This window comes from Dipodomys spectabilis, unplaced genomic scaffold (assembly GCF_019054845.1).
Source record: "Dipodomys spectabilis isolate Male_0828 unplaced genomic scaffold, ASM1905484v1 ptg000043l, whole genome shotgun sequence".
Lineage (NCBI taxonomy): Eukaryota > Metazoa > Chordata > Mammalia > Rodentia > Heteromyidae > Dipodomys > Dipodomys spectabilis.
This window is the reverse complement of record NW_024870720.1, coordinates 16951348-17239705: the sequence shown is the minus strand read 5'-3', so window position 1 is coordinate 17239705 and position 288358 is coordinate 16951348. Positions and strand designations below refer to the sequence as shown.

General features: G+C 42.8%; 4 protein-coding genes across 6 annotated transcripts; 2 read left to right on the top strand and 2 right to left on the bottom strand.

Moving 5' to 3' along the window:
- Positions 1-100758: 100758 nt before the first annotated feature.
- Igfbp7 (insulin like growth factor binding protein 7) lies at positions 100759-167536 on the top strand. Its single transcript, XM_042678259.1, has 5 exons — positions 100759-101295; positions 158391-158500; positions 164320-164436; positions 165243-165369; positions 167188-167536. The coding sequence occupies exons 1-5, from the start codon at positions 100821-100823 to the stop codon at positions 167205-167207; spliced, it is 849 nt and encodes a 282-aa protein (XP_042534193.1). The 5' UTR covers positions 100759-100820; the 3' UTR covers positions 167208-167536.
- On the bottom strand, positions 167468-212190 carry Polr2b (RNA polymerase II subunit B). Its single transcript, XM_042678257.1, has 25 exons — positions 212076-212190; positions 208562-208634; positions 204680-204830; positions 199924-200036; positions 199493-199712; positions 199005-199163; positions 194800-194964; positions 191584-191780; positions 191317-191436; positions 190039-190225; positions 188027-188170; positions 187679-187818; positions 187390-187501; positions 185451-185605; positions 181857-182055; positions 180862-181030; positions 176586-176682; positions 175219-175313; positions 173242-173492; positions 173072-173161; positions 172442-172549; positions 171596-171709; positions 170340-170500; positions 168100-168295; positions 167468-167700 (listed from the first exon to the last, which is right to left on the bottom strand). Exons 1-25 carry the CDS (start codon positions 212092-212094, stop codon positions 167611-167613), a joined length of 3525 nt encoding a protein of 1174 aa, XP_042534191.1. The 5' UTR covers positions 212095-212190; the 3' UTR covers positions 167468-167610.
- A 621-nt stretch (positions 212191-212811) lies between these two features.
- On the top strand, positions 212812-231557 carry Noa1 (nitric oxide associated 1). Of its 2 annotated transcripts, none has more exons than XM_042678393.1 (8): positions 212812-213966; positions 215344-215508; positions 216723-216928; positions 221239-221370; positions 222971-223087; positions 224579-224699; positions 226278-226489; positions 230670-231557. In XM_042678393.1, exons 1-7 carry the CDS (start codon positions 212823-212825, stop codon positions 226475-226477), a joined length of 2085 nt encoding a protein of 694 aa, XP_042534327.1. In that variant the 5' UTR covers positions 212812-212822; the 3' UTR covers positions 226478-226489; positions 230670-231557. The 2 variants fall into 2 exon arrangements, with proteins under 2 accessions (XP_042534327.1, XP_042534326.1); XM_042678392.1 differs by having other exon boundaries at positions 230666-231557.
- Positions 231558-236545: 4988 nt separating this feature from the next.
- Rest (RE1 silencing transcription factor) lies at positions 236546-264309 on the bottom strand. 2 transcript variants are annotated; one of them, XM_042678302.1, is made up of 4 exons: positions 264010-264309; positions 259716-260622; positions 247814-247897; positions 236546-239918 (listed from the first exon to the last, which is right to left on the bottom strand). In XM_042678302.1, exons 2-4 carry the CDS (start codon positions 260611-260613, stop codon positions 237601-237603), a joined length of 3300 nt encoding a protein of 1099 aa, XP_042534236.1. In that variant the 5' UTR covers positions 260614-260622; positions 264010-264309; the 3' UTR covers positions 236546-237600. The 2 variants fall into 2 exon arrangements, with proteins under 2 accessions (XP_042534236.1, XP_042534237.1); XM_042678303.1 differs by lacking the exon at positions 264010-264309 and adding an exon at positions 263278-263334.
- Between the last annotated feature and the right edge of the window lie 24049 nt (positions 264310-288358).

The following is a 288358-nucleotide window of genomic DNA, read 5'->3' as shown; positions in this document are numbered from 1 at the left end:
TCCTGTACTTACAGAGATGAGTCTGGGCATCTCTGGGATAGTTTTCTCTTCCCCCAGGCCTTCTCAATGTCAGCTGTACTTCCCGCCCATATGCCTGGAGTGTATTCGGCACTCAATAAATGTTTCAAGTAGTTAATGCATAAATGAATGATGCAGAGAAGATCTAGCTATTACTGTTCCCTTTTTATATTTGGCTATTTCCAGAAAGGATTAGAGGAGATTGAGGAATTACGTGAGGCAGAGCTTATAGGGTCTGACAACCACCATGGAAAGCAAACATGCAAGCGAAGATTCCAAACAACCCAAGACTGGGAGCACTCGTTAATTAATGCTAACTCTTCCTGCCTGAGCAAAGACCCCAGGCTAATAACATTCTGAAATTGCTTAAAAGCAGTTATAGCCACAAAACCCAGTCCACTGGGAGCCTTAACAACATTTACACCTGAGCTCTTTATGTCAGGAGAGAGCTCAAGAGACCATTCACAGTCTGAAGCAAGATGGGGAAAAAGGCTCACTCAGCAAATAGTGTGCCATTAACTTGGTGTGTGCGGATAGTACCCAGAGAGGCAGTGACTGAGTCAATAAAAACTCAGAGTGGATAAACAGGCCAAAATGAGAGGAGGGGCACACAAAAGAGCCAGTGCTGAGCAAAGCCACATTAAGACCACTTGGAAAGCCCAGGTTTCTTTCCACCCGTTTTTAAGGCAATCCACATTATGTATAGGGTAAGAGTAATATTTCAATGATGGAATAGGTAAGTCACTTAACAAAAATACTGGCTAAAGTTCACCACGCATGTACTACGTTCACAGCGCAATCCTTAGCACTTTGCCTGTGTGTAGTCCTTGTCCCACAGCAGCCCTAAAAGTAGACTCTGTGATCCTTCCCAGTACACATTTAAAGGAACAGAGGCACACAGAGGCTAAGGGGGTTCTTCTTACTTCCGCAGTTTATTCAATCCTCACCCCCAATGTTTTGAAGAAATTAGAATTACTTGTCTCCATTTTGTAGATAAAGAAACTGTAGTGCTGAGAGGCAAATGACTTGGCCAAGGTCACACATCTACTAAACGTTAAACCAGGATTTGGAGCCAGCCAAATGATCCCAGCACTTACTGCTGACATACTGGTTTACTACATGGAATAATACTTTGTTAGATTCACCTCAAATACCATCTAGCATGGAACTCAGTTGTGCATTGATAATAACAATAGCAAACTCATACAGAGCTTACTAGGAGATGAAGCATCTTCAGGGTTTTTTTGTTCTGTTTTGTTTCAGTTTGTAAGTCCCAACTCAGGATCTCGAGCATTCTAGGCAAGCTATCTACTACTGAGCTACATCCCCTGTTGTGGAGCCTGAACTCTGGGCCTGGGGACTGTCCCTGAGCTCTTCAGCTCAAGGCTAGTGCTCTACTACTTGAGCCACAGTGCCACTTCGGGCTTTTTCTGCTTATGTGGTGCTGAGGAGTCGAACCCAGGGCCTCATGCATGCAAGGCAAGCACTCTACCACTGAGCCACCTTCCCAGCCCATTGCTAAGCATTTTTAATAATTAACTTATTCATACTACAGCCCTCTGACAGAGACAGTGAACGAGCACTATTTTATAGAAGAAACCTAAAGACAGTTAAGGAATCTGGCCTGAAATCACAGTAGATAGAAAATCCAGAGGATTTGTATAACATCTGGGCTCAGATCCTTGTTTTAATCGCTCCTGCCCAAGAACCGTTATGAATGTGTGTCAGACAAGCAAAGATGTTCAATTACTGTGAGAACAGTCACAGTAGTAAATATCCTTTATGCCTCACCTTAACCCAGACCATAATTCACATTGCTACCTGGGAAATGCCCGACAATGTTTTTTAAAACTGTGGGTCTAGTCTAGGGGGAAAACTTTCTTGTCCCCACAAAAGAAAAAAAAATACATTAATGAAAGGGAGATGCAGTACTTCCAGCCATAACAAGATTCAGAGGTGAGCAAGGATACACTGGATCTGTGGTGGGCAGCCATCTGGCCTGTGATGCCAGCCACCAAGCACTGGGACCACTGATCCGCTCCAGTGTCCCCCTGCTCTGGAGAGCAGGACATCGCTTTGGTTATCTATTCCCTGCCATCTCTTCTCTGTAGCCACTACTGTGAGAAAAGACTCACGAGGCGGACTCTTGGGGACACTGGACCATTGAAGATGCCTTTTGTGGCTCTGTGTAAAAAGTGAATATTTGACACTGCTCAGTGAACTGATGGGAGGCCCCTCTGAGCTATAAGTGCTGCCCGCTGTCCCTGCTGCTGAAATACCACGCGTGCCTGGCAGGAGACTCCGTCAAAAAAACATTCACACACCATGGCTGGAAAAGATCAGTCTGCTTTTTCATTAATGTGCTAAATTCTGCCAATTGGAGGGCAGAAGCCAAACCTTCCAGACCATACTGCTTAGTGACTCTTGCGATTCTCTAACTCTTCTGGTACCGTGTGGGTGCCCTCTCATTTAATTCTGAAACTAACTACCCCCAAGTCAGCGTGGATGCCCATACTGAGAGCTCAGTCCTAGAAGATTGCCCCCTCAGAAGACTTTGGTTGCTAACCATATTTCTGACTGAGTGGCTTTAAATCTTGGGCTGGGAAGGTGGCTCAGTGGTAGAGTGCTTGCCTAGCATGCATGAAGCCCTGGATTCAATTCCTCAGCACCACATAAACAGAAAAAGCCAGAAGTGGCACTGTGGTCCAAGAGCGCTAGCCTTGAGCAGAAGAAGCTCAGGGATAGTGCCCAGGCCCTGAGTTCAGACTGGCAAAAAATATCTGGATTCACACAAGCCTCTGCTCTGGTGTGATAATTTATTAGGAGAGTTTATAGCATTTAGGAACACAGTTAACTTACCAAGGCTGATTTGTTATGAAAAAAATTTAAACTCAGAACTAGTAAATGAAAGGGATCCTAAAGCACAGCATGGGTGAAAAGCATAGAGTTCCTCTGCTGTCTGGCCCCCACCCTGCCTTCTTGGGCTCCCAACCCACTCTCCTTCCCAAAGGAAGGACCCATGAACTCACTGGCCATGTGATTAACTTCATCCTCACTTCCTCTCCCCTCTCCACATCAACTCCAGTCAGAAGGTTGATTCCTCTGGTCCACTTCCTCCAAAACTATCTTCATTAGCATAAACTGAGGCTTGGGGGGGAAGAGCTTACCTCAGTCACTCAGGAAACCTCAAGGGATTGTTAAGTCTTGTCCTAGGGACTCGGGATGAAGACCAAATACCTATTTCTTGTTGTATCACAATATCACAGCCACCATCCTGCCACAGGCCCAGGTCTGAGAACTGACAGTGACACCCTCTCCTTTTTGCATACCAGTGGTGGGGATATTTATCCTTAATCCTTAAACACCTGATGATTCTCTCAGCTCCCCTAGTCCTAGCTGTGGTTCCCATGTCTCAGAAGTTTCTTATTCAGGGCACTCCCTTCATATTCTCTAAATACACCTCTCTTTATCGAACTCCATACAGGTATGGATAGGTCCGAATAGCTACATGCCCTACATATGTTCTTGCATCTTAGCTTCCCATTCACACATGCCTGATGCTCACAGCAATCCTGTCATGCTATTAAGAAAGGCAAGGCTTGTAAAGCACTAGCCATGAGTACATAAGTTCAGGGACAGTGTCTAGACCCTGAATTGAAGAAAGGCAAGGCTCAGAGAACTCCATGGGCCATTATAAACACTCATAGCATCTACCACCAGCCAGGAATGATCTGTGGCCACTGCATAAGCCAGCTGATATCCTAGCTTTCAGGGGATCACTACTGAGGGACAAGGAAAAGAGCAAATGTCACAATGTCTCAGGCCAGCCCACCATCCTTTGGCTACTATGAGGGTTCTTGCCTATTTTAAACAAGCTAATTACTATCTAACAAATTGCCTAAGGGACAGTTTTTCTCTAAACAGTGGAAATGTCATAATATCTCAGGCCCACTCACCATGCTGCGGGTACTTCCCAGGAGTGGGTGTTGCCTGTTTTAAACAAGCCAATCATAATCTGATAAACTGCCTAAAGGGAGGTAAGAAAGAGGAGGGGATAGAACATAAAACAACAGCCTAGAGATACCAAGACCAACAACCAATTCCCAGGTCCCACTGCTCACGCTCCTGAGTGGCTTTACTTCCTCATTGTTAAATAAACTCCTTACTACCTTACTATAACTAAGTTCCTGGTGTTATTTCTACACTGCCGGAGAGTAAGAACCCTTCATACCTGTGCATCACTACATGCCTCCATGAAGAGATGTGGAAACTGAGAACAGGTTTAGCAGCACCTCTGCAGGTACATAATGGCAGAGAGCCAAGCCAGAACAGGGATTTTTGACTCCATACTCCAGCATATCAGATACATCCTCTTCTACTCACCTTTAAAGGATTTCGGATGTAAATTCATTTACGAATGGAACAAAAAAACACAGAAGGTAAAAGCAGTTTGTGTTAGCCAAAAAGAAAGAAAAAGCTTGAAAACACAAAATTCTGAAGCCCTTCATTTGTCTATGATGAGAAACCATTTCTCCTCCTTGGGACCTCAATAAATGCAAGTGTTGACTACTTCCCCCAGCCAGGCAGGCCACATACAGAAGAGGGTACTTGCAGGAATATCCTTGCAACAAGTGTCCTGAACAATGAAAATTGCTTTCTAAAGTGAAACTGGACTCGAGTGGTTTGTTCGGCAACCGTTATAGTCGTCCAGTTAAGAGAAGTGTTTGTGTAATTTTTTTTCAGTTTCATAAACAACCCAAGGAGATAATAAAATACCATCCTCTTTATTGAAGTCTGCGATTCCCTGAAGCTGAAGACTGCAGATTGTGGTGTTTGATTGCCCTAAATGAAAACGTTGGAAGATAAAGAATCCCCTTGGCTCTAACCTTCAAGGAACAAACCATGCCCAGAAGCAAGGAAACACAGCCAGTCTAATATATTCTCCTTCTTCTAAATTCTACATTCTGAAGAAAAGAAAATTCTCTTCTCCCTAACTCCATTAGTGAAGAAAGCAATCAATATGAAAATGCCAGATTCATCCTAAGGGACGCTGATGGCTAAACAAAAACTCTAAGCAGTTCACTTCCCTGAGGTAAGTGCTTGACCCTTTTGTCTCTGCGTGGTGACCTGTCTAAGCTACTCACACATCTTGATGCTCAAAGTAAAAGCTTGTTCTAACAAACCATGGACTGTGTTGTTCATCTAAGGCAAAGCAAGCTCTTTGTAACCACTTCCAATTGGAGGGCCTTTGCTACAAGAGACTTCAGGAGTGCTTAAAGGTTTGTAGCATCCTCCAATGAGACTATATCCCCCTAGGGGCTATGTCAACCACTGGGGATTCAAACATTCAGGGCTCCTAAAACTGTTTTCTCCCTCTCCCTCCTGATCTCAACACATGATCTTTTAACATGGAAGCTTCAAGAATATGTATTTTTTAATCTTTTAAAAAATTTTTGTCTTTAAGTAGTTGTACAAAGGAAGTGCCATTTAACAAAGCAATTTATGAATACAATGCATCTTGAGCAGTATGATTACCTTCAACATTCTCACATACCTTCCCTTACTTTTCTTTTTTTCTTTCTTTTTCCCCAGTCTTAGGGCTTGAACTCAGAGCCTGGGCACTGTCCCTGAGCTTCTTTTACTCAAGGCTAGCACTCTTGAGTCCAGTGTTACTTCTGGCATTTTCTGTGTATGTGGTACTGAGAAATTGAACCTAGGGCTCCATGCGTGCTAGGCAAGCACTCTACCACTAAGCCACATTCCCAGCCCCTTACTTTTCCTAATTTTGTGGTATACACAACACATCCCTGACTGCATTCCCTTCCTCTCCCTTTGGCCCCAACCGTTCCTTGCATGTACCCATTTCCTAGTGCTGCTTTTCTTGGGCTTTGACCTAGTCTTTCTAAAACTTGTATTATTTGAGCTCTCCGTAGAGTCTATTATACTTCTGTTAATTCATTTGTAACCACTTGCATACCACCCAACATGTTTACTATAGGTGCATTTTATCTACCTATAATGGAAGCCATGCAACCTTTGTTTCTCAGGGTTTCACTTACTTTTTTTTCCACTCTGGATCTAAGTCTTTCCATTTTCTCACAAATGGTACAATAACAAACACAGAGATCAGGGTCCCTTAAAGAGAAGGCAAACTCCGTATCATGTTTTTATGACCTAGCCTATGAAGTCATACAGTATCAGTCTATCATCTACTACTTCTTAGAAAAGAAATAAATGGTAGAAGAATTCGCATCTACCTTTTATGAGGGAAACATCAAATAACTTTTAGACATGCTTTAAAACCATTGTGTCAACTTCATGTCAATTATCTCTTCTGGTTGCTAATGGAGTCATTGCCACTAGCTTCATTTTTCTGTGGTTCTGTGTAAGTCTGGAATGTCAAGTCCATTAGATCTATTATATTCAAGGGCAAACAGGATGAGTGTTCAATATGCTTTTTTGAATTAGTAACTTGTTCAACCATTCTCCAAAATCACTTTAGTCACTTTCGTGAAATCCTACCTCCTCTACAAAGTATGCAAGTTTCCCTCATCTTTTTATTATGTTGTTTGCAGTCAATAACTTGTGTTAGGTTTCCATAGCTAAGAAAAATATATGGAAATCAACTTAAAAAGGAGAAAAATTTCTTTGGGATTTACAGATCTTAGTTTGTAGTCACTTGGTTCTCCTGTTTCTTGGAAACATAAGTCAGACTATCATCACAGAGACAGCAAAGCTATAAACCTCATGCTGGTTGAAAAGCAAAGAGAAAGAGGACCAGAGAGGAAAGTGTCCAGAGACAAAACATACCAAAGTATGCCCTGACCACTTACTCCCTCCCTCCAAGTAGGCCCCACTCCCAAAGTTTTAACACTACCGAATAGCTCATTAAGCTATAAATTCATTAACAGTAATCCATTCAAGAAGTTGAGCCCTCAAAATCCAATCACCTCTAAAATCCCTACCTATGAATGCTGCTGAACAGGGGAGCAGGCTCCCAAACTTGAACTTTAGGAAACATTTTAGGTCCAAACTAAAGCAGCAATCAACAAAAACAGAGGATAGATACTGCAGTAATAATCCAGATTGTCAGTGAGTGAAATCTGATAACTATAAGGGCACAGCTAATGAAGACTTGATAACAGACTTCTAGAATATATTTGAACAAATCAAAATCTCTCCTAGATTCAAGGTTTCGAAGGCGGGTATCTTCCAAGTTCCAATTCCTTAGTAAGCTTAGAACTTAGATATTTAGCATCCATGGTGTTTAACTGCTCTGTAGAGATCATTTACTGTGTATCAGGCACTGTATTAAGTCCATATATTATCTCATGTAACAACAGTTGGAGTAAGTATTAATATATTCATTTTTCAAAGGCTGATATGGATTACAGAATTTCTTCATCTGCAAGTGTGATAGACACAGGATCAAACTCAAGGTTTAACAGCACAGCCCCTGTTGTTAAGAGCCATACCGATGACGGCTCTGTCATTCTGTTCTGCAATGCAGAATGACAGCATCAAGCTTGGCTGTGAAACCCATAGAAAAGGTTCATCGGAGTCTAAGTTATAATCCCACCTCACAGGCTGCTTTCGGCACATGTTTACATATCCTATTCTGTCCTCCTTTCATTATTGCTAAATAACTATCCTTTAAATCTCTTTCTGCAAAATTAATGAGAGTATATTTTTCTTGATGATATGTCTTTGCTTCCATGCTATCTAAAGATTATAGAAAAAATAAGGATTTTCCCACTTTTGGGCATTTACCCAAATGAAAACAAACAAGGTCACATTAAAGCTACCAGCACAACTATGTTTATAGCAGCATTATTCACCATAGCTAAGATATGGAACCAACCCAGATGTCCCTCAGTAGATGAGTGGATCAAGAAAATGTGACATATAATATATATACATATATATATATAATGGAATTCTATGCTTCACCCCATTTGCTAGGAGATGGAAAGACTTGGAAAAAATCATATTAAGTGAAGTAAACCAGACCCAAAGAAATTTGGGTCCTATGGTTTCCCTCATTTGCAATAATTAGTATATGTATAGGATAATTTCATCAAATGAGCAGAAAAAGCTCAAAGCCTATGCTCATATGACCATATAAGATGATGCTAAGTGAAATGAACCCCAAGATAGGGACACAAGAGGTGTTTCCTTGTTGTTGTTGTTTTCAATGTACTATGTAATTTTTTTATTCCCTTTGTATGTTCTTCCCCCTATACTATATCCCCTGTTGTCACTGTACTTGATTTTGGTGACCTGCATCTTGTATATACATTTGTCCAATCTGGGGAAGGGAAGGAGAAATAACAAAACACTGAAACAAGGACACAGGATGACACCTTGCAACAATGATACCCACAAGACAGTATATTGGAAATGAACTTTACAACTTCGGTGCGGGGAGGGGGGGGGGAGGGGGAGAAGGTGGGGAGGGAAGGGGTAGTGGGAGAACAAGTAATGTACTCATTTCCTTACTCATGCAACTGTAACCCCTCTGTACATCATCTTTACAACAAAATAATTTTTAAAAAAAAGAAAGATAAATAAGGATTTGGTTCCGTTTTATACCATATTTAAAACTCAAGCTAAAAATTGCAGCTAGAATGAGACTCTGTCCCCAAAGCTGACCTCTAAAGGCTCAAAATAGTTTACAGACATTATCTAATTCACTGTTACAACAGAACTGGCCTTATCTTTCCCGTTTTGCTCATGGAGAAACTGAAATAATAGAACTATATCCTGACTTTGACACAGCAGAGGTACTCTGTTAACTCGCTACAGGAGTTGTCTGGGGGAGGTCAGGTGAGGTAGATTGGCAGTGGCCTAGACCAGTTTTGAAACTGACTTCCTCATATATGGTTTTAATACCTTGAAGATAAAAGAATGGTAAAGCTGCCGACCCTTCTCGACTAGCGGAGGTCATCCCTGTATAGATTTTTTTTTTCCCCTCTGCTTTCTAGTTTTGGGTTTTGTGAGTTCCTTTTGATAGACCAACTCCTAAAAACTAAAAAATCTGGTGAAACTACTGGCCTGGAGATATTTTGGGCTTGCTACATTTAAATAGTCATATTCAATGGTTATTCTGAAATCCAAGAGCATTGATGAATGGCAACCCTCAAACTTCTATGTTCCTGGCACTGAGCTGAGCACATGGCACTCATTAATTGGGGTAGTAGTTTCTATTTTAGGAGGAAACTGAGACTCGAGAGATGAAGCAATTCACCCAAGACAACCAAACTAGTATATGATAGAACTAACATAAACTCAATTGGTCTAATTTCCAAGTCTGTGTTGTTAGTATGTGCCTTAATGAATTCATGACCCTAATTCTATCTTCAAGTGCCAGAGAAAGACACATAGAATTAGCTATGCTTACAAAGACTACAAGACAAAAGCAACTTGTTATATAAAAAAGAATTTACCTATCTTGTGTCTCTAAATTCTAGGAATTCCTAGAGTGATAGAAGTGATTTCATTACCCATGGAAGATCTTGATTGCTTATGCGGAAGAGGTAGCTCATGATTGTCTCCTACATTAGCCAATAACAATGGATCATGCCAGAAACACCAAGCATGTGATTAAGACTGGGGCTTTCAAATTCTGGAGAGTGGGACTGGAAATTAAGATTAATCTTTTTGGGCCAATTCAATCATTCATGACTAAGTAATAAGTCCTCAGTAAAAACTCTGGATACAACTTGAGGGTAAGGACAGGAGGGGGGAAATGGGAAAGAATGGAGGAAAGGGTGACACTGACCAATAAGCATTGTATTCATAACCTGACTTACAGAATTATAACCCCTTTGTACAAACTTTACATCATCCACAACAATAATAATGACAACTGTGGACACAGCAGCTCAGGTAAGCTCCCCAGCTCAGTGACACTACTACACACCTGTGTTCTCATGGAATGACACATCCTGGTTCTATGGAGACAGGGTAGAGGACGTTTTGGTTTTTTAGGTGCTTGCATCTTTTCTTCTGGCTGCTTCTTTGGCTTCTTAGCCTTTTGTCTGAGATCAAGTGTAGTATCTTCTGGCTGGATTTAACTTACACCTAATAAGACTGGAAGTGCAAGGACAGAATGTTCCTGAATTCTATTCATTCAGTGAATTAGTGAATCTGATGGGGAAGTAGAACCCCTAAAACCAACCATAAGTGCGCATGACCTGGGAAGGCCCAGTCTTGTGGCAGGTGTCTGAAGTGAGGACAGTTTCATGGCAGACCACCTCTTAACTTGTGAAGTCTAGTACAATAGTTATTGTACAAAGTGAACACCCCTATATTCATCTCTACTTGACTAAAAGTTTCAGGATTCATAAACATCATACCATATGGCTTCAATAAGCAATATTTCTCTATGGATCTGTCACAGTTTGGGCTGCTATAATAGAATATCATAGACTGATAGCTTATAAACAGGAAGAACTTCTTTGGTCTTTGCTCACAATCCTGGCATCCAGGAGACCGAAGGCCAAAGTACAGATGTTGCATTTGGCAATGGCCTTTTACTCAAAGACAGTGACCCCTAGGCATGGCAGTGTTGTTGAGGGATATACAAAGTCTTCAAGCCTCTTTTACAAATGCTAAGCTCATTCATAATGCCTCTGTCCTTGTGACCTAATCACTTCCAAACATCCCACAGCTCAGTATCAGGAAATAGATGTCAGCCGAGGAATATGGGGGAACAAAACCGTTTGCTCAAGAGTTGGGTCATTGCTTCTGCATCTCTGTTTCATTTTCCCAATTAACCAGAGTGTTTTTCCTTACCTTGCCAGGCCCTGGCCTCACTCAGAATAACGAGCAACGACCACAGCTGCTGTAAGACTCCCCTCAGACAGGAAACTCTGGTCACTGGCTCTGTCAGTTTTCCTCTCTTGAACCTTTAGCCTTTTTTTGAACCTCTGCTACATAACAATCCAAGATTCTGACTCTCATTAAAGTTTTTAAAAAGTAGAACATTGGAGGGAAAAAAACTGGAAGAAAGTGAGGGAAAGAGTGAGATGCACTCATTGCCTGACTTATGTAACGTAACCCCTCTGTACATCACCTTTATAATAACAATTAACATGTGTAATTAAAAAAAGAACATTATGTAGGTACACCTAACATTCTCTTGGACTGTTCTTCAGACTTTCAATGAATCACAAGTCTTGACGTGGGCTTTAAAAATCTTAAGTGCGTTTATAAAAGAAAGCATCTAAAAACCAATGTGTGATTTAGTGTGGAATTTATATTAAAGGAAGCAGGAGGGAATCTCAGAATCAGAGGATTTGTGTGCTCCTAATTGGGGGAAAAAACTAAGTAACATGGAGTTTGGTAGTACATAGCAGTAATCTCAACATGAGGCAGAGAGGCAAGAGAGAAGGATCATGAGTTTGAGGCCAAAAAGGGAAGGAAAGGAAAGAGAGATGATGGGAAAGAGTGATTGAGGAAAGGAGGGAGAGATTGGGAGAGGAAAGAAAGCAGGGAGGAAAGAAAAAGATTGAGCTAGTGTGATCACTACAAAGGGCCTCAGACATTATTTAGTTCAAAATCTTCATTTTGCAGGTAAGAACCCTAACACCCAGGAAAATTAAAGTGAAATCTCATGTCCTAAATTACAAATCAGAGAATCTGACGACAAAATACTATTCTTGGAATATATTTTTAGAAGCCAAACACATTAAATTCTTCTTTTTCCAAAATACAAAATTCAAACCATTAATGCAGTATCTTATTCATAACATAGTTTGAAGATGTCACCACCAATAGTAGAATGACTCAATTGTGACATGAATTATGCAAGAATCAGGTTCTGGGAAGAAAGGGTCCCAGATTTATTGCTATAGAAACTTTGTTTTTTTTCTGGAGGAGTAAGGGAGCAATCCTGAGTTCTGAATCATCTTCTTAGATTGACACAAAATTTCTGTGACAATTTTTCTAAATGACTCTTGATTCTTAAGTATAAAATTAGATAACATAAAACGTAACTCGTAATATAAAGCATGCATTCCTGAACAAGAGTTTCAGACATAATGTTATCCAATAAGGAACTTTACTGTTGAAAGAAACCCTTTTGTGATGCCAAAAAGAAAATCCTTTGCTAACATAAATAACCCTTCCAAAACTTTTTCCTCTGTTGAAAATTCAGATTTCTGTATGTGGACATTACTTTTAAATGAGGTTCTCCTGTGTGATGTATCTTGACTTATTCTAGGATGGCACTAAAAAAAAACAGATAGATGTATATGGAAAAATGCTTACATATCCTAAGGAAAAAAAAGAACTCCCTGATTTAAGTAGAGCAACCAGAAGTCCAAAAGCTATATTTCCTTTATCGTGAAACATGCAAGGCTGTTTTTCAACATCCAGTCAGAATGTACAGCAGCAAATAGCTCACAAATGTTTAATACATGATCAAGTGCGCCTCACACTTCCACCCAAACACCTAATGCATTATTCCAGGAGTCTGAGAGACAAGCATCAATCACCATTCAAGCTGCCTCACCCTTCCTCAAGGTGAAAGAACTTAAACAGCTGCATTATCTGTCTGACAGTCACTCCATTTTATTTGGAGCTGCATTCTACCCTTCGACTATCAGAGAAGCAATGACATAGTTTTACTGCTGCTCTTATTAAATATTATTACTGTGGTACAAGCTTGATGGCTGAGAGAGGAGAAAAAAGGAGGCACTTCATTGCCCAGAGGAGATCCAGTAATCAGATGGTCTGCCGCATGAAGAGGTCATCCACCTTTTGAATCCAATTGTGACCACACACTTTAAACAATGACTTCTACAGTATCTACAGAAGATGTGAACAGTATGGAGACAATTGTAAGGCTCAAAAGTGTGTATTTAAGAAGGGACAAAAAGGAGGTCGATGGAAATTGAAAGCACTATTAAGAATACTAGTGAGGATTTAAAAGGACAGAAACTGCACTGAGAAAATAGCATTAGTCTGGCCGTTGAATTTTTGTAATGATAGTTTGGTATCCAGCCTGCTCTGTCCATGCTTTTGAGAGATCCATCTCTCCTCAGACTTCGACTAGGAAGCTTCCTGCAGGTTCCCAAGAGGAGCCACTGCATCCTGATCCTGCCTGTCCTCAAACTGATGGGCAATGCTGGTGCACGGTCAAGGTCAGCCTGACAGATGTTCTCATTCGCCTAAATTTTGGGCAGGAAATGTAAAGACAATAAGGTTGACTAAATGTATTCATGTGGCCATGTGACCAGCTTTCCTAAAGTCTCCCATGTGTCCCCATTTTCCCTTAAGAATTACAGTTAATCTTAGCTACTTGTGAGCCAAAGCTCATCAACAGTTGAAGATCTTACTTAAAGTAAGTTATTACCATATATTATTTGAATAAGGTGGTGGTTCCATTGTGATATTCCATGTACGTATACAATGCTAGGCATCAATGGCTCATGCCTGTAATCTTAGCTACCCAGGAAGCTGAAATTTGAAGATCAAGGTTCAAAGCCAGCCCACACAGGCAAATCTATAAGACATTCATCTCCAATTTACTACCAAAAAAAATTTTTTAAAGCTAGACTTGGAGCTTTGGTTCAAGTGGTAAAGTGCTAGCTTGAGTGAACTCAGTGCCCACGTCCTGGGTTCAAGCACCAGTACTCCAGCACAAACATATATGCACATAATACATCCTGATCAAACATATCCCCTCCACCACTCTTCCTCACCTGCCCTTCTTAAACCAATTTCAACAGGCTTCACTGTTCTATTTTGATACATGCATATAAAGTACTGAGTTTTCTATTTTATGTCTTATAGAAATATGATAAAAAGCATACTGAAAATGGATACCTTTGCTTTTGTGTGTGTGTGTCACTGCCCTGGAATGCGTGAAGTATTTTTCATAGTTGACGAAGTCCCCCAGCTAGGTGATTCTCCATAGAATGGCTGGGGAAGTGGAATGTGCAGGATCGTGGCAGAGTTCTTTCAGTAACCCTGGTCCTCCAAGAGCACAAGAGATAACCCTTCACACAGAAGGAAGATGCACAGAAATCCAGCAAGAAAAGCAAAGTATTGAACCCGAAAGAAAAGCTTACCATGTATGGATGAAGCTGAGCTGGGGATGAGAGCTTTAGACTGGAAGCTTCAACTGTTGGAGTTCCAGAACCTTAAGGAAAGCATGTGTAGACACCTCCTAGGCCAGTGGATGAAGAAGCTGAGTGTAACCAAAGGCAGTAAGTAGGTATATAAACCAAGAAGGCAAGATGAGCCTCCATTCCCTGAAGGGATCATGGGACCACAGGTAGAACTAACTTGTGTGTTTAGGGAGACAAGCCCAAGGCAGGAGACAATGCTAAGGAAGGTGAGCCTGACCAGATAAAGGAAATGACCACAGAGTTCATGTCCAGAAGACATCCCCACGGCCCCAGCAATGCCTAAAGAAATCATAGATCATCCCCCCACTGCAGACAATCCATCTAGACTCTAAAAATACATCTGCATCTACTTTAAACACCTTCACACATATGCACGTGTTAGAGTGTGTTAAGTGGATTCTTTCCCCTTTGTTTTCTCTTATTACATTTCACTTGACTTTCTGAAATAAGGAGAAGGACTCTCTGGAAAAACTACTGTATTCAACTTGACCAGGGTAAAGGAAAGCTAAGCAATCTTCTTAAATAGGAAACAAGGGAAATTCTGATCATTAGCAGTTACTAGGTATTCAAGCCAAAGGAAACACACACACACACACACACACACACACACACACACCAAGAAGCTGAAAGTCAAATCAACAGTTATTGGAGACAAATTTGGCACATGAAAATTGAACTCACAAGACATTAGTCAGTGCCACCAATCCCAAGGCACCAGACAAAAACTGTCAGTGGCTGTAGCCCTTTACATGCCCATTTCCAAAGTGGCTCATCTTTAAGGACCACAGAGTAGGTTTGGCTCTGCAACAATATAGATTTAACTGCAGTTCCCACCTGGGGAAGGCAGAGAACCCTTAAAACAGATGGCTCTGGATCTAGCCATGCCTGAGTATATTATCTTAGCTGGATGACTGACCCCACACATCATTAAACCTGTGTTGTAGGGCTGCTTTGAGATTAAATGAGATACTGTATGTCAAGCTTTTTACACAGGATTTAGTATATCATAGGTGCTCATGAAAATAAGAAACATGCATAAAACTTGTAGATAAATAATATAGCAATCAACAAAGACATAGGCTGGGTAAGTCTTGATTTTAATGAGTTCCAGAGACTTCATTTCTACTGCTCATCATTCTCCCAGGAAGAAGCTGGGGAGATGAACAAGGAGGAACCCACCTTTTAAAAACTGTATTTTTATTATCTTTAAGTAGTTGTACAAAGGAGTTGCGATTCAACAAAGCAGTTTATGAGTACATGAACAACATCACTCTTTTCAACATTCTCCTCCATCCATCCCAACCCCACTCCATTCCCTCAATTTCCTTAATTTTGTAGCAAATGCATTGAGTTTTATGACTGCATACTCCTCCCCACCCCTACCTCTCTTCGTTCTAGATCCACTTTTTTTTTTTTTGGTCGTGGGGCTTGAACTCTGGGCCTAGGCATTGTCTTTCAGCTCTTCAGCTCAAGGCAAGCACTCTATAATTTGACCCACATCACCACTCCTGTGTTTCTTCTGGTGGCTTCTTGGAGATAAGAGTCTCACAGACTTTCCTGCCCAGGCTGGCTTTGAACCGTGATCCTCAGATCTTGGCCTCCTGTGTAGCTAGGATTGCAGGCCTGAGCCACCAGTGCCTGGTTGGATCCACTTTTTAAATACATGATTAGCTGTTTTCATATTGGAGAGCAGCTACAAGCATCACTCCCATGATGAGCCAGGTGGACAAGTATTAGCAGAGTCTGCAGATGAAGACTGAGAAGCACTGAGAGAGAAGCTCTGACTCTCCAGCCAGCTTCATGAGGGAATTCAGAAGCACAGATTTTCTTAGGCAATTTTCTCATCCATTCTGGTTTCTGCTTGGCTAGAAAGAGTACATAAGCTGTTTGTCTCAGATGAATGCTCCAGTAGATAAAACACCAAAAGGGGTTTAGGGAAACAACAAAAACAGTCATCTGACAATAGTACCAACAGGCATTTTGTAGGAAAGGGTTGCAACTTCTTCCATAATCATGATCTCAAAAGCTTAGAAGCAATCCACTGATGCTATTACATACAACTTGGCTCCTTCGGTCCTCCATGCTCCTCTTTGCAGCCAGTATTGTGTTTAGGGCAGTGAGTCTGTTTATTTAACTCACTGTCATTACCATGTTTTGTTCCTCTTGACTGACACATTGATTGGCCATTCTGCCCAAAGCAAGTCCCCCCAAAATGGCTCTGTCTTGAGATTTCCATCTGTAAAATGGGAAAAATCTAGCAGCTCTTTTAATAGGTAAACAAACCTTGAGTTATCTGCCCTGAGCTCTATAAAGGGATGAATGCGCTTAACACTAAACACTGGACTTCCATTTTCTGTGCTAATTCGTATAAACTGCACAAGAATCAATGATGGTATCATAGAAGAGGGAACAAAAGAGGGATGAGAAATAAGGAAAGCTGTGGGCCAGGCTGAATTGTCAACCATTGAAAATAAGAAGAAAAAAAAATGTGTGTATGTTAGTGTTTGTGTGTGTGTGTGTGTGTGTGTGTGTGTGTGTATGTGTGCCCATCCACAATCATGAGTTATCAGAGCTGGATTTCACCTGGATAGAAATCTTGTACAATCTCAGTGGCTTCAACCACAAGCTCACTTATAAAGAGAAAGACCTCTTTCTTTTCCTCTTGAGCTACAGAAAATCTATAGATAAGCAATGTTCTATTACCAAAGTGGAGAAATCAATAGCAGGCTATGTAGATAGCTAAATCACCCAAATCATATTGGAATCTGACAAGAAGTTTTTATTGTTATGTATCACATTGATTCTAAAGATGAGTTACTTTAGTCATTGTTTCATGCCAGATAAGAATAATAATTACAGTGATGAACAGAAGATATTTGGTATTTTCTAGTAAGGTATATGCTAAGTAGGAAAGAATGAGGAAATCAACCACAGAAGAAAATTTTAAGGCATTTGCTTTCAGAATGCTAAAATGTGTATAGTGTGAAACATTTATATGGAACTAAATCATCCTGTAGCTTCCTTGGTATTAAATTTTAGAATTTATTGAGAAAATTATAATTAAAAGTAAATATCTTCTAAATAATTTATTACAATCTTAGAATGCTCTCATTTGTTAGCTGTGTTAAAGAGGCAAACTTTCACTGCTAGGAGGACATATATTACAGTAAAGGTAGTTGTTCTCTTTGTTATAATGCTAAAAAATGTTTTTAATTAAGTGATATTAATATGAGTACCAATAGAATTCTTTGGGGCTGCTTTCTTATAAAGAGGTTTTAAATATTAAATGAAGGAAAATGCAATGCCTTAGTTTTTCCATCTTAAAGATAGAAGTTGTGTGGCCTTGTATCAAGGGAATGCTAAGTGGATTAATTAGCTAATTAGATCTTTGCTGTAGCCAGGGTTCTGAGAGACTAAGCATGCCTGTAGTCCCAATTCAAAGCAACTATTTTCCTTTTCTCTTGTTTTTAACGATTTTAGTGCATTCTTTTCCTTTATTAAAACCTCAATTTTTTAGTAAAATACAATCGACAAAATCTGTATATAATTGTGGCACGTAACATGATATTCTCACATCCTTATATATGGGGGAACAATTGGATCAAGCTAATTGGCATAATCATCCCCTTATAGATTGATCATCCATGTGTGGTGAGAACACTCAAAAATCTATCTATTAGCAACTAGCAATCTATTCCCAATTTTTAAGTAAGCAATATATTATTATTGACTGCAATATATTTTATAACAGATTTTTAAGAATGCAGTATATTATTATTGACTGCAATATATTAATAATAATATTATTGTTGCCACACTAAACAACAGATCTCCAGAATCTATTTGCTCTAACTGAACTTGTGATCATCAACCATCTCTTCATATACCCAAGCCCCTTGGTCCCTGAAACTGCCATCTACTCTCTGCTTCTACAACTCAGCTTTCTTAGATTCCACAATGTGAGCATTTCTCTTTCTGTGTCTGACTTAATTTCTCTAACATTATACCCTCCAGGGTCACTGATGTTGCAAAGGATAGTATTCCTCTTTTTAAGACTGAATAGAATTCCATTGTGCCTATATAATATATTTCATTTGGATATATACCAAAAAATAGAATTGGCGGATCATATAATAGCTTGATTTGTAATTATTTTAGTAAGTTGCATACATTTTCCATAATAGCCATACCATTTCACACCTCCATTCAATGTGGCAAGATCATATTTTGTGACACTCTTAGTAATATTTGTGTTTTCTCTTGCTACCTCACACTTGTTAGAATGGCTACTATCAAAATGTCAAGACAGCTGGGCATGGTGACTTATACTTGTAATCTCAGCCCTTAGGGGAAAATCACAAACTTTGAGTCTAACTTGGGTAACTTAGCAAGATCCTAAGTCAAAATAAAGAATCAGGGAGGTGTAGGGGGGGAGGGGAGATGGGAAGGGGAAACAAAGGAGGAGGCAACAATGCTTGATAAGAAATGTACTCGTAAAAAAAAAATTGGGTATTAAAAAAAAGAAATGTACTCATTACCTTGCCCATGTAATTGTAGCCCCTCTGTACAGTATTTTCACAATAAAAAAATAAATAAATAATAAAGAATCGAAAAGGGATAAGGTATAGCCACCTAATCACAGGATGGAAGAAAGGCAGACTCTTTAACAAATGGAGATGGCAGAATTGGCTATACATGTACAGAAAACTGAAGTCAGATCCTTATATAACACCCTGCACCATAATTAATTCCAAATGGATCAAAGGCCTCAATGTAGACCAGATACCCTGAAAATATTACAAGAAAGGATAGGGGAACACACAGTTAAAAACTTCCTAAGTAAAGACCTAGAATCACAACAAGTCAAAGAAAGGCAAGGCAAATGGGATTGCATTAACCTGAAGAGTTTCTGACTGGCAAAGAACATAACAAGATAAATAGAAAGCTCACAGAATGGGAAAAGATCTTTACTAGCTACGCATCAGACAAGGGCCTCGTATCTGAAACAGACTTAGAGCCCAAAAAATGAAACCCTCCAAAAACAAGTCCTCAAAGAAATAACAACCCCATTAGTAAGTGGATTAAAGGCTTAGAGACTTCTCTGAAGCAAAAATAAGAATGGTCAATAAACATATGAAGAAATGTTTAGCATTGCTGGCCATAAAAGAAATTAAAATCAGCCGGGCACCGGTGGCTTACACCTGTAATCCTAGCTACTCAGGAGACTGAGATCTGAGGATCATGGTTCAAAGCCATCCTGGACAGGAAAGTCCGTGAGACTCTTATCTCTAATAAACCACTCAGAAAACCGGAAGTGCTGCAGTGGCTCAAGTGGTAGAGCACTAGCCTTGAGCTGAAGAGCTAAGGGACAGTGCTCAGGCCCAGAGTTTAAGCCCCATGACCACCAACAACAACAAGAAATGAAAATCAAAACAACATTGAGATTCTACCTCACCCCAGTTAGAATGTCCATTATCAAGAAAACAAACAATAACAGATGCTGGTGGGGATGTGGCCAAAACGGAACACTACTACACCACTGGTGGGAATGTACACTTGTGCAGCCACTTTGGAAAGCAGTATGGTGGTTCCTCAAAAACTAAACATAGAACTTCCTTATGACTCAGCAATCCCACTCCTGGGCATTTACCAAATGACCACAAACTATCCCACACCAAAGCCTGCAGCATTATTTACCATAGCTACAATATGGAGTCAACCCAGATGCCCCTCATTAGATGAATGGATCAAAAAAATGTGCTATATCTACAGAATGGAATTCTATGCTTCCATCAGAAATAATAACATCACCCCATTACTAAGGAAATGGAAAGACTTGGAAAAAATTATATTAAGTGAAGTGAGCCAGACCCAAAGAAACATAGGCCGCATGGTTTTCCTCATTTGTAATAACTAGAATTATGTCTAGGATATTCTTAAGACTACAATAGCTCAATAGCTATGTGTATATGACCATATAAAATGATGCTTATTGAAATGAACTCCAAGAAATGGAAACAAGAGGTTTTCTTTTTTTTCTTTTTTTTGGGTGGGGAGGGGTCTGGTCATGAGGCCTGAACTCTGGGCCTGGGCGCTGTCCCTCAGCTCTTCAGCTCAAGGCTAGCTCTCTACCACTTGAGCCACAGCACCACTTCAGGATTTTTTCTTTATGCTTATGTGGTGCTGAGGAATCGAACCCAGGGCCTCAGGCATGCAAGGCAAGCACTCTACTACTGAGCCACCTTCCCAGCCCCAAGAGGTTTTCTTTATTGCACTGTTTGCAGTTATTTCTCTTTTCTTTTTCCCCCCTTTGGTTTATTCTCTGTTGTTACTGTTTTTGATTTCTGTACCTTTTGTCTTATTTAGAAGTTTATATGATATGGGGAAGTAGAGGGAAATCACAGAAACTGTGGGACAAGGGATGAATCAATTCAAGGGTGATACTCACTAGACGCTATAATAGAAATGAACTTTACAATTTCAGGGAAGGAAGCGGGAGGGGAAAAAGTGGGAGAAAATAAGGGAAAGTAACACTGTTGAATAAGAAATGAACTCATTACCTAACTTATGTAACTGTAACTCCACTGTATATCACCTTTACAATAAAACAATTTTTTTTAAAGGCAGGCAGGGGAAGGGAGGATATAGCTCATTGGCAGAGCACTCACGAAGCATGTGTAAGGGCCTGGGTTCTGTCCCTAAAAGTGAACAAAGTAAAAGGAGGAGGAAAAGGAAGAAATGGAGAAGGAAGCAGAAGAGGAGAAGAAAGAGATGGAACAACAGAAATAACAGGAGGAGAAAAGAGGAAGAAAAAAAGGAGGAAGAAGAGTAAAAGGAAAAGAAGGAGGAAGAGGAGAAGAACCAGAAGAAAATGGAGGAGAATGAGGAGGAAGAAGATGAGGAGGGAGAAGGAGGAGGAGGAAGAGGAGGAGGAGGAGGAGGAGGAGGAGGAGGAGGAGAAAATGAAGAAAGGGGAGGAAAAGAAGGTGGAGGAAGAGGAGGCACTCATGAACAAACTCTAAATCCGCATGCAGTGTAAGAGCTGCAGCACCCAGGGGCCTTTGCTCTACAAAGAGCAAACCACTCACTGCATAGAAAGAGACACGGAGGATGGAACCATACCATGAGGGCCTGGGTGTTCCTGTCTCCCAGCACTGTGCCCACTTCCTTGCAGACCCAGGAAGTTTAGGAAAATCGCCCAAGTCTGAAAATCTAGAGTCAAGTTCCCTCAGCCTCCAGCAAGCTCTGTGTGTGTCTTCTCATCCATTTCCTCCAACTTTTTGGCCTCCTGTTGCTCTTCTTTGCTCACACTCTGGACATGTTGAGTTACTCTTTCTTCCTCTCATTGTCTATGTACCTGTTCATGGTCTACAAGGAGCGGCTGTCTGGACCACCAGCACTAATGACTTTTGATGAAAGTTCTATGTGTGTGAAGCCAGTATGTTGGTTTCTAGTGGCCAGCAGTATCATTTCTGGAGTTGCACGTCTCTTCTATTTGTTGTGTGGTCTTGAATAAATGGCTTAATGTCTCTGTGTCTCTGTTTTCTCATTTGTAAAGTAACATTACTAAATAACAACCACTTCATATGCTTTTATGAGGTAACACATAAGTCCCTCTGTGTTTAGTGCTTAGAATATCACTTGTGTGATGAGCACTTGATAAAGATTAGTTTGTATTATTGTCCTCAAAATATCTGAATCAGTGTACACTCTGCAACCCCAGAGCTGATCTACCAGTGACATCTGACATGGTGCCTCCTATTTAAAATGTGATATTTCATGGCTTGCAGAGTTGTCTGTCTATTTCAAAGGGCCACTGGGGAATGGATCTGAAGAGCATTTGTCACTGTCAAGGCTTAGTGAAGCAAGCCTAACCACTACCTCAGAGAGTTGGTGGGGGGGGAGGGGGAATGACAGCTACTTTGTCCAAACCAACCCTGAGCATCAGCAAAGCCATCACAGCAGCCCTGAGAAAGAAGTAGATGTGGAACTAACTTTTACCAAGCAAAGAGGGAGAGGGAGGAGGAGGGGAGGTAAAGTAGGTAGGAGGAAGAGAAGGAGGAAGAGGAGAAAAAGAGGTAAAGGGAGGGAGGAAAGGAGGAGATAGAGGAGAAAGGAAGAAGAGGAAAAGGAAGAACAAGAGGAAGAAAAAGGATAAAGAAGAGGGAAAGGGAGGGGTGGGGTGGGGAAAGGGAAGGGAAAGGGAAATGGAGGGGAGAGAAATGAGGAGGAGGAGAAGGAGAAAGGGGAGGAGGAGGAGGAAAAGAAAGTGGAGGAGGAAAAGGAAGTGAAGGAGAAGGAAGAGGGGGAAAGAACGAAAGAAGGAGAGAAGGAGAGGAGAGAAAGAAAGAAAGAAAGAAAGAAAGAAAGAAAGAAAGAAAGAAAGAAAGAAAGAAAGAAAGAAAGAAAGAAAGAAAGAAAGAAAGAAAGAAAGAGCTCATCTATCATCTCATCTCAAATCCTCCTGACCTTACTCCCATGACCTCTTCCTTGCAGAAGCTGAAATCATTCTGCAACATTGCTTTTGTTTCTGGAAGCAAAGACATTTATTATCTGACAGGGGGACCACCACGAATTGAAGGGAAGGAGACATTCATTACTCCTTCCCAGCTCTTGGCCAGAGACAGCCATTTTGACTGAATATGTACCCCTGCCTCCCATCTGACACGTAATTTTTCTTCAACAAATGAAGAAGCCTCTAGAAAATCTACTTGAAGAAATCAAGACTCAGTTGTACTTATGTGCAAACGCTGCCTCCAGAACCAACTTAGTTTCCTCCTCTGTGCAATGAACCTATTACCTCAAAGAGCTGTGAGAAGGAGCAGGAAAAGGGGCACCCCAAACCCTGGCCCAGAGGGTGGCACCTACTAAGCCCCAAATTCTTTTTTGTTTTTTTTTTGGTCGATCATGGAGCTTGAACTCTGGGCCTGGACGCTGTCCCTCAGCTCTTCAGCTCAAGGCTTGAGCCACAGCGCCACTTTCAGTTTTCTGGTGGTTATTTGGAGATAAGTGTCTCACAGAATTTTCTGCTTGGGCTGGCTTTGAATTGTGATCCTCAGATCTCAGCCTCCTGAGTAGCTAGGATTACAGGCATGAGCCACCGGAGCCCAGCCCAAATTCTTATCCGTTACTATGAGTGGCAGTACTGCCTTGATTCTTGTCCTTCAAATCTTACAGCCAGTGTTTCCATGAATACATAATGAAGTAGTTCATGTAAGGAAAAAGATCCTCTACAATTCTATTATCTGAATAACACAGATAATGAAAGTAACATCAGAAAGCCTTATAAACTTCTACTCCTCAACAAACAGCTGCTGTAACAAATTACCACAAATTCAGAGGCTTCAAACATGAAAATAACTATCCTCTGTCCACAATGGGTTGTCAGGAAGATCTAAGTGAGAAGCTGTTTTCCAGTTCCTCCAGGCTGTGCGGGCCCCACATCACTCCAAACTGTGCTCCCACCATTGAATCTCCTCTGCCTCTCCTGCCTCCCTCCTTCTGAGACACTGATCCTTGTGATCCCTTCAAGCCCATCCAGTGCATCTAGGATGACCTCAAAGTCCTGAGTCACACCTGCAAAGTCCCTTTTTGCTGTGTCAGATAGCATAGTCACAGGTTTGGAGAGTAAGATATGGGCATATTTAGGAACCATCCTTCTCCTACCAAGTGATGCTCTGAAGGACCAGCCCTTACAAAGACTAGTTGTCTCTGAAGATTTCCCCTTTCCTTATTCAGCGTTGATATCTCCATTCCTGACCCACCTCCCCTGGTCCTCTATATGCCACCCAACTTCTCCAAGGGCCATTTCCACACATCAAACAGGAATGCCACTCTGCATCTAATGAATTGTTTGGACAAATAACGAATGCTCTTGGGTTATATAATGTTTGGCAAAGTTTAGAATAAAATGCCACATGAGTAATAATTTAACTGTCTTGTAAGTCAATTCATAGACTCAAAACTGCTTTGAGATCTTTGAATAAAAGGCATTCTTCTCAAGCCAAGTATATATTGGTGTTTTGCCTTTGTCTTCGCTTCTAGTCATAGATCAAATGTACATTTTAGCTCATTTTTCCTCTGTCACACAAACTATCTAATTTTCTGCCCCTGTGGTTTTCCTGAATGTCTCTCTCCCCCTAACTCCCTCTTCTCTGGAATTTTCCAGTAGGGGAAGTGTAGCACATTTTCCTCCCAGCTTTCCGTGGGTGGGTGGATCCAGCCTTTTTGACAAGTCTTTTTCTTTCTCTTTGTTCCCAAGCTACCGTGTTTGCTGCCTCTGACTTGGTTTTTTTGCTGTGTGGTGGATTTTGCCATATCTCCTTGGAGCCTCATCAAGGGCTGTGAGGGCCTGATGTGTAGGTTTCTTTCTAGTTTTGCAGTCTTCAGAGAGAAGGAAGTTGATATGGTGGTTCACCTGCTGAGTTAGGAGCTTGCCCTTGTACACACACTGTAATATTTTACTCTCATTACAAGGAGCATGCAGTGATTGTGCTGCCTTGGACTCCCACATGAAAACAGACAAGAAACCACTCTGCCTTCAGAATCTCTTAGATTGCCTGTGCCTCCTGCAGGTGAGCAGAGAGATCTACCCAGCCACACCCAAAGAACTCCACCTTTTAAAGTTGACCTTTCTCTAGAAACAAGATAGCAAGAGGCACAAAACAGTGAGGTGCATCTCATTTTTGTAACATCTAAAAAGAACAAGTGCATTTAGAACACTGCAGTACTGTTGAGTGTGAGGAATAACTTCTCATATTCTATAGTGTATAGGATAATAATGGTTTAAAATCATTAATTGTATATTCAAAAATGGATAGGAGGGATGTGGCTCAGTGGTATAGGGCTTTGCCCAGCATACACAAGGTTGTGGGTTCAATCCCCAGTGCTTCAAAGTATAAAAACAGAAGCTGGGTAATGGTGGCTCACATCTGTAATCCTAGCTAATCAGGAGGCTGAGACTGCGGATTGAAGTTCTAAGCCAGTCCTTACTGGCAGGAAAGTCTATGATACTCTTTTCTCCAAAAAGCCAGATGTCAAGCTATGGCTTAAGTGATAAAGTACCACGTTTGATCAAAAACGCTAAGGGACAAAGCCTAGGCCTTAAGTTTAAGCCCTCGTAATAACACAAAATAAATACAACAGAAAAATAGATACTGAAGAGGACTTCAAATGTCTTGAACACAGACACAAAAATAAATGTTTGAGGTGTTGAATATACCAATAACTCTGATCTTATCATTACTGACTCTATACATTTGTTGACATGTCACTCCATAGCACAAAAATATATACAATTATTAACTGTCAACTTAAAATAAATATCTAGAATCATTGTTCAAGGCCAGTATAGGCAAAGGTTTACAAAACCCATCTCAACTAATAAAATTGGGTGTGGTATACCTGTTATCCCCAGTACTCAAAGCATAAATAGGAAGATTACAGCCCAGGCCAGACAGGTCATAAACATGAGAAGTTACCTGGAAAATAACTAGCAAAATGAGCTTGAGGCATGGCTAAAGTGGCTTGTCTACCAAGATCCTGAGTTCAAAGGCTAAGAAAGAATTTCATAATACTCTCCTAAATAAGAGGATAAATCAAATATTTTATTTAATATGTAGGTGCATCAGTCACTGTTCAGATCTTTTAGGTAGAAGGGATTTAATACAGGAAAATGGTGGCAAAAGTATAAGATTGGCTGAATGAAAGGTGACATGAAGAAAGCTACTATTTCCCTGATAGCAAGTAAAGCAAAGGAACAGAGGTACAGTTGTCGAGTCCACAAGCATACCTTGCTACTTATTCCTGGGAAAACAAAGAGCTGTTCCATGTGTAGCCATCAAATGTTATTGTATAACATGGTACCTCAAAACTCAGTAGCTTTAGCCAGGCGCTGGTAGCTTACATCTGTAATCCTAGCTACTCCAAAGGCTGAGATCTGAGGATCACAGTTCAAAGCCAGCTGGGGCATTCCGGCCCTGTGAGAACCTTATCTCCAATAAACTACTCAGAAAAAGCCAGAACTAGCACTGTGGCTCAAGTGGTAGAGTACTAGCCTTGAGCAAAAAGAAGCTCAGGGACAGTGCCCAGGCCCAGAGTTCAAACCCCAAGAGCAGAAAAACAGAAACTTCAGTACCTTGAAGCCACACACATTTAGCATCTGTTTCTGTGGTCCGGAATCTAGGCATACTTTATTTAGCTGGGTCCTTCCTCTGCTTCAGGGTTTCTCGGGGGGGGGGGGGGGGGGGGGGGGGGGCTATAATGAAGCAAATCTCTACTCATCTGAAGGCTGGGAAAGGTACCCTTTTCCAGCTCATGGAGTTGTTGGCAGGATTTGGCTCCATGTGAACTATCACGCCTCTGTTCCTCTCAGGCTGTTGGACAGAACCTATTCTCAGTTTCTCGCCATTTGCCACTTGAATCTCCTGAACATGACAGCTTGCTTCAGAAAAGCATACAAGTCCAAAGGTAATAGAGTTCTGACAAGAATCAAAATCCTTTATGACCTATAATCCCTCAACATTGCTGTATTCTGGTACTCAGAAAGTTTCTACTGAAGGGAAAGAGATTATATGAGCTCATTCTCACCACGATAAGAATCAGGGAAGGCCATCTTGGAAGCTATCCATCACAAGAGTGTAGCAGGGACCTAGAATTCCAAAGCTCCCCAAATGATGCTGGAACCATTATCAATGCTGTTGTTGGTGGGGGGAAAAGGGGAGGGAGGAGATCCCGGTCACTCATGACACCACCAAATGATGCCAGATGAATGGTCTCCCTACTCTTGTCAATCTCCCACCAGGGTTTTCATGGGCAACCACTCTCTGAAGGAGGGAGGGAGAGAGGGAGTTAGATGCACATGTCCCATGTTTGAGCAGCTTGTAATCCCTAGGACAGGAAGAGGGGGTGGGGTGGGGTGAGGTTGGAGGGTAGGACTGAAAACAGCAGGCAGCATTGGCACATTAGAAAAGAGATTTCCAGTTGTTTCCATATCTCTTTTGGAGCACCTTCCATCCCTTCTCTTCTTAATCAGCTGGTGCCTGGCACTGACTTCTCTATGTGTGAACCCCCTCCAACCCCTTCACTGAAACAGGTTCTCAGTCTTGCTTTGTCAGAGTGCAACTCCATGTTCCATCTTTCCGGCCATTTTGCCTTTTCAGTTTCTTCAAAGTTTAGCATCCTATATTCCTTGCCCTTGTCTTCTTAGGGTTCTTATCTTTGCCCAGTGGCTCTGGATGATAACAGGAAGTCTTTAAATTGATTCAGTTCCACTAAGTCTATTACACAGGTAGAAAAGACACAGTTCCTGCCTTTGAAGAAGATGCAGTTACGTCCAAAACACCAAGTGAGGAGTGCTCCTGAGAAGCACATCCTGACAGTGATTGACAAGCCAGGCACATCTATCCTTACTGGCTGTCTGTACGCTTGGTTCTTGTTTGTTTAGGGGAGGGGGGAATGCAACCCTGAACTCTCAGGCATATGATCCTTATCAATCATATTTATAAGAAATAATTGACAAATGATCCAAAAGACAGCTCATTTATTTCTTTAAACCTTTTCCAAGTGATGCTTCATGTACACAAATACACAATTCCATTCTTTCTGAATCTATCAGAAAACAAAACAACCTGACCTACAGTCTTGCTTTTGTACCTGAATGGACCTTCTTTGACTCAGCTGTGTTTAACATCTTATCATGGGCCTATCTTGAATAATATTCAAATGCTGATGGGAAAAATTAAATACACATTCAATGTTGGAATGCTAAGATGACCTCCCTACCGTGTGCACGCCCATATGCTAGGATCCCATAGACATAGAGAAGTTCCTATGATGAAATGGATAATCCTCTTGCTGAGTGATAAACATTTATTCTACTGTCCTTTTTGTTCCTTTGACCCCAAGTCCTTGTTGAGCCTTTTGGAGGCTCAGGTTTCCTATAGAATAAGAAAGTTTATGTTGATTATAAGTGAATTGCCCAGGTAGTATTTCAGCTTAGAAGAAAGCGTTAAGAAAATCATAGGAATAAGCAATATTTTACCTTGAGAAATGATATTTAGCAGTCTGAGAAGGTCGTTTTATAACATCAGCAAAATCTCCAAGATAAAAAGTTGCACAGGAAGTGGCTCTGTGGCTCAAGTGGTAGAGTGCTCGCCTTGAGCTGAAGAGTTGAGGAACAGCACCCAAGCTCAGAGTTCAAGCCCCATGACCGACTAAAAAAAAAGTTGTACATAGGTTTATGTGACTATAAATAAAGGAAGGGAGATATGGTATGGTTCCATTCCTACTGATCAGTATATTTTCCCTCAAAATTAGAAGAGTACTTCATCTGTTAGGCTGGGGTCATGAGTTAAGTGGTAGAGTACTTGCCTACAAGCATGAAGGCCTGAGATCAAAAAAGAAAAAGAAAGAAATGAAATAAGAGAAATTGCCTATTAAAAATTCATCTTTATAATCTTATCAGATAAGCCAAAAAGCTCAAAAACTATATACAAATGACCATATAAGATGATGCTATGTGAAACGAATCCCAAGATATGGACACAAGTGGTCTGTCTTTATTGTTATTGTTTTAAGTGTATCATGTGATTTTATTTGTTGGTGGTGGTGTTGTTGTTGTTTCCTTTGTGTGTTCTTTCCCCCATGGAATATCCCCTGTTGTCATTGGACTCAATTTTGATACCCTGCATCTTCTATATACATATGTCTAATCTGGGGAGGGGAGAGGAATAGCCAAACACTGAAACAAGGACACAGGATAACCCACTGCAACAAGGATACCCACAGGACAGTATCTTGGAAATGAACTTTACAACTTCAGGCGGTGAGGCAGGGGTGGAGGGGTGGGGGAGGGAAAGGATAGTGGGACAACAACAAGGAAGGGAAGAGATAACAATGATCAACAAGTAATGTACTCATCACCTTACTCATGTAACTGTAACCCCTCTGTACAACATCTTAACAATAAAATAAATTCATTAAATAAAAAATCATCTTTATACTGATGATCATTAGTAATAACAGTTTCCATCAGGAGAAAAAATATCATGTCTTGACCCAGTAAATCCTTCTCTGTTGATTCATATTACAGGGGCTTCTCTGCTTGGGTTAGCCAGCCTAGACACTTGGCCTCCTAATACAAGAAGGTTTTCCACAGACCTCTCCTAGAGTGAAAATTGCCAGAATAAAATCAGAGCGCCCATCCACCAAATCCCAGTTCACTGCCCTCTTCTCCCACAGAGCCCTCTCCAGACAAGACTGTACCTACGATGATGGAGAAGGGATTACAAACATTCAGGGGTGAGGGGTAGGGGATTGGACACTGGTTCTATTGTTTAGTCTGCACATGATTTTAAGCAATTTACCGCCTCCTCTCTGCCCTTCATTCTCCTCTTACAATCTGAAAGTCTAAGAGCTGCTATTTTTAGCTGATCTCATTATTTTATGATCACACTTGCTATTTTGACAATCTGATAGTCACTGATTTTTTTAATAATCTACAAACCATCTATATACCACCACCATAGACTCTCAGTAGTTAAAAGGACTCTCCTTTAAAAGGAGCAATTCACTATGCTTCAGATAGGAAATTAAGGCTTGTAATGTTGAGATATGAATGACTTTTTTTGCTACTTTCATTACTTTCATTTTCTTTTTATTCTGGTAAATAATGCAATTATTCTGGGAGCACAAAATGACATATGAAAATGTCAATAGATACCATAGCAAATCTAGCTTGTGAGTGAGTCCCTTCCAAGGCATCATGCAAACATCAATTTTCTGGAACCAACATGTGAAAAATATCAGGCAATTTGAGGATTTGGGGGTGATTTCCAGTCTGAAAAGTGGCCTATTTGAGAAGAAAGAATCATTGCCAGGAAAGTATTAAAGGAACGATGGCTTTTGTTGTTACTAAATTTCAGGGATTTTAAGAGTTGCTTTATATAAATAGGAAAGGAGACAAATTGGGTTAACCCTGATGCTGGTTTTTCACCATTTTCTTTAATGGAGATCTTTAGGCCAATAAGAGGCCCAAAATAAAAGAAAGTACTGTGTGGAAACCACACCGTGTATTGACAAGAAAATCTACCTCTTTTCCCCCAAGGGACACTAGTATTGGCCTAATCAAGCATCCCTCAGAGTGTGAGCAAGGCACTGGCCTGGAAAGTCAATGGGAGCAGAAGGGAGCCACAGGACACTAAGTGTTTTCTGCACACAAGGCAGATGCAGTGAAGCAAATAGATTGTCCCATAATAAGAACAAAAATAAACCCTGTCGTGACACTTCTAGCCCTCATATGCCTCTATCATTCTTACAAGTATCCTGGGAACCCAGGACTGACTTCCTACCTCCTACACAGTCACCTGTGTCCATAACTTTAAGATAACCATCCAACTAATTATCTCCATGTGCCCCTATTAATATATTATCTCTTCCAACTAATTTTTAGTTCCATGTGCCCCTATTAATATAGTTATCTTCCTTCACAGATCTGCACATGCAGGCTATATCTCTCCGGACTTGCCCCTTGTGCCCATAGTCATTGGCTAGACTTGGTTAGAACAGGTGTGTTAGGCTGAGATTATATGTACTTAGAGTATGACCAACACACAAATTTTTTTGTACGTGTGTGCTGATACTTGAGCTTGAACTTAGGGCCTAAATGCTGTCTCCTAGGCATTATTTTTGCTCAAGACTGGTTCTATGCCACTTGAGCCACAGCTCCACTTCTGGCTTTTTGGTGGTTAATTAGAAATAAGATCCTCACAGGGCTGGGAAGGTAGCTCAGTGGTAGAGCGCTTGCCTTGCATGCCTGAGGCCCTGGGTTCGATTCCTCAGCACCATATAAGCAAAAAGAAAAAAAAAAGCCGGAAGTGGTGCTGTTGCTCAAGTGGTAGAGCGCTAGCATTGAGCTGAAGAGCTGAGGGACAGCGCCCAGGCCCAGAGTTCAGGCCCCACGACTGGACCCCCCCAAAAAAAAAGATCCTCACAAACTTTCCTGCATAGTCTGGCTTCAAACCACAATCCTCAGATCTTAGCTAAAAGTAGCCAAGTAGCTAAAATTACAAGAATGAGCACTGGCACCTGTCAAAGATTGATGTTTTTAAACAAAACTCATGAGCCAAAAATCTAAATTGCTTAATATATAATCAGTCAAAAATAAAAGTGAGAGCAGGGTGCAGGTGGCTCACGTCTCTAATTCTAGCTACTCAGGGGGCTGAGATATGAGGATCGTGGTTCAAAGCCAGCCCAAGCAGGAAAGTCCGTGAGTCGCTTATCTCCAATAAACCAACAGAAAACTGGAAGTGGCACTGGGGCTCAAGTGGTAGAGCACTAGCCTTGAGCTGAAGAGCTGAGGGATGGAGCCCAGAGTTCAAGTCTCATGACCAAAAAAATAAATAAAAAGTGAGGTATCTGAAGGGATATTTCATTGAAAAATAAATAAAATTGTCTTTAAAACATAGGAAACAGTAATAAAAGTCTCCCATATTGAAAGATAAACAACTTAGAACTGTAAAACATTTTTCTGCCATGTAAGAAGGACAGAGTGAAACTAGCAATTTCATAAATTATTGATAGTAGTGTGAATTATTTTAATCTCATTGCAGGGCATTTAATAACTAGTAAAAATTTAAATCCAAATATACTTTGGCCTCCTAATTCCTCCCATTAAGAAAATTATCCTACAAAGACACATACATTGAAAGAAACAAATGAGTTGCTAGAAGCCCATGGAACTTTTTCCAAATTAAATTATATCTGAGGCCATAAAGCAAATCTCAATAAATCCAATAAAATTGAGATAGTTTCCTATATCTTAACAGACCATAGTGGAATAAAATTAGAAATCAATATAGCACAAAAAACTACAAAAACTACTCAAACATGGAGATTGAACAACACATTTTTAAGTGGTCACTCAGTAACTAGAGAGGTTAGGAATAAAATTTTTAAAATTCCTAGATTGAAATGAAGAAGAAAACAGAAGCTATCAAAATCAGCAAAGCCAGTGCTAAGGGAAAGTTTATAGTCACTGATTGTCTACATCAGAAAATCAGTGAAATCCCAAATAAACAACCTAACAATGCACTTCAGCCTCAAAAAAAAAAAAAAATGAATAATTCAGGTACCAGTGACTCATGCCTATAATCCTAGCTGCTCATGAGGCTAAAATCTTAGGATCTCAGTTCAAAGACCAGGCAGGAAAAGTTTATGAGACTCTTGTCTCCAATTAATCATCAAAAGGCCAGAAGTGGAGCTATGGCTCAAGAGATAGAGCACTAGTATTGAACAAAAATGCTTAGAGAAATTGCTTAGTCCCTGAATTCAAGCTCCAGAACGAGATAAAAAGGAAATCCAACACCAATAGAAGAAATTATAAAGGGGCTGGGAAGGTGGCTCAGTGGTAGAGTGCTTGCCTTGCATGCATGAGGCCCTGGGTTCGATTCCTCAGCACCACATAAGCAGAAAAAAAAAGCCAGAAGTGGTGCTGTGGTTCAAGTGGTAGAGTGCTAGCCTTGAGCTAAAGAGCTGAGTGGACAGTGCCCAGGCCCAGAGTTCAGGCCCCACGACCAGACCCCCCCCAAAAAAAAGAAATTATAAAATTATGTCAGAAATTAATGAAATGAGAACTAAAAGAACAATATAACAAATGAATCAAAGAGTTGATTCTTCAAAAAGATAAACAAAATCAACAAACATTTAGTCAAACTAACCAAAATAATAATGAAGAAGACCCAAATTAATATAATTGATGATTAATTTATAATTGATAATTAATTTAACAGTGATAAAGGATCTACCAATAAAGGAAATTCTAGAGTTAGGTGTAGTTACATTCAAATTAACTAAGCCTTTTAAGAACTAACACCTATGCTCCTCAAATTGTTCCAAAAAGTACAAATGGAAGGAATACTATCAAACTTATTCTATAAAGCCAGTATTGCCCTCATGTTAAAAATAGGTAAAAATGCAACAACACACACACACAAATTTTAAAAATTCAAGGTTATAACTCTTTTCGATCAAATACAAAACAAATCCAACAATGCATAAAAGGATCATACACCATTAGTGAACTGGTTTCATTCCAGGGGTGCAAGGATGGATCAATGTATGCAACTCAATTAATGTAATACACGCATAAACAAAATCAGGACATTACCCACATAATTATCTCAATATTGACAGAAAAGGCCATTGACAAAATTCAATAACCTTTCATAATAAAAATTCTGAAGAGAGCTGGGAAATGTGGCTTCATGGTAGAGTGCTTGCCTAGCATGCATGAATCCATGGGTTCGATTCCTCAGTACCACATAAACAGAAAAAGCAGGAAGTGATGCTGTGGCTCAACAGGTAGAGAGCTAGCCCTGAGGACAGAGAGGCTCAAAGACAGAGCTCAGGCACTGAGTTCAAACCCCAGGATCAGCAAAAAAAAAATCAGTCACTTCTCTATATATCAACAATGAGCAGAAAGCAAATAAATTATGAAAATGATCCCATTCACAATAGCCTCAACAAATAAAGTTAAATATTAACTAATTTATTTAACTAAAGAAGTGAAGGACCTCTATAATGAAAATCATAAGTCACTGAAGAAAGAAATTAACCAGAGGATAAAAAGATCATCCATGTTCATGAATCACCAGAATCAATATTGTGAAAATGGCTATCTAACCAAAAGAAATCTCTATATTCGATGCATTCCTCATCAAAATTCTATTGATATTTTTTGCAGAGGTAGGAAAAAAAAACAATTTTAAAGTTAATAAGAAGCACAAAAGACCTCAAATAGCCAAAGCAATCCTAAGAAAAAGTAGTAACCGTGGAGATACACAACACTAAAAGCCATTGTGATTTAAAAAAAAAAAAAAGCATAGAACCTAAAGCACAAAAACAGATACCTACAGATACGTAGATCAATGGGACAGAATAAATGGCCCAAAAAGAATTACAAAAAGTTACAGCCACTTAATGGTGTGTGTGTGTGTGTGTTGTGTGTGTGTGTGTGTGTGTGTGTGTGTGTGTGTGCGCACGTGTGTGCATGCGTGTGCGCGTGCTTGAATTCAGGGCCAGGGCATTCTCCTTTGGCTTTTTCACTCAATGCTGGTGTTCTACCAGTTAATCAACACTTCCATCTTTTTACTGGTTAACTGGAGATATAAGTTTCTTGGATTTATCTTTCCCAGGCTGACTTCGAACTACAACCTCAGATCTCAGCCTCCTGAACTGGAGGAAAGATATGGTGGAAAATATATTAGAGAAAAGATATCCTTTTTAACACAGGGTTCTCAGAAAAACTGAATATCCTAAGTGAAGACTGAAACAAAAAAAAAAAAAAAAAGACTGAAACAAAATTCCTGTCTCTCAATTTTTACTAATATCAACCCAAAATGGGTCAAAGAGCTGAATGTAAGACCTGAAACTTTGAAACTACTTTAGGAGAATTCAAGGTAAAAACTGTAGCATAATAACTTCTGGTATAGAACTCTAATTGTTCAGCAAATGGGGTTGACTGACAAATGGGGTTGCACAAACAAGCTACTGCACAGCAAAGGAAGTAGTCACTAGAAAGGAAAAAATCTTTGCCAATGTACACCTGACAAAGAATTAACAAACAGAATATACAAATTCTAAAGCCTAGGTAGCCAAAATATCAGCAAACTAATTAATGGTTCTTAAAGAAAATTCTTAAAGTAAAAGTAAAAATGGCCAATAAATACACTAAGGAATGCGTAAAAGTCCCTAGCCTTAAATAAGATACAATCAAAACTACATTGAGATTTCACCTCATTTCAGTGAGAATGGCCATCATCAAAAACACAATCAACAAGAAATTCTGGTAAGGATGCAGGGAAAAGAAACTCTTACACACTGGTGATGGAAATGTAGACTAGTGCATCCATTATGGAAACTGGTATGTAGGTTCCTTAAGAAACTAATAGTAAAACTACCATGTGATCCAGTGATATCACTTCTGGCATTTATCCAAAGTAATGTCTGTCATGATACAATAAAGGTATCTACACAATCTATGCTTTTCACACTATTATTCACAATAGCCAAGCTATAGAAGCAAACAAGATGCCCTACAATTGATGAATGGATCCAGAAAATGTGATAGATATATAGATTATATATATAATGTATAATATATATCTGTATATAGATATATACATATTTTACAATAGAGTATTATACAGCCACAGCAACGAATGAAATTATATTATTTTCAGGAAAATGGATAGAACTGGAGATCATCATGTTAAGTGAAGTCAGGTTCAGAGAGACAAAGGCTTCATGTTTTCTCTCACATATGAAATCCAGCCCTTAAAGATATACAGATGCATCCATACACATATAGGGTGAGAGAAGACATTTGGGAATTGTTGGGAGGATATGAGGGAAGATGAAGAAGATAAGAGAATGATGGAGGGTAAATAATATTAAAATACATGTGTCTTGGTATGAAGATGGCATAAGGAATCTCACTGAAGCTGTTGAACAATAGAGGATTTAGACAGATATAGCAAGAGAGCAATAGAAGGGATTCATTTGACTAAAATATACTTATGCATAAAAATGAGTAATAGAAATATATAACAAGGTAATTACCACTGGGAGAGAGAGGGAGGGCAAACAGAGTAAATGGGGTCAAAGTACTCCAACGGTTTGTGTCATGAGTAATGCCTGGTTATTTACTCCCATTATGGGGAAAGCAAAGGCTCCCTTAGGGCTCAAAACTCTCTATGCAAACCAAAAAGCTCACCTTCAGGCATCAGGTCAAGGTAATATAGCTAATGTGGGATGCTTGGTAAGGATTAAAGGAGTAGCAAAAGTCTTCAGGCAAGTATCCACCTCAGAGTCTCAAATTTTCCATCTCAGTATGCTGGGAATATACTACGTGCTGAACTTGCTCAGAAAGAAGAGGCTGTTTATGTTTGACAGGGCCTAGACTGCTGTCTTATTTTTATAGCTAAAAAAAAATTAAGTTCAAGCTCGATTAAAGAAATAAAAAGTGAAAGCCTTCCTTACTAATTGGTGCACATAAACATTCAACAAAATAGGAAATACCAAGAGCTCCGTGACAAATTTAACCTGTGTGCTTGTGCGTATATATAATCTCAAACAACGCAATTTTCTTCTCACAGAACTTCCAACTGTCTTCCGTCATTCCTAAATACAATCTTTTTATGCCTGACTTTCATAAAATGCTTTAAATTCCAATTACTAAAATTAAGGTATCAAATAGCTTATGGGCAGCATCCTGGGAACCAGCTTTAGGCAACAGCTGTCAGAGTGCATTGATTTGCTGCTAGCAAATTGAAGGATGTAATGGAGTGACTCTGTTATGCTGCTACTTGATCAGATCTCAGTGAGGTTCTCTCCAGAAAGGAAAAGAATTGGTTCCTGTGAATCTCAGGCAGCAAGCAGCTCTGCATTCCAAATCCATCTCCTCATGGATCTTCAACAGAAAGATCAGAACAACAGAAGACTGGTGTTCTATTACAACAGTCCATAACAAGTTCTCTTACCTCCAGTGATTCAGGGACCTAAGTTTCTTTGGGTTTCTGCACCTACTACCCTCTAGGGGAACATACAAAGAGAAGAGGGAAAAGCTACCAAAAGTATCAAGAACATGGGCTGCTTTTTTTTTCAAGCCTTGACATAAATGGGGAACGCTTACGTGATCATATCTAGAGAGACTTCTGCTTAAACTCCAACTGTGGTCCCTTTCTGATCAGTGAGATGTTACCTTGGCAACTACTTGGTTCAGCTCTTATCCACCCCTTCTTTGCAGCTTATCATTTGTGTAAAAGCTCTTTTTGTCACTTAATGACTAAGAGGAGATGTTAGCCAGCCTGAGTGCTTCCCTGCTACTTCCAAATAAAGGTTATAAAGCTGGAAGGCAAGGGCCCAAGTTCAACACTCAGGCATGTTTCAAACACAAAGTTTTAGGGGTTGGTTGATTTTTTGTCTTGTTTTGTTTTGTTTTAAATGGAAGCCAACCTTTGCAAACCAGAGGATTTGACAGTGAAAATTCTATGTCTCTGAGGTCAGTGAGCCCATATTCTTGACAATCAGCTATAAGTTCAAAGAAAGTAGCTACCTATCACTCAGCTCTGCCCGCTGATTAGGTTACCTGAAGGCCTTTGGGTACTGCCCTCAGTTCTAAGATATATATATGAACTTTAAAAATGAAAATATTCAGAACCAAACAAAAGTCGTGTGTAAGTTATTTTAAGCTCTTAAAGAAGTGTCTCCTCAATGGAAAGACTTGGAAAAATTATATTGAGTGAAGTAAGCCAGGCCCAAAGAAATATAGGTCCCATGGCTTCCCTTATTTGCAATAACTAGTATATGTCTAAGACAAGCAGAAAAGGTCAGATAAGATGATGTTAAGTGAAATGAACCCCAAGATAAGGACACAACTGGGAAGGGATGTGAAAGGTAAACAAAGGAGGAGTCTGCAATGCTTGATAAGAAATGTACGCATTATCCTGCCCATGTAATTGTAACCCCTCTGTACAGTATGTTCACACAAAAAAAAAAATAAAATTAAATAAAAAAAAAGAAAAGGACACAAGTGATTTTTTTCTTTCTTGCTATTGTTTCTAATGTTAGGCCCCACGACCAACAACAACAACAACAAAAACTTATCTGTATTAGATAAAATTTGTTTCAGAAAAAAAGAACAAATAAATATACAAAGGAAATAAGTAATGAAAGGTGCCTAAAATAATAAATATTCCCAACATTATAATCTAACTATCCTCTTTTGTGGGAAATTAATACTTTCTAAATCATTCCTACCTCCTGAGATCTAATGTGAGCTTTACAGGTGATTTATGGGCTTCTAAAATTAATTTAAACTAACAATGTGAAAATTGTATGAGGAGCAACTCATTTACCATTATGTACATGTAGCAGGAAAATGACCCAAACTAGCTTACGCAAAAAAAAAAAAAAAAAAAAAGGAAATTATTGTCTCATTTCTGAAGAGTCCAGAAGCAAAATGAGCTCCCAACATAGCTGAACTCTGAGATTCTCCAATGGCACCAGAACTGGTTGTCTATACTTCTTGTATTTTACAACATGACAGCAAAGGTTTTCACTCCTAAATCTAACTTTGCCAGTAAAAGCCAAGTGTTCCTTTATGACAGAAAGATCATTGTGACTCTGGATCTGGTCAACTCCCTTGTCCATCCTTAGTCACAGTAGTGCAGCATTGCTAGTGTAGGGTTTGGATGGAAAAGTAGCTCCTAGAGGGGAACTGAGAGATGGTATCATCAGTGGTTTGGATAAGTGTCTAATTAAAACCAATGTATTGAAAAGTTTTCCCCCAGGTGGCACTATTAGAAGGTGGTGGAACCTTTAGAAGGTGATATCTGGAGGGAAATCTTAGATCCTTGGAGGCATGCCCTCAAAGGGAAATATAGAACACTGGTTTCTTCTTTTTCCACTTTCCTTTTTGGCTCTTGAGGCAAATGGTTTGCTCTACCACAACCTCCCAATCTCACCAAAGGCCTACAGACACACAGAGCTCCTGCATTTAGGACTACAGCCTGGACCATGAGCCAGATTCTTCTTTCTTTGTATTTTTATTCTCTCATGTATCGCATTATTGTGATGGAAGGCTGACTAACACAGTTACTATAGTAGGACAATCAATGTCCCTCCCTAGTATCAAACCGGTTGAAAGACCTGGGAGCCAAATAAAGAAGAATAAAAATGCCAACAATTTATTATGGCATTAATTATGACTTTAGGTCTGTTAACCCAATTTGCCAATTCCTAAAGTAGTTGAGCCAGCCCCATCACAGGCATCTTCCCTGGGCACCTGGTCCTGTTAGGTTTGTGGCACAGAGAAACGAAATGCTCTCTGCAAACTGGAAGGTGACAAAGAAAAAACAGTAAGGTGCTTAGTTTAATTTGCTCATTCACTGAATCCGAATTCCCACATAAGTAATCATCCTTCCTCCCTCAGAGAGAAGAGAAAGGAGAGTTATGAGACACAGAAGAACCAAGAGTGTTACTCTGACAAAGTTCTGCACACAAATATCATAGAATGGGGAGTTTCTCCTCCTTACATTCAATAAAGAGTAAATGAATGATCATAGATGATAGTAACAATAGACACCTACCTCCAATAGAGACTTGCTTTGAAATAGGTAATTCAAAACATTCACCTCTAACTGGCTAGATTCCTTACCCATTTTGGTTATAAAAGAGTGCTAAACCCCACCTGCTGTGGAGACACCATAATACCTTTCAGATATGTACTTCATTGTAGCTGTCCTTTTCTGAATTAGTGTTCTACCAATAAAAGACAACAAAATACCTATTTCAGGTCACTAGTACTAAGTGGCCTAGGCTGGGTGGCTTATAAATATTTCTCACAGTTCAGAAGACTGGAAGTCCAAGATCAGGGGCCAATGTGGTCAGATACTGGCATCAGATTGCAAACTTCTTATCTCCGTCTGTGGAAAAAGAGGTCAAGTTGCCTTCTAAGACCTTATTTAGCCTCATGGTGAGAGTTCCACCCTCATGATCTACTCACCTCCCAAAAGTATCTTCTCCAAATACTACCACAATGGGAATTAGGATTTCAACACAAGGACAGGAGAAAAATACACATTCAGTCTACAACAGCAGGTGCAAAAGGAGGCTTTGTTTATGTTATTGTCATGGGATGACTAGTCAGAAGAATTTACTTGAAAGCTTAGGAAAAGGACTCAAACAAAATTAAGAAGAGATTCTTGTTGATGTAGACTGATGCTAGAAAATAATCTCCAGGTTTTTGCCCTCCTTGCTTACCAGTCAGTGACTTTCCCCAGTGGCTAGAATAGGGGCTCTGAACTATAGTAGATATTCAATTTACACTTCTAAGGTGAATTCTGTAACAGGGATAAGAAGAAAAAAATAATCCTTCTTGGAGTGATAATGGTACCATGTCTATACCTAATATCTAGGATTCACCCCTCATAAAACAATATAGCATGATAGTTAAGGAGTACCCAAAATTCTAAAAGAGCTCAAGAATTAGGGAAAAGTCTTCCAAACTGACAGGAGTCTTAGAGGTGATTTAATCTGGTAATTCCCAACCACAACTGCATATTAGAATCACATGGGAAGATTTTAAACCTTCTTCATACCCAGACCCCACTTCCAAACATTCTGACCCAAGCACCCATATTTTTCAACAGCAGTATAGTAGTGCATTACTGTTGAGGCAATTCACTTTATAAATATAATATATAATTATGAATTTTAAATTATAAACACATAACTATATAATCGTATACTTATATATAATTATAAATACATACATATGAGTGGTACATGTTGTTGCTATGTGTGTGTATAGAAGGGGGAAGGGAAAGAAGTTTTATTTAGCTCACAGTTTTTGGAGATTCAAATCTAGAAGGCCTACCTCATGGTACAGGATGACAATGGGTGAACATCCAATTGAAGAAGAAGATACTTCCAGAAGAATAGGGTCCCATACCACCTTGCTAGGGCCAACCTTCCATGACCTAAGTACTTTCCCCTAGGCCCCACCTCTTAAAGGTCCACAACCCCTCCAATTACAACCACCCTGGGAACCAAGCCTTTATATATGGACCTTTATGGGAAGCTCACCTAAGTATTAGCAAGCAGGGAAGAAGGGAACAGCCCTGAAGATTGGAGGCCACTCTATCTCACTGGGATGATTAACACATCTGTATGTTTTGTGACTAGAATCAAAAAAAAAAAAAAAAAAAAAACAGAACAGATTCTCTGATGGCTATCATAGAAGCCACTTCTCAGTCACTTGAGTTAGCCCCTAAGAAGGCAGATATGAAGATGATGAAGAGCAGGCATGGAAGTGAGACCTCCTCGTTGGTGTGCCCAAACATGTTTTTCCATCAGTTGTCAGGAGCACGAGTTGCTACTGATTACAAACAAGACTCTCTCAAAAATGTCTTGTGCACCATCACCCAACTAAGATGCCTCAAGTTTCATTCTCAGAACGTCTCCCATCTGACCCAACCTGGAGCAGCTGTGGCATGTGCTGTGTGGTATTTATAGCAGGCACTGAATCTGCCCTCTGCAGAAATCACTCCTCACGCCACTAGTCACCACATTCATCACCAGTGCTGCTACAGACACTTTTGTTAAGTACTGGCCCACCAGTACTAGGAGTAAGAGTAGAACAATTCACCTCAAACCTATATCCAGGGGAGCCCCCGGGGTTCCCAGAAGGAGCAATGACCTTCTCAGTAGCCCATGCCACAGTAGGGCTGACTACAACCCTTTAAATGCCTTCAGTAATGGGTCTTTGACAGCTTCCCTTAGGAGGTGATGCCACGGGCTAGTTGTCTTGGCTGTCTGGAAGGTTTTGATGCTGCTGCCTGCCTACATTTTCCTTCCCACACTTGTAGCTCCTTGCTCCTAATTACCTCCCCTTGGACTGCCCTGAAGTATGGGATCAGGATTACAACACAGTCTGCCTCAGCACCTCTGCTTCAGATTCACCCTCCCAACAACAGCTTAAAATGAATGCCACCATGCAACCTGACCTTCCTGCAGGGGAAGCCACTCTGAAGTGGGCCCTTGATGGGTCCCTGAGCTGGGGCCTTTAAGGCCTTTGACTGGCCCCCAGGGCAGAGCTCCTGGCTCCGCCCCCTTCCTCTCCGCTGGAATTTGGGGCCTAGTAGCCAAAGCAGAGCTTACCCATATTCCTTCTTCTCCCTTCCAGGAGAGGAGCTGTGAGTGTTAGGCCAGCCAAGCACACAGAATTGGAGTAGAGTCAGCACTGGGTCTGCAGGCTGAAAACCAGGGGGAGTTCTCATTCAATTCCCTCTCTCCTCCTGTGCCTTTTAACTAACTTTGAAATTCCTCTGGCTACTGCTGGGGCCTGCTTGCTGTTTCCGAGGGCTGGAACCCCAGGCACATTTATTTGGTAACCATTACAGGAATTTCACAAAATGAGAAGCAGAGGATGAAGCCAGGCCTGGAGTAATTAAGATGATTTGTTATACAGGATTGAGCTAGGCACAAAGGGGTACCTGGGCACAGAGAATAGAAGATCAAAGGAAAGCAATTCGAAAAGGGGGAGCTCTGCTCCCAAGGAAAGCACAGGCTCCCCCTTTTTTTAATCTCTTCCCCGAGATAACATAGAGGGAGGGGGTTAATTATTATTATTTTAGTTTTCACTTTCATCATTTAGCCTCCAGGATAAAGAGATTCAAATGTCCTGGCCGTATTTACAGGTTCACAAGCCCTCCCCACCTGAGATCATTGAGGGTGGAAAGCAGTGTGTTGTGTAAGCTGCAGGATTCTAGCAGCAAGTGCATATTGTGAGCATGGCACCTGTGCTTTGCCAACTCGTTAGTGACTCTTGGAAATTCTCTGTGGTAGAGCCAGAGCTTACTGGTATCCTACCAGGTCATGGGAGGTAGAAGGTGAGGTCAAGCAGGACAGGGGCATAGTCACGCCTGTACATCTGTGTGTGAGTCGCTGGCCACACCACAGGCTCCTATACCATGCATTTTCTCCTTCTCAGAAGTGCAGATCATCAAGAATCAACCATGTGATTTCCCAACACTAATGAGGGCTCAGATCTTCTATTTTGCCAAAACAAAGACATTTATCTATCTCCCCTCGTAACTTGGTGGCCCCCAACTGACCTGAAGCAGCCATATTCCCTCTCCCAGCTATATGAATGCAATCCTGAGTACCTCAGAGGCTCCTTATGCTTTGAAGGGCTCATGTTAACACAAGGACAGCCTGCAAATTAGAACCCACAGCCCTGACAAAATGGAAATAGAAGATTTTTCATCTGCATGTCCATTCCCTTACCATAAGGAGACTTTGAGATACCTCCCCTAGTGACAAGTATGGTGGTTCACACCTATAACCCCAGCTACTTGAAAGATGTAGGTAGAAGGATCCTGATCCAGGCCAGGCCCTAAGAATAACAAGAAACCTTTTTTTTTTGTCGGTCATGGGGCTTGAACTCTGGGCCTGGGCACTGTCCCTCAGCTCTTCAGCTCAAGGCGAGCACTTTACCACTTCAGCTACAGCGCCACTTCTGGTTTTTCTAGTGGTTTATTGGAGGTAGGAGTCTCACGTTCTTTCTTGCCCCGGCTGGCTTTGAACTGCCATCCTCAGATCTCAGCCTCCTGAGTAGCCAGGATTACAGGCATGAGCCACCGGCGCCCAGCTAAGAAACCGTATTTTTAAACTAACTAAAAGCAAAAACAGAAAAATAGCTAAGGTATAACTCAAGTGGTAGAGTACCTGCCAACAAGCTCAGGGCCCTAAGTTAAAACTCTAGAACCACTTTAAAAAGAAAAGAAAAGGAAAGAAAAGAACCTTCCCCTCCTCCAATATAATTCTTACCACCTATACAGAAGTCTTGAAGTCTGAGTGACACAGACAGAATGTCAAGCTTGGCATTTGTAGCATATCCAGCACCAGGTCAGTGCCAATGTGGTAATGGCATTTAAAATGGAGAAGCTGAGGGTTGGCATGGGGGATGGGGGGATTAAGCACATTGGGTTCTCTGCTGTAAATGCATGCCTGATCTCCTTCCAGGATTAAAATGGTATTTCCCAGTGGCTTCAGAGTTGTTGTGGAGTCTAAACTGACAAAACCAACAAGCAGCCTGTGGCTGTGTTTTCATTGAATGGACTTGGTAGAACTAACTGGTTGAGTGAGTATGTTACATGGGCCAGAGGACAGTGCTTCCCTGGGGCTCCCAACAGTGCTCCTTTCAGGAAGGTCTCTTCTTGGGTGCTGATGCTCCAGACCCTAGAGGCCTGGACACCACGGCTATAGGACGATAGTAGAGGTACTGAAATATGGATACTGGACCTAAGAAACGCCAGCTTGTCCCCACTGCTATCTAAACACCTTAATAGGTAATGTTCCACTCAAGTACGGACATTCCACTCAATTCTGAGAACTACAGATAGGGCATAGGTCATTCCAGGAACTGCAGATATGTTGTGGATTGTTAGACTCCGGGAAATCCCTACCCTTAGTTGTTAAGATTGTTAGATTCCAGGAAATCCCTACCCCTGGTGCTCCCCCTAGATAACTTCTCTAACCTCTAACAACCTCTTAACTGTTCCCCTTAGTTAACCCTTACCTGGCTTGTTTCTGTAAATATACTTTGCTAATCCCCATACCATAGGATGTTCACCTTGATGTGGTTTTTGCCTGTTTAAGCTTCATGCTAGTTATATCTGGGACTGCACATTTTGGGGGGGAACATAAGTGCACTTGCAGTTACCTCAGCCTTCTAATAAAGACTCCTGAGTTGACCTCTCAAAGTATGACTTTTCTGTATCTCACTGATCAGATCAAATCCCCATATAACAGCACCAGCCACAGCATGGAGATCATCACGTCAACTTGTGCAGTAGTCTCCACTTGCTTCCTTCTGATTAGAACACCGCCTCCATTCCTTCTTCCTTCAGTCATTTTCAGAAATCTGAGAGGCTCAACTGCTCTATCAATCTCCAGAAAGAACCCCCACAGTGAACAGGGAAGGGCAGAGCATCAGGACACATCTCCCCCAGCATACATGGAGTTGCTTCTTGTGGCAGGCCAAGGGTGTGGCAAACAGCAGCCTTAGTGCTGTCACCAAGCTTCCTGAGCTGTGTGGTATGCTTACAGAGTACCTGCAGAGCTTGGTAAATGCAGACGGTTTCAGCAGGGCTGAGGCATGAGATTCGGAATTTGTAACCAGCTCCGGGGATACCTATGCTGTGGGTTGTGATGCTGTGAGTAGCCAGGTATTATGACCCCCACAGAATTCTGTTTCACTACTGCATTTTGACAAACAAGCAACCCACTGCTATGAGTAGGGAAGCAATAGCATCAGGCCTTCCAGAGAGGAAGTATCTCACCCTCTGCCAAAGTGCCCTTCCATCCACAAGTGAGGCCTAAGGAGTCATTCACATATCAAGGACATGTCACCTAAAAACACTCCATAAGCACATCCAGAGGGCCCACCACTGGGCCATCAATTGGCAGAGATAAACTGCCTGTGCTCCTACCTTCATGTAGTTCCTTTTTTGGCCACTTGACTCAGCTATGCATCCAAGGTATTAGAAGGGCCCAGTACCCCCTTTGGAACTAGCATGTGGGAGATATGAGGTTTTTGTAGGATCAGTAATGAGACAGCATCCACACACACACCCCAAAACCAGCTTGGTGGGACCTACAGAAATCAGCTAGAAATCTCCAAAGGGAATAGAATCCTAATGAATAAGAGTGAGATCCTCAAGATTCCACTGGCCTACTTACATTAAGTTTTAATCTACAGAGGATCTAAGGAAGAGAGAAGCTTCTAGCACATGGTGTGAGCAAAAAGGGAAAGATCTAAGTTTCAGAAATTCAGTTCTTCAATGCTGCTAAGAAACATAAGGTTATCAATATGTGGTTAATGACTGGACCAACCAACTTAGGGAAAGATGGCAGTGAGCAAACCCACACTGCTTTAGCATTCTCCTGGAATTGGGAGCTATGTTCTGATCCTGCCTCTGATAAGCTCCAGGACTTGACCACTGGGATTCCTCAAAAGACCATTTCTCTAAAGAGGAATTACCTCAAGCTCTGATCGCTCTTAATAGCATAACTATTTAGTGCACATTTAGCCAACTATTAATTAATGCTGCTCTACTGAGAAAGAGGCCATGGTCAGACTAGCCTTTAATGAGTATCGTAAGCCTAGCTGGACTTTGGGGGGGAACGTGCATATTGAGATATAGTTGAGGCTCAAAAACAATAGGTGCCTATGCCCTCTAAGTAGCTCATGTGTTACAGATCTGACAAGTCTCATTGATTTAAATGGCTAGAGCACTGCTTGGATTTTAATCTCCTTCACCCTTCTACCAAGGAGCTCACAGTTTAAATGCTTTTACTTAATAATGTAAACACCTGTCACATGCCAGGGGCAAAGCTATTAAGGAGAAGGATTATTTAAAGCAATGCTCCTGAATACAACATTGCTCGTATTGGCTCAGCCTCAATTGCCAGAGTCTGAGCAGGACTTAATTCCTTAGGATCAGAGGCGGTGACCACATCAGATAGTGGTCTGTCCCCACTGAGGTCCACAGAGTTTCTCAGAGGCAACCAGCCTGGCCATCTGCTCACATCCTGTCATGGATGTCTGACCCACCATGGTTGTGGCAGTCAAGGCATGTGTCTACCAAAGTCATGTGTTATAATGGAGAGCTACTTCCAAAAAGAATAGATTATTAGGTTATTGTCCTGGGAACTACAAGATAAGGAACTAAATCCTTTCCAAGTGTTGTCTGATGAAACAACCCTACAACTCAGTGCTACTGTTAACTCCATAACACGAAGCACAGGACGGTTAAGGTGGTTTCTCAAGGACGTATAGTATTTAGTAGGAAAACGGTGCAAAGTTGGGACTGACTTCAGGGCACATCCTTTCAAGCACTGTGCCATCTTGGCCATATTGACTCTCACAGTGTGTGTCATAAAGATCCATAGGTGAACTATATAACCTTATCACCTGGCAAAGTGAAAAGCCAGAGGAATGGCGCAGAAGTGAGTAGAAAGGGGAAAATAACCAATGCAGAAGGCTGCTAAGCAGGAAGGCCTGAGGGTGAGCTCTCAGTCCTCAGCTAGAGACTTTGGAACAGACTATGGGCATCAGGAGGCCCTGGCGTTGGGCCCAGAGGGCAGATAAGAAGATGCCAAGTCTGAGATGTGAAAGCAATGACTGTAGCCTAGTTGAGAGGAAGGATGTCCTCACACTCCTCTTCTTTCCCTTTGCTCATTCCTGCCCATGCAGGAATGGGCCCTGGAAGTCAAATTCCAACCCTTCCCACACTCCCACCCGCCATTTTCCTTCATTGTAGATGCTGGTGTTGGCAAAACCCAGATGAGCTTGGGCTCTAATGTTGTCTAACCCACTGCTGGTTCATAATGCTGGGCCCAGGCAGGGAGGCAAATTCAAGTGACAGCCCTGACCCCAACAGTTACTGGTTTTTACCCAGGTAACTGGTCAGATATCAGTTTGGTTCCTCAAAACTAGTCCTTTTCCACTAACTCAGTGATGAGTGCTTTCAGTTGTGGGAAACACAAGGACCTCATGATGAGGTCAAGCTTAAAAAGAAAGGGGCCAGAGCAATGTTTCTTAAAACAAGGACCAGACCAGAAGCAGCTGCTCCAATAGACAAGAATTGGTCATAACACAGATTTCCATGCCCCTCCCAGGATAAAAACTTAGGTTTTTAGTCTCCCAAATCTGCACTGGTAATAAAACTATCAGCTGATTATAATCTCCACTGAAAAGACAGAACTCCTGGGATAAAAAGGGAGAGTGAGACTGGGAAGTTGGCTTAGTGGTAAAGTGCTTGCCTAGCATGCATGAAGCCCTAGGTTTGATTCCTCAGTACCACATAAACAGAGAAAGCCAGAAGCAGCACTGTGGCTAAATTAGTAGAGAGATATCCTTCAGGAAAAGAAGCTCAAGACAGTGCTAAGGCTGAGTTCAAGCCCAGGACTGGCCAAAAAAAAAGGAAGGAAGGGAGGAAGGAAAGAAGGAAGGAAGAAGGGAGGGAGGGAAGGAAGGAAGGAAAGTGGGCCTATACAAAAATTCACTTGGCATAGTTCAAAAACCTACATGTGGCCAGGTGCCTGTGGCTCTGTAATCCTAGCTATGCAGGAAACTGAGATCTGAGGCTCACAGCTCAAAGCCAGCCTGGGTGGAAAAGGCCATGAGACTCTTATTTCTAATTGACTACCAAAAAGCTGGGAGTAGAGATGTGGCTTTAGTAGTATAGCACTAACATTGCTGAGTTCAAGCCCCAGGACTAACACAAAATAATAATCATTGTAGGGCACATGGGCAGCAAAGATGGCGCTGAGAGGGAGTTGAGTGGACAGAGCCCGAGTTGTTTATGTTAAAAATCTGACTGGATACCACAACCAGGCGAAGTGATGTCAGTGCGTGAACAGCTCTCGGACAGCAGGGAAAGTATAGAAAGCTTAGGTGCATGATAGGGTGACCTCTACAGTGATTGGTTGGTTCCTTTTCCTCCCTTTCCATGCCACGTGGTTTTTTGCTTTAAAAAGTGCTTGCTGTGTGGTAATAAATGAGTTCCTGCTTGACTTGACTCCCCGCTGCATCTGATTGTCTCCTAGGCTAGGGAGGCTGGGGAATGGGTAGGCAAGCAGCGCACTTACCTTTCCTGGGACCCCGTCCATCTTCCGTGGGATGGACGAAGACCCAACAAACAATAACAATAATAATAATAATATAATATGTACATGTGAGACCAGAAATTACTAAACCAAGCATGAAGGGAGCCTCATGTATGGGTACAGACAAATGATTCTTTTGCATAACACCCTTATAGTACAAGCAAGAAAAGCAAATACTTAAATTATATCAAACTCTAAGGCTTCTGCTCAGCAAAGAAAGCAATCAAAAAAAATGAAGAGAAAAGCAGAAGAATGGAGAAATCATTTGCAAACTATTCATCCGAGAAGGGGCTGATTTCCAGCCTGTCGACAGAACCCAAACAATGGCAAAAGTAATCATAACCTATTTTTAAAATGAGCAACTGATCTGAATAGACTTATCACAAATAAGGATATACAAATGGCCAACAAAGATATGAAAAAATGCTCAGTATCAATAATCATCAGGAAAATGCAAATCAAAACAATGAGACATGCACTCACCCAATTACAATGGCTATAATCAAAAGGATGGTTAGGATGTGTGGAAATAGACGTCCTAGATGCTCTTAGTGAAAAAATGTAAATTAGCACAGCCATTATAGAAAACAATATGTGTATTCTTCAATAAACTGGACATTTACAACTACCATAAGACCCAATATCTCTCCCACTGTTGAAAGGGAAATGAAATCAGTATCTCAAAGCAGTACCTGCATGCCTGTGTTATTGTGGTGCTACCTACATGAGCAGAATCAACCAAAGCATCCACGGATGGATGAATGGATAAACAAAATGTGGCATATGTTCACAGTAAAGTATTATTCAACCATAAAAAGAAGGAAATCCTGTCACCTGCAACAACTTGACTGAAACTGAAGGACATCATATCAAGTGGGAAAAAAAGTCAGGTGTAGAAATACAGATATTACGTGTTCTCACTGACTGACATAAGAGAAGATTTGAAAAATGATTTCATAGACATTGAGAGTAGAATGGAGGCCAGAATAGGCTGGGGAAGGGAGGAAAGAGAAGGCTAGATAACAGGTAGCTAACTACAGGCAGATTGCAGGAGGGAATACTGGTGTTCTACAACCCAGTAGGTAGCTATAGACAAGATCCTTCCCTCTAGCCTTTCCCTTCCTTCCAAGAGACCACATCCCATCCGTGCGACCTCCTCTAGCACAATCTCCTCCCTACTTCCTATAACATCATCTGCAGTCACTTCTCTCCGGAAGGGCAGGTACAGCCAGTCTTTTCCCAGCAGAGCCCCTTCCACCAGACTTGGGAAGTGTACATGGACCTCACCAACCCAGATGCAGTTGATTTAGTTTTGTTTTGTTTACTCAGTTGGGAAGTTGACTTATTGCATTCTGTACTGTTGGAAAACTGAGTGTCATCTTCCTAACCACCTATGAAGAACTGCCTCTCAGCCCACCTGGTGTGAGTTTAGAAACAAAGAAAAGAGAGGCAAGAAGGGCAAATTCCACTGCACACAAGCTATAGGGTTTGATAACGGCTCCGATCTTCCATACTTCCCAGCCATCTGACTCCACCCTCCACCTCTCCTGACCTCTCAAAATGTCTGGCTTTGCACCAAGCTTTGTTTGAGGGTTTGGTGCGGGGAGGGGGGGGGCGGGGGGAGGAGTGGAGGGGGGAGTGGTTCAAGAGCTAAGTTTTTTATTTGTCCATTTCTTGCATTTGAAGTCGTTGTGATGACATCCTTGGCCTGGGACTCTGTTGGAGCTCTCAGCCACTCCACAACTGCAACCAACCAGTTGGCAAGTTACTTGTTAGCACCCACCTTAAGGAGGTTGATTTGGTGTTCATCATGAAGAGTCTCCATCAACTCAATCCACTCAGGATCATCAGAGTGAGCTGTGAATGCACAAAGATAGGCCTGGGGCTGGCTTGAGCACTGGTACGTTAGGGAAAGCTGCATGCTAGACCATTGTGGATGGGCCATCTTCAACATCTTTCCAGAACCAGACCTTCCTCTATCACCATCACTAATTACAGGGTAGCCAAATCTTAAACAATCTTGAACACACAGACGCTTTGCTCTGCCATAACAGAAAAAGAACAAAAGATTTCCCATAGCATCCCACTTATTAAGATACAAATATCAGGGCCTAGATATAGTGACTCACACCAGCTCATTGGAGGTAAATAATAAGAAGATCGTGGTTTGAAGCCAGCTACGGAAGAAAGTTAACAAGATTCTGTCTTGCAAACTGAGAGCATGGTGACTCATGTCTATAATCCCAATCCTGCAGGTGTAGGTAAAAGGAATGCGAGGAGGATTACAATCCTAGCTCCAGGCCAAAGATAAAAGTGAAGGAAGTGAAGGAAGCTAGACATAGGATTATAGGCTCATACCTCTAATCCTCTTAGAAAGGTGAGATCCAGAGGATCAAGGTTCAGAATGGTCCCATGCAAAAAAGTCTATGAGACTCCTCTTTAAAAAGGCACAAAAATGGGCTGGAGCTATGGCTACACGGTAGAGTACCACCTGAGCAAGCAAGCCAAGCAAGATCAAGGCCCTCCTCAAACCCAACACCACCAAAAAGAAAAAGAAAATTGCAAATATTCCCTCACAGACTATCTTAAGAGTCTTTATTTTCTTTTTAGCCAGAACATTATATACAAATCAAGCATTTGAGGGGAGTCAGAAAAGGGGATTCATTCCTGAGGATAGGCAGAAAAAAAAAAAAAAGATTCAGCCTTGCCCAAACCAAGTCTGTAATGTAAAGACTGGGAGAGAACCATTTTCAATTCCAGGCCCAATTCCATTGTTGTTTCCTCTGCCCTTCTCTATAATTCCACTGACTCCGCTGAAAGTACACTTTCCCAACTCCACCACTCACTGGGTGGACAGTCCCCTCCTTCCCTCCCCCCTTCTCCTCCCCCGACAGATGGCAATAAGAAAACACCTGTGAAATGGACTCCCCCACCGCTCCCATGGCAGTTCTGATCCCCAGCAGACTATCACTTTCCAAATGCACAGGACGATGGATGGCCTTGCTTCTGCAGTGCGGGAGAAGGAGCCTGGCAGACAGATTCTCTCCAGATTGAATAAATGCTGGGGGGCCCGGGGGGAGGATGCCATCCCCAGAAAGCAACCATCCCTCTTCAAGCCATGGCTGTGAACACCAACTTTGGCTCTCAACTTCTGTAATATTTCTCCGTTACAAATTGGCAGGCACAGCGTGTGGTCAAGGAGCCATTACAAGCCCTCTCGAATGAGATTTTTTTCCCCCCCAAGGACCTAATTTCTTGAAATGTTGGAGTGATTGTTCTCATGGAAAGTAGGACAGTCACTTTTGGAGCCTGCCAGACAGACACAGAACTAAACAAACCCAAAAGCAAAGTGTGCGAGCAGATAACAGGTGAGCAGGCTTCCTTGCATGCACCTGTAGTCCCCTCCAGGCTGCTCCCCCTTGCTTGTCTAAGGGACCAGATGGTACCCATCAGGAGTAGGGCTGAGTATGATGTGGCTCCCTGGTCCTCCTTCTAAAACCACGTTTTAACTGATCTGTTTTTGCACTGTGAGATTGCAGCTGGTTGTTTAAGGGATGGCCTGGGTTTAATCCACATTCCTTTGGGGGATACCAAGGCACTTTCTAATGGAGTGAGTCCTTGGAAGGCCCTGCTAAAAGGATGGAGGAAAAGGTTGCATGGGTAGTTTGTTACTTAGTCCATGCAGAGAAGATACCGCAGCCCCCAAAACACACACACACATCACGTAGGTTAATGTTGATAGGTCACATTAGTGTTTTTTGTTGTTTTGTTTTTGGGGTTTTTGCCAATGTTAGGGTTTGAACTCTGGGTACTGTTCCTAAGATTTTGTGCTCAAGGCTAACACACTACCACTTGAGCCACAGCTCTACCACCAGCTTTTTTTGGTGGTTAACAGTCTTATGGACTTTTCTGCTTTGAACCAAAATCCTCAGATCTCAGTCTCCTAAGTAGCTAGGATTACAGGTGTGAGGACCTGCACTTGTTTTAGCAAATAAACAGCAAGCAGTTCAAGCAAAAGGAGACTAGACCTATTATGGAATGGTGTCCAGGAAGAAAAGAATAGTTAACCCTCAGGTAGCATTCCTATAGCTTACACACCAAACTTTATCTTAAGGCCACTGTATGTGTTACGTCATTTTGAACCCCCAGCATTCCATGAGGTTACAGAGCAGTGAAATCATTTTCCCAGGATCGCTCAGCTAATGATAGACCCAAGATCCAGAACACATATGGTGTGACCCCCAGTCTACACTATTAATAGCACATCATATAATACCAAATTAAGAACAAAACCTGAAGTCAGAAACAGTCAGTCTACCAGCAAGAATGAGACCTGAGTTAATACACCAATATATAAAGATAAATGCGGTGTTTTGTTAAGTGGGAAAAAATGGCAAATTATAAGGCAACCTACACATTGCTGTTTTTGCCTTTTAAAGATCTAGACAGAAATAAATGCATAAAACAAGAACCCTGAATTTTCAGGCTGCTAAGAATGGTTGTCTCTGAGAAAGAGCGGGTCTGAGAAAACTAGTGCAGATCCTTCTATTGTTTGCATTTTTGAGCATGTAGTCTTTTGATAAATTTTTAAAAGAGAAGAAAGTTAATAAAATAAAAAGGAGATCCTTTGTCTATTGAAAGAAGAATGAAGAGTTTGGAGGGGGCCATCAAGCAACACAATGTATGGGAGAGGCCAGTTCAGAGGATCCATTCTCCAAGGGCAGGGAGGGGGGGAGAGAAAGAGAGAAAGAATGAGAGGAAGGAAGGAAGGAAAAGAGGGAGGGAGGGAAAGAGAAAGAAAGAAAGAAAGAAAGAAAGAAAGAAAGAAAAAAAGAAAGAAAGAAAGAAAGAAAGAAAGAAAGAAAGAAAGAAAGAAAGAAAGAAAGAAAGAAAGAAAGAAAGAAAGGAAGAAAGAAAGAAAGAAAGAACACACCTTGAGTAGAAGGGCTCAAAGTAAAAGTGCTTATATCCAACTTCAGATCCACATTGCCCAGCTGTTACTTGACAAGCAGAGCAGTATGATTGAACAGGCAGATCCCTGGCTTGGGGTCAGAAGCCTGGGTTTGAATGTCAGCTCTTCAAGCTCTCTAAACATGAGCCACCTTGTTCTTTGATACTTAGTCTCATCTTCTGTAAAATATAGAGAATAAATAATACCTGCGTCACATGCTGCCCTGACATTCAATGAGATGCGCCTATGTCAAGCTCCCCAGGTGTGCAATCAATGCTGGTTAAAGATGACTACATTAGCCAGGCACCGCTGGCTCACACCTGTAATCCTAGCTACTCAGGAGGCTGAGATCTGAGGATCATGGTTCAAAGTCAGCCCAGGCAGGAAAGTGTATGAGACTCTCATCTCTAAAAACCACCAAAAAAACCAGAAGTGGCACTGGGGCTCAAGTGGTAGAGCACTCACCTTGAGCTGAAGAGCTCAGGGACAGCACCCAGGCCCTGAGTTCAAGACCCATGACCAACAACAACAACAAATAAAAGACTACATTAACCAAAGAGCAGGATGAAAACCCAGTCTCCTGACCCCTAATCCACTGCTCTTTCCATTAAGATACCTTGTGCTCTTTGCCCAGGTCAGTGCTTGAATTGGAAGAGGTAAAGTGAGACCTGATCAATCAGACCACACCCACAACTCTGCCTGCTTTTTCACAAGGTAGTAAGAGAACTACTTTGTCCTGCTTCCTACATCCATCTTCCTGCAAGTGGGAAGTTGGATGTGGACAAGATGGGTCACATTTGGCTCTACAGGATGATGAGCAAAATACAGGTGCCTGGGTTGTGTCCAACTTCAAGAGCAGGAGCCACATTCAGTCTACTTCTGAACCCCTTACAAACCTCAGACTTCCATTTAAGAATAATCTTCTTTTATTATAATTCTCTACTACTTTTTTTTTTTACAACATGCAATGCAACGTCCTTTGGATGTATGAACTGCTATGCTGTGCATTGATATTATTCTTACTGTTAATTTCACCGGCATGGCAATGGTGACTACAATCTCTGCTTCTGCAGGTCACTTGTATTATATACAACTACACATTCAGACATCTTACGTTCACGTGAGGCAAACTGGGAGAGTTCCTCCAAGCATCCCTCTAGCAAGAGTTCATTCTGGTTCTGAACCAAGGGTCCCTAAGAGCTTGCTTGATTTACAACAGAAACTTCCGACTGAGCATTTGAGAGCCTGGCAAATACCAGGTTACAGCCCAGTGATGGCCAGCCTCCCGTGCAGTATTTCTCCATCCTCAGAGCAAAGTGACCCATTGCTTTACTTTCAAAACAGTCTTCAACCAACCAAGCAAACTAAGCATTGGAATTGGAAAGCTTAATGATAGTGCAGGAGGTCTGCTGGGATTTTTTTTTGTTTTGATTTGTTTTTAATTTGGGTTTTAACGCAAACATAAACACACACACACACACACACACACACACCTATCTGCCATACCTGCTTTGGAGGAGTTCAGGGGGAAAAAAAAGAGGCAGTAAAACCAGGACTTTGTCTTTCTGGCCTCATTACCCACCAGCCCACCTCTCCTTCTGTGACTAGCCATCATAGTATTCATGTAGTCACCAAACAGCCATGATACCCCATAGCTCAGGACTTGTGAACTTAGCCACCCCTTGAATTCATTGCTTAGCTCCTGCACACCCTCGAGATCCCAGTTTGAATCATCTGACCACAACAAGGCTTTCCTCAGGAGCCAAGTATGGACCAAGCAGCCAGTACTTCCTGGCTAGTGCCTTTATCTTTTTGTATTTTACCTGTGCCCGTTGGTCTGTGTCCCCTTCTGGAACATAGGCACCTAGAACTTGAAGGCTGTGTGTTTTGCTTTGTTTTGTTTTTAGAGTCTTGCTACGTAGCCCAGGTTTGCCTGAAACTTGTGATCCTCCTGTCTCAAACCCACAGAGTGCATGCCACCACACATGGCAGGGACCCTGTCTTATCCACATTGGTATCTCTGACATCTCATGGTGTGTCCGGTACACAGAAGACACTGAATAAATGTGCACTGAACGAACAAAGGCATCTGGTTCCAGATGAAGGCCCTGGCAGCCCTTGCTTCACAGAGCTGGTAGGTGAGGCGGCCTACGATGGGACCACCTTGCACCTCCCACAATAGCCACACACACTGTGCTGTAAATACAAGTGAAGGTCTGCCGCCGCCGGTTCCTGGAGCTTCAGAAACAAAGGCCTGCCATGCTGGACAGGGTACTGTGGTCAGAGAGACTCATCCAGCTAGACTGAGTGAGCCAAAATCCATATCTACCACAGTTTATTTTAAAAGAAATGTGTCTCCTGCTGAGTGCCAGTGACTTATGCCCTCAATCCTGGCTAGCTACTCAGAAGGTTGAGATCTAAGAATCACAGTTCAAAGCAAGTCTAGGCAAACAAACGTTAAGAGACTCTTATGTTCAACTAAGCAGAAAAAGCCAGAAGTGGAAGCATGGCTCAAGTGGTAAAGCATCAGCCTTGAGCAGAAGAACTCAAGACCCAGTACCAGCACAAGAAAGAAAAGAAAAGAGTTATGTCGAAAATGAACTTTACAACTTTGGTGCGGGGGCGGGGGGGGGGGGGGATGGAGAAAGGAAGCAAAGAAGCAAGATAGTAAAGAGAGAGAGGGGCTGGGAAGGTGGCTCAGTGGTAGAGCGCTTGCCTTGCATGCCTGAGGCCCTGGGTTCGATTCCTCAGAACCACATAAGCAAAAAGAAAAGAGCTGGAAGTGGCGCTGTGGCTCAAGTGGCGCTGTGGCTCAAGTGGTAGCCCGCTAGCCTTGAGCTGAAGAGCTGAGGGACAGCGCCCAGGCCCAGAGTTCAGGCCCCACGACCGGACCCCCCCCCCCCAAAAAAAAAAAGAAAAGAGAGAGAGAAAGAAGAAGGAAAGAAGGAAGGAAGGAAGGAAGGAAGGAAGGAAGGAAGGAAGGAAGGAAGGAAGGAAGGAAGGAAGGAAATTTGTCTCCTAAAAGCAACGTGTTCTCACTCCGGGGACAACAGTAGCTCCATTAAAGACTGGATCTGACACATTGAAGTACTGTAGCTTTTGCAACCACACTACAATTGGACGCTTGGCCATTCTTAACAAGCAAAGCTCTAGTAGGTGGTGGGTTTGCAAATGTGCTACTTTAATGGCTATTCATATTAGCTCTGTGTTCAAAGGTCTCAGGTTATGTCTCTATCTAGTCTGCTGTTTATTTAGTGCTCAGTGCTAGAATGAGTAATAAGCCCCATCCCTTTGTGGCAGATTGCTCTTTAAACCTAGGACCCAGCAGCACTCTGCCCTTGAGTTCCTGCTAAGCAGAGAAGACTCCCAGGGAGAAACTCCTCAGCCCCACAGGAGCTTGTGAAATGTAAAATGGGAGGTCGGTGGCTGCATAAAAGAATCTGAAAATAGCTCCTGTGAAATCTTGCTCTGCAGAGCAGTATCCATTTCTGCTGGGACTGGCTGAGATCTTTCTTATGTCCCAGCCCCTCCTACTAGGGGGGAGGAGGGGAGGGAGGAAGAGATGCAGAATTAGCACTTGCAGCTGACTTGCAAACACCAAATTTGGATATGAGTAATTCTTTCATTTGTTTTGCTTTTGTTTTTATTCCCAGGCCATGTTTCTCTACACCTCTGAAAGAGACAGAAATAGATCAAATATTCCTACCCTGGTTTTCAGTGATAGAGAAAGCGAAGCAGGGAAAAGTCAGCAGCCTGAATGACGGGGAAAGTACTACCTGCTAAGCCACAACCTGAGCCGTTGGTTTATGAGCCTGACATGGTGCTTGGCACACAGCAGACAAAAGTGGTTGTTGAGTGACTAAAGAAGAAATGAAAGAGACAGAGCCAATGTCATTGAAATTTGTAATACAGGGCTGGCCTCTTTGGGCTGTAACAACCCCTTGACCTCAGAGATTGTCTATAAAACCTCCTTTGAATAATATGGTCATAAGAAAATAATTTTTTTGGTGCTGGTACTGGGGCCTGGGCATTGCTCCTGAGCTCTTTTGCTTAGGTTTCCCATTCTATCACTTAAACCACAGCACCACTTCTGGCTTTTTCATGGTTCATTGGAGGTGAGTCTCTCAGACGTTTCCTGCCCACCCAGACTGACTTATCGTCAAATCTCAGCAGCCTGAGTAGCTAGGATTACAGGCATGGCCATTGGCAACCTAGTAAGAAAGTAACTTTTTATTCTTTGAAAATGCTTCTCAGTAACCAATTATCATGGCAAAGTATAATTCCACATTTATAACAGATACAGATATATTATTACTGAAAACATATTGTTATTAAATATTTTTTTAAGATCTTGGTTGGATGCCTGTAATCCCCTTCCTACTCAGAAGGCCGAGATCTGAAGATTGTGGTTCAAAGCCAGCACAGACAGACAAATCCAAGAGACTCTTACCTCCAATTAATCACTAAAGGCCAGGAGCAGAGTTGTGGTTCAAGTGTTAGAGCACCATCCTTAAGCGAAAGAGTTAAAGGACAGAACCAAGGCCCTGAGTTCAAGCCCTACTACCAGCACACACACACACACACACACACACACACACACACATACACACACACATATTCAGGTAGAGCTAGGGACTGGTGGCTCACACCTGTAATCCTAGCTATTCAGGAAACTGAGATCTGAGGATCGTGGTTCAAAGCCAGGTGGGACAGGAAAGTCTGTGAGACTCTTATCTCTAATTAATCACCAGAAAATCAGAAGTGGCGCTGTGGCTCAAAAGTGGTAGAGCACTAGCCTTGAGCCAAAGACCTCACAGATACCACCCAGGCCCTGAGTTCAAGTCAAACAACCAACAACAACAACAACAAAATCAAATAGAATCCACAGACTTCAATTACTCTTAGCCAATCCCAGTTTCAGAAGAATTAAAAACCAGACTAGATGGTAACCTGCTGACCAAGGGCAGGATCTGAGCCTTGTACTTATTGATCTCCTCAGCCCCTTGACCTGATGACCTGATGGCTGTTCTCCAGCTCTTCGAGGGTGGTGTGACATGATCATATCCAATCTCCACTTCTAAACTCTGCAGTTTGCCTTTAAGACTCTGAAAGCCCCGCTCTGTGTTTCCTTATGTCCACCCACAGCCCCTTGCTTCTATACAGCACATACTATGGTCAATCGCACCCAGGCTTCTGTGAATACTCACAAAATGTATGTTGCTGAGCCAAAACCCGCCCAGAACTCTCCTGTTGCTCAATCTCTTCTCCCACAGCAAAATTTACTTCTGAGAAAGGAAACCGCTAAATTCAGCCACATTAAGCTCTAACACACACCACTTAGTTTGTTGCCCGACATGGAGGCATTTTAGATCTCATGTAAGTAAGGATTTGGGATGTGTTCCCAGATAGAGCTGGGAGACAGTTCAAGGGCGCAGACAACGTTTTCTTGTTTCTAAGCAAATAGTAGATCTTATTAAGCTAGCTGTGAGGCCAATCTCTTATCAAAAAGATAAAGTGAGATTTTGGCATACTCAGGGAAGGACAGTAAACTTGGTCCTGTGATAACAGATAGGAGCTTGGAGGAGCAGCCTTTTAAAAAGAGAAAAGGCAAAAGTGTAATATACAGCCTAAGAACACTTATTAAGATGAGATTTAACCAAAGACTATAAAATCTTAAATGGCAGATAATAAGGTCAAGCTAAGTTACTATTTTCAGCCTAGAACAGATGATGAGACAGGAGGACATAAATGGAAATTAAAAGAAAAGAGATTTGGAATAGATCAGAAGGTTACCAAAAATAATCAATGGTCAAAATGACTTTGTGGGCTCATTCACTTGTGCTGAAAATATTGGGTCATTGAAAAAGTAATGAGATGATATTCTTGGGAAATGGAATAGTTAAAATGAATGAGCCCAGATGGAGCTGAAGACTTTAATCATTCTAAAGGGAAACACTTGCAAGAGAGCTGGCTCCCAGACCAATTTCAGCCCAGAGAGAGAGAACTTGGTGTAAGGCAAAAGACCTCTGCTTTCCACATCCCGTGGCTGTTCATAGCTCCTTCAAGGGTTGATACAGTATTTAATACCTGGAGGGACTGAGGGGTGGGGGGGAGGGTCATGAGTGGCTCCTGCTATGGAATCTGAACAGGGAACTAGGCCAGATAGCCACAAAAGACAAGAGAGCCTCAAGTTCCTTCTCAGCCAGGCTCCCATCCAAAGCCAGTACCTCCCCAAACTCCCCACAAGTCTCAAGTCTTCTGATGCATAATCCAAGGACAGGATAGTTTCCATTGAACAGCTCCAGTGATTCCTGCCAGGGCCGTTCACCGCCATGGCGTCTCCTAAGCCCTTCACAACTACATGGCATGAGACTACAACCACGTCTATATATGACTCACTAAGTGCACCCTGAAAGCAGCACTGAACTGGCCACTTTGCATACACAGTCTCCCATTCTCACCATCTTAAAATGGTTTACTATCCCCACCATACCCATGAAAACAAGCTCCATCTTCCCAGGATGCCACGCTGCATATAGCGCGCTTCATGATGATGACCTCTATGTCCTTTGACTTACCTTTGTGGTCAGTGAAAATCCCCAGACTTCTTCCACCTGCACATGTGGGAAGGACATTGAGCCCACCAAGGGAGGAAGGTAATTACCTTTGCACAGCAACAGCACTCTTCACAAGATAGCCAAGATAGGCCAGCACTGTTCCAGACCCCAAGCCAGACAGATACAGGGCCAAGGCTGCTCATTTCCAGGGATCTCAGAAAGACCTCTTAGGGAGAGTGGGGCTGAGCAGGTTCAGAGGCACAAAACTGCGGCCTACACCAAGCTTCTACTCAGAGTTCTGTCTCCCACAGGGCTCCAAACTACAAACAGCCATGGGGAGGAAGAAAGCAAGGATTTGCCTGCCTAGCACAGGCCTCACACTGTAAAAATGAGTGAAGGACAGGAAACCTCCAAGCGCCCAAGAGATACAAGCAGGAGGAAGCCCCACAAAGCATGTAGGACCTCACTTAAAGGAAAGGGTTAACTCAGCAGCAGGAACTGGGTGTTCAAATCCCGCACGTTCCAGAGAAAGGCCTAACCCCCGCTTGACTAGTTCCTGGGAGACAAGCCCAGAAACTGGCCTGTGGGAGAAGAAGGCCTTTGTAATCCCTGAGTGCATGGACGAAGCAGCTAGTGGTTGGCAACAATTTGGTGAATGGTGAATGGCTGGTTTTGTTCCCCTGGAGTCCTCAATGCTCCGTCAGCTTGACCTCTAGGGAGGGGACACTCTGCAGCCAGCATCAGTCACAAAAGCACTGCTTGGGTCAGGCCAGGATGGAGGCCTGGACTCCACACTTGGCCCGGGCACTGCAGACAGTCACTGTTGGAAAGCTGAGTGCCGCTCCTGTGATGTCACTGAGTGAGGCCCACTGGACAGTCCTGGCTGAGTCCTCTTGGACTCCGCCCTCCGAACAGAACTCTGGGATAGGGACACCGCCACTGGCCCCGCACTGTTTCTAGGGGACAGCCAGTCCTGCCTGCAGAGAATGGGGCTGCCTTTTGGAACCTCAAGGATGGAGGATGGATCCAAGATGGTAGCAGAAATCCACCCAGACTTCCCCATCTGGTATTCATTCCAGTGACTGGAGTTTAGAAGTTTGTTGGCAGAATCCGTGGTTCCAATTGCAAACAAAAAGGAATACATTTTCATTGCCAAAAATCTGGAAAACAGAACAACACATATAAAAAGAAAGAAATAATAACACATATAAAAAGAAAGAAAACAAGTCTATGGGAAACCCCCCTCCCAACTCTCCCCACCCCCGCCAAAGCTATGGCTGACATTGCACAAGCTTTTCCTAGTCAGTTTCCTGTTCATTGATATGTAATGGTGTCCCCGATGACACAGGACCTTATAAGTTTTTGGTTAGCAAAAAAAAAAAAAAAGCGCAAGTTAGAAGTTGTCAGACACTTTTTTGGTGTCTAACAAGTCATCTCAGGACACATTTTTGTTGTTGTTCTAGATCCATATGCAGATTTAGGGCACAGGCAGTATCCAGAGGTGGGGGGAAAAAGGCAGTCATGGTGCAGTGGTGTTTTTAACAAAGGCTGGCCATTTCTGACCCTAGGTAGCAAAGCTAAATGTGGGAAGTGGTAGTCAATTTTAGAGAGGGCCTAGAGTACCTCCTGGGAAACTTGAGATGATGAGCAGAGTTTAGATCGATGGGAGGAAAGAGAATGAGGGAAGGGTGCTATAGAATGGAAGGCGGAAGAGGGAACAAATGCAATCATCAAGTCAACATACATTATGTAAAAGATGAACTACGTAACTTGAGGGTAGGGACGGGAGGAGGGAATAACAGGGGTCAAATGAAGGAAGAGGTAACATTAACCAACCAAGAGGCATTATACTCATTCTCTGACTGGTCGGAATGAAGTCACTGTGTACCGTGACTTACATTTTTTTACGTTAACTAAACTAAAATGATATATCATATTTGTAAATTGACATGTTGGATTGAAACTCCTTTGGACAATGATTTAAGGATAATAACAATCAATAAAATTTGAACCAGGTATTGGTGACTTATGCTTGTAATCCTAGGAGGCTGAGATCTAAGGATCATGGTTCGAAACTAACCCGAGTAAGAAAGTCCATGAGACTTTCACCAGAAAACCAGAAGTGGCGTTGTAGCTCGAAGTGGTAGAGCACTACCCTTGATCCAAAGAAGCTTAGGGACAGGCCCTGAGTTCAAGCACGTGACTAACAATAAATAAATAAATAATTTTAAATACATAATTGCCTCCTAGAGATCAGGACACCAACTGCATTCTGGGTTCACTAGTTTGCACACATCTCTGATGGGTTCAGCTGCTCTTCCTGCCAGAGTCAGAAGCACTGACCGGTGAGTGACAGGGGAGGGGCTTGGGGACAGCCCATCACCAAGACTGGCACCTTCTGCCACATAGCACCACTGAGGCAACAGGGTTTGACTGAAGAACAATGGATAGAAACAGCAGGTGAGGAAGTCAGGCCATTGGGAGCCCTGGACACTGCTGACACAAAACAACGAGACTCTCTTCCCAGGACCCTGAAAATGGTGTCCTGAGGCAGCACAGGAATGGCCAAGGCCAGGTGACCAACTACTTACTCCATACACCAGTATCAGGGAACGTATCCACCAGATATTTCAGTGCTTCCTCCACAAACCACTAATCCTTTATTCTGAATAACTGGGAAAGAGGGGTCCTCACTACACCACAGGAAGGGGCCACTAGGAGAGACAGAAGGACCCATTAGGTAGCAAGTCCATTCATGCTACTATCACACCAGCCAGTGAGCAGGTGACCACCCCGCGAGGGCTGTCAGATGTTGACAGATGGTTCTCATGGGACTGGAATGACATCAATGACTCAGCTCACTGGAAACAGGTGACCACGTTATATACCCCAGGCAGATATAGCGCAAAAACACAAGCTCATAAACACGCGGCCAAATCGGATTCAACCTCATGATTCAGTGTTGCCCACTTGGCACTGTATGGCAGGCGTTTTCCCTGGCATTAAAACATAATAGCAGGGAATGGTGACAACCAACCTTTAGCACTTAGGCGAAGGTGTTTACCTGTGAAGCAGGACCACTGACCCTACAACCTAGGTAAGGGCACTGTGGCACACACACTGTGGCACAAAGAATCCAGGTTGCTTCTCCAACAACAAGGCTAGCAAATAGACAAGCTAGGACTTGGAACCAGATGTGGTGACTCCAGTGTTAATCTTCTCAATTGTGTACGTGTGGGATGTTTACTTGCTTTCCTGTAGCTAGATAGCTCATCTTTCACTTCTATGAACAAGTAGTGACAAACATCCTTACCTGTAACACCCTGAATACCAATTCCATGCTTATCTCAATGAATAACTTCACATTTGTTTGACTCTGTTGCATTCTGTGTATGTGAGTGAGTTTCATCCTGACATTTCTGCATATGAACATGCTGTACTTTGATGGTCTTTAGCGCCCCCCTGCACATTACCCTTTTTTGTCTCCCAACACCATCACTAAATGAAGATCTATGTAGGGTCTGGGGATCCTAATTCTAAGCTCAAATTTCCCTCCAGGCTGTGTCATTCAAATCTCACAGACATGGACTCCTCAAACCATAAATCCATAAATACCTTAAATCCTGACCAGCTAGGACATGACCTGTTACTTGGTCGCTGGTTCTCTCAGCAGCTCATCTCACTCACTTTTTGATATCTGCCCACTGTCTTCCAGTGTTTCAATCATACTGTGTCCACTCAGGGCCTTTGCATATTCTAGTCCCTCTCCTGAAGCCTGCGCCCCTCGCCTGGTAAACTTGAACTTTACATTGCAGCTAATGCCTAACAAAACCAGGGCGAGTTCTTTGTTATACATTTTCAGCAAACTGCACTCTTTCCCCTCTAAGTGGGAAATGTACGGAGTGGGTCATAAAATGGCCATTAATCACACTGTTGCCATGACAACGGGGTCCATGCTTGTTTTCTCACCAAGTTTTCCCAGCACCTGCTAATTATACCTGACCAACAGTGATCTATTCAATGAATATTTGCCAAATGGATGGATGGACAATGGGTAAACGGGTAGATAAAGGAATGGTAGATGGATGTGTGGAAAGACTGGTACAGGAATGCATGGATGGATTGATAGATGCGTGAAGAGATGGATTGGTGGGTGGATAGGTGGGTAGATGGATGGATGGATAGATGAAATAGTGAACAGATAGATTGGTAGATAGATGACAAATACCCCTACCATCCTGACACTTCCAGCTGCTAAATGTTACTTCAAAGCAGACCCCATTACCCTGACAAAATGGGTCTGTAGCCTCAAAGGAGAAACATAGACTGGAGATTGAGATGTGATTGTCCCCGTAACCGGAGATAAATACGTGTCGGTGGTAGTGTAGAGGGTGGCCGGTCTCTCCAAGGACATAATCAGGTTTACCAGGGAAGGTATGGGGAGTGAGAAGGGAGGGAAGGAACAGGGACATTTAAGCACTAGCAAAGGGAGAAAACTAAAAACAGAAAGGAACAGCAAGAAGGGTAAGGGTTTCACAATGAGAACTACTCTAGGTGGGCAGAATCTGGAAGAAGGGAGAAAAATGCCTCGTCTAGAAAGATCAAATAAGAGGACAGGCTTCAAGAGCCCCCCAGGACACCGCGGAGGAGGTGGGAAGTGGTGGAGCGCTAGTGACAGGGTTCCTGATCCGGAAGGAAGGCAGAGGGAAACTTAGGACCACAGAGGGTATTGCTTCCAGAGATGCTTTAAAACGGATGTGAATGAACCGTCTTTTCAGAGATGGAAAACCGGAGACAGAGAAAGGAGGATGGGCAGCATGCGATTTCTGGGGAAATAGGGTTCAGGAGCGCCAGGAAGGATCCCACCACATGGGGAGGAGGAAATATCCCACCATGAGCAGCTTAGGGGTCCAAGGTCGCATGTAGGACAAACAAGGACCCCGCTGGACCAGTCTGCTGCCTTCCCGGGCCGAGCTCCGCGCAGCGCGTGACAATGGTGACCTCTACCGGTGATGGTCGGCATCACACCTGCACGCGGAGCCTCGGGAAAACCCGAGCCAGAGCAGCAGACAAGAAAACTGGGGTCTCTAAAGCTAACGTTCGCCTCCCAGCAGTCTGGGAGCGTTTCTCCCTCCTTGCATTTCTCCTGGTTGAGGGCCACAGTTTCTTTTTTTTTTTTAATTAACTGAACTAGACCAATTTATGCAAAGCAACGGTGATCCCCCAAGCTACAAAATCACCCAAGCCTGGGTCAGTCCCATGCTGCGGATTCCCACCTGTTGGGACCTGCCAAGCACAGGCCATCTGTAGTTGGTGCGACACCGCGGGCACCTGGGAGCCGCTGGAGCCTGGGCTCGCAGCTGACCTCGGGGAAGAAGGAGGAAAAGGAAAAGTTGGGAGCTGGCTGCCTGGACCGGCATTGGCTGCGCAATGCTGCCATCTACCGTCCGGACTGGGGAATGCACTGCCTGTCTGGAGCCCGGGGCCTTGGCTGACTAAGGATGCTCCCGGACCTGCGTTAGCGGTGGGTTTTCGGGCTTATTAGAGCCGACAGATCTGTGGTCTGGAATGGTTTTTTTAGATTGCTACAGTTCATGACAAGAGGGTTACGTTGTTTGGATTCCGTTTCTTCGTCTTTATGTGTGAAGTTGCCCTTTCCCGGCAGCTTTGGAGGGTGCAGGTAGGCTGGGCGTTGGAAAGAACTTAGAAAGTCCAAATGTAGGTAGATCGCTAGCTGTGATCTAGTAATCTTGCTCCAACTAGTAGCACAGCAAGCTATAGTGACCCACTTCCAGGGGGGTGTAGCTTAGGGAGAGAATCGGAGTGTCTCAATCACAGTTTTCGGATACTGTTTCCAATCAAACCTAGCTTTCGTGAATGTTTATCCCAGGAAGAATTAAATGATTTGAATGAGAAGCTCACGTCTGCCATGCAGGGTGGTACATGTCTGCAATCCTAGCACTGGAGGGGCTGAGGCAGGCCAGCTTGCACACCAATGAGACTCTATCAGAAAGAAAGAGGGGAAGAAGGAATGAAGGGAGGTGAGGGGGAGGGAATATCTCCTCTGAAATAAGAAGATAAGGGGCCCTTGTTGTCCATAAGAGAAAATTGAGGTTTGTGGAGGTTAATTTGTCCTAGGTCACAAAGCCTGATCGTGAGAAAGCTCACCGTTGGGAGAGGAGAATCAATAAATGTTGAACAAGGGCACCTGCTAGCTGGGAAAGCAGAGGAATCCATCCTCAAAACACCAAGGCAATCTGAGGACCTCTAAGCCTCTGTAACTCACAGCCCTGCCTGGAAAGTTTAGGGAAAACACTGCTGAGAAACATTCCTCAGGTTTAAGGCAATTTCCCTTTTTAAAGGGAAACTCTCCTGAGGATGGTAATAACTTCCAGCTATTTTAGTCATTTTATACCTAAGTAAGAAAAAGTTTACATCACCCCCAGAGAGAAGCTTCAGATAGAGATGGAAGAAAAGCCCCTAGGGAAGTCTAAATGTCCACACAGAAATTTTTTAAAAGGGAAACAGAAAGAAAGCTAGTTGTCTCTAAATTGCCTAGATCATTATTTCTCCTGGAATTTTGGCTTTGGTGGCAAAACGTGCCTAGCGTGCCAAAACATGGCATACTGATAAAAAGAAGAAAAATGGAAACTCCACATCTCCTGATTTTAAAAACATGCTATAAAGCTGTAGTGATCACAGCATTGAGGTTCGGGCATATTAAGACCCACAGAGAAATGAAATGAAATGGTGTATGAGAAATAGGTCCTCACAATGTGGTTGGTTGACTTCTGAGCAGGGTGACAGACAGTTAGAGGAGAAACGTAGTCATTTCAGTAATTGTGCTTGGAAAACTGAATGTCCACACATGAAAGAATAACTGAACTTTTACCCACACTACATACAAACACTCAGCACAGAGTGCAGGCCTCAGTGGAAGCAAAGCTATAGAACTGCTAGAAGAAAACATAGGCATACTCTTGATGATCCCAGCAAAGTTTTCTTTTTTTTTTTTTTTTAATTTTATTTTATTTTATTTGAGAACATACTGTACAGAGGGGCTACAATTACATGGGCAGGATAATGCATACATTTCTTACCAAGCATTGCAGCCTCCTCCTTTGTTTACCCTTCACCTCCCTTCCCACCCTCTCCCCTCCCCCCCACCCAATCATACCCCCCTCCCCCCCCCCACTCCGACATTGTAAAGCTGGTTTTGACATGACATTTTGTACTTCTCATTGTCCAGCAAAGTTTTCTTAGCTATGACATCAGAAGCATCAATAACAAATGAGAACATGTATACGTAAATTAAACTCCATCAAAATTAAAAATACACCATCTTCAAAGGCCCCACAACAAAAAAAAAAAAGGACACAAATAAAAGACACTGCCCAGAGAAGACCCAATACTTACAGATCAAGTCTGATAAGGAACCCACATCCAGCTATATAATTCATACAAATCAATAATATAAGGAAACCAGGTTTAAAGACTGTCTTTATTCTCCAAAGGGAATAAACAAATGTTCAACGAATACATAGAAGATGATTCATAGCATTGGCTACCAAGGAAATGTGTTTCAAAACCTCCCACACACTAGGATGGTTACAATAAAAGTCAGATAACAAGTTTTGGTATAGATATGGAAACACTTGAATTTTCATACACTGCCCATTAAAAAAAAAATGTAAAATAGTGCAGTTGCTTTGTCCATCAGTCAAAAGTTAAACACAGAATCTCTATATGACCCAGGAATTCTAATCCTAGTCAGATATCCAAGAGAAATAAAAGAACACACCCACACAAAAACTTGTACTCAATATATGAGAGAGATATTATTATAAGGACTTGCCTCCGGGAATTGCTATAGTTCTAGGAGTCATGCCTCTGAAATTCTCTCTTATTTCATCCTTTGGTAGGCTTCAAGCCTAGTTCAGTCCGATTAAGGCCACACAGATCAGGAAAGGCAATCTGATTTGGCAAACCTATCCATTCAAATTTTAATCCCATGCAAAACCACCAACATGGGTATGCTTTAAATCATGTGTAAGCAAATCCCTGGGCTGCCCATAACCCAATCGAGTTGTTAACATAAGATCAACCATTACAAGCTAGGCACCAATGGCTCACACATGTAATCCTAGCTACTCAGGAGGCTGAGATCTGAGGATTATGATTCAAATCCAGCCCAGGCAAGAAAGGCCATGAGACTCTTATCTCCAATAAACCACTAGAAAACTAGAAGTGCCGCTGAGGCTCAAGCAGTAGAGCACTAGCCTTAAGCTGAAGAGCTGACAGACAGCACCCAAGCCCAGAGTTCAAGCCCCACAACTGACAAAAAAAAAAAAGATCAACCATCACAATGTCCAATGTCCATGCCTAGCTAGATGCCATCCAAGGCCACTAATGATTTCTTTCTTCTTCCCTGACATAGACCCAAAATCTGGTATAATAGCCTAGCATAGAGAAAAGATTTCACAAATATTTGATGAAGGAATGAGGTATGACCCCTAGGAGCTTTCTCCATTGACCATAAACTACCCAGTCCCTGTGAGCATCCAGTTATGTCCACGCTCACCTGAGTGTGAAATGGCACCGATGCTATGAACCACCTCTTCAATTTCAAGGTCCAGAGCAGATGACCTCCCAACTCACCATCAGGAACAATGATGTAAAACAAAGAAACAGCAGCTAAAAGTAGAGGAAAAGTATGAGGCGAGGGAGCACAAATGAATCAAGATATCATGTGAACTGTGTGGATTTTTTTAAGTTTCCTGTCACCACAGTTTTAAAAAGTAAGAAGCGGCGAGTGAAATTCATTGTAATCATGTATTATGGGATTGTAAGTATAAATTATTATGTGAAGTATAATTACGTTACCCAATATATCCATAATACTATTTCATCATGGTCAATACAAAAATTATTAGCGAGACATCTGTCTCTTTTTCATACTAAACCTACAGCACATTCCTGGGACGAGCCACACCCCAAAGTATTCAATAGCCACACGTAGCTTGTGGCCCACACAAGCTGGGAGACAGGACAATGTCGTAGTCCACACCACCTTCCCTCAGGGGCCGGTGGCATCCCCAGAAAAGGCCATCCAAGTAGTGGGACTTAAGGTTCCATAGGATTCAGTGACCATCCCTATGTCTTCTCCAATTTGAGAAAAAGCAGAGCTATTAGGTACCACATACTGAAGCCTATAGAGCCAGGTGAAGCCAGAACTCAGACTCTGCTCTACTGTTGACACTTGGCAAGACCTGAGGGGAGTCACTCAGTCTCTCCTCACAGGGCAATGTCAGCAGAAACCTCTGTGCACACTAAAGCCCTGTACCACCCATTCCCCACACCAAGCATCCAGGGTTCCAGGCTGAACTCACATTGTTGTCTTGCTATTGGCCTTTTCTGCAGAATGGCTGAAGCTTAACGTAGGGTCTGAAAGGAAGCTCCTACTTCCCTAGGATTTCTTGGGCACCATGAGAACAGTGAGTCCACAAGAGGCCACTGTCCAAAGGAATTCCCAGTTTCTATCTGGCAGGAACCCCTGACATGCCCAACACAAAAGACTTCACAGAGAAACTGCCAACCCACAGAATCCATGGTACTCAATGGCGTGGCCAAATGAGCTGCATGCTATCATTTTTATCTACCATCTTCCCACAAACCCTGAGGTCAGGTTGATGTGGACTAACATACCCATTGACTCTGCATCTCCATGGAGTGATGCCAGGATAGGTTGGACTACAGAGACGATCACAAATGTATTAGGGGCCCACAGAGTATCTTCTGGCCCTCTTCCCCTGGTCTAGTTTCCCAACAGCTGCTCACCTTCTAGTTTTCTCTCTTTATTTGTGGTGCTGGGATGGGGACCCAAGGCCTCACGCATGAGATACAAGCACTTCCTCACCAAGCTACATCCCTAGCCCTCATATTGTCTTAATAGCAGCTTCAGGATGTCATGGACATTTAGAAATTTCCCTCATCCTCCTACTCTGTAATTTGCACATTTGTTGCCTGGTGCCACCGCTGCTGCCCCTCTCCCTAATGCTACTTAATCCATGTCCCACTCAGCCGCTATTGCAGAAAGGCAGCAAAGCAAGGAGAAACAAGCCCAAATGGCTTTTTTTGGGCCGCCCATCGCATTCTTGGAAATCTGTTAGAGATGCATCCAGTGCTTTCTCCCCTATTGTTGAAGCAGCTGGCAGGCATGGGCTGACGGTGCAGTCGCCCGCATCTGTGTTGTTTCATTCTGCAGCATGAAGCCTGGATGTTTTCGTCTCTCTACCAAAGTCAGAGGCGTACTGGGTAACTGATAAATTATCTGCTTGCTATTAAAAAATGTGAACAATGCTTTCTGCTGAAATGGGACTTTGGGGACAGCAGTTGAAGCATGCACCACCAACTCTAAGGGCCAGGCTGGGTGGTCACAGGCTCAGAAGACTGCTGGGCACTGCAAGAAAAGAAGCCACATGGAGCATGGAGAGAAGGGATTTTTAAAGGGAGGGTTCTGGTGGCCAGGAAGCACCATTCTTATCGCAAGCAGAGCCATAGACATGAAGAGTCACCCAGAGCATCCTTCATGATAGGCTCGCTGCCCAGCTGCAGAGAAGCCAGTAGACCTCCAGATGCCAGCTCAGGGTCAGCCTCTGCTGTAGCAGCTGCTCCCAGCTGGCCCTTCCCAGGGCAGCCACATCTGGTGATGGAGAGGCAAGGATAAACAAGCTAAGCTAGCCATTTGGGCCCTACATGAGAAGACTCAGATGGGCAACATTCACTGCAGGGCTCCTAGAGTAGGAGGAGGCTCTGCAGCCCTGCAAAGGGCTCTTCTCATCCCTTCCTGCTCACAGGACCTGGCTCCTGATACACGTTCCATACTGGTACCCCAAACTCCATCTCAGTATTCTTTTCAGAAAAACTCAAACCTCAGTGCTCTACATTGGCTATGCCGGACACTTTAACGTATTCCTCTTCCTAATCTGCCCTATGATGTGATGTTGAGATTTAAGAAGAGCCATGGACATAGAGAACAATAAAGGTAGAAACTGAGATTTCATTAGCCCCGTCTCAGTCCATTTTTCATTTTTCCAACAAAAATACTTGGCCTTGTACAGTTTATGAAGAAATTAATTTCTTCCGGTTCTGGAGGGCTTTGCAGTCCAAGGTGAGGCGACCTCAGTAGCTGATGGGCTTTTTGCCTGTAGGGGCTGTGTGGTGTCCTGAGTTCATTCAAGGTACCAAATGCTGAGACCCAGCAACTGTGTGAGAGTGTTTTAATCCATTAATCCATGAATTCACTCAAGAAAGCAGAGTCCTCCTGACTCCATCCCCTCCCAAATTCCCACCTCCAAATACTATTAACATCTGCCTTTGGGGATTGGATTTCCATCACATGAATTCTGAAAAACAAATGTTCAATCAAAAGCAAGTTGTCCCCTTTATACGCTTTAAGAGCTTTCATAATGAGGTCCTGTGTTAGAGGGCCATGGACCTGGTCTAACCTCTGAAGCCTAGCATCCTACTTTTCTGTTGCATCCTAACTTAGACCTTCCTAATGCACTGCTGGTAACCTAAGAGGACCAGAAAGTCTGGAGTCCCTTCAGAAGAACAGCAGAGATGGAAGGAAATAGCAGAGGCACCTTCTGATGAGATTTCAGGGTTTCTTGAAAGACATCCCAGCATCAAAACTATCCTTCTGGGACTGGGAAGTTGGCTCGGTGGTACAGTGCTTACTTCACATGCATAAGGCCCTGGGTTTGATTCTTCAGCACCATATAAGCAGAAAAAAGCCGGAAGTAGTGCTGTGGCTCAAGTGGTAGAGCGCTAGCCTTGAGCTGAAGAGCTGAGGGACAGTGCCCAGGTCCAGAGTTCAAGCCCCACAACTGACCAAAAAAAAAAAAACCTATCTTTCCCACTTGGCCACCTGCAACTACAATTCCTTGTTTTGCAAAGTCAGAGAGAAGAGTTGATGTATGAAATAATGAAATACAGGGAGAATCAGTGGGTACCAGACCTGTCCTAGTTTTTTCTACCATCTTCTGCCCGGCCTGCTTCAGATCCTTCCTGTCACTGAGGGAAGAGATCTGATGACCAGTTCCTTGGAGGTGACACTGTGTGTGGGGGTGAAAGAAGTGAGTGAGGTATATCACAAGCCCCTGCTTCCAGGTTGAGAGGAGAGTTTACAAAGCAGAAGGATTGCAACATTTTATAGACTTGTGATTGCAAGTCCAACACCCCTAAAAGCTGTTTATTTCTTTCTCGTTAGGTTGCCCTGTAATGGGGGTAAAGTAGATAATAGACCTTTAGTAATTGAGTAGTGATAAAAATAGCTGTTCTGATACACAGGCATGGTGAACGCAGGTATTTTCTAAATGCCAAAATAGAATTTTTCATTAAGCAGCATCATTAAGTACTAGTCTCTATAACGCGTGATTAAGGTAAGTTTCTTAATAAGAATAACTACAATCATTTGAAATGCAATTTCACAAGGCCCTTTGATGACTGCGTAATGTAAGTGCACTGTTCCTTGGCGGCTTAGACATCACCTTGACTCACCCGCAAACACATTTGTGTTCCACCAGGCCAGACATTTGCAAGTCAGAACCCTCACTGATGAAATGATATGGAATCTTCCACCTCAACTTATGCCACTTTCTCACGACGATCATTTGCAACTAGACACAGCTGCGAATCAACAGAAGCAGGAGGTGATCCTGGCCACCCCAGATCTCTGCCTAAAAAGCTGGGCGTAAATTTCCCATTGTGACAGCTCCCACCCCACCTGCATCATAGGAAGCCAAAAGCACTTTTTTTTTTTCCACAGGAGAGTTGATACCAAGACAGAATTGCGTAAACAGACTTGCTAAACTCAATTTTGTGTTGTTTCTCCAGTACTGGGAATTGAACCTAGGACTCCCACTTTCTAGGCAAGCCTATAAGCCATTAAGCCAATCCCCAGCCCTTCCTTTATGCTTTCAGTTGGTTTTTCAGACAGCATCCAGTTAACCTTGCCCACAAAGTAATTGGGATTGCAGGCATGTGCTACCACACTAGCTCCATCTTACTTATCTTCCACCAGTTACCCATCTACTTCCTAATCACTTTCCCACAATACCCCTTGACGCCCTTTGTAAAAATTGTATTTATGCCCTAGACTCTCACTACTTTTTTGAGTTTCGCTTCTTTTCTGAATCCCTATGCACATAAAATGGTAATGAAGTTGGGGTTGGGGAGGCATGGCTCAAGTGGTAGAGCACCTGCCTGGTGTGGAACCCTGAGTTCCATCCCTCCTACCACAAAAATAAGACCAGATAGCTTGGCCCCATAGGCAGCTTCCTCTCAGAACTACCATGAGCCAGGCCCGGCTCCCTCCATGTTTCAACTTCCCTGGGCATGCACTGAGGAGATGGGAAGTTGCCTAGACTGATGCTTCTCAAGCTGTGGCTCCTACTAGCAATATGAGCATCAGGATCACTGGGGAGTTTATCAAACATGGGAAAATGTGGACCTACCCAGGCCTAAATCAGCCTCTGAAATACAAACCAGAAAAAAATCCATTTCTAGATGCTGTACTCAAATGTGATAACCACTAAACTGAATGACCTCACAGGTCTCTTCCACATTAAAGAGCCAGAGCTTTTTCTTGTTCCAGCCTTAAACTACCCTCCTCTCCTCTCCTCTCCTCTCTTTCCCCCTCTCTCTCTCCCTTCCCGCCCCCCCCCTCTCCCCATACGTCCCTCTTCTCCAAACTTCCCTTTGCCCCTACAAATTGCTAACTTCGAGGAATTTAAAATAAGATTCACGGTTAGTCATTTCCATGGCAACCTTAACAAAACCATTAAGATGCTTTTGTTCTTTAATACATCTGCTCTTCCCTTTAAAGGCACTGTCTTCCTTTTCCAACTCTAAATCAATCATCTCAAAAGCACTTCGGTCTTATGCAACTATAGTCCAGACCAGCCATGAGAAGCATTAAGTTCCACTACCTCATGCTTTAATGCCAGCTCTTCTGTAGTCTAGCTCTGAAGATGGTGCTAAGCCTAAGCTCCCAGGACCACAGAAAAGAATCTGTCCACCCATTACTCCCTCCACCTTCACTGGATTCACACTGTCCCATGACTCCATTCCAGAAAGAAGGACAAACTTCCCCTGGTGAGTCCTGCATCTGCCAAGGTCTGGTGCAGCCGGCTCCATGTGACACACACTATTGAGAACTATACAAATGTTGGTGATTGGTATTACCATTAACTGAGCAGCCCTCAGGAGACTGGTTCAGGGAGAGGTTGGGGGTATGAGGAGATACATGCATGCTCATGGAATTGGTTTGCCCAGATTGGCTTCAAAACTCAATCCTCACATTTCAGCCTCCTGAGTAGTTAAGATTACAAGAGTGAGCCACCAGTGCTCAACTGATTTACTTCACTTCAATGTACCCTTCATGTTCCCAACTTAATATGTGGTTCTGAAGCTAAAAACCAGGTAGCAACTGACTTCAGTAAATCATTGAACACATATTTGTGTCTGTTTTTTAGAAACCTGCCTCCTAATGAAAAGTAAAACAAGCCAGGTGCCAGTGGCTCATGCCTGTAATCCTCGCTGCTCAGGAGGCTGAGATCTGAGGATTGTGGTTCAAAGACAGCCCGAGCAGGAAAGTCCGTGAGACTCTTATCTCAAATAAACCACTCAGAAAACTGGAATTGACGCAGTGGTTCAAGTGGTAATGCTCTGGCATTGAGCTGAAGAGCTGAGGGACAGTGTTCAGGCCCAGAGTTCAAGCAGCATGACCAACCAAAAAAAAAAAAAGAAGAAGAAAAGAAAAGTAAACACAAGTTCAGAGAGTCAAAGACTTTAGACATAGAAAGGACATTAGGTCAATGTTCTATGTGTATTTCCTTGCAGATGTAAAAACGAAAATCCACAGAGATAAAGTGATCGGGCTAGTGTGTCCCAGCTAATTCTTCAAAGAACCAAGAAAAGATCCTTTGTCTTCTGGCAGACATCCATCCTCTATATCATGGTGGGTCTGAGATTCTGATTATGCTGGTCATTGTTACACAATAGCTGCTGTCTGGTTTTTCATTGTAAAGTCAATAACCCTGGTGCAAATGTTAAATTAACGCTGCACTCAGTGTCAATGATAACAAATTAAACTGCTTCAAGCTAACAGAAATTGCCTTTCTCTGCAGACATTTTTTTCTATCTCTTCCTTGTCCCTTCCCCTCAAAACTCACACTTGTTCTGGATACCCCAAAGCAAAAGGCAGTTCAGAAAATTCCAGTTGCCCAATGCCAGTCAGAGCAAAGCCCTATCCTCAGCCGCAGTAATAGAGCAGTTGAAAATGCTATGCATTTAAGTCACAAAGGCTATGATTTCTGCCTGAGATTGTCCGATAACAGAAATGAATAATGGTCCTTTGCCTGAAAATACATATTGATTGTTGGCTGTGAATTTCACCATGGATAATGCTGAAGTCATCATCCTTCAAATGTGTGTGAATTGCAGTTGCTGTTACCTAATCCTTGCCGGGTGATTTGTAGCCAGAGACAAGACCGGCAGGAGGAATGTCTCCATGCACACCAGGCTGGACCTTCTCCAGCCAATTTTCCATCCTAGATTATTTGATCTTCATGTCTAAGGTCTCAGTTTATGACACCCAAAGGGCAGATTGATTGCCCACATTTGACTAAGATGAAGGCCCCCTCCCTATCCTTTAATCTTCTGCAGAACGGAATTCTTCAGAAATTATCTCAGATTCCCAGACCCGGCCACCACTTAACTGCTTCAGTCTTTGATGGTGTGGCCTCCCTAAGCTATATTCTCTTTCTGCCAGCTGCCAATGACACCAAATTGACAACAGCACGCACACAAGGTGTCTTCATCTCTCTCCAAACTGGACCAACAGCCTACCTACCTCCTCAAATGCAGCTGTAATTGTTTTCTGGGTTTCTTCTGGTGCTTAGAACCATTAAGCAATCTCTAGCTAATCTGGCTACCAGAAAATTCCAAATCCTCTGGAAGACAGGAGGTCGGTATGGTTGACTAACGGGTATCAGAACTGTCAGAGCATCAGCCTCGAGGTATTCTCGGTCCCTAGCAACTAAGATAGCAGAGATATCAGCTTCTCACGGAGTAGGATTCAAGAGAACACTGGTTTCTCCTAAATCAAAATACTTTCCCCAGTAGCCTGTTATAATACCTAAAATGCGTCTGTTAAAAGGTTTATTTCAGTGAAGTCAATCAAATTGGGATCTCCAAATGGCACTTATAAAATCTATATAGAAAAATCCATGTAGATATGGCTGATTCTAAAAACCAGCCTGGACCTTTCCACTACACTTCTACCTCAGATGGAAGACTGAGAAGCAAATCTAGGGCAGGGGGCAAGAAGCAGGGGTGGAGGGAGGGGGGGAGGGTACACATTCTGAGCATCCACTGCAGGCATGGCCCTTAGGATAATGTGTTTAAAGGATATAAAGTGTAATCACTGAAGCAATATCCTCTTTCTATATGGGATGGGGGTGCAGATGCCCTTCTATTTGGGAGAGACTGATACACATGTAGATGCTAAATGAGAGGAAAAGAGAACATTTGCAATTGGACGCAACTGAGGTAGAAAAAAGTAATATTCTAAAATATCGCAGGATGTGGAAGTGAGCTGAGGGGACAATCAGTAAAAAAAAAAAAAAAAAAAAAAAAAAGTGCCTATGAAGGTCCTAAATTCCAGAGAGACAGACAGACAGACAGACAAGACAGACGGATGAACAGAGACAGAGAGAGAAAGGTATATATAAAGATACACACACAGATATAGAAAGAGTGGTAAAGTGTGTATAGGAGAGAGAGAGAGAGAGAGAGAGAGAGAGAGAGAGAGAGAGAGAATTAAAGACATAGAAGATACAACATAAAACAGAAGGAATAAGACCAAAAGAAAGTAGAGGTGTTTTCTCAGAAAAAGAAAAGGTATACTGTTTACCGTGAGATGGAGCTAAAGACACAATGGATGATGAGACCTATACATTAAGAGACTGAGAAGAGAGAGGTTGGGGAAATAAGGCCAGTGGGTCCTATGATAAAAGGGGCTTTTGAAAATGTCAGAAAGGTTTGGCTAGTCTGAAACAAGAGTGAAACTGTTTCTGTTAGTAGGCATAAAGAAGGTGAGATTACCCTTTCCTATATATAATGGTTATATAAAACAAGCCAGAGAAGAACTGTAGTGAATGTGGGTATCACAGGCAATATGGGACTGGTTTAGAATAGAATTTGTCAGTGGATCTTCTTGAGAAGAAATGATAAAGCAGCCAGGATTCTCCTTGTGGGCTAAATATCAGTTGGGAGGGGAGGGGGGAATCTACTCTTCTAAGGAAAATGACTGCTAACTCTGGGAGAGTAGAAAGATGGAAAGTCAGAAGAAGGAAGATAGTTGACTCACGAGTTAGAAAAAGCCACAGCTATACAGGTGGACCCGTTGCAACAATGAGAAGTACAAGTTGCTATGTCGAAAACGAACTTTACAACTTTGGTGATGGGGGGGGCGAGGAGGATTGGGTGGGGGGGACGGGGGGTGGAGAGGAAGGGATGGGAAGGGGAAACAAAGGAGGAGGCTACAATGCCCTCTGTACAGTATTTTCACAATAAAAAATAAATCAAATTTTTTTTTAAATTTTTTTTAAAAGAAAGAAAAACACCACCGCTGATGACAGTGGGATGTACAAGAGGAATTTTTTTGTTCTGTTCTAACAGCAATCCTTTTACTTAAAAAAAAAAAAAAAAAACAGACGAAGACGAAGAAAGCAAAGTTAACCAATTTGTCTTGCCAACTACATAAAGCATGACAAGTCTCTTAATGGCACTCGATTATGTTGAACGTTTCTTCTCTTCCAGCCTCCCTGCCTCCGATGTGTCTAAATGCTCAGGTTCCTAGTGCAAACTAGTGCTGTAAGTCACAGGACTGAAAAGGCTGGAGGGACTGGTTCCAGAAATGTCAAGTGGAATTACATCACCTCTATTCTCAAGCATCTCCCTGGGTATGATTTCTGTGTGTGTGCACAAGAACACATATGTACACACCTGCAAGCCAGTCCTGGGATTTGAACTCAGGGCCTAGGCACTGTCTCTGATCTTCTTTTGCTCAAGGCTAGTGCTCTACCACTTGAACCAGAGCTCCTCTTCCTGTTTTTTTGGTAGTTTAGTGGAAATAAGAATCTCACTGACTTTCCTGCCCAGGCTTGCAGATCAGATCTCAGCCTCCTGTGCAGCTAGGATTACAAGCGTGAGCTGCCACTGCCTGGCCCTGGGTCTGACTTCTTTACCCACCCAGGCTGGTTTTCTCCCCTGAGCCCCAAGCCCACATTGAGCAGTTTTTCTGTACTTCCTTCCTTCCTAAGACCTTGTCCATGCTCTTCACCCCTCCTCTACTCTAGGCAGGTCATCGGTTCACACAGCCTGTGCATGGCTAGAGATAATGCCTAGCCCTCTATATAAATTCGGCCAGGTCTCAAATCCTAAAAGCCACCTTTTTGCCTGCACTATGGATGCAATGTGATTACTAAAGATTCCATCATTGAGATGTATGTGAAAGAGTTGGGTCTTATGACACAAGACTATTTCGAGGGGAAATTCCCAAGTTACCAATAAACCTGACAATGATGAATGCATGAATTCAGTCTTTTTGGTTTGCTATGCAAGTAATTACTTATAATCTTTTTTTTTGAGGGGGGGCGGGCCCTGTGTCTAGCAATTGCTAGACAATTGCTCTATTACTTGAGGCACACACACACACACACACACACACACACACACACACACACACACGTGCACACACACACACACGCACATTGGTCCTTTTTGGTTTAGTTTTCAGTTTTTCAAATAAGATCTTTGTAGCTGACTTAGGCATAAACTACAATCTCCCATCTCCACCTTCTCAGAAGCTTGAATTATAGGTGTGCACCACCATACCCAGCTTTATCCTTACTAAAGAATACAAGCTAGTCAGGAAAACCTCCATTACTGTGATGTTTCTAAATACATTAAATTGTACAAAAAAAAAAAAAAAACTTTTTTTAAGAAAAGGACCTAAACAAAGGCCTACTCTTACCTTAGCCTTTAATGTTTTTTAAGCCTGTGAAGTTTTATACTCCCAAATTTTCCTCCAAAATTTTCAATTGTTGTAAAAGAGCCTAGAGAGAATTCCAGAAGGAAATATATGTGTTATTGGGAACTAGTCATTTAAACACAGTCATTTAAACTAAAAGTGGTTGGCCAACAAGTCTCCATGTAAGAGGGAATATCTCTCCCAGGAGGAATGGGAAATCTTAAGGTTTGTGAGATTGCATTGGAAGTTCAAGTCACAAGTTCTGACAGCCAGAGGCCCTTAGCAGAGGCCTACAGGAGAAGATGGTCCATACAACTTTATAGCCTTTAGCAACAGAAGCTAGTGGCTAGAAAGTCTTTTGCTGCTTGAAAAGACCACGATGTGTTTCCTGACATTCTCGCTTTCCTCAGAGGAATAAAAGACAGTGCATGTTCAGTACAGTCTTCACCGTGTTTTGCAACCTAATAGATTCTAAAGATGGAACTTGGGAACTTCCAATATTGTCTTTGCAACTCAAACAATGTTGGTTATTTCATAGTCTCAGCACAGATTCGTATAATGACAAATGTAAAATCTAAAAGAAAACACTGAAAAGCAATTGGCCTCTTCCTAGAATTCTTTATGAAAGAAGTGGGAGGAGTCTTGATGCTTAGAAATTCTACCTTCAAATTATTGTATTGATATTTCTTCATAAAAGTCCATCCTTAGCCTCAGACCTCTCATGTTTACTGCTGCTCTTGATTGCATCTCTTTCTCCTGTGCTTGATCTAATTCTGCCATTCCATTCACGAGGGCTTAGAAGCAATGGGCTTTCGTATACTTATATAATATAGGCAGTGTTTATATAATAAACTGTCTATATATACTATAGATAGTAGATTGTGTCATGTAGGTTTGTGTAAGTGCACTATGTGATTCTTGTTATTGTTGTTGGGAGGGAAGGACTGGAACTCGGTGCCTGGGCACTGTCCCTGAGTTCTTTCACTCAAGGCTAGTACTCTACCACTTTGAGCCACAAAGCTGCTTCAGTTTCCTGGTGGTTAATTGGGGATGGGAGTCTCATGGACTTTCCTGCCTGGGCTGGCTTTGAACCATGATCCTCAGATCTCAGCCTCCTGAGTAGCTAGGATTATAGTCATGAGCCATCAGCACCGGGCTTCTTTGATGTTTTCACTGTGACCAAGTCACATAACAACACATTTCTCACAATAGATCCCTGCTGTTAATGATGTATGACTGCAACTTAAAGCTGATAGAAACATATGCTAAGCTTAAGAGAAAAATGGAGAGTGTTGAGTGTCTGGTTTTAATATAACATGCTTTCTTGTAGGCTTGTATAATACACAACTTGCTTGCAAAATCCCTTTTTTAAAAAATCTATTATGGTTTGGGATCCGAAATGTCTACCACAGTCCATGTGTTGAAGTCCATGCACCAGTGTTCAGACTTGGGGACTTTAAGAGATGATTGAATCATAAATCAGTTTATCAGCCCATTGATAGATTCAACCATGATGGATTTGAGAAGAGAGACTTTGTTATAAAGTGGAGTAGCTCTCATCTCCTCTCTCCTCTTCCTCCTCTTCTTCCTCCTTCTTTACCTCTCTCTCCCTCCCTCTTGCTTCCTTCATCTTTCTCCCTCCTCTACTCACACAGCCTGCACCATAGTGTTCTACAATGAAGCCTAAAGATCAAGGACAAACATCTGGAACCAGGAATCAAGGTACATCTTTCATCTATAGCAACAGAAAGCTGTTATAACAAGGGTCAAGTGAGCTCTAATGAACCCAATGCAGAAGTCATCACCATGGCATTGATGCTCCTAGCCACTGCATCTAAATCAGGGCCTTGGGCTGGAGGTGTGGCTCAGTTGGTAGACTGCTAGCTAATGAACAAAAGTGTCAGTACCAAGTTCAAATAAAACAGGACCACATCATCCTTTCATCCTACTTGATTTTTCTTTATTTAGCACTATCTATAAGGATGTTATCAAATTGATTTCCCATGATAATATGTTTTTTTAAAACTCTTAGCTGTCTCCCTCTTCCTCCCTCTTCCTCCCACCCCAACATCCTCACTTGGGAATCTGTGCTACTTTTCCAACTGCTCTTGGCTTATGTGAGTGAACATCCTTCTTTTTCTTGCATCTGCAGTCTCACACTTTGTCAATTAACATAGCAAACCACTAAACTCCATGCTTCTTAGAAGTAAACAGGAGTAGGGAAAGCTGTGTTTACTTATACAAAAATAGTTTGTAGTGTTATAGATTTCATCAGATCTTTTCTTTCCAAGTTTTTTAACAACATGTACAAATCTATAGTCAGAAAAATGACACATTCCATATTTCCTTTTGCAATAAAATATGTCTCCTTTATTTTTATTGGCGTAATTCATTATTTGGAGGGCTTTCAATGTGGTATTTCCATACATGTACACAATGTATTTTGATTGTGTTCATCTCTTTAGCCATTCTCTCTTATCCTGCCTGTATCTCCTTGTACAATTTTCAATAGGTTTCATCACTCAACATACACTAATAGTCTACCTAAGCAAGCTAGTCTTGAGCACAAGAATACTCTGGACTCTAGATGGTTTGTGCAAGTCTTCTTTAAATAGCTGATTAAACATGTTTCTTGTGGGAGTGGAAAGCACCAACTAATTTCCATTGATAAGATTTTTATACCTCTCCCTTCATGTTCAGAGTAAGAGACAGTGACATACACCTATCACTCACATACTATTTGAACTTATCTATAATTGTCTCATTTCACTGCTTTCCCGCTCTTTCTAATGACAAAGCACGGCTCACTCCTACCCAGCCTCTCAGAGTCAATGCAAGAGAAGCTGCTTACATAGCTTTTTCAGTGTGCTTTTATTGTGTTTGGTTTTGTCTTTCTATTAACAAAACATTCTCATTTTTCTGAAATGCGTGTTCTTATTTAGAACGTACGAGATTTTCCAAAGCAGATACATTTGAGGAGACATGACAGGATTTAAAATTTATATGATACAATAAACCATTTGTTCTCAGTAAGCAGGACTAAGCGGAGCATTGCTGGCTTTCAGAATTCCAGCTGAGTGCAAAATGCCAACTTCAGGCCACTGTTTAGTAGCTCGCTAGGATTGGTTGGGGTTGGGGCAGACTGAGGGGGTGCATGCTGGAATCATCAAACTTTCAGGCAAAATTGGCCACTGCCATCCAAGTAGGCACTGCATTTGTTTCTGTTCCTACATGAGAGCTTCTGGTTCGTTAAGACTAAAAACAATATGCATATTTTGATGCTTTTGACAATGATAGCAGGTGGAAACAAGCTTTAAAAGCACCATATTTCTGATTTATCTCATTATCCCCGACAGTACCCTCACCTGGAAATAGCTCGGTTGACTTGCTTCTTAGCCAGATCTACAAAATTCACTTGATTGAGGATTTGACTGTCATGCAAAAGTTAAGGGCTACAGAAGAATAGGCCTGCACTGTATGTACTTGTAGAATGAGGAGGAGCTTTGAAGCCTCACCTAGTTGTCCACGATTGACCTGTTTCTCTGGTGAGCACATCGTCCCACCCCATGTGAGACCAATTACTTTACTAGGGATAGTCAGCTTTCATTGCTGCCAGAGGAAGAAAGAGGAAATGAAGGGAGGGAAGGGACCAAGTGAGAGTTGATAGCCTCTCTTTTCCTCTGGGGCAAGTGAAGAGAGCTAATCTGCTTCTGAAATCATTTCTTCCCTTAACATTTCCCCGTGTTTTGTGTGGAAAATGCATAGCACCAAGCCATCTCATCCTCTTCCCCTCATTAGAGTGCACCCAATTGTTTCCCTAGTTTTTTGTTGTTGTTGTTTTGCTTTATTCTTTGGTGGTGTGTGGATGCAAACAGTTCATTTGGTGTGTTGAGGAAAGTCTAGCCCCATCAGTCTGCTGGCAGCCCCTGCACGTGGATGGGAGACAGAGCTGGTAAGACTTGGAAACCCACTAAAGCTGCCATCTGAAACCTGCCCAATAATCCACCCACCCAAATGCAGGACGTGTGGAGATAATGACTATTTCCTGAACATCATGCTGTTTAAAAAGCCCTACTGCAGTGTTTGGAGAAATTCAGGCTGGGTTTTTGTGTGTATGTGCGTGTGTCCCAGGTGCTGCTGTTGGAGCTGCCTAGCTGAGTTAAATACACCACACAGGCATCGAGAGCAGGTGGTGGCTGGCCAGATTGCTGGCAGTCAGGGTGGTGGTTGTTTTTCTAATTCCAGCAGTTGGCAGAGGAATGCAGGCTTCAGTACAATCAGTAGCTTTCCATCCACCAAAAAATGGATGTGTTTTCACTAACATCAGTGCATGAAGACACTCTACTCTGCTCAAAAGCCTTTCTGAGACAAAAGTCCAAAGCTGCAGACTGCCACTCAGAAATGTCCTCAGATTATTTCTGCTTTTAAGCCTTTGGCATACAAAGCTCAAGACCCACTCAAGAACTGGGGGTGTAGCTCAAGTGGCTAAGAGCTTGCCCAGCAAGTGCTAGGCCTTGAGTTCAATCTCCAGTACTAGAAACGGGGGGGGGGGGGGGGGGGTAAGGAGGGAGAAAGGGAAGGGAGGGAGGGAGAGAGAGAGAGTACAGAAGGTATGTGCAGAAAGGGTGTTATGAAAGAATTCAAGGGAGAAAATAGCTCAGGAAACCACAGGAACCAGAAATCAACTCAGAATCACCTGTGGCTCCCTAAATCTCCCCTCTCTAGCTTCCTCACAGGCTAGCCCTATTCTGTCGGCTATTCTTCTACTTGTTGGTCCTGGCCCCATGCCCACTGGCCTAGGCAACCTTGTTGGAAGGACCTTCCCTGACCCCTCCCCATCTGATAACCTCTCTCCCTCTCCTAATAATACTCTATCAAATGATCTGTTTCCTCTATTGCCTCTAAATTGTTTCCCAGTCTACTATAAACTCCATGAAATTAGACTTTGTCTCATAAGTCACCATAGCAACAGATCCTAGAACAATATGAAACAGTCAGCACTAAGTAAATGTTCATACATTGCCAGCCTACTATGAAAGGTCTGTGTTTCTTGGTTATTGTTTCCAAAAGAGGCCATCTGATTGGTTCTCTAGACAGCCAATGGACTTGTGTCTTTACTTTCATTAGTTGTCCTTAGTCTAATCAACCAGGTCAAAGAAGAAGGTTCATAGACTGTCCTTTCCAAGGATTGTGGGGGATAGTGGGTTCCCTCAAGGACTCTGTGGATAAAGAAGACACTGAAACATGTCTCAAAAGGAAGTCACCGATCTTTGCAGAGTCATCTCCCTTACATACACAAACACAATATGTATACAACACATTCACTACCCAATTCATATGAACCATTCACCAATGAGACACCTGGCTCAGATGCTTGTTAGGTCACCTGAATTTCTTGGATCTTAACTTGAGATATTCCTTCCCTTAGAAAGTCTCACTATTGCTAATCCACCCCCACCCCCACCCCTACCCCCACGCTCCACCCCACCCCCGCCATCAGTCTATAGACATGGTAGTCTTGTTTCAGAATTCACCTCAGATTTCATCTGCCTCCCAGACTCTGCTTCTCAAATTAGTCCTTTCTTTCCCCAAACTCAAGGGCCATCTTGGTTCAGCCTCTACAGAATACTTACTCTAGGTTCCTTTCCAGAAGAATGGTAAGAATCAGTTAAGTGCCACATGAAGACCCCAGCAGTGACAACCCAAAGATACACTCAGTTATACACAGCTAAAGCATGACATGGAAAGCATGAAAGCTGTGTGTTCACATGGAGGTGAGCACAGGCTCCTGTGCAAGACCATTGGTGATTACTGTGGTGGCACAAAAATGGATAGAAGGATGGGGCAAGGTGATCGCTCAGAATAAACCCTGACCACCTGATAAGCCAGAGATACCAACTCCTTATGTAAATGCATATCGCTTCTAGCTTTTACCACAGACCATTGATTACCAGTATTAGATGTTGAGTCCTTTTGAAAAGTAACCATGTTCTTGAAGGAAACTTGAATTAATTTCATGAATTCAGCTCTGATTCCAACTCTATCACAGTCTGAAAAAAGGCAAGCCATGGAGATCAGAAAAATAAAAGACCAGCACTTGCCAAAGGTCCATGGCAGAGCAGAAGATTTTGAGGACAGTGAAGCTACTCTGTAGAATACCCAGTAGTTGGCACATACCCAGACCAACAGAGTACACACCAAATGTGAATCCTTATGTAAACTCTGGGCTCTGGGTGTCCATACAGGTTCATCAGTTGTAACACATGCAGCGTTCTTGTGGGGGATGGTGAAAGGGAGAGGCTGTACTATAGTGGGGCAGGGATACATGAGAACATGGGAACTTCTACTGGCTGCTCGAGCCAGCTGTGAACATAAATCTCTCCATAGAGCCCATCCTCAAGATTGAGACTAACTTGCTCTAAGAAAACACTCAGGTATTGAGACACACTGGCTTGGAATTACATCAAAATACACACCATCAGAGAATGGCAAGGACTTTGGTTTCAAAGTCTTCTGAACATGAATCCAAACACCACCATTTACCAGCTTCACATCTCCCACAAGTCAAATCTCTGAACTTTGGCTGGGGTATATAGCTCAATGGTGGACCAACTGCCTAGTGTATGCACTGCAAAAAGCTATATAGAGAGATAGAGATAGCGATATATACACATAAATCTCTTTGCCTTGTTTTCCATGCAAGTCAAGTGCTAATAATTCCTACCTCATGATTATTGTAAGGACTAGAGAAGGCATATATAAAACCCATTTCACTTCATATGCTGTTGATGAAATGTATGTAAGTATTCATTCCTTCCCATAGCCTGTTGTAATGTTTAACACTAAGTTTTAAACATGTTAACACTGGGCATGGTGGCACATACTATAATCCAAGATACTTGGGAGACTGTGGCAGGAAGATGACAAGTTTGAGACCAACATGGGTAATTTAGCAAGACCCTATCTCAAAATGAAAGCTAGGAGGATAATAGATAGAGACAGATAAATAAATGGTGGATAAGATAGACAATACATATACACATATGAGACAACTTATTGGCTAAGAAAGAGGATCACTTCGTCATTGTGTCAGCCACCTCAAGCTCACCTGTGGGCAAGGTGCTTGGCAGGCAGATGTACCTGGAAATGGGCATCGAGGTGGGGTAACAGCTTTTGAATAAGATGCTACATCTGCAGAAAGCTGTGGGTAGCAAAGACACCATAAAAACACAACATGAATGTGGGTCAGGCATCTAACACACTTCTCAGGCCTATTTGCCTATGAGAAATAAAACACCTTGCACAGATGACAGGAAGAAATAGATTTCCAATTTTCATTAGCATAATAATAGTGTTCTGTTTCCAAATCCCACTGCACAAAGCTTCCTGGCTTTTTCTCCGTACTTGACCTTCTTCCTACCAAATCTGGAACTAAATTGAAAATGGTATCAAGTGCTCTGGGATGTAGCTGAGCTGGCTTGACTTAAGCCAAGTTTGTGTGTAAGAAAAATATGTTGTAATTACTGGGTGAACTGTCATAGAAGAGAAAATAGAAAAAAACAATTAGAATAACTGTTTTACAACTTAATTTAGACTTGTAGTAATGTCAATGAGGGTAGGCCCCTACTTTAAAACATAAGGTATGTGCCAGGTGTGATGACCCGTGTCTCTCAGAAACTTAGGAGGTAGAGATCAAGAGGATGGAGATTCAAGGCCAGCTTTGGCCAAAAATTAGCAAGATACTATATCTACAAACATGCTGTGTGTAGTGATTCATGCCTATGATTCCAGCTACGCAGAAATCCATAGGTAAAAGATCATAGTCCAGCTGGGCGCCCGTGGCTCGTGCCTGTAATCCTAGCTACTCAAGAGACTGAGGGGGCTGGGAAGGTGGCTCAGTGGTAGAGTGCTTGCCTTGCATGCATGAGGCCCTGGGTTCGATTCCTCAGCACCACATAAGCAAAAAGAAAAAAGCCAGAAGTGGCACTGTGGCTCAAGGGGTAGAGTGCTAGCCTTGAGCTGAAGAGCTGAGGGACAGTACCCAGGCCCAGAGTTCAGGCCCCACGACTGGACCCAAAAAAAAAAAAGAGACTGAGATCTGAGGATTGCGGTTCAAAGCCAGTCCAGGCAAGAAAGTCTGTGAGACACTTATCTCCAATAAACCACCAGAAAGCCAGAAGTGGTGCTATGGCTCAAGTGGTAGAGTGCTAGCTTTGAGCTTAAGTGCTGAGGGACAGTGCCCAGGCCCAGAGTTCAAGCCTCATGACTGACAAAAAAAAAAGGATAATGGTCCAAGGCTGGACAAAAAAAAAAAAAAAAAAAAAACAGCAAAAAAACTGCCTAGTTAACAAGAAAGAACCCTGAATTCATACCACAGTACTGGCAAAATTATATAAACAAAAATTCAAGAAGTGGGAGAAATTCCAATATGGGAATCAAAGGATTAAATTAATACAAAGTACTACAAGGCAAACCCTATACATATACATACACAGACAGACAGACAGACAGACACACACACACGCAAATCTATTTAGGACCCTGATTCATAAATGGAGCAACTTGTATATTTTTCTCATCTGTAAACATGACATAGCATTGTTTATTATCCTGTTTTGCAAATAACGTTTTATTGGAATGAAGCCACACTCACATGTCTACATATTGCTTATGGCTACTTTTCTTTTTTGGGGGGTGGGAGGTGTCCAGTCGTGGGGCCTGAACCCTGGGCGCTTTCCCTCAGCTCTTCAGCTCAAGGCTAGCACTCTACCACTTAAGCCACAGCGCCACTTCTGGCTTTTTTCTTTTTGCTTATGTGGTGCTGAGGAATCGAACCCAGGGCCTCAGGCATGCAAGGCAAGCGCTCTACCACTGAGCCACCTTCCCAGCCCCAGCGTATGGCTACTTTTATACAACAGAACTATGTAGCTGGGAGACAGAACAACCCACATGAGAAAACACTACTGGGCCAAGCCCTACTTTATGACAACATGGTCTTTTATTTCCCCACCACCAACACTTGAGCTGATAGATTGAAAAATACAGTGTTAACAGAAGCTTATGCCTGTAATTCTATTCAGGCGGCTGAGATTTGAGGATTGTGGTTTAAACCTACCTTGGGAAAAATAGTCTGTGAGACTCTCAACCACTAAAAAGCCAGAAGTGAAAACTTTGGTTCAAATGATAGAGCACCTGCCTTGGGTGAAAAAGCTAAGGGACAGTCCCTACATCCTGAGTTTAAGTAAAGTACCAGCACCAAAAAATAAAATAATAAAATTCGTATCTGAAGGCCTGTGCTTTTTATGGAGTATATGGGATACATATGCATACATACATATGTAACTGGTACATACCATTTAGAATTAACTAGTAAAAGTAGTTTATATTACCAAATATATATATATATTTCATAGTTGTTTCACTAAAAGTAAGTTCATTTCAGTCTTGATTAGTAATTATTAGGTGATTAGTTATTTTCACCTATCACAGAAACTTAGAAACAATGTTATTCTTAGTTTATCCACGGATTGAATGCAAAAGGAAATGAAACTAGTGCATTTAATTCAACTCAGCACTTTCTAACAGAGATGAAATAGTGTCAATTACATGCACTGCAGTTGTTTCAAAGCGAACTGAGACATAAAATACACTCGATTTAATTAAAGCATAAAAAGGAAATGAGGTATCAATGGTAAAAGAGTGAGAGCAGCAGTATTGGTATGGTAATCTGATTTATGCATCGCGATTTACTGCATCCAAAATTGTGTGGGTTTTAAACAGTCATTAATGGGAAGTGAGTTAAAACAGAGTAACAGAGGAGGGGGAAAAACAATTTAAATAAGTGACATTTTTCTTTTTTTTGCATTTAAACATCTTCTAGAAAAGGGGCTATTAAATTTTTAAGCCAGTTTTTAATCAAAGTTTAGTGGTATAATATTTAATTGAAAACAACAGCAGATGTCCTTTTTCAAAACCTTTTTCTCCGTGGTTAAATCAAGGTCTCCAGAACTATTTAATGAGATAATTGTTCGTCTGTGAACACACAGCAGTATGTACTGTGACACTAAAATACAAAGGTTTGGAGGCCAGTAGCTTTCTGCTTCTCCTATCTCTCCCGTGTGGTTGTCTCAAATTCTGAACAGACTTTGGCCTAAACTAGATCCTACTGTGAAAAAGCCAAGCAACCAACAGGAGATGTTTATAGAAGTCATTGATTCCTTCACTCATCCATCATGTATCTACTGGACTGACTACTAGAGATTCAGCATGATGAGCCAGTTTCTAAAGCAAGTCATTATCCTTGAGGCTTGTAGGTTGGTGGCTGGGTGCAGAGCAATGAAGCTAAAGGGAGTGCACTGAGTTGTCAGGCCTAAGAGTTACACAGAACTCGTCCAGCCTAGAGGTAGCTGTGCTGAGACCTAAAGGATAAGCAGGGATGCTCCGGCGGTCAGAGCATTTGGCCATTGCTCGTTGGAAAAGGTCTGTGCTTCCCGTGGGCCCTAGCAGTTTTTAAATAGAATACAAAAGACAGCCAGATTCCAAATAAGTCCAGTCAAAAGTTTATTTTTCTTTCCACCCTAAAAGCACACAGCAAAAGAAAGGGAGGTTGGCAATGGCAGAGAATGCTGGGCTCATGGACGGACTGGGAAAGGCAGAAGCTTGGATTTGATGGGAAGTGAAGAAGGAAGGCAGGTAGAAAGGCAATCAGGAAGGCAAGCAGGCAAACAGGAAGGTAGACAGGCAGGCAGGCAGGCAGGCTGGCTGGCTGGCTGTGAGGTAGAAAGACAGGCAGGAAGGAAGCCAAGCAGCTGGAAGGCAGGAAGGAAGGAAGGAAGGAAGGCAGGAAGGCAGGAAGGCAGGCAGGAAGGCAAGCAGGCAAACAGGAAGGCAGGAAAGAAGGCAGGAAGGCAGGAAGGCAGAAAGGCAGGAAGGCAGGCAGGAGGACAGGAAGGCAGGCAGGAAGACAGGAAGGCAGGCAGGAAGACAAGCAGGCAGGAAGACAGGAAGGCAGGCAGGAAGACAAGCAGGCAGGAAGAAGACAGGAAGGAAGAGAAGCAGGAATGCAAGCCAGCAAACAGGAAGGTAGGAAGGCAAGCAGGCCGGCAGGCTGCGAGGCAGGAAGGCAAGCAGGAAGGAAGGCAGGCAGGCTGGAAGGCAGGCAGGAAGGCAGGCAGGAAGGCAAACAGAAAGAAGGTAGGCAATCTGGTATGTGGACATGGATATAAAGGATATGACAAGAGACAAGTGAAAGCAGTCCAAGTATGGGCCAAATCCAAGCAGCCCAGCAAGAAGAGCTAAACTTTCTGGTCAGAAGCAGGCAGGCGTCTACAAGTGTGAGTGCTGCGTCAGACAGGATTCCAGGCTTGGCTGGGCTTCAGAAGCAAGACAATTCCCAGAAAGGAAATGGGTAAAAGAGACAGGGTTGCTATAGTAAGGAAAACGGGGTCTTGAGATGAGGTGAATGGTCAGATTCTCCAAAGAATTCCAGAAGAAAAACAGCACATCAGAACTTCAGAGAGGATAGCTCTTCCATCTTTAGACCATTAAGTTCGGCAGACCAGAGAGGTACAAGGAAGAAGGTTAGAGGCATGTAGCTAGCAGACAGGTTTAAGTATTGCTTTTAAAAATCTAAGAAAGCTGCTATCTGTCTTATCAAATTAGGGATGATAAGTCAACAGCATTTACCTGGGTATTGTTAAAATAAAAAATACAGAACGAAATATCTAAGAAAAGAACTCTCACTGGGGAATAAAACACAAAACTAGAGTGACAATTCTGCACAACCCAGAGTGGACTCAACCCTCAACTGACCAGAATTTCATGTTCTGCCAGGCACTGTGGCTCATAACTGTATTCCTAACTACTTAGGATTGTACAGTTCAAATCCAGCCCTGGCAGAAAAGTCCATGAGATTCCATCTCTAAAATAACCAGCAAGGAATTGGCGCTGTGGCTCAAGAGGTAGAGCCATTGCCTTGAACTGAAGAGCTGAGGGACAACACCCAGGCCCAAAGTTCAAGCCCCAGGACTGACTAAAAAAAAAAAAAAAAGTAGTGAGAACAAAATAACCAGCAAAAAACTAGGCTGGAGGCATGGCTCACATGGTGGAGAGCCAGCTAAATAAACAACCTAAGCAAGCCTGGGGCCCTGGTCCTGGCCAAATTCGGGTTTCTCATTGGTTAGAGGTAGGTTTACCTGTAAGTAGCTTTTATTCACCCCCATGGAGCCACTTCTCACAACCATGTGATGGGTATAGAATTACACTGACTCTGTGACCAAGAAAGATTTTAAAGGAAAGAAAATGGTTTTGCTGTGGGTTATCATTTCTCATATGAAGCCAGTTTTTCCTGGGTTAAGGGGTGTCTGTCACCTCATCTCAGTGGTTGAGGGGGTGAAAGATTTTCCCAGCCACCACATAGCCTCTTCTGCGGCTGCGCTAAAGGCCTTCCAGACTAGCTGGACTCCCAGCTAGCCACTAACCCTCCCGATGGGTCCCTGAAGCCAGGTCCACATCTGGGGCATTAGAGATTTCACGGAGGCTTGAGAGTCACCTCTTATTGCTGTCTTCTCTTCCCCTTCTTGAGTCTCATCCCTAAATTGCTTTGCCTAAGTGAAGTTGCTACCTCACCCGCCCCCAAAGACCTTGACATTGAAGCCAATTGCCAACACTATGAATACTTCGTGTGAGATTCCAGGACTCAAGACAAGGTAACATGAGAATAAATGTGTCACCTGTGAACCTTGGAGAAACACTAAAACTGTTACCTCTAAGAAAGGGGTAGTGAGTGCAAATGACCAGCAAGAATGCCACTGAACAACAACTGCAAAGAAGTGGGACTTTAAATGTTCCAGCGTTCCCCCTGCTCTAGCCATCAATACTTCCCTTTAAAAGCAAGCATTCTAGTGAGCGTTGGCGCTGTGACGGAGCATTATCAGGGCAATGGCTTGGCATCTGAAGCTTGATGGTGTAAAAGTTGTCAGAACAAAAATGGAGTCACTTGTGTCAAGCCCTAACAATACAAGAAAAGAAAAAGTCAGGAGTTTGTAAAAGAGAGGATCTAGTGTGTACATGACTGATAAGAACCATCACAAAAGACTGCTGGACTCACAGCTTCACACAAAGGCCATTGCAAGCCACACACACACACACACACACACACACACACACACACACACAGATGGACATTACCCAACAACTAACTGCTAGATCTTGGACTGACGCCACCCTGTGATTGTTCTGTAGCCAGGGATCATTATTTCAAAATAACTTACGTAATCCTTCTCCCTTTGTCTTTATTTTTTTTCTTAATTGTGAAAATACCGTACAGAGGGGTTACAATTACATTGGCAAGATAATGAGTACATTTCTTATCAAGCCTTGTTACCTCCTCCTTTGTTTCCCTTCCCATCCCTTCCCATCTCCCCCCCCCCCCCGTCCCCCTACTCCCCCACCTACCCCCCCCACCCCGCTAAAGTTGTAAAGTTCGTTTTTCAACATAACAGTTTGTACATCTCATTGTTCCATTGGGTCCACCTGTATCCCTATTTAAACGATTTGTTTTTTCCTTTCCCCTCCACAAATTATACCAACATCAAATACAGTGAAAGCAGGGGTTATACCATGGCGGGGGGGTCATACAAAGCAACAAAGAAATCATCTTATAAATATGTTAGAAACAATCACATGAAAGCAAAAACATTTGAATACTTATCTTGGGGTTCATTTCACCTAACATCACCTTATCTTTAAAAGCTTCTGCCTGCCTCCCCCTCCTCAAATAGCTCACGGTTTACTATAGCACATGAGTTCTGACTGCAATGCTCTGCTGTTCCCAAATAACTATCTTTTTCTTGTGTGTGTGTGTGTGTGTGTGTGTGTGTGTGTGTGTGTGTGTGTGTGTGTGTGTGTGTGTGTGTGTGTGTGTATACCACCCTGCACACACACCAATACTAAGGCTTGAACTCCGTGCTGTCCCTTAGATTTTATGCTCCCGGATAGTGCTCTACCAAGTGAGCCACAACTCCACTTCTGACTTACAGGTGGTTAATTTTATTTTAAGTAGTTCAGTCCTGGGGCTTGAACTCAGGGCCTAGTCACTGTTCCTGAGCCTCTTTATGCTCAAGGCTAGCACTCTATCACTTGAGCCACAGTGCCATTTCCAGCTTTTCTGAGTAGCTTATTAGAGAGAAAAAAATAGTCTCATGGACTTTCCTGCCCAGGCTGGCCTGGAATTATGATCTTCAGATCTCAGCGTCCTAAGTAACTAGGATTACAGGCCTGAGTCATCATGTAGTTAATTTGAGCTGGTTTCAAATTATTATTCTCAGATCTCAACCTCCTGAGTAGCCACCAGCTCCCAGTTTCTGAATTCTTGATGTAAATAGTTGTCACATAATGGAGCAGAATACCCAAAAACACCTTCTCTGGGGAGTTTCTCAAATATCTCTGCACATCTGATGTCTTAGGATCAAGGCTCATGGCATGCTCTAGTGCCACACTGTCTTAAATGACCTCTGGAGAGTCCTCCAAATACTCTAACATGAATTTTATAGGCCATTAATGCCTTTTCAATTATACCATTAGCCTCTTCCTGCATGGCACAGTTCTTTTAAAAGAGCAGATACAGAATGCTGATAAGAAATCTGTTTCTGTCCTTTATTACACAATGGGATTTTATCGCTGAGACTTTACAAATAGGAGAAAACAAACATGAGGGCCATCTCTGAGTCAAATGCCCTGCAGTCTCTAAAACAAGTGATAATCATCACTAGAGAGGCCTTGATTTCCTGCTCCAGAACTGTCCCTCAGGGCAGACCTGAAGCTTGCCACCACAAATGGGTATATAGCAATAGCTATACTCCCATCCCCCACACAGAAATCTCAGTGCCAATTTTTTAAGGAAGGCCTGTGGTGCTTTAAGATTTCCCATTCACTCTTTCCCTTCCATTTACAAGAACTATTGTCTTGGATGGCCTCCATCCATGCTGCATCTCAGCATAATTATGAACACAGGTCCCTACCTCTCACAGACGTTTCCAGCATGGGCAACAAGTATTTATACATCTCTACTTCCATTCTCACGGCTGCAACTCACTTTGAACTGGCATTCACTGCTGTCTGGGCGGAGGGTGGGACTTGGCAGTAGTAGCTGCACAGCTGATCTTCTCTATTCTCCATTCGCTTGTACATTGTTTCAGTTGACTGCCAAGTCTGCATCAGACACAAAGTTATTAGCACCAGGCAGTGCTTCCCTGTTGGGTTGAACAGTTCATAGACTGCACAGGGCACCCAGCCTGGGGGGGGGGGGGGCGGGAAGCGATGCTTGTACTGCAGCCTCCCTCCCCCTGAGAGACCATGCTCCCTGGTGCAAGCTAGGCCCATCTCCTAGGAGGAAAAGTTACTTTTTCTTTGAACAAAGTCACTGACTCCTCGCCAAGCCTTGATCTCCCTACAGCGGATGTTTGTATTAATTCCCAAAAGGCACAGCATAGGTGAACCATAGTCCTTGTACCTAGAAATTCCATTCCTTCTTCAGGTTTATCCCTACTCAAATCTATTCTCCCCTTATGTAATGGTCTTACCATACCTCACATCTGGCCTTGTCTCTCCCCTGCACCCCTTGATAGCTCACCATCATGTTTAAGAATCCAAAGGCCCAAGCATGAGGTGAGAGGCCCTTGGGCATCTGGCATCTGCCCTCTCTCCAGAGTCACGGCTCTCATTTTCCTTATGCATACCTAGCTTTGGCTACACTGGGCTTTCTCTTGTTGCTGGGATGGGCCAAAGTGATCCCAACGGCTTAGCCTCTTTTCATGCACTGTTCCCCTGGATCAGAATGAACACTGTAACCCACCCCATCATCTGCTTGACGATGGTGATGATGATGATGATGATGATGATGATGATGATGATGATGATGATGATGATGGTGGTGGTGGTGGTGGTGGTGGTGGTGGTGGTGGTGGTAATGATGGTGATGATGATGATGATGATGATGATGACGACAGTGGGAAAAAATTGGAGCCATGATAAAGATGACTGACAACTAATATAAAACTGTCGAGTAGAATAAATTTCCTTTGTCTAAAATTGACAGTAGAGGCCACAATCCCAAACTACACATTAGAGAATGTGCATTCCCTGTATTCTAAAAAATCAGCAATCAAGAATTTACGGGGCAGGGAGGGTGAAGTTGGGGGGGTAGGGAGGCAAGGGATGGTAAGGAAAAAACAAAGGAGGAGGTAACAATGCTCAATAGGAAATGCACTCACTACCTTACTCAAGCAACCGTAACCCCTCTGTACAGTATTTTTACAATAAAAAAAAATATATACAAGGGCTAGGAAGGTGGTTCAGTGGTAGAGTGCTTGCCTTGCATGCCTGAGGCCCTGGGTTCAATTCCTCAGCACCACATAAGCAAAAAGAAAAAACCCAGAAGTGGCACTGTAGCTCAGGTGGTAGAGCACTAGCCTTGAGCTGAAGAGCTGAGGGACAGTGCCCAGGCCCAGAGTTTAGGCTCCATGACCGGACCCAAAAAAAAAAAAAATATATATATATATATATATATACACATAAAAAGGAATTGGACCAGAACACTACTTGATGCTCAATACCCTCCCATTCATTCATTCATTTATTCATTCATTCTACCTTTTTACATAAAAGTAGATTGAGGAGATTGAGATCTAGGGGAGAATGCAATGGATTCCCTCCCCGCATATATTTGTTTCCCTCACTTCTTACTCGCCCCAAGAGGTCAAACAAGGAGGGAGGAGCCGGAGATTTATGACATGTTCAAGAAAAGGAGACAGACATCTCATCCTCCAATAGGCTCTGGCGGGGAGACCGGTGCATTGTCCCTGTGCTCACCAGCACAGACAGATGCAGCAGGGGCAGGCTGTACAGGGTCGTGCTCTTCCAGTCCATGCGAGGAAGTCACTGGCCTGAGCAGCCTCGGAAAGGTCCTACCGGGAAGGATGCTCACTGAATACAAGAAGCCTTTAGCTAAAGGTTCTGGAGTGTCCTATGGGCTGGAGAATGATGAATCAAAGTGGGATAGACGAGCAGAGACTAGAAGGCAAATCTCTCACATGCCAAAGATCTTTTGGTCAAAGATCACCAAGGGCATCTGAGACAGTCTCCACTGGCTCCAGGCCTGCCCTTGAACTCACTATGGAACCCAGGCACACATGAGACTGCCAGGTGCTAGGATTACAACCATGTATCACTGTGCCCTGCTAGACATAGCTGTAACTGATTACATGAAGATCATTACGCATCACAGCGCAGCAGAATGGATACCAGGTTGAACTCTGGTCTGTCTCTGAAAAGAGCATTAGAAAGAAGCTATTATTGGGACATAGACTTCAGCTGAGTAAATCAGGAGAAGGTGCAAGGAAACAGAAAGTTGCTGTAAACTGAATGCTGTCAGAAAGCCAAGGAACTGGGGGCCTGCCTCAGGTACTGCCACATTTGCCTAGCAAGCTCAAGGCCCTGAGTTCAATCCCAGGGCCACCAAACAATAAAAATAAACGGTTGAGTATAGCTCCCTGTCAACTACTTTGCTTTCCACATTTCAAGTTTCCCACAGTCAAGTAATATGTGACAATATTAAATGGAGAATTCCAGAAAAAAAATTCATAATACTTAAATCACTTTTGTGACGGTGTATTGTGATAACTGTTCTATCTTTATTAATAGTTGTTGTTCAACTCTTACTGTACCTGATTTAGAAGTTGAAATTCATCACAGATAGGTATAAGAAAAAGCACTTTTTGTTTGTGTTTTTAACTGTATTTTTTGTCTTTTCTTTTTTGGTACTGGGATCGAATCCATGACGTTGCACTTGCTAGGCAAGTGCTTTGCCACTGAGCTACATCCCAGCCCAGAAGAAAAAGCATTTTATATACAAGGTGTGGTACCACCCATGGTTTCAAGTGTCCATTGAGAGTTTCCTAGTTCATCTTACCTGCAGGGAAGACAACATGGGATAAGAGGAAGCTGTAGTTAGGAAAGAAGCAGACTTGTGTAATGAGGTAGGCAGGTGCTTGGTATTTTTTGGGTGGCCTCATCTACCGAAGATGTTCTGTGAGACCGTTTATGTCCAATAGAACAGAGTGGTTAGCTGTAAGCATCGTCTGGGTTTGCAATAACACTGGGGCCTCACTGTTAATGTCAGGTCAATTTGTAATAACACTGTGGTTGGGCTGTGAAGTTGGCTTCGTTCCTGGAGAGCAAGGGCTGCTTTCCTCTTTTTTCTCATGAGCCAGTGAAGACGCAACAGCTCCTTCAAGAAACCAACACCTGGGCCCAATAAGAGAGGTCTGTTGGAGACCTGCCTCGTGCTAATTATCCATGATTAGTCAAATTACCAGACAAGAAACAGAAAACAATAATGAAAGGATTGGAAATAGTCAGATTCACAGAGAAGCAGCACTTCCTCCCCTCCCCAGATCTCCTTGGTCCTAGCCTCAGGAGGAGACAAAAGAAAGACCAGAGAGAAGGAAGGAGATAAAGACAGGTCCTGATCTTAAAGTCACTCAACTAGCTGGTTACAAGGTGGATGTACTAGTTAGCGAGTACTGCTATAAAAAAAATACCATAAACTTAAACATCAGAAATAGTCTTCAACTAGACACTAGTCCCATTGAATTAGGGCCCCACCCCAACCATCTCATTCTAACTTCATTATGTCCTTAAAAGCCTCTGTCTGCAAATACAGCCATATTTTGATGTACTAGGGACTAGGCTTCAATCGATGACCTTAAGGAAGTAAGAAACACTATTCAGCCCCAAGCAGGTCTGTTTTTACTTTCTGTTTCATAGTTCTTTTTTGTTTGTTTGTGCTTATACCTGGGCTTGAATGCAAGTCCCTGGAGTTCACACTCAGCTTGACTGCTCAAAGGCGGTGCTCTGCCACTCGACCCATACCTCCAGCCCTTCTGTTTCTTCTTGAGTTAGTGTTAGTAGCCTATGCATGCACAAAGACCTGCCCGTGTAATTAGGCTCCATGAGGGTGGCCAATTACAAGCCAAGAAGGTAGGCCTAGAACAGAGCTTTCCCTTAGGGCCCTCCAAGGGAACTAACACTGATAACATCTTCACCTCAGGCTCCCAGACAATGAGAACATCCATTTCTGTTAAGACCTAGGGACTTAGCAGCCTTGGCAAACTAATAGAGAACCATAATTGAGAACTAGGCATGATGGCGCATGCCTGAATGCATCCTGCCACTCAGGAAGCTGATGGGGAAGGATAAAAGAATATAGGGCCAGCTTGGGTTATCTAACTGTACAGTAAGATGGGGATCTCAAAAACCAAGGAGAGAGAGAAAAAAAAAGATGAAAGGGACAGAGGCAGAGACAAAGATAGCAAGTGACACAAAAAGTTGTGGCTCAGTGGTAGAGTGCTTGCTTGCATGCATGAGGCCCTTAGCATCGATTCCTTAGCACCACATAAACAAAAAGCCGGTAGTGGTGTTGTGGCTCAAATGCTAACTTTGAGCACAGAGAAGCTCAGGGACAGTGCCCAGACCTCAGGACCGGCAAAATAAAAAAAAAAAAGTAACAACAACAACAAAAATGAACAAACAAAATCTTCCAGGAAGATTTTGATTTTTCCCTTCCTGGTTGCCTCCTCCCTGTCTTGACCCCAAACAGCATATCCTGACATGACCTTACCAGCAAACTACTTGCTCGGGAGTGTAGAGGTTGCTTCTGGAACTCTAACAGATAATAGGCCATAGAATACCATTAGTAGAACATAACCAGCAAATGAATATAGGAAACAATGCATCTTGATTCGGGTTTGACAGGCATTGTGAACTGGGCCATGTCAACTGCATCAATCACTGTGGGACAAAGGTAAGATTATTTAGGAAAACTCTGATCTAAAGACTTCATTGTTTTTTGGTTTTTTGTTTTTTTCAGGTAAGGGATAGGTTTATTCAGTAGACCTGCTGGGACCAGACAAGGTTGGCACTCCACACGGCTGGGAAAGGCCTGGGAAAGACCTGGGAAAGAGAGCTGGGAATGAGAGCTGGGAAAGAGCTGGGAAAGAGAGGTGGGAAAGAGAGAGCTGGAGACTTCATTGCTTTTTAAACAATTGTCACATCAGCAGTCTCTGAAAAAAAGGCATCACCTTTCTAGAATATGCTAAAAAGGGGCCAAACGCAGTACTATGTTTTCTAGAGTGTTTGATTCTCATCTCCCATTTTTTTAATCAAGGAATTTTCAAAAACAATTTGCAATAATAACCCTAGGGAAACAGGTGAGGATAAGTTCATACATTGCTGCGTGGCTGTGAACAGCTGGCTTTCAACTAGCCATCCTATAAACCTAAAGATCACGCCAAGAAAAAAAAAATCTAGACGGGACATGCAGAGCAATGCACACTGTTGTATTTAATGTTCAGTCTTAAAATGGAAACAACTTTAGTGCCTGCAAAGAAAGGGTTTAGTGGGCCCAGATTCTTGGGGTAAGCCTTTGGAGTTGTTTGAGGAACTGTCCATCATGTGTCTCAATAACCATATGGGGATGTTAGTGAAAATGAGGAGACTTTGGGTGCGTCTATGCTCCTCCACTGAGAAGCTGGACTCCATGCTACCCCAGCTACACACTACTCTGTTTTGCTCAACAGAGGCTTGATGGAGACCCAAGCCAATGATTCAGCCCTCACTTGAGTTCCAGTGTCACACTTAAAATTTTTCTTGAAAGGGGCTGGGAAGGTGGCTCAGTAGTAGAGTGCTTGCCTTGCATGCTTGAGGCTCTGGGTTCGATTCCTCAGCACCACATAAGCAAAAAAAAAAGCTGGAAGTGGTGCTGTGGCTCAAGTGGTAGAGCGCTAGCCTTAAGCTGAAGAGCTGAGGGACAGCGCCCAGGCCCAGAGTTCAGGCCCCACGACTGGACCCAAAAAATAAAATAAAATAAAAATTTTCTTGAAATAAGATAGCACAGGTAGCAGCAGAGGGGGTGAGGTTCTGAAGACCCCCCCCCAAAAAAAGTGGTTGGTAGAGAATTGTCCTTACCACAAAAATCACACTAAGCCTATGACCCCAAATCCACATTTCAAAAATAATAATAATGTTCTAAATGCAGCAGTGGTACTCACTAGACATTATGTTGAAAATGAACTACACAACTTGTGGGTGCCGATGGGAGGGAAAAACTGGGAGAGAGCCAGGGAAAGCGTTGACAGTGTCCAAAAAGAAATATACTTTTTACCTGACTTATGTAACTGTCACCCCTCTTTGCATCAGCTTGGTAATAACAATAAAAAATTAAATGCAAAAAAAATAGCTATGCCAAACTTAAAAAAAAAATAGTCTTGTTCTTTAAAGAGCTTCTTCCCAAAGCACAGAGTAATCCGTATTCAAGCATCCCAGACCTACGGAACATTCTGAAAGTCATAGTTGCTGTTCACAGTTTTCAAAAATAAATAAATAAAAGGTTAAAAAAAAAAAAAAAAAGCTGCCCCACCAAGGCACGGCCGCGATCCCTGGAGGTCTCAGGCTTTCCAGGAGCCCGCAGGGGCGCGGTGACCCAGCTTGGTGCCTGAGCTCCAACGTCTGGGACCGCGGCCAGCCGCCGCCGCCGCCGGCGCCCCGCCGCACCCCACCAGCAGGAGCGCACGCGGGCCCCGCGGCCCGGGGGAGGGCTTCCCGCGGGCGGGCCGGGCGGGGCAGGCGCGCTCCGGCCGCCCCGGGGGAGGGGTTCCCGCGGACCAGCCGGGGCCCGGCCGGGCCGGGCCGGGTGGGGCGGCGTGTTTTAAGTCGCCGATCCGACCCGACGCGCTCACTCGCGCGCCAGGCCACCGCCACTCGCCATGGAGCGCTCCCCGCTGTGCGCCCTGCTCCTCGGAGCCGCCGGGCTGCTGCTCCTGCTCCTGCCCCTCTCCTCTTCCTCCTCTTCGGACGCCTGCGGCCCCTGCGAGCAGGCCACCTGCCCGCCGCTGCCCCCGCTCGGCTGCCAGCTCGGGGAGACGCGCGACGCGTGCGGCTGCTGCCCGGTGTGCGCCCGCGGCGAGGGCGAGCCGTGCGGCGGCGGCGGCGCCGACAGGGGGCACTGCGCGCAGGGCATGGAGTGCGTGAAGAGCCGCAAGAGACGGAAGGGCAAAGCTGGGGCGGCAGCCGGCGGCCCCGTGGTGAGCGGCGTGTGCGTGTGCAAGGCGCGCTACCCGGTGTGCGGCAGCGACGGCACCACCTATCCCAACGCCTGCCAGCTGCGCGCCGCCAGCCTGAAGGCCGAGAGCCGCGGGGAGAAGGCCATCACCCAGATCAGCAAGGGCACCTGCGAGCAAGGTGGGCACCTGCGCGGTCCTTCTGCGCCTGCGCGCGTGCGTGCTCGGGTCACCCCCGACGGGGCGGCCGCCTGGTACCCGCCGTGGTGCTCGGGCCACCCCCGACGGGGCGGCCGCCTGGCACCTGCGATGGCTCTCCAGAGCAAACTTGGAGACGCACAGGAGAGGAAGAGTTGGCAGCCATCCCGAGGCCAACAGCCACGGGCGATGCTAGCCTGCCTCTTTGGGGTTTTGTTGGTTTTGGTGGTGGAGGCGGTATTGGCTTTATTTAAGGTTTGGTACATGCGCCAAGAAAGTGAGAAATCACAGAACCCAGGGTATAAATAGCAGAGTTTCCAAGACCTCAGGCTCTGCCATCTCCAACCTCCCCCAAGCTGGTCCTCAACAGCTGGCAAAGCCATTCACCAGCGCTGCACCCACGGTTTTGGGAAGCCAGAGATGGCTTTGTTTTCTCTCTCTCTCTCTTTATTCTGGGGAGAGGGAGGAGTTTTCATAGCGAAGTACTTTTTAGAAAGTTGTTTGTTCCTCGTTCTTTGCCCAGATTTTGTACTTTAAAATGAGGTTTTCTATTTCTTAATAGGCACTTTAACACGTTTTCTGCCAGTACCCAAACAGTAATCTAGCTAGCTAATTACACTTGTGGGCCAAAAATAAAAACTCTTTGAGCAAAACTTTAATGATGTAGTTTATGTTGTGGACTTTATGACCATTTTGGTTTTCCCTTCTTGTTCTTTTATTTATTTGTTTTGTTTTTTTTCTGGGGCACAATTTGTCTCCAGGATGCAGCAATGCTTTTGAGATTGGGTTTGACTGTTTGTTTTATTCCATACAAGCCCAAACTTGCCATAAACGAAATGAGAAAAATAAAGTCTGCACTTGGAGAAAAATATTAAGTCTAACGCCTAAAATAACAGTTTCCATCAACAGTAATTTCAAGGGAAACTTAGAAATCTGAGCCTGCCAGTTCCTTTCCTAGTCCTAGCCAAGGTAGGGAAGGCAGGAAAGGCAATTATTTGACAGAGAGAAGCTGTTGCTTCTTCACACTTTCTCCAAATTTCCAAACAATTCTTTCCTTAGAGCTTTTCCCAGAAGTCCATCTGTTAATAGGTTACATGTCTCCATTTCGAAGTTCACCACTGGAAATCTTCCATGGCGTAACTTACTGTGGGCTATTTTACAGTCCTCTTAAGCTTCACAGCCCCACTTTATACATGCATATGTTCCAGCAGCAATAGCTCTTTATGCTTTTGGATTTCATGATGTGATGTATCAGACACATCATAAAAAGAGGCATTTGCGCTGTTTAAGAATTCATCTAAATATTGAGATTCCAAAGGGAATTTTCTCCACAATCTAATCAAAGCAGAACATTTAGCTGGGTGGTGGTGGCTCCCACCTGTATTCCTAGCTCCTCAGGAAGTACAGATCTGAGGATCCGCATTCCAAGTCATCCCACACAGACAGATCCAGAGAGCCTCTCATCTCCAAGGAGCCAGCAAAAAGTCAGGAGTGGCTCAAGTTGTAGAGTGCCAGTCTTGAGCAAAAATCCATACCAGAGTGGGAGGCCTTGAGTTCAAACCCCAGTACTGGTTGCAGGGTGGAAAGGAGAAGACAAGAGCATTAGCCTGGCAATTTTCTTTAGGCATTGTTATTTGATCTGCAGTTTTATCCCATTTGCTTTCCTGCTTCTTAATTCCACCACCCCTCAATACAGAAGAATGGTACACATTAAGACTGGTGTTCATCCAAAGCTAAGGCTTCATTTTCCATGTATCTCCAGCTTCTCCAAAAGTCCTTGCTTTTCCTTACACCTGTGAGAGGTTAGTATAAACAGCATATGAAACTGGAAACCTTGATGTAAATTAATTAGCCTTTCCTCCCACCCTGATCTGAGAGGTTGTAGGAGGAGTGGGGGGGGGGCACAGGTGGGAGGGAGAGAGAGAGGGAGAGAAAGAGAGAAACAGAAGAGACACAGAATGAGATAGAAACCAAGTCTCCTGGTATATTTCTGTTGAATCTTGGGTGTGCTTTGACAATGATTCGCAAATAGAATTTGCTAATAACAATTTGCTAGTGACAATTAGAAACCAACTAGACAGAGCACAGTTTACCTCTATGTCATTTAAACTGGAGCTTTGCAAAGGATAAGAAATGCATTTTCTAGTGTGCTCCAGCTATTTCTGCCCTCAGAAGAAAGTTGAATTATATTTGACTCTTGTGGGAAAGGAAGCATTGTAAGACTCAGCCCCAACAGTGTACATTTATTAAATCTCATTTAACATACATTGTTGAGAAGATAGAAGCTTGTCTGCACTGTGCTAGATACTACGTGGGCATAAAGAAAATCTGGTCCTCCTAATTAGGAAAGCGCATGTACAGGTTGCAGTTTCTGAGTGCATTTCCCCTTGAGCCCTGAACCCTCGCTCTGCCCTCAATCTTCTCCTTCTTTCCTGAGAGGATCATCATTTACTCAGCTCCAGATAGTGAGCTTGTCCTTCTTCTTCCTCTTCCTCTGCAGTAGAAGGCAAAGCCATTTGCCTAAAAATCTGTTTGAAAGGCAGTGAGGTAATCATCTCAGATCCTGGAACTGTCATCATGAATTTAGAGCCATTAGATGTTACTGCCATGCCTGAAATCCTAGGTAACTAGAATGGGGGAATCTGATCATTCAGTTTAATAAAAAGAAGTTGATACAACGAAGCTGAGACATGATATAAAAATACAGTGTTGAAAGAGATCCTGATGCTTCTCTATTCCAGTTTCTGGATACATCTTTGCTCATGGTTCTTGAAATCTTTTTTATCTTTGGTAAACACATTTCAGACACTTTGATATTTTGGAATATGATTGCCTCTCCTCTCTAAGTTAATTTTTATTTATGGTACTAGAATATCATTCCTAACTGTCTTTCTTCTGAGTACCTCTAGGATCAAGTTCAACTATCCACTTGAGCACAGAAGGATCTTCACAACATAATGCCATTCTGCCAAACACAGTGGCTCACACTTGTAATCCTAGCCATTTAGAAAGCTAAAATCTGAGGATCATGGTTTTAAGCCAGCCCAGGCAAGAGAGTCTCTGAAACTCTTATCTCAAATGAATCATCAAAAACCAGAAGTGGACCTGTGTCTCAAGTAGAAGAGTATCAGCCTTAGGTACAAAAGCTAAATGACAGCACTCAGGCCCTGAGTTCAAACCTCAGAACTGGCACTCCAAACAAACGGATATATCCATTCGCATTCTATTATGTTGGCCTCTTCTCTTCTGTTCTTGTGTTATCTCAACACATCTTAATTCTTCTTGGTTCCATGCCTTTGTAAATGCTGTGCCTTCTGCCTGGAATGCTTCCCTGCCTACACCTGACTATACACACACATTCTTCACACCTTCTATGCTTATCTTCCTACCCCTCATCTAGCCTGCTCAGATATTGTCACTTCCTTTGTACACACACACACACACACACACAATTACCATGTTATTCTCCTAACATTGTTCAGCATTTAGCCACTGAAGAAAACCGTGTCGTTTTATGACAGCATGGATGAACCTGGACGACATCTTTTTTTTTTTTTTTTTTTGGTCATGGGGCTTGAACTCTGGGCCTGGGCTCTGTCCCTCAACTCTTCAGCTCAAAGCTAGCATTCTACCACTTGAGCCACAGCACCACCGGTTTTCTGAGTGGTTTATTGGAGATAAGAGTCTCACAGACTTTCCTGCCTGGGCTGGCTTTGAATTACAATCCTCAGGTCTCAGCCTCCTGAGTAGGTAGAATGCTAGATACAGGTGTGAGCCACTGGCGCCTGGTGACATCTTAACTGAAACAATCCAGCCATGGAAAGACAGATACATGATGTGAAACCTCATATGTGAAACCTAAAAAGCTAAACTCATAGGAACAGCTAGTAAAGTGGGGCTGAGGTGGGGTTGGGGCTCTGAGCTGTTGGAAAAGGACACAAAATCTTAGTTCTGGGTTCCTTCCAGAATTCAGGAGCTCTGTTACACATCACAATGATGTTCCTTATTAGCAATATATTATATGCTTTAAAAATTGCCAAGAGACTTAATGTAGAAAGAAAGAAATGAGAGAGAGAGAGAAAGAGAGAGAGAGAGAGAGAGAGACAAGGGAAGGAAGAGGGAAGGAGGGAAGGACGGATGGAGGGAGGGAGGGAAGGACGGAGGGAAAGGAGAAAAAGACAAGCAAGCACTTGAAAGCCAGGTACGTGAGGCTTATGCCTATAATCCTAGCTACTTAGAGACTGCCACTGGGAGGACTGAGGTTTGAAGCCAAGCCAGACATATACATAGGATTCCCCTTCTCAACCAGTAATGAGACATAAGGATGCACACCTACCATCCTATAGGACAGGAGGACTGAAGTGGGCAAATGGAGGTCCAGGCCTACACCCAGGCAAAAAGCAAGTCTGTCTCAAAAATAACTAGTGCAATCCAGGCACAAGCATCTCATGCCTAAAGTCTTAGCTACTGAGAACTGAGGATCAAAGTTCAAAGCCAGCCTGGGCAGGAAAGTTTGTAAGATTTTTTTAAAGTTTTTTATTGTGAAAATACTATACAGAGGGGTTACAATTACATGAGCAAAGTAATAAGTACATTTCTTATCAAGCATTGTTCCTCCTCCTTTGTTTTTCCCCTACCATTCCTGCCCTCCCATCTCCATGACTACACTCCCCCCACAAAGTTGTAAAGTTCGTTTTTCAACATAGTATTTTGTACATCTCATTGTTGCACTGAGTCCACCTGTATCCCTGTTTAAACAATGTGTTTTTTTTCCCTTCCCTTCTCCAAATTATACCAACCTCAAATACAGTGAAAACAGGGATTATACCATGGGGGAGGGACATACAAAGCAACAAATCACCTTATAAATATGTTAGAAATAATAGCAAGAATGAAAAAACCACTTGTGTCCTTATCTTGGGGTTCATTTTCCCTAACCTCATCTTATCTGACCTTTTCTGCTTGTCTCAGACATATACTAGTTATTGCAAATAAGGGAAACCATAGGACCTATGTTTCTTTGGGCCTGGCTTACTTCACTTAATATGATTTTTTCCAAGGCTTTCCATTTCCTAACAAATGGGGCAATGTCATTCTTTCTGATGGAGGCATAGAATTCCATTGAGTATATATACCACATTTTCTTGATCCATTCATCTACTGAGGGGCATATGGGTTGGTTCCATATATTAGCTATGGTAAATAATGCTGCAATAAACATAGTTGTGCTGGTAGCTTTCGTATGGTCTTGTTTGTGAACATTCGTGCAAATGCCCAAAAGTGGCATTGCTGGGTCATAGCGGGGCTAAAAAGCTGTAAGTGGAGTTGTGGCTTAAGAGAGAGAGCATCGGCCTTGAGCAAAAAAGCTGCCCTGAGTTCCTGCCCTACTTAGTAGTAGTAGGGAACAACAACAAAAATTAATAAGTGCAAAAAGGCTGGAAGTGTGGCTCAGTGGTAAGCGCAAAAAGCCTTGTAAGCACAAAACCCAGGTATTACACACACACACACACACACACACACACACACACACACACACACACAATAAGAGAATTTACACGCCATGATATTTATTTAGCCATTCCCCAACATATACATATATCGAAACACTCTGTTTTGAGGCTGGAGGCATGGGAAGCACAAATTTAAGCCCCAGTACCATACCAAAAAAAGTTGTACAGCAAAAATAATAAGCTTCCTTAAGCTGTCAAGGACACACCTTTTTAGAGCCAGATGCAATAGCTCACACCTTAATCCAGCTACTTAGTAGGTGGAAATTGAGAGGATGGAGGTTCAAAGTCAGCCTTGGCAAGTTTGCAGGACCCTATCTCCACAGAGAAAGCTGGGATGCCAAGTTATCCCAGCTAAAGCAAGAAGCATAAATAGGAAGCTCATAGTCTAAGTGAGACTCTATCTCAAAAATAACGGAAGCAAAAAAAAAAAAAAGCTAAAAGGGTACCTGCATAGCAAGGCAAAGCCCTGAGTTTAAACCCCAGTACTGCCAAGAGAGAGAAAGAAAGAAAATTTATAAGCTATATTTTATAAATAAAGGAGGTGTAGCCTGTGCCCACCACACAGAAAAGGAAGGCAGAGGGGCTATTGACCACTATACGGAGTCCTGTCAGGATGTGATATTCAGCCACTACCTTAGAGCCTGGATCTTCCAAGCACAAGGTTTGTAGGAGCCACTAGTGGTACAGTTGAATTTACACATTTAGAAAGCCGCTGTTGGCTCCCGTTGGAGGAAGAGATTGGAAGGGCATGACTGTAGTCAGCAACTCCCATTTGGAGAACTGGTACCACAATTAACTGCAGGTGTCAGGGCTTCTTCAGGAGGCCCTTGGTGTCTCTCAGACCTTAGAAACACTGTCAAGCCCGGGGCGCTGCTGGTCATGGAAAAGTTGGTTACCTGGGAGTGAGAAGCTCTTCCTGATTTCTTATTAAATGGCTGCTCCCACAGTCCCCACAGGTCACTTTGCCTCCAAATTACAACTACTTGGTTTATTTCAGGAAGCTCTTTCCTGCTTCTAAATCTGCATTTCTCCTTCTCCCTCTCCTTCTTTCTCTTCTCTTCCTCACATACCAAAAAGGGAATAATCACATCTCCAAGAGTCTATCCCAGTAGAAATGCTGTTCAAACTTTTCTTTCCTCATTTGTCCTTCTTGAGCATAAAAACTTCTAGACGGATGACTGAATCATCAGCTCTTCATCATTACTTTATCCAGTTTTAATCACTATATGGTAGAAAAGTTCTGAGAAGCTGAAGAAGCCTTAGAAAAGAAAATAGACCCTCTTGAAGAAGGATCTTCCTGAAGTTAATATTCTTTTTGTGAAAAGTAATCCAAGGAGCAAGTTCCTATTTCTTCACAGTTCAGGAATTCATTATTAAATGGCAGGCGCCTGGCTGTTCTATAATTCTTCAAGGAAATAGAATTTAAGAGGCTGGAATGAAATCGCCTCCGGCACAGCTGGCTTGCACAGTAGGAAGGGCTTTCCAGTAGGAGACTGGTTGGGAGCTGAGCAATCACCTCGGTGAGGGGAGGCAGGGAAGGTGGAGGATTTTTCCATTTCAGCCTTTGGCTTTATATAGTTTCCAGAGGGAATGAGAGATGCTGAGCAGGCATTTACTGACAGTCTTAACTATGATTTCCATCCTGTCCCCAGAGCCTGCCCTTGGGGTCCACTGCAGACTTGCCTTCCAAAAGAAACTACCTTATAAGGCTCTCTGTTGGATAGTTTAATGACAGAACACCGTTGGGTAGAGTCCAAGGGCAGCCGGCCTCCCTTATTCTAAATTCCTTCTCCCAGCGGATAAGATTGTGGTGCTTCCTTTACCTCCAGCTGTCCCACACGTGATCTGACCCCATCTGTGCTTTTCATTGGGGAGTAAACAATATCTTGTTCCCAGTAACTGGTAAAAAGGTGACCCTAAGTGTTGTCAACAGAACTGGTAAGCTAGGAAGTGTCTGAGTGTAACTTCCTTTGGAATTTAGGATGAGTGTGGTTAGAATGCTTTGAAAAGGATGAGGACTTGCGTGTCTGTAGATTAGGGAGTTGCTGATTTAAGGCAATTTTAAAGATTTCCCAGTGTGTATTTTATTATGTGAGTCAGGGTGGGCTCGGGATGGAGACTTGAGAAATGTCCATGGAAGATTTCCATGTGGATTTGCAAGGTCAGTTAAGGACATACTCACAGCCCATCCCCACCAGGCCTTCAAGAGAACATTCAGGAGGTGGAGAGGAGAAAGCCAGCAGGGATCATGTGTGTGGTAGGAGGACTGTTTATTTTTATTTTTTACTGAAAATTGATGTATTAAAGGAGCTGAATGCTATTTAATACCAAATTGGATTAATGGCAAAATGTGACCCCTTTGAAAAACGCTAATCTGTTAAACTTCCTTTACATTCTTCAGAAGGAAATAGGCCAAGGTTAACTGGAAACAACTGGAGTTAACAGTCACCACTCCCTCCCCACTCCCCCACTGTCATCCTTAACCAGGCTGAAGGTTATAGGGAGTGAGAGGAACAGAGAGTAGCCGTCCATCAAGTCCAGGAGTATCTGCTCTTCCCTAGGCAGGCCAGAGCTGTACAGAGAGGCTTTGGGTCTGAAAAATAAGAAAGGTTCAGACCAGGTAAGACAGACCTATTAACCCAGCCTCCACAAAGGCCCATACATATGGTCTGAAGCTCTCTACAGCAAGTTTTGGCAATGCTAAGTCCACAAAAGTTGGCCACTATGAAAGAGCAACTCTTACAACTTCAGGGTAATGTATGTAATGAATGAAGGTACAATTTAGTCTTCCTGTGTCACGAGGTTCCTGCAAAGGTAAAATTACTTTATGGATGCAAAAACACTGCAGGCACTGTACCACAACCCATCACTGTGAAGTCATTGTTAGCAAGTAGACTCTGAACTCCCGTGGTGCTCTGCAGTGAGCACTGAGCTGTTTGGTGTTTGTGCCATACATAGCACTGCTTTAGAGTTTGCCAGGGCCTCCACAGATGTCCTCCCACTGGCCTCCTCCTCACTGTGGAAGGAATGGGGACTTTGATCCTAGTTTTCAAGCAAGGGAAGGTAACAGGTCAATCCCACAGCCTGTGAGTGAGTGAGTAGCAGGCCTGGCACTTAGCTTAGGAACTCCACAAAGCCTTGCTGTTCAAAGTGTGGCATGCATGCCAGCAGTGTTGCCTATTTGCGACGTTTTTCTGTTTTTATAAATCTAAAGCCATTTCCAAGTGAACAGCTTAAAACAAAATAATGCAGAGGGGGTGGCAGTGGGTCAAAAGTGACACAGAGTGAGTGGCGGTGGCTCATTCCTATAATCTTAACTACTGAAGTGACGTGATACCTTCTAGAAATCTTGAGTCCTTTCTTCTCTTCACCAAATAAGCAATTATGAGTCCGGAGAAGTGGGAATAGAAGCAAAGTTTATTTGAAAATAGAAGTAAGGCGCTAGGGAAAATGAGGATGACCTCTTGGCTACTGATGGGTTGGTATAAGCCCTCCAACTAGGCCTCCTGGCTGGCAGAGCCACCTGATGCTGTATGAGGTCCCGTCCACCAACTTCCTGAGCAAGGAGGAAGAGGAGGAAGAGGAAGAAGACAAGGAGGAAGAGGAGAAGGAGCAGGAGGAGGAGGAGGAGTCCCCCCTTTTATGTCCCTTTGGGCAAGTCTCAGCTGTTCTGGCCTCTGGTGGGATCACTGTCCACCTCACTCCAAAGGGAATGGCGCCTGTCCCCTGCACAGGTCTGTTCCACCATCATCAGAGGGGTTGTCTCTGCCAGGGCTGCAGTCTCTGCCTTCTAGGACTTTTAGGAAGATGAAGGGGCATTGTCTCCACCAGCCACTGTCTCTCCCTAGCTGCCTAGTTTCTGTTGTTGTTCTGATTTTTTCTCATGAGGAGGCTGAGAGCTGGAAGATCAGGGTTTAAAGCCAGCCTGGACAGGAGAGTTCATGAGATTCCGTCTCCAGAATAATCAGGAAAAAAAGCAAGGTGGAGGTGTGGCTCAAATGGCAGAGCATCTGCCGAATAAGCAAGCTGAGTGAGAACATGAGGCCCTGAGTTCAAGCCCCACTACTGCCAAAGTAATATTAATAATAACAATACATAATAATATTCAGAACAAGAGTCAAACTTGTGTGGAAAAATTTTTAAATCTCTTACTGAATTTATTTTGCACGTATAAATGTGCAAAATAATGCACAAAGGGAATGTGATACCTTCAGATCTAAAACAACTCTTTCAATGAGCATGAAGTCGAAATTGTTTATAACAAAACTTCACTGAGTGTTCTTGGCAGATGGTCTGTACTTTGTAATAAATTTCATATTACATTCAGTGGAAAACAGGTTTCTTGAGTTTAGTATTAATGTATCCAGCTGAATTTCACATAGTGGGCTTTTCTTTTGCACCAATTCTTCAGACCTACCTGTCTAGCTTCAGGCTTAACTGGAAATCTTTTTTTTTTTGGGGGGGGGGTCCTGGGGCCTGAACTCTGGGCCTGGGCACTGTCCCTCAGCTCTTCAGCTCAAGGCTAGCACTCTACCACTTGAGCCACAGCGCCACTCCCGGCTTTTTTCTTTTTGCTTACATGGTGCTGAGCAATTGAACCCAGGGCCTCATGCATGCAAGGCAAGCGCTCTACCACTGAGCCACCTTCCCAGCCCTTAACTAGAAATCTTAAAGTCAACCTTTTCAGTTAAATAAAGAAACTCTTCTAGGGTCATAATGCTGAGGTAGCTAGCACGAATACTTGCCCTAACAAGGCCTCTTGGGCCAGAATGTTTTTTGTTACTGTTTGATCTTCACCAGGCCTCTCTGTTAACCCTGAATAGGATAAAGGAGAAAAACCACTGTCAACATACTCAGATATTCACCATCTCCCAAGGTTTTAACCTGAGCATCGGCCTTGACCTCTGACCCTCTGCACTACTCCATGATCAGTTTCCCCAGTTTGAATACTCTTCGTTGAAGGTACGGCCCTTCGGAGAGCTACTTTCTTGAGGGAATTTGTAGTTTTAGAAATCAGAACCTTTTTTTTTTTTTCTGCCGGTCTCGTGACAACACATGAAATTCACATAAGGAATCAGTTTTGACTTTCTGAGAGAGGGAAGGAAACGCTTTAGTGTTCTAACAGAGATGCAGATGATTTCAATCACGATCTAACTTCATGATGGTTTTCTTCAAAGAGGACGTTTCCACCTCCACAGAGGCTGTCTTTTTCTTCAGTAAGAGAAGTTCACAGGCATTGTATTTGCATCACTGCAGATTATCCAGCCAGCCCCAGCGGTCAAGTGGTAAAATTGGGGAAGTTTTAGATCTGACATCTGTTCTGCTCTCTTCTGGCTTGACTCCAAGCAGGGAAGACAATTTTATCAAGACCTGGATCTCTTGGAACTTTCAGAGGGGTCTCAAAGGGACCACACAGAACTGAGGCTTCAGGAATGTTGTGAGGGTTAGCCCAAGCCTGCAGGATACAAAGCCAGTTCCTTCTCCATGGGAGCCCTCAGAACTCTCTGCTCAGGATCCGAAAGTGAATTCCAACAGCAGCTTCATCAATTACATGGCAACCTTGGCTTCCAAAGGATCTCCCTCAGGAAGCCTTGGAGCTTTTGATGGACAATGAAATGCATGCACAGCAGCAGCTGCTCTGAGGTAGAGCCAGTGAGAGGAGGGATCGTGCGGTGTGGCCGCTTATTAGAGGCACTCAGCCCAGCTGGAGGGGGCAGGCTGGGGCAGAGATCAGATATTTGACAGGCCAAGACTTCCAAGCCCGAGGCCTCACTCTGCCCAAACTGTGTCTCAGATCCGAGGCTCAGAGCAGGAAAGAAAAGTTGATCAGACTTGGCTCTTTCTGTACTGCTGAGCCTTTGGTTCACAAGGAGGTAACTGACAGGGCTGGACAGGCCTTTCCAGATCCAGGCTCCAGGTGGCAAAGTGAGGGCCCCCTCCCTCACTGCCGCCTTTTGAGGTGCTCTCATCTGAGGCTTCTTTCTACCTGATCCCTCTTTGAGGGCTGCTCTTTTTTCCTGTCTGGCTGAGCTCAAAGCGATACGCTTTTCTTTCTCCATCTCCCAGCCCATTGCTAGTTTCACAGCTGGGCCAAGCAGCTGTGTAAATGACAGGTTTTGCTCAATCTGCTCCTCTGCTGTAGTCCCCACACTCATGAGAGGCACCTGCAGGCCACCATACATGCAAATAAGCAAACACTTGGCCCGCCACCCCTGCCAGGCAGCCAGTCCAGTCTATGCCTTCCAAGAGAGGTTGATTGCGTCATCTTTTGCTGACACTGCCTTAGGAGGAAGATATTTCAGATGTTTTAGGATCCTAACTCACTCCATACAACAGCCCCAACCTATTGCCCCATTCAGGACAAGTCCTCACTTTGGACAAGTCCAAAGATGGAAGAAACATCCCACGGTGATCATGGGCTCCATGAGTCTCCAAGGCTGATCCCAGACTGCCCCTACCAGTTGGCTTCACCACTTATGGTATGCCGAGTCTGCCAGCCTCCAAGAAGAGGATAACATATGCCAAGAAATACAGCACAGTGGCTCAGAATGGCACTTGAGAGTTGGATCACTTGAGTAAGTCCCCTTCATGCTTCTCAGCTGCATGAGCCTAACAACCTCTATTCATTGTTCTCTTGCCTGCAAAAACAGGTGTATCATAATATTAATACCTATGTGTAAGTTTCTACAAACAAAATTATAGGATGATATTCTTATAAACAAATCCCTGGAAACTGCCACCTTGTTCTGGAAGGATTCTAGGACAGGGACTCTTGCCCCTATGTCATACGAGACTCCAAAGCAGATGAACTCATGGGAACCATCAAGGATGTTGGCCAGCCAGGATACTTTGCAACATAGAATATTTCTATCTTCAAGTAATGTCACACATGTTTTTTTCTGATAGCATCCTTTGTCAGTTTTGATACATAACTTTGCATTCAGAGCTTACTTACCTTCAGTACGTATGGACTTACCTCTCCCGTGCATGTTCTATCAGTGTATTATACAGATCATTTTTGCTCTTTTTAAAACTTAAATGTTGGCTCCAAACAAGAATGTGAATCAAAATCATGTTTCAAGAAATTTAGTATAATTAGTGCCCAGGAGGCTCACGGCGGGGATTATCTCTGGTGTTTAGAGTCTTGTTAGTGGAAAATCATTTCTTTGCTGCAATTTATGTGTCTGTTCTTTGACTTACACAGGAGTTGTGGGCTAACAGGGACTCAGCTTAAAAATTAAAATACAGCTGGGTGCCAGTGGCTCACATTTATAATCCTAGCTAGTTAGGAGGCTGAGATCTAAGGATCACAGTTCAAAGCCAGCCTAGGCTGGAAACCTTCTGAGACTCTTATCTCCAATTAACTACCAGGAAACAAAAAGTGGTGCAGTAGCTCAAAGTGGTAGAGCACTAGTCTTGAGCAAAAGAGCTCAGGGATAGAGCCCAGGCCCTGCATTCAAGCCCTAGGACTGACAAAAGAAAATTAAAACACTTCACTATAAATAGGCCTGTTTAGACTCAGAGGGGGCAGTGTTCACCTCCAGGATGGGATGGAGAACAAAGAGATGAGGGTCTAGAGAGATGGGTTAAAGAAACAGATTTGCCACGCATTAATGGCTCACACCTGTAATCCTAGCTGCTCAGGAGCCTGAGATCTGAAGATCAAGGGCCAGCTCAGGCAGGAAAGTTCATAAGACTGTTATCTCCAAGTAACCCTCAAAAAGTTGGAAAAAGCTATGGATCAAGTGATAGAGTGCATCAGAAACAGCCTGATATGCTAATGCCTGAGCATGCTAATACCTGAGCTCCACTCTGAGACTCTTATTTCATTGGTCTGGAAGTAGCCTGGGCAACAAAATATGTGAACATTTTCAGATGTCCAGCCCAGGCTCAGAACAACTATTCTATGGAAACCACCAGTGACTTTGGGGCGTCTCAAATTTTTTCAGAAAATGATGGCCAGGGTTGGCTCTGTTGATCCAGCCTGCAGTTTTGGTGGTTTTTTTTCTTTCTTTTTTTGTTGTTGGTTGTGGGGCTTGAACTCTGGGCCTGGGCGCTGTCCCTGAGCTCTTCAGCTCAAAGCCACAGTACCACTTCCAGTTTTCTGGTGTTAATTGGAGATAGTGTGTCTCAGACTTCCCTGCCCAGACTGGTTTTTTACTGTGATCCTCATATCTCAGCCTTCTGAGTAGCTAGGATTACAGGGGTGTGAGCCACCGGTGCCCGGCCAGCCTGCAGTTCTTATAGCTGGAGACTTTTCAGAATGTCTAGTCCTCAAATAGTGCAGGTAATATGGTGTTCTGTCTAATTCTCACCATGACTATTCTGATGTTCTTATCTGAATTGGACCAAGTAGAAATGTTGACCCAGTGTTCACCTAAACCCACATGATCTAACCTTTCAATGATTTCGCTAGAACCTGGGTTCCATGAGCCTAGCTGCTTTCTGTTTATTTGTTCTGGTGGCACTGGAGTTTGAATTCAGGCTCTCAAGCTTCTTCTGCAGGTGCTCTACCCATGGAGCCACACCTGCAGTCTAAGACTAGTGATGCTTTTTATCTACTTTTCCGGTCATTGACTCAGTAGGGTGCAGAAATACCTGGGATGTGGTAAGTACTTACTGCAGACTTGTCAGGTACATGGGTGAATAGGGTGGGCCTTTTGTGTTCTTCATGCTGATGAAAGCCCACCTTTATTTGTTACCTCATTGGGACTCACTTTCTAACAGAACAAAGAATCTCTGTTTAACTTATAAGTTGCCTAACCTACAGGAGAGTCTCTTGTCACTCAGTGAAGACCCTTTTTCAAATTCTCCCTTATACTTTCTACTTTCACAAAGACTCTGAGACTGAGAACCATGTTCCATTCAATGTTATCATCTCCCATTATGACCCATGACCCAGGCATGATATTCTAGTGTAGGCCCTGGCTGTGTGGCCTTGAGAAATTTACTTAATCTCTCTGAGTGTCAGTTTTCTCTTCTGAAGAATAAAGATACCACCATGATTACAAGATGTGGCAGTTGCAGGAGTCAATGCTTAGCACGGTAGTTGGCCCACAAATAACCTTCAAGAAAGGTTAATTCTCCTGCAGTGAAGCAGCATTATGGAGAAGCAGTCCTATGGACAGTCTCACTGTTTACATTAGTTAGCTTCTGCTAGGGTGTTGTGAGCCCTGAGTTAATGAATACTAACCTGCTGTTCCTATGGACAACACAACTGGAATCTTGGGAGCCTCTGGTCACATGTTCATCAGTCCATCCATCCATCACTGTGTTTTGCATGTGTTTCTGCTTAAAGACACCTTATTTAACATGATATGATTCATTAACATTAACGACTTAGCCAACAGCACTGTCACTCAAGCGAGAGTGAAGCTTATCAGGCACATATTCCTTCCTAGGAATAGTTCAGTACAACTGGAAGGTCATGCAAGCAGCTAAATCACCAACAGAAAGCACAGGAAAAAAAACAAGAAGATATGATTGCCAAAGGGATGCTTACTTGCAGTGTGAGAAATGAGACAGAAAGGCAGAACATCTCCACTAAGAGCCTATGTGTCAAGCCATCCTGCATGTCTGCAAATCATAACACTTACCACCTTATGACAAGAGTATATGTACACCAAAAACATAGCATGTAAGGCTCCGCTGCTCTCTTCAGTTTCCGGCATGTTTGGGAGTCTTGGAATATACCTGTCATAAAGACCATCCAATTCATTCTTATCACCTATTTATATTGTTTTGGGAGATGTTGTTTTGTTTTGTTGTGATAGAACTTTGCCATGTAGCCCAGATTGACCTCAAACTTTTGTTCCTCCTACCTCAACCACCTGCGAGCAGAGATTATAGGCATATACCACCACCTCCAGCTCAGAATCTCTTCAAATATGATTCCCATGCATAATATTGAGACCATGGATGACCACTGTGTCTTGGTTTGCGACATGTCCTGTTATTTTCCACCTCTAAGGGAAAACCTGTGGCCTGCTCTGATGACTAAAACCATAAAAGAATCCACTCTGTAACATCTTACCCTAAGTGTCCCTGAAACTGTCCTTGGGCCTTTAAAGAAGTTAGCAGTCTTGTTTGTACTCTTCTCAGGGTCCCTTAATTCCAACACATTCAGCATCTGTAATCCTTTGTAAGTCCTTTGTATCTGTTAGAAGTACTTATTCCAGTAAACAATGCTGACAATAAATTTATAAAATAAATGTGATTTCAGGCAGAATTTGCCCCGTCTTTGGCCAAGAGATAGAAAAACAACGCAATACAGTTTACAAATTTTTTCACATATTTACCTATGCATTATCACTTCTGCAACCCTCCCAAAAACCTTGTGGAAAAGTATTGTTCCTATATTATAAGCTAGGCAACCAAGAAACAGTGTGTTTGAGTGTGCAGACAGAGAGCTTCTATTAGCAGAATCCTCATGGAGCTGCAACAGGAAATTCAGGAGAGGTGGTTTGAACATAGGCACACATGTAAAACCTGACTGATTCCAAAGGCAGCAAAACCTCAGTGCTACAGCCCATGGAACATAAGAGATGCCTTATTCATTCACTCATTCATCCACTCATCATGGTTCTAACTTGTGCAGTGGGTTTCCTTCCCTAACCTGTGTCTCAGTTATCACATATCTTATATGGGGTCTCCTGCCACCTTTATTATTACCCATATATAGAAGTGTGTATTCTTGTCATTGTTCTTGTTAAATCATATATGTGCTTTTGATGAAAAATTCCCAAAGGATCTACATGTGTTATTTTGGTAAATTAATAATAACTTCAATTGAAGCTTGGAAAGCAGCTAACGTCTAACATAGCACAATAAATTTATCACCCAGATTCCACGGTCACCCTGTCTAATTGCAGGTGATCTGATTCCCAGAAGGCACAGTGGCTCTGTTAGTTTTGTGACATAAAATAGCCAATTCTCGTTTCTCATTTCCTGAGAAAATGCAAAGTAAAGTATAATAGGTAATCAGATCAACCATAGTTTTCTAAAAAATAAAACGTATCACTGAAGAACATAAGAACTCTGTGAAGAACAAATTAAATTCTCAGTCAATATGAATAAAATTGAATCCTCTAGGGAGATTTCCTCATTTTGTATACATGTCAACTCTGTAGAGTAAGAATGTGACCCACAGAGTTCTTCACATGGAGTATATATCCTAGGACCAAGTAGGCATCAAGACATCTAAGAAAGTGGAATGTAGTAGGTTTCTCATGGAAGACTGACATTTATCAAAGATGGAAGAATTCTTGTTGGTTTGTTTTGTGCCTTTAGGGCCTCACACTTTCACTTGACTTTTTCACTGAAGGCTTGTACTTTACCACTTGAGCCATGCCTCCACTTCCAGCTTTTTAGATAGTTAATTGGAGATAAGAGTCTCAATGACTTTTCTGCCCAGCATGCCTTTGAACTTCAATCCTCAGATCTCAGCCTCATAAGTAGCTAGGATTACAGACATGCACTACCAGCACCTGACCAGAAGAATTTTTAGGTAAAAGAATAAGCAAAGTGACGACTCTGTCTTCTTCACCTTATGTTTGGTAGTGTATTCTGGAGAACACTGAAAACTGATGAAAGTGGACTATACAACTTATGGATGTAGACAAAAGGGAGGGTCTGGGAGAGAGTGAGGGAAGAGAAGACACTGTATGAGAGGAAATGTACTCATTACCTGACTCTTGTAAAAGTAACCCCTCTGTACACCACCTGTATAATAACAGTAAAGTAAATAATAGTTTTAAAAAGAAAAATAAAACGAATAACCAAGGAATATTTTACAGCAATTTCCGGAACCAGTTGTATAACTATTTATAAACTGGTTTCTAAATAAGACTCATAATCTGTACCTGTTGGAGTGGTGCTGTGATGTACAATTTCCTTAACATAGAAGGAAATGGTTGTGCTTGTGAGAGGGGATGAGGTGGGTGACTAAAATGTCAAAGCAGGCCTATTGGTTAGGAATGTGTCTGCCTCAAGTACTAGAACGCTGCTTTCCCTAAAGCCATGTCCTTTGCTTGCAGAACAGGAATCCATGTGTGGATAACCACTAGCAGATATTTAACTACTTAACAGTGCTGTCAAGGACCCAAGCTCTTCCTGTCATTCTGCTCTATCCTTTACAAGTTGGCTTTTCTCTTTGTGTCTGACGGCTGCAAGAAGGCTGCCACTCACCCCATCTGTAGAGTCTTCTCTAACAACAGATGGGGGAAAGGGCAATACCGCCACTTGCCCATTCTTCCAGGGAACAAACCTTTCCCAGAAGCCCTCCACTCAGCAAATTGGCTGGAATTGGTCAGTTGGCCTCCCTTAGCAGCAAAAGAGTCTGAGTCTGCGATGGAGTAGGCCCACCTGCCCAGCTTGGCAGAAGCTTTACGTTTCAGACATGGCTATAAAGGGGAATTTATACTGTACTGTCATCATTCACTTTTGAAATCCAGGTAATAAAATAGGTCATGGGCATGGGGAAGGAGGATAAAAAGATCTGTAGCAAAATATGACATGTCCAAAACACACTGGAAAGAAATCTCATTGGAAACATGTCAGAGATCTTCATAAAGAAATATCATTTCCCTTCTCAGCAGGGTTCTTTAGAGAAATGGCAGTCTCTAGGTTGCAGGGTTCCTGCCTGAGCTGCTTTCTTATAGCAAAGAAAAATCTGAAAGTTAACCCAAGAAACAAAAACATGCTCATTTTTTCTACTGTTGCTATATAAATATATGCTGAAAAATACTTAGAGATATTTTTCGGGGGGCGGAGGGGGGTGGCAGGGAAGTACTAGGTTTAAGCTCCAAGACCTTAGCCCTGAAAAAGTGCTTAGAAAACAAGTGTACTTTGATTTTTATAAAGCTTATAAAATATTCATCTTCAGGCCTAAGTGGGATGAACTTCCAATTGTTGTAATATTTTTATGCTTATTTAAACCATATAGGATATGATTGCTAATTCAAATCATGTCTATTACAAGGATTAGTGTTGAGAGTTTAGGATTCATATCTTCAGTCTCTTATCTTGTATGGTCACTTCTCTGAATCTCAGTTTTATACATCTCTAACATAGGGACAGTGATGTCTACTCAAATTATCAGTCATAGTAGCGACTTTATTTGAGACCTCAAGCAAAATACTTGGCACATAGTGGGGTCTCTCAATCTTGTCATTGCCTTAATCATTAGTAGTAGTGGTTACTGCTTCTTAGAACAGCTCTCAAACGTCATACCCAAAAAACACTCTTACCATATTTGTTTTTCTACCAGGGAAACGTAGAGACATGGTAGTGAAGGCTGAAGGCAGAAACTGGAGAAGAATACAGTGATAAGGGTTTTTAATAGAGAAAATGAAGACAGTTGTTCTTTTCTAAACAAGCCCTGAGCTTTTTCTTTTTTCCGTTGTGGGGCTTCAACTCTGGGCCTGGGCACTGTCCCTCAGCTCTTCAGCTCAAGGCTAGCGCTCTACCTCTTGAGCCACAGCACCACTTCTGGTTTTCTAGTGGTTAATTAGAGATAAAAGTCTCACAGACTTTCCTGCCTGGGCCGACTTTGAACCTCAATCCTCTGATCTCAGCCTCCTGAGTAGCTAGGATTACAGGTGTGAGCTACTAGCGCCCAACCATCCCTGAGCCTTTTTGTGCTTAAATGTTTGTAATTTCCTTCCTACCTCCTTCTTCCAACATGGGGTTGGAGGCTGTTTACATCACCTTTCTCTTCAGATTATAGCAATAGTATTGCAGAAAATACTGATTTTAGAAGAAGAGTCCAAGTCCTGACTGCACAGTCTAATATGATTGTGAACACATTCTTTCTCTCCACCCTGCCATCCCCTCACCTGTAAAACAGAGCTAGCAGCGCCTATCTTAAAGGGCCACAATTACGGTTATGAAAATTAATGAAGTCACAGATTTGAGAACCTTTGAGGTTGTAAAGCCTTATATGAATGCATGATTTTCTTCCTTTTGGCTTAACCAATTATGATAGCAACAACTCTCAAATAGCCCCATTAGTTACCTGCCTTATGTACCTCTGGGTCAAACCCTCCCCCACTCCCCTGCCCTAGATTCCCATATACACCTGGGGCCACCTTCCCTCCAAATCACTGCCAGCATGTAGAACCCAGAGACTCACACATCATCAGGTTAGCCTGAAACAATCAGCAAGAAAATACACTGCAACTAGTGGAGACATAACAAAATATAAGGTAAAATCAGGGTCCATGTGAGAGTCTGCCCCTTTCCTGCCCTTGGTTAGCTGGGGAATGAAGACTTTGGTGGCTTTCTCCCATCTAGAAGTGCCTGTTACACATTGATCTGGAAAGGGGTAAGATGATATCAGTCATTGTAATTCCCCATCAATCACTGGAATGAGTACAAGAAAGCATACCTTCACCTTGCATTTCGGATGACCCCATTCCTCAGTTAAGTATGGACAGGTTTTCTAAGAGTCAGGTGCTGGACTAAGACTATGGGGCATATAACTTAGTCTCCTGGCTTCAGGGGCATTTAATTAAATGAAAGATGAAAAGCACAGAAGTTTTTTATATCCTTGAATTAAGATTGTGAGTCATTTGCTCGTGGATGGTAGTGTGTATTTGTGCTTTGTTGTATGAAACCATGGCTAGGGTTTTTACTTCCTTTTTTTGACAGTACTTGGGTTTGAACTGTGGTCTTGGGTTTGCTAAATAGGCATTCTCCCATTTGCCCCAACCTTTTTTTGCTTTAGTTGTTTCTCAGATAGAGCCTCGTGTTTTTGCCAAGAGCCAGCCTCAGACTTGGATCCTTCTATCTAAGGTCTCCTATATAGGTGAGATGATGGCATATTCCACCAGGCCTATCTTATTGATTGAGATGAGGTATTGTTAACTTCTTGCCTGGACTGGTCTCAAGCCAGGATGCACCAATCTCTCCTCAGAAGCTGGTATTATAAACATGAACTGCATCAGCCTGAAAGCACCTTAAAATAAATTCTAAGCTGAGCACCAATGGCTCACTAGCTACTCCGGAGGCTGAGATCTGGGGATCATGGTCCAAAGCCAGCCTGGGCAGACAAAATTGTAGGAGTCTTATCTCCAGTTAACCAATAAAAAACTAGAAGTAGAGGCATGACCCAAGTGGTAAAGCTTCATCCAGCTTTGAGTGAAAAGGCTAAACAGGAGCACGAGGTCCTCAAGTTAAGCCCCAGTACCATCACAAACCAATCAATCAATCAGTAATTTCTGAGAACAGTTTACACATCATATAAAGTAAGTCCAAAGTTTAGGCTCACATCACAAGAAAAGTAAAATCGGGATGGACTAGAATGCCTGAGGGGAAAAATACTCTCAAAACACTAATGGAAGATAGATTAAAGAATTAATTACAAAAACAGTAAAACTGTTAAAGTAGAGCTATTCTGATAACCCAGAAACCATAAAGGAAAAGATTGGCAGAGTTAGCTACATTAAATATGAAGCTCACGTATTCATTCATCCATTAATTGTTTTTATTGAGGATGCACTATGTGCCAGCCACTTTTCTTGATGCTAAGGATGCAGTGTAGCACAAATATACTTCTTTGGGAACATTTGGGATGCTTCAACTTTTCCTACATCCAAACTATGGTGCAGCATATATCCTTACACACACACACACACACACACACACACACACACACACACACACACACACACACACACACACACACACACACCATTATATATGAGTGCTTTTGTTTCTGTATAATTGGTTCCTGGAAATCAGACTGCTAGGTCAAATGTTTAATTTTAATAGCGAGTTTTAGAACACATTCTTTTCTGGTACTGGGGCCTGAACTCTGGGCCTCATCCTTGAGCCGCTTTCTCTGCTCAAGGCTGATGTTCTACCACTTTAGCCACAGTTCTACTTCTGGCTTTTTGGAAATGAGGATCTCTCAGATTTGTCTGCTCAGACTCACTTAAAACTATGCTTCTGAGTAGCTAGAAACTTTACAGGTGTGAGCCACTGGCACCTAGCTTTTTTTATGGTTATTTTTGAAACAGGCTCTCCCTCTGTAGCCCAGGCTGAGTTCAAACTGTGAATCCTTTTGCTCCTACCTCTCAGAGGTTGGGATTACAGGCATGTGCCACCAAACCCAGCACACTATCCTCTTTTCATCACCAAAAGTTCCATTGAGTGTTAATGTATAGATGTGGAATTAGAATGATTATGGAATGATATTTTAGTGTACCATTCGCCTCCCTACCTTATCTCAGGCTAACTAATTTCACACATGAAAGCTCTTCCGGAAACTTACAGAAAACAGTGCTTTCACAAACCACAATCTGGAACCCACACTTGTGTGAAAAGGAAAATTACAGAGCCTTCTTTGTCATTCAGGCTTACTTTCAGGAAAGTCTTTCTGTAACTGATGTCCCTCAAACTCCACTGTAAACAGGCTTGCTTCACTTGAGATATAGAGACAGGGAATCAGAAAGCATTCTGGACCCCAAAAGGACCTTCTAGATCACTGTTTCAACCTTCCCATTTTACAGACTGAAAAACTGAGGACCAATTAGAATGTGGTGAGAACTGAAATCAAAACCTACTCACCCTTCCTGCCAGCCACGTGCACCCTTGGATGCCCTTGTCTACCTCCCTCAGACATATACCAGCATCACGCCCACACCCAGTATACATTGTCATTTACTTGTGCATGCCACTTATATAAGACCTGAGGTCCGAACTAATTTCTTGGTGTCAAAGGACCAGGAAGGCAATCATAGGCCTTTCAGAGCCAGGAGAAAATTTTGCATAATCCTGAGGACCTAGAACTTCTACAGCTTCCTCTCTTGATCCAGACTCTCTTCTAGGGAGCCTGAATTAAAGTTCCAAAATTAGGGCCCCCACAGAAGCTGGGAGCTGGTAGCACATGCCTGTAATACAGCTGCTCAGGAGGCTAAGATCTAAAAATTGCATGGACTCATGAGACTCTTATCTCCAATTAATCATCAAAAAGCCAGAGGTGGAGCTGGGGCTCAAGTGATAGAGTGAAAGCCTTGAGTGAAAAAGCTAAGGGACAGTGATCAGGCTGAGTTCGAGCTCTAATACTGGCACACAAAAAAAAAAAGAAAAAAAGATCCCACAGAATTAATAACCAAGAGGTGTTGTTGTTGTTGTTGTTGATAAATCAGGGAGCTCATGTTCTTTACTCAGCTTCTGCTTTGCACAGGGGCTAAGTGAAAATCCCTGGGTGGTGGTTGATGGTTCCAACACCAAATGGTTTCTGCACCAGGTCCAATCATTCCTCCTCCGAGAGTTGCACCACACACCAAGAAGGATGTGACTAATAGAGAATGTGACTTCAGAGACTCCACAAGTCCAGACAGCTTCTGAGAACCATTTAAACAGAGGTCAGGAATGTTTTCCTTTCCAGGGGGAAAATATGTGGGTTATGGTGTGAGTGGAGGCGGGTGGAGGAGAATGAATCTAAACATGAGCTTCCTCTCTCCATAATTCATGAGCAGTTGAACAGCAGTCATGTTTAATAACCTATCAGCCTTTCCTGCTTAGGGCCTAGAGCTCAGTATGGGTCAAAAGAGAAGAGGGATAGGAAAATTTCAAAGTGACTACCAAGCAAGTTCAGAACTAACCTTGGGGACACGAGAGGTAGTTTCCAACTTGAGGCCAGGAATGTTACGGAAGGGATCCACTCAAGGCCAACTCTTAAGTACCCAGGTTGGACGACTCTTTTCCTGTGTTGACAAAAGGGGGAAACTCCCTGGAGGAAGAGGGTGTTCACTTCCAGAAGAGGAAAGGTGAGATGACAGATGACATCTCTCTTCATCTTATGTTTTTTGCCAGTCCTGGAGCTTGAACTCAGGGCCTGGGCACTGTCTCTGAGCTTCTTTTGCTCAAGGCTAACACCTTACTACTTCAGCCCCAGCACCACTTCTGGCTTTTTCTGTTTATGTGGTACAAAGGAATCAAATCCAGAGTACTCTAACACTAAGCCAAATTCCCAGCCCTCTCTCTCCATCTTTAACCCATCCCAGACGATTCTGGGAACATTATTGAAGGGCAGAAGGGCTTGAACATGGGTGTTAACACTAGGCTGTGATCTAAGGGTCACAGTTCAAAGCCATCTTAGGCAGGAAAGTCTGTGAGACTCTCATCTCCAATGAACCACCAAAAATCCCAACATAGAGCTGTGATTCAAGTGCTAGAGCACAAGCCTGGAGCAAAAAAGTTAAGGGACAGAACCCAGGCCCTGTGTTCAAGCCTCAGTGCTGGCACATACGCATGTACACACACACACACACACACACACACACACACACACACACACACACACAGATCTGAACTATGGCAACACTTCTGCAACTAAAATAGGGTATGCTATTTTAAAACTCTAGTCTTCAAAAGGAACATTCACTTGTTTGTTGGTTCTTTGATTCCTATGGTCATTCATTCATTCATGCATTCATAGAGGTGCCCATTCAGCCGTGTGGTCGGTTTTTGAGAGGATGGGAAGGGCCATTACTCAGAAAACTCTAGGAGTTCTGGCATCAGAACTATCCTGGAATCCTGCCCCTGTGACTATGCAAGTGACATAACTCCTCAGGCCTCCAGTCCCTCGTCTATAAGATGGTGCTAATAAGAAGTAATGGGTTCTTGTGAAGATTCACCAAAATACCTCAGGGAGCAACTCCCTTGGGTGTCCTTGGTAAGCTCAGTAGGTAGTAGCAGAGGCAGTGTCTATGCTGCTGGTAATTTGTATGGTTAATTATTATTGATGAAAAATAGCACTCAAGTGATAGGAAACATACAGTAACAGGTCAGCAGACAGGGATTGCTGAGCAAAGACAGGAAAATTTCACATAGAACTGAATTTGCTCCCATCTGTGTGTGTGTGTATGTGTGTGGTGTCCTTGTACTCTGACTTGGCTTTTTTGCTTAAGGCTGACATAATACCACTTTTCCACAGCTCCACTTCCAGATTTTTGCAGATTAATTGGAGAGAAGAGTCTCACAGATTCTCCTGCCTAGGGTGGCTTTGAACTGTGGTCCTTAGATCTCAGCCTCCTGAGTAGCTAGGGTTACAGATATGACCCAGCTTTATTTTTTAAATTAGATCTTAGATAAATTTGGGCATTCTATTCCTTTTGCATTTATTTCTATCCCATTCCTGAAGACTGATGCTTCAGGTCAGAACTCATCTAAAGCTACATCCCAGCGTTTGCCCTAGCATTGAAGTGCTAGGGTAATTACGCTGTCAATGATTTGATTTTTTTAAGTGCACCTGCCTTGAAGAACTTCTGCCAAGGCGGGCCACGTTCATGTGTAACACTAAGATGAGCAAGGCACTCCTCTCTCTTTCTTACTAGCTGTTCAACTAGAAAACTGCAATGGTTCTATTTGCATATTCCAAGCAGTGTTAAAAGGTGAGAGAGAAAGGACTGTTGCTATGCAGTGCATGGGAAAATTTAGCAGCACAAAATACAATGAATCACCTGCAGGTTGATGTTGGTGTGGTAGTGTGTGCGTGTGTGTGTGTGTGTGTGTGTGTGTGTGTGTGCAATGGAATTCTATGCTTCCATCAGAAAGAATGATCTTGCACCATCCAAAAGAAAATGGGAAAACTTTGCTTCTTTTTTTTTTTTTTTTTGGTCGGTCGTGGGGCTTGGACTCAGGGCCTGGGCGCTGTCTCTCAGCTCTTCAGCTCACAGCGAGCACTCTACCACTTGAGCCACAACGCCACTTCCAGAAATGGAAAGACTTTGTAAAATTATATTAAGTGAAGTAAACCAGACTCAAAGAAACATAGGTTGTTGTAGCTAGAATGTGCCTATAAATCTACAAGTAAGCAACTGGATGGTAAGAGACAAGAGATACACTTGGACACGATAAATTATACAGGACTCTAGACATTCACACAGTGAGACCAAAGGAGGATATTCTTAAGAAAGGATCACAAAGGCTCAACAGCTATGTGCACATAGTCATATAAAATTATGTTTATCGGAATGAACTCCAAGAAATGAAACAAGGAGTTTTCTGTTACTTTGCTTTTTTTCTTTTTTTTTTTTGGGGGGGGGGGGGGGGGAGTCCCATCATGGGGCCTGAACTCTGGGCCAGGGCGCTGTCCCTCAGCTCTTCAGCTCAAGGCTAGTGCTCTACCACTTGAGCTATAGCACCACTTCTGGCTTTTTTTTTTTTGCTTATGTGTTGCTGGGGAATCAAACTCAGGGCCTCATGCATGCAAGGTAAGCACTCTACCACTGAGCTACCTTCCCAGCCCTTATTTTGCTTTTTTAACACTCTCTCCCTCTCCCTCTCCCTCTCCCCTCTCCCTTTCCCTCTCCCTCCCTCTCTCTCTCTCTCTCCCTCCCTCTCTCTCTCTCTCTCTCTCTCTTTCTCTCTCTCTCTTTTATTGTCAGTTATGGGGCTTGAACTCTGGGCCTGAATGCTGTCCCTGAGCTCTTCAGCTCAAGGCTAGCACTCTACAACTTGAGCCACTGCACCACTTCCTGTTTTCTGAGTGGTTTATTGGAGACAAGAGCCTCAGGGACTTTCCTGCCCAGACTGGCTTTGAACCACGATCCTCAGATCTTAGCCTCCTGAGCAGTTAGGATTATAGGCATGAGCCACCAGTGCCCAGCTTTAACTTCCTCTTTTGCTGCTGTTTTTATTTCTGTACCTTGTGTCTTATATGTAAGTTTATCTGTTTGGGGGAAGGTGAGGGAGAGCACAAAAATATGAGACGAATGGTGAACAAATGCAGCAGTGATACCCACTAGACACTATGTTGAAAATGAACTACACAACTTGTGGGGGAGAAGGGGCTCTGGGAGAGGAAAAAGCTGGGAGAAAATGAGGGAAGGGATAACACTATTCAAAAAGAAATGTTGTCATTCCCTGACTTATGTAACTGTAACTCCTCTGTATATCACCTTTACCATACAATTTTTTTTAAAAATTACAAGACAATGTAAATCTGCTAGGAGAGTAATGATGTTTGGCAAAAGGAAGGCATGAAAGATGAATCCTTTGAGTTGAGCTTAGTAGGTGGGTGCTGCGTTTGTAGATGGAATGCCCCCCTCAGGGATCTCAAGGTCATCTCTCCATCCCCAAGTGGGAGACATTAACTATCAATGCCTCGTCAGCTCTGCTAGCTCTAAATTCTAAGAGCTTCATTCCTAATCACTGACAGCTCTTTTTGCCTTTCCGAAAGACTCGATGGGACAGTCACATAAGTAAGTCCATGTTTCCTGGTTGTGGATATAGGGTTTAGAAGAAGCTGACTTTGCCATGTTCCTTTGATCTTTATTTTTAAGGCAGGCCATGTTTTTTGTTGTTGTTGCTGTTGCAGTTGTTGTTGTGGTATTACTGAGGCTTGAACTCAAGGCCTGGGCACTATCCTTTAGCTTTTCCTTCCAAGGCTAGCACTTTACCACTTGAGCCACAGTTTCAAATCTGGATTTTTGGTGGTTAGGGGTAAGAGTCTCATGAACATTCCTGCCTGGACTGGCTTTGAACTGCTCACATCTCAGTCTCCTAAGTATCTAAGATTACAACTGTGAGCCACCAGCATCAGGCTCCATGACAGTTAGTGAGCTAAACACTTTCTTTTTCTTTTTTCTTTTTTTTGCCAATTGTGGGGCTTGAACTCTGGGCCTGGGCGCTGTCCCTCAGCTCTTTAGCTCAAGGCTAGCACTCTACCACTTGAGCCACAGCGCCACTTCCGCCTTTTTCTGCTTATATGGTGCTGAGGAATCAAACCCAGGGCCTCATGCATATAAGGCAAGCACTCTGCCACTGAGCCACTTTCCCAACCCAGTAAACACTTTCTTAAAGTAACCCTTTTGTGTTGGTTTCCAGACCAGATACCATCCTTTCCTGTGTAGTTCCACTCACCTTTTGACTAGAACCCAGTGCTGCAGGACTGGGCAGATCAGCAGGATACACTAAAGCTATATGCCCACAAGAATAAAGACCAAGATGGCTGGCTACTTAGCATTAGACTCATCGATGTTAGGGAGGTTCCATCGTTAAATACTGAAGGTAGAAGGACAAGTGAGAGTCAAGGAAAGGACTAAAACTCTGTTGAGTGTTCCATGGCAGAGGCTATATGCTATTGCTATTGTTTATATTCCAAGTGAGCAATCCTATTTCATTGGTTGCAATAAAGAAATCTGTCATAGACAAACTGATTTTGTTTCCCAAAATTCCAATATTCAAGCCCTAGGCCCCAGTGTAGGTAGGGCCTTTGAGAGGTAAGTGTAGGTAGGGCCTTTGAGAGGTAAGTTAGGTCATGAAAGTGGGCCCTTTATGAATGGAATTAGTTGCCTAACATAAGGATGACCTCTCAGTGTGCCAACAAGTAAGCCTCAGGCAAACACCCTGATCTTTTACTGCTTGACCTCTAGAACTGTGAGAAATAAATTTCATTCATTTAAACAGAATCTGTAGGGTTTGTTATGACAAGAGCTTGATATTCTAATTTTCCATGTGATATTATTAAATTCTCAGAAGTTTTATTTTTATTTATTTTTTTTTTTGGGGGGGGGGTCTGGTCGTGGGGCCTGAACTCTGGGCCTGGGCACTGTCCCTCAGCTCTTCAGCTCAAGGCTAGTGCTCTACCACTTGAGCCACAGCGCCACTTCCGGCTCTTTTCTTTTTGCTTATGTGGTGCTGAGGAATCGAACCCAGGACCTCAGGCATGCAAGGCAAGCGCTCTACCACTGAGCCACCTTCCCAGCCCCAAAGTCTCAGAAGTTTTAAAACTGAAAAGATAGTCCATCTTTTCCAGATAGGGCCCACTTAAAGGTTGGAATACAGAAGATCCATGTTGCAAACATACAAACCTGGGGGAAAGGTGGTGGGGGAGAGAAACATCAAGTCAGATATTGAGATATTTGGGTGGCTCCCTTATGATCTTCCAGTACTGCATTACCTTGCCTTGTATCTGCCCTATTTTTCAAACGCAAACATTATTTGGATTTTTTTTTCTAATTTGACAAGTAGAAATTTTTACTTAGCTTTTTGGCCGCTGTATTTGACCTCTCCTATAAAGTCTTTTTTTTTTCTTTCTTTTTTTTTTTTTTTTTTTGCTGTATTTGCTTCGCTGAAGCTTAGTGAGCTTCCTTCGTGGTTACCTTGCAGAAATCTCATTAGCAAAGCACTTTAATATGTTACTTGGCAACCAGACTTCTGACAATGTTCTAGTTCATTAGGTAGGAACCTCCCCAAGCTGGGAGGAATGGACATTCCTTTGTGAATGGGGCAGCTTTGATCACTCCTGCAGAGTCTGGGGGAAGAGGTGGAGGTATCTTTAAAAAAAAAAAAAAAAAAAAAGTCTGATTAAAAAACCAAGTTAACGATCTTGAAAAGAAAATGAACTTCGTTACAGCTGCTCTGTGCCATCTCCTGAGTCCTTGCAAGACAGCATTCATATTAGAAAATGGGTCGCCTTTAGTAGATGGGAAATTCATTATGCAGCCTCAATACCAGATCACAGATTACGTTCAGATGATCCTAATGAGAATAGACTCTTCAAAGCCGTCTCCATCGTACCATGAATAAATGGATTCAAGTCTTATTCGTGGTTCTTTAATTTTCAGCGTTGAATTCGCAAACTACCGAATTCCTCCAAAGCTATGGTGTGTGCAGGGAGGGCCATGAGTAATAGGATTGCTTATTTTTTAAGGGAAGATACCCTGTAGCAAAGTTCCAGGCTTTGAAACATGATCCGTCGAGTCCAGTGGGCACAGATTTCCCCACATGACACTGTTTCTTGTTGAGTTGCAACCACATCTTAATGTCTCTCCTACAGAACATGACTGCCCAGAGGGTACCTCGTACATCTGAAGTAGATAATACAGTATTGTTTTAATATGAATTCTATTAAATAAAGAACAATTTAAATTGCTGAAGCATAACAGGACTTGGGTGCTGACAAATTGGTTAACTTTTTTTTTTTTAATTTGAGAGCTGAATCTTTTTTCCCCCTTTTAATACTAAGAATTTAAAGAAGTAAGTTACTGCTAGGTGCTGGGGGGCTCACACCTGTAAACCTAGCTACTCAGCAAGTTGAGATCTGAGGATCTTCATTCGAAGCCAACCAGGGCAAGAAAGTCCATGAGACTCTTATCTCCAGTTAACCACCCGCAAACCAGAAATGGAGCTGTGGCTGAAAGTGGTAGAGTGTTAGCCTTGAGCAAAAATGCTCAGGTACAGGGCCTAGGCTCTGAGTTCAAGCTCCATGACTAACAACAACAAATTGCCTACAAAGGTGTTTTTAAAAGAAAGCATGGTTGTTTGAATGTGGTGAACAGGTGAAGGCAAGAGGTCCTCTACAAGAAGGGCCTTTCTCCAACCTGAAAGATAGAAGAAAAAGAGTGGGGGGATTTGGGCTGATAAGGAAACTTCCCCTGGCAGCAGAACAGGTGAGGCCTGCCCACCTGTCAGGCACCTGAATAAGAAGCAGAACCCAGGTGCCAGTGTGTCTTCATTTGGCTTTCTTCATACTTTCCACAAAAGGAAAAGAGGAAAAATTAGTCCATTGTCTCTTACTAATATAGCACAGCACCACAGATTAAGTTACTAAACAAACAAAGGGTTATTTTGGCTCCCAGTTCTGAGCCAAGGTTGAGGGGCTACATTTGGTGGCAAGCTTGTTGATTTCAACCTGAGTGTTTCAGACCATGCCATGCGAACACAGTGTCAGAGAAGTAAAAAAACAACAACAACAACAAAACAGTGGAGTGCTTTTGTTCTGGATTAGAGATGTGTTTTTCAAAGAGTCAAACAGGATGAACCTAGAGACAAGCTGCTGGTGACAGGATGATGTGACAGGATGGAAAGATAGGGGCCCAGTAAGCCGCCGGCCTTGGACAACTTACTAGGCAACCCTGTCCTCCGCTTTCCTGCCTGCAGGATTTCCTGCAATAGGAATCAGTACGGCTCTCAGTCAGCCCCCCAGGACAGCACTCCAGGGCAAGTCAAAGAAGTTCTCCACTAATGGGCAGCAGCTGTGGAGCCCACAGGGGCGGTGACAGTGACGTTGCTATCAGACTGACTCCATGACTCTGTGGTTGTGGGAGTCCAGAAGGCTATCCAAGAACGCCCAACCTTCTCTGAGCTCACAGGCAGTTTTGTGGCCTTCTTTTAAAAAAAACTTACTGTTATTATAAAGGCAATATATTGAGGGGTTACTGTTATATAAGTCCCACCATTGTCCCACCATTTCCATGTCCATTCTTACCCTCCCAAAGACAGATAAATAAAGAAACAACACAAAAAGAATGGAACACTAAAACAAACAACAACAAAGAAAAAAATCCTCTTGTTTAGTTTTGTGGCATTCTTAATAGTCCTCTGCCTTCCATCAATGGGGGTTGTCAATCCCCCCGGGGGGGCGGGGGGGAAGGAGGGAAGGAAGCTGTTAACAAATACCCTAGGCTGAACACCAGTGGCCTGTACCTGTAATCCTAGCTATTCAGGAGGCTTTGATTGGAGGGTCTCCATTCAATGGCAGTTTGGGAAGTCAAATCTAAGAGACTCTGATCTCCAGTTAATCAACAAAACCCTGGGAGTGGAGGTGTGGTGGCTCTAGTGGTAGAGTACCAGCCTTAAGAGAAAAGGCTAAGGGATACCACGATGCCCTGACTTCAAGCCCCAGTACCAGTGTATACATACACACATACACACCCCATGCCATCCTCTTCCTAGGAAAAGTTTTGAAATCCAACGTGAACCTGAGTACCTATCTTCTCCATCATCAGGAATGGCTCCCTGAGGTGTAGGCTCGCCCCTTCTGCTGGGCTGAGCACAGAGTCTGCGGCCCAGGATCTAACAGCTTGCCATGTGCCATTAAAGCAACCCCAACCACCATGCAGAAAGAGAGGTCAGTTTGCCTGGTGTGTGTGGCCACTAGGCCAGGGTGGCCTTAGTCCAAGCCTGAATGATCAAGAACAAGCAACAACGTCAAGCGGAATGCAAGCTTTTTAATGACTGTATATTACTTAGACAAAGGAGTTTCACTGTGATAGTTCCAGGCATGCATATAATATCCTTTGACCAAGTGCATCTCCTCTATTACTCTGAATGCAAACTAGTTACCACAGATGAATGAAGACAACAGGCAAGCTAGATATACAGGCCTCCTGGCTAGTCCTGCTGTCTTGACACTTGCAGGACACCTCTGAGTCCTCCATGATTTCTGAACAGAGTGGCATGGTGGCTAGATAGTAACGGAGGAGTGCTTTATGTGCTGCACTTCATACTGACACACTTCCTGCAGGCAGCCTTTGCCAGCCCTGTGTAACACATGCACCCTGGGGCCAGATGTGGCAGTGTGCAATCATGTATAGGGAAAACCTGTCTTCAAATGAATTGGCCTTTGAGATTAGCAGCTTTATTTCTATAAAACCATTTAATACATAGAAATGTGTGTTTACCATTCAATATTGATGTCCAGAACTGATCACACTTGTTTTTCAAGAGTAATCTCCATCCTCCAGTCCTCAAAGCTAGGAATTGAACCCAGATCCTCATGCATGCTAGGCAGGCACTCCATGTGAGCTACAGTCTCAAGTAAATATAAAAATATATTGGGACCTGGTTGCTGGTGGCTCACACCTGTAATCCTAGCTACTCAAGAGGCTGAGATCTGAGGATCATGGTTGAAGCCAGTCCAGGCAGGAAAGTCCATGAGACTCTAATCTCCAATAAACTACTCAGAAAAAGCCAAAAGTGGTGTTAGCCTTGAGCAAAAGAAGCTCAGGGATAGTACCCAGGCCCTGAGTTCAAACCCAGGACTTGTGTGCATGCACACACACATACATACATACACAAGTACACTAGGGATCCTTGGTATCCAAAGTTTATTTTCTCTTTCCCCCAAGTGTGTGAGTTTCAGGAGAGAAAACGAAGGTTTTCATACTTAAACTCTTACTTTTGTATTTTGCATGTTTGGTTTGGGAATCAGATGGTACAGGCCTGCTGTGAGAATCTTCTAGAACTGTAGATGTGCCTGGGGTACCACCTCATGTAGCCAGCAAATAATCAAGAGGATTGGCCTGGAACTGACTTGTACAAACTAATATTTTTAAGTGGTTTGCATTTATTTCTGTCCCCAAAGGGATATGCTAAATGTAATTTCTAGCAGGAAATATACTTTATTCTTTCAATGTATTAGCCATCGTAGGAAGGTACAGGTAAACAGAATTTGTGTTAATATGCTGAGACAATCTGATTTATTTTGTGTTTAAATTATGGGGTTAAAAAGGCAGGACAGGAGGAAACAGAAAATATTCCACTACAATGTACAATAAGGATGCCTTAGAATTTTGGATTTATTTAAGCCAGCCTCTTTTCTTTCACTTTTCTATCATATATTATGCAGTGAGTCCTGCCACCATTTTGAGGGGAAAAAAGTTCCATTTTTGAGAACTTGTAAAAGAAAAGAGGGAAAGAATAAGCTAAGTACCCATAGGAAATGTACAGGACAAATGCTGAAGAGCTCCTAAGAACTTGCAGTTTTGTTTAGGTGTAAAAGACCAAAAAGAGAAATCTCAGTACAGGTGTCCCCCAGCCCCCATCAGGGAGGAGTTCAAGGATCCTCAGGACTATAAGAATCACAGCTGCTTAGATCCCTTGTATACAATGATATAATTGTTGCCAATGATAACCTAGGCACATCTGTCGATATATTCTAAATCATCTCTACATTACTTGTGATACTAAAGCACTGCATATGCCTTGTGAACAGTTGATATACAGCATGGCTTTGGAAATACAGTTATAAAAAGCCTGGACATGTGCAGTGTAGTTCAGGCATGATTCTTTTCCCAAATATTTTCCATCTATAGTTGTTGATTCTGGGAAAGCAAAGGCCCAAGACATGGAAAGCTGGCTATAACTGGAAGTTCCAACTGTGACCTGACTTGTAGCTTGCCCTATTTCTCTACTTATTTTTGTCTTTATTCTTCAATATGCTCCTTCTAGCCCCACAAATGCCCTAGTCAAGTTTCACAAGAAAATTGAATGTCATTACTGGGCAAATCAGGTGTCTTGATGAGGTCTGCCTAGAGAGGAGTCTACAAAGTAGGAGAGGAAGAGAAGAAGGAAGGAAGATGCAGAGGGGAGAGGAAGAAAAGAAAGAACCAACTCTAGGGATTGGAGGCATGGCTTAGTTGGTAAAACACTAGCCAATGAGCAAAAGCATCAGGTAGCAAGTTCATCAAGTTCCTGTCTTAGTTCTTTAAAAAAAATGGTAGGAGAGAACACAACGTCTTCCTTTCCCTGATTCCTCAGAACACCTGGCAGATACCTGTGAATAGAGGCCTGGTGGAGCCAGCCTAGTACTCAGTCCCCAGCTCAGCATCTCCAGCCTCCAAATGCAGGCCAGAATGACTCAGTAGCTTTGACCTGAAAGACTTCTTTAGAAATTCAGCATTTTGCTCCAGTGCTTCAAAAGGGCCTACACCCAAAAGTGGTCATTGAAAACATCACAGAATTCACTTTTAGTGTAAAAATAAAAAGTAGATAGGTGTGGAAATAGTGGAAGAGAAAACATGCTCCAACTGTTAGCCAACACTGGGGGCATTTGTGTAAGCTTTCAATGTAAACATTAGTCTCTTTTTCCTCGTCCTTACCGTAGCCATTTTTCTCGCCCTCTCTCCCAGTGCCTTCTGCTAAATCCCATTCTTGGTTTGCTACATGACAGTGATAAGTAGACACATGCACTGAAAAAATCCACCTGTCAGTGCCATTGCCTGTCTTTTGATGCTTGCTTCCTAATTCCTGTGGAAAATGGTGGAATGGAAACTTTAACCAGCCTGTTCATGTCTACCCCCAATGGTGTATGCCTGAGTAAAAAAAGAAAATGTCAGTCTTCTCTATTTTTCTTTACCACTGCTGCTGTATCTCAGTTCCCCTCTTATCTGAACATTACTCTTGGCTTATGTCAGTCTTTGTTGGCTCCTGTGCAACCCTATTCACTTGCATGTTCCGTCTGCATAATTTTGCTGGAGAGATAATTGTATCATGAACTCTGACATCAGTCCTTTGTTAGTTGAGCAAATGCTCGGGGATATTTTTTGGTAAGTCTACTTATTTGAAACTTCCACTTATCTCTAGACCAGTGATTCCCAGCCTTGGAATTAGAGCAACCAGCTCCCTGTTTGGTTTATACAACACCTGGCTCCTATCTCACTGTCAGTTGTCTGGAAGAGAGGAACACTGTGTGTGTGTGTGTGTGTGTGTGTGTGTGTGTGTGTGTGTGCGTGCACACGCATGTGCGTGCACATGCATCCACACTAATACTGGGGTTTGAACTCAAGACCTCATGCTCTCACTTGGCCCTTGGGCTCAAAGCTGGCATTCTACCACTTGAACTACAACTCCATTTAGGACTTTCTGCTAACTAGTTGGAGATGTGTTTCACAGACTTTTCTGCTGAGAACTTCAGATCTCACTCAGCCTCCTGAATAGCAAGAATTACAGGCATGAGCCACTAGCAACTGGCTGATATTTGGGTTTTCGTTTACAATTTTTTTTCTTCCCCCCCCCCCACCATTTTTAGGGATTTTACAACTGAATAATACTCAGTGGACTATTGGAGAGGTGCTGGGATACTGAATCTTATCATAGGTTTTTTGTTTTTGTTTTTTTGGTCATGGGGCTTGAATTCTGGGCCTGGGAGCTGTCCCTGAGTTCTTCAGCTCAAGGCGAGTGCTCTACCACTTGAGCCACTGTGCCACTTCCAGTTTTCTGGTGGTTTATTAGAGATAAGAGTCTCACGAAGCCAGGCACCAGTGGCTCATGCCTGTAATCCTAGCTACTCAGGAGGCTGATATCTGAGGATCATGGTTCAAAGCCAGCCCAGGCAGGAAAATCTGTGAGACTCTTATCACCAGTAAAACCACTAGAAAACCGAAAGTGGCAGTGGTTCAAGTGGTAGAACACTTGCCTTAAGCTGAAGAGCTGAGGGACAGCGTTCAGGCCCAGAGTTCAAGCTCCACAACCAACAACAAAAAGTGATATAAAAATGACCCCATTGTGCTGGGTACCTGTGGCTCACACCTGTAATCCTAGCTATTCAGGAGGCTGAGATCTGAGGAGCATGGTTCAAAGACAGCCTGGGGAGGAAAGTCCCTGAGACTTTTTTTTTTTTTGTCATGGGGCTTGAACTCTGGGCCTGGGTGCTATCCCTCAGCTCTTCAGCTCAAGGCTAGCACTCTACCACTTGAGCTACAGCGCCACTTCTGGTTTTCTGGTGTTTTATTGGCAATAAGAGTTTCTTGGACATTCCTGCTCGGGCTGGCTTTGAACCATGATCCTCAGATCTCAGCCTCCTGAGTAGCTAGGATTACATGCGTGAGCCACCGGTGCCCAGTTTTCACTCTTTTTGATTATGACAAAAAGTACCTAACATGAGATTTACTCTTTTAACACAGTATCAGTACTATTAACTACTAACTATTAATAGTATTAGCTATTGTTAACTATACCCACACTGACCATCTGATCCTGCACCACTGGGATTCGATACCCACTGAACAGCCCTTCCTCATTTCTCCATTACCCAGACCCCATATTCACCATTCTACTCTCTGCTTCCAAGAGTTTGACTACCTTAGATAGCTTATATTTGTGAAATTTTGTAGTATTTTCCTTTTTGTAACTGGCTTAATTTTCCTAACATGATGCCCTCTGGGGTTCATCTGTGTTAGGAAAAACAGGGTAGTCTCACTAATTACCAGAGTATAAATGTAAGACTAACTAGGGGGAAAAAAATCCTTGTATTTTCCATAGGCTTTTTAAGGTTATAAATGCTCACAGTGAAGGCTTATGCTTTGAGTGTCCTTAGAAGATGGATGTTTCAGTTCCTTTTTATATAGTAAGTTAGGTAACATGAAAGATTTTGAGATGAGAAATACAAAGAATATCTCGAACAGCCTTGAAAATAACATAGCATCATCATTCCATACATCTCTTGGACTCAAGTGATAATGGTCCTAAGGCAATAAATATCCATCCATGCATACCAAGAGGACTTGAATTAATGTGTTTGGTTAATTCTTCATTTTTTTTTTTTTTTGTCAGTCATGCGTCTTGAACTCTGGGCCTAGGCACTGTCCCTCAGCTCTTCAGCTCAAGGCTAGTGCTCTTGGTGGTCAATTGGAGATAAGAGTCTCATGGACTTTCTTACCCAGGCTGGCTTAGAACCTTGATCCTCAGATCTCAGCTTCCTGAGTAGCTAGGATTACAGGCGTGAGTCACCAGAACCTGGCCTAATTCTTCATTTTGATTTTGGTTTTGGTTTTGGCTTTGTTTTTACCCCAGGAAGAGGACTTTATGACCAACACCAAATTATTAAAAAGTTCTCATTTTCCCAGAAGAGATTATGATTATTAAAGAAGAATTCTAGCTGATAATAAAGTTCAACGATGTTCTATCAGTTGTTTAGTGCTACATAATAAATTAGTTCAAAACTTCGCAGCCTAAAACAATAATATTTACTATCTCAGGTGGTCTTTTCTGTGGGTTGGAAGTTTGGGATTATCTCAATTTCACAGTTCTGATTTGGAGTGTCTCGTGAGGTTGCTGTCAAAATGTAAGCCACATTTCAGTCTTCCTCCAAACTGGCTACTCACATGGCATTACCACATAACCTAGATCCTCACTACATTGCCTTCCCTTCCTGCTACGTGAACATCGTAACATGGTGGCTGACTTCTCCTAGAGTGATTCAGTCTGAGATTTCACATATCATTGCTCATACCACAGTTCAAATGAGTCACTAGACTAAGCAGCTGAACCTAACATACACTCCCACGGAACAGAAAGAGGCTCGAGCTAAAAGGGAAGAAAAATGGTAAGGAGACAGGAGACCAATGCAGCAGAAGGGATAAGCAGGACCTGGGTCAGATATTGTACTGGTGCTATGGGACAAAAAGAAAGAGAATCTGAACTGTTAACACAAACTCATATCCATATGTTTGGAGCAGAAAACCAGGGGAACAACTGGACTTCTAACTCTGAGAGTCCTCCAAGAACCAGGACTAACACAACAGAGAAAACAAGAAAATTCCGAAATCCCACATCTATTTACTTAAAAGATTTAAAATCAGCATGTCAGCATTTTTCACTAAAGTCTTAGGTGGAATCAACCTAAGTCTCCATCCGTAAATAATTGGACAAAGGAATTTCACACACAACAGAATACTACTCTGCCCTTAAAAAGAAAGAAAATTCATCATGTTCAACAGTCTGGATTGAATTAGAGAGCATTATGCTAAGCGAAATATACCAGACACAGAAAGACAGAAACTAAAACAATTGAACTCAAAGAAGCAGAGAATACTTGGTACTTGGGACTGAGGAAGGGCAATTGTAGAAGGAGAAAAGATAAGCAAGGCATATAGAGCTCCACTTAGATAGGAATAGTTGTTGGGTTTGTTTGTTTACTTTGAATATATAATTAATAAGAATATGACACATTTCAAAAATCTTAAAGAGATTACATTTCACATGTCCTCACTGCAAGAAGTTACATATTTGAGGTGATGCTTATGTGAATTCGCTTGGCTTCATTATTCCACATTTATATTCATAAATCGTAGTGTCCCTTTGTACCCCATCAATTGAGACAACAATGTTCTGTCAGTCTACAGTTAAACACACATGGCACAAGCAGGGAGTGAATCAGTGAGAGATGCATTAGAGGTTTCCTGACTCCAGGAGACCATTTGAGCTGTGGTACTGTAAGGACAGTGGCTTTGACCCAATGTGAGACTGGAGTCTCCAGAAGTACTTGGTCCCAGTCACGCCTTGACTTGCTGGTGCAGCAACTGGGTAGTGCCATCAGAATCTTGTCTCCACTGCAGATGCTTCCACCTCCACATTTCCGCTGAGGGAAGAGGCCTGACATATGACTCACAGCCTCTGGGGCCATCCTGTGGAAGGTGCCCATGTGCCCACTGGCACTCCCAGTGCTACACGGCTGAGAGTAAGCCTTCCTCCCTTCCAAACCCCAACTTTCTTAACTGCTATAGACTCAGCATATTTGTCTTAATGGAAGAACCAGAGTCCTGATTTGTCTCCCCTGCTACTGCTCTCTTGAAAGAGAATACAGGAAGATAGATTTTTGTTTGTGGTGGGGGAAGAATTTTTTTTTCTTTGTTTTTCTGTCTCAGCCATAGCCTGTGGGTGAACTGGAACCTGGGACCATGAGGAAGCTCCAAGCGTGGGCTGAGGTCACGCTGGGAGTTCTACCCAGTACTCTTTGTGAGGTTCCTGGATTCCACAGCAAGCTGCAGTTTTCCAACCCAAGGCTCAGAGGAATTGGGGAAATTGTTTGCCTAGAGCCAGCCTTATCTTATTTGTCCATGTTTCACTCATGCAAATTGGAAACCTTCCCATGACTGAACTGTCTGCTGACCATCTGCTTAGGAAATGTCACTGCTGAGTGCTATTGGCTTTTCTCAACACCTTCCCAAACCCCCAGCTTCCTCCTGCTTAGATGGTAGCTAGCTGCTGAGAGATGATGCTTCTGCTCTGTAATAATCAAGAACAAAGAGAGAGACTGGTATCGATCTGGTTCCTTTGCCGCCATGGTCTGGGAACAAGTTTGCATAAACATGTAACCTCTTTGACTTCATCTGTAAAAAGAATGAGCAGGATGGATTGAGGACCCTTCTAAAACATTGTCTATCAGATTTTTTAACAACATGAAGGTAGGCTGGGGGATGTAGCTAAGTGGTTGCATACTAGCCTAGCAATACCTAGTATGCGTGAGGTCCCAACTTCAATCTCAGCACTATAAACAAAACAACAAAGAATGAAAAAGAAGGCGAAAGTGTTCAAAGGAGACTCTCGATTTATTGCCCACAAGAGGAGAATATGTATACTGTGGTCATTGAATCCACTAGCAGGAGCCGCTCTCATCAAGAGCTTTCCCTGTACACTTGGGTACCAGCAGTTCTTTTATGTCAGAAACCCGATATGAAAGCAGATGATCTTCGCAAATGTGCACCGGACCTCAGTGCCTGGCTAATTGCTCCTCTAGATCCATCCTTTCCATTATAACATAATTGCCCATCAACACAGACTTCCCTCTTTGACATTCGTTTTTGTTTTTGTTTTCTTCCTTTTAATTAGCATATATTAATTGTGCAAAATACTCTATGACATTTTCATACATGTTTACAATGTATTTTGATTAAATTCACTGTCTTCCATGGCCCTTGCTTGCCCCCCCCCGCCCGCCTCCTGTCCTCCATCCTCTTACCAGTGACCCCTGATTTTTAAATCTTATAAACTGCCTAATTTTGCTACCAAGCCAGTCTTCTATCTTTTTGTCTCTTGGGCTTTAAATTTTAAGTGAAAATGGCTACATTTTGAAAATAGATTTGTAACAGATGATGTATATTAGCTAAGTGTGAAAATAAAAACTCAGTAACTCTGGTCATCTTAGGTCTCTCCTTAGGTAGCTGAGTAAGGAAGAAGCCAGGAAAGGCAAGCTCCAGCATCGAACTATTTGTACCTATGAATAGCCGAAATAGGTCACAGCTAATCAAAGTCTCTATACTTGAGCTTAGAATAGCAGTAGTCACAGGTAGCTTACGTCTAGTTTCATCAACAGCAAGGAAAGCCTGCCTCTTGGAGTGGCTCCTAGACTCTTGTTGTTTAAACCTTCCTGTTTGAATCATGACATTGTTTCATTCAGCTACACAGCAGCTACTTGACCACCAGTGATAGGCATCGGGACTCAAGTAAAGTTCTTGAGAAAGTTCTGGAGAAATAGAATAAATCAGCTGATCCTCACCAGAAAGGATCCTCAGTCTAAGGAGGTAAGCAGTCAGTTACAACTTTACTATTGAAAGTGTAGTGGTAAGAGTAATTTTGGGGAACCATCTAAAACTCAGGAAGGAGGTTCCCCCATTCTAAGTGGGGTGAGGGCTGCAGGGAGCACAGGAATGGGGATGGGCTCGGATAGGGACGGGTCAAGTGTTGTTCGTCTAACAAAAAGGTAAGGTGGGGGCTGGGAAGGTGGCTCAGTGGTAGAGCGCTTGCCTTGCATGCTCGAGGCCCTGGGTTCGATTCCTCAGCACCACATAAGCAAAAAGAAAAAAGCCGGAAGTGGCGCTGTGGCTCAAGTGGTAGAGCGCTAGCCTTGAGCTGAAGAGCTGAGGGACAGCGCCCAGGCCCAGAGTTCAGGCCCCACTACCGGACCCAAAAAAAAAAAAGCTAAGGTGAGGATATCTAGGTGTCAGCCAGGCAAAAATAAGAAAAGGTAAGAAATAGAAGGAGTGTTCTAGAAGAGTCACTGACAGGTACAAAGTCTGGGGGGAAAGGACACATTTGAGAAATCACAGGTGGAGGGAACTCCAAGTTCAGGAGGGAAGTGATAGAGACAAGGCTGAGATTGTACTCAGGACCTGACAAATCTTATTCACCGTGGGTTTTATAGTTTAGTGAATGCGTTTAGGACCCTTCCCCTTTTGAAGTGGTTATAGTTTTTGTCATGATGCAGAAGTAGACCTACACATATGTCATGCCAGAGAAGAAAAATTTGCACTAATGTGAGAATTGCTAGACTCTGCCTGAGGGGGAGTATTCACTTGGCATTAACATTGACTTTAGAAATGTTCATAGGAGGGAATTTCTATAAATAGGGCATCTTTTTAATGGTTTACAAAACACGCAGCATGTTTCAAATGTGTGTTTTCACATTATACATTAATTGGAAACAATATCCAATTAAAGAAAGGGCTGGATTTCCCCATAATTTTTTATTATAAATTGGGGGCAGGGAGGGTTATCATCTGTCCAGCATTGGACAAAAGGAGGATGATTCTTACCTGTTCGCAGCTCCCCTGACCCAGACTCGGTCCTTTATCACCTGTGACACAGCACAAGGTATAAGTTGAAAACCTGGACCACTGTTATTGAAGTTATATGATGCTTTTTCCAAAATTTCATTAATAATTTGTCTCTTGTTTTTCTTTCTGTCTTGTTAACTTGGAGCTTAATGTCATATGCCATTAATGCTTCAGTGTGCTTTAAGGTGGCGGTTCAGGCTTTTTTTTTTGTCATTTGTGGGGCCTGAACTGTAGGTTCTGTCCCTCAGCTCTTCAGCTCAAAGCTAGCACTCTACCATTTGAGCCACAGCACCACTTCCCGCTTTTTCTGCTATTGTGGTGCTGAGGAATCGAACCCAAGGCCTCATGCATGCAAGGCAAACACTCTTACCACTGAGCCACCTTCTCAGCCCCTGTTTCAGGCTTTTGAATCACGTTTTAATTGTGAGGTGCACAATTTAAAGAGGAAGAGATTTATTTATTTTGGTTCATGGTTGCAGAGGTTTCAGTCTGTGTCCAACTGGCTCCATTGTTTCCAGACTGTAGTAAGAATATTGTAGATGAAGAACTTGGAAGAGGAAAGCTCTTCCCCTCATGGCAGTCAGAGAGCAACAGGAGTCCAAAGGGGTCCACAAGATACCCATCAGAGATACACACCACTGATCTGCTTCCTCCAGCAGGACCCACTTCCCAAAGTTTCTATCACCTCCCAAAAAAGAGACGTCAGCTGGGCCAAGTGTTTAATACCTGAGCCCTGTGGAAGACATTTCATATTAAACCATAACAGTTGGTGTTACAGCAGTCCTTCCTAAGCTGCTCAACCATTGTCCGCAGATGTTTAACTCTTTTTTTTTGGGGGGGGGGGTCCAGTTGTGGGGCCTGAATTCTGGGCCTGGGCGCTGTCCCTCAGCTCTTCAGCTCAAGGTTAGTGCTCTACCACTTGAGCCACAGCGCCACTTCCAGCTTTTTTTCTTTTTGCTTATGTGGTGCTGAGGAATCGAACCCAGGGCCTCATACCTGCAAGGCAAGCGCTCTACCACTGAGCCACCTTCCCAGCCCAGATGTTTAACTCTTAAGGAATAGATTCAACTAGTTAACAAGAGTTAGTACTCTTAATTACAAAGATGGGTATTTGAATTGGTCATGATTAAGTGACTTCTTAAAATATTATCGTAGGAATTAAATCTCTAGCAATACCAATTTTAGGTCTGATTGTCAGTGTGTTCCAGAAAAAAAAAAATTATTTCATCATTTTCTTTTTTTGTGCTGGTACTAGGGCTTGAACTCAAGTCCTCACACTATCTCTTGACAGTTTTGTTCAAGGCTGGTACTCTACCACTTGAGCCATTTCTCCATGTCTAGCTTTTTTCTGGTTAATTAGAGATAAAAGCCTCATGGACTTTTCTGCCTGTGAGCCTTAGATCCCAGCCTCCTGAGTAGCTAGAATTGCAGGCATGAGCCACTGGTACCTGGCTTCCTTAATCATTTTCTGAATATGTTGCATACCATTTGTGAAAGGCTTCCTCACACTCCAGCTGTGAATATTTATTGTTATTATATAGGTTAAATTGCTGTTTGCTCATTTTTAAAAAAAGGAAGTTTGACCCTAGGGCTTGCCTTGAGAGGGATTGGCTGCCCCTTTTCAGTCCCAGCATTCGTGATTCTAGTCCCCAGGGATATGAGTGGAAATTTGGAGACAGACTGCATGATTAGCCATCATACTTCTCCCATGGGATCTTGTTCTTATTTTCTCAATTTGAGTTTATGTTGTGTTTTCTTCTTCTCAATGACTGCTCAACTGATTTGTAGGCTCAGAGACCATATCCTTTCCCATGGAGTGGATAAACTTGGGCTGATTTTTCTACTTCTTCCTCTTGACCACAGGCAACTGATTCTTGAAAGCAGCAAGATCTGATGTCTGAAGTCAGCCAACTTAGCTGAGCTCAGATTTCCACTGATCATCTTTGAGCAACCAGATTCTAAAAGTGTCACACACTTTAATATAGACTTCCTGAGGATATACCCAAAATCCAAGGGCTAGGGATGCAGGACATGCACTTCAAGGCCAATTTCAATAGTATGGAGGACATTTTCTCCTCTGTGTTTATAAAGGAATTTCCTACTCTATATATGGCCACTCTGAAGAGGAGCCATATTTGAAAGCCCATCCCTATTTTATGAGGAAATGATTTTGTTTAAAAGAATAAAATCCCACACACACACTAAAAAAAGAACAAGATTCACATGGTTGGAGCTAAGGGAAACCTTGGTTGCTGTAGAAGAGAAACGTTGGAGGGCAAGTATAGCTCACTCTATGAAGGTGCTCACCCATGGAAGTGCTTTGTATGTATTTGCTCTCAGTCCTTGTGAAGTTCCCACATCCTCACCGTTTAATATCCTCTGCCTCTTTGTTTCTTCTTACACTGTGGAAGGTAAGCGCAAAGCTCCAGTAAGACTCCCAAAAAATACCAAACTCCTAAAAAAAAAGCACTATTCATTGCATAAGAATAGCCATTGCCTACCAATAATAGAAATTACCAAAGCAAAGATTTTTCTGTTCCTGTCATTACAATTAAGAGTAGCAAAGAGCCAGGCGCCGGTGGCTCACACCTGTAATCCTAGCATCTTAGGAGGCTTCGATATGAAGATCAGGGTTCAAAGCCAGCCCAGGCAAGAAAGTCTGTGAGACTCTAATCTCCAATTAACCACCAGAAAACCAGAAGTGGTGCTGTAGCTTAAGTGGTAAAGTGCTTGCCTTGAGCTGAAAAGCTCAGGGACAGCACCCAGGCCCAGAGTTCAAGCCCACAATAACAACAAAAAAAGAGTAGCAAAGAATGTTTCCCTGCCCCTAGCACTTCATTTTCCAGGTAATTACCCTCCAGGTATGTTAACATAGATTTATTTACCTGGAACCCATCTCCCACAGCTCATTCCCAACAGGATGGGCTTCTCGTTGTCACAGTTGGATAAGAGCAAGTAAGACTACATGATAAATTCAAAAGCCTGTGCAAAGTTTATCAGTTCCCACCCAGATAGGCTCTCCTCTCCCAAGATCAGAGCCACCTACCCATTTCCATCCCTTGTTTTCACAGCAGTGACTGGGGAAAGGAGGAGGGCACTTCTGAGCCTCATTGAACAATCTCACACTTCCAAGCCTAGATTGTCCACTGCACTAGCATCTAGCACCTTCTTTGGTATGAGCTGGCTTTCAGCACTCAGAAAAAGCATCCTGTAACTGTGCTAGAATGGACACTGAGGTCTTAGTGATGTACAGATCAAGCACACATCACCACACCTCACAAGCACTAAGAGTGAAAGAATCAGCCCTCAAGAGAGAAAGAGAACACACTGTTTCAGGTTAAGCCTTAATAATAACAATAGAAAAATACCAAAAAAAAGGGGGAGGAGGGGTGGAGAAGAAAGGCTAAATCGTACTAAGAAGCTGAGAGAATCTTGAGCAGAGTGCAGACAAACACAGGATGTGACTTGGGGCAAATAACTGAGAGTCTGTGGGTCTGTGCACATACATCACACAAGGGAACACAAAATAACCAGAGGGGACAGGATGGAGAAGGAAAATCACTGAGAACAGGGGCGCTCAGTTATATGGGGCTGAATCATGTCTGGGGTTGTCTGCCAAGGGGCTGGAACCATGAAAGTTCTAAATGAAAATGAAGCGGGGGCTGGGGGGGGGGGGGGCGCTGAAGGGTAAAACATCACCCAGCACAAAAGCCAGATGCCAGCCAAGCAGCCAGCAGCCCTGTACTGCTCTCACGAAAGCCTGAAAAAATAGTTCCCATACTTAGATCCCTGTGTTGTGACCTGCTGCTTGCCCTTTCTGGGCCAGATCGAAGGTGTCCTAACATGGAGGTGATCTGACAATGAGTCCAGGGAGGAACTCAAGTGAACAGTTTGTTAAAAAGGAACCACCAAGTTGGGAGTCAGGGAGACAGGAGAAGGGCAGAGGGCTGGTTGGGTGGAAAGCAATGTCTCTATGAACATGAAATGGAATGGCACAGGTGAACTGTGAAGATGCCCAGAGCAGGTGGCACAGCTCCCCTTCCTATCCTGCGCCACTTAGCAATACTAACCACCCAGTGTCATCTCTGCAGGCATTTTCAGTTCCTCTCCCTTTCACCAAAGCCAGCTTGCTGGTGTTGCTCATTGGTCTTGAAAGCTGTACCTCCTGACTGGACATGGCCTCTGACCCCCCAAAAGTCCTGTCATTACTTCTCTACATCTCTCCTTACCTCCTCCTCTCTGACCATCCACCTGCCCATCTTCCTCTTCTCGAAGTATCACCTACCCTGAAACTATGTTTTAATAGAGTGCTTCTACCTAAAGTTTTTTTTTCAACTACTAGTTTCAGACCCCACACCCAGACCAGTCTGGGAGTACAGCCCAGCCCTGGGTTGTATTTTTAAGCATTCCAGTGAGTCTGTCATATAGCCAGGACTAGCAACCATGGGCTGATCCCCACAAGCTGAGGCTCTTCCTGGTGCCTCTGTGTGTCCAGCTGCAGGTCCCTTCCGCTCACATCCCTCTGTGAGACCTCTTCCACCTGCCTCACTTTGTGGACGCTGAATAATCTATCCGGTAACTTCCATCTGAGACACCTGCCCTGTCAAGTCCTGAGGGCTGCTCTCAGAGCCATCAGCCTGGTCCCAAACATCTACCAGGATTCCTGCTGGGTGAGTTTTTCCCTGGGCTAAAGAGTGGTGCCAAGGGCTTGTCTGGTTCTCAGAGAGTCAGAGCACTTTAGTCTTCTATTAAACATTCTGTTAAACATGTGGCTCCCTGGTCTGCCTGAGAATTCATGTCTCAACCTTCTTTAATTTTCCAGAATTTTCCAGGCCACTAGATTTAGCAAGTCCAATTCTCCTGAAGTTGAATTCCACCAGAGGCCAGGGATTCCGGACATCTATTTCTTTTTTCTTTTTTCTTTTTTTTTAATTCTTTTGAAACAGGGTCTCACTTGGTAGTCCAGGTGACTAGCCTGAAACTCCAGATCCTCCTGTCTTGGCCTCCCAAGTTCTGGAATTACAGGTGTGTGCACCCACTTAAAGGGAATGTACATCTAGCCAAACTAAATCCCCCATTGGTCAGTCTAGAGCCTGTGGATTGAGATGAAGCTCTGAGGGTGGGAGATTTACAGACTCAGGAAAGCACACTTCTTATGGAAGCATTTCACAATGCAGGATGCCTGAGGATTTAGGAGAGGGGGATGAGCCCGTTGTCAGAGATGTGGAGTCCTGGAGCAACTCGCTGTGTGGACATATAGGAAGCCAGGAATAGGTATGTCCGTCCATATGTTTTGTCAATAAATACCCTCCCATGAAAACTTCCTGCAAGCAAGCAAGAAATCTGTGCTTGGAGAATAGGAAAAAGTGACCGGGTTTAGTTTGCCAAATAATTTTAATCTTTGTATTTGAGCTAGCATCCTCCTGTACTGCAGAAATTTTAATACATCCGATTTAGTGAGTCATAATCCAGACGGGACAGGCCCGTGATTTGTGAGGAAAAAGCTATTTCCAAGGCTATGTTAATATAGACAAGAAACATTCAGGTAACTAGGGAGTTTCCCCTCCAGAAAGTCAGTTCTTCCATAGCTCAAATCCAAATAAAATCTTCCCATGGATTTAACTTGTGTGGGCATCTGCCAGTGCATTACAGTGGTGGTTTCCATATTCCATCTTTTGTGAGAGCACTGTTGGAGAAGTCAGCTCATATCCTGGTAGCATTACAACATAGGCCATATCAGCTCATCTATCATGCATCTCCCAGGATAAGTTTATGCCCAGCTCACCTGGATATGACTTTTCCGACCTCCAAGGATGACTGAGACCACATGTGGTCAAATCACCTATGAGCAGTAACCTGACTTTTGGTCAGACTCTTGGTCCACAGGCTTTTTCTTGCTTTAGACCCACACAAAGAAAAGGGAAAGAATAAGAAAAACCATCCAATAAGATTTGATCATAAGCAACAAATTGTAAGAAATTACTTCTTATTGATGGTCTATGAACAGTACAACCCTAGGGAAATAATTTTGAGCTATTGCAATATTCACTATCTAAAGGAAAACATCTGAATATTATGTCTGTTTGAGAAGAGTAGATCAAAACACTCTAAGGAGATTTTCAGCATCAACGTTTGGAGACAAAGTGAGGTATTTGGCTAACTGAGAAACAATGAGGAATCAGCCAGTAACATAATTACTCAGTCTGTATTTGCTGTTGCAAGGGCCTGTTGTATTGCATAGTGCATGTTCAGATGGGTGAGCCATGCAAGCAAGACACTGGAGGCCTAGCACGGCTTTAGCTGTCCACCTGTCTGCCTTGTTTGGGCTGGGTGGGCAGCAGCAAACTGATAGGGCCTCCCTTTGTGGAGAGAGAGCCAAGATGGCTTTCTTCCACAAGAAGGAAGCCATGTGACCTTCCTAGGACTGCAATGCAAACTGGACAATGTTCACCTTGGCCCCACTGGTCCCCTGCTCTGAATCCTTTCTTCTCTCCCTAGGGGGTTTAATGCCTCCTCACTGCCAGCCTGTATATCTTCAGTTCAGTAAATCTGAACATCTCAATCCAAATCCATTCTTCCCCACTTCAGTTTAGTGCCTTCCCGAATCAATATCCTGCCTCTGCAATATGGCAGCCTCTTCTAGCCTTGAAGGCCACAGCCTTTAACCTTTTCCCTGCCTCTGCAGCCAATATGTTACTCCTCAACAATAATCATTCTTCCTGAACAATCTCGCTTCCACTCTTTCCTTTGTATTCCCATTGCTATAGCCTTGATGAAGGCCCTCAGGCCCCACTGTGTCCCAATACTGGTGCAAAAACCTCCAATATCACCTCCTAAAATGCTACATGAAGTGTGTCACTCTTCTACTTAGAAATACACCAGACTCTATATTCTGAAATAAAACTAATATTTTCTGAGTAACAGAACTCAGTATTTATTGAGTAAAACTTTACCCTGTGCTAATTGTTTGTATTTGATCTTTCTGTTAATTGTAACAATTTGGAATCTTTTTGTCCCATTTCACAGAAGAATAAGCCAACAGAAATTAAATAACTTGAGCGATATTACATAACTGACGGTAGTCTACTATAAACATTGCTAGTGGTTTGTTTATGTTCTAATTGTCCTCAGTTTTTCTCAAACCTAATACCTTATTTCTAAAGAAGAGGAAACACTTTTACATATTGCCCCAGACAGTGTTTAACAAGGCCCTGTTATTATGAACCATTACTTCTTCCTTCAGACTAAAGTATAAATGACTAACAGAAGCTGATATAACCACATATTTTTCCTACAACTAATAAATTCTTTATTAAATTTTCTTTCCTTAATTAAATTTTATATACTCAAAACAAATAAATGCCTTATTAAATTTGGCCTCTGCTGTTTAAAATGTAGTCTTCTCATCTCCTTGGCTCAGCAGATCCCCGGAGACTGTATGCTAGATTCCCATACCAGTGTTCAGCTTCTACATCATCCACCTCTGGAAGTTCCCAAAAATGCCTTGGCAGATGGCTCTGCTCTTTAATTAGCTGTACAGTTTCTGCTTCCCCTTATTTAATATCAGGAAGTTTCTACTTGTTTCATCCCCTTCCACCTCTTGGCCATAGTGCCTTCCTACTATTCTTTTCTCATTTGGTACTTTTGTTTGGTCCTTTCCCCCTCAATATGTTATCGGAATCTCATCTTAGTTTAAGGACTTTTGCCAACTTGTCTGAACTCCTTATCTCCATATGTGGCATCTGACATCTTCCTTAAGTCCCCTTCTCCCCTTATTTGGTATGAATGCACACACTCTAAGAATCATTTCAGGTCCAGCATCGTTAAGAGCCAAGAGGATGTGATTTGCAAATCTGCCCTAACTTGGAAGAGTCCTTATGCTCAGCTGCCCTAGTCATGTTAATAAGGATTCAGTGAGTACCATAATGTGAGTAATACAACTCACTTTATATGAAGCCTTTATATGAGCCTTTCTTCCAAATAGGCCTACCCTTCTCTGAGTGATATATGCTGGAATTAATGTGTATCACCTGGCCATATACTAGATGATAGGTGAGTGTGAAATAGTCAAGAAGCCTTGCTTATGATGAAAGAGAGACAAGCAGATTTTTTTTTGCTTTTTTTTTTTTTTGGTCAGTTGTGGGGCCTGAACTCTGGGCCTGGGCGCTGTCCCTCAGCTCTTCAGCTCAAGGCTAGCCCTCTACCACTTGAGCCACAGTGCTACTTCCAGCTTTTTTTGTTTATGTGTTGCTGAGGAACCGAACCCAGGGCCTCATGTATGCAAGGCAAGCGCTCTACCACTGAGCCACCTTCCCAGTCCCACAAGTAGATTATTTTAAATAAAATGAATAATCTCTCTACCAGCTGATAACTATTATTGTTACACCACTATTCTATAGTTATCATACCACTCATAGTCATCAGCTTGACAATGTCATATAGGTGCATTTTTAAGACTTGGGTGACTTCTCCACTGTCTTTGCCTAATCATGTTGTGCTGAAGTTTCTGGTGTCTATATTTACCCACTGTGCCCAGTGTAGACTTTCCATCTTCCCAGTGAGCATGAGAAACATAATACCATACCTCTTGTCTCAGTTCTGTCATGGAAACATTGATGCTCAGAGCTGTATGGACAAACTCTGAATCCAACAAGGACTTTAGAGAAGAAATAAGTAAGGACTGCATTTATAAAATCACCATTATCATCATCATCATCTCAGAGGGAGATATAAATGTTGTCTTAAAACTTCATCTAAAGGAAAGGGATTAGACAAGAGGGAGAATATTCCAAAGATACATGGTATTGACACAAGGGAAACTTCTAGAAGTGGTAATGCACCAAAAAATTTGTAAGTGAACATGGGAACAGGCAGTGGGGTTGGCACAGAAATGAAGAAGAGTAAATTGTCACAGGGTAAGAAACAGAGATGGAGTGAATGAGAAAAACAATGAAGCAAAAAGTATCTAGTTAAGCCAGGCTTCAATGGCTCACATCTGTAATCCTAGCCACTCAGGAGCTGAGAGCTGAGGACTGAAGTTCAGAAGCAACCCAGACAAGAAGTCTGTGAGACTGTTATCTCCAATGAACTATGGAGGAGAAAGAAGAGGAGGAGGAGGAGGAGGAGGGGAAGGAGGAGGGGGAGGAAGCGGCGGCGGCGGCGGAGGAGGAAGAGGAGGAGGAATAAAGGAAGCAGAAGCAGCAGCAGCTGGAAAGTTGAGTTGTGGCTTCAGTGGTAGAACACCAGCCTTGAGGAAAGAAGTTCATAGACAGTGCTCAGGCTCTGAGTTCAAGCCACGGGACTGGCACTAAGAAAAAAAAGTATATAATTGACTATGACTGGAGGATGGACACTGGGTGATAGGCATCAATAACTGGGGATAATTCAACTTTTTTAATTACTCTATTTACTTCAGTTTTTAAATTAATATTTGTATGTACTTAATTTTGATCAAGGAATTTGTTTCTTAGGCTCAGTGGAGTATATTCAGTTTCAAAAGATGACCTTTTCCTGACATCTACTTGGCTCTTTCAGATTAAAAACTTGGCCAACTAGATAACAGATGATATCTGTCTACATTCTACTTTTTTACTCCTGAGAAAATATAAAGTGCACATTGTACGTGGGTGTTTGAGTGCTGGGCTTGTTTGTAAGAACTGAGACCTCCAGATCCAGGCAGAGGACCTCAGAACTGCACGGGTATTGAAGATGGCCAGTAACTGTGCTCTGGGTCTTTGCCGATAGGTGTATTCACTTCCAAACGCTAAGACAGGCCCTAGTGTCTTACCCTATCAAAATGGCAACGTGGCATCCAGCAAAGGATCCAGCATCAAGTGCTTCATCCTCTAGAGAGCTCTGCCTTTTTTAAAATAGTAGCCTGGTTGAGGACACTTCAGGTCATGGCTGGGAAGTGCTTTGTGCTCTGCTAGAAACTAGGAAATTGTTCACATACTTCCTTAAATTATCCCCTCCCCCCCCGTGCTTTTTATAGATTAATCAATTGTAACTCAATTTTTTTTACAACTTCCTATAAAATTTAAATGAATCACCAGTTCAATTTCACATTAACTCTATTTCCAGGTCTTTTCCATGTGTCATTTGTGTGTGTTTTGTGAGAAGTAACCTCAGTTTCTTCAGAACCAAGCTGTAATGTTCCAAATTTAAATCCATTCATCTACAGCTCTCTCTTTTCTATCTCTTTATCGATTCTTCTCAGGACCTCATACTTCTGGGTCAGAATCAAGTACTTCTGAAGTAATCTGTCAGTGTGTTGTTCATGTGTCTGGTACTTGAGGCTGACTAAGGTAAAGATCCTGCTGGAAGCTTCTGATTGCTTCTAGATGATACTGGTTTATTACATTGAATTTTAGCCTTCTACCAAATTCAGAACTTTATTTACGATCTGTCTTTCTTCATTTCATTTTTGTTTCCTTCTCTTCTCCTTCCTCCCTTTTTCTATTTTCCCTCCCAAGGAATGATTGAAGAGAAGAGACCATCTTTGAGAGCCTGCCTCACAAGAGTGAGGACCTGATTTCAATCCCCAGAACTGATAAAGACAGACAGACAGAAAGGAAGACACAGAGAATACTTAAAGTTATTAGGCAAGAGTTAAAAAGAAAAAAATAAGAAATATGAAGACCTGAAGAAGCCAGACACCAGTGGCTCACGCCTATAATCCTAGCTACTCCCAGAGGCTGAGATCTGAGGATCACAATTGGAGGCCAGCCTAGGCAGGAAAGTCCTTAAGATTCTTATCTCCAGTTAACCACCAGAAAGCCAGAAGTGGTGCTATGGTTCAAATTGGTAGAGTGCTAGCCCTGGGCAAAAAAAGCTCAGGGAAGCCAAGTGCTGGTGGTTCACACCTGTAATCCTAGCTACTCAGGAAGCTGAGATCTGAGGGTCACAGTTCAAAGCCAGCCTGGGCAGGAAAGTCCATGAGACTCATCTCCGATAAACCACCAAAAAACCAGAAGAGGTGCTGTGGCTCAAGGATTGAGTGCTTGCCTTGAGCTGAAGAGCATAGGGACAGTACCTAAGCCCAGAGTTCAAGCCCCCATGACTGATTAAAAAAAAAACAAACCCTGAAGACAGATATTAGAGGATCAAAAGAGATTAAAGCCAATTAGTTCATTGTGTAAGTGAAGAAAATAGAGTTCCTTGGTTTGGAGACAGTCACTTGAAACAGAGTCATGAGTGGGTTTGAAGTTAGCAGCCTAGGGTGGACTGGTCCTCACAGCAGGTAGTAGTGTGGACAGCTTGCTTGTTTCCTGAACTTCCCTGGGCAAGTAAGTGACAGAGAGAAGCAGTCGACAGGATGTTTGCTAGACAGAGATGTGAACAGCCTAAAAAGCCTTCATGGAAAAGGGCAAGAATAAATAAATAATTGGGCCTACCCTTGTGTGTGTCCCTATACATTTAAAACTCTGTGACTTGTTTTAATTGGAGCACAAACACTGAGGATGATTTAAATGGCAATGTGGTGACTCATGGTCTGGCCTTCAGAACTGATTCGAGCTCTTTGCATGAGAAAATCAGCTCAGAGTGAACTAAAAGATTTTTACTCTTGAAAACAGGCATTCATTTTGGATCTTCTTTGGCCTTCTTGGAAGATAAGATAGATTTGGAAAGATGTAGAAGTTATTTCATAGTTATTGAGCCAAGTGCTTTCCTGCAGTAGAGCTGAACCCACATGGGGTTCAGCAGCAGTGAAATTGGTGATCCAATAAAAGATGAGGACTGCTAGGTTCAGAGTTGGGGCCAGGGTACTGTACTGCTGTAGTTGCCATCATCCCAGTATGACAGGTCACACAGTCACCATCTCTTCTGAACACACTTGACCTCTTGGTGTCTTTGTGGACCTCCAATAAGTCCTTCCCTTTCTCCTCACACTGAGTAACGCCTCATTCCCTAGCGCCACCATGTCCTGACTTTATCAAGAGTTTCCTCCATTCCTTCTACTTGCTCCCAGGGAATTTCCAGCCCAGGTCTAAAGAAGCAAAGAATCAGAGAGAGCCTAATAGGTAGAATGAGGGGAATCCTGATCAGATTCTTCCAACACAGACAGCCAAATTGAAGCCAACCTACCTCTACCTATTATTCTATGAGAGCTACTGATCGTTATTCTTTTAATCATGTTTTGACTCAATTTGCCTTTGTAAGAGAGTAAGTATCTGAATTTGAAGGGTCCTTTATAGGGTAGCACTTAGCAATTAATGTTTATTAAATTTTTGTGCTATTGGATCTGACCTTCATTCAAAGGGTATATGTAGGTAAGATATAGCAAACTGGTCCTAAAGGCCTCCTTTTTTCGTTCCCCTCCACCCTATAACAGTTAAGAGATAATGCTGACTTTTAAGTTATAAAAATCTTGTCAAATTCTAGAGGTTCCCTGATGTGGGATGGACAGAATCATGTTGTGTTTTTAGATTAGTCTAAATGTGAATGCAGCCCATTCATTTAAAGTTTTATATGCATTCCAAGGGCTGGGAGAAAGATAAATCACAGCATGATTTGTCCTAATCTTGAACTCCCTAAGGATGGCTTTTTATCACAGTATTCCAGAGTTCAAATATATTTTAAAAAGTTCTTTCTAGGCACTCACTGGTGGCCCAAGGTCCCAGCTACTCAGGAGGCAGAGATTGGAAAGATCTCAAAGAGAAGCCAGTACAAGGAAAAACTACTAAGACTCCATTGCTACCTAGCCAGACATGGTGGTACATACCTGTGGTCCCAGCTACCTGGAAGATAGTAAATAGAATCATAGTACTAGGCCAGCCCTAGGCAACAATGTGAGACCCTATCTAAAACAATAACTAAAGCAAAAAGTGGGGCACACTAGGAGCCAGGCTCAAGTGGTAGCGTGGTAGCCTACCAAAGGCACAGGCCCTGAGTTCAAATCTTAGTATCAGTCTCCCTCCTCAAAAAAAAAAAAGTTGGGCTGGGAAGGTGGCTCAGTGGTAGAGCGCTTGCCTTGCATGCATGAGGCCCTGGGTTCAATTCCCCAGCACCACATAAGCAAAAAGAAAAAAGCTGGAAGTGGTGCTGTGGCTCAAGTGGTAGAGCGCTAGCCTTGAGCTGAAGAGCTGAGGGACAGCACCCAGGCCCAGAGTTCAGGCCCCACAACTGGACCCACTCCCCCACAAAAAAGAAGTTATGCTATGGGAAAAGCCACAGCATGTCTCCCATATCCTGACAGAATGCCAGGTTGGTAATGCCCCAGCCTCTGAGATGGAGGAGATGAACACAGGTTAAAACAAGTGGAGTTGTGCAGGGCAGAGGCTCCCAGATCATACAATAGAACCTTCCTGCATTCCTTGTGTGGCTTTGATGCTGTGAGTGGACAGCTTTGTTTCTGAGCCCCCTCAAATCTCTGAACACTAACGTATTCTTCCCAGAACAATCCTTTGAGATCCCCTGAGCTTTGAGGTCAGGCTGCTAAGCCCCTGTGTGGGAAGGAGGATGGAGCAGCAGGGGGCAGGGCAGCTCTGAGGTGTGGGAGAGGAGTTCAAAGTCCAGCCAGATCCGGTTATGTGGTGCCCAAGCCCTTGGGGTCCCAGGGCTCCCAAGGAAGCCATTAAATAGCATGAGGTTCAGCCCTTTGCTGGGGTGTATATTGTTGCAGTCAGATTAGGAAATGTCTGTGCCAGACAGACAGACAGAGAAGCACATAAATCCAGCCTGGCTGTGCTCCATGCATCCACAGTTGAGGCAAAAAAGCCAGATCTCCCAGCAAAGCTACACAATTGCACTTCATACCTAAGATTTTGGGGGAAACAATTACAAAGTATGTTTAGAACTTTCCAAACTTTGATTGTGTTGCATGCTCTTACAAGTGGGCAAAAAAAAAAAAAAAAAAAGAAGAAAGAAAGAAAAAGAAAAGAGAAAAAGAAAATATCCCAAGGGATTTTCAAAACCTTCTCATCCTTGGAATGAGTGGGAAAATCTTCCATACTGGGGTCATTTCCTTTCTGTTTCAAGAAACTGATGTGCTGGAAATAACCCTGTTGCAAAAGGGACACTTCATGTCTTTTGAGTATTGATGATGCCAGAAAAACTTTCCAGGCCTAAAGGGGAGCTTGTCCCTTTCCCAGGCCCCTGGTGCAAGAAGACCCAGTAGTTGGACATGTGACTGGGGTACAAGACCCCCTAGAAGCTGACCTTTGAGATTCTGAGGGAATAATTAACTCATTCATTGAAGAAACAGGGCAGAACATGGAGGGAAGGGCCAGTCTAAGCTGGAGCATAGCATGCTGTCCCTCACAGGAAAGCCAGGATGTGGGCTCTGTGTCCCCTCCCCTACAGACTGTGCCAAGTCACTGTGAAGGCCCCATGTGGCTGAACTCACTCTTGAAATTAGAGCTGGGAAGGTGGCTTAGTGGTAGAGTGTTTGCCTAGTATTCATGAAGCCCTGGGTTTGATTCCGTATTAAAGTACCACATTAAACAGCAAAGCCCAGAAGTAGTGCTGTGGCTCAAGTGGTAGGGTACTAGCCTTAAGCAAAAGAAGCTCAAGCCCCTGAATTTAAGCCCCAAGACTGGCAAAAAAGAAAAACAAAAGAAATGAACAGAGGTTAGCTGGGCGCCTTTGGCCCATGGCTTACACCTATAATCCTAGCTACTCAGAAGGCTGAGATCTGAGGATTATGGTTGGAAGCCAGCTCAGGCAGACTAATCCAAGAGACTCTTATCTCCAATTAACCAGCCAAAAAAAAAAGGGGATGTGTCCAAGTAGTAGAGTACCAGCCTAATATTTTTCCTGAAAGGTCTTCCTAAAGCAAAGGAAAATTGTGAGGATCTGAGGTCAAGTCCCAGTACCAACACACACACACACACACACACACTCACACTCACATTCGTACAACACTTGTTGATTCAGAATAAGGACTTGCCTACAGAGGAAACTATGATGAGGTGAAAGCTGGATTCCAGTGACTTGTGAAGGCCTCTCAAGGGGTCCCATACTTGCTGACTATTTGGGTTCTCCCAAATTCATCAATACCCCTTTGCCAGAGAGAGACCTGGACACAGAACCCTGGGAGGACTCCTTAGAGGAGACACTCATTTTCTTTCAACTATCTTTCTACCTGTACTGGGGGGGAAAAAGGGGCCATCCAGCATTTTCCCTCCTATCAGACCCCTTTTGTAAAAGGTACCCCTCCCAAGTCCCTTCCAGAGCCCCCCCCCCCACTTTTTCCTTCATCCCTGCTCAGTCTTGGACTATGCACTGTGCTCAGCACATTTTCCAATAGCCCTTTAGATTCATTTTCTTCCATGACCCAAGGAGCAGCTGTTTGTTTATCCACCTCTCCCAAACAAACACTGGTAAAGCAAAGAAAGAAAAACATCAAACATTTTGGAACAAAAAAAAAATCCCACTATATTAATGGCAATGGTCTCAGATAATACAAAACAGCTGGTAAATGAAAACTCACGTAAGCATGGTTTGGGAAAGAAGACAATTTTGTTAACAGCTTTTTCTTCCTAGTTGTTTTTGTTGGTTTGCTTGTTTTGATTCATTTTCCCCCTTTTCCTCCACCCCCCCCCATTATGCTGGTGGTGGCAGGAAGAAGTCTGATCTTTGAAGCCAGCTGTAGATTACCCAGAGGGGATGGTCTCCTAAACATGATCACACATTCCTTCTAATTCCGATTAGGATGCTGACTCAGAAATCATGTTCAGGGCTGCTCAAAGATAGATTTGGCTTTGTGCCCTCTCTTGTAGGTCCTTCCATCGTGACACCCCCCAAGGACATCTGGAATATCACTGGCGCCCAGGTGTACTTGAGCTGTGAGGTCATCGGGATCCCAACCCCTGTCCTCATCTGGAACAAGGTCAGTGGCACAGACTTCAGGAGGAACTCGTCACCTGAGGAGGTGGTACCATGTAGTCCTTTGCCTGTTCTTTTGCTGGCTGCTCCTCAAAAGCAGTCCCTAAATCTATGGGACATTTCACTGACCTCCAAACAGTCCTTCTCTGTCCCTCTGTTTGCAACATCTGGCAGGGATCCTGAGAAATGAAAGAATAATGCTGAACTCCCCCAAGCCATCATATAGAGGTAGTATACAGATGTATGAATGTGGGTGTGGCCTCTGGGGAAGATGGTATAGCATGATTTAGGAAACAGAGCTCCTGTCTTTCGGCTGGCCATAGCTAAGACTGAAGCCCTCAGCATTTGCTGAGAAAATTTATGTTCCACAGAAGGGCAGTCCTGGCTGGGCAAGAAAGGGAAGCAAAACTCTATAGCCTTCTCTTGTGAGTGTGGATTATCTTCATCCAACCTCTACATGCCAGGAAATAGAATGATCCCTAACGGTGAGGGGAGGGATGAGGGATGGGTGAGGGATGAGGGATGGGTGAGGGATGTAAGGCTGGGATCCAGCCCTCAAGGTGCCAAGGTTATGGGACCACAAGTTAGGGACAGAATAAACCACTCCAGGAAGAAGAGGAGACTGATCAAAAGAAAGATCCTCTCCTCTCTGAGTTTTGCAGAATGCTGACCCCAAGTGGCAAAGTGGCATACTCTTTTTCATCAGTCCATTTTGAAATGACTTTCCAAATGGAAAAATAAAGAGTGAGTTCCCTAGCCAGATTAACAAGGGCCCTGGGCAAGCCAGGGCTCCTCAGCTTGGGCACTATTGACATCTTGGTGCAGCTGACTCTTGCAGCAGGGGCTGCCTGGGCTTAGAAGATGTTGGCAGCTTCCCTGGTCTCTACCCACTGGAGACCACAGCTCCCACCTCCCACTCCACCCCCTGTGATAATTAAAATCATATTTCTCCTGGGGAAAAAGCATCCCCTCCCCCACTGAAAACCATCTGTAAGCCTACTTACTCAGGAGGCTGAGATCTCAGAATCCTGGTTTAAAGCCAGTCAGAGCAGGAAAGTCCACGAAACTCTTATGTCCAGTTAGTCACCAAAAACTGGGAAGTATGAAGTAATAGAGCACCAGCCTTGCAAAAGAAGCTAAACAAGTGTGCAAGGCCTCAGTTCAAGCCCCAGTACTAACACACACACACACACACACACACACACACAAAGAAAGGAAGAAAGAAAGAAAGAAAACCATTACTCTTAGGCTCAATTTCCTTCTCTGTGTGATACATTTAGCATAGAATTATCCTTAGGGTTAAATAAAATAATGCAGGTAAGTCACATGGCTCATTGGTAGATACATAATAGCACTCAGTATAAAATAGCCACTGTTTCTGGAAATATCTCCCTTTGAGTGACATTGTCTTGTGACATGCCAACACAGTAGACACATTTTCTTAGCATGTTGGTAGGAGGAAAGAAAATAATACTTTGCAATTATAATGCTCATTTATATTTATGTCCTTGTATGAACTATCTTTTTTTGCCAGTTCTGGGGCTTGAACTCAGGGCCTGAGCACTATCCCTGAGCTTCTTTTGCTCAAGGCTAGCACTCTATCACTTTGAGCCACAGCTCCACTTCCAGCCTTTTCTTTTATGTGGTACCAAGGAATCAAACCCAGAGCTTCATGCATGCTAGGCAAGCACTCTACCATTAAGCCACATTCCCAGCAATATAAACTATCTTATGAAATTTTTAAAAAAAGAAAAAAAATCATCAAACTCATACTACCAAACAGGAAATTTAGTTTAAAAATACAAAAACAGACTCTCTTTTTAAGCTTGATTACTTCTTCAGCAAGCTCTACAATGATCTCTCTTGATTATCTTGTTGCAGTATTAGATGGCCAAAGAAGTGATTGATTCTCAATTTCCTGAAGGAGTTATGGGAAAAGAAGGAAAGAAGGCAAGAAGGGAGGGAGGAAAGACAGGAGGACGGAAATAAGGCAACTCCAGCCTGCAGGGCAGTTAGATTCACAAGCACACAAATGTCATCAGGACTGGAACTCTTGATCTTTGTTCTCAATATATTGCTCTCATTTTCCTATCCTTAAGAGAACTTTTGCTGGACAATATTGCCAGTGGCAATTATCACAGAAAGAGCCCAGAGCAAAGAAAGGGCTCTCTTCCAAATTCTGGCTTGTGGAAAAATCCTACGAAGGTCTCTGGCCAGATCAGGTCACCTGACAACCTTCAGCGCCCCCATGTGGCCAAAGGGATGCAGCCACTGAGAAACTGCCTGGTTTGAGTAATGGGTAATACACACCACCTAGGGTCCTGGGTGGACAGAGATGACACCAGCTATATGGCTCTCCCTTATAGCTGAAACATCCATTAAAGGGAACAATGAAATTTAGCCTCAGGAAATTATGTTTGAAAAAGAAACCGAGTAATAAGGGGCAGAAATGCAGTCCCTAAATGTAGTGCTTCAGGCCTTTACTGAGCAAGCTGCTGAGCTGCTTGTTCATTTGGAGGCTGGTGGTTAGCCAGGAGGTAAAGGAGAACTTTTCCAGGGAGTATCCATAAAAAGCTCTGCTGCTGCTCTACAGTTTCCTAGGGAGACTGACTCAATGAGAAGCCCGGGTGACCCCATGTCCTGGGCATGTAACTTTATTGGTAAATCTTGGCAGAAAATCACATCCTCAGTTCTTGCTCTGCCATACCAGCTGACACACACAGAGAACTGTGTTCTGGGCCTCTTTTCCTTGGGGCTTCGTGAGGCAGGTCCTTTGAGAATACCATGATCAAGGGGGGCAAGGTAGGGAAGACTAGGAGGATGAGGGAAAGAGGGACAGGTAAAGAGTTATGAGGAAGAACAGAATAAACAGAAAACCCAATCAGGATTCTCCACAAATTCTCCTGTACCTTCATACTGTCATTTGCCCCATATATGACCTACATCTTTGGTTCCCAAACTGCAACCCATGATCAGTCAGTCCCAGAATTAATGTAGGAATCAAACGCAATCTTCTTATAGGAAAGAAAAAGTAGAACCAATGTCTTGCTATGTGTGCTAGTATTACTTGTTAAGGAATAATTTCATAAAACCATGTCTCCTAGATCCCAAGGTAAGTTGTATTTCTTTGTTCAGACCATGGCAAAACACTTGGGAAACGAATGGTCATTTGTTTCCTCTGCATCTCCTGTAAGTAGACTAAGCACACAGAAATATTTAAGGTAAGCGTGTTGTTTCAACGCTAATTTAAGCACAAAACTTTTTGGATAGAAATAATAGGCCAGGCTTTCGGCTCATGGCCCTCAGTCCTTAAGCCCCCATCTCAGTAAGTAGAGGCAGGAGAATCTCAAGTTCCAGGCCACCTAGAACTATATGTAACAAGACCTTGTCTAAAAAACAAACCCCTGGAAGGCTGAAATGGATCCGTGTGTCTCTCCCTCTCTGATTCTCCTCTTAGTGGGAACCTTTACAGTAACAATGACTTAATACCAAGCCTTTTCTTTTTTAATCTTACAGATTTCTGAAATTTATTGGTATTTCCAACTCTTTGTATATTTGCAGAATTGTCCTAGAATTTTTTTTCCTCTGCCTGGATTTTTTATTCTAACTGAAAAGTATATATTTATCAATAAATTCTTCTTACCAAAGTAATGGAGTTGAGTTACATGAAAATTCTTGGCACTTGTTTTGCACATGTGTAATTTTTTTTATAAGTAAATTTTGTGTGTGCTGGGCTTGACAAAGAACCTGAACTGTCCCTTAGCTCTTTTGCTCAATGTTGGTACCAACCAACTTGAACCATAGCTCTACCTTGATTTTTTTTTTTCTTTTTTTGGGGTCCGTGGGGCGTGAACTCTGGGCCTGGGCACTGTCCCTCAGCTCTTCAGCTCAAGACTAGCGCTCTACCACTTGAGCCACAGCGCCACTTCCGGCTTTTTGCTTATGTGGTGCTGAGGGATCAAACCCAGGGCCTCAGGCATGCAAGGCAAATGCTCTATCACTGAGCCACCTTCCCAGCCCCTACCTTTATTTTTTTGCTAACTGGGGATAGTTTCATGGACTTTCCTGACTGGACAAGCTTCAAACCAAGATCTTCAGATCTCAGCTTCTTGAGTAGCCTGGGATTATTAGTTGTGAGCTACCAGTAACCAGCAAATAACTAGCAAAAGAAATTCTCTGTGATAGCAGATCAGGTTCACTAGCATGGGCCCCGAGCTTTGAACAAGTCAAGACAAAAGCCCTACCATGAGCCACATCCCTTGCCTTTTTTTTTTTTTTGGAAACAGGATGTGTTACAGGCTGGCCTCCAACTGTGTTTAGGGCCCAGGCTAGCCTCAAACACACAATCTTTTGTCTCAGCATCTCAAATGCTGAGATTATAAACAGGAACTACTATGCTGAGTCACAATTCTTTTACTATCTGATTTGCTTTCGTACTTGCTAAGATTCAGATTTTCTGTGCTGTAATGTTTTATTTTTCTGCTTTGATAATATTTAAAGCCCTTACAGAATTCTGGGGTTTAGTAAAGGCAAGAGAACTACTCAAATTTAGCCAGTGAATCAAATACTTGTCCCAAAATACTAAATCCCATTTATAACTAGTTCAAAGCTGCACTATTATAAACCTCTTCTGTCAGCCACTTGGAGAACTGAAGGAAAAATACATCTATTCTTGTTTATCTTAGCATGTGTATGAAAAGACACTAAGTAAGCTAGTTTTCTCTCACTAATGATGGCAAAGTCAAGTAGAGAAAGTCAAGGGAAAAAAATGAACATTTGCTTTATTATAGAAGTAAATGAGATGAAACTACACTTGACATAGCACATCCTTCCAATTACAAAAGTAATAATACACACCAGCCTGGTTATTGAAAGGTGTCTAGTACACAGAAGGCACTGTACAAAAGGAAATGTACGCATTACTTGACTCATGTAATTGTAATCCCTCTGTACATCACCTCTATAATAACAATACATTAATTTTTTTTAAAGATGTCTAGTATAAAAAGTTTCATGCATCCTTAAAAAAAAACCTTACTCATCATTGGCCTTTTAAATAGTTGTATTCTATAACTGAAATGCTAAAATGTGTATGGACAACTTCCAAGAAAACTTGTCTTTTGTGTATTTCTGTGTATTCTCCAAAATTCACATAAGATAGTTTGACCTTTAAAATGAAGAGCATGGAAAATGAGGACTCATTATTGGCCTTAATCCAAGGGAACTGAACTTTTCCTTAATCCAGTCTCCTGAATCCAATCATGAAGTGTGCAGGACTGGGCAAGAGAACAATGATATCAGCGCATGTGACAGATGGTATTGGCCTCAGGCCTTCAGGAAATCATTCGATGAATCCTTAGTCCAAAGGACCGTGTAATAAAATCAGCTGTAGACAGTACCTCCTACTTTCCATTTATGAGGCTAATTTCCAGAAGAGCCCCAAGATCCCACACATCAAAGCAGAACTGGTTAACTGTGGATCAAAAATGGCCTGACAGGCAAGGAAGACCCAGCACCAAGGGGAATTTCCAGGAACATGAATGACCACAGCCAGTAGCAGGAAAGGATGGACCTGTGTACTCCTCCAAGCACACAGGAAAATGAATTCATGTAAAGAATGTTGCTTAGATGAAACTGGAGGAAATAAAGAGATCTGTGTTTGAGAAGTATTCAAGAAAAGCAAACGTGGGAGTAAATTATTAGGCTTAATCAGATTAGGCTTAATTATTAAGTCTGACATATACCTTTTGAAGTTTTAGGAATGCAGCCATTTCAAAGTCATTTTACTGCCAAGAACTGCAATGTTTCCTCTTGTTTATGCAGGTAAAAAGGGGAAACTATGGTGTCCAGAGGACAGAACTCTTGCCTGGTGACCGGGACAACCTGGCCATTCAGACCCGAGGTGGCCCAGAAAAGCATGAAGTAACTGGCTGGGTGCTGGTGAGTACCTAGTACTAGCAAGAATTTCATTCTAGGGCTGGGAAGGTGGCTCAGTGGTAGAGCGCTTGCCTTACATGCTTGCGGCCCTGGGTTCGATTCCTCAGCACCACATAAGCAAAAAGAAAAAAGCCGCAAGTGGCGCTGTGGCTCAAGTGGTAGAGTGCTAGCCTTGAGCTGAAGAGCTGAGGGACAGCGCCCAGGCCCAGAGTTCAAGCCCCACGACTGGACCTAAAAAAAAAAAAGAATTTCATTCTAAAAGTTAAGACACAAGCTGACCTGGCAGAGGTGCCAGATGTTCTGCCAGCCTGGTGGCACTGGCTCCTGCACATCCATGTAGAGCAGCCTGCAGGGGTCACTGTTCTTTTCAGGGAGGAACAATAAGAGTTGAAATTGACTGTATGTTTTAGAAACCAAGAGTTAATGAAGCGTAATTTTTCCTGAGTTTTATGCAAAATTCTCAGAGAACATAATGACCCAAGCACTAATTACTTTGTTATCTGACTTGACACTTGATTTAATGGATGTTACTTAGATCATATCCTCTAGAAAGGCATCACTCAAACTTATATGATGCAACCCAAATTTGTTCGTAACATTTTCTAAGAGTATGAGTCCTCTCAGACCAGGTGTGGTAGCGACACAGGTTTCCAAGCACTACTCCTAGCAGTCATTGCTACAGATTCTCTTATTGGTCACCTGGTCATCTTAGGGAACTTAGGAAATGATGACCATGCAAGTCAGTGGGGAGAGGGGAACTAGGGGAACTAGTTCCCACAGGGGATCTAGAGATCCTTTTTCTTTCACAGGTGTCACCTCTGAGTAAGGAAGACGCTGGAGAGTACGAGTGCCATGCATCTAATTCCCAAGGACAGGCTTCAGCATCAGCAAAAATTACAGTTGTTGATGCCTTACATGAAATACCAGTGAAAAAAGGTATGTAAATAAACCTCGGACCTTTAAAATATCCAAAGTATCAATAGGAAGTGCATCAAGTATGCCATTCAAATATAGATCCCATGGTTCCCTGAAGAATACTGGGATGATGGGGGAAGGTGGCTCAGTGGTAGAGTGCTTGCCTTGTATGCGTGAGGCCCTGGGTTTGATTCCTCAGCACCACATAAGCAAAAAGAAAAAAAGCCGGAAGTGGCGCTGTGGCTCAAGTGTAGAGCGCTAGCCTTGAGCTGAAGAGTTGAGGGACAGCGCCCAGGCCGAGTTCAGGCCCACAACCGGACCCTACTGGGATGTCTGAGGAATGCCCACACTATAACTTAGATGCTTTCTTCTTATCTTGGCCATGAGAAACAGAACTTGTTTCCCATACTTTTTTTTGTCCATGTTCAACACTTTAGCCATGCCTCCAGTTCTAGCTTTTGCTGGTTAACTGGAATTAACAGTCTTGAGGATTTGTCTGCTCTTGCTGGCCCCAACCCTTGATTCTCCAATCTCAGCCTCCTGACGGGCTAGGATTATAGGCCTGAGCTTCCTGCACCTGGCTCCATCACTACCTACATGGCTTTTTTCTTCATTTTGTTATGTTAAATTCCCCTTTAAAAGGAAATGACTGTGGGAGACTTTGCTCTTCATTATAGGCTTCTAAGAGAAAAAGGTGGAGAAAGAGTATGTTGCCAAATTCCCAATTCTTCCTGCCACCACTTCCCTGCCAACAAGGGTACTCCAAAGAACCCAGGCAGATAGTGTCACAGTACTTACCTAGTTCACCAGTGATGTTTGAACAGGCCTTCCCTTACCCCAAGTCAGAACAACATACCACTTCACTGTGCCAATCACTGGGCTGTGGAAGGAAGGCAAGTATCAAAGAGTAAAGATTGCCTTACAGTCAAGGTGTGTAAAGCAAGGCAATAACACAGAGCAGCAGCTAAGAATTAAGTCACATTTGAGTCCCAGCTTTGCAGCTAATTCTTCTGCCCTTTAAAGTATGAACGAGGGCTGAACCACAAAGTTCTTACTTTCCCTCCATGAATCCCAACTTAAGAGATCTGTGCAATGTCTGATCTAGTATATAAAGTATACAAATACCTATACTTTACTTCCAAAGTGTACATCTGAAACTGTACAGCTCAAACTCAACAAGGCACTGTAGTGTATCATGCATTTATTACTCACATGTCCTTTATTGCCATATTTTGTTTTGTTTTTCTTAACAGACAGGGTCTCTGGTATACACCTGTAATCCTAGCACTTTAGGAGGCCAAGGCAGAAGGATTCTAAGTTCAAGACCACCCTGGGCCAGATAAGAATACCCTGTGTGGGGGCTGGGAAGGTGGCTCAGTGGTAGAGCGCTTGCCTTGCATGCTCGAGGCCCTGGGTTCTATTCCTCAGCACCACATAAGCAAAAAGAAAAAAGCCAGAAGTGGCGCTGTGGCTCAAGTGGCAGAGCGCTAGCCTTGAGCTGAAGAGCTGAGGGACAGCGCCCAGGCCCAGAGTTCAGGCCCCACAACCGGACCCCTCCAAAAAAAAAAAAAAAGAATACCCTGTGTGGAAAAACAATGAGTTGGAAGAAACATGGGTTTTCTAAGTTGTCTCAGCTGGTCCCGAACTCCTAGGCTTAAAACATCCTTCTGCCTCAGCCCCGGAGTGCTGGCTGGGACTATAGATAAACCATTATATCCCATTATATCTTGCCCTATCTATTATCCCTATCTAACATGTTCAAACTGCCTGTCAAGTAGAAAGTTTACCATGTCCAAATATGTAACCAAATATTTTTTATCTTTTTCTCTTTTTAAACAGGTGAAGGTGCTGAGCTATAAACCTGAAGAATATATTAGTCTACATAGCTAAAACTTAACCATAGATAGCCCATATTATTACCTAATTACAAGTTTCTTTTATGCCAATGCACTAATACTCTAGTAATAATACTCACAGGTTTTATATAAAGAAATACAAAATAAAGATAACATAGGCGGGAAACATGGAGCAGTGGTAGAACACCTGCCAGGAAGGACAAGGCCAAGAGTTCAAACCCAAGTACATCCAAAAACAATAAAAATAATACTAAAAGAGGACATCAAGACATCTACAAAAATTTATTACCTATTTACATGCATATCAATAAAACAAATGCTTTTAACTGCAATGCAGTAATTTTGTAATTTTTAAAGCATCCACGGAAACGAGACAGATTCCCAAATATCTTGAGTCTTTGAAGAGTTAAACACTCATCATTCGAGGTGCAATACTCATAGACATAAGTTCCTGAAACAACAGTTTGCACGCGTAAGGCATTCGCACCAAAGAAATCTGAAAAGAGAAAACAAATCATCAGCAGCAGAACTGTACTGAAGTGACCCACTTCATTCAGTACTACAGGGGAATGAGGGGCCTCAGTCAGCCCTGCTTTCTCCTAGCAGGCTGTGCTATTCCTCTGGTAGGCCACACATAATGTATATGCCACCTCAATTGAAAAATTATAGTAAAGGATTAAGAAAAACTCATTTTTCAAAAGTCCTTGTGGAAAACTTGATTATTTAAAAAAAAATAGAAAACTTAAGAGAAATTACCACACATAAAATAAGGAATCTTACAGAGGCACACTAGCATGCTTGTGAAAATACCGACCTGCTCCCACACACTAAACCTGCCTGCAGAACAGACCAACATAGACATGGCATAAACCCAAGTACTGCAGCGCACACATACCTGGGTTTTATTTCGGCAACCCCTGCATTCATACGTATGTGTCCTGGTGTTAGCAATTGCCATAATTCCACAAAGATTACACACATGAACCTGATAGGGATCGGAAGCCTCAAACAATCTTTCTCTTAAAAATTGGGCTGCTCCATGGGCAATCTGACAGTCACGTTCCATTTCTCCAAAACGCAAGCCACCATCACTGGAAAGGAGAAAACAATAAGTATTTTGCACTTATCACTATATACACAGCATTGTAACCAACATTAAAGAATGAGAACTAGGCTGTAGATTTTATTCCTTAGCATTCCCTCTCCTTTCAGGGGAGGTAAGATCTACCAGCCATTTGAGGTGCACTAGACAGTCCCCAAATGCAGCAGACATATTAGATTTTCAAGTACTGTAATTTTCCTTATAAATATAATGTGGTATGGAGTAAAGACTCATCATGCTAACATTTAACTTTCTAGAATTCACCACTATACTCAGAAGTGAGTAAAAAGTCAATCTAAACAAGGCAGCTTCTCAATAAATGATGTCCCAAGCAGTCAAGCCTGCAGTGACGAATGCACATCCAAGGCCAGGAGAGTGACCGTAGGTCTCCCCATGACACCAGAGCAGTGCATTGAGATGGCCACACAAATGGACTATGATACTTCCTTAACTTCCTTAGCACAAATAATACATACAATAAAACTAGTGGGCTTATGATACTTCCAAATGTAACAAAACTTGTTATTCTGAAATTGGTTAAGTAAAAGGAAAATATCAAGCATTTATCTAGATTTTATTATCGGCCTTATATTATATAAAGATACATTCTGAGCTGGGCACTGGTGGGGCTCATGCCTTTAATTCTAGATATTCAGGAGGTTGAAACCTGAGGACCACAGTTCAAGCCCAGCCCAGGCAGGAAAGTTTGTGAGACTCTTATCTCCAATTAAATCACAGAAAAAGTGGCGCTGTGGCTCAAGTGGTAGAGTATTAGCCCATAGACAGTGCCCAGGCTCTGAGTTCAAGCCCCAGGACTGGCAAAAAAAAAAAAAAAAAAAAAAAAAGAGAGATAAACCAGTGGATTTTAACATGATATACAAGAAGGCAAAAAGGCTTAAGGGCCTGGCTTCAAGTTTTACATTACTATTTACTTTTAAGAAACAGCAATAGTCCTTTTAGTATAGCATCATAAAAAAATAGCCACATTTACCTAAAAAAAAAAATACTCCCACCCTTTTTTACTGACAACTGTCAGATTACATTTTTCCTCACACACTTAAAATATAAAAAGCACATACTGAAGTAAAATGAGTTCAGAACTGGATAGAAGACTCTAGCTACCTTCAAGTAAACCAGTTCACTAAGGACATTTGCAAAAATGTAAACTTATTTCACTCATCAGTAAATGATTTAGGAAATATACTTTTTATTAAATTTGATACTGATAATGTATATATTACTGTTTGTTTAAATAAATGTTTAAACCTATCTTCATTTCTAATATAATAACTACCCATAAATATACTTCACAAGAATGAAACTGAAGTTCTGGGATCAAGAGATTTGAGAGCCAATTATTTACAGGCATAAGTAGTATCTACAGAAGAAATTATAGGGGCTGGGAAGGTGGCTCAGCGGTAGTGCTTGCCTTGCATGCATGAGGCCCTGGGTTCAATTCCTCAGTCCCACAGAAGCAGAAAAAGCCAGCAGTGGTGCTGTGGCTCATGCAGTAGAGTGCTCGCCTTGAGCTGAAGAGCTGAGGGACAGCGCCTAGGCCCAGAGTTCAAGCCCCATGACTGACAAAAAAAAAAGAAATTATACAGTGCTTGCTAAATAAGTGCTGTATAACCCTAGTTCACCTCTGATTATTTTTAAGCAAAGCTAGGTTATACAGCACTTGCTTAGCAAGCACAGACCATGGGCTTGATTCTCTACACAAAAATGTGTGTGAGTAAAATAACCAGGTACTAGTATGAGAGAGGAGATGTACACAGGAACAAGACTGAAACTACTGAAGTTGGGTGACAGGTATATTGACATTCATTTTACCACAACCCCTTTTCTTTGTATGTATTTGGCATTTTCAAATGAAAGTTTAATTAAGAATAAATAATGGGCTAGAAAGGTGGCTCAAGTGGTAGAGCACTAGCCTTGAGCTGAAGAGCTGAGGGACAGTGCCCAGGCCCAGAGTTCAGGCCCCACTACCAACAAAAAAGAAAAAAAGAATAACAGTGATAACACAGCTTGCTTACCGAGATCTACCTTCCATAGGCTGTCTATTCAGGATCTGAATAGGTCCCCTAGCACGAGAATGAATTTTGTCATCCACCATATGCTTCAAGCGCTGGTAGTAAGTTGGGCCAATAAAAATTTGTGAGGTGATTTTTCGACCAGTGAACCCATTGTAGAGGACCTGAAACAGACACAGATGTTGAAGCACAAAACTAAAACTATTAAACAAGTTCAAGGATATAAGTACATAAAGTACATATATTGGACAATTCCATTTATATAAAAAAAAATCAACAAAGTATCTTAGCAGTTAGCTTGGGTATGAGTTAGGTGAATGAGAGGGGGTTTCTAGGTATAAAGGGTCCTGGGTCATTTTTTTTTTTATGGATCATGGCATTTGACACACAGGTGTGCTTACTTGGAAATTCATCAAGCTATGCATTTATGATGTATGCACATATTTGAACCATAAGTTATACTTCATCAAAAGGTTTTAGTGCGTGTGTGACCATGCACACATGTATGTGTGGGTGCATCAGTCCTAGGGCTTAAACTTTGTATATGTGTGTGAGCATGCATGCACCCACATACATGATAGTCCTAAAGCTTGAACTGAGGGGGCCTGGGTGCTGTCCCTGAGCCTTTTTGCTCAAGGCTAGTGCTTACCACTTGAACCACAACTCCACTTCCAGCTTTTTGGTGATTAATTGGAGATGAGAGTCTCATGGGCTTTCCTGCCCATGCTGGCTTCAAACCACCATCCTCAGATCGCAGTAGCTAGGATTACAGGTGTGAGCCACTGGCACCCAGCTTCAAAGATTTTATTTTTAAAGAATAAAACCAGGTGGGGGGGCAAGGGGAGGATGGGAAGGGATGGGAAGGGGAAACAAAGGAGGAGGCTTCAATGCTTGATAAGAAATGTACTCATTATCTTGCCCATGTAATTGTAATCCCTCTGTACAGTATTTTTCACAATTAAAAAAAAAAAAAAAAAGAATAAAACCATAGGCTGGGAAGGTGGCTTAGTGGTAGATGCTTGCCTAGCACGCATGTAGCCCTGGGTTCGATTCCTCAGTAGCACACACACAGAAAAAACCGGAAGTGGCGCTGTGGCTCAAGGTAGAGTGTGAGCCTTGAGCAAAAGCTCGGGGACAGTGCCTAGGTCCTGAGTTCAAGCCCCACAACTGGCAAAAAAAATAAATAAATAAAACCATACATTACAAAATAAAATTACATAAATAATAGAATACAAGTAACAAAGTACCACTATATATACCTCATTTCCTCTGAGATGGTAGCCATAATCGGACAGGAGATTAGAAATCTTCTGGACATTAACAGCATCATTAAATGGAGTGGCATCACCAATTTCACCCTTATTAGCTGATACCTTTGAAATAAAAATATTCTTTGAAATGCTGCTTCATTGTTTCCCTTTAGAAGTTATATATCAATTAAATGTAACTGCAATTAAATCCATTCTATAAAGGGGAGGATTTAAAAATCTATGTATTGAAAAGTTGTAACATATGGAGACTCATTTTCTTAATATCATATAAAAAATATATATGTTTATAGCAAATTGATTTACCTAAGAAAACCAAAAACTCAAATATAAGCCTTCAAATATGAATTCACCCATGGGATCAGATACAAAGAGAGCAAAAGTCCCAAATACTTCTGATGGCCCCAGGAAAATGACATTTTAATGATCTGCAATCAAGCTGTCTATGAGTTAGGTTATGGCCATTCTACCTTAACAAGATACTTAAAAATAGAAAACCTCCACTGAAAGGCACATGCACAGCTATAATAAAGCCATAAAATTACTAAGGTCACCTTGAACCAATTACCTTTCATCTATAGAAAGAAACCAGTTACTAAGATAATGACACATGTAGCAAATGCTGGAAGTAGTATATCCTACAAAAGTTCTGCCATAACTTTGCAAACTTAATTTAAAAGATAAATAAAAAGACTCATAACCAACTTGAAAGCAGGAAAATAAGAATTATATTAACATAGTAACCCGGCTCAAATATAAGAGAAATCATCTACTATTGTTTTGAATGAAACATCAATTTGGAGTACATAGATTTTTTTTTTTAAGCCAATCTTTTACCTTTCCTTGAAGACATTCAATCAAGTGACCAATAGTCATTCGAGAGGGGATGGCATGGGGATTTATGATGATGTCAGGAGTGATACCTTCACAGGTGAAAGGCATGTCCTGTTAAGAAAAAATTAAGAAACTTAGGAGAACCTGACTTATGTAAGCATAAGCCCTCTGTATATCACCTTTATAATAACAATTTTTTAATTTTTTTAGAGATGCTAAAACCTCTTTTAGAACTGACATTGCCTATAAATAAATTTGTCACAAATTCTTGTCCATATACTATGTTTACACGCTTATTCAACACTAATGTTAGAGAAATAATGAAGTAACAGCAAATTCTGAATAAAATGTTCAACAAGTCAAATGTTAGTGGCTCACACCTATAATCCCATCTACACAGGAGGATCGCAGTTTGAAGGCAGCCAGGGCAGGAAAGTCCATGAGACTCTTATCTCCAATAAACTACTCAGAAAAAGCCAGGCACTGTGGCTCAAGTTGTGGAGCACTAGCCTTGAGCACAAAGAGACTTAGGGACAGCACCCAGACTCTCAGTTCAAGCTTCAGGACTGGCAAAAAAAAAAAAAAATTCAACAAAACACGGGGTTAGGAGTGAGAAAGACCAAAGACACCCACCTCTTGTCTATATTGAATACCACAAGTACCCTTCTGGCCGTGACGACTAGCAAATTTGTCTCCAATCTGTGGGATTCTAACAGAGCGCACCTAAATTCATATAAAAATAAATTAGGTGAAAGAAGCCACTTCATTTTTAAAGTCAGCTACATGGCACAAGCTATACTCACCCTTATTTTGCAAAACTTGTATCCTTCTTGGTTCAGAGTTACCATCACCTGGTCCACAATGCCTGTCTCACTGGTTCGAAGGAAAGTGCTACAGTCTCTCTTGGTATAGCGCCTATTGGTGCTCTCCAGCTCATCTTCATTTTCAGGCAAGGTGACTGTTTTGCCGATGATAACATCATCTCCTGATACACGGACCCCTGGAGCGATCAGCCCATCATCATCCAGCTTGTCATAAATGGCATGCCTCATACCTGTAAGGAAACAGACATGGGATTTTCTGAAATACAGTTATCACACAGGAAAGTATTTTAGAATGCCAGTAATCCCTAACGAAGTTTAAAAGCCACAGACATGAATCAATTCCAAGTCAGTAGAAAGCTTCCACAGTCTGTCCTTAGTCCAAATACTTACAAACTATTCTGTTCTCTGTGATACCACTATATATAGAAGGGGAGAAAAAAAAAAAAACCTACAAAGAAAAAGAACACAGGACTGAGTAGTGAAAAAAGAGACATCAGCACACTTTAGATGAGTGTATTTCCATCTCATTATTACATAAGAAAGAGTATCTGTGTCCTCATACATCCTTCCTCAGAAACCACAATTTCATCTTATACCGTCTTTTGTTTTGCTTTTATGTATGTGCTTATATGCCAATACTGAGCTTGAACTCAAGCTCTCACTTGGCTTTTTTTGCTCAAGCATGATGCTCTATCACTTGAACCATACCACCACTTCTATTTTTGCTAGGTAATTGGAGCTAAGAATTCTCAGAGTGGGCCGGGCACCGATGGCTCACGCCTATAATCCTAGCTACTCAGGAAGCTGATATCTGAAGATTGTGGTTCAAAGCCAGCCCAGGCTAGAAAGTCCATGAACCTATTATCTCCAATTAACCACCAGAAAACCAGAAGTGGTGCTGTGGCTCAAGTGGTAGAGTACTAGCCTTGAGCTGAAGAGCTGAGGAACAGCACCCAGGCCCAGAGTTCAAGCCCCACAACCAACAAAATAATAATTCTCAGATTGGTATGCCCAGGGTAGCTTCGAACCAGGAGCCTCAGATCTAAGCCTCCTGAAAAGCTTGGATTAGAAGTGTGAGCCACTGGCACCCAGCTTAATCTTGTGGGACTGTAACTCTACTGGATATCAATTCTACAAAGAGCCACCCAACAGAAACAGAATAATTGGAAGCTATGTGAACAACACACATTCTACCTGATATTCATGTAATGCTACCAGGAATCAAAACCAGGTCAAGCACCAGGGATGGCTCACACTTGTAATCCTAGCTACTCAGAAGGCTAAGATCGACCTAAGGATTAAGGTTAGAAGCCAGTCAGGGCAGAAAAGTCTGTAAGACTGTTCTCTCCAATAAACTACCAAAAGAGCCGGAAGTGGAGCTATGGCTCAAGAGGTAGTGTGCTAGCCTTGTGTAAAAGCTCATGGACAATGCCCAAGCACTGAGTTTAAGCCTCAGGAACACACATATACAATAAGCAGCCTATCCTTCAGAAGTACTTCTTAAATGCCTACAAAAATAACTAATAAGTTTGAATTTTCTTGAAAATATAAGAAATGCTAGAAAGTCCCTCATCATTTGTTTGTTTAGTACTATAAGGGTTTCAATGCAGAGGCTTGCATTTGCTAAGCAAGCACTTAACTTGAGCTACATCCCCAGACCTCATTATTTTTCGGCTTTTTACAACTATTGAAGCTGAACAAATATGATCCCTGAAGTCTGTGCACACTGAAGAACAAGTATAAACCCAGCATGAGTGAGGCGGATCTCCTCAGTGCAAGCCCAGCCAGGAAGAAAGGTCCCAATCAAGTATACTCCTGGAAGGAATACCTTTTCCTACATAGAAGCTCTAGAAGAATTATAGGAAAATTTTCTCCTTCATTACAAAAATAGGGGCAAAATTACTTAAGAAAGCCACAGGAACTAATTTTTTAGTTTTAAATGACAATGTCACTTACCTTGGCATGTTTCACGTGTAGGCTTCTCAAAAACTTCTTCTTGATCAAATCCTTTTTTAGACTCTTGTTCTTTATATGAGCGGTAGAAAACAGACCTAAAAAGATGTGGTTTTAAAGGTTTCACTTCTGGGTTTTTTATTTTAGGTGATACTTGGATCTTCAACTCAGAGCCCCACACTTGCTAAAGCAGGTGCCACCATGTCCCGAAATCTTTTTGCTTTCAAATAGGATCCTATTAGAATCTTGCATTTATGCCCAGGCAAGCCTGGACTGCAATCTTCCCATTTACACTTCCTGAATAGCTGGGATGACAGAAATGTAGCACTATGCCCAGCTTTTTATTAATTGAGACGGGGTCTTTTGCCTGGGTTTGCCTCAAACTACAATCTTCCTGATCTCCTCTCCTGAGTAGCTAGGACCTGGTGACCTTTTTTTTAAGAGCTTGAAAAAAAAAAAAAGAATCAGAATATACCAAAAATATTTTACTTAGTTGATATTTGAGGTCCAATTTAAGCCATGAATCAGGTACAGGAAGCAACTAAATTAAGTTAAATCTTAAATGGACTACCTATGCAGCATTTGCCGCATAAGCTTCACCACCTGCAATGATAGTGAGCCTTGAAAGGACCCAGGATAACTTAAGTTCAGCCTCCTACCTGATACAAGAATGCTTCCTTCTATAACCCTCAGAACCAGCCCAGGATCTATTCAAATCCTTCCTGCCCAAAATCAAAATCAAATCCCTCTCCTCTAAATTAAAACAACCTGCAGATGCCACAGATTTAGATTAATCTTTCTGTCAATAAAATGGGAAAAAAAAGTGGAAGGAAAATAGAACATAATATTAGCAATAGTTATTTGTGAGTTCTAAGACTCTGTGTTTATTTTTATTCCTTTGGATGTTTCTATATTATTTAAATGCAAATGTGTATTAGGTAACAAAAGAAAAGACTCACAGCTGGGAGCTGGTGGCTCACACCTGTAATGCTAGCTACTCAGAAGGCTGAGATCTGAGGATCCTGGTTCAAAGCCAGGCCTTGAGACTTATCTTCAATAAACCACTCAAAAACCAGAAGTGGCACTGTGGCTCAAGTGGTAGAGTGGTAGCCTTGAGCTAAAGAGCTGAGGGCAGTGCCCAGACCCAGAGTTCAAGCCCCATGACCGGGGAGAAAAAAAAAAAAGAAAAGAAAAAAACTCACAATATTAGAATCTGAAAATTTAGAGAGATAAAACAGTGTCTTTAACTGTCTATCAACCAGGCCTTCTGTCTTCTGGTGCAGGGCATATTCAAACCTATTCTTAAAGAACTTTTTTTTAAATTACTTTTCCACTCTAATCACATTATGACAAATTGTGTAAAAGTGGACCTGAAAAAGCCTCGGTCTACGGCTGAGCGATTCATGATAACAGAGTCTTCTTGATTATATCCAGTATATGATGCAATGGCCACAATTGAGTTGATTCCTGCAGAAAATTCAAGAGAACACAAAAAGCATCATCACAGAAGTAAAGAAAACCTGCCCTTCCTTTTAAATCCATTTAGTTCAACCTTATTTGTCAGAAATGCTTGGATGTCTTTATCTGCAACCTACAAAATAGCTGCTCTGCTAACTAAATGTTTCACACAAGCAAATCCTAAAATTGTCATTCTCAATGCATTCATTCTTACTAGTAAAAATCATTAACAAGTCAGCTCATATTTGAGTGCCTTCTGAACCAAGTTTCATTGTACTCACCAAACTCTGAGCCTTTTCCTCTTGTATCAGGAGTTAATTAGTCTATAATCTCCAGTTAATAATCAACAGATTCAAACCCTAGCTTCCTATCTTCTCCTTTCCAGTTAGTTTTATAACTGGTACTACCCTGTTCCTCTCTTGCCAGGACATTTAAAAAAAAAAAAAAGCACATTCTTTCCTACTACTATGTTAACTCTTAATGGCTGCTCTACTTTTGCTGAGACCTTAAAAAAAGTAGCAACTAGAGACAGCAGCACAGGCCTATACTACTAGCATTCAAGGCTATGGCAATATGACAAGTTCAAGACCAGAGTGAAATACATGGGAAAGATTAAATAGTAAGTAAAATCGGGAAAGGGTGAAGGAATGGGTGACATTGTCCAAAAAGAAATGTACTCTTTACCTGACTTGTGTAACTTTAACCCCTCTGTACATCACCTTTATAATACACTTTTTTTTTTTTTTGGGGGGGGGGCCCTTTTGTGGGGCTTGAACTCCGGGCCTGGGAGCTATCCCTCAGCTTTCAGCTCTTCAGCTCAAGGCGAGTGCTCTACCACTTGAGCCACAGCGCCACTTCCAGTTTTCTCGTGGTTTATTGGAAATAAGAGTCTCACGACCGGGCTGGGAAGGTGGCTCAGTGGTAGAGCACTTGCCTTGCATGCATGAGGCCCTGGGTTCGATTCCTCAGCACCACATAAGCAGAAAAAAAAGACTGGAAGTGGCGCTGTGGCTCAAGTGGTAGAGCACTCACCTTGAGCTGAAGAGCTGAGGGACAGAGTTCAGGCCCCATGACTGGACCAAAAAAAAAAAAAGAGAGTCTCACGACCTTTCCTGCCAGGGCTGGCTTTGAATCATGACCTTCAGATCTCAGCCTCCTGAGTAGCTAGGATTACAGGCATGAGCCACCAGCGCCTAGCTACAATACAATTTAAAAAATTTTTAGTTTAAAAAAAGGGGATCTGGGAATGTGGCTTAGTGGTACAGTGCTTGCCTAGCATGCATGAAGCTATGAAGGGTTCAATTCATTCCTCAGTACCACATAAACAGAAAAAGCCAGAAACGGTGTTGTGGCTCAAAGTGGTAAAGTGCTAGCCTTGGGTGAAAAAGAGCTCAGGGATAGTACCCAGACCCTGAGTTTAAGCCCCATGATCCCCTCCCCCCACCCCCCCAAAAAAAATCTGATCATGCTGGGCACCAGTGACTCACACTTGTAATCCCAGCTACTCAGGAGGCTGAGATCTGAGGACTGCAGTTCAAAGCCAGCCTGGGGAAAGTCTGTGAGACTCTTTTTTTTTTTTTTGGTCGGTCGTGGGGCTTGAACTCTGGGCCTGGGCGCTGTCCCTCAGCTCTTCAGCTCAAGGCGAGCTCTACCACTTGAGCTACAGCGCCACTTCCGATTTTCTGGTGGTTTATTGGAGATAAGAGTCTCACAGTCTCTCCTGCCCGGGCTGGCTTTGAACCGCGATCCTCAGATCTCAGCCTCCTGAGTAGCTAGGATTACAGGCGTGAGCCACCAGCGCCTGGCTTCTGTGAGACTCTTATCTCCAATTTACCACCAGAAAACTACAAGTAGTGCTGTAGCTCAAGTGTGAGATTGCTCACCTTTAGCTGAAGAGCTCAGGGATAGTGTCCAGGCTCAGAGTTCAAGCCCCATGATCGACAAAAACAAACAAAAACCTGGTGCTAGTGGTTCATGCCTGTAATCCAAACTACTCGGGGCTGAGATCTACATAAGGATCCTGGTTCAAAGCCAGCACAGGAAGATAAATTCAAAAAACTCTTGTTTCAACTTAACCACCAAAAACTCAGAGGTGAATCTGTGGCTCCAGTGGTAGAATACTATCCATGACTGAAAAAACTAAAAGGATAGCGCCCAGACTCTGAGCTTAAGCCCATTACCAGGATATAAAAATTAGAAAAAGAACATTTTCCTTCAAATCCAGCCCTGCACTATCTTTCTTTTCTTTTCTAGTCATACGACAGTGTAATACCTAACACAATACTCAAGCACATACTGAAGACAATCTAAAGATTTTGATTTATTAGACAAGAGTAACCCCCTATGGAAGAATCTAAGAATAATTTTAACATACAAGGATGTGCTACCAAAATATGAGACCCTTTTCTAGTTAACAATTCAGAACTACTAACGACAATGAGTACTGACCACATCCAAAGCAAAAATTCCATTAATGCCAAAAGACAATTGTAGTTCAAAGAAATAGTCTCCCTAAATAGTCAACACTCACTTTCTTTTTTTTTTGGGTCCAGTCGTGGGGCCTGAACTCTGGGCCTGGGCGCTGTCCCTCAGCTCTTCAGCTCAAGGCTAGCACTCTACCACTTGAGCCACAGCGCCACTTCCGGCTTTTTTCTTTTTGCTTATGTGGTGCTGAGGAATCGAACCCAGGGCCTCATGCATGCAAGGCAAGCGCTCTACCTCTGAGCCACCTTCCCAGCCCATCAACACTCACTTTCTTCAGCCCTCCTGTGTCATTTTCCTACTGGCCAGACTCCCTGAGCATCTCCTGTAGATGCCGTTTCTCTCCTTATCAACTACTCAAGACTTCTCTCCTGATGTCTCTCTTGGTGCCTCTACCCTTTTTCTAATTCTGACTTCTCTCTAAGCATGCCAGTGATATATTAACTTCACTTTTAGATTTCACCTTTCACATTTGCAGTTTGCCACTTCTTAGTTTTCTAATAAGCGACTTAACATCAACATATAAAGTTGTAAGCCGGGCACTGGTGGCTCACGCCTATAATCCTAGCTCCTCAGGAAGCTGAGATCTGAGGGTCGGTTCAAAGCCAGTCTGGGCAAGAAACTCTGTGAGACTCATCTCCAATAAACCACTAGAAAACCAGAAGTGGCGCTGTGGTTCAAGCAGTAGAACACTCACTCACCTCGAGCTAAAGAGTGCAGGGACAGTGCCCAAGCCCAGAGTTCAAGCCTCAGGGCCAACCAAAAAAAAAAACCAAAAAAACAAAACATATGAAGTTGTTTTACTTCTCAAAACTTCTTCCTCCTTCTAACATGATCTTTGTATTTCTCTCTTCTCCCTTCCCAGCCCCCAGCAGTGCTAAGACCAAGGCCCCTTACCCCTACATGTATTGCCACGTCGCTCTTCAATTGCCCAAGCCAAAAACATCATCAATAGTTCCAATTCAACTCCACTCTTTACCATCCCACATTCAGCTAATCATCCAGTCCTATATCAAGCACACTTAAAAGATGACTCACATATCATTCCTTTCTTTTTTCCTTTTTTTAAAGGTTTTTCCTTTTTCACACAGGCTCCTATTTCATAGGCCAGGCAGGCTTTTGAACTTGCCATCCTCCTACTTGTCTGTCAAGTCTTGGTCTTATAGGTAGTGCCACTAAACTCAGACTTTTAAAACTATTTTTATAAACCATCATTTCACCCTCAGACTATTGCAAAGATTTCTAAAGTATCTCCTGCTAGTGCAGTAGTAATTCTAATCCATTCCTGCTATCTACTGTCAAAATGACAGTTCTAAAACAAAGTTCTGCAAGACACTAGTGACTCACACTTGTAATCCTAACTACTCAGGAGGCTGAGAACTGAAGATCTCAGTTTGAAGCCAACCTGGGTAGAAAACCCTCAAGAATCTTATTTCCAAATAACCATCAGTAGAGCTATAGCTCAAGTGATAGGGTACCAGCCATTAGTAGAGAAAGCAAGAGCATGAAACCCTGAGTTCAAGCCTTTGTACCTCCACCATAACCCTTTTCACATAGCCACATTTTTTATTATATTCTTATTTCCCAACACTTTATAAAATCTGTAAACACAGGACTAAGTTATGTATATTTTTCTATCCTGCCAATATTCAGTGAACTGCTTTAAGTACAGCAAGGTATTAAAAACGTTAAACAAACTGGACATACCTGCTGGCAATTCTCTAAATCGTAGGTATTCCATAGACCGGGTGGTCACAAGTGGCTTTTGAGGATAGTAGAGAACATGGGCCAGTGTATCCATACGAACATGGAAGTTGGTTATATAAACTCCCATGGCCTGCTTACCCATAGCAGACTGGTATGTGTTTCTTGGGGACTAATAGTAAAAAGTAAAAATAGAATCAATGAATTTTAGTATCTCTAAAGGGAAAAACTATAAGTCAGAAACACTGTTAAAAAAAAGCCTCTGACTTTTTGAAAGGTAAGTACTAACCATTTGGAATTAATAATTATGGCTTGTAACAATGAAACACAATTTCAAGCATGATATACTGCCCATTCTGAAATTCATAATTTTCCTATTAAAAGGCTTTTCTCATTTCTCAACCCAGAACTGGTGGATCATGCCTATAAGCCTAGCTACTCAGAGGCTAAGATCTGAGAATCATGGTTCAAAGCCTGCTGGGACAGGAAAGTCTATGAGATTCTTTTTTTTTTTTTTTTTTTGGGGGGGGGGGGGGGAGGGTGTCCGGTCGTGGGGCCTGAACTCTGGGGCTTGGACGCTATCCCTCAGCATTTCAGCTCAAGGCTAGCGCTCTACCACTTGAGCCACAGCGCCACTTCGGCTTTTTTCTTTTTGCTTATGTGGTGTTGAGGAATGGAACCCAGGGCCTCATGTGTGCAAGGCAAGCACTCTACCACTGAACCACCTTCTCAGCCCCCAAGTCTGTGAGATTTTTATCTCCAATTAACCACTCAAAAACTGGAGGTGGAGCTATGGCTCAAAGTAATAGAGTACTAGCCCTGAACAAAAAAAGAGAGAAAAAGAATTCAGGAACAATGCCCCAGCCCTGAATTAAAGCCCTACACCAACAAAAAAAAGGGGGGTGGGGGGAAGGCTTTTCTCTTAAGATTGCATCCTAATTTCTAATTTTTATTACTTTCTCCAATTCTTTGCAAACCAGAGAAAAAGTGCTACCAACCTGGTTATGATCAGGAAAAGGAATAATAGATGCACAGACCCCAAGGATCATAGATGGATGAATCTCACAGTGGGTGTATGTAGAACAATAAGCCACTTCTTTCTCCTGAAGGTCATCTGGAGTCATTGCAAGCATCACTGTTTCTTCTTCTAAGGTATCGATGTATTCTACCACCCCACTGGCCACAAGATCCTGCCAACTAAAAAGGGATTCACTCAATTCCCTCATTTCCTGAAATACTTTAACACAAAGTCTCCCACTAAGTAAAAATTATTCTTGTATTGGTACTGATAGAGTCCTAATACAGGTACATGATTATCACAGTGAAAAAGCTGCTGAACAGAACTATAAACTATTATCTCATGATTAATAGTTTGTTTTACACTGTTTTAAAGATATTGCACTTGTGGAAGTAGGGGTAGGAGCAAATATTGAATATACAGAATAAGGTCTCATACATCATATACGCAATCACTAGTAGGATTACTTCAGAAGAAGAAAGTATTAATAGGGGACTCTTACCTTAGTACACACACACACACACACACACACACACACACACACACACACGTACATACATGTATGTATATGTACATATAGTTTAAGCTTTTCTATAACAAAATATATATAGCTAAAGAATTTTTAAGGAAGTAATATATTTTTTATTAAAGAATTTTTAAGGAAGTGGCGCTGTGGCTCAGTGGCTCAAAGTGTGCAAGATTTGAGCAAAGAGCTCAGGGAACGTGCCTGGGCCTTGAGTTCAAGCCCCCAACCAACAAAAAAAAAAAAATTTTTTTTTAAGCCTGGCACTGGTAGCTCACTCCTGTAATCCTAGCTACTCAGGAGGCTGAGAGCTGAGGATCACAGTTCAAAGGAGTCCAGGCCAGAAAGTCCATGAGATTCTTATCTCCAATTATTCATCAGAAAACCAGACATGGTAGCAGGTTATAAAATTAACCCCCAAAAATCAATGGCTTTTCTGTATGCCAACAATGAGAAAAGTGTGGCTGAAATTAGGAAAGCAACTCCATTTGTAATAGCCCCACAAAAAATAAAATACCTAGGAATTAACTTAACTAAAGAAGTGAAGGACCTCTATGATGAAAACTTTAAAATCTTGAAAAAGGAAATCAACACAGAACTTAAAAAATGGCAAAACCTCCCATGCTCCTGGATTGGAAAGATTAACATCGTGAAAATGGCAATACTTCCCAAGGCTATCTACAAATTCAACGCAATACCTATCAAAATTCCACCCTCATTCTTCAAGGAAATAGAAGAGGCAATCCAAAAATTCATATGGAACAATAAAAGACCCCGAATAGCAAAAACGCTCCTCAACGGAAAGAACACTGCTGGAGGAATATCAATACCAAATTTCAAACTCTACTATAAAGCCATAGTAATCAAAACAGCTTGGTATTGGCATAAGAACAGACCTCAGGACCAATGGAATAGAATTGAAAACCCAGAAATGAACCTACAGACCTATAGCCATCTAATCTTCGATAAGGGAGCTAAAACAATAGAATGGAAGACAGACAGCCTCTTCAGTAAATGGTGCTGGCAAAACTGGTCAACTACATGTAGAAAACTAAAGCTAGATCCTTATATATCACCCTGCACCAGAATCAACTCCAAATGGATCAAAGACCTTGAAGTCAAAGCAGACACTCTGAAAACATTACAGGATGGAATAGGAGAAACCCTGGGTCTCCTTGGCTCAGGCCGAAATTTTCTGAATAGAGACCCGGAAAGGTTGGACAAATGGGATTGTATAAGGTTGCAGAGCTTCTGCAGGGCAAATGACATAGCTAGCAAGATCAATAGAAAGCCCACGGACTGGGAGAAGATCTTTACTAGCCATACAACGGACAAGGGTCTCATATCTAAAATATACTTGGAACTCAAAAAATTAAACCACCCAACAACAAATCCTCAAAGAAACAACTGCCCAATAAGTAAGTGGGCGAAAGACTTAAAGAGAAGCTTCTCTGAAGAAGAAAGAAGGATGGCCAATAGACACATGAAGAAATGTTCAACATCCCTAGCCATAAAAGAAATGCAAATCAAAACAACATTGAGATATCACCTCACTCCAGTTAGAACAGCAAAAATCAAGAACTCTAACAACAACAGATGCTGGAGGGGATGTGGACAGAAAGGAACCTTACTTCATTGTTGGTGGGAATGTAAACTTGTTCAACCACTTTGGAAAGCAGTATGGAGGTTCCTCAAAAGACTCCACATAGAGCTCCCCAATGACCCAGCAATCCCACTTTTGGGCATTTACCCAAATGATCACAAACAAGGCCACACTAAAGCTACCAGCACAACTATGTTTATTGCAGCATTATTTACCATAGCTAAGATATGGAACCAACCCAGATGCCCCTCAGTAGATGAATGGATCAAGAAGATGTGGTATATATACACAATGGAATTCTATGCCTCCATCAGAAAGAATGACATTTCCCCATTTGTTAGGAAATGGAAAGGCTTGGAAAAAATTATATTAAGTGAAGTAAGCCAGGCCCAAAGAAACATAGGTCCCATGGTTTCCCTTATTTGCAATATCTAGTATAGGTATGAGTCAAGCGGAAAAAGTCAGAGAATGTGATGTTAGGAAAACAAACCCTCAAATATGTATTTTAATGTTTTTGTTTCTTTCATGCATGTGTTTCTAACGCATTTATAAGATTATTTCTTTGTTGCTTTGTATGTCCCTCCCCCACAGTGTAACCCCCGCTTTCACTATATTTGATGTCAGTATAACATGTGGAGGAGACGGGGACAAACAAGTCATTTAAGGATTCAGGTGGACCTGTTGCAACAATGAGAAGTACAAAATGTCATGTCAAAACCAGCTTTACAATGTCGGTGGGGGGGGAGGGGGGGTATGATTGGGTGGGGGGGAGGGGGGAGGCTGGGAAGGGAGGTGAAGGGTAAACAAAGGAGGAGGCTGCAATGCTTGGTAAGAAATGTATGCATTGTCCTGCCCATGTAATTGTAACCCCTCTGTACAGTATGTTCTCAAATAAAATAAAATAAAATTTAAAAAAAAAAAAATATTTCAAAGCAAAAAAAAAAAAGAAAACCAGACATGGCCCTGTGGCTCAAAGTGGTAGAACAATACCCTTGAGTAGTAGAGTAGAGGGACAGTGCCCAGGACCTGAGTTCAAGCCTCACAACTAACAAAAAAAAGTGACTGTGTGACTATTAGTGGCAAAGGTCCTTGTACCATAATAAAAATATTCTGGAATTATGTAGAGCATGGTGATTCAGGCCTATAATCCTGGTCTTAGGAGATGGAGAACAGATCACAATTCAAAACCAGCTCAGGCAAAAGAGAGCTGTGTGTGTTAACACATGCCTTCATCCAATCAAAGCAAAAAGGACTTCAGGTATGGCTCAAGTGGTAGAACACCTACCCATTAAGCATGAAGCTCTTAGTTCAAAAAGAAATGAAATAATGGGGATAGTTTCACAACCCTATGATTATTCTAAAACCCAAGGAATTATAAACATTGTGAAAATTTGTTAATTTTAGAATATAAGATTTTGAATGTACATTTTTCTCAATGTATTTTTTACCTGTAGTTGTTATATTCTCTCTCTTTCAACTGGTCAATGTGTCTTTTCTTCAAAAGTAGCTTCTGTTTTTCCACAATCAGAAGCGGTCTACAAATACGGCCTGCATCTGTATAGATACGAATTTCTCTCTCGCGAATATCTCTGATCATAGACACCTATACATAAGAGACAAACAAGCTCATGAACTTTTAATTTCTCTATCATTACAGTTTAGATAAATATAAAACATTTGGCAAGGCACAGTGGCACATGCCTGTCACGCCATCACTTAGGAGTCCAAGGTGAAACAATCACTTAGATCAAGAGTTCAAAACCAGGGGAATGGGTATGTGGCTTAGTGGTAGAATGCTTGCCTAGCATGCATGAAGCCCTGGGTTCAATATCTCAGTACCACAGAGGCCAGAGGTGGTACTGTGGCTCATGGAGTGCTAGCCTTGAGCAAAAGAAGCTCAGGGACAGTATAGCCCAGGCCTATAATACTATTACTAAAATTATTTTTTTTAACTTTTTAAATTTTGAATTGTGTATTTACTTCATATTATATTTCTATTGGACTATGAGGAACTAGAAAATAATAACCATATTTTGGGAAAATGTATAGAAATCACAAAGGAACCATCTGAATCAAGCATATAGTCTTCTTGTAAAGTAAATAAAGTGTCAATAAGTTGGCTCTTTCCCCATGAATCTTTAAAAAGTGAAATTACAGCCAGGCGCCGGTGGCTCATGCCTGTAAGCCTAGCTACTCAGGAGGCTGAGCTGAGGATCACAGTTCAAAGACAGCCCAGGCAGGAATGTCCGTGAAACTCTGATCTCTAATTAACCACCAGAAAACAGGAAGTACGCTGTGGTTCAAGTGGTAGAGCACCGGCCTTGAGCTGAAGAGCTGAGGGACAGCACCCAGGTCCAGAGTTCAAGCCTCACCAAAAAAAAAGTGAAATTACACCTGGATCCTTTGGATTAGGTTTATTTAAGAAAGGAAAATATTTGGGTCACTCGGTATAAAAATCATGGTTAATCAAAAAAGCCTGATCAAAACCACTAAGTTCTTTCTCTAAAACTAGGGTCAAAAACCAGGCTCACGCCTGTAATCCTAGCTACTCAGGAGGCTGAGATCTGAGGATCTAGGTTCAAAGCCAGCCTTGGCAGGAAAGTCCATGAGACTCTTATCTCCAATAAACCACTAGAAAACCAGAAGTGTTGCTGTAGCTCAAGTGGTAGAGTGCTCGCCTTGAGCTGAAGAGCGCAGGGACCGTGCCCAAGCCCAGAGTTCAAGCCCCGCAACCAACTCCCCCCCCAAAAAAACAAACAAGAAGTAAGAGTGTTCCACATAAACCAGACATGTACGTGCCTATAATCCCAACAACTCAGGCGACAGGGGTAAAAGGATCATGAGACTGAGGTCAGCCTGGTCTACATAGCAAGATTCTGTAAGAGAAAGAAAGGATAGGGGATTGGGGGGGGGGGGGGGGGGGGAGGAAATGGAGGGAAAAAGAGAGGGAGAAAAGCAAGAAAGCAGGAGTGGAGGGGTGGAAGCATGGATGGAGAAAAGGAGAGGAGGGAGGGAGGAGAGGGAAGGAGGCAAACATTTTACATTCCTAGCCTGTAGCTTATTCTATTTTTAACAGATAATTTGAGTTTTAATAAAATAGTAAATTTCTGCTTTGTGAAAGGCACCATAAAATAATTGAACTACACACATGGAGAATATATATGAAGAAAATCTATATCCTATTCATATATATATATATATATATATATATATATATACACATATATATATATATATATATGGAAAACGCTGAGCAAAATATACTAGGAGTACCATTCTGAAGTTCAAGAAAATACAGTAGGTTGGGAATGTAGTTCAGTGGTAGAGTACTTGCCAAACTTTTCATGAGTCCATGGGTTCGAACCCACACAAAAGGAAGACTCTTACCTCAGACACAATGATGTCCATCTGACGTCGCAATTTTCTTAGTGTGTTCATAAGTTGCTCAGGATCTTTATGTATTCCCACCCAGCATCCATTAACAAAAATCTTAGTGGCACTAAAATAAAAAGCATTCAGCACTTAGCAAGTCTATCCTATAATAACTAATAGTTCTAACAAGAATTTAACAATAAACTGTAACCCCTCTGTATATAATAACAATTTATAATAACAATTACAAACATAAAAATAAAAAGTTTAATAATAGTTTAAAAGGCAAACTATCTATACACACTCAGCAATAGCTGCAGGAGAAATCTCTTCTAAATTTTCCATGCTCCATTCTTCTAAAAACTCCAGAATTGGAGATGGTTGAGATCCAACAGAAATATAAGCCATCAGGGCTAAATTCTTCACAAGTCCTACAGCATGGCCCTGAGAAACCACAGAAAAAGTTCATGTAAGTTTTACATGACTATAAAATTATTTTTCATAAACATTCTTCCTTCAATTTCAAGATTTATCCTTACCTTCTATGCATAAAACTAATAAATATTTTAATTCTGCACCACATGAACACATAATTAAATCAAATCCTATGTAATTACTAGTTTGATTGTGCAGACTAATTCTACTGCATTACCTCTGGGGTCTCAGCAGGACACACCATTCCCCACAGGGTGTTATGCAATTGTCGTGGCTTTGCTAGCTTGCCATCTCTACCAATAGGAGAATTTAAACGACGCAGGTGAGAAAGAGTAGAAGCAAAGGTCAGGCGGTTTAAAACCTAGGGGGAAAAAGGAAAATTTTAAAAGTTTGAGTAATACCATGATTTATTCTAGCACAATGATGCAAAATCACTTTGTTTATTCTGTAATACTGGGGTTAGAACTGAGGCCTTGCACATGCTATGCAGATCTTAGGTGTTCTACTGCTAAGGCTATTTCCAGCTACAAAGTTGTATTTTCCCTGAGAATCCCTCCTTAAACTCTTACTTTGAATAATATTGTCCACCCGTAACTAAACTGTTCCTTATTTTACCAGTGATGATGTACAGTTTTAACATGCCACATAGTATTCATGAGGACAGCACTTTCCTTTTTTTTTTCTCCCATCAGTCATGAGACTTGAACTCAAGGCCTGGGTGCTGTCCCTTAGCTTTTTTGCTCAAGGCTAGCACTCTACCAATTTGAGCCACAGCTCTACATCTGGTTTTCATGTGGTTATTTGGAGATAGAGTGTCATAGACTTTCCTGCCCAAGCTGGCTTCAATCTTTGATCCTCAGATCTCAGCCAGACATGAGCCACCAAGTGCTCAGCAAGGGCTTTCCTTTTTTTAAAAAATTGTTTTAGTTCTCCATTGTTTTCAACAGCTGGCATGTTAGCTATTTAAATAAGCATTCAACCATATACTACCAACTCATGTATCTTTGACCATAGCAGACATCTAATTCATCCCACTACTTTTTCCAGGATGAGGCCTCTTAAGTCTACCACAGGCAAACATCCACATTCACTGCCAATCCAGGATTACACAAGATATTAGTTACAAATAAGGTAATACTCAGAAAGAAAGCAGGCAACTAAAGTTGATGTCATCTTTTTTTTTTTTTTTTTTGGGTCCGGTCATGGGCCCTGAACTCTGGGCCTGGGCGCTGTCCCTCAGCTCTTCAGCTCAAGGCTAGCGCTCTACCACTTGAGCCACAGCACCACTTCCGGCTTTTTTCTTTTTGCTTATGTGGTGCTGAGGAATCGAACCCAGGGCCTCAAGCATGCAAGGCAAGCGCTCTACCACTGAGCCACCTTCCCAGCCCCGATGTCATCTTTTTCTAGCCCTAAAACAACCCAAATCTGATTTCTCTTCCTAAATCTCCCTTCCTTCAATCTCCTAACCTAGAACTTCAAAATTATTTTTGTCTCTAAGTCTCTCCCTCCACACATCAATACAAACCTAGCCCCTTTTTCCCAGTATCACAGCAGTAGCTCAGGTCAGCCTGTTCCTCAGCCCCCAATCCTACCTCCTAAATCCCTGCCTGTTCCCTCCTCAATCATCAAAATTATTAAAACATAGATACATCCACATCACTCACTCACCTAAACATTAAACTGATTTCAGAAGAGCGTAACATTAAAGCCCTGCCCATGGATCACATATAAGCCCACCTACTTGGGAGGCAGAGACAGAAGACTGTAGCTGGAGGCCAGCCTGAGAACAAAAGTAAGTAAAACCCTACCTCAAAGAACTAAACAAGCACAATGAGGCATGCTTCTAATCCCAACTAAGAGAAAGGAATAACATTGTACTCCAAAACTCTTTAAAAAATAACTAGAAAGGGGTGACACTGTCCAAAAAGAAATTTACTCTTTACCTGATTCATGTAACTACAACCCCTCTGTATATTCCTTTATAATAAAAATAAAATTTTAAAAATAACTAGAACAAAAAACTAACTACAGCCAAAAACTTATGTAAATGTATCAATATAGATAAAAGCTAGCAAGATAAATTTTATTTTCATAATTCAAAAGCCTCTAGTGATTTTACATTTGACCAAGGAAACAAAAGTAAAGTCACTTACATTCACTAAATGAAAGAATCAACAAGCCCTGTAATGTTTTTCCTATGAAAGTTGTAGTCATAGTTGACACCTTTACCTGCGATACTCCAGCTCTGGCTTGATGAGCTTTCTTTTGGTCACCCCAGTTTCCAGTAGCTAAAGAGTATTTGAGCCCATCCGATATAATTCTTGTTTTAATTGCCAATTCCAAGTTAAAGTCTTTTCCTCGATCAATAAATTTCTGTGCATAGATCCGTACTTCTTTTAGCAAATTCTTAAACATACTGTTAAATAAAATGACATTATTTTAAACATGCAAAGCTCTGCAAAAAATGCATTTTTTTCTTTTTTCTTTTTTTTAGTACTAGTGTCAGGGCTTGAACTCAGAGCCTTGTGCTTTTTAAAAGTTCAGCTTTTTTGCTCATAGCTAGTACTCTACCATTTCAGCTATTTCTCTAGTTGGGCATTTTTTCTGGTTAACTGAAGAGTCACAAGGATGTCTGCCTTGGCTGGCCTCAAAACATGATCCTCCAGATTTTAGGATTATAGGCATGAGCCACCTGCATCTGGTAAAATGCAGTCTCAAAGGTTGTGGCAAGTAAAAGCTATTATTATTTTTATATTTAAAACAAACACATGTGTGCATTATACATATATACACATAAACGTAAGAGGAAGCAATTAGGAAAAAATGTTAAAGAGGCTGCTTATGAAGCCAATAACAAAAAAAAAGCTGAAAAACACTAATCTACAACTCATAAAACATGCAAAACACTACTAACATTAATGTAATTTTTAGATTACCTATGTATTGTTTATTGAAGGAACTTTTTACTGATTCTAAAAGTATTGAAAAAAATTAAAATGGAAAAAGTACTTTAAATTCATTATAGACAACAGAAATATTAAGAAAATAAAAATTCATATATAATCCCAACCCAGTGCTATCTCCCTCCAGTTTGCATTTATGAGCTATAAAAGCTAGACTAAAAATTCTGCTATTAGCACTTAGAAATTCAGGTCATGACGGCTATAGTTCAATGGTAGAACTTGCCTAGCATGCACTGTACTAGCACCAGCACCACCAAAACCAAACAAACAATAAGTGGTACTCACAATCATAAACAATATTTCAGATGTTAACTGGAATTAAAATTACCCAAGCAGCAAAGAGACTATACACACTTCACATGTAAACAATACAGATAAGCCTGACAATGTAACCATTCCAAGTGACTGAAAGTGAAACCACACAGGCTAACATCCCAGCTACTTGGGAGGCAAAGATAGGAAGATTTAAGAGTTTGAAGGAAGTCTAGGCAATATAAGAAAGTAAAATTTCCTTACTCAACAATGGCATTCTGTAATTCCTTACCCTCTAAATAAGAATGCAAGTAAGGGCCCAGCAAGATCCAATCTTTTGTTCCCATAGTGATCTCGGTCATCTAGTTCTCTTCTACCCAAAGCTGCTAGAAGTAATCTATGAACCATATACCTTAAAAGAAAAAAAAGGAAGACACTTGAATTTTGGCTTTTTAAAAAAATATACATCAAATAAATAACTTCTGACATTCTTAGCTTTAAGAAAAACACTATCTCTATTATATCTGCCAAAGAACTTTGAACAATTAAATTAACATACCCCAAGAAATAGGCTTTTTTAGTCTCACAAAAATCGCTGACACCAACATGAGGAAGCATTTCCTTTTGTAAGACTTCCTTTGCATATTTAATTCTTTTCTCTTTAGTAACACCAGGCTTTGCTCCTCTTGAACCAATGAAATTTAATGCAACATTCTGTTCTTGAATGACGAAGGCTTCATCGAGAGAAGGTTTAACCTATGAAATAATTTGTTCTTTTCAAGTTTGTTCTCTTTATTAAAATGCCCAATAAAACTTCACCAAATGTATAAATTTTATAGAAAATCAAGGAGTCACAAAATCTTAGAATCCGAAGGCCACAGAGAGATCTAAAGATCACTGACAAATCCACTATCAAAGTAGGCAATTTTACTATTTAGAAAAATACAAAGAATACCCTTAGGAAAAAGACTAGTGTTACTGTTTTTCTACACTTTAACAACCAATGGCAAAATAAAGTTCCTTCTGCATATCTCAAAAATATTTAGAGAAGCATGGTGATCCAATTAAAATTTACTGACTTATAAATAAGTATGTCAGATTTTGTTTTCAGTCTTGATAGGAAGATTTTTGGGGGGGGGCGGCGGGAGGGTGGTAATGGAGCTTGAACTCTGGGCCTAGGTGCTGTCCCTCAGCCCTTCAGCTCAAGGCTTATACTCTACCGCTTGAGCCACAGTACCACTTCCGGCTTTTTCTGTTTTATGTGGTGCTAAGGAATCAAACCCAGGGCCTTATGCATGTGAGGCAAGCACTCTACTACTGAGCCACCTTCCCAGACCAAGAAATTTTTAATGTATAACTAAACCACTCAATTTTCAAAAGAGATGACCTTAAGACCACATTGCTAAGTCTTACATTCCATACCCAGCCACTATCTGTAATCACATGAAAAGTTTCCTCATCTACAAAGTGACTAAAATAATTCCCAAGTTTCATTGCAGTTCTAACATTCTAAATCTCCTACTGTATATAATAATGAGCATGAGAAATAAATAAGGGGTAACAATTAGTAACTTTAACTTCTGTAAGTACCTCTTGATAATATTATGTATACTAAAATGCCTTTCTTGTCTTTGACTTTCTATGTGTTCTTATCAAGATCCAGATTTAAACATCTAAATCTTAACCATAGAACCAGAGCTCACAAAAATGAAGCACTTTTGAATACCTGATTCATATATACAACATTCACAGACAGCTTTGTAAGAGCTGAAGGTAAAACAGCAACTTTCACAAAAACAATATACTTAAATCAAATGTCTTTCACTTTACTAATGAAATTTCCATTTGAAACAAGTATGAATAACTTGGTATGTCTGGGACAAAAGAAAACATGTTTTATAAGTCAAATCAATTTTTTTAATTATTATATAAAGTGGGGGCTGGGAAAGTGGCTCAGTGGTAGAGCGCTTGCCTTGCATGCATGAGGCCCTGGGTTCTATTCCTTAGCACCACATAAGCAAAAAGAAAAAAGCCAGAAGTGGCGCTGTGGCTCAAGTGGTAGAGTGTTAGCCTTGATCTGAAGAGCTGAGGGACAGCGCCCAGGCCCAGAGTTCAGGCCTCAGGACTGGACCAAAAAAAAAAAAAAAGTTAATGTTAAATAATGCTTACTGACTGTTGGTAAAATCTAACCAGAACTCATTTGTCATAAACAAATACTCTGAACTAAGCTCTCTACTTTCTAATGTGAGAAACGTTTAGCTTGAATCTTTTTTTTTTTGGGTCGGACGTGGGGCTTAAACTCTGGGCTTGGGCGCTGTCCTTGCACTCTTCAGCTCAAGGCATGTGCTCTACTGCTTGAGCCACACCACCACTTCCGGTTTTCTAGTAGTTTATTGGAGCTAAGACTCTCATGGACTTTCCTGCCCAGGCTGGCTTTGAACCGCATTCCTCAGATCTCAGCCTCCTGAGTAGCTAGGATTACAGGCATGAGCCACCAGCGCCCGGCTAGCTTGAATCTTAAGTCATCTTATTCACACCAGGTAATTTAGGACAGCTTTAAGAATAGTATATATGCTCTCACTTTTCATCTGAAAACCTCAATGTCATAAAAAAAAAAGAAAGAAAAAAAGAAGAAAGGCTAAACAAAGATAAAAAAGAGACTAAAAAGGCGCTGGGAAGGTGGCTCAGTGGTAGAGTGCTTGAGCCTTGCATGCATGAGGTCCTGGGTTTAATTCCTCAGCACCACATAAGCAGAAAAAGCTGGAAGTGGAGCTGTGGCACAAGCGGTAGAGCGCTAGCCTTGAGCTGAAGAGTTGAAGGACAGCGCCCGGGCCCAGAGTTCAGGTTCCACTACCAACAACAACAACAAAAAGACACTATAGGGCAACTGGCAAAAATCTGTATAAGAGCTATACATTAATAAGACTTACCTAAATCAAATTTGATGTCAATTACTATGCTGGATTATGTAAATGAAATGTCCTGGTGCTTAGAAAATATAAGATACACTAAAGTATTACTTAGGAGAGAAGGCATATCGTATGTGTAAATTACTCTCAAATAGTCTAGACCAAAGTAATACACAAATACAGACAGGTAGGTAGATAGAAGGGGAAAAAAAAACAGTTAAGTTAAAACAGCAAAAGTAACAACTGAATCTGGATGAATATTTAAGAGTTCTCCAAACTACTGTTTCAAATTTTCTCAAGCCTGAAATTCTTTAAAAAGTTTTAAAAAGAAAAAAGGCATGAACTATTCAATATTCCTTTTTACTTTGCACCAGACTCGTGTGCTTTTACAATTTTCCTTACTGTTTCCTCAAGTTGCTGTCACTGACTGGCTGTCTCTGGTTTTCTATCAGTAAGAAAAGCCTAGACAGGGCTGAAAGTTTTCATTATACAGTAAATGCTATACTGCTCTCCAATCATTTTCTGCTGTTTTAAAGGTTAAAATAATCAGTGTCTTAAATTGAAGTCCGTATGCCCTTTGGGGAAAAATTGTAGTGAGTGGTAAACTGATTATAAGTGAAAATTCCCTGAGAATCTGAGAGCTAGGAGGAAGCAGACTGATCAGCTAAACCAGTTTAGACTATGTCCTACTGATGAGTTAGGAAATTAGTTTAGACTCTAAACTTCAGAGGGCCACAGTTAGAAAGTAGAGGAGGGGATAGGGTAGAGTAAAATTGAATAAAAGAAAAAGAGTGTTAAAAAAAAAAATAATCAGTGTCTTTAATTTTATTGTAAAACATTATAAATACATTTTGCTTTTAAATTACCATTTCCATCATCTCCGGGTCTTCAAAATCATAAATAATATGTTCTAAGATATCTCGGTCAGACACAAAACCTAGAGCTCTGAACACAATGATGATGGGAACCTCTTGCTTGATATATGGTAGAGTTGCCACAATGCGCTGACCAATAGCACTCTTTTTTGCACCCTAGAAAAACAAAATATATTAGAACATGAATATACAAGAACGCAAAGCAATATAAAATAATCATGAAAACGGATGTATTAATTATAGATTATTATAGATCATTCAAAAGCATGCCTCCCTCTCCTCCTACAGCTGTTCTTTAAGACCTGTTCTTGAAACAGGTTTATGACTTTAATAGAAAGCCTGGTCATTATAATCTAATACAATTTCCACTGTCTTCTGTCTGCCAAGATTCTCAAGAATTACCAAATGCCAGATTTGGAAATTACTTTGGCTGCCAAAGAATATAAACACAACTGATGCCTTGCCACTCTCCATCCCTGAGGAAGGGGGGGGATGGATTCTGAAAAAAAAGTAAATGTAAAAAGAGAAAGAAGCCGGGCACCAGTGGCTCATGCCTGTAATCCTAGCTACTCAGGAGGCTTAGATCTCAGAATTGCGGTTTAAAGTCAGCTTGGGCAGGAAAGTCTGTGAGACTCTTTATCTCCAATAAACCACTCAGAAAACCGGAAGTGGCAGTGTGGCTCAAGTAGTAGAGTGCTATCCTTGAGCTAAAAAGCTGAGGGACAGTTCTCAGGCCCAGAGTTCTAGCCACATGACCAAGCAAAAAAAAAAAAGAGAGAGAGAGAAAAAAAACATAAATGGATATATAGGAGTGGCGCTGTGGCTCAAGTGGTAGAGTGCTCACCTTGAGCTGAAGAGCTGAGGGACAGTACCCAGGCCCAGTGTTCAAACCCCACTACTGATAAAAAAAAAAATAGCATACTTAAAATGGATATATAGGGAAAGCTGAGCACAGAATGAAAACAAAATATTCAATCAAAGCTTATCTGTAAGATAGTTCCTTGTTTACATAATGATTCAGAATTAACAGCTCTTGTAATTGGAAAAGATGCCTAAATATGCTCACACTGTAGTTTTAGCCACAATAAGGAACCTTTTCTCTACTGAATATTGGGGGTGATAAGAAATAATCATTGCAGGCGCTGGAAAGGTGGCTCAGTAGTAGAGTGCTTGCCTCGCATGCACAAGGACTTGGGTTCGATTCCTCAGCACCACATGAACAGAAAAATCCAGAAGTGGCACTGTGGCTCAAGTAGTAGAGTGCTAGCCTTGAGCTGAAGAGCTCCGGGACAGCACCCAGGCCCAGAGTTCAAGCCCCTTGACCGACCAAAAAAAAAAGAAAAGAATCATTGCAGGCAGCCAAACACAAGGGGCATGTGAGACTCTATGAGGAACGTATGTGTCAACAGATAATTTTGAGGGCTTCATATGGCCTCAAGCTGGACATTCCCTACCCTAAGCAGTTCACGCTACTAAATTAGCCTTCCCATTACACAAGTTAAAAAAAAATTTTTTTTTAGAGCCAGGCACCAGTGGTTTATACCTGTCCCCCAGCTACTCAGGAAGCCCTAAGACCTGAGGATTATGATTCTAAGCCCCAGGGCGAGCAAGTCTGTGAGACTCTTATCAACAATTAACATCAAAAAAGCTGGAAGTGAAGCTTTGGCTCAAATGATAGAGGGCTGGCTTTAAGCACAAAAGCTCAGGGATAGCACCTAGGACTGCACAAAAATAAAAAAATAAATGTTTGGGGCAGTACGGGATCTTCTACTTATGCTTCCTTGGTGTTGCCAAGGATGACAGGTATGTACCATTGCACCCAGTCAATGCTGGGATAACATGTGCACACCACAACACCCAACCACTGGTTGAGATGGAATATCTTGGGTGTTATTTTCCTGGACTGGCCTCAAGCTTCCATCCTCAACTTCTGTCTCCCAAGTAGCTAGGATTACAAGGTTAAGCCTCATTTTCAACTATGAAAACAGAACAATGTAACCTGTTGAAATTGTTTTGAGAAGGAGGAAAGGAAGGCAAGAAGAGTGAAAGCAAGTTGGAATATATTGTTAAATGTGGAAATGTACCAATGAAACCCATCCCCCCAAATAACTAGGAAATATATTTTTTTAACCAGTCCTAGGGCTTGAACTCAGGGACTGGGCACTGTCCCTGAGCTTCTTTTGCTCAAGGATAACACTTCTGGCTTTCTCTGTTTATGTGGTACTGAGGAATGGAGCCCAGGGCTTCATGCATGCTAAGCAAGCACTCTACTACTAAGCCACATTCCCAGCCCTAACTAAGTTTTTAAAAAGTGACGGCCACTACTCGGAGGCTCAGATCTGAGGATTGCAGTTCAAGGCCAGAAAACTGGAAGTGGTGCTCAAGTGGTAGAGCACTAGCCTTGAGTTGCAGAGCTGAAGAGCTGAGGAACAGTGCCCAGGCCCACAGTTCAAGCCCCACAACCAACCAAAAAGAAAAGAAAAAAAAAAAAAGTGATGACCTAGGGCTGGGAATGTAGCTTAGTGGTAGAGTGCTTATAGTATGCATGAAGCCCTGTGTTCAATTCCTCAGCATCACATACACAGATAAAGCTGGAAGTGGTGTTGTGGCTCAAGTGGCAAAGTGATAGCCTTGATCAAAAGAAGGTCAGGCAATTATTACATCTATTATTACACCTATTATATCATATTATGTCCACTTGAACAAATAAACTCTTTCCAAGTTAAAAAAAAAAGAAAGCCGGGTGCTGGTGGCTCACTCCTATAATCCTAGCTACTCAGAGGCTGAGATCTGAGGATTGCGGTTCAAAGCCAGCCCGGGCAGGAGAGACCGTGAGACTCCTATCTCCAATAAACCGCCAGAAAACCGGAAGTGGCGCTGTAGCTCAAGTGGTAGAGCGCTCGCCTTGAGCTGAAGAGCTGAAGGACAGCGCCCAGGCCCAGAGTTCAAGCCCCAAGACCGACAAAAAAAAAAAAAAAAAAAGAAGCAGCTCAGGGACATTGCCCAGGCCCCAAGTTCAAGCCCCAGGAGTTGCAAAAAATAAAAAAAAATAATTAATTAATTAATTAAAGGTAAAAAATACCAAGAGGACTAATTACACCTTCCAAAAGAACACTAATGATTACATCAAGCAATATAAGTAACATAACTGGCACACAGTAAATATCTGAGAAATGTTATCTCTAGGTTACTTTATTAGGGCTAGAAATGTAGCTCAGTGGTACAGCACTTGCCTAGTGCATGCTAGGCTCTGGGTTTGATTATCAGCACCATGAAAAGACACTACTATTATTGCTTTTATGTAATTCCCTTGAGTAAACTGAAGTACTGACTTACATCTAACCCAAAGAATATGACAGAGATTGGGGTATACCTTAGTTGAAGATCATGTGTTTAGTATGGTCAAGCTATATGGGTTCAATCCCAACCAGCTCAAAAAAAAATTATGGCAAAACTAGAAGGATATTACTTGTGTAATTAAGGTATAAAAAAATTGATTTAAGCCAGGCCCTGGTGGCTCATGCCTGTAATCCTAGCTACTCAGGAGGCTGAGATCTGAGGATCACGGTTTAAAGCCTGCCTGGACAGGAAAGTCTACGAAACTCTTATCTCCAATAAACCACCAAAAACTAGAAGTGGTGCTATACCTCAAGCAGTAGAGCACTCGCCCTGAGCTGAAGAGCTGAAGGACAATGCTCAGGCCCAGAGTTCAAGCCCCACCACTGACAAAAAAAAAAAAAAAAAAATTATGTGTTACTTCTACTCTTCTACAGCCCTTTTTGCTTGTTTCTTCTTTTAAGAAGAAACAAGCTGCCATGTTGTCAAGAGTGGAATGGAAAGTCCCACATGACAAGGAAATGTGAAAGACTTCCAACACCCAGCAAAGACCTGAAACACCTCATGCCATGGTCAATGAAGAACTGAGTCATACCAGAAAATCATATGAATGCGCTTTCAGATGACGGCAGCTTTGGCAAAGACATCTGGCTAGAGGACCCAGCTATGCTGCATGCAGATTCCTGACTCACAGAAACTGTGAAATCTTAAATACAGCTAGATGGAGTAACCAGTTTCCTGGCAACAAGTAAATAACATGAAGGTAACATAAAATACCAACAGTGTCTCCAGGAGAACTTTTTAGAATGCAGTAGAAAACAAAGAAATAAACCCAAACAGCATCTCCTCAAGAGCCATACCTGTCCTCCTCTTGCCAGCATGCTAACCCATATAGTACTGGTAGGTCGGGAAGAATTCTCCAGACATGATCTACACTCTCCTGTGTAGGCATATTTAGAGTCCTTTTTGGCAAACACATAGACTGTGTTTGTTGCCATTTTCTCTTGAGCAATTAGAACCTATAGAGACAATAACAAAGTTATAGCCATGAAACCTCAAAGTCACTGAAATAGAAGAGTAAAATCTGCATTATAATTTAACCTAATCCTATAGGCTTATTGAAATAACTTAATTTCACAAACTCCATTTTGCATAAACGCATCATAGAAATGTATAAGCTTCAACAACAAATTTCTCATAAATATTAACTATAGTAAGCTTTAGTAAACTTAGCTGTCATACCCTAAATAATTCTAATTGCTACTTCCAGTATATACTATAGGAAAGTCTGCTTTTTTTTTTAAATTTAACTATCATTTTGCAATGTTTTAAAATACTTTTACCATACCTTTTCTGACCCATTAATGATGAAATAGCCACCAGGATCCAAAGGACATTCATTTAATTCACAAAGATCACGATCTGTTAAGCCATTCAAGAGGCAGTAAGTTGAACGCAACATAATTGGAATCTTTCCTATAAAAGTTTTCTGATGCTGAGTCTGAAGTTGTTCTTCACCTTCTTTAATGACTGTTTTTGTTATGTCAACATAAAGTGGAGCAGAATACCTTTGAAAATAAAGTCAGAATTGAACAATAGTAAGACATTTGCTAAAACATAAATCTCCAACTAGTTAAATTATACTTTCCAACTTTTATTTCAATATCTGCTGGAGGATTGAGTTTGAGACAAGTATGGGATACACAGCAAGACACTGTCTCAAGAAAAAAAATTATTACATTTCAAATTGTCAATTATGAACAAGAAAAACTTTCTTACGTGAGATTTCTTAATCTGGCTTCATTGGGCATCATTGGTGAAGGGGCACCATCTCTCTCCCAATGAGTAGGCTTGGAGAGATAAATTTGTTCAAACTTTAGCAGGTATCTTGGCTGAAATTAAACAAAAACATTCAGGGTAAATAATTTTCTTTATAAAGCTTTAATGGTTTCAAAAGTTGGGAATATGGCTCAGTAGAGGACTGCATGCCTAGCACCTATCAGAACCCAGGTCCTTAGCAATAAAAAAAAAAGAAAACAGATTCTACTTGACATTAACGTGTAGAAGCAGCTCAAAACTAAGCCAAATTTACTGATCTGAACATTAAAGTCAATATCCGCCTGCAGAAATGTCATTTTAAATATAATTGTTTCCTTATGGCAGAACATAAAAAGACAACAGTCCTTAGAAATACAAAAACTGCATATATTAGCTGCTCTAAGTACATACAGAATAGTCTAAATAGATTTTAATCAATGCACTATACAGTTTTGTGTGCCTTATCCCTTGATTATGGTGTAGAGTACAAAGTGATCAAAGCAGCTATTATCATTTAACCAATAAATCACTAGAAAAAGTAATTTTTTTTTGGGGGGGGGGAGGGGGTCTGGTCGTGGGGCCTTAACTCTGAGCCTGGGCCCTGTCCCTCAGCTCTTCAGCTCAAGGCTAGGACTCTACCACTTGAGCCACAGCGCCACTTCGGGCTTTTTTCTTTTTGCTTATGTGGTACTGAGGAATCAAACCCAGGGCCTCATGCATGCAAGGCAAGCGCTCTACCACTGAGCCACCTTCCCAGCCCTAGAAAAAGTAAATTTAACTCTCCAATTAAACATACAAAAATAAAAAAAAATCTTTTTCTTTTTCTTTTTTTTTGGGTCCAGTCATGGGGTCTGAACTCTGGGCCTGGGCGCTGTCCCTCAGCTCTTAGGCTCAAGGCTAGCACTCTACCACTTGAGCCACAACGCCACTTCTGGCTTTTTTCTTTTTTGCTTATGTGGTGCTGAGGAATAGAACCCAGGGCCTCATGTGTGAAAGGCAAGCGCTCTACCATTGAGCCACCTTCCCAGTCCCAAAAATAAAAAAATCTTAATCATTCTATATAAAAAACTGACAACTGCCAGGTGCTGGTGGCTCACACTTGTAATCCTAACTGCTCAGGAGGCTGAGATCTGAGGATCACGGTTCAAAGCCAGCCTGGGCAGGAAAGTCTGTGAGAATCTTATCTCCAATAAACCACTCAGAAGACCAGAAGTGGTTCTGTGACTCAAGTGGTAGAGCCCTTGCCTTGAGCTGAAGAGCCAAGAGGCAGCGTCTAGGCCCAGAGTTCAAGCTCCATTACTGACCAAAAAAAAAAAAAAACAACTGAGAACTTCCAATCTGACTGACCATAGCTCAGCCTACAATATAAAACAAGAACAATTTTTTCAATAAAACATTTAACTGACCTAGGGTATAGTTCAAGTAGTAGAACACCTGCCAGCAAGAACAAAGATCTGAATTTAAACCCCAAGATCGCCATAAAACAACGGCAACCAAAAAATTTTAATTGAAAGCTGAGGATGTAGCTCAGTGGCAGAATGCTTGCCTAGTATGCATGAAGTCCTAGTTTGACTCAGTGTCATAAGAAACAACAAAAACCCAAAAGCCTTTTAAGTATTTATCTGCTGCCTAGTAAAACATTCTAAGCTTGAGCATAAACTAAGCATCTTTTCTAAGAGAAGTCATTTCTCCCTTCACAGTCAACTTAAATTCCTCCCATCTTTTCTGGTAGACTGATAACCAAGCTTTAGAGATCACTTCCTCCAGTAGTAATTATTATACTGGCACAGTGAATACTCTTAACATTGTTTACTCTCTAGTTTCACTAAGACTATACAGAGAAAAATAACTCAGGATTTTTTTTTCCTTTTTTTGGGGGGGTTCAGTTGGGCCTGAACTCTGGGCCTGGGCGCTGTCCCTCAGCTCTTCAGCTCAAGGCTAGCACTCTACCACTTGAGCCACAGCGCCACTTCTGGCTTTTTTCTTTTTGCTTATGTGGTGCTGAGGAATCGAACCCAGGGCCTCACGCATGCAAGGCAAGCGCTCTACCACTGAGCCACCTTCCCAGCCCCCAACTCAGGACTTTTTTTAAAAAGCACACCATGTTACTTTTTTGCTCTTCAGAACAAAATTTGGGGTAGCACTTCCAACTAGAATGAGTGATAGATAAATCCTCAGAATATAATCTTGAGAGAAAAGTAACTGAAAAGACAAAGAATAGACTTCTTCCAGGCTCTGGTGGCTCACACCTGTCATCCTATCTACTCAGGAGGCTGAGATATGGGGATGGTGGTTCAAAGCCAGCCTGGGCAGTCAAGTCCATGATACTCTTATCTCCAATTAACCACCAGAAAACCAGAAGTGGTGCTGTGGCTCAACTGGTAGAGTACTATCCTTGAGCTGAGGGATAGCAACCAGGCCCAGGGTTCAAGCCCTACAACCAACCAAAAAAAAAAAAGAATAGATTTCTCTCTCTGACCAACACTATTTCTGAGGCTCTCTGTCTCACTTTGGACTTCTTCCTTTTTTTTTTTTTGGTCCATTGTGGGGCCTAGGCATTGTCTCAGCTCTTCAGTTCATGGCTAGTGGTCTACCATTTGGGTTACAGCACCACTTCCAGTTTTCTGGTGGTCAATTGGAGATAAGAGTTTCATGGAGGGCTGGGAAGGTGGCTCAGTGGTAGAGCTCTTGCCTTGCATGCATGAGGCCCTGGGTTCGATTCCTCAGCACCACATAAGCAAAAAGAAAAAAGCCAGAAGTGGCGCTGTGGCTCAAGTGGTAGAGCGCTAGCCTTGAGCTGAAGAGCTGAGGGAGAGCGCCCAGGCCCAAGTTCAGGCCCCACAACCAGACTCCCCTCCCCCCCCCCAAAAAAAAAGTTTCACAGACCTTCCTGCCCAGGCTGGCTTTGAACCGTGATCCTGAGATCTCAGCCTCCTGAGTAGTTAGGATTACAGGCATGAGCCACCAGAGCCTGGCAGACTTCTTACTTCTTTACAATTACTCAAATAAAAAGAAACTATAGCTCAGCACTGGTGGCTCATACTTGTAATCATAACTATTCAGAAAGCTGAGATCTGAGGATCTTGGTTTGAAACCAGCTGGGACAGGAAAGTCCATGAAACTCTTTATCTCCAAATAACCACCAAAAAAGGGAAGTGGACCTGTGGCTCAAGTAATAGGGTGCTAAACTTGGGCACAAAAGCTCAGGGACAGTACCCAGGTCCTGAGTTCAAGCCCCAAGATCAGCACCAAGTGGCTCATGTCCAGAATCCTAGATACTCAGGAGTCTGAGATCTAAGGACTGTGGTTTGAAGACAACCCAGGCAGACAAATCCAAGAAACTCTTATTGCCAATTAATCAGGAAAATGCCAAACTGAAGGCATGGCTTACATGAGCAAAAGCTGAACAAAAGTATACAGTTTAGTTTACTTTAGTGTGCATGTATCCTAGTTATCCAGGAGGCTGACATCTGAGGATCATGGTTCGAAGCCGTCAGAGGCAAGAAAGTCCATGAGACTCTTATCTCCAATTAATCATCAAAAAGCCAGAAATGGAGCTATGGCTAAAATGGTAGAGCAAAAAATCTGAAGACAAAACCCAAACCCAGAGTTCAACACCAGTACTTCATAGAAAAAAGAGAAAAAATGAAGACAAACATGGGATGAGTTATTAGTTTCCTTTTCTGTATGCAAAAACACAGGAAAAAAAAGTGCTAAGTCAGGGGCTAGGAAGGTGGCTCAGTGGTAGAGTGTTTGCCTTGCATACCTGAGGCCCTGGGTTCAATTCCTCAGCACCACATAAGCAAAAAAAAAAAAAAAAAAAAAAAAAAAAGCTGGAAGTGGCGCTGGGCTCAAGTGGTAGAGCGCTAGCCTTGAGCTGAAGAGCTGAGGGACAGTGCCCAGGCCCAGAGTTCAAGCCCCATGACTGGACCAAAAAAAAAAAAAGTGCTAAGTCAGGTGCTGGTGGTGGCTCACACGTGTAATCCTAGCTACTTAGGAGGCTGAGATCTGAAGATGGTGGTTCAAAGTCAGTCCAGGCAGGAAACTCTATGAGACGCTTATCTCCAATAAACCACTCAGAAAACCAGAAGTGGTGCTGTGGCTCAAGTGGTAGAGCACTAGCCTTGAGCTGAAGAACTATGGGACAGTGCCCAAACCAACCAAAAAAAAAAAAAAAAGTGCCAGGAAAGCACTCTACCATTTAAGCCATATCCCTGTTTCAGGTCTGCTTATTTTAGGTATTCATGTGATTCCTTCCTTCATACTTACTATCCAAATAGGAAGATTAAGGCATTGGTTTTTGAGCAAATACCGTATATTATCTACACTACTGATATTTTTTTCATCCTCCTAGAGGGCAAAAGAGTTATTAATAACTCAGATTTATGTGGTTTCTTTTACCTTTCCATGTCGTAAAATATATTATCAAGTATTGTATAATACAATTACTTAAATTTTAGATAATATTCATAAGTTAAATTATTTCAAGTGATATTTTTATCATTTCTGCCTCTGAACATTAAAAAAGGTTAAGGTTACTTGTGAAACTACATGCTTCCATTAAATAAGAATCAACCAGGAGCCAACTACAAGTTGTAAGTACACTGCTAAAATCTCTTACTGACTTCTGATCTTTAAGCCAAGTAAGAGAATGGTTAGACTTTCAAACCAAGACCATTCTTCAACTATGCAACCTTAGTAGAAATAACCATCTTACCGGTTCTTCAACCTCTCCACTAGCATGCTGAGCTTCAGCTTGCAGGTCAATGGGTGGAGCATCTTCCACAATTCTTTGAACTGACATCTGAATAAACTCATCAAAAGAATCCAGCTGTTGTCTCACCAAGCCTTTTTCATCAAAATAGGAACTAGCAAATAGGAAAGTATTTAAGTTAATAATCAGTTGCAACTCAGTTTCTTATATATTTTTCCCATTTCATCAATAAGTTAACTCAATAAATACTCATAAAATACCAACCACTCTATGACAATCATTAGAAAACCTAGGCGATAGCTAAAAGAATGAGACCAGCAGTTTTTTCATGCATACTTTATTATTGTTTGGGGATAAGAACACAACTTAAGATTTATAAGGAACTCTAACTTGTTTTTGGTCTTTTGTTTCGTTTTGTTTGTGTGTAGGCCAATACTAGGCACTGAACTCAGGACCTGAGCTTTTTCACTGAAGACAGGCACTCTGTCACTTGAGCTACACCACCACTTCTAACTTTTTGGTGGTTAATTGGAGAGAAGAGTCATGGACTTTACTACCTGATCTGGCTTTGAATCTAAATCCTCAGATCTCAGCCACCTGAAATAGCTAGGATTAAAGGAGTGAGGCCCTGGCACCTGGAATAAATATCTTAAGAAATTTTATTCAATCTCTTTGAAAAACTGATTGTAAAAATTTAAAAAAAGGGGGAGGGGGCACAGGTAACTCAGACCTGTAATCCTGGCTACTCCAGAGGCTGAGATCTGAGAATCCCAGTTCAAAGCCAGCTGGGGCAAAAAAGTCTGTGAGGGTCTTATTTCCAATTAAACCACCAAAAAAGCCAGAAGTGAAGTTGTGGCACAACTGGTAGTGCTAGACCTGAGCCAAAAAGCTCAGGACAGTATCTAAGGCTAGAACCAGCAAAAGAAAAAGTGTCAAGAGAAAAAATTAAAGATGAACTGGGGAGGTGATCGGGAGGGGAAAAAAAGGTGGAAAAATGAGGGACGGGGTGACAATGTTGAAAAAGAAATATACTTATTACCTGACTTATGTAACTGTAACTCCTCTGTATATCACCTTTACAGTAAGAAAGAAAAAGAAAACGAGCTGGGTGCCAGTAGCTCACACCAGTAATCCTAGCTATTCAGGAGGCTGAGATCTGAAGATACAGGTTTGAAGCCAGACCAGGCAGGAAAGTCCTGGAAACTCTTACCGCTAACCACCAGAAAACTGGAAGTAATTGGGCTGGAAAAGTAGCTCAGTGGTAATGCTTGCCTTGCATGAATGAGGCCCTGGGTTTGATTCCTCTGAACCACATAAGCAGAAAAAGCTGGAGTGGAGCTGTAGCTCAAATGGTAGAGCACTAGCCTTGAGCTGAAGAGCTGAAGGACAGTGCCCAGGCCTAGTTCAGGTCCCATGGCTGATAAAAAAAAAAAACTTCCAAGAAAACTGGAAGTAGTGCTGTGGCTCAAGGTAGTAGAACACTAGTCTTGAGTGAAAAAGTTCAGAGATAGTGCCCAGGCCCTGAGTTCAAGCCTTACAACCAACAAAGCAAAACAAAAAAAAAGTAAATGGACAGTGAAGGCTAACAGTAAGAACTTTAATTTGAGGTAAAGTGATAGGGTTACACTGATTGCAACATAATGCAAATGTATGAAAATATAGCAATGAAATCCCCCTCTGTACATTAGTGTAAGGTAATAAACGTTTGAGTAAGAAGAAAAATGTTGATATCAATAGTTAAAATAGTGAAATGTATGTGGAATATTAATTTTAGGATAAAAATCATTAGTTCGCCAGGCTTCAGTGGCTCATGCCAATAGTCATAACTACTCAGGAGGCTGAGATCTGAGGAAAGTGGCTCAAAGCCAGCCTAGGCGGTAAAGTCTATCAGACTTTTATCTCCAATTAACCACCAGAAAACGAGAAGTGGAGCTGTAGCTCAAAGTAGGAGAGCACTAGCCTTGAGTAAAAGAGTTCAGGGACAGTGCCCACAACGGACAAAAATAAATAAATAAAAATTCTAAAAAAATCATTAGTTCATGTGCTTAGCCTGTTCAAGGCCCTGTATTTGAAGTGAAGCCCAAACTAAAAATTTATTTCAGGGCTGGGAAGGTAGCTCAGTGGTAAAGCGCTTGTCTTGCATGCATGAGGCCCTGGGTTCAATTCCTCAGCACCACATAAGCAAAAAGAAAAAAGCCGGAGGTGGTGCTGTGGCTCAAGTGGTAGAGCGCTAGCCTTGAGCTGAAGAGCTGAGGGACAGTGCCCAAGCCCAGAGTTCAGGCCCCATGACTGGACCCCCCCCCAAAAAAAATCTATTTCAAAGTTAAGGAAGATATACATACGCCAGTTAGTAATTTACATGAAAATACTCAGCAACCAGCTGGTGATAAATATGGAACATGGCTGAGGAGATCAGAGTTCATAGTGCGTATACAGAAATTAGATGGTAGCCAGTAGTGGTAGCTACACAGGAGGCCAAGATCCTGAGGGACAAAGTTAGTAACCAACTCAGGCAAATTTGTCCATTCACTCTTATCTCCAATTAACCAGCAAAAAAGCCAGAAGGTCTATAGCTCAAGTAGTAGAGTGCCAGCCTTGACTAAAATAAAGCTAAGGCAGATTGCAAGGCCTTCCATTCAAGTCTCATTTAGGCATGGGTGAGAGTGCACATGCGCAAGGGTGCACGCACACACAGGCCTTGACTTAAAGCCTCCGTGAGGCAGAAACACACGCACACACAAAAGAAATCACATGGTTCATCTTGCCCATGTAACTGTAACCCCTCTGTACAGTATTTTCACAATAAAAAAATAAAATAAAAATAAAAGTAAATCACACGGTGAAGTCAGAGTGGTAGCACACATCTATGATCACAGCACTCATAAGCTGATATAGGAGAGTCTTACGTTTAAGCTCAGTTTGGGTTATATGACTATCACAAGAAATGAAAAACAAAAAGCAAAAAAGGAAGAAGTTAGCTATTATTTGTAATATTAGTATCATGTTCACATTGCTACGTAAGTACCTCTTGATGTTAAAAAGTACAAAAGCAAAATTCCACTTCACAATAGCAAAAGCACCAAAGGCCAATTTTGTTGATGTTTATTTTTTGTTTTGTTTTGAAGATGGGATCACACTGTAGCCCAGGCAGGCCTAGAACCTGAAATCATTGTCTTTCAGCTGGTCAAGTACCAGGATCACAAGCATGAGCCACCACACCCAACTAAACAAAATCTCTTTTCTTTTTCCTTTCTTTAAAAAGAATTTTTTTTTGGTTGGGCGCTGGTGGCTTACACCTGTAATCCTAGCTATTCAGGAGGCTGAGATCTGAGGATCACAATTCAAAGCCAGCCCGGACAGAAAAGTCCATGAGACTCTTATCTCCAATAAACCACTAGAAAACCAGAAGTGGCACTGTGGCTCAAGTGGTAGAGCACTTGCCTTGAGCTGAAGAGTGCAGGGATAATACCCAAGCCCAGAGTTCCAAGCCCTACAACCAACCAAAAAAAAATTTTTTTAACTTTTTGTAGCACTGAGTTTTGAACAACGCCTGCACTATGCTCAGTTATAAGCCACCAGCACCTGGCTCCAACTAACTAAATTCTTTACGTACCTTTTTTTATGTCTAGAATACTTAAAAAATAAAATCTAGGCCAGATGATAATGGTGGCTCACATCTATAATTATAGCTACTCAGGAGGTCCTGAGATCTGAGTTGTCATGGTTTCAAACTAGCCAGGCAGAAAAGTCTGAAGCTCTATGTCCAATTAACTAGTGAAATGCTAGATTGAGGCATAGCTCAAGTGATAGAGCACCAGAATTACTAAGAAATCCCTTTATATTTTCAGTTTATTAAAGCTTTTTCAGTTAGGTCTAAAACGTTACCTGATCACAATCCAGCAGGCTTCTTGCCACAAATCTGGGGTGATTTCATCATCATCTTCATCATATTGCATATCTGGGGAAAAAAAAAACAAACTACTATATTCATCTGCAATAAGATGCTACCAGGTAACATACTATCACTTGAAATAACAAAAACATATTTTGTGAGTAAAAAACAATCCTTTTATCCATTTTTCTAAAGTATCAGCCAATTACATTAAAAATAATACATAAATAACAATAATGTCTGTGCCTAATATATAAACAAGATTTCAATGTAAGTTGTATAAATTTGTAAAAATCAGGACTACTAGTAGATACAGAGACAAAGAGAAATTAAAATGAGGGTGGTACTATTCACGAGATGGAGGAAACAGGAGAAATGGCTTTAAAGGCAAATAGATGAAAACAGTAAGCTCAGTTGGGGCAATAAAGAGCCCAGGGGCTGGGAAGGTGGCTCAGCGGTAGAGCACTTGCCTTGCATGAGGCCCTGGATTCGATTCCCCAGCACCACATAAGCATAAAGAAAAAAAGCCAGAAGTGGCGCTGTGGCTCAAGTGGTAGAGTGCTAGTCTTGAGCTGAAGAGCTGAGGGACAGCGCCCAGGCCCAGAGTTCAGGCCCCATGACCTAACCCAAAAAAAATAAAGAAATAAAAATAAAGAGTCCAGCAAGACATCCCAGTTGTCTAGTAGCAGTTAAGTTATAAGGACATTTGAAGTGATAATATATTCATAAGCCACCCACTTGTAGACAGTGAAACTTAAACTATGAAGAATGATTGCCCCGAAAACAATATGAATAGTGTAACAGAATGAAAAGGTAAAGAAAAATAGTGAGTTTCCAAGCAGGGCACTGGTGGCTCATAGCTGTAACCCTAGCCATTCAGGAGGCTGAGATCTGAGGACGGTAACTGAAAGCTAGTACAGGCAGAAAAGTCCATGAGACTCATCTCCATTTAATCACCAAAAAATCTGGAAGTGAAGCTGTGGCTCAAGTGGTAGTGTACTTGCCTTGGGCTTAAAAAAGCTCAGCCCCTTGGAAGGGGCGCTGTAGCGCAAGTGGTAGAGCGCTCGCCTTGAGCTGAAGAGCTGAGGGACAGCGCCAGGCCGAGAGTTCAAGCCCCACGACCAACAAAAAAAAAAAAAAAAAAAAGCTCAGCCCCAAGACAGGCACAAATAATAATAGTAAAAACATATGGGTGTAAGGATGTATGTAGTAATTTTGTATACTTAGTTACATATTTGTTTTGTTATAAATAACACATGTATATATGCATCCTACCCAAGTTATAAAAATATTGTAACAATGATGGGGCTGGGAAAATGGCTCAGTGGTAGAGCGCTTGCCTTGCATGCATGAGGCCCTGAGTTCGATTCCTCAGCACCACATAAGCAAAAAGAAAAAAGCCGGAAGTGGCGCTGTGGCTCAAGTGGTAGAGTGCTAGCCTTGAGCTAAAGAGCTGAGGGACAGCGCCCAGGTCCAGAGTTCAGGCCCCATGACTAGACCCCCCCCCAAAAAAAAAAAAATATATTGTAACAATGAGATATACAAGACACTATGTTGAAAAATGAACTTTAGGGCTGGGGGTTTAGCTCAGCGGAAGAGCACCTGCCTGGCAAGCACAAAGCCCTGAGTTCCTCAGTTCTGGGGGAAAAAAAAATGAACTTTACAATGGGGGGGGGGGAGAATATAGTTGTGGAGGTGGGAGGGAAAGGATGGTAGGGGAAAAACAAAGAGGAGGCAACAATGCTTGATAAGAAATGTACTCATTACCTTGCTCATGTAACTGTAACCTCTCTGTACAATATTTTCACAATAAAAAGCTTATTTAAGGGTTTGGGAAGGTGGTTCAGTGGTAGAGCGCTGGCCTTGTATGCATGAGGCCCTGGGTTTGATTCCCCAGCACCACATAAGCAAAAAGAAAAAAGCCGGAAGTGGCGCTGTGGCTCAAGTGGTAGGGCACTAGCCTTGAACTGAAGAGCTGAGGGACAGCGTCCAGGCCCAGAGTTCAGACCCCACGACTGGAGCCCCCACCCAAAAAAAAAGAAAAGCTTATTTAAAAAATAAATAAAAACTTTAAACACAAAGGCAGCCAGCCAGGTGCTGGTGCCTACACCTGTAATCCTAGCTACTCAGGAGGCTTAGATCTGAAGATCATAGTTCAAAGCCAGCACAGTCAGGAAACTATGTGAGATTCTTATCTCCAATAACCCACTCAGAAAACCAAAAGTGGAGCAGTGGCTCAAGTGGTAGAGCACTAGCCTTGAGCTGAAGAGCTCTGGACACCCAGGCCCAGAGTTCAAGTCCCACAACCCACCAAAAAAAAAAAATAAAGAGCTCTAGCCTTGAGTTCAAGCCCCACAGCTGACAAAACAACAAAAACACAAAGGCACAATGCCTATGTGCCTCTGATCATACAAAATAATATTTATTGAAGTGAACTCCAGTAAACAGAAACAAGAGGCTTTTGCCTTGTTGCTATTTTCATTTTCTTTTTATCCTGTTCGTTTATGTCTTTGGAAGGGTAAGGGGAGGCATAGAAATGGTCAAAGGGCAAACAAACGCAGCAATGGTATTCAACAGACACTATGTTGAAAATGAATTATACAACTTGTGGTTGGGATAGGAGGGAAAAACCCAGAGAGTGTGAGGGAAGGGGTGACACTGTCCAAAAAGAAATGTACTCTTTACCTGACTTATGTAACTGTGACCCCTCTGTACATCATCTTTATAATAAAAAAAAATGTAAAGCTATTATTTTTTACTCCACTGAGATAGTTGCTAAAAGGGAAAGAGAATATAACGAACTTAACCTCTAGAAAAAAAGACTGAGGTGTTAAAGCAGCCTTTTAAAAGCTTAAGGTTTTCTTCTATGTTCTCCATGAGGTAGCCAGAATACGAAAAACTGTAAAGGGTGATCAGAAAAAATGGAAAGAGATCTTTAAAAAAATACAACAATACAAAGGACATGAATTCTATATAGGAAAAGTAAAACAGACACAGTAGCCCTGTTAGCTCAAATACAAGCTCGAATTGTCCCATCTTGTGAGGATAGAAAGTTTAAAGGCCACCTTTCAAGGCTGAAGACAGGATAACGGGAATACTAAAACCCGACCTCAATACACTTTGTCCCAGTGTATTTACAGTCTCGCACAAGGTTTGGCACAAAATTGATGCTAGTCAACAATAAATGGACTGTGGCCCTAGGGGAAGTAAAAGGGGCCCTTCACTTCAGACGGTCCGAACAGAAGCCATTTAGGTTCCACACGCTATCTCCAGGCCGTCGGGTGAAATCAGAGGTAGCAGAACGAGAATCCACCTGATTGGCGTTCCCGACAACCTCCTCTCAGAAAACCCCGCCTGGCTCGGGCCCAGCGCGGGCGGGGGAACGCGGCTGCGGGTCCCGCGGCTGCGGGCTGGGGAGGCGGGCCGCAGACCCTCCACCCACCCAGGACCCCTCGGCTTCCCCGCTGAGGTGGGTCGCCGCACGGGTGCCTCGCAGGGGACACCTACCCTCGTCCGCGTCATACATGTTGACGGGTTCTGAGGCGCCAAACTCGGGAAAGCACAGAGAGAAAGGCACACACCACCTCCGGAAGCCGGAGCCGGAGACGACGTGACTTCCGTTTCCGACGTCCCCAGAATCCTCCGCGGCTGACACCGAAGGTCCCGCCTTCTTAAAACCGACGTGAAATCGGCGCCTGCGCAAAAGGTGGCGCGGTGAGAGGGTGAGGCGGCGCCAGGGGTGGGGTGGGGCGGGAGGATTAGCGCAGGCCTTCGAGTGACGCATGCGCAAACTCAGGGGTTGCCTCCGGCTTGGGCCAGCCAATGAGAGTTTGGATCTGTTTTTCAGTGTGGTTGTTGCACAAATGATGACACCTGGAAAACACCTGAGCACGTTTATTACCGGAAGATTTCGCTGTGGCCGTGAGCTAGTGGCACTTAATGCCTTTATTTTTCGCTCTGAGAAAAACCAAAAACTTTTTACAGTGTGACTTTTTTAAGAGCAACTTCATGGGGTGCTGACGGAGCCTACGGGTGGGGGGGGGGGGGGAAGCACCCACTACCGGACTAGTTATGTCTGGGTCCTCGTCGTCTTAGGTTAAGCTAAGGGATTTCATCGCGAGAACTCCAAATGACTCTCGGGAGACAGATACAATTGACGGTCCCCAGGTACTCCTAGACTCATCCCGGCGGCCCGTGCGCACGCGCCGCCTGGCGCTCACGTGCGCACGCGCCGACCGGCCCTGCCCGGTCCCCATGCTGCCGGCGCTCCTAACGCGAAGGCTGCTCTGCGGCCTGGTGCGGGTGTCGGCGCCCGCGGCGGCGCGCCCAACCCTTGCGGGTCCCCTCCCAGAAAGGAGGTGCGCGGCCGCCTCCTCGTCCCAGCGCCAGTCCTTCCCGGGCCGCGGGCTTCCTCCTGCCCCCACGGCCTGTGAAGACTCCCCAGGAGGCTTCGGCACCGAGGAGCGTTTCCTGTTCCCCGAGTATGTGGTGGAGCCGGCGTCCACGCCGACCCCGGAGGAGGAGCTGCGAGAGCTGCAGCAGCGACTGGAGGAAGAGGAGCGACAGCGACTGCGGCGGCGGGAAGAGCGGCTTCAACGCCAGCTCCGCGTCGGCCGCCGTGCGCACCCGGGGCCGGAAGCTCCGGCCCCGACGGTGCCGCCCAGCGGCCTGTACTGCTCGGGCTGCGGGGCCGAGCTGCACTGCCAGGACCCCGACCTGCCCGGCTACTTGCCCGGAGACAGGTTCCGCCGCGCGGCCGAGGAGGGCGGCGGGCTGGCGCGCGCCGTGTGCCGGCGCTGCTGGCTCCTGGTGCACCACCGGCGCGCCCTGCGCCTGCAGGTGAGCCGCGGCCAGTACCGGGAGCTGGTGAGCGCCGCGCTGCGCCGGCCGGGGCCCGCTCTGGTACTCTACCTGGTGGACCTGCTCGACCTGCCCGACTCCCTGCTGCCCGACTTGCCGTCGCTCGTGGGCCCCAAACAGCTCATCGTGCTGGGGAACAAAGTAGACCTGCTGCCCCAGGACGCACCTGGCTACCTGCAGCGGCTCCGAGAGCGTCTCTGGGACGACTGTGCCCGCGCCGGGCTCCTGTTGGCACCTGGCCATCAAGGACCACAACATCCCAGCGAAGACAAGCCACATGATGGCGACCATAAGAATCTGTCGGCCAGGTCCTGCACGGTGGTCAGGGACGTAAGGCTGATCAGCGCCAAGACCGGCTATGGAATTGAAGAAATGATCTCCGCGCTTCAACGGTCCTGGCGCTACCGGGGCGACGTCTATCTGGTGGGCGCCACCAACACGGGCAAATCCACTCTCTTTAACACATTGCTAGAGTCCGATTACTGCACCGCTAAAGGTGCCGAGGCCATCGACCGAGCCACCATCTCCCCTTGGCCAGGTGAGACACGCTTGTCGAGAAACCACTTGGCCTAGGCATTTCCTGAATGTTCATCGTAGGCAGCCTGGAGCCATCCCTTTAAAAAATTCTCTACCTACTTGGGTCACACCTCTCTTTTGTGTCAGCTTAGTGTTTGGAAGTTCTGAGTATGTGCTCCTTTTCGATAGGAACGATTGTGGACCATTTCTCTGTTCCATTCCCTGGACACGAGAGACCCACCAGATATTTAAATCCCTTGCTCTTTTGGAAGTTCCCTTGTACCTTCTTTGTATGTTTTTCTGGAAATTTGCATTGCCTTTCAGAAATCGTTGAGAAGTGTCTGAACCTCTCAGCTCAGCTCTTCACCTCTTAAATTCATGCTTGAGACCATTATTCTATATTTGAACGATTCATTAATGCAGTATGGGCTTTGGGTTAAGAGAAATTTTGTTTTTGTGACTTTTAAGAAGTTCCTGGGGTTGGAGATGTAGCATGGTTTGAAGAGGGCTAGATAATGAACAGAAGCATTAGGTACCAAGTTCAAGTCCCAGTCTCACACAAAAAAAGAAAGGAAGGAAGAAGAAAATCCTGGGCTAGCAGAGTATCTCAAGTGGTAGAGTAACTGCCTAGTAAGTTCAAGGCCCTGAGTGCAGATGAGAGAAAAGGCAGGAGGGAGGAATAGGGAGAGAAGAAAATTTCTGTGCCAGGCTGGTGGCACCCATTCTGTTGGTTTTTTTGGTTTGGTTTGGTTTTTTTTTTTTTTTGGTCGGTCATAGGGCTTGAACTTCGTTCCCCTGCACTGTCTCTGAGCTCATTTTTGCTCAAGCCTACCACTCTACCACTTAAGCCAAAGCTGTACTTCCACCCGTTTTGTAAATCCTGCACTTAGGAGGCTGAGGCAAGAGGAGGATGGGGTTCCAGACCAGCTGAGTCTCAAAAAAAAGAAAACCAGGGAGAAGGAAGGGGGAGGGACTTTTGTGATTGTGTGTTCCTTATATGACTCTGTACACAGTCAGATCTCCCATTTTTTTCTCTACAGAGTTTATTTTTTGCCAGCTATCCTTTGTCTTGCACTGTGATTACATGTTACACAGTTACTTGTTGCCATACTCTGAATGTAGCTGACCTCATCTGAATCACAAATTTTATTTTTGTATTGGATGGCAAAGTGAAAATTGGAATAAATCAGGCTTGCACATTTTGGATTCCTATCCTGGGTTAGTTTGTGAACCAGTCTGTGAACTTGTCTGCTCATGTGTAAAGCTGGATTCATTGTATAGAATGTTGTCATGAAGGTTAAGTGACATAAATCACAGGAGCCAATACTGTGGACTCTCAGAAATGTTTCCCTCCCTTTATTCCTTTCCTTAAAACTTTATTTGTTCTTTGATATTTCAGGTACTACATTAAACCTTCTGAAGTTTCCTATTTCCAACCCAACTCCATACAGAATGTTTGCAAGACATAAAAGACTTAAAAGAGATGCAACTAAAACTGAAGAAGATCTTAATGAGGAAGAACAAAATCAACTTAATCACTTCAAAAAGCATGGTTACGTAGTAGGTAAGCCTCTCTTGGGAAAACCCTTATGGGTTGAGAACCTATAATACAGCTGTCTGAGGATAACCAGTTGCTGTGTATACTTCATTCTGAAATATAGACCCTTTAGGCAAAGTTATACTGTCTGGAAACCCAGACTACATAGGTAGTTCATGACATTGACTCTATGCAGTAGCTTTAAGTTTATTCCTTTCATTTTCAAGAATGAAAAAAAGCGAAGTCTGAAGACTTTCTTAGTAAAGACTGGATTCCACTGGGTACCAGTGGCTCATGCCTATAATCCTAGCTACTCAGGAGGCTGAGGCCTTAGGGCCTCAAAGCCAGCCCAGGCAGGCAAGTTCCTAAGACTATCTCCAATTCTCCTCCAAAATCCTAGCTACTCTGGGGGCTGAGATCTGTGAGTCTCAATTTGAAGCCAGCCTAGGTAGGCAAGTCCATAAGACTGTCTACAGTTCTCCACCAAAAAAGCCAGAAGTAGAGGTCTGGCTCAAGTGGTAGAATGCCTACCTTGAGTGAAAAAGCTGAAGGACAGTGCCCAGGGCCTGAGTTCACGCCCTAATACTGGCACAAATAACAACAAAAACCTGTGGCTCCCAACTCAGTTTACCTCAATGGACAAAGCCACACACTTGATCATTACAAGAATCTGAGTTTCACTTCCTTTTTTTGTGGGGGGTGGGGGGGTCTGTCGTGGGGCTTGAATTGTGGGCCAGGTCACTGTCCCTCAGCTCTTCAGCTCAAGGCAAGCACTCTACCACTTGAACCACAGTTCTACTTACGGTTTTCTGAGTGGTTTATTGGAGATAAGAATCTCATGGACTTCTCTGCCCGGGCTGGCTTTGAACCATGATCCTCAGATCTCAGCCTCCTCAATAGCTAGGATTACAGCCGTGAGCCACCGGGCCCAGCTTGAATTTCACTTTCTTTAAAAAAAAAAGCAGGGCTGAGAAGGTGGCTCAGTGGTAGAGCGCTTACCTTGCATGCATGAGGCCCTGGGTTCGATTCCTCAGCACCACATAAGCAAAAAGAAAAAAGCCAGAAGTGGCACTGTGGCTCCAGTGGTAGAGCGCTAGCCTTGAGCTGAAGAGCTGAGGGACAGTGCCCAGGCCCAGAGTTCAGGCCCCATGACTGGCAAAAAAAGAAAAAGAAAAAGAAATTCTATCTGGAGTCAAAAGCCTTTGAGGAGTCATTAGTAACCTCCGCATGATTTGTTCTAGGAAGAGTTGGAAGAACATTTTTGTATTCACAAGAACAGAAGGATGAAGCTGCCTTTTACTTTGATGCTGATTCACTTGCTTTTGACATGGGAAATGAGCCTGTTGCCCCCATGCACCAACCCACCAAACGAGTAGAATTGACTCCACAAGATGTGAAAGATGCCCACTGGTTTTATGACACCCCTGGAATTACAAAAGAAAATTGTGTATGTATTTAGCTTCTTTTAGAAACATTTTTTACTGTCAACTGCAGAAATACCTATCGGCAGAAAGCAAAGAGGTATACTTCCATTGTAGCTTCAGTTATGATGCATTCATAAAAGCAGTTCAGGGATGAATCCATATACCCATAATTTTTGTATTCATTTGATACACTTCACTGCAGGCCAGTGATTTCAAGTTTTGAAGAAATGGTATCACTGAAGTCTAGTTTCCTATTCTATACTGCATTTCTTGTTTTTGTTTTTGTTTTTTTCTGGTTGTGGGGCTTGAACTCTGAGCCTGGGTGCTGTCCCTCAGCTCTTCCTAGTGCTCTACCACTTGAGCCACAGCACCACTTCCGCTTTTCTGGTGGTTAATTGGAGATAAGAGTCTCATGGATTTTCCTGCCTGGGCTGGCTTTGAACCGCGATCCTCGGATCTCAGCATCCTGAGTAGCTAGGATTACAGGCGTGAGCCACCGGTGCCTGGCTTATGCTGAATTTCTTTCCAAACATCTCCATCATAAAGTCATCTAGCTTGAACTGAAAGAGTGACTTACTAACTGGAGCAATGTCACATGACCTCCCAAAGTATCCCATTTGGTCTTTACTTCCTAGTCGTATTGCACTCATTTCTCTCTAACTGATATATGTTCTTGAAAATCATATGAAAGGGCTGGGAAGGTGGCTCAGTGATAGAGTGCTTGCCTTGCATGTATGAGGCCCTGGGTTTGATTCCTCAGTACCACATAAGCAGAAAAAGCTGGAAGTGGTACGTGGTGCTGTGGCTCAAGTGGTAGAGTGGTAGCCTTGAGCTGAAGAGCTGAGGACAGCATCTGGGCCCAGAGTTCAAGCCTAGGACTGGCAAAAAAAAAAAAAAATCCTGTATGAAAAGGACATAGAACCGATTTGTCTTGGCCAGACCTCAAACTGTTTTAGACCTCAAAATATTTTAAAGTATATCAGGTAAGTATAATTTAGAATAGGATCAATTCCTTCTTGCCTTATGCATCTTTTCAATTCAGTTGCAAGATCTCATAGATAACCAATTTTGTCTTGTAAAATTTATCCTGTATCCTCTTGTTATATACTTATTAAGTCTCATACCTTTGTATTTGCAGTTTGGATTTTTACCCAAGGCATTGATTGACTCAGGTGTGTTTATTATTGCCCTCAAGAATAACTGTTGGTGCTCTGTCTTTTTCCTTAGCTATCTATAAATACAGAGTGACTAGCTGCTTTCTAATAATGTTTCATCACTACTTCACCAGTTAAATCATCCCCTTCATTTAGTCAGAGATAGCAATTACTTTACTCTTGAGAAATAGTTGGGTCAGAAAGGCAAAAGTGGAAAATTTATTCTAGGCAGAAAAATGATACTTACAAGTGTGAGGATATAAAATGTCTCTCATGGCCTAGGGATGCTTCTCTGTGACAGAATATTTTCCCAGCACATGTACAGTTGCCCTGGGTTACAGCCCTAAACACTAAGGAAAAAGAGTTCCTCATCATAGATAATATACTTCTGTGTCACTGCGGATATATTTATTTGATGCCTAGAACACCGTCTCCCAAATGGAACCAACAAACTATTATAAAATGGAAGCATTAGGTGTTTTCAGTTTTAAATAAGTGAGTCAGTCAGGAGTGAATCACACCTGTAATCTTGTCTACTCAGGAGGCTGAGATCTGAGGATTGAAGATTTGAAACCAGCCCAGGCAGGAAAATCTATGGAAGTCTTATCTCTAGTTAACCACCAAAAAGCTGGAGATGGAGCTGTGACATAAGTGTTAGAGTGCTATCATTGAGTGAAAAAGCTACAGCACAGAACCTACGCCCTGAATTCAAGTCTAATACTGGCATCAAAAAAAAAAAAAGAAAGAAAGGAAGCCAGATGCTGGTGGCTCACACCTGTAATCCTAGCTGAGATCTGGAGGATTGCAATTCAAAGCCAGGCTGGGCAGGAAAGTCCATGAGACTGTTGAGTTAACCACCAGAAAACCAGAAGTGGTTCTGTAGCTCCAGAATGTTAGAGCCAGGCCTTCAGTTCAAACCCTATGACATACAAAAACAAAGAAACAGGAAGCTAGATATGACACTATTGTCAGAAAAAAAAAATATTTGCATTCTTTTATATATAAGTTCAGTATCCCTCATCTGAAATGCCTGGGAGCAAAGTGTCTGTTTTAGGTGTTTGGGGGTTTTGTTTTGTTTTGTTGCAGTGCTAGAGAATGAACCTAGCTTCTTTTTTCTTGTTTTATGTTTTTCTTTTTTAATCAGTCATGGGGCTTGAACTCAGCCTGGGCACTGTCCCTCAGCTCTTCAGCCCAAGGCTAGCAATCTACTACTTGAGCTGCAGGGCCACTTACGGTTTTCTGGTGGTTTATTGGAGATAAGAGTCTCATGGATTTTTGCTGCCAAGGCTGGCTTTGAACCACGATCCTCAGATCTCAGCCTTCTGAGTAACTAGGATTACAGGCATGAGCCATCTGCACCCGGCTGTCCCTTTTTGAGCCATAGCTCTACTTCTGGCTTTATTTCTGGTTAATTGGAGATAAGAGTCTCACGAACTTTCTTTTCCAGGCTGGCTTCACACCATGATTCTCATATCTCAGCCTCCTAAATAGCTAGGATTACAGGTGTGAGCCACCAGTGCTTTTTCATTTTTAGCCAGATTTTTTTCCCCCTTATATCTTACCCAAGCTTTGTAATTCCTTTCTTTTCTTCTTTTTGTTTTGTTTTGTTTTTGGGTCCGGTCGTGGGGCCTGAACTCTGGGCCTGGGCACTGTCCCTCAGCTCTTCAGCTCAAGGCTAGCGCTCTACCACTTGAGCCACAGTGCCACTTCCGGCTTTTTTCTTTTTGCTTATGTGGTGCTGAGGAATCGAACCCAGGGCCTCATGCATTCAAGGCAAGCGCTCTACCACTGAGCCACCTTCCCAGCCCCTCTTTCTTTTCTTCTTGCTCCACTCTGTTTAAAAATTTCATCCTTGGGGCTGGGAAGGTGGCTCAGTGGTAGAGTGCTTGCCTTGCAGGCATGAGGCCCTGGCCTGGGTTCGATTCCTCAGCACCACATAAGCAGAAAAAGCTGGAAGTGGTGCTGTGGCTCAAGTGGTAGAGCACTAGCCTTGAGCTGAATTGCTGAGGGACAATGCCCAGGCCCAGAGTTCAGGCACCATGACTAGCAAAAATAAAAAAACTTCATCCTTGACCCAGCGTCAGTGACTCATGCCTGTATCCTAGCCGCTCAGAAGGCTGTGATCTGAAGTTCACACTTCAAAGCTAGTCTGGGCAGGAAAATTTGTGAGACTCTTTTCTCCAGTTAACCACCAGAAAACCAGAAGTGGAATTGTAGTTCAAGTGCTAGCCTTGAGCTGAAGAACTGAGGATAGCGCCCAGGCCCAGAGTTCAAGCCCCATTACCAACCAAAAAAAAAATCCTTGGGCTGCAAACATGGCTCAAGTGACAGTGTCTGTCTAACAAGTTCAAGGCCTAAATTCAAAGTCCTTCCCCATGGAGTTGGAGACATGGCTCAGATGGTATAGCACCAGCCAGTGAACAAAAGCATTAGATACTGCATCCAAGTCCTTCCTGAGGGTGGAGGAGGAATTTTTTTGCCCATAAGCTAAAGAATTCAAAACTTTCTAAGAATAACTTTTCCTATGTTTGTTCTTCTAATTAAATTTTTATTATCTAAAGATAATTAGTTAAAGGGGTTGCCCTTCAACAAATCACTTCATAAGTATAATGGATCTTAATCTTGATCAATCCCACCCCTTTCATCACTCTCCTTTTATTCCTAACCCAACCTGTCTTTTCTGTATTTTGTGGTTGGATCTTGTTCGTTCAGGTTTTGTTTGGTTGAATATTCTGGAGGAATAAGAATACTAGAGTCAGAATTTAGAAGAGGGTTCAAATATTGACCTGCTCCTTCAGTAGAGTGACCATTTTGTATGTGATGGCCCATACTTGAGCACTAAAATATGAGATCACAGATTCCATTACTTGAAGCTGCAGACTACTTCCCTGATACCCAGCAGCCATGTATTCTCACTCTTTTAAAATTCACACCAGTTTTAACATGATAAAGCTACCACAGGAAAGTATTATACAACTATGAAGTTGGCTACTACTTCATGCATGAAGAAACAATAGTAAATTGGGTTAATTTAGACAGAACATATAAATTTTATGTGAGGCTGACAGAAATTGGTTATTTGTGAAACCTAGAATACTTTCTTCATCAATATTTTCCAAGGAAATAACAAAATTTTCAGTAAGATATTCTCTAATAAAATAATGTCATTTGCTTCACAGATTTTAAATCTACTATCAGAAAAAGAGATAGACATTGTTTTGCCAACACATTCTATTGTTCCAAGAACTTTTGTGCTTAAACCAGGAATGGTCCTGTTTCTGGGTGCTATAGGCCGCATTGATTTCCTGCAGGTAAGAAAAATCTGTACCATTAAAAAGTGATTAAGGGGGCTGAGAATGTGGCTTAATGGTAGTGTGCTTGCCTAGCATGCATGAAGAGAAAAAGCCAAAAGTGGTGCTGTGGCTCAGTGGTAAAGTGCTAGCCTTGAGCAAAAGAAGCTCAAGGGCAGTGCCCACGCCCTTAGTTCAAGTTCAAGTCCCAGCACTGGGGGGCAAAAAAAAAGTTCAGCCAGGCACTAGTGGCTCACACCTGTAATCCTAGCTACTCAGGAGGCTGAGATCTGAGGATCAAGGTTCAAACCAGCCCAGGCAGGAAAGTCTATGAGACTCTTCACTAAACCACCAGAAAACAGGAAATGGCACTGTGGCTCAAGTGGTAGAGCGCTAGCCTTGAGCTGAAGAGCTCAGGGACAGCATGCAGGCCCAGAGTTCAAGTTCCATGACTATCAAAAAAAAAAGTTCGGGCTGGGAAGGTGGCTCAGTGGTAGAGTGCTTGCCTTCATGCATGAGGCTCTGGGTTCCATTCCTCAGCACCACACAAGCAGAAAAAGCCGGAAGTGGTGCTGTGGCTCAAGTGGTAGAGTGGTAGCCTTGAGCTGAAGCGCTGAGGGACAGCACCCAGGCCCAGAGTTCCGGCCCCATAACCGACCAAAAAAAAAAAGTACATAATTTTTTTTTTCTTTTTTGAAAAAGAATCTCAATATGTAGCCTAGACTGGCCTCAAACATGATCCTCCTGCCTCTGCCGCCACAATAATGGAGTAATAGGCTATATATAACATTCATCACTTGTTAATATTTTAAACCTAACTTTACACAAAGCAGTTAAAGTCTTAATAATAGATGTTCTTAATAATAGATGTACTCTTTGTTGTTATTTTGTTCTTTTAGAAGCCCATGCTGGCCTCAGACATGTTCCATTTAGCCTCCAGAATGCTGGGATTATAATTATGAATCACCATGCCCATTTGCTTTGAGATTTTTTTTTTTTTTTTGGTCTGTCGTGGGGCTTGAACTCTGGGCTTAGGCGCTGTTCCTGCGCTCTTCAGCTCAAGGTGAGCTCTCTACCACTTGAGCCACAGCGCCACTTCCGGTTTTCTAGTGTTTATTGGAGATAAGAGTCTCATGGACTTTCCTGCCCGGGCTGGCTCTGAACTGAGATCCTCAGATCTCAGCCTCCTGAGTAGCTAGGATTGCGGGAGTGCACCACCAGCACCCGGCTTGGATTTTTCTTTTTTTAATAGTACCAAGAAGTCACAGAAATGACACTGAGGTTCAAGTGGTAGAGCATTAACCTGTAGAACAAAGAGGGTCAGGGACAGCACCCAGGTCCTGAGTTCAACCCCCAGGACCAGCCAAAATAATAATAATAATAATTAAAATCCCTCAAGAAGTCTGGAGCCATCACAGTTTTAGAGTTTAATGAATTATTAAAATTAACTACTTCTGTATCATGCCCTATTTTTTAGACATGAATATAGTTTGACAATAGCTGCGGCCAAGCAGTACTTACAAAGAAAGCTTGATTTGGTTTCTCACTTTTTATTATTATTGTACCTTAAATTGTATTGGTTTTCCAGGTTTTCTTTTGTAATATGTTCTTCTTTCTTAAGGGAAATCAGTCTGCTTGGTTTACAGTTGTGGCTTCCAATTACCTCCCGGTGCATATTACTTCCTTGGACAAGGCAGATGCTATATATAAGAAGCATGCAGGTTATACATTACTTCAGGTAAGGTAGCAGGACTTGATGATTGCATGGTTCTAGTGGATATGCTTGTGATAGTCTCTTTGCTCTGCCTGTGTTATAAATCAGTTATAAATCAGCTAGCCCAACCTCATCTCGCTCTCTTTAAGGATGCTGGCTATAAAACAAAATAGGCTCTATAGGAAAGGAATGTTGGTTTGGACTGAGCCAAGAAATGCTAGAGTTTTATCTAAACTATCCTGTCCAATATAGTAGCCACTCGCCAGGTATCTTATGACATATCTAAATTTAAGTATACTAGTTATAATTAAGTGAAATTTAAGATGTGATTCCTCAGTTACATTAGCTACTTTTCAAAAGCTCATCATTGCAGAAAAGTTTTATTGAATAGTGCTGTGTGAAGAGAAGGTACAGATTTGTTACAGCTGGAGAATTGCCCCTAGCATCTAGTTGGTGAGATCCACAGATGCTAAATCTCCTGTAATGGGCTGGAGAAGCCCTCACAACAACTGGTTGAGAAAATGGGAAAAGTTTCATAGAAAAGCTTTCCTAACACAGGAACATTTGTCAAAAGCAGAAATTCAGCTGAGTGCTCATGGCTCACACTTGTAATCCTAGTTACTCACAAGGCTGAGATCTAAGGATGTTGGTTCAAAGCCAGCCCAGGCAGGAATGTACATGAGACTCTTATCTCCAATAAACCACCAGAAAACCAGAAGTGGCACTGTGGCTCAAGTGGTCGAGCACCAGCCTTGAGCTGAAGAGCCCAGGGACAGCTCCCAAGCCCAGAGTTCAAGACCCACGACTGACCAAAAAAAAAAAAAAAGTAGAAGTCAGATCTTGTGTTATTTATGGTCTTTGATTTATAAAAAGACACAACACACCTATAAGAACTAAGCTGTTTAGAGGGAATTTAACTCTCCTACATGTAAAGCCCAGTTGAGGACTATAAAGCACACTTATCCTGTCAGCAGATGATTGCCAAGTCCATCTCAACATGTGGTCCTTGGCCAACACATTATAGAGCTCCCATATTCTTCCCAAAAGATGCATGATTTTTTGTTGTTGTTTGTTTGTTGGTGGTTTTGTTTTTGGCCATGGGGTTTGAACTCAGAGCCTGGGTGCTGTCCCTGAACACTTTTGCTCAAGGCTAGTGGTCTACTACTTGGAGCCACAGGGCTGCTTCCAGTTTTCTGATGGTTAATTAGTGATGAGTCTCACAAACTTTCCTTCCTGGGCTGGCTTTGAACTGCGATCCTCAACTTCAGCCTCCTGAGTAGCTAGGATTTGTAGGCATGAACCACCAACACCCTGCTAAAATGAATTTAAAAGCATTTTAATCCGGGTGCTAGTGGCTCATGCCATAATCCTAGCTGCTCAGGAGGCTGAGATCTGAGGATCATGCTTCAAAGCCAGCCCAGGCAGTAAAGTCCAAGAGACTCTTATCACCAATTAACCACCAGAAAAACTGAAAGTGGCGAACATGCAAACATCTCCATTTTATTTCACTGGAAGGTTCCAATGGGTGGAGAAGAACGAATGGCTGAATTTCCTCCTCTTGTTGCTGAAGACATTACATTAAAAGAAGGACTTGGTGAATCTGAAGCAGTGGCTGACATCAAATTTTCCTCTGCAGGTAATTTTAAATTTGGTTTTGGAGACAAACTATATAGCCCAGGATGACCTCAAACTAGAGACCTCCTAGCTGACCTAGTGTTGAGATTAGAGGGGTGTATCATCCATGCTTAATTTGCTTTGTTGTTTTAGTTTTTTTTTGTCGGTCATGGGGCTTGAACTCTGGGCCTGAACGCTGTCCATCAACTATTCAGCTCAAGGCTAGTGCTCTACCACTTGAGCTCCAGCGCCTCTTCCAGTTTTCTGGTGGTTTATTGGAGATAAGAGTTTCACGGACTTTCCTGCCAGGGCTAGCTTTAAACCGCAATCCTCAGATCTCAGCCTCCTGGGTAGCTAGGATTACAGGCGTGAGCCACCAGTACCGGGCCTTAATTTGCTTTTAAAAAATAAGATTACAGGTTGCGGGGTAGGGGTGGCACAGGAATGAACAGAGGAGGGATGAGCAAATGTAGTCACATTTATATTCAATGTACACTGTACAAAAAATGAACTATGTAAAGAGGGTAGGGATGAGAGGCGAAAATGGAGAACAAAGGAAGGAGTAACATTGACCAGGAAGCATTGTACTCATAACCTGACTTACAGGATTATAACCACTTTATACAACTATTCAATAATTCAAGTAATTGGGGTCCGGTCATGGGCCTGAACTCTGGGCCTGGGCGCTGTCCCTCAGCTCTTCAGCTCAAGGCTAGCACTCTACCACTTGAGCCACAGCACCACTTCTGGCTTTTTTTCTTTTTGCTTATGTGGTGCTGAGGAATGGAACCCAGGGTCTCAACAACAACAAGTGGAGCTGTAGCTCAAGTGGTAGGTCACTAACCCTGAGCAAAAATTTCAGACAGTGCCAGGCCTCGAGTTCAAGCCCCAGGGCGCGCGCGCGCGCGCGCGCGCGCACGCACGCACGCACGCACGCACACACACACACACACACACACGATTATTGAATACTGGTGGCTCATGCCTATAATCTTAGCTATTCAGGAGACTGAGATCTGAGGATCCCGGCTCAAAGTTAGCCCAGGCAGGAAAGTCAAGTCCATAGGATTCTTATCTCCAATCAACCAAAAAGCTGAAAGTGGAGGCATGGCTCAAGTGGTAAAGTAGCCAGCCATGAGCAAAAATGCTTCTCGAGAGTGTGAGGAGCCGGGTGCTGGTGGCTCTCCCCTGTAATCCTAGCTACTCAGGAGGCTGAGATCTAAGGATCACAGTTCAAAGTCAACTCGGGCAGGAAAGTCCAGGAAACTCTCTATCTCCAATAAACCATCAGAAAACCTGAAGTGGAGCTGTGACTCAAATGGTCGAGCAATAGCCTTGAGCTAAAGAGCTGAGGGACAGCACCCAGGCCCTGAGTTCAAGCCCCACGACCGACAAAAAAAAAGTGTGAGGTTCTAGGTTCAAGCCCCAGTATCTGCAGAAGGAAGAAAGGAAGTAAAGGAAAAAGGGAAGGATGGGGAGAAAAGAGAAAAGTAAAAAATGTGTAATAGTCTTAATTCATTGCTGCATTTTGAGGTTTGGTTTGATGTTTATAGCAAACTGGTTGCTAACAGCATTTTGTTCTCTGTCGGATACTTCCCAGGCTGGGTTGCAGTGACACCTCATTTTAAAGACAGACTGCATCTCCGGGTCTACACACCTCAAGGAACAGTCCTGACGGTCCGACCCCCTCTCTTGCCATATATTGTTAACATCAAAGGACACCGCATTAAGAGAAGTGTGGCCTACAAAACCAAGAGGCCTCCTTCCCTTCTATACAACCTGCAGAAGAAGAAAAAGTGACAGATGTCTGAGGTTATATTCAGAATATATTGATATTGAAATTGTACTAATAATATAGCCATAAGAAAGTCCTCCTGGTTCCCACCTTGGACAATTGTTTTGTTTTTGATTTTTTGGTCATTCATGATGCTTGAACTCAGGACATGGTGCTGTCCCTGAGCTCTTTTGCTCAAGGCTGGTGCTATATCACTTAGAGCCACAGCTCCACCTCTAGATTTCTGGTGAATAGGAGATAGCAGTCTCACAGACATTCCTACCCAGGCTGGCTTTGAACAGTGATCCTCAGCTCTCATCCTCCTGAGTAGCTAGGATTACAAGTGTGAGCCACCAAGTGCCCAGCCATTTGTCTTTTTTAAAACTATTCAGATTCAGTGCTAATTGTTCCTACCCCAGACCACCATGCCGTGTGTGTGTGTGTGTGTGTGTGTGTGTGTGTGTGTGTGTGTGTGTGTGTGTGTGTGTGTGTGTGTGTGTGTGTGTGCGCGTGTGTGCGCACGTGCGTGCACGCGCACGCGCCTATTGCTATTGATAGTGGATTGGGCTTATAATACAAGTTACTTTTTGTAGAGTATGACCTAAATGTACATTAGAAGAGAGGCCTACTATATTCAAATTTTAATTGAGACTAGATGCCATTTTTCTTGGAATCTATAGTTGACAGGATAGTTGAGTAGCTGGCATATGAAACCTAGCAGGGACTCTTGGCAAAGTACACTAACTGTGCTGCATATAGTCACCCAGATATCAATGGGGAACCCACCATGGCTTCTCTATATCAAGTTGTCATCCTTTTCTAGCAAGAATGTACAGAACAACCTGGAAGCTGATGGCTCACACCTGTTGTAAACCTAGCTACTCAGGAGGCTGAGATCTGAGGATTGCAGTTCAAAGCCAGCCCAGGCAGGAAAGTCCATGAGACTCTTCTCTCCAATTAACCACAAGGAAACTGGGAAGTGGTACTGTGGCTCAAGTGGTAGAGCACTAGCCTTAAGCTGAATTGCTGAGGGACAGTTCCCAGGCCCAGAGTTCAAGCCCTCACAACTCACAAAAAAAAGATTGTACAGAACAGTGTGGAGAGTAGCAAAAAAGCTCAGCAAGATAGAGGTACACACAGAAAAAATACATTTTTAAATATCTGGCATATTTTGTACCCAGTAACAATGCCAGTAGCAACTGTCCAGTCCCATCAGTCACATACAATTGAAGCCTAATCCCAACCGGCCATTCTCAGTGCAACTGTAGAGGGCAGTAGCTTCCCAGTTTAAGAAAACTGACAGCAGAGCAGAATGCTTTTTGCGGGCTCTGTGCCTTGAGCTGGGTGCCTGGGCGCCTTCCCTGGGCTTCTTTTGCTCAAGGCCAGAACTACCGCTTGAGCCCCTGCTCTACTTTCAGCTTGTTAGTATCTGAGAGGAGTCTCATAAACTAGCTTTAAACCACAATTCTCAGATTCTCCTGAGTCCCTAGGGTTATAGAAGCGTGTCACCAATGCCCAGAATTTTTTTGGGGGGGTGGGGGTGGGGGGAGGGGCAGTCCTGAGTCTTGAACTCAGGGCCTACCTACTGTACCTGAGCTTCTTTTCCTCAAAGCTAGCACTCTACCACCTGAGCCACATTGCCACTTTTGGCCTTTTCTGTTTACGTGGAATCAAACCCAGTGCTTCATGCATGCTAGGGGAGCACTCTACCACTAAGCCATATTCCCAGCCTAGTACTACTTTTATGTATAAAAATAGGCTGTGAAGAATGTTTACAATACTAAACACAAGGACTGGGAAGGCGGCTCAGTGGTAGAGCGCTTGCCTTGCATGCATGAGGCCCTGGGTTCGATTCTTCAGCACCACATAAGCAGAAAAAGCCAGAAGTGGCGCTATGGCTCCAGTGGTAGAACACTAGCCTTGAGCTGAAGAGGTGAGGGACAGTGTACAGGCCCAGAGTTCAGGCCCCATGACTGGCAAAAACAAAAAACAATACTAAACACAAGGAAGATGCTTAGTTGAGTACTTCTGCTAGGATCTGGTACTCATTTACTCTATATTCCTCCTATTTAAACCCAGCACCATTGCTGAGCTATTCAAGTGTTCCATGCAGATTTTGCTCTTAAGATAGTTGTTACTGTTTTTAAGCTGTAGTCAGTTTCTGGTTCTTCTTAGTCTGTTCATCTGAGTCTGAAGACTTGTCTTTTATCAGTAGTCATTTAACATCAGGGTGCAGGAGTTCAAGTCTGGCCAGATAAGGAGTAAATAATGACAAGGTATTGACAACCTTCTCACATGGAGGAAAAAAAAAAAAATAGGTTGAGCAGCTAGAAACCAACTAACCAAGTTTATATCCAGTTGTTTACCTTGCTCTGCATTCCATGTTAATCATGTCACCTGTGTTTTGACCCTAGAAAAACTAAAATGTGCCATCAAAAATTTGATTCCTATGGAATTTTAGCAACTTTGCTTTGAAAAGTTAGACCCAATCTCTCTGCTTTTTTCTCTTGGAGTAAGGGTCTTAAATCTTATTCACCAGGGCTGGGAAGGTGGCTCAGTGGTAGAGCGCTTGCCTTGCATGCATGAGGCCCTGGGTTCGATTTCTCAGCACTGCATAAGCAACAAGAAAAAGCCGGAAGTGGCTCTGTGGCTCAAGTGTAGAGTGCTAGCCTTGAGCTGAAGAGCTGAAGGACAGCGCCCAGGCCCAGAGTTCAGGCCCCACAACCGGATCAAAAAAAAAACAATTAAATCTTATTAACCCTATCAAGCATTGACAATTACCCATACTTTACCTATGGAATCTATAAATTTGTCATCCTGTGACCAAGTGGGGCAGTCTGTGTGCCTGTTTCCTGAGCTCAAATGTTTCTCCTAAAATCAGCTGGTTTCCTGAAGATGACTCAGCTGGGCCTGGGTTGTTCACAGATTAGGCACCCAGTGCTCAAGCTGAGGAAGGCTGCGGCATAGAGAGCCTCTGATCATTTACCCTGGATTCCCTCCCACTTGGCTCCAAATTGTGGAGCAATGGAATCATTTCCAGTCTTTCTTAGGATGTTCCATTGTCTCTTGGCTGCTTTTCTCCTCTTGGGGATTGTTTTTTTTTTTTTTTTCTCTTAACTGTCAAAGCACAGTGCTTTAAACATGAAAAACAACAATTTGAGACTCCTCTGAATCAAACAGCACCTAGAACTTCTGCCTTTTTGGGGGGTAGGGGAAAGAAAGGGGGTCTGTCATTGGGCTTGAACTAAAGAAATGGGCATTGTCCCTGAACTCTACCACTTTGTGCCACAGCTCCACTTCCAGTTTTCTGGTAGTTAATTGGAAGTAAGAGTCATGGACTTTCCTGCCTGCGCTAGCTCTGAACCAGGATCTTGAGATCTCAGCCTGAGTAGCTAGGATTACAGGTATAAAACACCAGTGCCAGCTCTACCTGCTTTTTTATGTCTTTCCTTTATGCTTTGTACCCCTGCTCAATGCCCTGTTGTGAGAGCGGGATGTTTCAAGATTACCTTTGTAATCTATTGGAACATAACCTCAACTTTTCCCTTCATATCTAAAAGCACTTTCATTCATTGCCAGCCTACACCAAAATATTAAGCCCCTCCTCTTAGTAAAAGAATTTCATGATTAAATATTTACCTATATGAGATCCATAGTATCTCTAATTGCTAATCCTGTTTCTAAAAAGCTTCCTTTAACTTCCCAAATAATTTTCAGAACTTACTTTCTGGGTAATGTGCCTTGTGGAAGAATTTTACTTCAGTAGTCTTATTGGAAGATGCAACAGCATGATACTCAATCGTATGGTCTTCTAGCCAGTGGCTATGGCAAATCTGAGAAAACATGGGAAGAAGCTGGGTGTGCTACAGAACACATAAGCATGCTGGGGATTTTGGAAGTACAAGGCTGCCAAGATCCCTAAGTACCAGAAAAATAGGTATTCAATGCATGAATGAGTGAGTTGGTAGAGTGAGGGGATGCTTGATTAGGTAGTTGTTTTTTACTTTAGAAAAACCTAGATTTAATTTTACTTCATTATACTGACACTAACCTCTTGCAGGATTTCTTCCTTTCCTGCATTAAGGCAGTCCTTCATGGCAGTAGTATTTCAGGTTTCTTACAGTTTCTTATTCATCAAAACCTACTCCTTTGTATCTATAGATAAATAGGTAGCTATAGGTACCTATTAATGTAAATGTGTTTTTTTTTTCCAGACAGGGTCTTGCACAGCTGGCCTCAAACTCACAATCTTACTGCTTCAGCCTCCTGAGTTCTGGGATTACAGGCATGTACCACTATACCCAGCTACATTCTTTATTATACAACAGCACATACAATCCAGGCAACTGCCTTACATATATTCAGAGTTCTTACAACCACAGAAAATATTGTTACTAATAGATATTACCTGCAGTTAGATAAGGAAATAGAAGCACAAGCAACTTGCCCAGTATCACAATGAGCAATGGAATTGATTCCAGAAAACCCAGGAAGTCTAGCTTAGTAACCATGTGGGGTATTCATACTTATATAGGAAAACATACTTTTCCTTTTATGTACAGTTGTATTTTAACATATTATATATAATCAAGATACAACAAAGTCCTACCAGTAAAACTACTATACAAAATACTGCCCTTTTTAAATTTTCTAGTTACTACACATTTGCCAAGGGATTCTTCTAACTCCATAGATGTATAGTGGTAAACAAGTTCATCCCTTCCACTATACTCCCATACCACAGCTCCCACAATACTTTCTGTATATACTAAAATCTTAAGTCAGAATATGAGAACATTGCAACCAATGACGGAACCACAAACAAATCTACTTCAAGCCTCCAAAGCACAAAATTCTCTCAAAAAAGGGATGTTTTTGGTGGGGAAAGTGTTGAGAGAGGGTAGTGCTAGCTGACCTCAAGATCAAGAGCCTCCTAATCCACCTGCCCTCAGCCTCCCAAGTGCCTGGATTTCAAGTCTGCAACATCGCCACCTAAAATCCTTATTTCCTCAGAGTATATCAGAGGTATATGTGTATTTGTAGCTATATGCTGCACCATTCCCATTTTACTACAGCGATGTCTATAAAAATAAACAAGTGTCCCAACATGGTTTCCAGTCTCTCTCACTACCTCAGACAGCTTCAAGTTACTGCTTTCCTAGCTGGCTGGAAATCTTTCACACTACTAGTGTGACTGCCAAGTACCACGGACAGATCACAGTGTGAGTGGAGATACTGACCCACAGTTATTTTTTTTTGGTCGGCCGTGGGGCTTGAACTCTGGGCCTGGGCGCTGTCCCTCAGCTGTTCAGCTCAAGGCGAGTGCTCTACCACTTGAGCTACAGCGCCACTTCCGGTTTTCTGGTAGTTTATTGGAGATAGAAGTCTCACGGTCTCTCCTGCCCGGGCTGGCTTTGAACCGCGATCCTCAGATCTGCCTCCTGAGTAGCTAGGATTACAGGCGTGAGCCACCAGCGCCCGGCTTGACCCACAGTTCTGATCAAGAGCAGATACACAAAATTTGGAATGCAGACATGCAAGACTTGCATCACTAAACTATCAAAACTGACATTTGTTTGGCTTTTTTTTTTTTTGGTCAGTCGTGGGGCTTGAACTCTGGGCCTGAGCGCTGTCCCTCAGCTCTTCAGCTCAAGGCGAGCGCTCTACCTCTTGAGCTACAGCGCCACTTCCGGTTTTCTGGTGGTTTATTGGAGATAGGAGTCTCACGGTCTCTCCTGCCCAGGCTGGCTTTGAACCGTGATCCTCAGATCTCAGCCTCCTGAGTAGCTAGGATTACAGGCGTGAGCCACCAGCGCCTGGCTTTGGCTTTGTTTTTATATGGACTGTGTAGCCCAGCCTGGACTGGAATTCTCTACCTTCCTACATGTCCCACCAAATCCAAGACTTTTTTTTTTTTTTTGTAGGTCCTGGGGCTTGAGCTCTTTTGTTCAAGACTAGTGCTCTACCACTTCAAGCCACAGTGCCACTTCCAGTTTTCTGGTTGGTGGAAGATGTCTCAGAATTTCCTGCCTGCACTGGTTTTTAACTGTGAGCCTCAGATCTCAGCCTCCTGAGTAGCTAGGATTACAGATGTTGAGCCACGAGTGCCAGACTCCAAGACTACGTTTAATGCTAGGCGAAATACTAATGATATGAGAACTGCTGCCGTTTCCTTGCAAAACCAAAAACCTAGTTTGGCCCCGAATTTCTTTAAATGACTCTTGCCTTTGTCCTCATGTAGCACTCAATCCTTTCCTAGTAACTAAAAGGGAGATGGTGAGAGCAGGGTGTCAGTGGCTCACACCTGCAACCCAAGGTATTCAGGAGACAGATGTGAGGATCCCAGTTCAAAGCCAGCCCAGGCAGGGAAGTCCACAATTCTTACCTCCAATAAATCAAAAAGCTGAAGTCAAGTTGCAGCTTAAGTAGTGGAGTGCTAGCCTTGAGCAAAAAAGCTCAGGGACAGTGCCCAGGCCCTGAGTTCAAGCCCCAAGAACAGGGGGGGAAAAAAGCCTGAGACCTTACCTGAAAAGCTAAAAGGACCTGGACTGTGGCTTCAAGTCCTGAGTTCAAGCGGGTTCCCCCCACCCCCCTGGGGAGGTGGGGCGATTTGGAGAGAACAAGACATAAATAAATATAGACACAGTTCAATCCCCAGCCAAGAAAGATAAAAAGGAAGTAAAGAAGGAATAAATTTGTCTCCCTTAATTAGCATCAATAAAGACACAATGTTTTTTAAAACTTTATTTCAACATAACTATGCTTACAGAAATACACTCATATCGGTTAATAGAATGCAATTTAAGTTTAACTTATCCTACACAATTTCAACCAAAAAATTGGTACATGGTTTACAATTTTTAAAAAATTTGCAAGTTTTTTTTAATTACTACAAATGTATAAAAAAGATCCTCCGTCAAATGCTGCTAAAGAAAGCAGCATGAACCTTGAGAAATATACCTTTGGTTTGCCTCAGAAAAATAAGTATTGCACTGTAAAGTTTATAAAATTGGTGCAACAAAACATTGTTGTAATGTTACAATGCCAGTTTACCAAGTTCAGTAACTACTGGATGTGGGAGGGAGTCTATGTACATATAGGAACTGTAAGAACTATTTGATTTAGTTAATATTGCAGGTACATTGTAAATTTACACAAACCAAGATTCAGATAATTTCTTAAATCTCAACTAGCACTAACAGCTAGTTCACTTGATCTGCTGAGGTGAACAAGGACACTACACACAGTAAGTTTTTCTGACTTAGGCAATGAAGAAAATTATGTTTCTTCCTCTGCTATCAGTCCAGAAGTAGTAGCATACTAAAGGCAAGGTATTCCTTCCATTGTCAACATTCAATGGGGTGATGTAAGTTGAGGTCAACTTGGCTTTTAATTTTATCAGCACTCATAAGTAAAACAGCCCCCAAAATTAATGACCACATAACTTTAGAAATGACTCTTAAAAAACGGTCCATTGTGGAAGACATCCAGCCATAGTTCTAAGAAGCCTTTTCGGACAACTTAGACCATTAAGAATTACACCTCAATTTTTTAAAAAAGAAAAAGTAGCCCCAAAATAAGAAGCAGCTCTGAAAAAAATACATAACTTAAAATATCTTGAAAGACAATGTGAATATAATTCAAAAATAATTAAGATACATTTTCATAAGACTACCTAGGATTAAGTTTATAAACTAATCTAGCATTTCAAGTTTATCACTATTACTATATATCAATATACAAAATAACATGCTCTTATCAAAAGGGAAAAACTCTAGCTTCATTCTAGGGATAAGGGGAGACTAACAAGATTCAAACAGTTTCATGCAAGTATCACATTTTTCACATGATAGAACTCTCAAGTGGACTAGAAGTTCTGATTACTAGTAACACTTTTCATTGAAACAACTTTTCATAAGTAAAAATACATGGCATTAAGGTCCAGGACCTAATATAGGCCTGACAATCAAGTCCTCATTTTCTGAAAGAAAGGCCTCAAGTCCCAATTCAATTCCAGTAATTGTGTTTTTACAGTTCAACTTAATAAAAAGGGTTTTTAATTTTTACTGTTCTAGTCTTAAATGTTAGATTAATAGTCACTTCAATTTCCCAGAAGGCATTTTTTTCCTTTGCAGTATGAAAGAATCCACAAAAGACCCCTTCTTCCCCAGATTCCCAATCTCTAACCTGTGCTTAACAATGACTCTTTCTCAAAAATGTAAAGGGTAACTTAAGTAACCTGCTCGTGAACATAAAACTAGTTATCAGAAAGATTTGCTTAGCTGTATAATAAAGTCTTAAAACATAAATATTTGCCATTGAATCTCCTATTGAAAATGATTGTCGGAGCCTATAAGTCAACATATAAAAATTCTCACTCATGCACACAAAACACACACCAGTCTCACACAACTTGCTCATGTCTTGAAAGAATATTCTGCTTTAAATCTTTGGCCTCCCAGTCAATTCCAAATTCAACCAACTTTTTTGTGTATATGCGCCAGTCCTGGGGCTTGAACTCAGAGCCTTGGCGCTGTCCCTGAACTTTTGTGCTCAAGGCTAGTGCCCTATCACTTGAGCCACAGCTCCACCAAAAATGGTGGTTAATTTGCCTGCCTGGGCTGGCTTCCAACTGTATCCTCAGATCTCTGCCTTCTGAGTAACTAGTATTACAGGCTTGAGCCACTGGTGCCTGGCTTCAAACAACTTTTAACTCACACTTTAACTTCAGATTTACCTTTCCACCTATATACACTATGCTTGTAACTAATCTTTGATGATGTACTACCAAAATCTTTTATCTGCCTCAAAGAGATCATTAGGTAAAAAGCAAATGAGCTAGGGATGTGGCTCAACGTTAGAGTGCTTGCTTAGCATGCATAAGGCCTTGGGTTTGATCCCTAGCACTGAAGGGGGGTAAACTGTAGAGCTGCATATGGTGGTACGTAACTGTAATCCCAAGAAGGATCTCAAATTCAATGCCAGCCTGGGTTACATAGCCACACCCTGTATCAATAAAATAAAATAAGGGCTGGGAGGTGGTAGAGTGCTTGCCAGGCATGCATGAGGCCCTGGGTTCGACTCCTCAGCACCACATAAGCAGAAAAAACAAGAAGTGGCACTGTGGCTCAAGTGGTAGAGCGCCTGCCTTGAGCTGAAGAGCTGAGGGACAGCACCCAGGCCCAGAGTCCAGGCCCTACAACCAAAAATAATAATAATAATTTTTTAAATGAAAGGGAGGAAAGAGGGAGAGTGAAAGGGAGAGGAGAGGGGGAGGGGAAAATATGAAAGAATATGAAACCCAGATTATTTCAAAATAGAACATAGGAGGTCAGAATTCAAGATGCCCTATTGAGAATGTTCTTTATTTCACTGCAATGAACAACTGCTAACAATAAGAAAAATCCTATGTTGGATTCTTTCATACTCTTTGGCAAAAGGCCAAAGAACTTTTAGTTTTGGAACACATGCCTTTTTTCACAGTCCACCCATAGGAACACCAGGATAGCTACAATTCACTGAGGCCACAACTGAAGAAAGAAGCTGTCACATGACAGCCAGGACACCCACTAGTTTGTGGAGATCCCTGAGAATGAATGGTTTTTAAGTCTGTACTGTAGGCTTTTTAACCTATCCTCACCAGTTGCAGCTGTCTATCAGAACCCAAGCCAGCTCATTCTAGATTTGCCTTGTGACAGCTATGGCTTTGAAATCTCACAAGTCATACTGTGCAGAACTTGAGGAAATAATTATGTATCTTAAACTCAGCTTTGCTTTTCCAAATATCACTTACAGTTCTTTATTCAATTAAGTAGCCATATAGACACTACTATCTATGAGAAAAGGTTTCCCTCAAAGATATGACTTAACACTCTACAATTAAGAAGTAACTGTGGGGCTGGGAAGATGGCTCAGTGGTAGAGCACTTGCCTTGCATGCCTGAGGCCCTGGGTTCAATTCCTCAGCACCACATAAGCAAAATGAAAAAAGCCAGAAGTGGTGCTATGGCTCAAGTGCTAGAGCGCTAGCCTTGAGCTGAAGAGCTGAGGGACAGCTCCCAGGCCCAGAGTTCAGGCCCCATGACCGGACCCCCCCCCCAAAAAAAAAGTAACTGTGTCAGAAAAGGCTCAAATTCTAATGGTTGATATTGGAGATAAAAATTCAATGTGGAACCTAGTGGTTTGTTGCAAAATCAAATAAGCTGTGAATTTACTATATCCATTCAAAATAAATAACATGGTGAAACATATTCTGGCATAGATATAAAAGGTGAAGATCAAAATCAATCGAACCTGCATATTCAGGTTTCATCTGCTCACAAACTTTCACACACTATTATTCTGCAAAAAAAAAAAAACCAAAAACAAAAAAAGCCTCAAAGAAAATAACTGCCCTTTTGCAAACAAGCCTGAAAACATCCCTTCCCAAAGAGGAAAAAAAATAAACATGCATATATATATATATGTATATATATATATATGTATAAAGTGTTACTGTTCACACAAATGCTATTCTAGAAAAAAAATTTAACTGCATAGGTTAAAAAAAAAACAATGTGCAACATTTTAAGCCATTAAAGCACCCCCCCAACAAATCCCACCCAAATCACTGTTTTATAAAGATGATTAACATATGAACATGAAATAAGATCAAAATTCAGGAAGTAAATACCTGGACTGATAACAACATCCACTATTGGGAGCATTTTTCTTCAACGTAAATACCTTTTTCATTTCTAAAGAAATCTTAAAGTGCTAATTTTACATAAAGCAGGCAAATTCTTCAAGTAATTTGCTATTAAGCCAATTCTTATCAAGGACAACAAGAAACTAAAAGTAAAGTAAAAGAGAAGACAAAAAATGACAAGTAACTGGACAAAGCAATAGAATGCTATATAACATGCTGGCTTTCTCACTTCAACTGGCTAAGTATGGCTAAGATTTAGGTATCTGCTTGGTTTCATTACATTAACTCCATTAGATTTGCTAAAAATCAACAGATACACATAAAGTCCTAAGGAAAAGAATGTCACTTAAAAATTGATACTGGTCACTAATTAAAGCAATCTTAGTAAGTTTGCTTACTCCCATAAATGAAGTTTAAAAACTGCAAGATCTTACTAAGAAATGCAACCTAGTCCAAAGTTTAATTACTCTTGCCCTTTTGCTGCTTTTTCAAGGAAGTACACATTAACCAAATGGCGATTGAGGTGTTTGCTGTAATCTTTCTCCTTTCTAAAAGAACGATCACAGAAGATACAAACAAAATCTCCCTCAGCCACTTTGCCTGCCAAAGCTTCCTTTGGACTTTTTGTACTAGTTTCTTGTGGAACAGGCCGAGCTCCGTGTAATCCAGAGTCATCACTCCCTTCTGACATGTTGTCGCTTAGGTCACTTCCATCGTGACTGTGGATGCCTTCATCTTCATCAATTTCCTGAGTATCATTTACTGCCACAGTAACAGGAGGTGAAGCCAAAGCTGTATCAGACACTGCCTGGCATTCTTCCGTTGGAAGACACAATGATTCTTCACCAGCTGGGTCTTTACCAGGGGCATTCTCTGTTGTGTTCTGTTCAGTGTTCATTTCCTTCTCACACGTCACAGCTGAGTCAGTCTTATATTTGTCATCTGAAGTTTCACCACTTGTCATACTCAAGTTTTGTTCACTGGATGAAACACTGGTAGATTCCTTGGAAGCAGCAAGATCAGTTGGATTCTTATTCGCCTCTTCGATTCCTTCTTTTTGTAGAAGGGCTTCTTTATTTTCTTCACCTTCAGAGGATAGTTTTTGGTCTTTTAACTCTTCTCTTATGTTTTCCTTTGGAAGTGATGACAATGGTGCTAAGAGATCCTGTGTGCTTGCATTTTCCTTTACAAGTTGGCTACCTTTAACAGGCACTAAGCCAACTTCAATAAGGACTTGCTCCTGTCGTGCCATTTCACTCTGAATGTTGGACTTTTCCTTTTTATTGTCTTTTCTGGGAGATGACCGTTTGGAAACCACCTCCATCTGGAAAGGCGGCTCAATGGGATGAAGAGGCTCTGTCTGAGCCAACTCCTGAACAACCTCCATCTGTTCGGGCTCCATGGGAACAGCCTCAGGTGAAATCACCTCCATCTGAACAGGCTCCATGGAAAGAGGCACTTCCATCTGAGACGACTCCTTCTCAGTCACCTCCAGGCGAGCAGGCTGCATGGGAAGAGGCACGTCCATCTGAGCCACCTCCAGGTGGGCAGCCTGCATGGGAAGAGGCACTTCCATCTGAGCCGACCCCTTCTCAGTCACCTCCAGGTGGGCAGGCTCCATGGGAAGAGGCACGTCCATCTGAGCCGACCCCTTCTCAGTCACCTCCAGGTGGGCAGGCTCCATGGGAAGAGGCACGTCCATCTGAGCCGACCCCTTCTCAGTCACCTCCAGGTGGGCAGGCTCCATGGGAAGAGGCACGTCCATCTGAGCCGACCCCTTCTCAGTCACCTCCAGGTGGGCAGGCTCCTTGGGAAGAGGCACTTCCATCTGAGCCGACTCCTTCTCAGCCACCTCCACTTGAGCAGAATCCTTAAGAGGAGTCAGTTCCATCTGACTCTCCATTTGAGCAGGCCTCTTCAGGGCAGGCTCCATCTGAGGAACCTCTGTCTGAGCAGACCCCTTCTGTACGGCCTCCTTCAAGGTAGACTTACTCTTTTTACTTGATTTACTTTTCAGAGATTTCTTCTTTGAGCTTTTTTTCATGGAGGTATTTTGCTTCTTATTTTCCTCCTTATTCTCCATTTTGCCATCACCCTTTGGCACTTCTTGACTATTTTTGGATTTGCTTTCTGATTTCTTTTTCTTTTTCATCACAGGTCCCTCCCCATTCACAGGATCATGCAAGGAATGGACTTCGGCTTCCATCTTTCTTTTGCTTTTCTTGGTTTTACAGGATTTTTCCAAATTATTTCCTGGGTGCACATCCACGTCTTTAGTCTCTGTTGTGGATTTGCGAGTTCTGGTAGTGACTTGGACCACTGAGACATTATTAGAAGGCTTTTTCTCTTTTTTCTCCACCTTTACAGGTTTTTCATTTTTCTTTCCAGCCATGTCTCCCTTTGCTTTTGTCTGCTCTGATTCTGATTTTTCATTGGTAACATTATTATCAGTCAAGTCAGCCTCTCGTTTTTTGGTTTTCTTTAGTTTCACTTTTGAAACATCCATTGTTTTGTTAGGACAAGTAGGATGCTTTGATTTGAAATGATACTGTAAGTTACACTTCTTGGAAGCTGCATAGTCACATACAGGGCAATTGAACTGCCGTGGGTTAACATGTAGCTCTACATGTTTTTTGAAGTTGCTTCTATCTGCTGTTTTGTAATCACAGTGAGGGCAATTAAGAGGTTTAGGCCCATTATGAACCTGTCTTGCATGGCGGGTAACTTCATGTTGATTAGAGGCCACATAACTGCACTGATCACATTTAAATGGCTTCTCACCTGAAGGTGAACAAGAGGTGTTAGAAAACAGTATAAAAGGTAAATCCAAGATTAAAATATACTTCAGAAATCAAAAATATAAAATAACCACAAAGACAATTTGTTGAAAAGGCTGCATCATGCACGTTACATTTACCATATTTATTTGTATAACTATTTTTATCCCTTAACACTGATTCTCAAATCAAGCAGAGGAATAACTGTCCCAGCCAACGATCCTCTTCAGAGAAGTTCAAGCTAAACTCTGATGAACTAGTAAAGAACAGTGGAAAATACAGACTTGGTGGCAAAGTTCACCTGGAAGCTGGGCGCTGGTGGCTCACGCCTATAATCCTAGCTACTCAGGAGGCTGAATCTGAGAATAGGGGTTCAAAGTCAGCCCGGCAGGAAAGGCAATGAGTCTCATCTCCAATTAACCACCAGAAAACTGGAAGTGGCGCTGTGGCCCAAATGAAGAGCGCTCACCTTGATCTGAAGAGCTCAGGGACAGGGCCCAGGCCTAGAGTTCAAGCCCCATGACTAAACAAAAACAAAGTTCATCTGGACACTGAATGTTATCTGAGGCTCAGAGAAAACAGTATAATAATCCCTCATGTTTAGGTATACAAATGGGAATGTAACAAAAAAAATTCCCAAGGCTGGGAAGGTTGCTCACTCAGTGGTAGAGTGCTTGCCCTGCATGCATGAGGCCCTGGGTTCTATTTCTCAGCACCACATAAGCAGAAAAAGCTGGAAGTGGCACTGTGGCTCTAGTGGCAGAGCTTTAGCCTTGAGCTCAAGAGTTGAGGGACAGCACCCAGGCCCAGAGTTCAAGCCCTATGACCGACAAAAAGAAAAAGAAAAAAGAAAAAGAAAATTCCCATCCACTTTTAAGGTAAATCTTGAGAGAAATATCTTTCATGTTGGGCTATATATGCTCTCAGGCCCAAGGCACAAAAAATTTTTAAACTGTGCTTTACCCTGAGGGAACAAAAGAAATAAAAGACTTTTTTTTTTTTTGGTACTGAATAACCCTTTTATGGACCATAACAGGTAAGTTTCATTCACTCAGCAAGGTTTTCCAACCCAGAGCTGCTGTTTAATAGAGGGATAATAAAAAGGTACCCAAGGCAATTATTCAGAAAATTTTATTCTTTTCCTCCTCTCATCTTTTCCATACAATGAACAAACTAGATAGTAAAATACAAATAGATATGGTATGTAACATAACCAAACCAAACAAAATTACAGATACACATAAAACCAGAACCACCCCCACCCCCACACTTAGAAAGATAAGAATAACACATTCTACCTCAATACATACCCATCTAGATCACATTTTAGCAAAATATTACCAAATGGTATCCATACCCCACTGGTCCAATGGAATGCATAGTAGAGAAATGGAAATTGACATTTATGAAAATTTATCTCTCGAACATTCTCAAATTCATATCATAAAAGTTTTTCATAAAGATTCAGCAAACCCACGTAGATGTTACACAATTAGAAAATAGTCATAGAGGGAAGGGGTGACACTGTCCAAAAAGAATACTCTTTACCTGACTTGTGTAACTGTACATCACTTTTATAGTAATAAAAAAATTAATTTCAAGGAGCAGGGAATGTGTCTTAGTGGTAGAGTGCTTGCCTAACATGCATGAATCCCTGGGTTCCATTCCTCAGTAGCACACACACAGAAAAAGCCAGAAGTGGCGCTGTGGCTCAAGTGGAACAGTGTTAGCTTTGAGGAAAAGAAACTCAGGGACAGTGCCCATGCCCTGAGTACAAGTCACAGGACTGGAAAAAAAAAAAAAAGCCGGGCGCCAGTGGCTCACGCCTATAATCCTAGCTACTCAGGAGGTTGAGATCTGAGGATCGCAGTTCAAAGCCAGCCCCGGCAGGAAAAGTCCGTGAAACTCTTATCTCCAATAAACCACCAGAAAATCGGAAGTGGTGCTATAGCTCAAGTGGTAGAGTGCTTTCCTTGAGCTGAAGAGCTGAGGGACAGCATCCAAGCCCAGAGTTCAAGCCATGCAACCAACATTAAAAAAAAAAAAAGCAAGGCTGGGAAGGTGGCTCAGTGGTAGAGCGCTTGCCTTGTATGCCTGAGGCCCTGGGTTAGATTCCTCAGCACCACATAAGCAGGGGGAAAAAAAGCTGGAAGTGGCGCTGTGGCTCAAGTGGTAGAGCGCTAGCCTTAAGAGATAGTGCCCAACGCAGAGTTCAGGCCCCACAACCGGACCCAAAAAAGCAGGCACTGGTGGCTCACGCCTGAAATCCTAGCTACTAAGGAGGTTGAGATCTGAGGATCAGGGTTTAAAGCCAGCCCAGGTAGGAAAGTCCATGAAACCCTTATCTCCAATTTACCACCAGAAAACCAGAAGAGGTACTGTGGCTCAAGTGATAGAGCACTAGCTTTGAGTTAAAGAGTTCAGGGAAAGCACCTAGGCCCAGAGTTCAGGCCCCACGACCAACCAAAAAAAAAAAAAAAAAAAATAATAATATTTTGAACCAGGTGCCAGTGGCTCACACCTGTAATCCTAGCTACTAGCTACTCAGAAGGCTGAGATGCATGGATCCTGGATCAAAGCCAGCCTTAACAGGAAAGTCTAAGAGGCTAATCTCACTTTAAAACACACACACACACACACACACACACAAAACAAAACAAAAAAAACAGCCTTAACAGGAAAAGTCTAAGAGACTAATCTCACTTTAAAATACACACACACAAAACAAAACAAAAAAAACAGAAGTGGAGCTGCTGTTCAAGTGGTAGAGCACTAGCTTTTAACAAAAAAGTTCTCTCTCATATGTACTACTGAGCTCAATAGTAGAACACTCCACCAGCCTAGCAAGCAGGAAGGGCTGAGTATACAACTTTCCCACTCCAAGGGGAAGGGGGGGGGGGGGGGCAAGATTGGACATAACTCTTTATGACAGCTTCTCCATGAAGATTTGGAAAAGAAACTTGAGGATGTCAGTATCGAGTACTAAGACACCTCAAATTTATTAGGCAGAAATGGTAATAAAATGACTAGCCAACTTGATAGGATGGTGTCTCTGCATTTTCACCAATATGCAATGCTCTATTATCAAACCAGTAGTGTGGTTCCTCCCTAGTATGGCCTGGGAAGCCCAACTTGTGGTAAGAAAGGCTCCAAGTAACCAAAAGACCAATGTGGTTTCAAATTGTCATTTTGGGACTGGGAATGTGGCTTGGTGGTAGAGTGCTTGCCTAGCATGCATAAAGCCCTGAGTTGGATTCCTCAGTAACACATAAACAGAAAAAGACAGAAGTGGGCTGGGAAGATGGCTCAGTGGTAGAGCGCTTGCCTTGCATGCATGAGGCCCTGGGTTCGATTCCTCAGCACCACATAAGCAAAAAGAAAAAAGCCGGAAGTGGCACTGTGGCTCAAGTGGTAGAGCGCTAGCCTTGAGCTGAAGAGCTGAGGGACATCACCCAGGCCCAGAGTTCAGGCCCCATGACCGGACCCAAAAAAAAAAAAAAGCCAGAAGTGGTGCTATGGCTCAAGCGGTAGAGTGCTAGCCTTGAGCAAAAGCTCAGGCACAATGTCCAAGCCCAGAATTCAAGCCCCCCCCCCCCCAGGGGGGGTGCGCAGGGGACCACACAGACTGTTACTTTGTCTAAAATGTATTAATTTAATAAATCTAACAGAGCCTAATCTCTAAAAACAAGACAGACTGAGCTGAGCAACAGAGAAAACACCCCCAGATAACTCCACACAACCCAATCAGATATAACCCATCTCACTTTATTGCAAATTCTGTCAGCAAGTTCTATTAAAAGGGAATCTGTTGGAGGATAGGTACAAGCAGGAGGGGGTTGGGCTAGCAAAGGAGGAGTGAATGGGGATGAATACAGGCAGTCTCTATTATTTGCATATATGAAAACATAACAATGAGCCAGGCACCGGTGGCTCACGCCTGTAATCCTAGCTACTAAGGAGGCTTAGATCTGAGGATCACGGTTCAAAGCCAGCCCAGGCAGGAAAGTTCGTGAGACTCTTATCTCCAATAAACTGCCCCCCCCATCCCTCCCCCACTAGAAAACTGAAAGTGGTGCTGTGGCTCAAGCGGTAGAACGCTCGCCTTGAGCTGAAGAGCACAAGGATAGCGCCCAAGCCAGAGTTCGAAGCCCCACAACCGACAAAAAAAAAAAAAAAAAAGCAACAATGAAACCTGTTGAGGTTGTTTTAAGGAGGTAAAGGAGGGTGATAGAGGGGGTGAAGTTGATGCGACACACTGCATATGTGAAAATACCACAATGAACCCAACTCCTTATACAACTAATATAGGCTAATTAAAAAAGAAATACATCTAGGGCTGGGAAGGTGGCTCAGTGGTGGAGCGCTTGCCTTGCATGCATGAGGCCCTGGGTTCGATTCCTCAGCACCACATAAGCAAAAAGAAAAAAGCCGGAAGTGGTGCTGTGGCTCAAGTGGTAGAATGCTAGCCTTGAGCTGAAGAGCTGAAGGACAGCGCTCAGGCCCAGAGTTCAGGCCCCACGACCAGACCCAAAAAAATAAAAAAAAGAAATACATCTAAAGTATACACATGACTGGAAATGTCATAAAAGCTTTTTTTTTTTTTTGTCATCAGGCTTGAACTCTGGGCCTGGGCCCAGTGTCACTTCCAGTTTTCTAGTGGTTTATTGGAGATAAAGAGTTTCATGGACTTTTCTGCCGGGCAGGCTTTGAACCTTCAATCCTCAGATCTCAGTCTCCTGAGTAGCTAGGACTACAGTCATGAGCCACCAGCACCTAGCAAAAGCTGAAAATTCAACATACTTATACACAGAAGTAGCTAATCCTTTTTTTTTGGGGGGGGGGGGGCAATCCTGGGCCTTGAACTCAGGGCCTATCCCTGAGCTTCTTTTGCTCAAGGCTAGAACTCTACCACTTGAAAGCCACAGTGCCACTTCTGGCATCCTTTGTATCTGTGGTACTGAGGAATCAAACCCAGCGCTTCATGCATGCTAGGCAAACACGCTTTTTTTTACCGTGGGGCTTAAACTTTGGGCCTAAGCACTGTCCCTCAGCAGTTCAGCTCAAGGAGAGCACTCTACCATTTCAGCCACAGCACCACTTCTAGTGACTCACGCCTGTGACCCTAGCTACTGAGGAGGCTGAGATCTGATATTCGGGGTTCAAAAACCAGCCAGGGCAGGAAAGTCTCTGAGACTCTTATCGCCAATTAACCACAAGAAACCTGGAAGTGGCCCTGTGGCTGAAAGCACTAACTATGAGCAAAAAAGCTCACAGATAGCACCCAGGCCCTGAGTTCAAGTCTTACAACTGACCACACACACACACACACACACACACACACACACACACACACACACACACACACACACACACACACACACACACACACACACACACACACACACACACACACACACACACACACACACACACACACAATTCAAAATTCCAGCCAACACTTAGCAAACCCAAATAAAACTATTGCAGGTGGTCCTGGCCTGTAATCAAAGCTACTCAAAAGCTGATAGTGAATACAAAGGATGGAAGACAGCCTGGGCAGATAAAACCAAGAGTCTTATCTCCAATTAGAAAAAAAAAAGGAAGTGGCGCTGTAGCTCAAGTGGTAGAGCACTAGCCTTGAGCTGAAGAGCTGAGGGACAGCACCCAGGCCCAGAGTTCAAAAAAAAAACTGGAAGTGGAGATGTGGCTCAAGTGGTAGAGTTAAGAGTAATATGCAAAGCTAGACACTGGTAGCTCACGCCTATAATCCTACCTACTCAGGAGGCTGAGATCTGAGGATCACAGTTCAAAGCCAGCCCAGGCAGGAAAGTTCATCAAACTCTTATCTCCAATAAACCACTAGAAAACCAGAAGTGGTGCTGTGGCTCAAGGGGTAGAGCGCTCACCTCGAGCTGAAGAGCACGAGGACAGTGCCCAAGCCCAGAGTTCAAGCCCCATGACCGACCAAAAAAAAAAAAAAAAGTAGCATGCAAATAATCCAAGACAGAGAGTCTGAGTTCAAGCCCATAAAAAACACTCAACTAGATGTGACTTCAACTGAGTCTCCCAGGGCAAGCATCAAAAATTTAATCTCCAGTTTATAAGTTTAAAGAAACAAAAGAGGGCTGGGAATGTGGCTTAGTGGTAGAGTGCTTGCCTAGCATGCATGAAACCCTGGGTTCGAGTCTTCAGTTCCACATAAACAGAAAAAGCCAGAAGTAGCACTGTGGGGTAGAGTGCTAACCTTGAGCAAAAGAAGCTCAGGAACAGTTCCCAGGCTCTGTGTTCAAGCGTCATATTGGCAAAAAAAAAAAAAAAAAGGAACAGAAGAAAAGCTAAATGACATCATGAGAAAGCAAGTAGACATAACCAAAAAAGAAGACATTCCACAAAGGAAAATGGCCTTATTTCTCACCACATTGAATTTACACAACACAGTTATAAAGACTAAAATGAGTTAACTCATCCTTGCCCATGCTAAGCAAAAGCTCACTCATCACAGCACTAACTGCACAGATGCCACCCAGACTTTGTTGATAGGGATCATGTCTGATGCTGTACAACAGTCCAATAATAATAATAATAATAAAGATTCCAAGGTACCTTTTGGAGAATGCTCTCAGGAAAGCACATAAAAGCAGTAATGTGAGATTCGGGGCTGGGAATGTGGCTCAGTGATAAGAGTGCTTGCCTAGCATGCATGAAGCCCTGGGTTAGATTCCTCAGTATCATAAACAGAAAAAGTCAGAAGTTGGTGCTGTGGCTCAAGTGGTACAATGCTAGCCTTAAGAAAAGGAAGCTCAGAGACAATGTCCAGGCCCTGAGTTCAAGCCTAGGACAGGACAGGACAGGTCAGGACAGGAAAGGAAGAGAGGAAAGAGAGGTTAAGTTCAAGTATATAAGCTCAGGAAATTCAGAAGAAATGCCTTTCATTAACATATTAAGTATGTAGTCAAGGAAACCAAGGTAGACAACTAAGAAGTTCATTCGTGTAACAGGCTAAGGAGGAAGGACTGCAGAGAGATGAGGGATAAAATAGGTTTTTGTCATATGGCCCAGACAGGCCTGAGACTTTTTGTATACTGCCATGCTGATCTCAAGCTCCTGGTTCCTCCTAGCCACAATACCCTAAGTGCTGAGATGAGTCATGGAATGCCATACCTGGTATAACAACTTGCTTTTAAATATAGCTCTGTATTAATATATTCTTAGAACCTTCGATCAGTTTCAAAATTATACTGAAAGAAAGCCATAAATGAATGGCTCAGTTCCAGACATAGAACTTCCTATGCTACAGCTGCAGCTCAGTGGTGGACTGGATGTACAGGATAGAACAAAGACAATCCCTAGCACAACCAAAACAAGGGGGGAGAGGCATTAAGACAGGAGGCAACTACTTCATAATGGCAGTTTACAACAACAAAAAATACAGTCCTGGGGCTGGGAAGTTGGCTTAGTGGTAGAGTGCTTGCCTCGCATGCATGAGGCCTTGGGTTAGATTCCTCAGCACCACATAAGCAGAAAGAAGCTGGAAGTGGTACTGTGGCTCAAGTGGTAGAGCGCTAGCCTTGAGCTGAAGAGCTGAGGGACAGCATCCAGGCCCAGAGTTCAAGCCCCAGGACCGGACCCAAAAAATAAAAGTAAAATACAGTCCTGCTAGGGGCAGGTGGCTCACACCTGTAATCAATCCTAGCTACTCAGGAAGCTGAGATCTGAGGATCGCCACCGTTCAAAGCCAGCCCGGGCAGGAGAGTACATGAAACTCTTATCTCCAATAAACAACTCAGAAAACCGGAAGTGGCATTGTGGCTCAAGTGGTAGAGCTCTAGCCAGGCCCAGAGTTCAAGCCCCACAACTGACCAAAAAAAAAAAAAAATACAGTCCCAATTTCTTACCAACCTGAGTGAGTGCGCATGTGTCTGGTTAGATGAGTCTTCTGAGAACTTGAATATGGACAAAGTTCACATTTATATGGGCGTTCTCCTGCGAAAAGATTATTAACAATGCAACAATAATCAGTAATAAACACTTTTTTAACTAAGTTACTCTTTTTTCTTATCTCTGACAGCACAAGATTTGGGGGTTTAGTTTGTTGTACAGGTACTGGCCCTGAATGCAGGGCTTCTCACTCATGCAGTTTTTTCACCTATGGCTGGCACTCAACCACCTGAGTTATACCTCTACTACAGGCTTTCTACTAATGAACTGGAGATAAGTTCAGGCTGGCCTCAAACCTCCATTCGCACATCTCAGCTTCCCAAGAAGCAAGGGCTATAGGCTTGAGCCACTGGGGCCACCAGACTAGGTCTTTTACAATGTATTAGAAATGCAAATGATTAGCAGAGGTGGTAGCTCATGCCTATAATCACAGAGGCAAATTCAAAGCCATCTAAGACTGCTTTGCCAGCAAGACCCTTTCGTCTTTTTTTCCGGAGGGGAGGGGGAAGGGTGTTCTAGTATTGGGAGTTTGAAATCAGGGTCTCCCAACATCACTTGACTTTTGGGTTGGCTTTTGGCTTGTTCGCTAAAAGCTGGCATTTTAACAATTAAGCCACACCTCCACTTTTGATTTTTACTGGTTAATAAGAAATGAAGGTCACATAGACTTTCTGCCTAAGCTGGCTTTGAACTGTGATCCTCAGATCTCCACCTCCTGACAAAGATTACAGAAGTGAGGCACCAGCACCCAGCTCTCTTTCTTGAAAATAAAGCAGAACAACAGGGCACTGACCAAAATGAACTAAGCAACTTAATGGCAGCGATGGGAGGGAGGGAACAAATGGGAAAGAGGGAACAGCTGATGCTATGCAAAACAAAAGAAATGTACATACCACCCAATGTGGAAGAAATAACTGTATGGCAAAGCTCATAGAACTCATAAATGTTATAGACCGTGATAGACAATTTGCTCCATGAAAGTTAGAATGTGTTTGTGACTTTTTACTGAGCATCACTATTCCACAATACTGTGAAATTTGGGAAATTATGTAATCACTTAATCACAATTTAAAAAAGAAAATAAAGCAGAACAAAATAAATTATTTACTTTAGAATTTATATAACTACATGGGTTCAACTCTGCTGACATCATTAGCTTTCTAAATTCTCTTTGTCCTATTTTCAATGATGCTACACATTACATTGAGATGCTATTTTCACAGAGTATTCAGGAGAGTTTGTTTTGTCTTTGTGGTTTTTCTGGGATAGGGCTTTCATCTGAAGATTCTCCTAACCTAAGCCTCCACAATGAAATGAACACCTGAATGGACTCAGATCTGGCTTCAAGGAATAATAACATTTATTTAACTAGAATTTCCCTTGGCTAGGGCCTGGGCACTGTCCCTGAGCCCTTGCTCAAGACTAGCCTCTACCAAATTTGAACCATACAGCTCCACTTCCAGTTTTCAGTGGCTAATCTGGAAATAAGAATTTCACAGACTTCCCTACCCTGGCTGGCTCTGAACTGCAATCCACAGATCTCAACATCTTGAGTAGCTAGGATTACAGGTGTGAGCCACCAGTGCTAGGCTTAGGGATGTATCTTAATGACAGAGCATACTCTATGCAATTTCAAGGTATTGAGTTGAAACTCCAGCACCAAAAAAAACAGATGTTTCCTGATGCTATATTTTGAGTAATTTTTTGTTTTGGTCAGTGATAGGGCTTAAACTCTGGGCTTGGGCGCTGTCCCTGTGCTCTTCAGCTCAAGGCAAGCACTCTACCGCTTGAGCCACAGCGCCACTTCAGGTTTTCTAGTTGTTTATTGGAGATAAGAGTCTCAAGGACTTTCCTGCCCAGGCTGGCTTTGAACCAAGATCCTCAGATCTCAGCCTCCTAAGTAACTAGTATTACAGGCATGAGCCACCGGCGCCCGGCTTTGAGTAATTTTTTTTTGGGTCCAGTTCAGGGCCTCGGCGTTGTCCCTCAACTCTTCAGCTCAAGGCTAGCGCTCTACCACTTGAGCCACAGCGCCACTTCCGGCTTTTTTCTTTTTGCTTATGTGGTGCTGAGGAATCGAACCCAGGGCCTCATGCATGCAAGGCAAGTGCTCTACCACTGAGCCACCTTCCCAGCCCTCCCAGATTATTTATAAAGATAAAAAAAAGTTAGAATGAACTTGTGACTTTGAAATTATGTAATCAATTAATCACAATAAAAAAAAAAAAAAAAAAAGAACCTCGGGGAAGGGAGCGAGGGAGGGGATGGTAGGAGGAAAACAATGGAGGGGGTAACAATGTTCAAGAGGAAGTGTACTCATTACCTCACTCATGTAACTGTAACCCTCTGTATAGTATCTTTACAATAAAAAAAAAAAAATTTAAAAAAAAAAAGGGCTCCCAGATTATTTATTTATAAAGATAAAAAAAATGGGCTGGGAAGGTGGCTCAGTGGTAGAGCACTTGCCTTGCATGCATGAGGCCCTGGGTTCGATTCCTCAGCACCACATAAGCAAAAAGAAAAAAGCCGGAAGTGGCACTGTGGCTCAAGTGGTAGAGCGCTAGCCTTGAGCTGAAGAGCTGAGGGACAATGAACAGGCCCAGAGTTCAGGCCCCACAACCGGACCCAAAAAATAAATAAATAAATAATCTGGGAGAGAAGGAGGGAACACATGACACTGTGTAGCAGAAAATGTACTCATTACCTGACTCACATAAATGTAACCCCTCTATGTATCACCTCTATAATAACAATAAAGTAAATTTAAAAAAAAAAAAAAAGAAAGAATGAATGAATCTGGACTGAGTGAAAACCTGCCAACCATGCGTGAAGGTACTGAGTTCAATTTCCAGTAGAAGAAAATAATTAAGTTAATTAATGACGAATCTATCATTTAAAATTGTTGGTCAGAACATGAGTGATAGTGGTATTGCTATAAGCTAAAAATTCACATAGTGGAGGCAACATTTATGAAATAGGTAGGTCATCCATATTAAATTATAAAGCCTTATAGACCAAGAGCAAATGAAGTTTATAGGTCAGTGATGCAGTACTAACGAATTTAATTAGCACTGTAACAATTACATGCCTCTACCCTGGAACTCAGAAGGCTGAGACAGGAAGACAAGTGCAAGGCCAAACTGTGCTACAGTAAGAGGCCCTATCTCAAAGGGGAAAAAAAGTTTAATTCTCAAAGGCAGGACCTGTGTGTATGTGGGCATGTGTATACACATACACTTTTTTTTTTCTTTTGTTATGGGCTGTGAACCACAAATAGTTTTTTGTTTTTTTTTAATGAAACCATTATCTACTCTTGCCACAAAATAGTAATTATGACATTGAGCAAATTACTTAACAATTCAGCTTCCCCACCTATGAAAATAAGTTATGTTCTTTCCTTTTTATTTTTGGTGCCATCCCTGGGGCTTAAACTGTGCTATGAACTGCTTTTTGCTCAAGACTAACACTTTACCACTTGAGCCACAGCTCCACTTCCAGGGTTGTTTTGTTTAGGTAGTTAATTGGAGATAAGAGTCTCTTCGAAGACTTTCCTGCCCAAGCTGGCTTTGAATTGCAGACCTCACATCTCAGCCTCCTGAGTAGCTAGGGTTACAGGATTGAGCTCCAACATCCAGTGGTAAAGTATTTTAGTGGTGTGATCAGGTCTGAGCTTGATCATATCCCAAGGGGAAGGGGGAGGCACATGCACTAGACACTATCATGTATCTAATATAATGGAACAACAAAAAGATGTCATTAGAAAAAGAATGGTGATGAGCCAGAGCATTCCCCACAATGACTCCATGACCATTAGTGGGTACTCTACTTCAAGCTATGGCAGGATTAAAATAATTAAATCACGTTAATATTTTCTGTAAAGATACTGATGGCCGATGAATCTCCTAATTGGATAAGGAATAAAGAAAAAATGCCTATCAAAACCACAAAGGAAAAAGAAACCATATAGTAAGGTGAAGATTTCATATCTACCAGGATGACTGCAAACAGGCATACTAACAGTATTGATGAGGATAGGAGGTATAGACCTCATACACTGATGGTAGAATTAAAAAATGGTCCAGAAAATCTGGCAGTTCCAGAAAAGTTAAGCATCAGTATAAACAGATGTCATAGTCCTGCAATTGCACCCAAAAAAATAAACCTCAGAGAAATAAAAAGGTATATCTATAAAGCTTACAGGTGATTGTTCACAACATCATTATTCATGACAGCCAAGAAGTAGAAACAAGCCTGGTGGCTCACGCCTATAATACTAGCTACTCAGGAGAGATCTGAGGATTTTGGTTCAATGTCAGCCTCCTGAATAGGTAGGATTATAGGCCTGAGCCATTGGTGCCTGGTCAAAAAGATTCTTTAATTTATTAAGTCCAGAGTCCGTGTCTTGCCTACATTAGTACTCCAGAAGCTAAGATCTGAAGATTGGGGTTTGAAGCCAGCCTAGACAGGAAGGTCCTTGAGATTCTTTTTTTTTTTTTTTTTTTTTTTTTTGGGGGGGGGGGGGGTCCGGTCATGGGGCCTGAACTCTGGGCCTGGGTGCTGTCCCTCAGCTCTTCAGCTCAAGGCTAGTGCTCTACCACTTGAGCCACAGCGCCACTTCCGGCTTTTTTCTTTTTGCTTATGTGGTGCTGAGGAACCGAACGCAGGGCCTCAGACATGGAAGGCAAGCGCTCTACCACTGAGCCACCTTCCCAGCCCTGGTCCTTGAGATTCTTATCTCCAATTAACTAACAAAAAGCTGGGAGTGGAAATGTGGCTCAAGTGGTAGCACACCAGCCTTGAGTAAAAAAGCCAAGGGACAATGCCCAGACTTATAGTCCAAAAATTAAAAAAAAAAGCAATTATGCACTAATATTAAAACCAAAAAATTAACCATTTTTTATTAAAAAGGTCATCTTGAAAGAAAGTGATCTCTGGCAAACACCTCACCATGATTTCCTATAGAATGGTATGCTTTTATTGTTACTATAAAAGTGATGTACAAAGGGGTTAAAGTTACATTAAGTCAAGTAAAGTGTACATTTCTTTTTAGACAACCCCTTCCTTCAGTTCTCCCATTTTTCCCTCCCACCCACAAGTTGTATAGTTTGTTTTCAACATAGCGTCTAGTGAGCACCACTGATGCATTTGTTCACTTTTGTCCCTCCATTTCTGTGTAGCATGATACACTTTAATCTTTGGATAATACTTATATGTCACCTTAGTCCACTGTTTCAGGCTTTCAAATCTTTAGTTTTCCTCTCTAAGCACATACTACAATAGAGGCTGTTTCTTCAATGGGCTTTAAATTCTTCAAGACTGGCATAGATACTCTTTACCTGACTTATGTAACTGTAACCCCTCTGTATATTACCATAACAATAAAAAAAATGTTTAAAGCCAGGTGCTAGTGGCTCACACCTGTAATCCTAGCTACTAAGGAGGCTGAGATCTAAGGACCATGGTCCTGGAACAGGAAAGTCCATGAGACTCTTACCTCCAACAAACCACCAGAAAACCAGAAGTGGCACTGTGGCTTAAGTGGTAGAGCATTCACCTTAAGCTAAGAGCTCAGGGACAGCACCAAGGCCCAGAGTTCAAGCCCCACGAGTACCCAAAGAAACTATTCTAGCAAGGCAAGGGAAATCCACCTGTAATCCTATCTACTCTTCTGAAGATAAAGATTTAAGGCCAGCCTGGACAGAAAAGTCCAGCAACAAAGCTGGACTAGAAGTGCAGTTCAAGAAGCAAAGCACCAGCCATGAGCAAAAATCACCTGAAGAGCTTAAAGCCCTGAATTCAAGCTCTGGTACTGGCACACACACACACACAACAGCTACTAAATTAGAATGGGTGTGTTAGTACACAGCTATATAATATATAACATAATATAATCCCAGCTTTTGGGAAAAGGGAGGACACAGGTAGGAGGCAAAGTTCAAGGCCAGTACTGGCCAAGTTAAGAAGACTATCTCCTAAAACAAAATAAAGAGGGCAAGGTATAGCTCAAGTGGTATAGCTCTGCCCTGGCAATCTCATGGCCCAGGATACAAACTTCCTATCAAAAAATAAGTATTGGGGCAGGGAGTAGGGGGGGAAGGGAGGATGGAAAGGAATAAGAAGGGGAAACAAAGGAGGAGGCAACAATGCTTGATAAGAAATGTACTCATTACCTTGCCCATGTAATTGTAACCCCTCTGTACGGGATTTTCACAATAAAAATTAAAAAAAAAAAAAAAATAATAAGTACTGAAAGCCAGTGAGCTGAAGAGCTGAGGAACAGTGCTCAGGCTCAGAGTTCAAACCCCATGAACGACAAAAAAAAAAAAAAGAAAGAAAAGGAAAGAAAACCAGGTGCCAGTGGCTCACGCCTGTAACCTTAGCTACTTAGGAGGCTGAGATCTGAGGATCAGAGTTCAAAGCCAGCCCAGGCAGGAAACTCTGTGAGACTCTTATCTCCAATTAATCACCAGAAAACCTGAAGTGGTGCTGTGGCTCAAATGGGTAGAACCCTCACCTTGAGCTAAAGACCTTTAGAACCCTCAAGGTGAGGGTTCTACCCATTTTAGCGTCCAAGCCCACAGTACAAGCCCCACAAACAACAAACAACAAAAAGTATTGGGCTGAGAATGTGGCTTAGTGGCAGAGTGCTTGCCTAGCATGAATAAAGCCCTGGGTTTGACCCCACAGCACCACATAAACAGAGAAAGTCGGAAATGGCACTCTGGCTCAAGTGGCAGAGTGCTAGCCTTGAGCAAAACAAACTCAGAGACAGCCAGGCGCCGGTAGCTACTCAGGAGGCTGAGATCTGAGGATCTCGGTTCAAAGCCAGCCCGGACAGGAAAGTCCGTGAGACTCTTATCTCCAATAAACCACTCAAAAACAGGAAGTGGAGCTGTGGCTCAAGTGGTAGAGCGCTCTCCTTGAGCTGAAGAGCTCAGGGACAGCACCCAAGCCTAGAGTTCAAGCCCCACAACCAAAAAAAAAAAAAAAAAAAACTCAGAGACAGTGCTCAGGCCCTGAGTTCAAGCCCCAAGACTGGAAAAAAAAAAAAAGTGGGAAGGTGTCTCAGTGGTAGAGTGCTTGCCTTGCATGCATGAGGCCCTGGGTTTGATTCTTCAGCACCACATAAGCAGAAAAAGCTGAAAGTGGCTCTGTGGCTCAAGTGGTAGAGCACTAGTCTTGAAGAGCTGAGGGACAGCCCTCAGGCCCAGAGTTCAGGCCCACGACCGGACCCAAAAAATAAATGGAAAAAAAAAAAAACAGAGTAGAGGCTGACTATGAAAAGCTTCTACACACTGAATAAAAACCACCCTAGGGGGCTGGGAAGGTGGCTCAGTGGTAGAGCGCTTGCCTTGCATGTATGAGGCCTTGGGTTCAATTCCTCAGCATCACATAAGCAAAAAGAAAAAAGCCAAGGCTGGGAAGGTAGCTCAGTGATACAGCACTTGCCTTGCATGCATGAGGCCCTGGGTTCGATTCCTCAGCACCACATAAGCAAAAAGAAAAAAGCCGGAAGTGCACTGTGGCTGAAGTGGTAGAATGCTAGTCTTGAGCTGAAGAGCTGAGGGACAGCGCCCAGGCCCAGAGTTCAGGCCCCACGACTGGATCCAAAAAAAAAAAAAAAGGGGGGGGGGGGGGCTAGTAGGCTCAAACCTATAATCCTAGCTATTCTACCTATTCAGAAAATTGAGATCTAATGATCAGTTCAAAGCCAGTCCAAGGCAAGAAAGTCCATGAACACTCATCTCTGAAAGAAGCCAGAACTGGAGCTGTGGCTCAAGTGGTAGGTAGAACACCAATTTTGAGCATAAAATCTCAAGGACAGTCACACAACCTGAGGTGAAGCCTCAAAACTTGAGCAAACAAAAACAAAAACTCACACCTACAATTCTAGCTACTCGGGAGGCTGAGATCTGAAGATCACAGTTCAAAGCCAGTCCAGGCAGGAAAGTCCCCTGCCTCTTATCTCCAATTGACCATCAAAATGCCAGAAATGGAGGTGAGGCTCAAATGATAGAGTGTTAGCCTTAAGTGAAAAAGCTCAGGAACAGCACCAGACCCTGATTTTAAACCCCAGTATTGGCACCAAAAATAAATAAAAACCAACCCTCAGAAAAGAAACAAAGAAAATGGTTGAGGGCGAATATTCAGATAAGTCTACATGCACACTAGAACTCAATCTATGACCTGACACAATTATCTTACTTTGCTTATTTATCCTTTTAATCCCTGTAGGGTTTGGTAATATTCCTTCTCATTCCTGATATTGACAATTTGTCTTCACTTTTGTTCTTAGTCTGAAATTGTAAAATTTTTTTGTTGTTTTGAGGGTTTTTTTGTTGTTTTGATCAGTACTGATGTTTGAACTCTGGGCTTTACGCTTGCTAGACAAGTACTCCAAATTTTTCAGTTTAAATTAGATTACATTTGTTGTACAAATGGAGTTTCACAGTTAAATTTCCATACATGCATACAATGTATACAATCACCCTCACCCTGTATCCTTTCTCTTATCACACTCCTCTCAAAACAATCTCAAGGGCTGGGAATGTGGCTTAGTGGTAGAGTGCTTGCTAGTATGCATGAGGCCCTGGGTTCAATTCCTCAGCACCACATAAGCAGAAAGGGCCGGAAGTGGCGCTGTGGGCTCAAGTGGTAGGACCCTAGCCTTGAGCTGAAGAGCTGAGGGACAGCACCCAGGCCCAGAGTTCAACAACAACAAAAAATCTCATCAGGTTTCATTGTTCTATTTTCATACATGTGAACAAACTACCTAGACCACATCCATGTTATTCACCCACAAGGTACTATAACTCCCACCCCTGCCTAGTGATTAACAGCTTTCAGAGAAGTTCCTTAAGTCATCTTCATACATATTTGCAGGATATTTCTAACTTATTTACCCTCCATCTTTTTCTCTCTCCTACCATCCCAGGTTTGGCTGATGAGGGTTTTTGTTTTTCTGGGCCTGGATTCTGTCCCTTAGCTGGTACTCTATCACTTGAGCCACAGCTCTATTTCCAGGTTTTTTTTGGTAGCTTAATGGAGACAAAGGTTTTTATGTTTTGTTTTGGCCTCAACTCTGGGCTTGGGTGCTGTCCCTCAGCTCCTCAGCTTAGGCTAGAGCTCTACCACTTGAGCCACAGTGTCACTTCCAGCTTTTTCTTATGTGGTGCTGAGGAATTGAACCTAGGGCCTCATGCATACAAGGCAAGCACTCTACCACTGACCCACCTTCCCAGCCCAGAGACAAAGAGGTTTTTTGTGAGGATTTTTGTTGTTGTTTTTTGCCAGACTTTTTCCATTTATTTGGTACTGAAGACTCCAACCCAGGGCTTCATGCATGCTATTGGCAAGCACTCTACCACTAAGCTACATTCCCTACTAGAGACAAGAGTCTTATAGAGGGCTTAGAGAATGTGGCTTAGTGGTAGGATGCTTGCCTAGCTTGTATGAAGTCCTGGGTTTGATTCCTCACTACAACATAAACATAAAAAGCTGGAAGTGGTATTGTGGCTCAAGTGGTAGAGTGCTAGCTTCCAGCAAAGAAGCTCAGGGACAGTGCCCAGACCCTGAGTTCAAGCTCCAGGACTGGCAAAAAAAAAAAAAAAAAAATCTAGTAGAAACTTTCCTGTCCAGCCTGGCTTCAAATCTCGATCATCAGAACTCAGCCCCTTGAGTAGCTAGGATTACATACCAGAGCCACCAGTACCAGGCTCCTCCTTCCATTTACAGTCTTATCATTAGTTATGCTCTATGTGTGTGATCTATATATAACACATTATATACATATATTTAACACACATATACATTTATGCATACAGATCTATATATATGTACATGTCCATGATTATGTATATCTTAAAATCTAGCTTCTACGTATGAGTGAAAACACACTATTTAACTTGAATTTGGCTCATTACACTAAGGTTCTCCAAGTGCATCCATTTTCCTGAAAAATGACATTTCCCTTTTTCTTTATAATTTTTCATATACTTACAAGTTCCAAAATGTTTCCTTTTGGTTCCAGGAGTAGACCCCAGGGCCACAGGCATGTGTTCTACAGTTGGGCTCCACTCTCTAACAACCCTCAGTTCTTGACAGAGTTGTACTTATGGATTACATAGGTCCTCTTTGACCTATGTGCACTGGAATATGCTAAACATAATTGTTTCTTGTCAGAAAAGGGATTCTGTATTCCACATGTGTGCTTTTTTAGGAAACTGGCTTGGATGAGTGGTAATTCCACTCTCTTTCCAAACTAACTTCTCACATTTCTATCATTTGATGAGAAAGACAAGTTGTTCCACTTAGAGACTATGCCATAAGTCAAGTGTTTTAAGCTTGAGTGCTCTATTAAATGCACTATGTAAGATTCATCATTGGGTTTTCTTGTCTGTCTAAGCTCTCCTGGAACTAGGAATGTGAGTTAGAGATAGAGTGCTTGCCTAGCATACATGAAGTCCTGGATTTGATTCCTCAGTACCACAAAAACATAAAAAGCCAGAAGTAGTGCTGTGGCTCAAGTGGTAAAGTGTTAGCCTTGAGCAAAAAGAAGCTCAGGGACAGTGCCCATGCCCAGAGTTCAAGTCTCAGGACTGGCAAAATAAATAAATAAATAAGCTCTCAATTCCACTGTGAAACTACAGTGCGTGTTAGTAGTCATTATCACATAGATCCACAAACTTAAAAGCAGTCAAATTTTGGGACATGCAATCTATCTAATATCGCAAGATGTTACACTATATATTTGAGGAAGCACACTAGTAAGATGTCTTATGGACAAGCCAGGCACTGGTGGTTTGTGAATGTAATCCAGCCTACTTAGGAAGCTAAGATCTTAGGATCACAGTTCAAAGCCAGCAAAGACATGAAAGGGAAATGAGACAGATTTCCAATTAACCATCAAAAATAGCTGAACTGGAGCTTTGGCTCAAGTGGTAGTCCTAGCCTTAAGAAGAAAAAAAAAAATCAGAGACAGCTCCCAGGTCCTGAGTGCAATCCCCAGGACTGAAAAGATTTATGTCTGTTCTTATTTCTGAGCTGGTACTGTAGCTCAGATTCTCATGTAACTGGTGCTCTACCATATGAGTCACACCTGAAGTTCCAGCCTTTAGCTGGCTAACTCTAAGTAAGAGTCTCTTAGATAGCCAGGCACAGGAGCCTCATGCCTGTAATCCTAGTAACTCAGGAGGCTGAGATCTGAGGATCGCAGTTAAAGCTGGCCTGGGTAGGAAAGTCCATGAGACTTTTTTTTTAATTGTATTTTATTTTTTTTATTGTGAAAATACTGTACAGAGGAGTTACAATTACCTGGGCAAGGTAATGAGTACATTTCTTAACAAGCATTGTTGCCTCTTCCTTTGTTTCCCCTTCCCATCCCTTCCCATCCCCCCCCACCATGAATCTCCAATAAACCACTAAAAAACCGGAAGTGGTGTTGTGGCTCAAGCAGTAGAACCCTTGCCTTGAGCTGAAGAGCTTAAGGGACAGTGCCCAAGCCCAGAGTTCAAGCCCCACAACCAACAAAAAAAGTCTCTCAGATTTGTCTGCCCAGACTGCTTTCAAACCTCAATTCTCAGCCTCTTAAGTAACTAGGATCACAGGTGTGAGCCACCAAGGCCAGGCTTCTTGTGGCTGTTTTTTTTTTTAAATAATTCAGGGCTCCCCATGTTTCATTTCTTTATTGAATCCCCCAAACAAATGTATGTTCTACTCCATGAAGAAAATGGAGCACAAAGAGGTCTAACATCACCACAATAGTAAGTAATGGAATCTAGACTCTTTGAAGCACTATTTAAGTAAAGCTGACCAGAAATCAGAAGTGAGAATAGAACTTAATGGACTAAAAAGCTTCTCTTACCTGTATGAGTCCGAACATGTTGGACATAATTGTTTTTTCTGTCAGAAAAGTAGTTGCATTTGCCACATGTGTACACTTTCCTTGGGAAATGGTTTCTTAAGTGTTTCCTCCAGTGATACTCGCTTACTGTCGTATAAGTACAAATGATGCACTTGTAGACACGCTCATTATCCCCAGCCCGAGTGTGGTGTTTCAAGTGTGCAGTATAATGATCGTATCGATTGGTATTATAGCCACAGCGGTCACATCGAATGGGGCCCTTTGAGAAATCTCCCTCCTCCGGAGTGGAAGAGCCAGATTCCCTGGCTTTGGCTTGCTTCTCTGCACTTTCTTCCACAAAAAACTTCTTGGCACTATGGACTCTGATATGGTGCACAAACTGCTCCTCAGATTCTGCTTCATACTGGCATGGCTTACAGCGAAAGGGTTTGCTCTTCGAGTTCTTGCATTTGTCCTCTGCTCCAGATGTTTCAGGAGGAAGATCTTTAGTGGAGCTGTAGACTTCAGGGGCAGCTGATGAGGCCTCAAAGACAGGCTGTGGTTCTGCAACACTAAGCTCCATACTTCTCAGTTCCATGCTTCCTAACCCATCAGCTTCACCTTTCATTACAGCAGATTCCTCAAGTCCTTCTCCATCACTATCTGAAAAGTTGTTATCGCCAACAGGCATCAATTCCGCCATCTGTCTCTCTTCTCCAACCAGATAATCACAGCAGTTGCCATTGACTTCCCCAGTTAAGGCTACGTTTGCTAACATGATAAGCTGAGGGGCAGCCAGCTCAGCTTTGGAGAGGTCATGCAAGTCATACATGTCATTAGTTAAGGCCATGCCCATGTTGCCACTGTTGGTGAACAAACCTCCTCCTCCAGAAGACTGGCCCATCACTTGGGTAGCCATAATTGCGTTCTGAATAAAGAACAAACAAAAGAGCACCTGTTAAAACCAACTCTAAGAGGAAAACTAAAAGCATCATTCAGGCTCCTCATGACCAAAAACAACTGCTTATTGAACACAATCTCTAAAATTCAATAAGACTCAATAACTACTAACAACAAACTCTGGATACTCAAGGTTGAATATGATCAAGATCCAGAATAGGATGGGTCCAGGGGCTCATGCCTATAATCCTAGCTACTCTGGAGGCTGAGATCTGAGGATCAAAGTTCAAAGTCACCCTGGGCAAGAAAGTCCCTGAGACTCATCTCCAGTTAATCACATAAAAAACCAGAAGTGGCACTGTGGCTCTAGCTCAAGTGGTAGAGTGATAGCCTTGAGCTGAAGAGCTGAGGGACAGCGCCCAGGCCCAGAGTGCAGGCCCAATGACCAACAACAACAACAAAAGCAACAGATAAGCCAGGGGGCTGGCGGCTCACACAGGCAATTGTAGTCACTCAGGAGGCTACAATCTGAAGATCCCAGTTCAAAGCCACCAAAAGTCACCCTACGCCACTCTCATCTCCACCAAACTACCAAAAAGGAGGAAGTGGAGCTGTAGCTCAAATGGTAGAGCACTAGCCTTGAGCAAAAGAAACTCAAGGACAATGCCTAGTCCCTTAGTTCAAGACACAGGACAGGCACAGAAAAAAAAAAAAGTGGGGCTGGGAAAGTGGCTCAGTGGTAGAGCGCTTGACTTGCAAGCATGAGGCCCTGGATTCCTCAGCACCACATAAGCAGAAAAAGCCGGAAGTGGCTCTATGGCTCAAGTAGCACTAGTCTTAAGTTGAAGAGCTGAGGGACAGCGCCCAGACCCAAAGTTCAAGGTCCACACTGACAAAAAATTTTTAAAAAAGAAATTATACAAACTAGGGAAGGTTTCACCTGTAATCCTACCTACTCAAGAGGTTGAGATCATAAATCTTGATTGGAACCTAGCCCAAGGCAGAAAAGGGCAAGAGACTTGTATCTTCAATTAACCACCAAAAAGCCAGAGTGGAGCTGTGACTCCAGTAATAAGAATGCCAGCCTTCAGCAAAACAGCTGAGGGACAGTGCCCAGTATCAACATTAGTTAGGCAGATATTAATTCTCAATTTTCTTTACTGAAATCGCTCACAAATCAAATCCTCATCTACAAAAAAAAATCGGGCTGGGAAGGTGGCTCAGTGGTAGAGCGCTTGCCCTGCATGCCTGAGGTCTTGGGTTCGATTACTCAGCACCACATAAACAAAAAGAAAAAAGCCGGAAGTGGTGCTGTGGCTCAAGTGGTAGAGTGCTAGCCTTGAGCTGAAGAGCTGAGGGACAGAGCCCAGGCCTAGAGTTCAGGCCCCAGGACCGGACTCAAAAAAAATAAACAAAAATAAATAAATAAAAAATCCTACCACTTTTTTTAACATAATTCAGTTATCAAGAAGATCTACCATTGCCCTTGCAAGTGCTCAAAATATCTTTCAGGAGTGTAGGGGGCAATCTTCATTTTTATACTAACTAAAAAGAAATTTTCAATATAATACCAGAGTAGTAAACAGTCCTCCCACTTTTGTCCTTCAATAGTTTAGTGGTAGGAACCAGAAAGCCTAGGAATCATTCTTTGCCTAAAGGAGGTAAAGGAGTCTGGAAGAAAATCTACAGTGATTGTTTAGTTGAATTTCTTAAGAACTTGACTAGCTCAACTACCTCCAAAAGAATAAAATTACTGAGAACAAAGTATTTCACCTCTCCATTTTTGATGACACCCCAAATTTAAAAGGCAAGAATTTTAAAAATCCCATAATTGGAAACGTCACAAATGAGTGTATTTTTTTTTTCCCTAACACCGCAACTGCATCGTACTGAAGCTCAACAGGGCAATCTGCAACTTTCGGCATTGTGTTCCACTTGGCCTACTTGGCTAGAGGAAGCCATTACGAGATCACCTTCTTGAAAACAAGTTGGGTGTTTTGTCTTAACGAAGTTACTTCGCGGGCGAAGAGGCGCTGCCTATCAGACTCGGTGTCCTCTTGCAAATCAGAAGAAGAAAAGTAGGGGAAGGTGCCAAACACAGAAAAGCCGAGCACACGCAAGGCAATGCTTTTCACCCACACAAACAGACGCGAGCCCGTTAAGTAACGCGCACCAACAGCGTGAGCAAATGCCATCAGACCGCGGGGCCCGCCGTTCCGCCGCCGCCCGGCCCGGGGCTCCGACCGCCGCCCGGACACCCACGTCCCGGGCGCCCCCACCCCTCCCGGGCCGCCGCCCTGCGCGCGAGGTTAGGTTTTCCCGGTGAGACCGGGCGAGCCCAGCCCGAGGGCCCCCGAGCAGCACGCCATTCCTCCGAGCCCCGCCGCCGCGCCGGCCCCGGCGGCGGCATTCCGGGCTGAAATAGGCATTCGGCCATTTTCTCAAAATACCCAGCACAAAGCAGCCTTTGGAGCTCGGGCGCTCTCGCTTCCTCTCCGCCCGGCCCGCTCCCCGCACGCCCTCGCCACCGCTCGAGGAGCCGCCCCGCGCCGTCGCGTCGCTCCTCCCCGGCCCCCCGACTCCGCCGGCCGGCAGAGGGGGGCACCTCTGGTCGGCTGGCCGGGTCTTCCCGGGCCTGCCACCCCCTCCCCGGGCCCGCGTCCGGAAAGAGGCGCAAAGTTACCGAGGGGCCAGGGGTCCGAGATCCGCCGATCGCCGATCCCGGACCCCGGACGAGGCTCGGCGGCGCCCCCCCCCCCCGCCCGAGGCGTCGGGCCCCGGGGAGCCCCACGCGGGCCGCCCCCGCACCCCGGAAGTTTGCGAACTTCGCTCCCCCACAGAGCCCGGCGGGACGCGCGCCCAGGCTGGGCCAGCGCCGTCGGCCGCGCCGCCCAAATCGCTGTCCAGCCCTCGAGCGACTCCGCCCGCGCCCCGGGGCTGACTCAACGCGCCCGGCCGCGCCGCTCGGCTCCTTCCGGCCGGGGGCACGGGCTGGGGGAGGGGGCGCGGGGCAGCGGCGGGACCGGGGCCCCCGGGTGCACGAGCCAGTCTCAGGACGGGGACCTCGAGCAGCTCCGCGCTCGGCCTCCGAGATCGCGGCCGGGAGAGGCGTGCGGCCCGTGCACAGGCGGCGGCGGCGGCGGCGGCGGCCGGGCCTCGGCTGAGGAGGGGTCCCGGAGACGGGCCGCTCCGCACCGGCGCCCCCCGGCCCAGCCCCCGGGCCCGCCGCGCTGTAACCCGACTCCGCCCGCCCCCGCCCCCGCCCCCGCCGGGCGCGGCAGCACTCGCCGCAGCCGCTGTATCTGCAAATCAGCCCTGGACAGCGCCTCGCGCCGCGTCCTTCCGCGCCCTCCCCTCCCCGCCGCCGCCCGGCCCTCCCCACGCCCGCGGCCCCCCGGCCCCGCGCGCGCCTCACTCGCCGTCCTCGGCTCCCGGGGGGCGCTCGGGCCTGCGCCGCCGCTCCTGCTCCGACTACTTTTCTTTGTTGCTGGAGTTTCGGGAGAGGGGAGAAAAGTTAGGCGCCGGGGCCGTCAAGGACCGCGAAGGCCCAGGACTGAGACGAGACAGTCTACTCAAGCCGCCGGCCCTCGATCTGCCGTCCCCGTCGCTGCCGCCACTCGGGTCTCGGGCCCCGGGCCTCGGCGACTCTCGATCTGTTGTTGCGCGGCGAGCTCGCGGGAGCCGCACATTCCACCACAGGACGCTGCGCCGCGCACCCGGCCCGCGCCGCCGCCGCCGCCGCCGCCGCCGCCGCCCGCCGGACACGCCCCCTCCGTCGCCCGCGCGCGCTCGCGGCCACGCCCCCTCCGTCGCCCGCGCGCGTGACCGCTAGGTTCGCCCCGCCCCTCGAAGCCGGGGAGTGGTCGGGCGGCCAACGAGGCTAGGGGCGCGCCGGGGTGGGCGGCGACGGAGGTGGGAGCGAGGGAGTCGCGTCTAATCCGCCTGCCCTGAGGTCATTAAAGGGGCGGGGCCGCACACTTCCTCAATTTCTTTTATAAACCAACAACAAAAAAACCTCAGTCCCTGCACTTAGTGCAGAATGGAGTTGTCTGGAATGTGCTGGCGTGTGGCGCCTGCCATTCTAGCTGCTGAGATCTGAGGATCTCGGTTCAAAGCCAGCAAGGGCAGAAAAGTCCTTAAGACCAGCCATTAACCAGCAGAGCCCCGAGCAGACTCATTGAAGTCTCCATCCATCACTACCCTTAGTTGTTTAAGCTTCTAGAGGAAAATGCCTTGTAATTATCAATGGGGGAAATGTAATCATCTTGGGAGCTGCAGGAAGAAAATGTATCCGGAAATATGGCTTACAACAGTTGGAATAAAGTTTCATTCTATTCTAATAAAGATTAGAATGAAGATTAGAGGAGCCAGCTTCCTGGGTAGTGACTCATGCTTGTGACCCCAGCACTCATGAGGCTGAGGCCGGAGGATCACAGTGAGACCCTGGATTAAAAAAAAAAAACAAAAACCCACGGTACACATGAATTGACGTGCTGGATTGAGAACCCCTTTGTGCACCTATTTAAAGAAATTAAAAAGTAAAAGCATTCATTAAATAAGTTTGGGAAAGGAGTGTAGTGGAGATGGGAGGGAAGGGATGGTAGGGGAAAAACAGGAGGAGACAACAATGCTTGATAAGAAATGTACTGGCTACCTGGCTCATGTAATTGTAACCCCTCTGTACAGTATTTTCACAATAACTTATTTTAAAAAATAAATGAAAATAAGTTCTTTACTGAGCCGACAAAACCTTATTTTGGTGGCAGAACTACTCTGGGTAAAGATGGTAGTGGCTGGCATGGGACAGTGTTATGTTGGAGACTGGAGTGACTTCTATGTCTTAAAGCAGGGTAACCATGCTTGATACCTGGGTGGCATATAGTAATTCACAGGGTGGAGGGAATCAAAGATTTCATTGTTTTCACCTGAAATACCCTCTTAGCCTGCCTTGGATATCATCCTAAAATAGGGTTGCAATCCTAGGACTATAGCTCATACCTGTAATCCCAGGAACTCAGGAGGCAGAAATCTGAGGATTGTGGTTGGAAGCTGGGCTAGAGAAGGAAAGTCTGTAAACTCTTATTTCCAACTAGCCACAAAAAAAAAAAAAAAAAAAAAAAGCCCAAAGTGGATCTGTGGCTCCAATGATAGAATTCCAGCCTTGAGTAAAAAGCCTAAGGAACAATGCATAGGTCCTAAATTCAAGCCCCGGTACGGGCTTAAAAAAAAGGGAATGTGGCTTGGTGGTAGAGTTCTTGACTAGTATACATGAAGCACTGGGTTCGATTCCTTAGTACCACATACACAGAAAAAGCTAGAAGTGGCATTGTGACTCTAGTGGTACATAGAGTGCTAGCTTTGAGAAAAAGAAGCTAGGGACAGTGCCCAGACCCTCAGTTCAAGCCCCAGAACTGCCAAAAAAAAAAAAAAAAAAAAAGGCAGGTGCTGGTGGTTTATATCTGTAATCTTAGGTGCTGAGATGCTGAGATGCAGAGATGTGAGGATCAAAGTTCAAAACCATCCAGGGCAGGAAAGTCCATGAAAATGGAGGTGTGGCTCAAGTGGTAGAGTGCTAGCTTTGAGAAAAAAATAAAGGGGGTGGAGAGAAGGAGGGAAAAACATCCCAGAGGCAGAGCTCAGGCCCAGAGTTAAAAGTCCCAGGACTGAAACAAAAAATAAATAATTTGGGGGGTAACAGCTCTTGCCTAGCTTGTATACGGCCTGGGTTTAATTCCCAGTACTGAAAAATAAAAATAAAATTTTATATATATATATATGCTTTACCTCCCAAGGCCCTGCCTGATATGACATAGATAAGTGAAATATATGTAGGTAACTAACATGGAGTCAGGTATAAGATGGAATGAAAGGGGTTGGGAAGGTGGCTCAGTGGTAGAGTGCTTGCCTTGTATGCATGAAGCCCTTTAGCAGAAAAAGCCGGAAGTCAAACACACACACACACACACAAACAAAGATGGAATGAAGGCCTTAAGGCATATGCCCACCAAAGCTCTCAGTGACTTTGTTTTTTTGTTTTTCATATTTTTTAATTTTACACAAAGTCTATGTAGACCAGGCTGGCCTCCAACACATGATCCCCACCCCCTGCCTTAACCTCCAAATGCTTGAATTATAACACTACCCTAGGTGGTGACTTCATTGTACTACCTGCACTCCCAGTAACTGAATTTGCAAAGCATTCCTTCTCATTGAAGTGAGAAAACAAAGGAATAAAAGAAAGAAAAGAGAGAAAAAAAGTGAGGATGAGAAGAAGCTACTCTAGGCCTAATACAAACTGAACAAATTGGGCTGGGAAGGTGTCTCAGTGGTAGAGCGCTTGCCTTCCATGCCTGAGGCCCTGGGTTCGATTCCTCAGCACCACATAAGCAAAAAGAAAAAAAGGGGGAAGTGGTGCTGTGGCTCAAGTGGTAGAGCACTAGCCTTGAGCTGAGAGACAGCACCCAGGCCCAGAGTTCAGGCCCCACGATGGACCCAAAAAATTAAAAAAAAAAAACTGAACAAATTTATATATACATATATATGTGTGTGTGTGTGTATATATATATATATTATATACAGTATATATATACATATATATACATATATACATATATGTATGTATGTATATATATATAGAGAGAGAGAGAGAGAGAGAGTGTGTGTGTGTGTGTGTGTGTGTGTGTGTGTGTGTGTGTGTGTGACAGTCCTGAGGCTTGAACTCAGGGCCTGGGCACTGTCCCTACTTCTTTTTGTTCAAGCACTCTACCACTTGAGCCACAATGCCACTACCAGTTTTTTCTGTTTACCTGGTACTAAGGAATCAAACCCAGGGCTTTGTGCATGCTAGGCAAGCCCTCTCCCACTAAGTCACATTCATTCCCAGTCTCTTTGTTGTTGTTGTTCTTAACTAAATAGTAGTTTGAGTCTATATAACTTTTTTACACACAATAGCCAAATGTACAGTTTGGGCCTTTACCAAAATTGTGAAAGACATGAAGTTTTCTTTTGTCTACAATAAGGCAAAAATGAAACATTTCTTTTTACACTTACTAGAGGAATGTTCTTCACTTCCTTAGTCTGACTGCTTACTGGAAATGTTTTATTAATTGTGAATCTATTCCCACACATTGTCATGCAAATAAAAGAATGGCAAATGAGCAGCTGCATTTGTTGTAGACTGAGTGACCCAAATCGTCATGACAGGAAGGGCACAGGTCACATTCAGGGCCAAATTACAAATCAATAGATTTCCTTGGGAAGGAAGTTGGTGCTATAAACTTGAATTCCTAATTGCTTTTCAATTTTGCTCTACAATACTGAATTCAAAATTTAAGATCTCAAGACAAAATTTTGAAATTTGAGTAAGTTCCAAAATACGGATTCTTTCCTACAATTCAAGTTTTTAATTTTTTAATTATCATATAGTCTTCATTGTATTTCTTTTCTCTAGAGATTTTAAAAGTTTGGTTAAAACTGCTTTTGAGGTTTCCATGTGCTTTTTATTTCTAATCTTTTTTTTTTTTGCCAGTCCTGAGTCAGGGCCTAGATGTTTTCACTGAGCTTTTTTTGCTCAAGGCAAATGTTCTTTTTTTTTATTTTATTTTTTTGTCAGTCGTGGGGCTTGAACTCTGGGCCTGGGCGCTGTCCTTCAGCTCTTCAGCTCAAGGCGAGCACTCTACCACTTGAGCTACAGCGCCACTTCCAGTTTTCAGGTGGTTTATTGGAGATAGGAGTCTCACAGTCTTTCCTGCCCGGGCTGGCTTTGAACCGTGATCCTCAGATCTCAGCCTCTGTTCTACAACTTGAGCCATGGTTCCACTTCCAGCTTTTTGGTTAATTGGAGGTAAGTCTATGGATTTTCCTACCTGGGCTGGCTTGGAACTATGATGTTCAAATCTCAATGTCTTCAGTAGCTAGGTTTACAGGTGTGAGCCACAGGCTCCTGGCTAAACTTTCTTTTTCTTTTTTTAGGAAAGAGCTTAATTTTAGTTAAACCACTTCAATGTTACATTGAAGGTTAATAATTTGCTTTAAATATTAATGTGAGGGCCTGGGAGGTGGCTCAGTGGTAGAGCGCTTGCCTTGCATGCCTGAGGCCCTGGGTTCGATTCCTCAGCACCACATAAGCAAAAAGAAAAAAGCTGGAAGTGGCGCTTTGGCTCAAGTGGTAGAGCACTAGCCTTGAAGTGAAGAGCTGAGGGACAGCGTACAGGCCCAGAGTTCAGGCCCCACGACCGGACCCCTCCCCTCCCCCCAAAAAAGAAGATAACTATTAGTGTGGCTCAAGATTTGTGTTATTTCAAAGTTGGGGTTGCAGGGTGTCGGTGGCTCACCTCTGTAATCCTAGCTACTCAAGAGGCTGAGATCTAAGGATCATGGTTCAAAGCCAGCCCAAGCAGGAAAGTCCATGAAACTCTTATCTCCAATAAACCACCAGAAAACTGGAAGTGGAGCTGTGGCTCAAGTAGTAGAGTGTTCGCCTTGAGCTGAAGAGCTCAGAGACAATATTCAGGCCCAGAGTTCAAGCTTCATAACTGACAAAAAAAAAAAAAAAACTTGAGGTATAACATTTTCATCCTGATGATGAAAGATTTCTGCCTGCCCTTTGCTATCACCAAAGAGAAAACATTGATCTTTGAAGGAGTAAAGTTTGGGCCTTTTTCCTATGTCTACATTTCCAGGAAATAGTTTCTGTCTCCTCCCCAAGTCACTGGTTCTGCCAGAGAAGACCTGGGTTTCTGAAATTTTTCCTATCCACAATTTCTATTATTTATTTGGCTAAAATTTAAACAATTAGCCGGGTGCCAGTGGCTCACACCTGTATTCTAGCCTCTCAGGAGGCTGAGATCTGAGGGTCACCATTCAAAACCAGCCCCGGCAGGAAAGTCTATGAGACTTTTATCTCCAGTCAACCACCAGAAAACAGGAAGTGGCACTGTGGCTCAAGTGGTAGAGTGCCAGCCTAGAGCTGAGGGACAGCACCCAGGCCCAGAATTCAAGCCCCACAACTGACAAGAAAAAAAAAAACAAAAGAGGTAAACAATTTAAAATATTGTTTGAATGGGCTGGGAAGGTGGCTCAGTGGTAGAGCACTTGCCTTGCATGCTCAAGGCCCTGGGTTCGATTCCTCAGCACCACATAAGCAAGAAGAAAAAAGCCAGAAGTGGTGCTGTGGCTCAAGTGGTAGAGCATTAGCCTTGAGCTGAAGAGCTGAGGGACAGTGCCCAGATCCAGAATTCAGGCCCCACGACTGGACCCCCCCCCAAAAAAAAATCAAAATAAAATATTGTTTGATATGATGGTATATGCCTGTATCACATCAGGCTGAGTCAGCAACATATTGAGTTGGAGGCCAGCCTATGTTACAAGCAAGATCCTGTGTCAAATAATCAAATATATCTATGTTAGATGGGAGTATGGCTCAAGTGGTAGAGTGCCTGCCTAGCAAGCTTGAAGCCTTGAGTTCAAACCTCAGTACTGCTAGGGGGGAAGAAAAGGAGAGACCCAAAATTTTCCATACAAATTACAGAAAGAGCACTGGCCAGGGAGGCTGGAGGCTGATGTCTCCAGTCACCAGTTTTTGCCTCAAACTGAGTGCTTTTCTTTCTCTGAATTGTGGACTCACTATCAAGCTCAAGCATCACCTAGCAATGAAGCAGACTTAACTCAGTCCTTGGAGGCTGAAAGTACAGAAACCAAGGGAAAAAAAATAAGGAGCCAAATGTTGATGGCTCAGGTCTGTAACCCTAGTTACACATACACACACAAACACACACGTGTGTGGGCATGCAGGTACATGAGAGGACAAGCCAATGAAGGAAAGGATATCCTCTTGCTTTCTGTGAATAGGTGAGGATTTTCCTGGACTTCAGAGCTGCTCATCCTTTGATCCTATTATGTGTATTTGGAGCCCCTGGTCTCAGAGCTGAGTGTCATTTCGTCTACAGATATCATTATAATGACTTCAGCGGTGGTCTGAGAGTCAGTCACTGTGTCTTAGACGCAACTGGTTTTGGCCAGCCCACCTGCAGAGGAACTTCTGGCATCTTCAAAGATTAAACAAGATTAGGGTGAGGAAGACATTCAGCAATGTCTTCTCAGATGAACTCAGAGTAACACTTGGCTCCATTGCTTAAAAGAAATCACATGAGCTTTGTCTTCAAAATGAAGAGGCTAGACTAGTACCAGTGTAACCTAAATTCTGATCTGCTTAAACATCTAGGGTGTTTCCTATTTGTGTTGAGACCAGGTCTTTCTGTGTAGCTCAGGCAGGTCTACTACGTGCTATTTTCCTTTTTCAGACTTCTCAGTGCTGGGATTACAGGCATAAATGATACTGAGATAGGTTCCTCTGTGTGTGTGAGAGAGAGAGACAGAGTGTGTGTGGCAGAGAGAGAGAGAGAGAGAGAGAGAGAGAGAGAGAGAGAGAATATCCTAGAGCTTGAACTTATTGGAGATAAGAGTCTCATGGACTTTCTTGCCTGAGCTGGCTTCAAACTGCAATCCACAAATCTCAGCCTCCTTAGTGGCTAGGATTACAGGCATGAACCACCAGTGCCAACACTGTTGTTTTTTTTTTTTTTTTCTGTGCTGGCTCTGGGGCTTGAACTCAGGGCTTGAACTCAGGGCTTGAGTACTGTTCCTAAGCTTTTGTGCTCAAGGCTAACACTTTACCACTTGAACTGAAGCTCCAGCTCCTCCTTTAGGACTCAGCTTGTACCCATCCTTTTTTTCCCATTAGAAGTGTTCTCATGTGGCAGGGCTGGGAAGGTGGCTCAGTGGTAGAGCGCTTGCTTTGAGCTGAAGAGCTGAGGGACAGCACCCAGGCCCAGTGTTCAGGCCCCACAACTGGACTTCCCCCACCCCCCAAAAAAAGTAGCATGTGGGGGGAATGTGGCTTAGTGGTATAGTGCTTTCCTAGCACGCATGTAGCCCTGGATTTGATTCCTCAATACCACATAAACTGAAAAGGCCAGAAGTAGTGCTGTGGCTCAAATGGTAGAGTGCTAGCCTTGAGTAAAAGAAGCTTAGGGACAGTGCCCAGGCCCTGAATTCAAGCCCTAGAGCCTGGCCAAAAAAGTAAAGTACCGGGCTGGGAAGGCGGCTCAGTGGTAGAGTGCTTGCCTTGCATGCATGAGGCCCTGGGTTCGATTCCTCAGCACCACATAAGCAGAAAAAAAAAGCCGGAAGTGGTGCTGTAGCTCAAGTGGTAGAGCACTAGCCTTGAGCTGAAAAGCTGAGGGACAGCGCCCAAGCCCAGAGTTCAGGCCCCATGACCAAACCAAAAATAAAAATTAAAAAAATTAAAAAATAAAGTACCATGTAATAATTTACCTGAAAGAATTTGGAGCCAGGAACCAATGGATTATATCTGTAATCCTAGATACTAGGGAGGCTTGAGAGATCTGAGAGTCAGAGTTTGAAACCAACTCAGAGAAAAGAAGTCTTGTTTTGTTTTGTTTTGTTTTTGCGGTCCGGTCGTGGGCCTGAACTCTGGGCCTGGGCGCCGTCCTTCAGCTCTTCAGCTCAAGGCTAGCGCTCTACCACTTGAGCCACAGCGCCACTTCCGCCTTTTTTTTTTTCTGCTTATGTGGTGCTGAGGAATCGAACCCAGGGCCTCATGCATGCAAGGCAAGCGCTCTACCACTGAGCCACCTTCCCAGCCCTCAGAGAAAACAAGTCTATGAGATTTTTATTGTCAATTGAGCAGCAAAATGTGAGAAGTAAAGGCATGGCTTAAGTATTATCCATGAACAACAACAACAACAAAAATGACAAGCAAGAACACAAGTCTCACCAGCCCCTGGTGGCTCAAACCTGTAATCCTAGCTACTCAGGAGGCTGTGATCTAAGCATCATGGTTCCAAGCCAGCCCAGGCAGGAATACCTATGAGATTCTGATCTCCAATTGACCACCAAAAAGCAAAGTGGAGCTATGGCTTAAATGATAGAGCACTAGCCTTGAGGAAAAACAACAACAAAACCATTCAGGTTCAGCACTCAGGCCTGGAGTTCAAGCCCCAAAGCCAGAACAAAAACAAATAAGCGCTGGATACTGGTTGCTGATACCCATAATCCTAGCTATTAAGGAGACTGAAATCTGAGGATCACAGTTTGAAGCCATCCCTTACAAAGTCCACGAGACTCTACATGTCTGATAAACCACTCAGAAAAAGCTGCAAGTGGTTCTGTGGCTCAAGTAATAGAGCATTAGCCTTGAGCAAAAGAACCTCGAGGGGCTGGGAATGTGGCTTAGTGGTAGAGTGCTTGCTTAGCATGCATGAAGCCATGGGTTTGATTCCTCAGTATCCTATAAACAGAAAATACTGGACATAGTGCTGTGGCTGAAGTGGTAGAGTACTAGCCTTGAACAAAAGAAGGTCAGGAACAGTGTTTAAGCCCTGAGTTCAAGCCCCAGGACTGACCAAAAAAAAAAAGAGCACAAGGCCCTGAATTCACATCCTAGTACTAGCAAGTGTGTAAGCACATACCCAAAGGTCCTTGTTGCCTGGCATTGGGTAGCTTTGACTCCAGTGAAGTGTTTACCCAATAGTTTTGCCCTTCCCGGATGCCAAGATGGCTGTAAGGTAACCTGATGGGAGAGAAAACAACACAGATAAAAGTTACCCTTTGGACATGTGTAGCCAAAATGAGGAATCCATGCTTTTCATCAAGAGCAGCTTCTAAATCCCTGTTATGCTTAACATGGGCAAACTCTACAGTTGCATCTTCAGCTCTATAACAGAGAGAAACAGAAACAGAGCTTCCACTAACCCTCTTAAGGGCTACCACCAGCCAACTAGTCCTAAAGACTTCAGACTGAGGAAGTGGCGCTGTAGCTCAAGTGGTAGAGTGCTCGCCTTGAGTTGAAGAGCTGAGGGACAATGCCCAGGCCCAGAGTTCAAGCCCCACGACCGACAAAAAAAAAAAAAAAAACAATAAAGACTTCAGACTGAAAGCAGAGAGGATTACACCACCTTGATTTGCCTTCCAAGTAATTGTTTCAGTAAATAGAGGCTGTTATCTTTACTGTGGGTCTTCTAAGCCTGTAAGATTGTAAGATAAGCAATAGGTGTATGTGTGAGTGTGTGTGTAATTTTTTTGTTTTTTGTTTTTTGCCAATCCTCGGGCTTGAAATCAGGGTCTAGGCGCTGTCCCTGAGCTGCTTCTGCTCAATGTTAGCACTCTACCACTTGAGCCACAGCACCACTTCCAGCTGTTTCTGTTTATGTGGTACTGAGGAATTGAATCTAGGGTTTCATGCATGCTAGGCAGGTACCTTATCACCATTCCCAGTCCCAAGTAATATTTTTTTCTGTTTATAATTTGATTGTCTTAGGTATGTATTATAGTGATAAAAACTTGATTAATACAGAAGCTTGACAAGTCCAAATTTGTATGGATGAGCACAGAAAGCAACAGTATATACTTTCAGAATGATTATTCAGAAGGATCAATCTCAGGAGAGTCTGAAGGCTATCTGTTGGAGAAAGCTACAGTTTTGTTCATGTTCTTTTTTTTTTCTTTTTTTTTTGGGGGGGGGGGGTCCGGTTGTGGGGCCTAAACTCTGGACCTGGGCGCTGTCCCTCAGCTCTTCAGCTCAAGGCTAGCGTTCTACCACTTGAGCCACAGTGCCACTTCCGGCTTTTTTCTTTTTGCTTATGTGGTGCTGAGAAATCAAACCCAGGGCCTCATGCATGTAAGGCAAGTGCTCTACCACTGAGCCACCTTCCCAGCCTATTTGTTCATGTTCTTAAGTAACTAGATGGGACTTTCCTATTTAATGGAGAGCAATCTGCTTAATGAGATTTAAACATTAATTTCATCAAAAGCATCTTCACAGAAACAAAAATGTTTGACCAACACTCAGGACACCTAGACAAATACAATTAACTATTACAATTTCCAAAATAATTGGTAGAGTATCTGATTTTTTTTTTTGAATCCGGTCATGGGCCTGAACTCTGGGCCTGGACGCTATCCCTCAGCTCTTCAGCTCAAGGCTAGCGCTCTACCACTTGAGCCACAACGCCACTTCCGGCTTTTTTTTTTCTGCTTATGTGGTGCTGAGGAATTGAACCCAGGGTCTCATGTATGCAAGACAAGCACTTTACCACTGAGCCACCTTCCCAGCCCCAGTATCTGATATTTTTGACCATTTGGAAAATAATACTCTTACATAAAAATGTGGACAAAATGATGACTGGACCATAGTAAGTTCTATAAGTAAGTAAATTCTATAAGCAAGGATTTTAATATGGAAAAGCAAAAAAATTATAAAAGCAATGTCATGTTTAGAGTATACAGTTTGGCTTTTGTATGAACAAAACTTATTTTGTGCAATAATGGAAGCATTAACTTGATTTAGGCAAAAGTTGTTATATTATTATACTGAGAAGATGGGGGATGACATGAAAAAATTAAATACAAATCTACCAAAACAAAAAGATAATAGGTAATGACTAAAAAAAAATCAATATATATCAAAAAGTTGAAGGTATATATGTAAAAGAAACAGCTTGACCATGATTGTCTTCTGTTCATGTGAATGGGAGTAGGGAAGAATATGACTGAGGTTCAGTGTCATAAAGTTCTTAGTAAGATAATATTTTTTATGTTTCCAAGCAATATTTTCTAAGATATTACATTTTATTGTCAGTAGGCCTAAACAGACTGAATTTCCACATAAAAGCAGTGATTTTGCATGATTTCTCAACAGATATAGTATATACACTTATAAATCATGCACACACTGGTGTATTATTTATTGGTGGTTATATTTTCCTTTGTAACTATATGCAAAGAGTTTGTGTGGAAATGTGAGCAAGAAGGGTTGATCATCAAAGTACCTTTTCCATCTAGTTACTATCCTTAGTCATACAGGGAGGAAAAATATCATATATGCAGGGCTCTTTTTTCTTTCTTTTTTTTTTTTTTTTTGGTCAGTGGTGAGGCCTGAACTCTAGGCCTGAGCACTGTCCCTCAGCTCTTTAGCTCAAGGCTAATGCTCTACCACTTGAGCCACAGTGCCACTTCCAGCTTTTTCTGTTTATGTGGTGCTGAGGAATGGAATCTAGGGCCTCATGCATGCGAGGCAACCGCTCCACCACTGAGACACCTTCCCAGCCCATGCAGGGCTATTTTCTACATTTCCTTACCCTGAAACATTTGTATTTTTTGTCCTTGCCAAGCAATATTTTTTTAAAAGAAATGGTTAAAACAAAAAAAGTGTCACTAATGGTGGTTCTGCTGGGATGACATTAATTACTCAAGTTTCAAGGGAAAGGCCAAAAACCAAGTAACATCCATGGATGAGGGAATATGGGTGGACGGGGCCTTCCCATCACAGCAGCTCTCTAGGGCCCCACCATATTCTCCATGGTTTTTTTTTTTTTTTGGGTCCAGTCGTGGGGCCTGAACTCTGGGCCTGGGCACTGTCCTTCAGCTCAAGGCTAGCACTCTACCACTTGAGCCACAGTGCCACTTCCGGCTTTTTTCTTTTTGCATATGTGGTGCTGAGGAATCGAACCCAGGGCCTCATGCATGCAAGGCAAGCGCTCTACCACTGAGCCACCTTCCCAGCCCCATTCTCCATGTTTTTTATAGACAGCCAAAGAAGCTTTGTGACTTGCCTCAGGCAAATGCCAAGTTGTTGAGTTATCTGGATTGACTTCAGAGCTAGACTCTGCTGTCTAGTCTAATTCCTAACCCACTGAGTTCAGAGGGCACCTTGTACAAGACTGCCCAGAGCCCTGATCTGCCTCAAAGCCTTGAACTTGTAATTATTCCACAGCACTTTTAATTCAGTGCCTCTCTTAAACCTGCTTACTATTAACATTTTCAAACATATCAAAGTTGGGAGAAGAATGCAATGAACTTTGGTTTTCATATTCCCTCCCTCCCTTCCTCCCTCCCTTCCTTCCTTCCTTCCTTCCTTCCTTCCTTCCTTCCTTCCTTCCTTCCTTCCTTCCTTCCTTCCTTCCTCCCTCCCTCCCTCCCTCTCTTCCTCCCTTTCCTTTAAATTAAAAAAACTAAGTTGGGAGCCAATAAATAATCCCATAGTCCTAGATATGCAAGAGGTCAGGGGAGAGAGGAGGAGAGACAGAAAGCACTAAATAATAGTTGAATGAGATAAGGAAGTCTATTTAAAAAAGATACAAGGGGAAGTGGTGCTGTGGTAGCACTCTTGCCTTGAGCTGAAGAGCCCAGGGACTGCACCCAGGCCGAGTTCAAGCCTCTTGGCAGACAGAAAGAAAGGGAAAAAAAAAAATCTAGAAAAAAAATACAAGTGTATTGAGCAAGTGGCCCTGAATTCAATCCGCAGTACTCAAAAACAGAAAACATGGTAGCTGAGTGGTAGAATGCTTGGAAGGCCCTAGATCTGATCCTTAGCACTGCAAGAAAATAAATGAATAAATAAATAAAACAAAATGCACAATGGCAGTCTTGGCTCTGCTGTGAATAAGCTATACTGGTGCTATTTTTATGGACTTTCCTGCTCGGGCTGGCTTTGAACCACAATCCTCAGATCTCAGCCTCCTAAGTAGTTAGGATTACAGGCGTGAGCCACCGGTGCCGTGCGCTTCAACACATACTTCTTAAGCCACCATTATCTCACTAATCTTCAACTTCCAATTTTCTAGTGGTTAATTGAAGAGTCTCACAGGGACTTTTCTATCTGGGCTGACTTTGAACCATGATTCTAAGATCTCAGCCTCCTGTATAGCTAAGATTACAGTCAAGGGCCGTCACAGCTTTTCCAGTTCTTGAGTACTTAATGATTCTCAATTAGTGGAACCTATTTTATTATTATTATTATTATTATTTTGCCAGTCCTGGGACTTGAACTCAAGGCACTGTCCCTGAGCTTCCTTTGCTCAAGGCTATCACTTGAGCCACAGTGCTACTTCTGGCTTTCTCTGTTTAAGTGGTAATGAGGAATTGAACCCAGGGCTTCATGCATGCTTGGCAAGCACTTTACTACTAAGCCACATTCCCAGTCCATAGTGGAGCCAATTTTATAGCATCACTTTTTACTGTTTTTGTTCATTATACCTAACATAGTACATGACCCAGAATAGACACATGAATCTATATTTTGAAAAAATGACTAGATCTCTATTAGGCCTTAGGGATTTAAAAAAAAAAAAAAAAAAGGACTTACCAGATGCCAGTGGCTCATGCCTATAATCCTAGCTACTCAGGAGACTGAGATCTGAGGATCATGGTTCAAAGCCAGCCCATGCAGAAAAAGTCCCCATGAAACTTTTATCTCCAATTAACCACTCAAACACTGGAAGTGGGCTGTGGCTCAAGTTGTAGAGCACTAGTCTCTCTCTCTCTCTCTTTTTATTTTTATTTTTTTGGTCAGTGGTGGGGCTTGAATTCTGGGCCTCGGCACTGCCCCTCAGCTCTTCAGCTCAAGGCTAGCACTCTACCACTTGAGCCACAGCGCCACTTCCCGGTTTTCTGATGGTTTATTGGAGATAAAAAAAGTTTCATGGGGGGGTGGGGGGGCGCTGGGAAGGTGGCTCAGTGGTAGAGAGCTTGCCTTGCATGCATGAGGCCCTGGGTTCGATTCCTCAGCATCACATAAACAGAAAAAGCTGGAAGTGGCGCTGTGGCTCCAGTAGTAGAGCGCTAGCTTTGAGCTGAAGAGCTGAGGGACAGCGGCCAGGCCCAGAATTCAGGCCCCCTGACTGGCAAAAAAAAAGTCTCATGGACTTTCCTGCCTGGGCTGACTTTGAACCGTGATCCTTAGATCTCAGCCTCCTGAGTAGCTAGGATTACAGGCGTGAGCCACTGGTGCCTGGTAAAGCACAGTCGTGAACACAAAAAGGCTCAGGAACAGTGCCCAGGCCCTGAGTTCAAGCCCTACAACACACACACACACACACACACACACACACACACACACACACACACACACACACACACTGCCTGGCAAAGCACAGTCGTGAACACAAAAAGGCTCAGGGACAGTGCCCAGGCCCTGAGTTCAAGCCCTACAACACACACACACACACACACACACACACACACACACACACACACACACTGCCTGGCAAAGCACAGTCGTGAACACAAAAAGGCTCAGGGACAGTGCCCAGGCCCTGAGTTCAAGCCCTACAACACACACACACACACACACACACACACACACACACACACACACACACATACACACACAGGAGAAGCTGGGTGCTGGTGGCTCATGCCCGTAATCCTAGCTACTCAGGAGGCTGAGATCTGAGGATCATGGCTCAAAGCCAGCCAAGGCAGGGAAGTCCATGAGAGTCTCCAATAAATCACTCGGAAAACCGAAGGTGGCGCTGTGGCTCAAATGGTACAGTGCTTGCCTCTAACTGAGGAGCTGAGGGATAGCTCCCAGGCCCAGAGTTCAAGCCCCAAGACTGACCAAAAAAAAAGTAAAAGGCCTCAATGTAGTGTAAAGTACAGAATAAATTAATAGGAGTTGGCATTGCCTTCTAGAATAGGGCTGCTAATGCAGTACAAAGCAGGGAACCAGGGGATCCTATTGAAAGAGATCATGTTTTGTGGAGGAAATCGATCCAGTAAGCCTCGGATATAGAGCTGCACCTGTGAGGAATGTTCAAGATGGCCAGGCACTAGTGGCTCATGCCTGTAATCCTAGCAAGCCTGGGCAAGAAAGTCTATGAAACTCTTATCTCCAATTAACCATCAAAAAGCCGGAAGTAGAGGCTGGGAATGTGGCTTAGTGGTAGAGTGCTTGCCTAGCATGCATAAAACCCTGGGTTTGATATCTCAGTACCACATACACAGAAATAGCCAGAAGTGGTGCTGTGGCTCAAGTGGCAAAGTGCTAGCCTTGAGCAAAATAAGCTTAGGGGCAGTGCTCAGGCCCTGAGCGCAAGTCCCAGGACTGGCAAAAAAGAAAAAAGCCAGAAGTTGAACTAGATTCAAGTAGTGAGCACTAGCTTGGAACAAAAAAGCTCAGGGGCAGCTTCTATGCCCAGATTTCAAGTCCATACAAGCACCAAAAATAAAAGCAAAAAAACAAAAGTTCAAGTTGATTTCTATACTAGATAATCACCCAGCCCACCAAGGCAGGGATGGGGTGGGGATGGGGTTAGGCCCTGTTTGATTAGATAATAGGCACTGGAAATTTGTCCCCTAGCTCGCAGAGGGTCATCTTGAACTGAGTAGCCATACCAAAAGGAGAGTTCCTAACTATCAACTTTAATCCAATTATTTACTATCACTATTTTTTTTGGGGGGGGGGGCCTGAACTCTGGGCCTGGGCGCTGTCCCTCAGCTCTTCAGCTCAAGGCTAGCGCTCTACCACTTGAGCCACAGCGCCACTTCTGGCTTTTTTTCTTTTTGTTTATGTGGTGTTGAGGAATCGAACCCAGGGCCTCATGCATGCAAGGCAAGCGCTCTACCACTGAGCCACCTTCCCAGCCCCAACTATCACTATTTTTTAAGTAGTTTTATTTTCTTGTGGTATAGAGAACTGAATCCTGTACTTTGGGGTCTTGCTCAGGTTAAGCAAGGGTGTTTCCATCAAACCACACCCATACTGAGATCAGTAACCTTGAATATTCTCCTTGGACCTGGTTGTCATCTAGACAGGACCTGCCCTACCACAAGTGAAAAAAGTGTTTGAAAACTATGTACTACTTAGGTATCTGTTGCTGTAAATGCTTTTTCTTTTTCTTTTCTTTCTTTCTTTCTTTCCTCCTCCTCCTCCTCCTCCTCCTCCTCCTCCTCCTCCTCCTCCTCCTTCTTCTTCTTTTTTTTTGTCGATCACATGCTTGAACTCTGGGCCTAGATGCTGTCCATGAGCTCTTCAATTCAAGGCTAGTACTCTACCACTTTGAACCACCATGCCACTTTTGGGTTTCTGGAGGTTAATTGGAGATAACAGTCTCACAGGGGCTTTTTTTTTTTATACCTTCAACATTTTTTTTTAATTGTAAAGATACTAAACAAAGGGGTTATAGTTACATGAGTAAGGTAATGAGTATATTTCTTATCGAGCATTGTTACCTCCTCCTTTGTTTTTACCCTACCATCCCTTCCCTCTCCACCTCCCCAACTTCTCCTTCCCAACCCCACCCAAGTAGTAAAGTTCGTCTTGTACTTCTCATTGTTGCAATGAGTCATCCTGTGTCCTTGTTTCAGCAGTTTATTCCCTTCCCCTCCCCAAATTAGAAAAATGTATATACAAGATGCAGGACATGGGAATCAAATACAGTGACAACAGGGGTTATACCATGGGGGAAACATACAAAAGAAACAAAAAAAATCACATAGTACATTAAAAACAACAGCAACAAAGAAAAAAACCTCTTATGTCCCTATCTTGGGGTTCATTTCACTTAGCATCATCTTATATGGTCATATGTACATAGCTTTTGACCTTTTCTACTTGTCTGGTAATATTATCCTAGACATATACTGGTTATTGCAAATAAGGGAAAACATGGGACCTATGTTTCTTTGGGTATGGCTTACTTCACTTAATATGATTTTTTCCAAGTCTTTCCATTTCCTAACAAATCAAATGGGGGGTGTCATTCTTTCTGATAAAAGCATAAAATTCTATTATATATCACATTTTATTGATCCATTCATCTACTGAGGGGCATCTGGGTTGGTTCCATATCTTAGCTATGGTAAACAATGCTGTGATAAACATACTTGTGCTGGTAGCTTTAGTATGGCCTTGTTTGTGATCGTTTGGGTAAATGCCCAAAGGTGGGATTGCAGGGTCATAGAGGAGCTCTATGTGTAGTCTTTTAGGGAACCTCTACACTGCTTTCCAAAGTGGTTGAACAAGTTTACACTCCCACCCACAATGCAGTAGGGTTCCCTTTTGGCCACATCCCCTCCAGCGTCTGTTGATTATCTTGACATGGCCATTCTAACTGGGGTTAGGTGGACTCTCAATGTTGTTTTGATTTCACAGGGGCTTTTCTACCTGGGTTGACTTTGAACTGTGATCCTCAAATCTCAGCTTGCTGGTAGCTAGGATTACACAGACAGGAGCCACCAGCACCTGGCTTCTGTAAATGCTTTATGAGTATGAATTCCAGTATCTGGGAGAAGGGAAATAATGAGGGTTTTTGTTTTTGTTTTTGTTTTGCTGTTGTTGTTTGTTTTGGTCAGTCATGGGGCCTGAACTCTGGGCCTGGGCACTGTCCCTCAGCTCTACAGCTCAAGGCTAGCACTCTACCACTTGAGCTACAGTGCCACTTCCAGCTTTTTCTGCTTATGTGGTGCGAAGGGCCTCAGGCATGCAAGGCAAACACTCTACCACTGAGCCACCTTCCCAGTCCCAATATGTATCATTATTATGTGAGAGCAGTTGCTTGTTTTTGTGATAGCCATTCATGCTGGCCTCAATTTACAATTCTCCTGTCTCAGCCCCTAGATTAAAGGTATGTACCACCATGTCTTTTCATAGTTCTTTTTAAGTTTCCTCTACTGAAGGAGGCCTATGCTCTGCCTCTCCCCCTGCTCCCCCTTGGGCTTCCCCTCCTGGAGTCCTCAGGAGGTCAGGGTGTTCCTGTTTTGTTTTTTGTCCTAACTGCTGCAGGGCCTCTGCCCCTTTAGTTAATGACTCCTTTCCTTTGACTTTAGGAATAAATTCAACAAATCTTTAACTTGATATCAAGGCCTACCTTGGACCTTTTGCCTTTTTTTTTTTTTGTCAGTCATCGTACTTGAACTCAGAGCCTGGGCGCTGTCCCTCAACTCTTCAGCTCAAAGCTAGTGCTCTACCACTTGAGCTATAATGCCACTTCTGGTTTTCTGGTGGTTTATTGGAGATGAGAGTCTCACAGACTTGCTTGCCCCAACTGGCTTTGAACCGTGATCCTCAGATGGCAGCCTCCTGAGCAGCTAGCATTACAGGCTTAAGGCATTGGCACCGGCTAATTTTTTTTTTTTCTTTTGTCATCACCAACAACTTGTTTTTAACTTTCTCTCAGCTAATGGTGCTTGAACTCAGGTTTTGGATGCTGTCCCTTAGTTTTATTGCTTAGTGCTAGTGCTCTTTAGTTCTGGCTTTTTTGATAATTAAAGATAAGAGTCTCAAGTACTTTCCAACTTGGGCTGGCTTTGAATCACTATCCTATGATCTCAGCTGCCTGAATAGCTAGGATTATAGGCATGAGCCACTGGTACCCAGCTCAAGACCTTATTATTTTTTTAAATTAGTGTATTTTATTGTTATTATGGAGGTGATGTACAGAGGGATTACATTTACATGAGTCAGGTAATGAGTACATTTCCTTTCATACAATGTCTTTATAAAGAAAAAAATAATAGCTGGGCATTGTTGGCTCATGTCTGTAATCCTAGCTACTCAGGAAACAGCATTGTGGATCACAGTTTGAAGCCAGCTAGGGCAGGGAAGTCTGAGAGATTTTTATGTCCAATTAACCACCAAATAAGCCAAGAGTGTTGTGGCTGCTCAAGTGGTAGAGTGCTAGCCTTGAGCAAAAAGGAGCTCAGGGACTGTGCCCAGGCACAAAATTCAAGCCTCAGGATCAGCAAAAACAAAATAAAAAAACAGTAAGGGACAGTGCCCCAGGCCCTAAGTTCAAGCCTCAGTGCCGCACACGTGCGGCATACAAAATACAGTTTTCCTTGGTATGATTAATACATACTAATATACATATACGCATACATACTAATATATATGCATATATATATATTTATTAGAAAATGAACAGCCAGCCACTGGTGCCTCACACCTGTAATCTTAGCTACTCAGGAGGCTGAGATCTGAGGATCATTGTTCAAAGTCAGCCTGGACAGGAAAGTCCGTGAAACTCTTATCTCCAATAAAACTACTCAGAAAAACTGGAAGTAGTGCTGTGGCTCAAATAGTAGAGATCTAGCCTTGAGCACAGAGAGGCTCAGAGACAGAGCCTAGGCCCTGAGTTCAACCCCAGGACCAGAAAAAGAAAAGAAGGAAGGAAGGAAGGAAGGAAGGAAGGAAGGAAGGAAGGAAGGAAGGAAGGAAGGAAGGAAGGAAAGGGTGAATAAATGCAGCAATGGGACTTACTAGATACTATGTTGAAAATAAACTATACAAACTGTGTTTGGGGATGGGAGGGAAAAACTGGGACAGAGAGAGAGAAGGGGTGACCTTGTCTGAAAAGAAATATATTCTTTACCTGATTTATGTAACTGTAACCCCTTTATAATAACAACATCTATGTGTATGTATATATCAGGTAAAACTCTATTTGAAGATCAGTATTAGGGAGAGGCAGGAGGGTGAATAGAAGGAGTGAATGAGGATGAATGTGAAATTTCATTGCATTAAAATGCAATGAAACCTGTTGAAGTTATTTTTATAAGTGAGGAAGAGGAATAGAGAGGTCAATCAAGTATGCATATAAGGATATGTTACAATGAAATTTCCCTTGTATGAATAACCTGTTTGCTAGGCAGGCACTCTTTCACTAATCCACATTTTAAAAAAAAATCTGCTCACTGATGGTTCACATCTGTAATCCTAGCTACTCTGGAGGCTGAGATCTGAGGATCACAGTTGAAAGCTAGCTCAGGCAGGAAAATAAGTCCTTGAGACTCTTATCCCTAATTAACCATAAAAAGCTGGATGTGGGACTGGGAAGGTGGCTCAGTGGTAGAGAGCTTGCCTTGCATGCCTGAGGCCCTGGGTTTGATTCCTCAGCACCACATAAGCAAAAAGAAAAAAGCCGGAAGTGGCGCTGTGGCTCAAGTGGTAAAGTGCTAGCCTTGAGCTGAAGAGCTGAGGGACAGCACCCAGGCCCAGAATTCAGGCCCTACGACCAGACCCCCCCCCCCCAAAAAAAAAAAAAAGCTGGATGTGGAGGTGTGGATTAAGCTGTAGAACACTAGCCTTGAGCACAAAAGCTCAGGGATAGCACCCAGACCCAAAGTTCAAGTCCCAGGACCAACACACATACACACACACACACACACATACACACAAAATCAGAATGTTGAAAGGGTGGCATTAATCAAGATACATTGTCTTCATAAACTGCTTTGCTAAATGGTAACTCCTTTGAACAACTACTTAAAGATAATAATTAAAAAGTATAGAAAAATTCTGTCAGGCGCTGGTGGCTCATACTTATAATTCTAGCTACTCAAGAGCCTGAGATTTGAGTATCACAATTCAAAGCCAGCTGAGGCAGGAAAAGTCCATGAGACTCATATCTTCAGTTAGCCACCAGAAAACCATAAGTGGTGCTGTGGCTCAAGTGGTAAAGCACTTGCCTTGAGCTGAAGAGTTCAAGCCCCATGACTGACCAAAAAAAAGTGTAGAAAAAAAATCTTAATTTAAAAAAAAAGAGTTTGAGACCCATTCCAGACCTACTGGACTAGAAATTAACCATCTATCTAAGCACCTTAAAGTTTGAGAAACACTACTACTACAAAAAAAAAAAAAAAAAGAGGTAACAGGAGTATGGATAAATTTCAAGGACTCAAGAGGTTTTTTTTTTTCCCCCACAGAAGTATGGCAAATTAAAGTTAATTCTAGCACAGAAATGTTTTCAAAACTCAGATGTGAAATCATAATTACCAGAGGTTCAAAAGAAAATTTGTAACATGTATGATACTGGTTCCAGTGAGCTGCTACAAAGTTTAAGCTTCCTTTTTAAGTTTTTAACTTTTTCCAGGCAGCTGCAATTCCATATTGATAAGTACAACTTCAGGACAAAGTCAAGGACACATTCTTTAAGACTTAGCCCTGGGAGAGCTGTCTGTCTTCAAGGTCAGTTGGAAGAGTGAAATTCTGTTTTTCCCTTTCAGAATCAACTATACCACTTTTGAAAAAATCGTGTTTTAGTTTCTTTCTTTCTCTCTCTCTCTTTCTTTTTTCTCTCTTTTTCTTTGTCAGTAATGGGGCTTGAACTCTGGGCCTGGCCACTGTCCCTTAGCTCTTCAGCTCAAGGCTAGCGCTCTACCACTTGAGCCACAGCACCACTCCCATTTTTCTGGTGACTAATTGGAGATAAGAGACTCATGGACTTTCCTGCCAGGGCTGGCTTTGAATTGTGATCCTCAGCTCTCAGCCTCCTGTGTAGCTAGGATTACAGGCATGAACCACTGGTATCCTGCTAGAAATTTTATTATGAATTTATTTAAGTGCTGATAGTGAACTCAGAGCCTAACACTTTTGCTTGGCTTTTTTTTTACTCAAAGATGGCATTCCACCAAATAAGCCATACCTCCACTTCTGGCTTTTTGGTCGTTAATTGGAGATAAGGGTCTCTGAGACTTAGCTGCCCCGCTAACTTTAATCCTAGTGACTGAGGAGGTTGAGATCTGAAGATCTGTGGCTCAAATGGTAGAATGCCAACCTTGAGGAAAAAGTTAAAGGAGAGTACAAGTCCTTCCGTTCAAGCCTAGGTGTTGACACTAAATAAATAAACAAATACATAAATGCGTAAATAAATAAATAAACAGTTAAAGACTTTCTATAGCGCAGGCAGGTTGGGGAAATCTGGCTGGGTTCTGAGAGGGCATTGCCACCTAAAGTGATGTGGGCAAACAGAATAAGAGGAAAATATTATCTTTTAGAGGCTCCAGTGCTGCCCTTAGCCTCTGGCTGTTACGGGGAGATGGGGAGGCCACTGTTCCTGAGACACTGTTCTCCATTGTTGTGGACAGCCTTCCTAGGTCAATGACAGTAACAGGGTGCCCCCCCCCCAGACATCAAAGGGAAATATCACAAATCACAATTTGCCTTGATAAGTTCCTGACAATATCATGTGGGAGATAAACTCATTGGACAGATAAAAATTTTTGTGGGTCACCGAAGAAAGAATGAACCCCTAGGCTCGCTATGAAGGTGTGTTCATCTAAAGCCTTGCCAGCACTGGCCCTGGGGCTTTGCCTATTTCCTGGTTTGTAAACACTCTCCTCTCCAACACTTCAAACACTTCTTGATTACATGGTCCAAGAGGCCACATCTGTTTCACATTCCACAGCAAGCTCATACATTCCTTCCTGCCAGCTCCAGAGAATAACTGCACAGCACCTACCATGCACTGGCACGGCTTGGAGTAACAGGAAAATCAGCTGGTGGAGGTAGGCAGAGGAGGGCACAGTAATGAAACCAGAGACTTCACATTCATTGTATGCCTGCTCATTCTTCCTGTCAGTATTACCTCTAAGCCATCAGGAAAAAAGATGCTCTCCAGATGGTTATAAACTCTAGTAGATTTGATGCTTGGATGATCCAAAGAATTAAAAATCCTCTATACGGACTGGGAAGGTGGCTCAGTGGTAGAGTGCTTGCCTCGCATGCATGAGGCCCTTTGTTTGATTCCTCAGCACCACAGAAGCAGAAAAAGCCAGAAGTGGCGCTGTGGCTCAAATGGTAGAGCACTAGCCTTGAGCTGAAGAGCTGAGGGACAGTGCCCAGGACCAAAGTTCAGGCCCCACAACTGAAAAAAAAAAAAAATCCTCTATATTTCTCCCCATTAATATTAGCAAATATTTAAATGCCTATATTTAAATGTTCACTTTTTGTGTGTGTGTGGTAGTATTGGTGTGTGAATTCAGTGTGAACTCAGAATACTTGTAAGCCAGTCTTTTGCCAGTTGAGCCACTGTGCTGATCTTTCTAATTTTTTTTCAAGTCCTGTTGCTTGAACTTAGGGCCTGGGCACTGTTCCTGAGCTTATTTGCTTAAAGCTAGCACTCTACCACTTGAACCACAGTGCCACTTCCAGCTTTTTCTATTTATATGGTACAGAGGAATCAAACCCAGAGCTTCATGAATGCTAGGCAAGCACTTTACCATTAAGCCACCTTCCCAGCCTTCTTTTAATTTTTTAGTATATTATATACTCATATTTAGTGTATATAATAAACATTCTAATATATATAGTCAATCATGGGGCTTGAACTGTTCCTGAGCTCTTCAGCTCAAGGCTAGCATTCTACCACTGGAGCCACAACACCATTTCTGGTTTTCTGGTGGTAATTAGAGATAAGAGTCTCTTGAACTTTTCTTCCAGGTCTAGTTTTGAACCACAATCCTCAGATCTCAGCCTCCTGAGTAGCTAGGATTGTTACAGGCATGAGCCCCCAGTGCCTGGCAATACATAATATTTTTATGAGTCTCATAAAGAAGTAGAGGTGTGGCTCAAGTGGTAAAGTGCCAGTTGTGAGTGAAAAAGCCAAGAGAAATTGTGAGACACTGAGTTCAAGCCCCAGCACCTGCACAGAGAGAGAGAGAGCAAGGAAGGAAAGAAGGAAGGAAGGAAGGGAGGGAGGGAGGAAGGGAGGGAGGGAGGGAGGGAGGAAGGAAGGAAGGGAGGGAGGGAGGGAGGGAGGGAGGGAGGGAGGAAGGGAGGGAGGGAGGGAGGAAGGAAGGAAGGAAGGAAGGAAGGAAGGAAGGAAGGAAGGAAGGAAGGGAGGGAGGGAGGGAGGGAGGGAGAGATAGGAGGGAGGGAGAGAAATGCTTGCCAGGTACTAGTGACTCAGTTCTGTAATCTTGGCTACTCAGGAGGCTGAGATCTGAGATGTTAGAATATTGGTCCAAAGCCAGACCAAGCAGATTCTTAGCTTCAATTTTCCAGCAAAAAGCCAAAAATAGAGAAATGGCTCAAGTCCTAGAGCACCAACAGTGAACAAAGTTGAGTAAGACAGTCTTTCTATGTAGCACAGACTAGCCTTCAACTTATCATCCTCCTAAAAACCTCATAGCCTCCTGAGCCCTGGAATTACAGGTGTGGACACCATTTCTCAGTATGGCTTAGG

Coding starts and splice junctions, on each gene's coding strand:
- Rest (XM_042678302.1), bottom strand. CDS start 260,613: ATGGCTACCCAAGTGATGGGCCAGTCTTCTGGAGGAGGAGGTTTGTTC. Junction 247,898..259,715: donor ACATGTTCGGACTCATACAG/GTAAGAGAAGCT, acceptor ATCTTTTCGCAG/GAGAACGCCCATATAAATGT. Junction 239,919..247,813: donor ACACATGCGCACTCACTCAG/GTTGGTAAGAAA, acceptor GTTCACCTTCAG/GTGAGAAGCCATTTAAATGT.
- Polr2b (XM_042678257.1), bottom strand. Junction 173,162..173,241: donor ACAAGTTTTGCAAAATAAGG/GTGAGTATAGCT, acceptor ATATGAATTTAG/GTGCGCTCTGTTAGAATCCC. Junction 167,701..168,099: donor GTTGCCGAAATAAAACCCAG/GTATGTGTGCGC, acceptor TTCTCTTTTCAG/ATTTCTTTGGTGCGAATGCC.
- Igfbp7 (XM_042678259.1), top strand. CDS start 100,821: ATGGAGCGCTCCCCGCTGTGCGCCCTGCTCCTCGGAGCCGCCGGGCTG. Junction 164,437..165,242: donor AAGTAACTGGCTGGGTGCTG/GTGAGTACCTAG, acceptor TTTCTTTCACAG/GTGTCACCTCTGAGTAAGGA. Junction 165,370..167,187: donor TGAAATACCAGTGAAAAAAG/GTATGTAAATAA, acceptor CTTTTTAAACAG/GTGAAGGTGCTGAGCTATAA.
- Noa1 (XM_042678393.1), top strand. CDS start 212,823: ATGCTGCCGGCGCTCCTAACGCGAAGGCTGCTCTGCGGCCTGGTGCGG. Junction 221,371..222,970: donor GCCGCATTGATTTCCTGCAG/GTAAGAAAAATC, acceptor TTCTTTCTTAAG/GGAAATCAGTCTGCTTGGTT. Junction 223,088..224,578: donor CAGGTTATACATTACTTCAG/GTAAGGTAGCAG, acceptor TTTCACTGGAAG/GTTCCAATGGGTGGAGAAGA.